The sequence below is a fragment of the Podarcis filfolensis genome, assembly GCF_964270895.1.
Source record: "Podarcis filfolensis genome assembly, chromosome: 12".
Lineage (NCBI taxonomy): Eukaryota > Metazoa > Chordata > Lepidosauria > Squamata > Lacertidae > Podarcis > Podarcis filfolensis.
In genome coordinates this window covers 14930716-15219073 of record NC_139614.1, presented here as the reverse complement: position 1 = coordinate 15219073, position 288358 = coordinate 14930716, and the positions used below count along the sequence as shown (strand labels likewise).

Sequence of the window (288358 nt, the reverse complement as noted above, 5' to 3'; positions counted from 1 at the left end):
CGCGGACTTAGTCCGACGAGCTGGGTGGCAGAGCAGCCTCGCACCCAGATTTATACCGTAACACAAGTAAACACCAGGAAGAACTTTCTGACGGTAAGAGCTTTTTGACAGTGGAACAGTCTGCCTCAGAAGGTGGTGGACTCTCCTTCCTTGAAGGTTATTAAGCAGAGATTGATGGCCATCTGTCATGGATGCTTTGGTTGAGATTCCCTTCCAACTCTACATTTCTATGATTCTACAGCATATGAATCATATATGATTATATATGAATCATATATGATTCATATAGAATAGTAAAGGGACGCGGGTGGCGCTGTGGTTTAAACCACTGCACCGCTTGGACTTGCCGATCAGAAGGTTGGCGGTTCGAGGCCCCGCGACGGGGTGAGCTCCCATTGTTCGGTTCCAGCTCCTGCCAACCTACCAGTTCGAAAGCACGCAGTGCAAGTAGATAAATAGGTACCGTTCCAGCGGGAAGGTAAACAGTGTTTCCGTGCACTGCTCTGGCTTCACCAGAAGCAGCTTAGTCATGTTAGCCACATGACCCGGAAAAACTGTTTGCGGACAAACGCCGGCTCCCTTGGCCTGTAAAGCGAGATGAGCTCCACAACCCCACAGTCATTCACGACTGGACTTAACTGTCAGGGGTACCTTTTTATAGCATAGTAAAGGGCAACATCTGGGACATGGGTGGTGCTGTGAGTTAAACCACAGAGCCTAGGACTTGCCGATCAGAAGGTCGGCGGTTCGAATCCCCACGACGGGGTGAGCTCCCGTTGCTCGGTCCCTGCTCCTGCTAACCTAGCAGTTCGAAAGCACGTCAAAGTGCAAGTAGATAAATAGGTACCACTCTGGCGGGAAGGTAAACGGCGTTTCCGTGTGCTGCTCTGGTTTGCCAGAAGTGGCTTAGTCATGCTGGCCACATGACCTGGAAGCTGTACACCGGCTCCCTCGGCCAAGAAAGCGAGATGAGCACCGCAACCCCAGAGTCGGCCACGACTGGACCTAACAGTCAGGGGCCCCTTTACCTTTACCTTAAAGGGCAACATTGCAAACAATGCTTGTTGGAACAGAAAGGGAAGTGGTAGATTAATCATTGACCACATCCTAACAGCACTTAGCACAGGCTGATGTAGCCATCATCAGATGTTTAACTCAGTTAGGTATTCTCCCACTTACATATGTATGAGAGTATCTTTTGATTTCATACTGCTTGTCACCCATCCCTTCATAGACAGACAGCTCCATGTAATATAAAAGACAATGCTACTGTAAATGTACTTTATACATCCTTGGCCCCAGTAGCCTGGAATAATGCTCCATTTACTGTAATTATTTAATTGCCTACCTGGAAAGCTTTGTTGGTGAACTACTTGAGCTGGCATTGAGTAATTGGGTGCTTTCCTCATTAAAGTGCTTCATGTGGTGAAGGTGTGTTTGTAATTTGCTCAAGTGGAGTGCAAGTTTATCGTAGCAGCAGTTTTACTTTAAGAGCAGTATTAAAACACACAGGGAATGTCAATTCAAAGCTATGCTGTACTGTTATGGACATAAACCTTTAACGAATTTACCATTTAATTCATTCCTTACCTGCTTCAACGTATGTTCAAGGCAGATGGCAATAAACTAAAACAATGCAACAAAATTGTAAATAAAAAGATATGTCCAACAGATACAAAAGTATGGTGCAGTCATATTTGGAATACAGTGGTACCTCTGGTAACTAACGGGATCTGTTCCAGAGGCCAGTTCGCAACATGAAAAGCCCGCAACCTGAAGCGCCGTATCTGCGCTGGTGCGCGGCGCGATTTGGCGCTTGTGCGCATGCGCAAAGTGCGATTTAGCACTACTGCGCATGGAGAGCGACAAAACCCGGAAGTAACCCTTTCCAGTACTTCCAGGTCACCGCGGGACACAACCTGAAAAAACGTAACATGAAGCAAACGTAACATGAGGTATGACTATATCATGCACAATCCTGGTTAGCCTATCTCAAAAAGTATGTTGTAGTCATAAGGTTGGAAAAAGACAACCAAAATGTTGATGAAAGGGGAGGGAATCAGCACTATCACTTTAACCCTTCCCTTTCCAAATAGTGTTGCCTTTACAGTCAACCTCGCTTCTTGAATGGTTCCGTTGACGAACGTTTCGTCTTCCAGACACCAAAAACCTGAAAGTAAGTGTTCGGTTTTCGAACATTTTTCGGAAGCCAAACGTCCGACGTGGCTTCCGCTTGAGTGCAAGAAGCTCCTACAACCAATCAGAAGCCACACCTCGGTTGTCGAACGTTCCAGAAGCTAAATGGGCTTCTGGAATAGATTACGTTCAACAACCAAGGTTTGACTGTATAGCCTTTTTCACCACCCAGGCAAAATTGCAAATGAAGTTGCAGTGGGCAATGTCTTGGGACTGCCTCACTCACCTGAACTCCGTCTGGCAAAGTGGCTGCAGAGTATTGGAACTGTATGTTCATTGCTGAAGCACAGTAATAGGAAGGGAGCATTAAACACTTTCCACACACATATTGGCCCCAGTGAAAATCTCATGGGGTGGAAAAAGGGGACTATCCACCAGAGGCAGATTGAGGGCAGCACGACCGGTTTCCCTGCACTAGGCACCAAGCCAGGGGGCACCACAGGGCATCACAACTAGGACACCGTGCACAATCAGAATGGAGGGCAAGAGATGGGAGGGACGTCAAGTTTTGGCCTTGCGCAGGGTGCTACTGAAATTTGAGAGACCAAAGTCCAACCCGGCACCCACCTGGCAACTGTGTTAGATGTCCAGATTCCACATCCAGCTTAAAAGAGAACAGCAATGATTGGATGCCGCAGAGATATTTCAGATAGTAAGTTAACCGGAACACGGATTGAGCTGAAGTTCATTTGCCTTCATTGTAACCAGAGCATGACGGTTGCTGGTTTTATTAAGGGAAATCCAATACTGATATGGACGTGTCCACTATTGGCGTAGTTTACATATAGCTGTATCTTGGGTGGAGTGATTATGCTGTTGCCTTTGGCTGATGCGGTGCTATTTATATTTGCAAAACAGAAGCTTCGTGTGATGGCATGTGCTGCGGATGTATGACGTTAAAGAATCTGTTTGATTCAGGAAAGGAAGATGGCGGTCACTGCTGACTGACTTGCCTTTGCTTCGTCTGCACGCCCAGAGTAGTGTGGCGTGCTGCAAAATAAATGATTGCATAAACAACAGAAATAATCAAGTGCTAATATCCATAATCTCAGCACACTGATTAATTGCTCTGCTAGGATTCCAAACACCTGCAGGTGGGTCAGCAATTTAGCTTTGAGAATGGATATTCATCTTCCAGCTCTCTCCATTGTAAACACCGGGTTGTTTTTCTTGAGGAAGAGGGAGGAGGGAAGCTGGTGTATAAGGTCCCTGCTTGGACCAGAACAGCAGAACGAGGCAGCTGCTAGAGGTATGAGTGTCTTGTTGGCAGTTTAGCAGCAAAGAACCCCTACTGTGCATCAGCTCTCAAATCATTAGTATTATCAAGCTGCATTGAAGTCAGAATTAAAATAGGCCTCATGGATAATTTAACCCTGAAACAATGAGGATGGCATACAGTTTCACATTAGAAGTACTGGCAGCTGAGCTATGTTCTAATGCCCTGCCATATTGCTATTCTGCTGAAGCCTCTTAAGAGGCAATACTCAGTGACATGCATAATTGTGGGGCGGGGGATTTAAATATTTCTATAAGGAAAGGGTGGGGGATTCATGCCCCTCCAGATATTGTCAGACTCCCACTCCCATCAGCTCTCACTGGCTTGGCCAATGGTTAGGAATGATGATAATGATGATGATAATAATAATAATAATAATAATAATAATAATAATAATAATAATTTTTATTTATACCCCGCCCTCCCCAGCCAAGGCCGGGCTCAGGGCAGCTAACAAGCAATAATAAAAATAAGTTGAATTAATACAACTTAAAAACAAAATTAAAATACAACATTAAAATATTGAAATATTAAAATGTAGCCTCATCGCCAGGAGGAGAAAGGAAAAGAAAAAAGAAAGAGGGGGAGGGAATCAAATTGGCTCCAAGCGGCCAGGCGGAACAACTCTGTCTTACAGGCCCTGCGGAAAGAAATCAGATCCTGCAGGGCCCTGGTCTCATGAGGCAGAACGTTCCACCAGGCCGGAGCCAGAGCTGAAAAGGCCCTGGCTCTGGTTGAAGCTAATCTAACTTCCTTAGGGCCCGGGACCACTAGGGTGTTGCTATTTGTGGACCTTGAGGCTCTCCGTGGGGCATACCGGGAGAGGCAGTCCCGTAGGTACGAGGGTCCTCGGTCCTGGTGGGAGATGAAGTCCAACAATGTCTAGGGTGCCCACCCCTGCTTTTTAAATACCCCTAAAATTATTAGTCCCTATGAAGTATTCTATGCTCCACAAATAAGTGATGATGTAACCATCACAGGGCTTCAAAAGCCAGGCAAAAAGTAAATACAAATTTGTATTGCAGTTTTGGAAGTTGCGATAAGGAAACCAGTCATCTGAATATACACATTCTCTTGACTTGCTTACATCAAATTTCCTCTGTTGCTTACTGTGTTGATTTGTTCGTACAACAATTATTCATCCTCCTTTCTGATTTCTACTTTAGAATAGGATAGGGAATGTGTGGCTTCTAGATATTGTTGGACTTCAGTGGTCAGGGATGATGGGAGTTGGAGTCCACCAACATCTGGAAGGGCACAGATTCCTCAGTGTTTAAATAAGGGAACGAGAATGTCTGCCCTTATGGTGAAATTCTAATATGCAGCAGATAAAAATAAGGAGACGATATTGGGACGCCATTCTTGTAAAGAATAACTTGCATGTGTACGTGTGCTCACGCAAAGAGCAAACAGGCTCCCTACACACACAAACATATCCAGAGAGAGAAAGAGAGAGAATTAAACAATGATCTTCAGTTTCCTGCATTTACGCACAGACAGCACCAGAGCATAGCTGTCAATGTTTCCCTTTTTTAAAGGGAAATTCCCTTATTCCGAATAGGTTTCCTCACAAGAAAAGGGAAAAGTTGACAGCTATGCACCAGAGAGGAACTAGGAGAGACAAGTGTCTCAAGGAAAGTAACCACCCCACAAACACACATACACACAAACACCAAAAAACAAGAACCTCCCACCAGATGTCAAAGAGAAAAATAACTACCAAACTTTTAGAAGACATCTAAAGGCAGCCCTGTTTAGGGAAGCTTTTAATGTTTAATAGGTTATTGTATTTTAGTGTTTTGTTGGAAGCTGCCGAGAGTGGCTGGGGAAACCCAGCCAGATGGGCAGGGTATAAATAAATTATTATTATTATTATTAGAACAGCACTGCTGGATCCCTATAGTTACTTGAAGGAAAGACAATCCTCAGTATGCTTAAAAGTTTACTACACCTAAAGCCATATTACTAACTTCAGAGGAAACATAGTACTTACTTCAAAGAGTTTGGGGTCAGTTTGGATGATACTCTGGGTTCCTTCCAAACTTGCCACCCTGTATCTGTGGGGGAAGAATGTATAAGAGGAAGCTTGCTAAATCAGTCCCTTTGTCAGAAAGAAACCTAGAGCTAGAGGGGCACTTACATGTCACCCCCCCCAAAAAACCTAGGAAATTCATTACCAAAGTGGAGAGGGGGGCCCTGTGAAGGGGCCGGGCCCCCACAAATTTCGGGGTAGAATCACAAAAATGCCGAATGGTTTATTGAATATTTACAGATAAATTGAAAACAGATAAAAACATTGGCAGGGTTATTGTAATAACCTGCAGTTTTATAAGATTATATATTTAAAGGAGAAAAATAAATGAGCAAATTAAATGAATTTGGATATGCAGAAGATATTAAAAAAATAAATTAAAGGAACCGCAGAAAGAGGGGGAAGGAAGTCAAGTTTTGAAATGTTAAAGTGATTGTAAAATGAATGAAATGTATAAAACTGAAAAGTATAAATAAAATTCAGAAAAATGGGGGGGGGGGGTTGCCTCTTTTTTTAGATCAGCGATTTTTGGTGGTTTCCTTAAAGAAATCTCCACAATGTTTTGGTCTTCCTAAAAAAAAATCTCCACAACTTTCGGGGTATGCTGGTTGTTACTCTTTGAAATTGTTGTTGTTTAGTCGTTTAGTTGTGTCTGACTCTTCGTGACCCCATGGACCAGAGCACGCCAGGCACTCCTGTATTCCCCTGCCTCCCGCAGTTTGGTCAAACTCATGCTGGTAGCTTCGAGAACACTGTCCAACCATCTCATCCTCTGGCATCCCCTTCTCCTTGTGCCCTCCATCTTTCCCAACATCAGGGTCTTTTCCAGGGAGTCTTCTCTTCTCATGAGGTGGCCAAAGTATTGGAGCCTCAGCTTCAGGATCTGTCCTTCCAGTGAGCACTCAGGGCTGATTTCATTCAGAATGGATCGGTTTGATCTTCTTGCAGTCCATGGGACTCTCAAGAGTCTCCTCCAGCACCATAATTAAAAAGCATCAATTCTTCAGTGATCAGCCTTGTTTATGGTCCAGCTCTCACTTCCATACATCACTACTGGGAAAACCATAGCTTTAACTATACGGACCTTTGTTGGCAAGGTGATGTCTCTGCTTTTTAAGATGCTGTCTAGGTTTGTCATTGCTTTTCTCCCAAGAAGTAGGTGTCTTTTAATTTCATGATTGCTGTCACCATCTGCAGTGATCATGGAGCCCAAGAAAGTAAAATCTCTCACTGCCTCCATTTCTTCCCCTTCTATTTGCCAGGAGGTGATGGGTCCAGTGGCCATGATCTTCGTTTTTTTGATGTTGAGCTTCAGACCATATTTTGCGCTCTCCTCTTTCACCCTCATTAAAAGGTTCTTTAATTCCTCCTCACTTTCTGCCATTATCTGCATATCTGAGGTTGTTGATATTTCTTCCAGCAATCTTAATTCTGGCTTGAAATAGGTCTTTGAAATATGTCAGCCCTAACTTTTGAGGCCCTTCCTGCTCTCCCTATTTTTAAACTGGACTTATACTGCATGGCCTTTCAGGCAATCCTATGTAAAGTGGGACAAATGGCCGTCCCAGCTAGAATCTCCAACCACCAGACATCGAGTTTTTGTGTGTGGAGAGTTTTGTTTTTTGGGATGTAGGCTGCTGAGTCACATGATATTCAAGCTACAGTCTGCAGTCATTTAACTAACTCAGTGACAAACTAGGCCTTGTCTCTGTGCGCTAATGGCCCTTTTGGAAACAGTTTCTTGAAACTCTTTATACTTCTCTATTCCATCTTTTCATAAAGAATTAATAGGCTTTGGGGTGTTTCTAAACAAGCTGAAGACTGTTTTACAACAAAGTACTATCTGCCCACACCCACCCACAGCATTTATTTTTAGAGCCACTTTCAAGCATTGCAACATATGTCTCCAACATACAGTAATTTTATACTGGTTTCCCCAACGCTACAGAGTGTAGCTTCTTGATATATTTCAGTAGTTAACAGTATAATTGGCCTTTCTGTAGGTAGAAGACAGCCTGCAGACTCCTCATTGATTTTTCCTTGCAAAATTATATCATTTCCCCGAGACCATTATGTGCAGTATTAAAAGAAAAGAAAAGAAAGCCAAAAGAATATTTTAACTTTCGAATGAAAAACAATAGATACCTTCCAGCTTGGTGCATAAGCTACACGCTGAAACTGAAGGGAGAAAAAAACGGTTTTCAGAGTAAATTCCAAGGCTGTATTGATATTGACTTACTTGGCAACGGTAATGTTTCCTTTTTCTTTACATCCATGTCTCTGTATTATTGCAATGCCCTCTCAATACATGTAGAGCGGGAAAATGTCCAGACCCAATTCTTCAAAGGGAGGTCTGCAATAAGGCCGGCCCTGTCAATAGGCAATAAGGCAGCCCCTTCAGACACCTGATTTTGGGTGTCATGAAAGAGCAGTGAATTGTTACACTATTTATTTTATGTTATTTTATTATTTTTGCTGTTGCTTCTTTCAGTGCAAGGCACTTGTGAGACTTTCTGCCTCATGGCTGCAATGGCTGCCAATCAGTTTCCGGGCCCAATTCAAAGTGCTGGTCTTGACCAATAAAGTATCATTACCAGACATCCCCGTTTCCCCGGGACAGTCCCCGGATTTACAAATCTGTCCCTGGACAAAATCCATCCCCCGAACGTCCCCAGATTTCATTTAATGTTCTTGGATTTATATTTTAAGTGTTGTAAATTTAATAGTAGGGAAAGAATGTTGTGTGATTGGTTCAACGGCACAAGACACATCATATGGGGACTTCTGGCGAGGCAAAATGGCGGGCGCCACGGCAGCGAGCAGCTCCTGAAGCCAGCCAGAGCCAACTGCGCTACCAGGCTGGCTCCGGGCTGCTGAGGCTGCTGCTGCTGCCACTGCCGAGGGGGAACCGGGGACACCCGGCACGTCACACTGTAAGAGGAATATGGTGTCTTCTAAGAAATCTCAGCACCCTTAGCAAACTTTCAGAACCCTCATAGCTGCACTACACCTGCTTCCATATGAATTTCACCACTGGTCACTCCAACAGGAGATAAACAGCTAGCACCCACTTGAAGGGGGGGGAAGGAGGCTAGATACTGAGCAATAATTGCTCAGATCAGATGAACCAAATCAACATCTCTTCAGAAGAGGCCATACCACACACACTCTCTTTTTTTTACAATGTCTTTAATGGAAATGTATAAATTTAAGAGGGTACGGGAAGACTTGCAAATTTGTATTTCAGGAGATGGGTGGAATTGTATTTGCAGAACACGGCCAACCTGTTCATCTAAACAAAAGTATCGAGACTTTTTATAAGATTTTTTTTTCCTTGCTCCATAGTACTTCACTCCAGCAAGGTTAATGAAATATTTGCCCATGTAACACACTGAATGCAAATTTTATGCATATATGGTGGAGGTGAAACGTACTCAGGCAGATTTTGGGAAGCGATTTTCCTCGTCATCAAAAAGATAATGAGAACAGCATTCTCATTAAATCCAGAAGTTTGTTTGCTGAATAATTTAGGCTCCAATTTTAAAACACATATACTGGGGTGTAAGTCCTATCGAATACACAGTGGGACGTATTTCCAAATAAACATGCATAACGTGGTGCTGTTAAAGGAAATAAACACAGACATTTAGCGGGCACGTTGTTGACAGTTCCTAGAACTATTGCTGCAGAAACCTAGAAAAATAAAGAGGAACTTTCAAAGGAAAAGTGGGTCAAGGTTTGGCATTAAATGTTGGTGAATAAAATAACACCATCTGAATAAATGTGAAGAAACAATATGATCTCCCAAGTAATAGAACATTGGCAATCATTTCTTCTGTATTAGAATTATGTCAAGTATTATTGATTTCAAGTTTGTACATAGCATTTTGTTAGTCCTTTTATGTAGGTTTCCTCCAAATGTATTATGTCCTATTATTTGTACTTAAAAAAAATCTCGGCTATTGATTTCTGACGGAACCACCTTGGAAGCTTTTGTGCCAAATGGTGAAATGTAAAAACTTTAATAATTCTGTCATGTGAAGCTGCAAACAATAGTATGTTTCCTTGGAAGAAAGTTCCACCAAACATAGGGACAAATGTATAGGGATGAGCAGAGAAAATGGCCTTGAATGCCAGCATAATATATATTCCACTCGGATTATATGTAATATATGTAATCCACTCGGATTACATATCCTCTGGATACATAACCTTCGGGTTGCAAACGCAGCAACCCCAGCAGTGTATACTTCTGGGTTTCATCGTGCGCACATGAGCAGAAGCGATTAGGTTGGTCTCAACTAGGGCCAGGGCCTTTTCAGTACTGGCCCCAACTTGGTGGAACACTCTGTCACAAGAGACTAGGGCCCTGCGGGATTCGACATCTTTCCGCAGGGCCTGCAAGACAGTTCTGCCTGGCCTTTGGTTTGGACTCAGTCTGACCCTTATGTTTCCCTCCCCTTACGGTTTTGACTTTTGAAATGAGGCTGCATTTTAAATTGCATTTTAACCTGTATTTTAAATTGGGTTTTTCCCCTTATTATATTTTTACTGAAATTTTATTGGTGTTAGCCGCCCTGAGCCCAGCTCTGGCCAGGTATAAATAAAATTTATTATTATTTTTGCTGTTATTATTATGTGCCCCACTCATGCTCAGAATTGCTCAATCGCGCTGCGCTACGGACTTTTCGGGATGCGTCTGGGCCTCCAGAACGGATCCCATCTGTAACCAGAGGTACCACTGTATATTTTTAAGGGAACAGATGTGAGTCATACTTCCATTATTTTTGCATATCAACAACTTCCAAGGAGGAAATGCTGGAAGCTCTTTTTTTTTTCTGGGGCAGGGGAGACTTCTGCGTATGGTAGATTCAAGTGATCCCAGTGAGGGGTGGAATGATCTTTCAGTTTTGGTTTCTCCATTTCTCATTTTCCCATTCTTCACTTTAGCTCTCCACATTTCTGCAGCATTTTATTGTTTTTAATCCCCATGGAAGATCTGTCAGCATTTTACTGCAAATTTATCCTAACAAACCCATTTTTGTATGCATTTTGCGTGATGATGCACATATTGTTGGAACACACCTGGGGGCACATGCAACCCCCAGAATGAGACAGACCTCTCTGGGAGTCTTCCTGATGAAGTGCAGCCCGGGACGTTCGCAAATCTTCAGTCCCAGTGCGCACCAGCGACACATATCAAAAGACATGTGCACGCTCTATCAGCAGAGTATAGCAGAAACGATTGTGGAGCATAGGTGTATGCATTCTAAGTATTTATAAAGTAATATATACAGGACAAATCAATTATGGCATCCTCTTACTTCTCCGAGAGAGAGAGAGAGAGAGAGAGAGAGGGAGAGAGAGAGAGAGAGAGAAGTACAAAAGAGATAAGACTGACTTCCATTCTCACACTTTCCAAACCTAGAAAGCAAACACTGACATGTGATGTAACAATCACACATCCAGCAATGGTGCAGTGATATGCTAACACATATATTGGTTTAAAGACTGTCTCAAGGGAAATTTTTAAAAATGTAATACAAACACCAACAACTGGGAAACACTGGCCTGCAAGCGCTCCAATTGAAGAACAGCCTTTACCAAAGGTGTCATGGGCTTTGAAGACACTCGAACTCAGGACGCAAGGGAGAAATGTGCTAAGAGGAAGGCACGCTCGGCAAATCCACACTGTGATCAACTCCCACCCAGAAACCAATGTCCCCACTGTGGAAGGACGTGTGGATCCAGAATTGGCCTCCACAGTCACTTATGGACTCATTGTTAAAACCGTGTTTATGGAAGACAATCTTACTCAGCTATGAGTGATTGCCAAAGAAGAAGAAGAATTTGCAAGCAATCCAGCCCCCAAAAGATAATGCATTTCTGTATGTTATTTCCACAGAGTTATTTTTATACACAACAATTTCTCCAATATATGCATTTTTTGTAAATACTGCTTGGTTGGAGAACTGCATCACAAAATTCAGATAAGGGCAAATTCTGAAGAATAGATTGTTGTTGTTGTCATTGTTTTAGAAAGGATGAATTTGATATATTCTGCTTTAGCTGTCAACCAAATCAAATCTGCCCCCCCCCATTATTATCCCAGTGCACACCATTAATGTTCACATCTTCTCACAATGGCCTGTGAATATCCCAGGATACTAAGGCTGTGGATGAAACACCCTCACAATGCTTGTGTAGTTAACTTTCGTTTCAGGGTAAAAGCTCTATAATATGACAGCCTCTGACTCCTCACGACTGATCGGTAAACAAGCCCTTCAAATTCACCTCACATGTGAGCAAGGGGGAGTTTTAATTCAGTTTTGCATGCTCATTTAATCTTAAATTGTGTGACAATTTGGTTTGTGGGTTTTATATTTAGAAGCTCTGAGAGAAAGGAACAAGCTAAGAGACCGGGGCTATTTACAAAAAGAAATGTGCCCAGGGACCCATTTTAACAGCGGTGCTGATTATTAATGTCCATGGTATTGAAGGAGCAAGTGAGCATTGCAAGAGGCCTCAAAGTATTATGGTTTGGTGGCATTAGCTTAATTTAGTCGGTGATTTAAATGATTTTGCTGGTGGCTGCCTCTCTTATAAGTTATAAAAAGGAAACAGAATGAAAACTTAAAAATATGTAACATGTTTACCCTTCACCAGACAAGTCTGGAGCTGCTTGCTGGTAATATTAAAATTTAATATTATGTATCCTTCTAAGGCAAAAGGAAGGTCATTCAAAATTGCACTTTTGTTAAAGAAAGATGCTGGCAGCTGTTTTTTTTTAAAATAAATATTTGAACGCCATTTGTGTAACTGAAAACCAATATCTAATAATCACAATTTAGTCTAGTGCTGGGCAACTCCATGAAAATGTCAAGCTGCTAGCCCATTTTTCATTTTCATATATAACTAACATGTTCCACATCATTTTAAAGATAATTCCTGAAAGTTTCATTATCTGGCAAGAGTTTTTCAAAACAGTATTTTACGCATGAGTAAAACAACCAGAAGTGTGACATGCAAGATGACTCCAAATTTCTCTAATTTTCCTAATCTTCAGTTAAATCTCTCTCCAAGAAAGTACACAATAGGTTAATGGCACTTTATCGTATTGATAGCTTTGCTTTCTCGTCTGATAAACTGAGAAGACATTTTGTGTTAGGAATAAAATCAAATGAGCCTAGAACAATAAGACTTAATGTTGGCTGAGTGTGTTATATTGGTCACAAAAACGCATACTTTCTTTCACCTTAACAAATGAAAATCTGTATGTTTAAACTGTCTCCTCTTATTTAAATATGTTAACTTTAAGAAAATGTGATGAGATGTTACCTGAAAAGTTTTTCACATACAACAATTGTTGGTCACATCATTTAAAATGGAACAAAAGGAAAGCATTTAAACTTTCTGTGGCGTATGTCTTGCTTATTTTTGTGGGGAAGATTCTCCCAGCTAACATATCAATTAATGTTAACTGGAGTTCAAATAATATTAGCCAATGCACAAAATATTATACGAAGAAGCTTATGAATGTTCTGTTCACTGCAGAAATATGCTGCTAGCAGACAAAGTTCAGCTAACTTTTTCTCACCGTGTTTTACATTCGCCTGTTTTGGAATTCCTCACATCTATCTGGCCCCTTGCTAAATTTTCATAAAGAATAGGATGAACGCGAGGTACACATTTGTTATGATAGACAGCATGGCATGTGCCCCAACACGCAGTTAAGTGTTTAGTAATTGCGAGTCAAATGCCTATGTACTGTAAATGAGGTACACTCCACAATAACCCATGAACTAGGGGTGGAAACAGCTGGTCTTTCAAACGTTAAAAAGGTAAAGGTACCCCTGCCCGTACGGGCCAGTCTTGCCAGACTCTAGGGTTGTGCGCTCATGTGACTCTATAGGCCGGGAGCCAGCGCTGTCCGCAGACATTTCCAGGTCACGTGGCCAGCGTGACAAGCTGCATCTGGCGAGCCAGCGCAGCACACGGAACGCCGTTTACCTTCCCGCTGGTAAGCGGTCCCTATTTATCTACTTGCACCCGGGGGTGCTTTCGAACTGCTAGGTTGGCAGGCGCTGGGACCGAACGACGGGAGCGCACCCCGCCGCGGAGATTCGAACCACCGACCTTGCGATCGGCAAGTCCTAGGCGCTGAGGTTTTACCCACAGTGCCACCCGTGTCCCCTAGTTTCAAACGTTAGGTAAAGGTAAAGGGACCCCTGACCATTAGGTCCAGTTGTGACCGACTCTGGGGTTGCGGCGCTCATCTCGCTTTATTGGCCAAGGGAGCCGGCGTTTGTCCGCAGACAGCTTCCGGGTCATGTGGCCAGCATGACTAAGCCACTTCTGGCGAACCAGAGCAGCGCACGGAAACGCCGTTTACCTTCCCGCCGGAGCGGTATCTATTTATCTACTTGCACTTTGATGTGCTTTCAAACTGCTAGGTTGGCAGAAGCTGGGACCGAGCAACGGGAGCTCACCCCGTCATGGGGATTCGAACCGCCGACCTTCTGATCAGCAAGTCCTAGGCTCTGTGGTTTAACCCACAGCGCCACCCGCGTCCTGCACCACAACTCCTCTCAACCCCAACCAGCATGGCCAGTGGTCAAGGATGATGGGGGATGTAGTCCAACATCTTGAGAGCCACCCCTGTCGTCCTGAAAAACAATGCCAGAAGAACACGTTAAGCTTTGCTAGAGAGACGCATTCTGAAGCAGACACGGCCGAGTCCAATTGTTGCTCATTCGGTTCTTGGGAAACCAATGGAGTGCCAAATATTTGAAAGAGCTTTGTGTCTCAGGCCTCACATTTATCCCCAGTCAAGTTTACATTTCGTATGCCTTCTAGGTCAACTTACTTAACACCTTCCTGCCAATTTGGCACCAGAGAGCATGTGAACAGAGTTTCATGGGAACAGCCACTTTGTCAGCGAGACTGTGAAGAGAAGAGAAAACTGATTCTGCCAGGTGCCTCCAGGTAAAATTCACTTGCAGTGGCTGTTCCTGGGAGTGCTGAACAAAATGCCACATGAAATGAGTTGTTTGGGTTCCAGAACTTCCCGTTCCTTTCTGTCCAACTTGCTGTGCTACAGGTATCAGAATACATGAGTCAAACCAGGTGCACATTTTATATCAGGCTTCCTCAACCTCAGCCCTCCAGATGTTTTGAGACTACAATTCCCATCATCCCTGACCACTGGTCCTGCTAGCTAAGGATCATGGGAGTTGTAGGCCAAAAACAACTGAAGGATTGAGGTGGAGGAAGCCTGCTTTATATGTTCCTTCAATACATCAAATTTCAACACATCTAAAACACACGTGAATGTTTTCAGATTGCTTTAACTGCTTTAGAATGCTTTTTTTTAAAGAACCGGGAGGTATTTTATTAAAATTCAGCTAAAATTAGAACAAAAAGAAATCTGTACAATGCAAGGAAAAACAAAACAAATTAAATTAATTGACAACAACATTACAAAGACAACTTTTTATGGGGAGGGGGGGAGTTGTGGATGTGTTTGGCACCTTGCATTACTTCAAGAGGAAAGGCAGGATATACCGTATTTTTTGCTCTATGAGACGCACCAGACCACAAGACGCACCTAGTTTTTGGAGGAGGAAAACAAGAAAAAAATATATATTCTGAATCTCAGAAGCCAGAACAGCAAGAGGGATCGCTGCCCAGTGAAAGCAGCAATCCCTCTTGCTGTTCTGGCTTCTGGGATAGCTGTGCAGCCTGCATTTGCTCCGTAAGATGAACACACATTTCCCCTTACTTTTTAGGAGGGAAAAAGTGAGTCTTATAGAGCAAAAAATACGGTAAATTCAATAAACAAATATCTGTAGCCACTGTGTGCTCAAGAGATCCTCACCCATTGGCTCCCAGACCATTCATGCGAAAGTTAGCCAAAACTAAGTTGATTAAATTAATAATAATAATAATAATAGATAGTTCATCCATATCATGGATTGGGGTGCGGGGAGAAAGTTGGAGCTATATGTTTAATCAGCTAGTTTATCTGCATTAGATCAGAAGGAGAGGTCAAACCAGCAAGGGGGTCTGTAGGTGGCATGACATTGACATGGACTTGATTTAGTCCCGTGTCTTGGTACATACAGCACCACAATGCCCGCCACCCAAAGCAATTACAATTATTGCCATTCCTGCCACTGACTCTCCTCCAAACTCATTCATAACGGAGCCTGGACTCTTGCCAGGAAGCCACACGAAGAGTTTATGACAGGGATTTATATCAATATAAAACTCGGGTGTTTAATTAAAAGGAGCAAGCTATACAGAAGAGCAAGTTAAACATTTTATCTTATATGTAGAGAGAAGGAGGCCAGAGTTCCGAGAGAGAGTCAGCTTTAAGGGGGATCTCTTTAGGGGAAGAAGGAGAAAGTAATTTAAAGAAGCTTCGTTCTCTTACAAAAGCAGTTATCGCATCGGCCTCAAAGAAGGTGGTGGGCTTTCTTTCCACAGTAATCCTAAACCAGAGCCAGGCTGTTGCTTTATTTAGGGTGCCATAGAATCATAGAATTGTAGAGTTGGAAGGGAATATGAGGATCACAGGAATATGCAGCAATCCCATATGGAGACTGAATCTGCAGCCTTGGCATTACAGTGGTACCTCGGGTTACAGACGCTTCAGGTTACAGACTCTGCTAACTCAGACATAGTATCTCGGGTTAAGAACTTTGCTTCAGGATGAGAACAGAAATCGCGTGGCGGCAGCGGGAGGCCCCATTAGCTAAAGTGGTACCTCAGGTTAAGAACAGTTTCAGGTTAAGAACGGACCTCCAGAACAAATTAAGTTCTTAACCCGAGGTACCACTGTATCAACATCATGTTCTAACCAACCAAGTTATCCATGCTATGTTTCTTCGGCAACATGTTCTTGACACGGCACTGGCATGTTAATGCTGGGTTGTTTTCTGGTTTAGTTTGTTCTGCAACGCTTCCCCCAGTGCTACCGCATGATTGCTGTCTGGAGGGTCTACAGTGCAGCAGAAGTGGGACAAAAATAAACCGGAAGGTTTGTGATATAATAATAAATAATATTTTTTTATTTCTACCCCGCCCTTCCCGGTTCACAAAACCGGGCTCAGGGCAGCTAACAACAAATTTAAAACACTTAATTGTAGAAGCAGCATAAAATACAGTATAAAAACATGAACAACAATAAAATTCAAAGTTCAGAAATCAGTTTGGGGAAAATCCATCTAATAAGCATTAGATAGTCACCAGGGCTAGCTGGCTGAATTAGTCCTACTTGGGCCAGCGAGGCGGCCAGGGGAGATTAGCTGTGGGGTCTCAGAGCGGGTAATCTTCATAAAAGGGGAGGGGGAGGGAGGAGAAGGGAAATAAAAGATCAGGCTGAATTCAAATTAAAGGCCAGGCAGAATAGCTCTGCCTTACAGGCCCAACAGAAGGTTAAATCCTGAAGGGCCCTAGTCTCATGGGACAGAGCATTACACCAGGTCGGAGCTATCAATGAAAAGGCCCTGGCCCTGGTGGAGGACAGTCTGACTTCCTTAGGGCCCTCTAAACTATGGTTATTCATGGACCTTAAGGTCCTCTGCGGGGATACTAGGAGAGGCGGTCCCTTAAATACGAGAGCCCTCAGCCACAAAGAGCTTTAAAGTTATGGGGATGTCAGCAAGAAATTATGCAGGGATACGCACCAATCGGAAGAAGAAGAAGAGTTTGGATTTGATATCCTGCTTTATCACTACCCGAAAGAGTCTCAAAGTGGCTAACAATCTCCTTTCCCTTCCTTCCCCACAACAAACACTCTGTAAGGTGAATGAGGCTGAGAGACTTCAGAGAAGTGTGACTGGCCCAAGGTCACCCAGCAGCTGCATGTGGAGGAGCGGGGAAGCAAACCTGGTTCACCAGATTATGAGTCTATCGCTCTTAACCACTACACCACACTGAAGCAGTGTGGCTGCCCCACAAAAGACGGCCATTTGTCGTGGATGCTTCAGCTGAGATTGCAAGGGTTTGGATTAAATGACGCTTGGGATTTCCTTCCAACTCTATGATTCTGTTCTATTCCAGTCTATGAAACGGTATTTGAAACAGGATCATGTATAACTGTCCCAATGGCATTATGAGTACAGATCACCAGGGATGCACAATAGAAAGCCTGTCTAGAGGGACACTATGTCCAGCTGCGTAGCTAGCCGCTTGGGTGCCGGGTGCTGCCCGCGTATCCTGCAGCCAGGGACGGGGGGGGCCGCCCATGGGGGTGGGGCGAGCTGCATGGAGCTTCTCTGCTGCCTCCCCCTCAGCTGTAGGGTGGCCGAGGGAGAGGCGGAGGGCAGGCGCAAATCCCACGCTGCCGTTTCAGGCAGCGCAGAACCTGCGGGCGCCCAAGCCACCACATCACTTCCAGGAGAGATGCATGGCTTGGGCACGCTGCAGGCCCTGCGGTAAGTGCCAGGCCCCACGGTGTGGCACCCAGTGCCAGCCGCGTTTCGTTACGTTTGTTGACTGAACTAAAAAGTTTTGTGAGCCCTAAATTTTTTTAAACTCGTATTTTTGACCTTTTGTCACCCCCCTCAGTGAAGACACCCAGAGCAACCCGCACCCCCCCTTCCTCCGCCACTGACTATGTCCACCTTTCCAGCTTAAATCTGAGTGCTCACTGGAAGGACAGATCCTGAAGCTGAGACTCCAATACTTTGGCCACCTTATGAGAAGAGAAGACTCCCTGGAAAAGACCCTGATGTTGGGAATGATGGAGGGCACAAGGAGAAGGGGACGACAGAAGATGAGATGGTTGGACAGTGTTCTTGAAGCTACCAGCATGAGTTTGACCAAACTGCGGGAGGCAGTGGAAGACAGGAGTGCCTAGCGTACTCTGGCCCATGGGGTCACAAAGAGTCGGACACGACTAAACAACAACAAAACCCCCGCCCATCTGGCTGGGTCTCCCCAGCCAATCTGGGTGGCTTCCAACAAAGATTAAAAATACATTAAAATGTCACACATTAAAAACTTCCCTGAACAGGGCTGCCTTCAGATGTCTCCTAAATGTCAGGTAGTTGTTTTTCTCTTTGACATCTGATGGGAGGGCGTTCCGCAGGGCAGGTGCCACTACTGAGAAGGCCCTCTGCCTGGTTCCCTGTAACTTGGCTTCTCGCAGTGAGGGAACCGCCAGAAGGCCCTCAGAGCTGGACCTCAGCGTCTGGGCAAAACAATGGGGGTGGAGACGCTCCTTCAGGTATACTGGGCCGAGGCCGTTTAGGGCAGCTAGGTCCCTCGCCCCCCACACACAATCACATGGAAACTTGTTTGGGAAAATCAAAACACATTATTTCATCAGAAATGGGTATCAGGATGGATGTGGATTGTGACTAATGTTGTGCGTAGACCGCTTCCTATACCAGCAGTGGGATCTGAGTAAAGGCAAGTGTGTGTTGTAGATGTGACTGTTGCTTTAAGACAAATTCCCAGATGGCTTCTAGCCAGAGAATATTGGCTGCATGGCTAGAGTCTGGGAGGTTAGTTCACGTGGGCAGGGTGAGGCTTGTTAACACAGGCTAGGCAGTTGTTGTTAAGTAATTGTGGCTCACCATATCACCTCCACAACCGATTTCACACCAAAGAACTACTGCAATGCGTACACAGCCGAAAATTCTGCTGTTGTGCCTGGACCTAGCTGCAGACTTGCCATTGTCAAAGCTTGCTTTTCATAGAATCGTAGAGTTGGAAGGGAACCCAAAGCTCATCTAGAACAACCCCCTGCAATGCAGGAATCACAACAGGCATTCCCCCATCTTATTTGAAACCAGACCAGACCCTGCTTAGTTTTGCAAATGTGCTAGTAGTTTTTATTATTATTATTATTATTATTATTATTATTATTATTATTGCTGCACCTTCTATCCATTTTGCCCCATCTTCACTTTTTCCTTGCCTATTCTTGTCACCTCCCAGGTCCACTTATTTCTTTATTAAAGTATTTTTAGATTGTCTTTCATAACACACACACACACACACACGGCATTTTATACCTTGGGTTGGTAACTTAAACTTGTTCCCAACATTCTTTTAATCCCTCAAGGGAACTCTCATCAAATGCAATTCACTGCAATCAGACTATATATGTAACAAAAGAAACTGAATGTTGAACATGATTCACAATAAAAGTGTAATGAAGGCGGCTAAATATAAGCATGTGCAAAAACAACCTATAATTCCCTGTGCAAAAGAAAGGGACAGCAAAAATCCTAGTTTTTCATGTAAAACAAGACAAAGAACTGGGGCTACATACAGGATGACTAATAATCACAGAACTGCAGAGTTGGGAAGGCGAAGTCGAGGTTTGCACACCCATAAGTTAGACAACCCAAAGACAACAGCACTTTAAATATGATTTAACACGACAAATATGGGAACAATTCTTAGGAACTGTCAACGCATTGCCAAATAATTTTCAACAGTTTAGACCCCTGTTACACTCAGTGAATGTCTAAACTAACCAGAGGTTGAAATTAGTTCAAGGGAAATTATACTTGGATAATGGAAAATGCCATCAGACCCTTTGCGTGGTTGAGAAGCTGCCACCAGGAAATGGTAACCCTGGGTGGATGGGCAAAGCAAATTCATTTGCTCTGCTTCCAGAAAGACAAGTCGTAATCATCGCATAAGAAACACCTACAAAGCCAGATGCTGAAAAGGCTTGGAAATGTAATTAACCTCCCAACCTTAGAGGTACCATATTCCGGGGGGGGGGGGACTTATGTGCAGTGTGTGTGTGTGTGTGTGTGTGTCCAGCATCTCCTGAGCTCTGCGAGTGCGGCTTTCTCCCGACTGAAGTACAGAGTGTTTGAGGACCGGGACATTCGCAGGGAAACCAAAATGCTTGTTTACAAAGCTATTGTACTGCCAACCTTACTATATGCTTGTGAAACATGGACCACTTATAAATTCCATCTCCAACTCCTCGAAAGATTCCATCAACGGTGTCTCTGAAAATTGTTACACATCACTTGGGAAGACGGGCGAACTAATATCAGTGTACTGGAAGAAGCAAAGATCACCAGTGTTGAAGCAATGATTTTTCAACATCAACTTCGTTGGACTGGTCATGTTGTGCGGATGCCTGATGATTGTCTTCCAAAGCAACTACTCTTCTCCGAACTGAAAAATGGAAAGCGTAATGCTGGTGGTCAACAAAAGAGTTTTCAAGACTGTCAAGGCAAATCTAAAAAAATGTAGTATAAACACCAACAATTGGGAAACACTGGCCTGCGAGTGCTCCAGTTGGAGAACACCCTTTACCAAAGGTGTCATGGGCTTTGAAGACACTCGAACTCGGGATGCAAGGGAGAAACGTGCTAAGAGCAAGGCATGCTTGGCAAATGCACACCGTGATCAACTCCTGCCCGGAAACCAATATCCCCACTGTGGAAGGACGTGTGGATCCAGAATTGGCCTCCACAGTCACTTACGGACTCATTGTTAAAACCGTGTTTATGGAAGACAATCTTACTCAGCTACGAGTGATCACCAAATAAGAAGAAGAAGGTGTGTGTGTGTGTGTGTACACATTTGTCCTGCCCTGGTACTTCTGGGAACAAATAGTGATCAACTCCCAGGTAGGTTCACCCAGTACTGGTACTGCAGAGGAATGCAACGTACTTGGCATTTATACCTGTCTCTCCCAGGTAAACTGGCCAGATTTGCTCTCAGCCCAGAAACCATGCTTAGCACAACAAGAACTTTGCTAGGCAGCTGCAGTGCAAGATAACCTATTTGAAGAACCTTCAAAGAAAAATATATTGCTGTGTCTACTTAATTATACATCAAAGACTACTTAGGAATGAATTCTGTTGTCTGCAATGTTCAATTTTTTAGCTTTCTATCTCCATAATAATTTGAGAATATTGCTACTAGGGCTTAACCATGAATTTATGTACTCTGCATTCAGATATTAGAGGTGTCCAAATGCCCTTTGCAGATCCACTCAAACTCTTTATAACTGAAGTATTCTCAATTTATATTTCTTGGAAGTATATTCCATTGTGCTGAACTAAATGATTTCATTTCCTAATAACAGCAGCCTGTCAGAGAGATAGATGAGAATTTAAGCAAGCTGGCCCACCCTTAACAATCATGCACTTTTATTCCTACTTCCAGTTGTTTCTACTTTGCTCCTAACACCGTTTTCCCCTCAGCAAGTAGTCTGATCGAGGCCATCTCGTTTTACATAAACAAAAGTCTATTGGATTTTGATTGCCGTCTGGTACATTATCTGCCTGGAAACAACTTTTATTATATTTGTCAACGAATCGTCAAGGGTAAACATGCACTACAACGTCTGTAGATTTAGCTGTGTACATTTAATGGAGGGTAAATCTCAAAACAAAAACCTTTCAACACTCTGCAGAAAATGCAACGTGCCCCAACAGTAGTTAAGCATAATGTAAAATAAAATGCAGTCTCGTGAGGCTTGGAACTTGCTTGCGGATTTTCAAGACCAATATATTTAAATAGACCAGAAAGCGCCCTTTTTGGTCAGGCCACTTAAAATCATTACCCTTTGCTAACTCTCTCATGTGCACACAATCCGAACAGGATAGCTGTTCCCAGTCATAAATCACTCTCAATGCAAATGCTGACAAGGAGAACTAGGATATATTGGGTACAAGGGGAATATGGGGCAGGGGGAGAGAGAGAAAGAGAGAGATTGAGATTCAGTATAACTTTATTCCTCCATAAAGGAATATATATAAAATGATAGGATCAGCAGAATCCTTGAAAAGCCGCAAGCAAGCCTCTCATCTTCCATCTGCAGATCTCTCCTGCAAAATCATCTATTCTTCTCCATGGGGATTCTGCTGCGGAATGGATTTTCCACATTTGGGACCCCAGTCTAAAACCCTGCCAACTTCACTTTACGATCTCAGGTAGATTGATGGGAAAGGGGCATGCCAGAGGTCTTGAATCTCTGGATGTGAAACTTGCTAAGAGCCCTGGAGGACTGCGGATTAGGCTCTCCACAAAGCGGATCCCGAAACCGGTCCCTGTGATTTTGTAAATGGAGTGCATGGGCAAGTCTTCATGGGAAAACTCTGGCCACTGACTGACAAAGCTGGTTACAGCATTGCATCATTGGCATGCCTTGAGAGAGAGGAACAGGATAGAGTCATGCTAAGAAAGCTCGTATCTATGTTGTAATGTTACCTGGAGAGGGGAGTAAGTGATGCACTTGCAAGTGGAAATAAAAATAATAATGGGCAGTAATGCTATGTGATGATAATAACAACAGCAATCAAATATCACCAGGTAAAAGCATCACATGTAAACAAGGCAGTCACTGAAACTAGTATCCTTTTTGCTCTTAAAACCAAACACAATGACAGGATAATGGAGGAAACTTTCCAGACATACAGTCTTCCTTTCCCCAAAGTTTGTATATACAGTGGTACCTCAGCTCCCGAATGCCTTGGGAGTGGAACGTTTCGGCTCCTGAGTGATTGAAAACCGGGAGTGTTCCGGTTTTCGAACGTTCTTTTGGAAGCTGAACGTCCGACAGGGCTTCCACAGCTTCCGATAGGCTTCATTGTGGTGCAGTGGTTAAGAGCGGTGGGCTCGTAATCCGGGGAACCGGGTTCGTGTCTCCGCTCCTCCACATGCAGCTGCTGGGTGACCTTGGGCCAGTCACACTTCTTTGAAGTCTCTCAGCCCCCCTCACCTCACAGAGTGTTTGTTGTGGGGGAGGAAGGGAAAGGAGAATGTTAGCCGCTTTGAGACTCTTGAAGGGGAGTGAAGGCGGGATATCAAATCCAAACTCTTCTTCTTCTTCTCTTCAGGACCTTCCTGCAGCCCATCAGAAGCCATGCTTTGGAAGTCGAACGTTTCAGAAGTCGAACGGACTTCTGGAACGGATTCTGTTTGACTTCCGAGGTATGACTGTAATGCCATTTTCCTCTCACTCTTGAGATTTTATGATGGGCAGGGTATAAATAGTAATAAAAAATATTATGATGATGAAACTTGCACTGGTCTTACCATAAAGCAGTCACTTCCAGGCAGCAGAATCCAGGAGGGGTGGTATCCAGTCCCACTTCCAACCTCCTTCTCAATGTGTCATTTTAAAAGTCAACTAGGGAAGGTGTCATTTTTTTTACTTTACACTTCAAAAAATGTCTCAGGCTGGCACTGCTCGAGTCACCTAAAAATTATACCTTCTGAACTCACTTTATTTCCATGAGGGGCAAATGTGTTGGACTCTTCAGACTAGTTGTTTCTACGTAATTTTTAGCACAGGATGAGCTGGGAAAAAATGGAAATAAGAAAAAATTGCTTGCCAGTAGCATCACCTCCTGGCAAATAGAAGGGGAAGAAATGGAGGCAGTGAGAGATTTTACTTTCTTGGGCTCCATGATCACTGCAGATGGTAACAGCAGTCACAAAATTAAAAGATGCCTGCTTCTTGGGAGAAAAGCAATGACAAACCTAGACAGCATCTTAAAAAGCAGAGACATCACCTTGCCAACAAAGGTCTGTATGGTTAGAGCTATGGTTTTCCCAGTAGTGATGTATGGAAGTGAGAGCTGGACCACAAAGAAGGCCGATCGCCGAAGAATTGATGCTTTTGAATTATAGTGCTGGAGGAGACTCTTGAGAGTCCCATGGACTGCAAGAAGATCAAACCTATCTATTCTGAAGGAAATCAGCCCTGAGTGCTCACTGGAAGGACAGATCCTGAAGCTGAGACTCCAATACTTTGGCCACCTCATGAGAAGAGAAGACTCCCTGGAAAAGGCCCTGATGTTGGGAAAGATGGAGGGCACAAGGAGAAGGGGACAACAGAGGACGAGATGGTTGGACAGTGTTCTCAAAGATACCAGCATGAGTTTGACCAAACTGCGGGAGGCAGTGGAAGACAGGAGTGCCTGGCATGCTCTGGTCCATGGGGTCATGAAGAATCGGACACGACTAAACAACAACAAGCATTCCCAGGTCTCCTGAGGTTTGGGACAGAACTATGTGTCACCTTAGCAAATGCAAGACTCCTTTGCCTCAAAGTGCTAATGAAGGGGCAAAGGGGTCATTTGCTGATGAGAGGGGTGCCTTCTGTCTCTCCCCACATATTCGTCACCAGGCACGCCAACTCTATGGGGCCAAGGCCCCTCAATATCTGCTGGCAGGCAACTGGGCCCATTCAGAGCTGAATGTAGCACAGCTCAGTGGCCAGGTCCTCCTGAGCGTGAGGAGGAAAACCAGCAGCCTTTGAAGTCGTGCCATCCTGGACTCCACACTCTGCCTCCTCCTGACAACGCAGCCTTGAATCTTAGTTTAGGAAGTGTGGGTTGTGTAGGCTCACATTAACACATGAACATCCTTAAGTACAAGTTTTGGCCGAGCGGGAGGGTTAGGGTATATGTTGCTACTTGTGTAGTACTTTGGACTATGATCTGAAGTGGATGATTGTCAAGACTTTCCACTTTGGATAATTAAACGTTAAAAGGATTGGCCACTAGATGAAGCCTGTTTCCAAAGTCTGACCTCCGGCAGTCGTTTCTCTGCCTCTGATACTAATTCTGGAACTACACATTTATTTACTGCTCTGATGCCCTTTAGCCATTCTTCCAGTTGGCTGCAAGTGCACACCTGTAAGCTAGGAGAATGTTGAGTGACCTCATCACACGAGCAGGAGTCCATTGCACTGATTTGTGGGAAACATTTGTTTGTACATAAATTTTTATTATTTTCCTTTAAATAACATTTCCAACATTACAATAACACAAAAAAACCTTTTTGCTCTGCCGAAATTACGACTTCCTTCCTTCCCTTCAACAGGTATCCCATATCAAATCCAATCACGCAATTTAAAACTTTACTATATGTCCTCATTGTAGGATTTATTCCAATCCTGCTAGTGTCTTCAAATTTTTGCAATTGTCATTGGAATATACAATAAATTTACTCCAGTCTCTTTGGAATTTCTGATTATCCTGATCTCACATCCTGCAAATCAGTTTGGCCGACTCTGCAAAGTCCATCATCTTCGCCTGCCGCTCCGCAGTAGTAGATACTTCTTGTAATTTCCATTTTTGGGCCAGCAAAGTCCTCGCTGCAACTGTGGCGTACATAAATAGTCTTTGCTCCACCTTCGCAATCTCATTTCCCATCAAGCCTAGCAAAAATGCTTCCAGTTTTTTGGGGAAAGTATATCTAAACATCTTCTTTAATTCATTATAGATCAACTCCCAGAATGCTTTTACTTTATCACAGGTCCACCACATATGATAAAAGTCACATTCTGAATCCATTTGTGGGAAACACTTGTACGAACGCACCTTCCAGTGTGGTGCCAATTCTATGGAAAATTCCCAGTGATCAGACCTCATGGTGATCAGCTCTGTGCAGCTCTATGCCGTGAGTTTGGGCACAAGGGAGCCAGCGAGGTGCTGAGGCGGCCGGCCAACTCTGCCCTCCTGCACACCTGAGTTTGGCGTAGGGCCTTGGAGAGGCCTGCCCAGTGCACGATGCTTACATCATAAGGTGCCCATGGTTTGTTGCACTGGGCTCTTTATGTTTCCTGTTCTCTTTTCCTGAGCAGAGATAAGTGTGCTGTCAGCACCCTAAGAAAAGGTCGACAACTCTGGGGAACCTTTCCTTAAAAAAGGTCAACAACTTTGGAGCCCCCCCCCCTAAATAAAGGGCAACAACTCTGGGCAACCTGGGGGGGCTCGCGCCGGGCGGATCTTTGCACCCCGGTGCTGCATATGCTTAAGATGGTCCTGTAGCAGGAAGAAGGTCTAGGTCACGGCTGGGAAACCTGTTTCCCTTCAGATGTTGCTAGACTACAAGTCCACCATCTCTGACTATTGGCCATGGGGCTGATGAAAGTTGGAGTCCAACAACATCTGGAAGTTCCCCACTCCTAGTCTGAGCACTCTTCGTTTCCAGCTGACTTGCAAGGGATTGACATACAAATAAGCGTTAAAATCATTTGATTCAAGCTTATGAACCCTCACACATTATATAGACACACACACACCCCACTTCAAAGAATCAGTTCATTTTGACTGTTAAGATGGACTGTTTAAGAAGAGAAGAAGAAGAGTTTGGATTTGATATTCTGCTTTATCACTACCCGAAGGAGTCTCAAAGCGGCTAACAATCTCCTTTCCCTTCCTCCCCCACAACAAACACTCTGGGAGGTGAGTGAGGCTAAGAGACTTCAGAGAAGTGTGACTGGCCCAAGGTCACCCAGCAGCTGCATGTGGAGGAGCGGGGAAGCAAACCCGGTTCACCAGATTACGAGTCCACTGCTCCTAACCACTACACCACACTGGCTCTCGTAAGAGCAATCGTAAATTCGTTAGGTTTCTTCTGAAAAGTACTTTAAAATTCTCATGGAGGGATCCTAACAAATTCAACTTTCTTAGAGCTTCCATTATATATATTTTTTTAATAAAATCAAAGGATATAAATCATTAGACTGCATCGTGTCCTTACGGTGCTTAAAAAGTGAATTTGCCAAGCACGTCACTCACGTGATTGCAAAGAAAAGCTTAGAAATACATATGTGAAGTGGCACAGAGGCCACAGAAGGAACTATATAGCTGGGCAAAACTTAAGCACACAAAGCAGTTTACTTGACTTCCTCAAATAATTGTGTGTTAAAAAAAAAAAAGGCATTAATCCAGCAAATGGCCAACAGTGATTTCAAATCTAGCAGATCCAATATTCTAGCCGAGTAATATTATTAAATAACAGAGTATATATGGTGCAAATTAAAAGTGAAGTTCCGCTTCCCTTCAAACCATTATTGAAGACAAACAGCTATAAGGCAGTGTAGAAATCGTAAATTAATAGAACGGAAGATGTAGTGTAAATAAGTATCAATAATAGTAACTGCAACAGACGTTGCAGGAAATAGCGAAACCTACTTCACTCTACTAAAATGAAGTAGAATTCAGCAGTGTTCTGTACCGCAGTGATGGAGAACAAGGAACAAAACCACCATCACTGCAACATTCCCATGCAATACATTGACCAAGAAGATTTTACTCACAAAGAGGACTGGTGGGCTTTGAAAAAATGACGAACGAGGTGGACCAGCAACAAACCACAAATACTGTAGAAGAGCCCTTGGATCTCATCAGACTCAGTCTTGATGAACGAATTTATGTAAAAATGAGAAATGACTGAGAACTTCGAGGCAGATTACATGCTTATGACCAGCACTTAAATATGATTTTGGGTGATGTTGAGGAGACTGTGACAACAATAGAAATGGATGAAGAAACCTATGAAGAGATTTATAAATCTACCAAAAGGAATATTCCGATGCTGTTTGTCCGAGGAGATAGAGTTGTACTTGTAGCTCCTCCACTGAGGGTTGGCTGAAACCATGAAAAAAATGGTCATCATTTAGAAAATGTTGGACCTCTGGACACTGTCTTCTGATACCCTTAAACATTAAGATTCTGCCCTTAATTCTGAAAGACCATCCAAACCATATTGTTGTGAAGGCGTAAGATCATTTGGCATATAAGTTGTTATAAGGGTTTTTCCCCGAAATAACTTAAGTGCAGGTGTCGTTATGTTTCAAATCAGTGGATATAACAATTTTAGTTGCGCTTGTGGCCGCTGATCTTTTTTAAGAAATAAATCTGTTTGGGTTTTTTAGAAATTTAAAAAAAACACAAAAAAACAAAACAAAGAGAAGTGGTATTTCTTCTGCCCGAGGAAGAAAGGTGCATTCTATTCCACCATTACTTACCATGCTGTAAATGGGGCTCATGGGAATGATATACTGATATCACTCTCTGTTTGCAGCAACCAATCTTCATTTCTTTTAAAGATGGTAAAGGGGGGCAGGGAATAAGTATCTGATGTAGATTAAAATCTACTTTGTGCCCATAACGTTCTTTGGGAATTGTTAATCGGTGATAATGTGACTCTATAAAAGCTAGCAAGATGCAATCATTAGAAAGATTTGCTGTTCTTTCATAATGTGGCATTTAGAAAGGTACAACTTATTTCAGTTCCAGTTCTCCCCCCCCCCCCCATTATTATTTTTACAACATAGCACTGTTTTCGGAAAGAGAGCTGTTATTTTACAATCAAATCCCACACACACACACACACACACACACATATATATATATATATATACACAGATCCTATTTTCCAGGGACAGTCCCAGATTTACAGAAGCTGTCCCGGTTTCTGATTTGATCCCAGAATGCCCCACTTTTCCTTAGGATGTCCCAATTTTCATCCGAGAAATGTTGGAGGTATGGAAGATGTCCCTATTTTCATCAGAGAAATGATGTAGGGTATGTATGTACATATACCTGTGTACGATTGAAAATTTGGCAGACAAGAGAACAACCTGAAATTAAACAGTCCTAGAACTCTCTGTCTTCTTATTCTGCAAGCACTTTTGCCCTTTGTTCTGATGAGCAAATAGGAACGAAATCAGCAAGACACTTACTGTTGAAGTTTAAAGCTACCAGTGTTTCGGCAGGACTATAGATACTGTGCCAAACTTTCTACTTCACAATAAGAGCAGGAGTTGTCAGCCTGAAATTGCACCAATTAACTGCAAGCCCATTCATGGGGAATGAGAACACAACATTGCCCATTGCTCTGAAAGGAGAAGTCTATCCTTCGGGAAAGATTTCTCATACATAATTGGGTACAAAAGTACTGATGGCTCTGCGTGACCCTCTCTCTCTCTAAAAAAAATGTCAGTATTAATCTATCTGGTATCAGGATCAAATATACCCCAAGAAAAACATACAAATATATCTGATTTGCACGTAAAACCAATACATGCCCTCATTAAGAACTTTCCTTCCTCAGTGAAGTGATATAGTTGCAAATCCAATAATATAAAGCACAAAAACTGACATGAACATTATGTGGCGTCCAAATGACCACACTGCTGTTGTTTGTTAACTTTGAGCCATTTACATACTTATAATTATAACCGTTGTGCGGTATAATTGTACAGTACAGTACAGTATAGTACAAAGACCATGAGTTGTGAATCACATATTAATCAAGCAGCCTATTCATAACCACATTTCACATATTTCTCTGCTTGTTTTTTGGGAAATTTGTACGAAAATAGTATGCATGAGAGAGATACTCCTGGCGTAAGAAACCTTTCAAATTACAGACTGTGGATCCAGGAGTGATGTGTGAGTGTAAGAAATAAAAGGGACTTGCCACAAGGCAGAAAGACTTGAATGTCCAGCATTTTCTAAGCAGGCACTACGAACGGAACTAGCAAGGAACACAGGACAGACAAAAACAAGGCGATGCAGTACATTTATGTCCCTTCTCCAAAACAGCGTAGCTTTTGTGGGAGAAAACAGTGTAGCAAGCTTGGGATGAAAGGTTCCCATTTTTGCAGACATCCTGTCTGCAAAGCGAGTTTACGTAGGTGTGGAAGGATACAGAAATATAGGATGGGGTTGCCACTGTTTCAATTGCCTGTGAGCAAATTTAAACCAGGGCGAAAGTGTCGTGGCTTCAGCAAGGAGGGAAACAAAGACAGGAATGTCCTCCCCGGTGGAAAGGTCAGATTTGCTCCTGTGATATTTCAATGCGATTGCACAAAACATTTTTGCCACACCCAGCTGTTGCCAGGGTTAGAAACTCTCCTGATTTTAGCAAATTCTCCTGCCTTCTTTTTACATTTATTTTGATTGCTTTTGTAGTCTGTTCCGTGCTATTTGATCTAATTGTAAGCAACTCTGAGAGGCATATAACTGATTAAAGGGGATGGAAATCTAAATAGGCATGGCAAATAAATAAAGCAGAGACGTTGACGAGATCCTGGCCGCAGAAGCGAAGTAGGGGGACGAGAGACAAAACAGCAGAACAGGAATATTTCAGAGCACACAACCTCTGTTACCCATAATTAAATAAAATATTATGCTTATCTTAAAATATATATCATTCATACTACAGGGGAATAAAATTGCCATAAACCATTGCATGAACCATGCAATGTGGTTCTTAAAATAAAATATAGATCTCTCACCTAATGTGTGTCGAGAAGCCAGGGGCTCTGGGACCATCAATTTTATCATATGTTCTCTACTTCCATTTTTCCTCAACAGAACATTCTAGTGAACACATTGAATAACCCCTTATCATAACAATAAGTTTCTTTCATCAACCTTGACAAGCGATTTGCAGCTTTTGTTATCTGCTCTCCCATAAGCCAGCAGTAATTCCCCTCCCTGTTTGCACACATGATTCCAGATGATTAAAAAGAATCCGAAAGAACGTTCCCCTTTTTTTAGCGGGGATAGGTGGGAGGGATAGCATTAACCTTTGGAGCAGAATTGAATGGATAGTTCTTTCAAAAAATAAAAGTCATCCTGTAATGCAGGAACATGAATAATATACATTACCAGATGCATCTATTCACAGGCAGTGAATGGGAGCTCAGGAGGTACAAATATTGGAAAGAAGATAGGGAGGTGCTTGAGTCTTGCCCTGGAGAGTTATGAAATTGACTACCAGAAGACAAAGCTCTCCTCTGGGATGCCTGCAAGGGAAAAGGAAGGGAAATGGAAGAGGCAAGACTAGAATCCTTTCCGTAGATGATCTCTCTAGCTCCATACGCACACAAAATTAAAGCAACTTCCTTAACACAAAAATAATTCTGGGAACATTAGTTTGCAGCCCTCCAAGTGTCCCTATTTTCCATGGATGTCCCTGATTTAGAGAAACCATGCCAGTTTCTGATTTGATCCCAGAATGTCCCGCTTTTCCTTAAGATGTCCTATTTTTATTGGAGAGATGTTGGAGGGTATAGTAGGATGCCCCTATTTTCATTGGAGAGTATGGAGTTATCTGACACCCAAGCTGTCTGAAGGCAATCCTGTATAGGGAAGTTTTGTCATGTTTAATGTTTTATTAGGTTTTTATATATGTTGGAAGCTGCCCAGAATGGCCGGGGGAACCCAGTAAGGTGTGTGGGGTATAAATAGTAAAATTGTAAGTAAGGAATGGGACGTCCCAATTTTCATCGGAGAAATGTTGGAGGAGTTTGCCAAGGATACTTGGAATTGTAGCTCTGAGTTGTAAGTTACAGTTCCAGACCTTCCAAGTGCCCTTATTTCCCAGGGAGAGTCCCAGATTTACAGAAGCCATCCCGGTTTCTGATTTGATCCCAGAATGTCCCGCTTTTCTTTAGGATGTCCCTATTTTCATCAGAGAAATGTTGGAGGGCATGCCACCTGGAACACACTCTTGATTGCATGAGTGTCAGGAGACTGTTAATTATACAGGAGCCATCACAGATAAAGAGGTGGCTTCTTGATATATGAAGTTCCGCATAGCAGTGAAGGGGATTAGGCATCAGTTTACACACCGAGATACTTCAAATATCTTAACGAACAGAGTTGGAAATTTTGAATATCCAATCAGTTTGCTGCACATCATCTTTTAAATACAAGATGATAAACAGTCAGGGTGAACACTGAGGGCTACCTGGGAAACATCATGAACCTGACCACTGGATCTAATTTGCATTTGTAGTTAGCATAATTAACAATTTGCATTAAGGACGCCTTCAGGCTTCCTCCGTAGTTTCTACACATGAGCCACGTCAGTTTGAATTGCAGCCTTTTGCAGCATATCTTCATTGAGAAACACTTCTTGGCAGCTTCGCTTGTACACGCCATTATAGGGCATGCTGAATTTTGCAACTTTCGACTTCCAAATAATGAGTGGTGCTTACAAGTTCTAACATGACTTGGAAATTCAAATAATATTTTGGTTAAATTGATATACTGTAATTTAGTTTTGCCTGGTAAGAAAAGTGTGTAAAATTGTATAGAACTCATTTTTTAAAATTGCCAAGACTTGCATGTGTATATTTTGTGTGTGTGTGTGTGTGTGTGTGTGTGTAAAATATTGCAATACTGACATTTTCAGAAGATAAAATTAAAATTCTTTTGTTTTCCTAAAGCAGTTTACGTGCTTCTTCAACCAATGTAGACTTACCAAGCTAAATGTTTCCCAATCACAAAAAATAGCGGCTTTGAATTCCCCCCCACACACAAAAAGCATGTTTTTAAGACCTTCTCACTAAATAGATTAGCAAAAATTAGCTTTTACCCCCTAAAATGCCATGCCCTATTGCCACAGCGACTTGTTTTTCAACAGCTGAGCTTCTGTCTCACTGAGGACCAAAGCAGATGTTGTCACAATTTGAACTGTTGCACAGAACTTCAGCCTAAGCTGTTCCCCACCCCCCCAAAAAAATCATATATTGGTTTACAATCCTAGCCAACTATACAAGATATATACAGTGGTGCCCCGCAAGACGAATGCCTCGCAAGACGGAAAACTCGCTAGACGAAAGGGTTTTCCGTTTTTTGAGCTGCTTCGCAAGACGAATTTCCCTATGGGCTTGCTTCGCAAGACGAAAACGTCTTGCAAGATTGTTTCCTATTTCTTAACACCGTTAATACAGTTGCGACTTGACTTCGAGGAGCAACTCATAGAACGCAGTGTATATAGTAGCCTTTTTTGAGGTTTTTAAAGACTTTGGTGATTTTTGAAGCTTTTCCAAAACTTCTTTTGCAGCCATTTGGTAAGTTAAGCTTTTAAAACTTTTTTGGGGGGTTTTGGATTTTGGGTTGGGGTGTTTGGAATTCAAGGACTTGGTGTTGGGGAGGGGTTTGCAAGAATCTGGAAGCTTGTTTTTTTCCTGCATTTTTATTATTTTCTGTGACCATTGGGCCACTCTGCTGTTTTTTTAAAAAAAATCTGGATTTGAATTTCTGTGTGCTGGGTGGCTGGGGGAACAGTTGGGGAGGGGTTTGCAAGAATCTGGAAGCTTGTGGTTTTTTCCTGCATTTTTATGATTTTCTGTGACCATTGGGACACTCTGCTGTTTTTTAAAAAAATTTCTGGGTTTGAATTTTGAAATGCTCTTTACAGTATGTGTGACTTTAAAGAGCACTTAATAAACTCTTGTTGTACCAAATTTGGCTTTTTTTGGACTTTTTTTGACCATAGGAACGCATTAATTGATTTTCAATGCATTCCTATGGGATTTTCTGCTTCGCAAGACGAAAAATTCGCTAGATGAAAAAATTCACGGAACGAATTAATTTCGTCTTGCGAGGCACCACTGTATATGCCATTGTATAATTGTGTAGGACCACAAACCAATATATGACTGGAGGGGGGAATTAGCTTTGCCTGCAATCTTATCTCTCGCTTGGACTACTGCAATGCGCTCTATGTGGGGCTACCTTTGAAGGTGACCCAGAAACTGCAACTAATCCAGAATGTGGCAGCTAGACTGGTGACTGGGAGCAGCCACCAGGACCATATAACAGGTCAGCGGTGTACAAGATTTAGATTATAGTACTGCGATTATGATTTGATAGGTAGATAGGTAAAGGTAAAGGGACCCCTGACCATTAGGTCCAGTCGTGGCCGACTCTGGGGTTGCGGCACTCATCTTGCTTTATTGGCCGAGGGAGCCGTCGTACAGCTTCCGGGTCATGTGGCCAGCATGACTAAGCCACTTCTGGCGAACCAGAGCAGCGCATGGAAACGCCGTTTACCTTCCCACCGGAGCGGTACCTATTTATCTACTTGCACTTTTGACGTGCTTTAATGTGCTTTTGAACTGCTAGGTTGGCAGGAGCAGGGACCGAGCAACGGGAGCTCACCCCGTCGCGGGGATTTGAACCGCTGACCTTCTGATCGGCAAGTTGTAGGCTTTGTGGTTTAACCCACAGCGCCATCTGCGTCTTTCAAAGTAGGCACGTACAATATTGCTCTGTTAGAATATTTCAGCTGACTGACAGGAGAAATAGCCCTGCGCTCATTGCAGGGAACCGCTTTTAAAACCTTGTTGGAGAAAGCAGACACTGGCAGAGAGACGTCTGGGAAGTGACAGCCGGTGAGGATTAAAATATATCTATTTCTCAGTCCCCAAGTGTTCAGCTGTCTCGACAAACCCTAGCCGGTTCTGTTACTCTGATTCTAGATTCTTAATGCTAATCGTTTTAGATACTGCTGCATCACCCTTCACAAAAGATCCCTTTTCTATCTACGCCCATAATTTTCAATCTTTCTTTGTCTTCCTTGTGGCTCAACGTGTTAACCCCAAATATCTGAGACAGATTTCAGTACCATCTTGCATTTAGATATTTTGACCTTTTTATCTGTAACTGTCTCCTCTCCCAAAGAATAAGTTGCCAACTTCTCATATCCGTTAATCAAAGATGTGATTTGCAGTTCCATGTCTCTTTCAGTTCTATGGATTTTGGGGGTGGGGAGGGGGGTGTTTAACTGAAAAGCAACTTCAAAGGCTGCAGAAATGGGAGGCTGCTCCACATTTTAACTTCCTGTCAGTCATCTGCTTACAGGTGTCTGCCTTGAGAGTTTTGCACCACAGGGTGGCTTACAAATTCATTCAATTAGTCATAAATAAATAACATTGCCCCCTCATAAATAAATAAAATTGCACCTTTCCTACCTACAGGAGGATAATACATGTATAAGATATCCCCTGAATCTTTTCTCCCACAGGGAAATAAAGGAGAATGTAGAGGGCAATTCCTGGCAGATGAATGACAGGAAGGGAAAAGGTTGAAGATTGCTTCCCTAGCCAACTTTTTCCACTCAAGATTGGCAGCCTGCCCAAGCTACCTTTGCTTTGTACAGGGGGGTTGAAACAGCACAGAAAAGTAACATAGAAATCTGAAATATACTCGGAGTCAAGAGTGGATTTCCTGCTCTTTATTCAGCTCATAGTGGTGAGGAGGAATGGAAGTTTCCCCCAAAATGTCTGCTTTATATACATTATTTACACAATGGGCCCCACGTGGTTGGCTAATTCCGGGATTCTCCTGTAGGCCAATCAGGTTGCGGATTCACTTCCACCTGGAGCTGGATTGGGTGGCTCCTGTGGACCAATCAGACTGCTGCATTCTGAATCCTATTGTTCTAGGACCAATCAGATTGCTGCAATCTGAATCCTATTGTTCTAGGACCAATCAAGCTGCTGCAATCTGAATCCTATTGTTCTAGGACCAATCAGACTGCTGCAATTTGGATCCTATTCAACTCAATACATAACAAAATCCATGCGATGTCTCCTCGGAAAATGAGCTAGATATTTGTACTGATTACCTAAATCCATTCATAAATCAGATTCGGTTTTGGATATTACCAGAAGTGCCAATAAGTATCTGCATGCGTACCTTGTGATTGTACTTTTTGTGCTTCCACCGTAGTGTGCAAAGTGGACACCTCAGAAGGGAGGTGGACAAGACACAGCTTGGACATCTCCCCAACCAGGCCTGGGGAGAGGCTAGGATACAGAGACTGCCTCCATGAACCATTCTTTTTTTTTTTTGTATATAATTTTTATTAATTTTCCAATAAAAAAAATTTATAACACAATTAAACATTCGGAATTCATCACACGTCTTTCTTTTAGACTTCCATTAGCAAGTCTGATAATTTTCTGTAATTATTACATATCTTCACATTTCTTCATTTATATTGCACTATGTATATCTTATCTTACCTTGTTATTTAAACAATATTTCTACCAAACCTTCTTACAGAGCTTCTTGGAAACTTACAAACGTTATATCATCATCACAAATATTTTTATTTTTTTTTAAAAAATAATATTTATTAGAGTTTCAAAAAAGTTACAAAAAAGAGAAAAAGAAAACGAAAAAGAAAAAAAAAGAAAAAAGAGAGCAGAAAATACAAAATACAGAAAAGTATAAACAATTAAGAACATTTCCATCTTTCCAAATCTTATCTTTCATTTACTTGTTTCCCTGACCTCCACACCTCCCTTTTTTGTATTCTAGTTCAATTAAGTATTTCAGCAAATCCTTTCCGCTTGGTTTTTATCCTAATAATTTATCTTAGTGTACTATAATTTTACATTCTCGTTTCACCACTTAAAAAATCAATTTTTACCTAATATTTTATATCCTTTCTGCTAAAACCACGTTGCTTCATTCCAACATCCTTCTAGCATTCCTGGATCTTGCAATGTTTCTGTAAATAAATTTTAAATTTTTTCCAATCTTCTTCCACCAACTCTTCACCTTGGTCTCGGATTCTACCAGTCATCTCTGCCAGTTCCATATAGTCCATTACTTTCATCTGCCATTCTTCCCGAGTGGGTAAATCTTGTGTCTTCCAGTATTTTGCGATGAGTATTCTTGCTGCTGTTGTTGCATACATAAAAAAAGTTCTGTCCTTCTTTGGCACCAATTGGCCGACCATGCCCAGGAGAAAGGCCTCTGGTTTCTTCTGGAAGGTATATTTAAGTACCTTTTTCATTTCATTATAGATCATTTCCCAGAAGGTCTTAATCCTTGGGCACGTCCACCAAAGGTGAAAGAATGTACCCACAAATATTTTTAATATATTCTGTAAATTTATTCCAGTCCTCAGTGAATCTTTGGTCCCGTCGGTTGCGAATCCTCCCTGTTAATCTGGCCAGTTCTGCATAATCCATTAATTTTGTTCTCCATTCTTCAATCGTGGGCATTTCTTCTTGTTTCCATTTCTGGGCCACAAGAGTTCTAGCTGCTGTTACTGCATACAAAAATACTCCATGAACCATTCTTAAGGAATTGGGCAGGTCGCAGCAGGTGACAGAGGGGTAGGGTGTGTTTTTTCCAGCTGGTATTTGCTGGAACTGTTCCAGCCCCTCTCAGGTGGGCGCCATTGCCATTCTAAGAGGACAAGGGAAGCATTTGTGGCAAGCTCTTTTTCTAGAAAAATAGCACTGCCTAAGGGGAAGGGGTGAAGTCATGAGGAGGCTGGTATGGTGTAAGCACTGCACTCCTTGTTGCCTCATTTCTCCCCCATGTGGTAAGTGCATCAATGCTGGTGATGGGAGGCCAAGACGTGTGATGGTGGCCTTCTCTACCAGCCAGGCCTGAGTAGAGGACTGCATGTCTAACCCTTGGTCAGAACCCAGGATGGCTTCAGTTTCTCAAAGGTCATTTCCCTTGATTTTTGTTCAGTTCTGGCTCAAGTCCTCGCCTAGAAAAACCAGAGACTCCAATTTGGAGGCCTGATTGACCTTTGCCCATCACACACATACAACTGAGATGCAGCCAAGCAAGAATTTACTCAAATTAGCAAGCAGCAATGGCGGCAACAACACAGACAAAACCACAATGAGATCTCAAAATTTAAAGTTGCCTCACTTCTTCCCAACGGCCAGACGTGTCAATGAAAGTCTACGTCCTTTGGCCTTACTAATGATTAATCCAGGCATAGGCAAACTTGGCCTTCCAGATGTTTTGGGACTACAACTCCCATCATCCCTAGCTAACAGAACCAGTGGTCATGGATGATGGGAGTTGCAGTCCTGAAACATCTGGATGACCAAGTTTGCCTACACCTAGATTAATCCAAAGGTGCATTCTGGTAGTTAGTGACCCTTGTTTGCTCTGCCAAGACGCACAACATCTCAGAGTGTTGCGATGCAGCAATCGGGCAGGTGGCAGCAAGCAAGCTCCAGGAATTCCTCCAAAGGAGGAGAGCTTTGCAAAGAACAGGCCCACCAGGTGGCAGCAAACAGTTCGTCCTGTCATTCCCTGTAATATTTGTAGCTTCAGCCAATCAGAATGGCAGCTACCAGAAACCATCCATGCTGTGATTCTAGCCAGCAGGTATTACAAAGCTGCTATGAGTGGTTCATGGCTTCTCACACTTTCAGCACCTGTTTCTGATTTGAACCCATGAGAATTACAACACAGGATGTACTAATATGCAAAGGTTTACAAGTCAAGTGTTTTGAGTGTCCGTTCAGTACAACCATCGTTGTTCAGCTGCTATTAGAATCAGTATTGGTCAAAAGACCGCAGCGTGGTTCACAATATAGAAGACAAATGTCAACACAGTGGTACCTCGAGTTACAAACGCCTCAGGTTACAAACGCTTCAGGTTACAAACTCCACTAAACTGGAAGAGTTACCTTGAGTTGAGAACTTTGCCCCTGGATGAGAACAGAAATCGTGTGCCGGCGGCGCAGCGGCAGCAAGAGGTTCCGTTAGCGAAAGCGTGCCTCAGGTTAAGAAAGGTTTCAGGTTAAGAACGGACATTAAGTTCGTAACTAGAGGTACCACTGTACATCACGTAATAGCTCTACAACATGAAAATCAAAGCAGTTACAAAAAATGCAGTTGTAATAATCAAGGGCTGTGTGTCCCTTTTTGCAGTGTGAGGTGAAATGGGATGTTTACCCCTCCTCATGGGCAGGCCAGCCCTGGTAATAAGAAGAAACACATAACAATTGGCTCTTGTGGACTGTGATACAGCAACACAATCTCTAAGGAGATATGTTTTGGGACTACAATTCCCATCATCCCTAGTTAGCAGGATCAGTGGTCAGGGAAGATAGGAACTGTAGTCAGAAAACTGCTGGAGATCCAGGTTTGGGCAACTTTGCTATAGAGAGCAAAGCCTCCTGGCGAAGAGTTTGCAGGAGTGAGAGAAGTTACATGGAACTTTAAAGAGAGCAGTGAGTTATTTATTATTATTATTATTATTATTATTATTATTATTATTATTATTATTATTATTTGCACCCCGCCCATCTGGCTGGGCTTCCCCAACCACTCTGGGCAGCTTCCAACAAAGATTAAAAATACATTAAAATGTCACACATTAAAAACTTCCCTAAACAGGGCTGCCTTCAGATGTCTTCTAAATGTCAGGTAGTTGTTTATCTCTTTGACATCTGATGGGAGGGCGTTGCACAAGGCAGATGCCACTACCAAAAAGGCCCTCTGCCTGGTTCCCTGTAACCTCACTTTTCGCAGAAGGCCCTCAGAGCTGGACCTCAGTGTCCAGACTGAATGATGCAGGTGGAGACGCTCCTTCAGGTATACTGGGCCAAGGCCGTTTAGGGCTTTAAAGGTTAGCACCAACACTTTTGACTTGTGCTCAGAAACGTACTGGGAGCCACTCATCATTAGGCAAAAAATAAGTCACACATAGATTATATACAGGGCTGCCTTCACCTGTCTTTTAAAGGTAATATAATAATAAAATAATATAAAATAATAATTTATTATTATTATTTATATCCCACCCATCTGGCTGGCTTTTTCACCTTCTTGACATCTGATGGGAGGGCATTCCACAGGGCAGACGCCACTACTGAGAAGGCCCTCTGCCTGGTTCCCTGTAACCTTGCTTTTCACAGTGAGGGAACCGCCAGAAGGCCCTCGGAGGTGGGCCTCGGTGTCTGGGCAGAACGATGGAGACGCTCCTTCAGGTATACTGGGCCAAGGCCGTTTAGGGTTCTAAAGATCAGTGCCAACACTTTGAATTGTGTTCGGAAACATATCTATTTGTACAAGACCGCATAAAGAATCTGCTCACTTTAATAACAAACAAACAGATCTGCAGGGTCCCTTCCAGCTCTATAATTCTAGGATTCTAGGCTTGTGCAATACCAATTCTTCCTGCCTTCAGTTACATTGCTAACACTGTAATCTTTTTTCCAAAATGTGCAAAGAGTACAGCTGTAGTTTGGATTCCCTCCCTCCCCATCGAAAAGGCACAATATGCTTCTTTTTTTGCTTCACTCCCAGTTGAAGGGGCCACATCTGCTCTCCTCTCAAGGCAGATGGATGTTTCCTTACAATATCAGAGCTGATATTTCAAGAGGAAATTTCAACAATTTGGGTGTCATAGTTTAATCCAATAGAGCTGATTAGACTTTTAAAAAAGTTTCCTGCACTAATTGACTGATAGAACACTAGCTTCCTGAACAGACTCTTATTCATTTCACTGCATATGCTGCGATGTGGGTTACTGAAAGTCACATGGAAAAAAAATTAAGTCCAGGACAGCTAACCCAGTTCTTTCAATTTTCCAGCATTTCTCTTGAACTTTATTAATGAGAGGCTGCTAGGAAGCCATTTCCTGGGCTTTTCTGTTGATGCTGACTTAATAATTTGCTACTATTCTGTTTTGTGGGCTGTGTACACATTGCCATTTACTCTGCAGCCAACGTGCTCATGCTGCTGGCTTTTAAGTCCTGGTACACACGTTAGCCACAAGTAGATAAATAGGTACCACTCCGGCGGGAAGGTAAATGGCGTTTCCGTGCACTGCTCTGGTTTGCCAGAAGCGGCTTAGTCATGCTGGCCACATGACCCAGAAGCTGCACGCCAGCTCCCTCGGCCAATAAAGCGAGATGAGCGCCGCAACCCAAGAGTCGGTCACGACTGGACCCTTTACCTTTACCTTTATATCTCTTGTAGTTTCGTAGTTCTGTAGCTCTGCCCATTCCCTGGACCCACCCAGTCAATCACCTGGGGCCAGCTTCAAGAAGCCAAGATAATCAAGGGGGTATGTGGTCAGCCACGCTTATTCAAGCTTGCTTCAAAACTGATCAAGTACAGATGGAACAGACATTGCACTTGATGCCTCCACTGGGCTGGATGACTTTATGTATTACGCCTAAATTATTGGAAAATTGAGACAGGTGCTTGGTCGATTTCCCGACCCTACTGCCAAATGGCTTCATAGTCCAACCTCAATGCAATGTTTTCAAAATAGCGCTAGGTAGTTTCAAACAAAATTTGAGTGAGAAGCGGGTGGCGCTGTGGTCTAAACCACTGAGCCTCTTGGGTTTGCTGATCAGAAGGTGGGCGGTTCGGATCCCTGTGACAGAGTGAGCTCTAGTTGCTCTGTCCCAGCTCCTGCCAACTTGCCAGTTCAAAAGCACACCAGTGCAAGCAGAAAAATAGGTACCACTGCAGTAGAAAGGTAAATGGCATTTTCATGCACTCTGGCTTCCGTCACGGTGTCCTGTTGAGCCAGAAGTGGTTTAGTCATGCTGGCCACATGACCCAGAAAGCTGTCTGTGGACAAATGCCGGCTCCCTTGGCCTGAAAGCGAGATGAGCGCCACAACCCCATAGTCGCCTTTGACTGGACTTAACCGTCCAAGGGTCCATTACCTTTAACTAGAAAAGCACTATTTCTGACAACTTGTCCCACATGGCCAGAGCTGCAGCACAGATCTACCCTACAACTCAGAGTGTTATGAAAGAGCTCTGCTCCTAACCTAACTAGGATAAAGATTAGCAGTAATAAGGGAGTCTTTCATTCCCTTTGACGTTGGCTAGCATCCAGACAACTTTGTCACTTGTCCACACACCCACGCGGCTTTTGTTTTCTCAAAGAGGAGCTTCTACAAGCCACTTAAAACTACCAATTCAAAAGCCATTTGTCAGTGGCATGGTTGTCAGTAGCTGAAGTTGTGAGTGGAGGTGATGGGAAAAAATTCATTGGATGTACTAAGCCAAAATAGCTATTTGCGTCCTGGCCAATATGCCTCAGTTCAGGGCAGGTAAGGTTAATGGCATTTGAATTTTGCCAGTCCTTTTCTAGCTTGGCCATAATAAAAATATTTTATTGATAAAGGCACTTAGATAAAAAGTTAGAAACTTTGTAAAGCTTATTAAGATAGACTTCAAAATATTGAGATAATTCATTCCAATCCTGAAATGCTAATTGGGGGTTTGGGCACAATGACTATACTGCCGAAACACTTTCTACCAAGGAATCAGTATTTTTTATGCTTTATTTTTCCCCAAGCATTTAGCAATCTGACTTTAGCCATGTTTTAAGGGGGGGTGGAATCACTTGTGCATTCCAAGAAAGTAGATAAATGTCAGCTGGAGAAACCCAGTGGCAAGCTACCAAATAAGCTGTCTAAATAGCGAAATGAAATCTAGGAGATTTAGGTTTTGAAGTGCCAGTTAAAAACACTGAATAAAAATGCTTTAAGCCTCTGAGACAGAGCCTGCCTTTCATTCTGTCTAAATAACGATCATCTACGTGATATGCTTTTCGCATATCACAGACCAGCAAGATAACCAATTTTCAAAGTGTGAAGTTGAAATTCTAATCTAAAGCCTTTTTCAAAAACCCTCACGCCTTGCGCAGAGAGAGATGTGGGGGAAGCTTCCGCAAAAACCAACAGCATGTCGCACAGAAGGAAGGAAGGAACTCTTTAGGACGGCGTGGTGAATCCCGTGGCCCTTCAGATGATGTTGCTGGACTTCAGCTCCCATCAGTCCTATCCAGCTTGGTCAATTCGCAGGGAATTAGTTAAACACAATTTTTCAATTGACTGTGAAGGTCTGTAATTAGAAAGTGCCTGCCCATTATGCAAGGAGCCATTTACCAATCCAGCTAGGGCTGGCCCACCCGTAAGGCGAGGTGAGGCAATGGCCTTAAGCTCTGGGCAGCTGGGAGAGCCGGTGTTATGTATTGAGTTGAATAGGATCCAAAATGCAGCAGTCTGATTGGTCCTAGAACAATAGGATTCAGAATGCAGCAGTCTGATTGGTCCACAGGAGCCACCCAATCCAACTCCAGGTGGAAGTGAATCCGCAACCTGATTGGCCTACAGGAGAATCCCAGAATTAGCCAATCACGTGGGGCCCATTGTGTAAATAATGTATCTAAAGCAGACATTTCGGGGGAACTTCGATTCCTCACTACTATGAGTTGAATAAAGAGCATGAAATCCACACTCGACTCCGAGTATATTTCAGCTGGCAAATCTGGGCCAGCCCTGAATCCAACATACAGCTTTGCAGCCATTGTATAGTAAGGACTTGGCCCCTTCAGTTCTGGGGGAATACAACCAAGCCTCAACAGCTTACCTTTTTGTGATTTGTTTTCCTTAGGAGAGTTTAGGTGATTAATTCAGGTGCCTTCATGTTGCCTATTTCAGACCCTCCAATTGTCCCTATTTTCCAGGGACAGTCCCGGATTTACAGAAGCCATCTCGGTTTCTGATTTGATCCAGGAATGTCCCACTTTTCCTTAGGATGTCCCTATTTTCATCGGAGAAATGTTGGAGGGTATACAGTTATCCGACCCCCCCAGCCTTCTGAAGGCGGACCTGTATAGAAAAGTTTTTTTAATGTTTATTGTTTTTATATATGTTGTAAGCGTCCCAGAGTGGCTGGGGCAACTTGTTGTGGAATAGGACATCCCTATTTTCATCAGAGAAATGTTGGAGGGCGTGTATTTGGCTGGATCGACACCGTACGTCCTATACTGCCTGACATTATATGGGCTTGACACAAATATAAATGCCATTTTGGCTGTGGACTGAAAGACAGCAAACCAGTTGCATAAGGGGAGTCATATTTTTCCAATATCGGGCTCGTGCTGTAACACTAGCTGAGTCTAGAGCACATTGCAATCATCCGGTCTCATTCAAAGGCTTATGTCACCATCGCCACATCTGCTTCCTCTAGGAACAGACAGCTGATGCACCAGCAAAGGCACTCCTTGTCACGGCTGCCACCTGGACATCCAGGAGCAAAGCCAGGGCCATCAGAAATTCAATATCTAATACACATGTAATAAACCGCAAGGTGGCCTTGCTGCAGGCTGATGTTGTCTTGCAATGGGTAGGAGAAATAATTGCTGCTGGAAACAGAGGCGGATTAAAGAGGAGACAGAAGCTTTTGCAAGAAGGAGCGCCCATCCTTGAAGAACTGTTTGCTTATTTAACTATAAAAGCACCTTAATAATGAAGAGACCTCTGCTTCCTAATAGAAGCAGCATGTGCAATATTTAGATTTATAGCACCATTAGCTTTATATCTTGCATTGTACATATCCTTACTTTTATGTAACTGTGTTGTCATTCTTTTTTTTTTTTAATCAGAGAGCATTAGCTGGAGATTCGGCAATTTGTTATTATAGCATAGGTAAAGGTAAAGGGACCCCTGACCATTAGGTCCAGTCGTGGCCGACTCTGGGGTTGCAGTGCTTATCTCGCTTTATTGGCCGAGGGAGCTGGTGTACAGCTTCCGGGTCATGTGGCCAGCATGACTAAGCCGCTTCTGGAGAACCAGAGCAGCGCACGGAAACGCCGTTTACCTTCCCGCCAGAGTGATACCTATTTATCTATTTGCACTTTGTGCTTTCAAACTGCTAGGTTGGCAGGAGCAGGGACCGAGCAACGGGAGCTCACCCCGTCGCAGGGATTCAAACCACCGACCTTCTGATCGGCAAGTCCTAGGCTCTGTGGTTTAACCCACAGCGCCACCTGCGTCCCTGTTATTATAGCATATGATTGCATAAATTCAGAAGAGGCATGCTGGCGTCAGGTTGGTTCTAAGCCCAGCCTCACCCCTGTAATCTCAATATTTTCTTGGGTGGTCATGGTTGCCCAGTGGGAAGAGAAAGCCATTCTGCCCATCCTGAGAGTCAAAGAGAGGGGAAATGCGTTACCTGAGAATGTTTCCGGGGATGCTTATGGGAAACAAACTTCCCCAATAATGGAATTGCTGAGAGAGTCATCTTGGCACCTGCCTTAGTGTCTCTGAACATGTGCAGAGTGTCTCCCTTGTACAGTATTAGAAAGCAGTGCCTCCTTGCCACGCACACAAGCTCAAGCCTTGGCAATCGTCATTTTCTTACTAGGAAAGCAGTGCCTCTTCTGTAACCTGCATTTTTCTTCATTTGCACACACACAGAGGCACACTGTGCTCCATGGAGACAAGAAGCTGCAGAGGAGCATGAAGGAAATGTTTGTAAGCCTTTCGGTTTAAATCCTCCAGTCATTCTAAATTAAGCCTCATCATCTGCATGCTTTGTAGTGCTCCAGACATGAAGCACCTGCAAAAAGACAACAGTGGAATGGTATTGCCACAACATCACGGCATTCCCGTGGCGGGTAATAGACGTACTGCAGCGTGGAGAAGAATAATGGAATGTGCTGTTGCTTAAAGGGAGGGATTGTATTAATCTACAAGCAGAACAGGTAGCTGGATGCAAGGGAGACCACCGCAGCACTTAAAAACTTGACACCTGTTAAGGATGATAGCTTTCTATTAGCAATCTTGGTTCCTTTTACTGCCAGAATACAGCAAGGAGATTGAGAAATGCAAGATTTGTATTTTGCTTAAGCATGGTGCTTCCTATCCGGTTGACTGAGAACAACTCATGTATTAAAGCTGAGCAACACTCCAACGAGGGCTAGATAAATTCATGGAGAGCAGGTCCCTTTAATGGACCCTCCAGGTTCTGAGCAGCTATGCCTCTGAATTCTGAGTGTTTGGAAGGAAGCACAGTAGATAGATGTTTTCTTCATGCCCCGCTTGTGGAGTTCCTGGAAGAATCAGAACAGGCTGAATAGCCTATTGGACTAGGACTGCTGTGATCCAGCAGGGTTCTTGTTGGTCAGACCTGGGACATGATACCTCTTGTTACTCTGGGGTCTAACAGGGATGAAGACACTCTCTCTCTCTCTCTCTCTCTCTCTCTCTCTCTCTCTCTCTCTCTGTGTGTGTGTGTGTGTGTACTGATGATATGCAATGTCCAGATACTTTATATTCAAAAGAGCTTGACTTTCATAAACATAACTGAGGAGAACCTATCTACAATCTCATGCTTATTCCCATTGCTCCTTATTAACCTCTATTAACATTGAGGGATCTTCCTACACCTGCTTCAACCCAGACAGACCACACTGACACCTTGTCCTCAGCAGCATTCACAGAAACCTCTCCCAGTAGCCATTCTCCCTCACACACAACAGAGGAGAACAGAAAACAGCTAAAAAATGACAGTTACTGGAATAACAGTCACAACAGAATGGAATGCCTCACAGTCAGCCAATCCCATGAGAGAGTTACTACCCAAGGGGGGGGGGAACCCATGATAAAAACACACAGCAATTCAATATAAACAAATATCCCTATTTCAAGAAACTTAACCATTATCCTTAACAAACTCACAGTAGGAAGCTGAAGAGTCTCCAACAAAGGAGCTGGGCAAGGGACTGTCACAGTCCTGTGCTGCTGGTCATGGCAGAGCTAAGTGGAAGGAGAAACCAGCCAAGTCTCGGGGGGTACTTGCCTGGAGGCAGAATCCACATACAAGGTCCAGTCCAGTCCTGTCCGAAGGTCTAGAGTATCTCAGTTCATGTAGTCAGACAATCTGCAGGTCAAGAAAGCTGATGGTCCAAGGTCACAAGAAAGCAAGAAGTAGCAAGGTCTGGTCAGGAAAAACAAATGTTGCTTCCAGCAACTCACTGAGGCCGGGAACCCTGCTTAAGAAAGATGGAGCCAGCTGGTTCTCATCAGGAGCAAGAAGACTGATCAGCAGCAGGTGGAGTCACTTTGCCCTCTGCACCTTCAGGCTGCTGCTCAGCAGGTGAAGCCGACTCATGACAGGAACCAGGCTAGGTTCAGGGCTTTTGGCCTGCCACTGGAGATCAAGAGTTCAGCTGAGCCCAAAGCCAGCAGACAGGATTCCCCAGAAGAAGCTCTTGTACCATCAGAGCCAAGATACTCACAGAGGCTTTCCTACAACACCAAATGCTTCCAATGGTGGAAGGAGGGAGGCTATGAAACAGGGGGATTTGGGCCCTTGAAGCAGTGCTTTTTTTCCTTAAAAAATGTTTAGGGGTACTCTCATTTTCACTCAAGAAAATCACCATTTTCTAGCTCAAATCAGGGGGAAATAAATACAGTAAATACAACATAACTGACCAATCACTGTGCTAGATCCAACTCCTGCTTCACACATTAAACGCCCGCTTCTGTCTGAGACTCAGGAAATACTGTGACAGGAAATGAGGCCGCCATCAGGGGTAGCAAAGGAACTAAATTCACAGTGCTAAAGAAGAAACTATATAAAAAATTAAAAAAATAGTTTCTTCTCCTGTTAGATTCACAAAATGTTTAGGGGTATGCGTACCCCTGCATACCCCCAGAAAAAAGCACTGCCTTTAAGAATCTGAACTTATCCACAAGGGGGTGGAGCTTTGGAGAAGTGGGAGGGGCAGAGTCTTAAAAGGCTAAGTCTGCTCTCAACTTTTCTTGGAGCATGTTTTTCTCTTGGAGTTATGATGGCTCTGTGGGATTTGACATTGAGCCAGAACATGGTAAGGTAGCACCTAACTCCTGCGTAGAAGTATGTCTTCTCTCTCTATTACCCATCTGGCTACCCTCCCAATCTGCTAGGCTTTTTAAAAATCTAAGAATGGCACTGAACTTTTAAATTGGAAGGGTGGTGGTTCGGAACCTTACAAAGGAATTCTATCCCCATTTCTGTGTGGAAAACCAACCACCAATACAAGGTGAGCCAGGCCCTGCTCTTAGGTTCAGCTTGGCTGGTCATGAACTCACCTTGACACCATTTATCCTCAGTCTTTGCTGCTGCCAAATTTTATTCTACAAGTGGGGAGAAGCTAAACCAGTTTCAGAGAAGACTGGGGAAAGCAGAGGTTTCCTCTGTTCATGACACCACTACAGAGGCTTCCATGCATGCCAGAAGCTCAGACTCCATTGACCTCTGTCTGCAGAACCTGCTGCCTAGACCTTCTCATGCTTGGCTACCAAAAGCTGACAATCAGGGAAACAGCAGGTCCTAGAGAATATCTGTGACTGTGAGCAAAGAGGGAGCAAATCTCAGAATGTCTGTTTCTCTTTCTAAAAAATAAAATAAAAATTGGAATTGCTAGGCTCTCATGCTGATTTATGGAGAGGTTATGTTCAGTGATTTCCTCCAGAGTCTATTTGTCCCAGATAGTTCCTTCTGAACTTTGTCTGCTGAAATAACTCACAAGTGACCTGTAACTTTCCGTTAGTTAATGTTGAATTTTATTGTACATTTATGCACAAACTCAATGAAGTAATCATGTGGCCACAAAGGAAACACCAGGATCAAAGGAGGTAAAATATGAAAATGAAAGCTGCACACCAGCAGCAATCAAGGGCCAATGAACTTTTTGTTCTGGTTAGATGGAACACCCACATATTTGTTAGGATAGCCATTGTTGCAAAGGATGCTCTAAGCAGACATGTCCAAAGTCTGTTTTGGGGGCCCTGGGGCAGTTTATTTCCTGGCGTAAAATCCTAAAAAAAGGTCAACAACTTTGGTCAGCCCTCACAGCCCTTCATTTCCTCAAATCTGGCCCTCTCTGAAAAAAGTTTGGACACCACAGTCTAAGGAGAGCAACTTGTACTCCAAAAAATACCACAGTTTTTAATCTTGAACAAACCTCTCTCTGAATTGCCTTCCTGAAAATGACTCCCATCTGTCAAGTAATTATTAATGTCCCCTAGTCTAAAGCAATGAAATATTATTCACTGATTTAAGTCTTAATGGTAGATTATTTTATAAAGAAATAACAGAATGAGGAAAAATATGAATACCTTGAAAATAGAAAGGTGCTATTATCTTATCTCATCCTGTATCCTTGTGACTCAGGGTAACAAAGCATCAACACTATTTCTTGAACAGAATTATAACAATAGGACTTCACCACAGAAGAGTCTTTCTCTGCCACCCGCCTGCTAAGTTTGACATGCTTCTGTATTTAATAATTCCATGAGCACCTACGTCATTCTGCTTTAGAGCTTATTTTCTTTTTTAATTATTGACATTGATCCAAATATAACTCTCATGGGCCTTAACCAGGTCGTAGCTGGATTTATAATCTTTCCTAGGGATTGATTGTTCTTTCCTAGAGCAAAACAGATGTAAATTATGAGCCCATGGCATTATGATGCAACCTTGGTCTGAGTTGGCAATAGCAACTGTTCCTATATGAAAGAGTCCTTCATTATATAGACTTACAGAAGGGCTGGATCCAGCACTGAAGAAAATTACTTCAGAATAGTTTCAGCTTCACTGCCCACAGCAGTCATTAAGTTCACTGTGTTGAGCATTGCTGCAGTTCTAAATTTAGTGAAATGCTGCTTTCAATCAGGCTAATGAACATAGCATTCACCCTCTTCAGAATTGCCAGCGTTTTCGCTCTTCGGTTTTCCAAGCAGTCCACAACAGATAGGCTGGAATCACTGGGAACATTCAAGCCTACTGAGAGGACTTACCGTATTTTTCGCTCTATAGGACGCACTTTTTCCCCTCCAAAAATTAAGGGGAAATGTGTGTGTGTCCTATGGAGCGAATGCAGGCTCCTTGGCTTCAGCGATAGCAACGCGAAGCCTCCGAAGCACAGAGGGAGCGCTCCCTCCGCACTCCGGAGGCTTCGCGTTGCTTTCGCTGAAGCCTGGAGAGTGAGAGGGGTCGGTGCGCACCGACCCCTCTCGGTCTCCAGGCTTCAGGGATAGCCGCCTGAAGCCTTCGGAGCACAGCGCAAGTTCCCGCTGCGCTCTGCAGGCTTCAGGTTTCATTCACTGAAGCCAGGAGAGCAAGACTCTCCTGGCTTCAGAAGAGAGGGAGAGCTGTGCAGCGCCCCTTCAGCCAAACGGGAGGAGAAATGGAAGGGGCTCCGTTTCTCCTGCCACTTCGCTGAAGGGGCGCTGAGCAGAGAGGGGGAGATTTTTATTTTCTTGTTCTCCCCCTCTAAAACAAGGTGCGTCCTATGGTCGGGTGCATCCTATAGAGTGAAAAATACGGTAGGTTTGGCCCACTAGCATATATTTACACGAGGGATGCTCTATAGTGCAGGAAGTGTAGGTTCATCACAGTTAAGGTTCTTAAGATCAAAGCTACCTAAAGCTAGGGAGGGAGGAGAAATAAAGCGCAGGTCACATTTAAAGTCAAACTTGCTGAATTTGCACATTCTAATATAATATACAAACTGAAACACAGCTGTCCTTCGAAAACTGCACTTTTCTGAATTTTGCAATGCAGTTTTCTGGCCAAGTAATGTGTACAAATATGCATGTCCTTGGGAGATGTGTGCATGAAAATGAAGATATTGGTGGAAATGACGTTCAAAAATACATTATATAGGGGGAAATTGCTTTGCAAAAATTGCAAACCAATGAGCATATTGTCGCACAGCGGTAAATTAATCACACAGAGTCTTCTTCATAAACAGAATAAAACTTTACTGAATAAAATAAACTTGTTCAGAAATAGCATAGTTAAAGAGCATACACAGAGTGCTCATAACAGCTATCTGGCTCTTCACAGAGGCACAGTCTTAGTGATTTACTAGAGTCCTGGAGCCACTCTGTCTGCCTTAGCTTTACATAGCAAAAACAGCAGCGCTACAGTGGTACCTCGGGTTAAGTACTTAATTCGTTCCGGAGGTCCGGAACTTAACCTGAAACTGTTCTTAACCTGAAGCACCATTTTAGCTAATGGGGCCTCCTGCTGCCGCCGCGCCGCCGGAGCACAATTTCTGTTCTCATCCTGAAGCAAAGTTCTTAACCTGAAGCACTATTTCTGGGTTAGCGGAGTCTGTAACCTGAAGCGTATGTAACCCGAGGTCCCCCTGTATTCCACAGACTACTCCATACACAATCCATACAGCTCTCTGACTAAGACTAAGGCTGGCTACTTTTATAGGGAGAATGAGTCATCACCCAAGATGTGTCACAAGTCACAGTGACTTAGCAGTTTGCTGTTAACAGCAGTTAGCAAGCTTAGGCTTGAATGATTGTGTCGGCCTTGTAAGCCTTACTGCTGATCTGCTCTCAAGAACCTTTGTCCCATGACACATATTTGGAGACATTTGCACTAAAATGCTGATGACATTTTTCGAGGAAGTACAAAATGTTGTGGGAATCTGGAGAAGTGAAATTAAGAGTAGAAAGATGGGGAACTGAGAGAAATGGAAACTGACCTATTGACCCATCCTTAGGCATGGACGCGAGAACGTTGGAGGAGGATTCGCTGGGATACCATCACAATTTCCTCGTCTACCAACACTGCCCTGCACGCACTATTGTGGGTAACACAGCAGTAGAAAGCCCCAAGAGCACTAGGCAACACTGCCAGGGTGGCAGGCTGGTGGAAAACATCTGGTTCCACAAGCAGTCGAACAGCAGGTCAGGTGGGCGGGAAAATACCTTGGCCTGCTTTTGAACAAGTTGCTCAGGCTTAAGAGCCGGTCCATAGCCAGTAGCTTTATAGGGCATATTGAAACTCTTGGCTCCTTGTGTTACCCTGTGGACCATCCTAGATCTCTCAGTGGTCTTCTATACCCTCAATAATAATAATAATAATAATAATAATAATAATAATAAATTTTATTTATATCCCGCCCTCCCCAGCCGAAGCTGGGTTCAGGGCGGCTAACAACAATCAAAATAATCCAACATTCTAAAAACATTCATTATAAAATTAATTAAAATCAAATTAAAATCAAATTGATGGCAACCATTAAGCAAAATTCTGTGCAGATTGCCAGAGGAAGGGGTCAGGCTGCGCCTCATCCATTGTATCCTTCAGAATTGCCTGTCTGGGATGGGAACTGGAGGCAAACACCATTTTTGGAAAATTCCACCAGATGGATGGAGTCCAGATGTGCTGAAGATTGTAGTTTAGTGTCATGGTACTTGTGCTATAGGGACACGGGTGGCGCTGTGGTCTAAACCACTGAGCCTTGGGCTTGCCAATCAACAGGTCAGTGGTTCGAATCCCCGCAACGGGGTGAGCTCCTGTCGTTCGGTCCCCGCTCCTGCCAACCTAGCAGTTTGAAAGCACATCAAAGTGCAAGTGGATAAATAGGTACTGCTCTGGTGGGAAGGTAAACGTCATTTCCATGTGCTGCTCTGGTTTTGCCAGAAGCGGCTTAGTCATGCTGGCCACATGACCTGGAAAAACTGTGGACAAACATCAGCTCCCTCGGCCAGTAAAGCGAGATGAGCGCCGCAACGCCAGAGTCGTTCGCGACTGGACTTAACTGTCAGGGGTCCTTTATCTTGACCTTTTTTACTTGTGCTATGGTGTTCCACGTGGTTCTCACTTGTCCATCACACTGTTTAACATCTAAATAAGGCTACTGGCTGAAGCAAGGAGAATCTGCATGTTTGATGGTACCTAGCTCTATTTGACCTTTTTGTTTGTTATAAGAGAAGCATGTTTAGTGTTGAACAGATGCCTTGAATCAGCAATGTTGGATAAGGCTAATAAACTGAGGAGACTGAGAGAAGACTGAGAGGAGATATGATGGTCATCTTCAAATATCTCAAGGGCTGTCACATGGAAGGTTGGTTTGTTTTCTCCTGCTCTGGAGGGTAGGACTCGAAACAATAGCTTCAAGTTACAAAAGATTCTTGCAAAACATCAGGAAAAACTTGACAGTAAGATCTGTTTGATAGTGGAACGGTCTCCCTCGGGCAGTTGTGGACTCTCTCCTTATGTGATGGCCTAGGATTCAGACTCGGATACTGAACCTGAGGGATCTCAGCCTGCACAGGATTCCCCGCCTCCAGAACCAGCTGAGCCGGGGCTGGGGCATGAGCCTGAAGGGTCCTCACCTGTGCTGGCTCCTCAGGTGCAGGCATCAGCTGAGTCTGCTCTGGCTCCTGAGGTGATGGAAGACCCATTGCCTGCAGGTGCTCCACTCTCAGCCCCATCAGGGGAAGCTGAGGTTGCTTCTGGGTCCGGTAACCCTCCAGTCTCTCCTGAGCTGCAGAGGCTCAGGGCAGAGAGGCGGAGGGAACTAAGTTCCCGCAGGAGGAGCGCTCGCCTCCAGGCTAGGAGAGGCGAGTCACCTGTGGACCGGGGCGGCCCTATGCTCAGAGGAGATAAAGGCCAGCCAGCCCCAGTCCCAAGCTGCGGGAGCAACATTGTTGGTTGTCACTTCCAGCCTGCTCCCTGCCCTGCTTCCCTGCCGGAGCTCCTGACCTCACCTGACTCCCTGCTCTGCACCCAGCTTCAACTTCAACTTCTACGGACTGCCTCCATATTGCACCATCTACCTCAGACTGGACTCAGACCTTGCCTCTTGGTTAGTACATGGGACCAGCACACCTTCCTTGGAAGTTTTGAATTAGAGGTTGGATGGCGACCTGCCACGGATGCTTTAGTTGATATTCCTGCATTGCAGGGGGTTAGACTATATTTGACCCTTGAGGTCCCTTCCAACTCTACAATTCTTTGATTCTATCTGCAGGCTGATCCATAAAAGACTGAGATGCTGTTAGCTAATAGTGCGCTGTTCATCTTCTCTGGGTGAAATCTCACTTTCCCATAAAAGCAGGCCCATAACTTGAGGATGCTGTTAGATCTAGTCCTTTCATGAGACTACCCACTACTGTCTGTGGCATGAAACCCTTTCACCAGTGGGCATGCCAGCTGTGGCTTCTCCTAGACCAAGTGAGCCTTGCTATAATTATCTGTGATCTCCTAATGCCTAGATTAGGATATTAGATTACTGTAATGCGTCACAATGAGGCTGCCTCTGAATATTGTTCAGAAACTTCAGCCGGTTCAGGAAACAGCTAGGTTATTAATTGGAACGGTCTGTTTTGCATGTATTCCACTTGTGTTGATCCTCGCTGTCTTCCAGCGAATTTCAAGGCACAAAGTGCTGCTGGTCTCGACCTTTAAAGCTTTAAATATCTTTGAAGCGGAGTACCTGACGGTCTACCTTCTCCTGTATGAATCTGCTTAGTTTCAAAGTTCAGCTTTCGGATGCCCACCTCTGATTAATGAGAGGCAGGTGGAAACTGGGCAGGAGGTCTTTTAAATATTGCAGCAACATTTTATCTCTTAGATAAAAGCCTTGGAAATCAAAGCCTGCTAAAGGAAGGATCTGTGGTTCCGCTGCTTTTATCGAATAGATTTCTACTAGGTTTTCTCTTTTTTTAAGCTGATTTTGACAGCTGCATCTTTGTTGGTTTTATATGCATGATCTTATTATTTAATTTATTTTTATTTTTTTTTAAAACCATAAGCCTCTTATTTGGGAGGGAGGGGGTTAGTAGAAAAGCCACGTATAGATAGATCACTGCCTTATTTCATTATTTATATTTAATATATCAATAGCTCTGGGAAATGTAGCTTTCCAAGGACACCTGGCACTCTATAGATGTTGCATACCAATAGCCCTAGGAAATAATACTTATTGGATCATTGCAGCAGTGTTCTGGACGACAGAAGAGAGTGGCCTCCTTTCCTTCCTCCTGCTGCAAATGCAAAAGCAGCTGCCATATAACCAGGTGGGTGGAAGGAAAGCTGTGGGTAAGTGGGGTTTGGTAATTGGAGAATAATTGTTCAGAATCTATAATAAACTGAAGTACTTCCTGATGTTTGTGTGGGGCAGAGGGAGGATAGTTCAGTTTGCCAAGCCCAGTTATATAACCAAACTAGGGATCTGTGAGAGAGAGACCCATCAGTGCTTTCACCCGGCTTCCCATTTATCAAACTCATGCCAATGTCTTCAGGGACCCGCATTTGATGAAAATAATTTAGCAGTGGCACAATACGGAGAATTTATTTACAATCTGTGTGAGCAAAATGCTCCCTTCTATGCAGAGTTCCATTGCCACCTTTGTGGTGTGGACAGAGCAGTCGCTGGGGAGATGAAATCACTAGTCTTTCGCTTGCGTGGCAAGGCCCCAGGCCCCATAGTTCCCTCAAATAATAAACACAGAGACACAAATGTTTAGGTTAATGGGATAAAATAGGCCACAGCTTTATTGGTGACAAATGTGAGCGGTTTGGCTTAGACATTGGGTGAAACCGGACTATATCCTGACTCCTGCCCGTCTGCAGGGAAACTCAAAAGGGTAAACTTGTTGAGATTTCCATTCCACCTTAAGGAGCAGATGTGTAGAATTGCTGTGTGTCACATGTCTGTTTACATTCCAGCACAGCTTGCTGGGAACTTCCATTGTGTATTGCTTTTGCTTTTTCTGGTCTCTCTGAGAAGACGAGAGAGAGACGACATGTTTCTTTGTCCTGATTTATGGTTAATAAATCTGTAGTTGTAGTATGCTTTCACAAGCCTCAGGCCTATTCTGGGTGCGCAGTTCGACCTGCTGGTAGTGTGCCCTGGCTTTGAAGCCCAGGTCACTGAGTTACGTCAGGGCAGAGGCTAATTAGTCTTTGCAGCAGGACGGCTGGAAGGAGACGGCCACAGCTGGGGCTAGCCAGCTGGCCTCCCAGCCCTCTGCATGTCGACAAAACCACCAGTGGGGGGGCCCAATGATATACAGTGGACCCTCCAGATACAAACTTAATTCATTCCAGGGGTCCGTTCGCACCCTCAAAATTACGTAAATAGAGGGTGCGATCGAGCGCTTCTGCGCATGTGCACGGCATGATTGATCGCCTCTGCGCATACACTTCCAGGTTTGCTGTGGCCATAACCCAAAGATTCTGTATCCAGAGGGATATGTAAGTAGAGGTACGACTGTACATAAAATCAGGGCAACCCCAGAGTCCCTGATGGGGTTGTGGCATCGCCCTAGCACATGCCCAGACTTTGGACAGGAACCACGCACCCCTGATCCTTTTAAAGGGATACCTTTATTGAGGAGGGCATAAACAAGGCTTACCCAATGCCTAACCGCCACTCGAGCCCCAAAGGCTCACCGCCAACACCCTCACACCCTCACACCTGCAACCAATCTCTAATGCCCTTAACGATATGGCCAAATATCGCCATCATTGCGAAACAAGGACTCCTGGTCAAAAGTAATGGCGGGGTGCCGTATCACTCAACCAAAACAACAGCAACAAACCTATGGTTACATGGAACATACTGAATAAACACACAAAACGTAACCGGCTGTACTTTTGACTTTTGATAAGGTATACTATTCATTGTATCAATTTGTAGATTTCAACAGAAGTCTCATGAAGTTCAGCGCAAAAAGCAGAAGACCCAGTGGATCAGTTCATTCTCTAGTCAGTTCATGCATAAGGTCCATACATGTATAAGTACCTATTCCACCTGTCTGTTCAAAGAGTCCAATAATCCACATGAAGGGTTGTTACAGTTTCACAGAATCCTTTCACACAGTCTCAGACAAGGATTTCCGGAATATTAGCCTTGTTTCGCCATCCTAGGCTTCATCAGTAGAACAGGCTCTAGGCAATGCAAATAAATACAATATCGTAATCTCACACATTTTTACAGCAAAATTAACGTGGGGAAAAACAAACAACTGTACATACCATATGTCATATTACAGGATAGTGGATCTTATAGCATAGTAGTGATTGCAGTAAGCAGCGACCGACCATTCAACAGTTGCACCTTCCGTGCCACCACACAATTAGCAATTTTTTTGGCACTGTTGATTGCTGCCGGGGGTGGGGCAATTATGCCAACAGCGCCTCTCCAAAAGCTGGGACCCGATTAAAGTCGAGTCCAGGTTTATTTACAACCTGTGTGAGCAAAATGCTCCCTTCTATGCAGTTACACTGCCACCTTTGTGGTGTGGACAGAGCGATCGCTAGGGGGATGAAATCACTAGTCTTTTGCTTGTAGGAAGACAGGTGCGCATTAACAATTGCTGCGCTTGCATTGCAACTTACCTTTGAGATGAACTATGTATAGGCAAATAGCTAAAGGGTATTGTAATGGTTTTAGGGGTTGCTCGTGCGTAAGTTACCGCCGCTCTGGGCTAGGTTGCCTGGTTAAACCTTTTCTGTCTGGACAGCCATTCACTTCGTGGCTGTTCAGTTGCTAGCAGAATCCGTCAGTGGGCGTTTCTTGAACTTCTTCCAGCAAAGAAGTTCTTTGACGCCAAGTCTACGCCTACTTTCCCTGCGTGGAAGTCTTCTGCGCAGGGTGGGTGTGGGTAGCGGAGGACCCATGCTCTCCCCGCTGGTCTCCGGCGAGGAGTCCTGGAGCCCCCTCGCCAATTCCCCCATCTGCCCCCCTTTATCCCTGGTGTTACGCTGATTTCCTTCCCCAGCGGATGAGCTACCTCTCTCCCTGCTGGGCCCTTCTCCAGCATCGCTTGGGAGCCTTGCCTCCGCCTCTGGCTCCGATGATGTCAGTTCCCTGACAGGTATCAAGACACAAAGCTCATTTTCTGTACTTCTCCTGTAGGGTTTAAGGATTATCACCATATTGGCTTAGAGATAGGTCCAGACAGACAAGTCCACAGTTACTCTATTCTTCTCCATGTTCCTTTTTTAACCTCCTTCTAATTACACCAGTATAAATACTGCTACCTTGGCATTTATTAATTTCTGGGATTCGGGGAAATCTCCTCCTTAAATCTATAACACTATAAATGAAGGACCTATCCACATGGTGCTGACACAACCCCTACACTAACTCCAGGCAACAGAATGAAATAACACAATGAAATATTTAATAAAAACTATTTATTATTTTTAATAATAATTAAAAAAAGCTGGAGGGCCACAAGCTCTCCTGCCCTGATTTGCAGCTCCTATTTTCATGAAGCAAAAAAGAAAGAAAGAAAGAAAGAAAGAAAGAAAGAAAGAAAGAAAGAAAGAAAGAAAGAAAGAAAGAAAGATAGATCCAGGTCATTCTTGTCTTCGGCCTGCCGAGTCTAATATTACAACCAGGTATCAGATGTCAAGGTGACAAGGATCCTAACAATCTCCAGCGTGCGTATTAGAATAATCATTCTGCTTTCCAGGAGCATTTCTCGGCAAATAAATTAGCTTTCGTTACAAAGTTTACTTGGCTTCTTTGCAGCCCCCAACTTCCTGACTCTAAAGGTAAAGGTAAAGGGACTCCTGACCATTAGGTCCAGCTATGGCCGACTCTGGGGTTGCGGCGCTCATTTCGCTTTATTGGCTGAGGGAGCCGGCGTACAGCTTCCGGGTCATGTGGCCAGCATGACTAAGCCGCTTCTGGCGAACCAGAGCAGCGCACAGAAACGCCGTTTACCTTCCCGCTAGAGCAGTACCTATTTATCTACTTGCACTTTGACGTGCTTTTGAACTGCTAGGTTGGCAGGAGCAGGGACCGAGCAACAGGAGTTCACCCCATCGTGGGGATTCGAACCGCCGACCTTCTGATCGGCAAGTCCTAGGCTCTGTGGTTTAACCCACAGCGCCATCCGCGTCCCTATACTCTAAGGATTAGAGTCCCTATACTCTAAGGATTGTGCAAAACAAGGGGCAGAGAAAGGAGGTTGTTGGAACTTGGCAGCCCATCGACCATATGCTGAATCACAGCTAAACTGTTACCAGCATTGCTTTATTTTTCTTTTATTTTTTATTAAGTTGTTGCTAATGACTTTACGTAAAGCGGTGGCAATCTCGCTTGCAAGCTTGCAAAAGACTCCGCTTTAATGTACCCCAAACCGGAGGAAGATGAAGACAAATAACTTTGCTTCATCCTTCCTCCCCCCACCCCCTGCCTAATGAAGTCAAAGGAAGAGAAGCTTTGCATCAGAGAATAATAATGAGGTCTCATTAGCAGCAGTAATCAAGGTTTCTCTAACAACACTTACACTAGTATAATTGTTAAGGGAGTAAAAGAACAGGAAAACCACAATGAAGTTATGCAAGGGATTAGCTTGGTCCCTTATCTTTTTCCCCCCAATAGGGAATTGGAACTCCAGCATTTTGATTAATTATCCCTGAAGTTTTGCCCATTAGATTATTAATATTCTCACAGGAAAGAAACTCTACCTTGTCTCCTTGAGAGCGCGGATCAAACTGACTCCCCGAAAAATAACAAGAAGCTCTATTTTTAAACAAGCGAGGTTATGCAGCCCATTACTGAAAACGTTTGAAGGCACCAGGGCATTAAAACATTGAGATGGAGATAACGAAACTGTGGCAGTTCTGGCACCAAGAGGGATTTGGTTTAACCTTGGCTTTTAAAATATTTGTAAAATAGTACAATCTACATGAGCTTTAAATGAAGGAAACTTTCTCCCACCCCCCAAATTGCTGTGAGATGCAATAAATTTCACCACTTCAAAGAGCAACACTTCAGATTTTGAAATGCTGTTGGGAGCCACAATACACTTGCTTATTTATCAGCGAGAAAAATTTATCTTAACTTTTTCAGTTCTGAATTACCATAGTTCAGGGCATTTTATCTCGCTCCCTTACTTTCTAGGGTCTCTTGTGCTAGACAAAAACTGGCGAGCACTTCGTTTATGCTGCAATTGTTAAGGGAATTGTTTTCTTATATCAAGGTATGTCCCAAGACTGACAGTTTTTCAAATTATTCCTATCCAGAAATATCACAAAGGACTCCTACAGCTCACAGTTCAAACTCTTCCAATTAGCATTCGGCTTCAGATTTTTTTAAACGTGAAACTTAGTTGTTCCTGATGAGGTCTTACTGCTCGCTAATTCCAGTTCATCAAAACTGATTTAACCATTTGGCACTAGCAAACACTGATGGTTTTTAATTAAGGTTTTTAAAAAATCTACTAAGGCTTCTGTTTTGTTTGCTAAGTATGCAATATGGGTTTAGTTCCACCCCCAGTCTTATTAGACCTAAGCAGTGCTATTTTTCTAGAAAAAGAGGTGCCAGAACTCACCATGAACGCCTTCCTTGTTCTCTTATAATGCAAAATCCTTACAAATGGCGCCCACCTGAGAGGTGCCAAATGGTTAAATCAGTTTTGATGAACTGGAATTAGCGAGTGGTAAGTCCTCATCAGGAACAACTAAGTTTCACGTTTTAAAAAATCTGAAACGGGATGCTAATTGGAAGAGTAGATCATTTGCTTTCTCTATATCTCATGAATGGTCTGAAGCTCAACATCAAAAAAACGAAGATCATGGCCACTGGGCCCATCACCTCCTGGCAAATAGGAGGGGAAGAAATGGAGGCAGTGAGAGATTTTACTTTCTTGGGCTCCATGATCACTGCAGATGGTGACAGCAGCCACGAAATTAAAAGACGCCTGCTTCTTGGGAGGAAAGCAATGACAAACCTAGACAGCATCTTAAAAAGCAGAGACATCACCTTGCCGAAAAAGGTCCGTATAGTTAAAGCCATGGTTTTCCCAGTAGTGATGTATGGAAGTGAGAGCTGGACCGTAAGAAGGCTGATCGCCGAATAATTGATGCTTTTGAATTATGGTGCTGGAGGAGACTCTTGAGAGTCCCATGGACTGCAAGAAGAACAAACCTATCCATTCTGAAGGAAATCAGCCCTGAGTGCTCACTGGAAGGACAGATCGTGAAGCTGAGGCTCCAATACTTTGGCCACCTCATGAGAAGAGAAGACTTCCTGGAAAAGACCCTGATGTTGGGAAAGATGGAGGGCACAAGGAGAAGGGGACGACAGAGGACGAGATGGTTGGACAGTGTTCTCGAAGCTACCAGCATGAGTTTGACCAAACTGCAGGAGGCAGTGGAAGACAGGAGTGCCTGGCGTGCTCTGGTCCATGGGGTCACGAAGAGTCGGACACGACTAAACGACTAAACAACAACAAAGATCATTTGCTTTTTCTATATCTCATGAATACGCGACCGGCATAAAAGCAGATACTAATTTTCCGACGATATCCCCTGCTAATCACAAAGAACTATTCCATAGTTCTGGCATGTCATTGGGAATTTAGGAAGGAAATACATGTAACAGGTGTCACACTTACAGCGCCTGTCTACACATAGTCCCATTGTGTTCAGTAGGGCTTGCTCCTAGATATAGGAGTTCAGTTACATGCACTGAAATTATGGTATCTACTTTTTCCATTGTCTTAGACTTCCATGTGTCCTTGTTAAGAGATATGTTCTGAGCTGTTCCTAAACAGCAACAGCAACTGTTAACGTTCTTTATGGAATTGTCCCATTTCTAACAAAATATCACACCTGCTAGATTTTAAGCAGATTTTTTTTTTTACAGTGTTACAAATGGGTTGATATTGAAGTGAAAATGAAGAATGAGGCCCGGACCTTCACAGTTACAGCCTTTCTGTGTGTCTCATACTATTGTAGGCTATAATATATTTTTTTCTATAACTGCATCTTCACACAAAGTTGGATTCCACCACCCCCTCCTCTTTTGGACTATGCTACATTTCAGTACAGAAAAATATGTCATTTTCTAAATTTAAACAAGATCAGTGCTCCTACAGCTAAATTAGCACTGGAAGGGAACAACCGTGAAGAAGAAAACTCAAATGCATGAAAGAAGTTATTATTATTGTCTGTCCCCCCCCCCTCAACTTTTGATTTTTAAGAATGATTTTAAGAATGTGGCTAAACTTATCAATCAGCTTACATAGAAATTTTAAGGTATTTAAGGTAATCTTTCCCCAAATTGTTCAGGGCTAATGGTAATGCCAGCTAAGCCCATGTTTCGGGGGGGGGGGGTGATATTTCCAGGGATGCTGGAATGTCTTTGTATTTTCTGGGTGTGTTTTCCACTCCCCTACTAGGCCTGAACACCCATTGAATACAGCAGCTGCCAGTATAGTGGTAATGTATGTCATGACCTGCTATGTTGTGAGCATGGCATTGCTCTGCACATCTCATTGAACTCTGTGGAACTTAATCCCTAAGTAAACATGGGTAAGATTCACCTGCAAAGCTGGTACAGCTTGTGGGGGATGTGAAAGACAAGAGCAGTCAAGTACAACATCCCTAGAGTGGACATGAAAGGGGATGTCTGGACCAGCCAGTCGGAACTTCCTGTTTCTCCTACTGTGATGGCCTGGGATTCGGACTCGGAGGCTGAACCTGAGGGATCCCAGCCTGCACAGGATTCCCTGCCTCCAGAACCAGCTGAGCCGGGGCTGGGGCTTGAGCCTGAAGGGTCCTCACCTGTGCTGGATCCTCAGGTGCAGGCGCCAGCTGAATCTGCTCTGGCTCCTGAGGTGATGGAGGACCCATTGCCTGCAGGTGCTCCACTCTCAGCCCCGTCAGAGGAAGCTGAGGTTGCCTCTGGGTCCGGTAACCCTCCAGCCTCTCCTGAGCTGCAGAGGCTCAGGGCAGAGAGGCGGAGGGAACTAAGTTCCCGCAGGAGGAGTGCTCGCCTCCAAGCCAGGAGAGGCGAGTCACCTGTGGACAGGGGCCACCCTATGCCTCGGGGCAGATAAAAGCCAGCCAGCCCCAGTCCCAGGTTGTGGGAGCAACATTGTTGGTAGCCTGTTCCTGCCTGCACCCTGTCCTGCTCTTCTGCCAGGGTTCCTGACCTCACCTGACTCCCTGCCTTGGACCCAGCTACAGCTTTGACGGACAGCCTCCATACCACACCCTCAACCTCAGACTGGACTCGGACCTTGCCGCACAGTCAACCCTTGGGACCAGCACACCTACACTGGGACAGACTTCCTCTGCATGTGACTAGAGGTAGACATGACCTCACCTGCCCAGGTAACAAAAGAGCAGGACTGGTCAGCTGTCTCTCTCTCTCTGACCACATTCGTCGAAGAAGCAACATCTGCTTAGCCTAAGATGCTCTCTTGGCCTCCAGCTTCCAGCCAAGAGAAGACAAAGGGACTGTCTCTTTATGGGATAGATTCCAGGTATATTACTTTTGTAACTTAAGTCTGCCTTCTGGGATCCATTTGTGAACAGAATGTGAGTAAACTCTTTTTATACTTTTATAGAAGACTGTGTCGTGTCTATCTTTTTATGAGGGACTAAATGGGGAATTACCAAAGAAACGTATTTTAGAGGCTTTAGCGAGCCTGAGCAAACGCATCCGCTGTGCAAGTTTAAAAAGGGGAATGTTACTCTGCTAAATTGTAGAACTTGTTAACACAAGTTGGAAAGGATATAATCAAACAATATATCCTCTCCTGCATCCCTGAACATCCCCACAGCTTGCAAAACTATCGACTCCTCAGATTGGGGAAAACAGCTGGACAGCTTTGCAAAACCTTTCCCCACCTCTCTAGGTCACTTCTCGCTTTATCTGTGCAGTGTCGTTACTACTCCAAAGGAAATGTATCCTATTGCTCGGGGAAGGAAAGGCAATAATGATATCTTTATTTTCTAACTTTCTGTCTCTTGAAATCAAGCTTCATTTTTGCTAGTTCACTGGCAATGGTTTCTTGATGCTTGTAAAGTCCTTCGGGAGATTCTAAGTATGTTAAAAGCTGATATTCTTGAAAACAAATCTCTCTCTATCTCTCTATTCTCTCTCTCCAACATTCGGCTGGTGGGTATCCTGTGAAAAATTGGAGCAGGTATGTCTTGATTGCTTTCATGCTAAATGGAGTGAACACTGGGCTGATTTCCCAACAGCCAGACAGTTTCCCATTAAGCTCGATTTGTTGAAATTCTTTGCTATGGCAATCCTCGTTTATGGATCTCCTGTGAAAAGAAATCAACCATCGCCAATCCTCAAAAGTGGTGAAGTTATACTTCCGTTACAGTCAATGGCCTTTCCAAGCCTCAGACCTCATCTAGATAGTTAGTCATGACTAAGTTCTACTGAAGTCAATGAAATCAGTTATTTGCATATGACCTCTAGTCCCTTCCCAGAGCTGCAATTCCCAGAAAGGTTTAATAATGCGGCTTAGATGCCGGTTCAGTCTGCTGCCTAGGTGCCGCCTGCTGGTGGGAAACATCAAGGCCTGGCGGTTCATTATATTTGAATTCCTTATATTTGAATTCAAATCAAATCAAATACCTTTATTGGCATCACAGGATAAAACATTTCAGGTCACTGGGATAATTAAACAGGGCAAGGGTGAAGCTGTCGAGGATCGTAAAGTCACACTGTGATCGAGTACACTTAGGTATTCTGCTTATATTTTAATTTGTAGGGACACGGGTGGCGCTGTGGTCTAAACCACTGAGCCTCTTGGGCTTGCTGATCAGAAGGTCGGTGGTTCAAATCCCGCAACAGAGTGAGCTCCCGTTGCTCTGTCCCAGCTCTTGCCAACCTAGCAGTGTGAAAGCACACCAGTGCAAGTAGATAAATAGGTACCACTGCGGTAGGAAGGTAAATGGCGTTTCCGTGCGCTCTGGTTTCTGTCACGGTGTTCCATTGTGCCAGAAGCAGTTTAGTCATGCTGGCCCCATGACCCGGACAGCTGTCTGTGGACAAATGCCAACTCCCTCAGCCTGAAAGTGAGATGAGCGCCGCAACCCCGCAGTTGCCTTTGAGTGAACTTAACCGTCCAGGGGTCCTTTCCCTTTTACCTAGATTAGATTCTTATGGGTATGGGTGGTCAGAGTTTTTACCAGCACACTCTTTTTATTTGGACTTAAAAGTATGGCAAACAAAACTGGTCTGAATTCCTGCTGCAAGAAACTTTGGTCAGTTTTTGCCTACACATGTTGCTCACGAAGAGCAGAAAAAACAATCTATGTTGTCTTTGAGTGGACTTAACCATCCAGGGGTCCTTTACCTTTGACCTTTACCTTATATTTGAATCAGGCTGGATGGAGCAGCCCATCAAATAGAGAACTACAATAGCCATATGTTTGGTGGGGCAAAGACATGGAGCCACCTACCTGATGCTGGCAACGCTGCTCCTTACATGGATGGTGCACTGGTTTGAGATAGAGAGATGGTGGAAGGAACCAGCCGGGGAACCCCCAAGGGAAGAAGGCTCAGAGCATGGGGAGTGGTGGTGGGACAATGATGAGTGGTCAGAGGGAGAAGACCTTGATGAGGAGGTGTTGGATGCTGAAGAGGCAACAGGGCTTAGTGAGCTGGGAGAGTCTGTGGCAGAGAGAAGTCCAGAATCAGAGGCAGAAGCTGAAGCAGGGGAGGAGAGAGGCCAAGAAGCAGAGATGAGTCCAGCTGTTGAAGAGTCATGGGTGTCTCCTCCACTGGCTGTGGCAAGCTCTCCTCTCCCTTGTCTCCCAGAACCAGTAGAGGCATGAAGAGGGCGGAGGAGAGGTTGGCTGCACGCAGGCACAGTCTTTGATTGCTTGGGGCAAACCCTGGAGAGGAGAGGCCTCAGGCAGCTGTGGGGAGGCAGGGACCTTCAGTCTCAGCAACTGCTTCATGGGGACAAGACTTAGTGGGGATGAGTTGCTGATACTCCAACAAAACTGTTCAGATCCTCTTTTTTGCTAATCGAGAATTAACTCCAACTTGCACAGTGTGATTTACTGCTGGCTCGCTCCTGACAGCTGATAGGAGCACTGGATTAGCAGCAGAAATCCTGCCAGGCTGCTATCATTCAGCCTGGACACTGAGGTCCAGCTCTGAGGGCTGTCTGGTGGTTTTCACTTGCAAGTAGTTAAATTACAGGCAACCAGGCAGGAAGCCTTTTCAGTAGTGGCACCCATCCTATGGAATGCTCTCCTGGCCGATGTCAAAGAGTTAAAACAGCTGTATAATTTTTCATAGACATCTGAAGCCAGCCTTGTTTCAGGAAGTTTTTAATGTTTGATGCTATACTTGTGTTGGAAGCTGCCCAGAGTAGCTGGCGGTATTATTATTATTATTATTATTATTATTATTATTATTATTATTAGTCTTTCAATGAAATGTGTCTGACATGCCTGAACTTCTTTTTGGGGGAAACCAATCAAAGATCTGTGTCTGAGGAAACATAGTTCTTCTTTTTAAATCAGAATTATTGTGTTTATTTTAAAAATCACACACACACTGATTTCTGAAGACAATTACATACAGGAAACAAAAATAAAATAATTATAAATTAAATACAGGGTTGCATCCTCTTTAAGGCAACATGCCTGCTTCGAGAACACTGTCCAACCATCTCATCCTCTGTCGTCCCCTTCTCCTTGTGCCCTCCATCTTTCCCAGCATCAGGGTCTTTTCCAGGGAGTCTTCTCTTCTCATGAGGTGGCCAAAGTATTGGAGCCTCAGCTTCAGGATCTGTCCTTCCAGTGAGCACTCAGGGCTGATTTCCTTCAGAATGGATAGGTTTGTTCTTCTTGCAGTCCATGGGACTCTCAAGAGTCTCCTCCAACACCATAATTCAAAAGCATCAATTCTTTGGCCATCAGCCTTCTTTATGGTCCAGCTCTCACTTCCATACATCACTACTGGGAAAACCATAGCTTTAACTGTACGAACCTTTGTTGGCAAGATGATGTCCTCACTTCTACCCTCTTTTTAAAATAATAATAATAAAGTAAAACAGCCAATCAACAGTACAGTTACTGTCCTACAGGAAGGCAATCCTTCACCCCCATGGGAACATAGCGGCCTTATGCAGAATCATACCTTTGGTCTGTGTATCCAGTATTGTCTGCAATGACAGCTGTTCTCCAAGGTTTCAAGAAGGGGGCGTTCCCAGCCCAATCTGCAGATGCTTGGGAATCTAACCTGACACTCTGCTACTGAGCTACACTCCTTCCCACCATTCATTAGGAGGGGGGGGAGCTAAAACGGGGCACATATTATTGATAACCCAGCTGTGCCTTTATTTAGTTTACTATCCCAGCCCTTTTCCACACATACTGCTTAATCTTTAAATATTTAGGGATCTTTCTTCCCCTGGTGCTACAATCAATGCAGAGCCCCAAGCATGCCTTTTGAATCTTTTCTCCCCACAAATCTTGGCTCACAGCCTCACAGTGGTGTACTAATCCCAGTCACATACACTTCCTGACAGTTTCCGCGCCTGGTTTTTCCAGTTAATTCAACACAGTCTCTGTGTAGCATTTGAGACATTTCCTTAAGGGTTTTTCTTCAAGTCTTGACAGAGAGCTTTCTTGGAGGAGAGTCAGCCAGAGCTGAGAATTGTCTTGCAATCCACTCAGCGTTTACATCTTAATTACTAAAGGCTTTACACACAAAAAAAAAAAGACAACATAGATTGTTTTTCTGCTTTTCATGAGGAACATGTGTAGGCAAAAACTGATCAAAGTTTATTGCAGCAGGAATTCAGACCAATTTTGTTTGCCATACAGTGGTACCTCAGGTTACATACGCTTCAGGTTATAGACTCCGCTAACCCAGAAATAGTACCTCAGGATGAGAACAGAAATTGTGCTCCGGCGGCACGGCGGCAGCAGGAGGCCCCATTAGCTAAAGTGGTGCTTCAGGTTAAGAACAATTTCAGGTTAAGAACGGACCTCCGGAACGAATTAAGTACTTAACCCGAGGTACCACTGTACTTTTAAGTCCAAATACAAAGAGCATGCTGGTAAAAACTCTGACCACCCATACCCATAAGTATCTAATCTAGGTAAAAGGGAAAGGCCCCATAAGGGCGACTATGGGGTTGGGGCACTCATCTCGCTTTCAGGCCAAGGGAGCCAGCGTTTGTCCACAGACAGCTTTCTGGGTCATGTGGCCAGCATGACTAAACTGCTTCTGGCACAATGGAACACCGTGACAGAAACCAGAGCGCACAGAAACACCATTTACCTTTCCGCCGCTTACCTTACCTTATCTACTTGCACTGGCAGAAGCTGGGACAGAGCAACGGGAGCTCACCCCGTCACAGGGATTTGAACCACCGACCTTCCGATCGGCAAGCCCAAGAGGCTCAGTGGTTTAGACCACAGCGCCACCCTTGTCCCCTAGTATCTAATCTAGGCTTTCCTCAACATGGTGACTTCCAGGTGTTGCTCGTGTGATCCCCGAGCATTGGCTATGCTGGCTGGGAGTGATGGGAGTTGTAGTCCAGAACATTTGGAAGGCACTATTTGAGGAAAGCAGATCTAAACATATGCTTGAGAGCACTTGCAAACATCTGCTTCTCCAGCAAAAGCAACTACAAACCCAGAAGCCTCAAAGAATAGTAGTGGGGTAGAGAGCTGGGGGGGGGGGGAATCACATATGGCAACCAATGTGTCATCATGGGTAGGTAATAATAAATAATAATATATTTTTATTTATACCCCGCCCTCCCCAGCCAGAGCCGGGTTCAGGGCAGCTAACACCAGTAAAATTACAATAAAAACATAATAGAGAAAAAATCAAGTTAAAATACAAGTTAAAATACAATTTAAAATGCAGTATCATTTTAAAAGTAGCCCATAGATCAAAACCATATGGGGAGGGAAACATAAGGGTCAGAATGAGTCCAAACCAAAGGCCAGGCGGAACAGCTCTGTCTTGCAGGCCCTGCGGAAAGATGTCAAGTACTGCACGGCCCTAGTCTCTTGTGACAGAGTGTTCCACCAAGTCGGGGCCAGTACTGAAAAGACCCTGGCCCTAGTTGAGACCAATCTAACCACTTGTGACTTGGGACCTCCAAAGTGTTGTCATTTGTGGACCTTAAGGTCCTCCGCTGGGCATACCAGGAGAGGCGGTCCCGTAGGTACGTGGGTCCTAGGCCACATAAGGCTTTAAAGGTCAAAACCAGCACCTTAAACCTGACCCTGTACTCCACCGGGAGCCAGTGCAGTTGGTAAAGCACTGAATGAATGTGATCCCACGGCAAGGACCCCGTAAGGAGCCTTGCCGCGACATTCTGCACCCGCTGGAGTTTCTGGGTCAGCTTCAAGGGCTGCCCCGCGTAGAATGAGTTACAATAATCAAGCCTGGAGGTGACCATCGCATGGATCACTGTGGCCAGTTCAGGGCAAGAAAGATAAGGGACCAACTACTTAATACGGCAGAGATGCCAACTTTGCTGTGGCTGCAACCTGCGCCTCCGTGATGAGTCTAAAAAGCCCGGGACACAAATTTTCAAAGCTCTCTAGAGGCTATGGTGGTTCATTTACCAAAAGTAATGTATTGGTGTTCTCTAGAAGTGTATACTTGATTCTGACATTAAAATTTCCTAAGTCTGTAGCTTAATGTATGGTTTGTGTATGTGTGTGTGAAACGAGTGTGGTTGCCATTGTGGATACATAGACCAGACAGCTGTCTGTCTATGCAGCAGCTGAAGTAACACTGAAATTGCAAGAAAAGCAAATATCAGAATGATCTATCCAACAGAGCATTGGCATTGTACTTGGGAAACCCTGGGTTTCTTTTCAACTTGCTCACCTATGAATCTATTGAACGGCCTTCAGCAAGTCCGTTTACCTCAATGTCAATTCCCTGTTTGTAAAAATCTGTCGAAGGAGGACAGTCAGGAATGTTGCATGTTGAAAGTGAAATAGAATTTAGACACTACCAGTAAAAGAGTGATACCTCAGGTTAAGAACTTAATTTGTTCTGGAGGTCCGTTCTTAACGTGAAACTGTTCTTAACCTGAGGTACCACTTTAGCTAATGGGGCCTCCCCCTGCCGCCGCGTGATTTCTGTTCTCGTCCTGAAGCAAAGTTCTTAACCCAAGGTACTCTTTCTGGGTTAGTAGAGTTTGTAACCTGAAGCATCTGTAACCCGAGGTACCACTGTATATTTAATGAGAACTTTTTGGCCTGCAAGAGTGCCTTCCTTGTGGGCTTTCAATGGACATCTGCTTGGCTACAGTGAGAGCAGAACACCAGACTAGATGGTTCTTTGGCTTCATCGTGTAGAGCTCTCATGTTCTTAAAGCATTCTGTTGTAATTCTGTTTCTACCTAAGTTAGAGGATAGCCTAATGAAAACAAATTCTCCAAATACAGGTCATATCCCATTACGATCATTGAGACTCTCTGAATGTATTAGACCAGTTTTCAATATTAAAAAAATAGCAAACTGTTGCAAATTTGCAAAAAGAAGGACTTAGAAAAGTATAGCACATGAAATATTTTAACAAGTTTTGTGTTTGAATTGATCAGCTCCTTATAAGAATAATAAAAAAATTATGTAAAACAGCACTGGGGGAAAAAATTAAAATGTAATTGCTGTGACACTATTCAATAATTTCCCAAGGGATAGAGTAGAAGCACAATTATATAAGATACCTTTAAATTAGATTGGATAAAAGTGCTGGAAAATATACTGTTGGGAACTATTCTGCAGTAGAAAGAAGATAAAGGACCTAATACAATTCTTCCATTTCTAATTTCTATTATTCATATGGCACACAATGGAGGCAAATTATTTTTAATAATAAAACAAACACTCATTACAGTAGTATCTCCTTAAAGCTCTTTACTTTCCTGCATTAAGTAGTGATAAGGCTCTGTAAGACTGAATAATTTGACCTGCTAGCTGCTGCTTCTAAATTTAAAACAAATTAATGCTCCAGATTTAAAGCACGATTTCATAAATGTCCACTTACATTATTTTAACTAGTTTTGCCTAGCAATTGAATCTTTCTCAAGTGAAAGAGTTCTTCTGCTCCACCCAGGAATTGTCCTGAGACTCCAGAACGAAGGTGTGCTTGTGCAATAGAGGATGTAATAGAGAATGCTTCTCTTGTCCTCTTCTAATGGCAATAGTGCCTGCCTGAGAGGTGCTGGAACTGAGTTCCAGAGAGTTCCGGCTGGGGGGAAAGCCCTGATTTCTGCACAAGTTAAGTTATCAGGTGGCTGATCTCACTAGTACTGTGTTTTTCATTTTTTCATTTTTTATTTTTTATTTTTTTATTTTTTATTTTTTTATTTTTTCATTTTTTCATTTTTTATTTTTTTATTTTAAGAAGGAGAGGAAGAAGCAGGAGAACTGGGGCGTGGCATAAATTTCCCAGGGCTTTGGCCACCTGGGCCACCCCCCTAACAATGTCCCCGATCTGAATCCAGGGTTTCTCAGTACAACTTGACACCTTCTCCGCTACACAGTACAGTGGTTTGCAAAATGACCTTGATGCAAACACATTTGAAGAGAACCTGGATGGCTTGCTGACGGACACCTGCTCATTATTGTCTGTGACCAAACTCATAACAAAACTTCTTCTTTTTCTCTCTCTCTCTTTTTTAGTAATTTTTATTTTGCTTTAAACAAATACAGTGGTACCTCTGGTTACATAGTTAATTCGTTCCGGAGGTCCGTTCTTAACCTGAAACTGTTCTTAACCTGAGGCACCTCTTTAGCTAATGGGGCCTCCCACTGCCGCCGCACGATTTCTGTTCTCATCCTGAAGCAAATTTCTTAACCCGAGGTACCATTTCTGGGTTAGCAGAGTCTGTAACCTGAAGCGTATGTAACCTGAAGCATCTGTAACCCAAGGTACCACTGTACAGATAAATATAAACAACCAAAACTACAAAAGAAAAATCCTTAATAATAATAATAATGGAAAAGGCTAAAAAAAACCTACAAAAAATATCAAAGTACATGGCATAGAACACAACCCGTTATGGGAAAGAAAAAAGGAAAGAAGAAGGAGAAGGAAGGGAAAAAGGGGGGAGGGGAAATGAGCCAAAACACAAGAAAGCTCGTCTATTGTATGGGAATGTTTAAATAATGATCAAGGGGATAAGGGTCCATCAATAAAGACCTGGTTATGTTTAGAATGATACCGCATAGGGAAATGTTCCCTGATACCAAGATGAAGAATTCTATGGAATGCCGATAGAGAGAATTGATAAGAATAATGACCATAACAAAACTTCTTAATTGTCACTCAACTTTCCCCTTCAATGTGCCTTGTTCTCCAGCGCTGCTGTACGAATTGAGCAAGTTTGTCCAAATACAAGAGGAGAATTCCAGTTTCATTCAGTGGAGTGAAGGGAGTAAAAATTCTGACTATCCGCCTCATATTCTGGAGTCTGGACGGGCATCCCAATGAAAGCAATATGGTGTAGATGGATAGCATTTCAATGCATACCAGTCATCCCAAGCCATAGCTCCTTGGGCTTCCCATAGGTCTCTGTGAAGATATTGGACAAGATGGGCCATTGATCTGATCCAGCAAGTTCTTCTCATGTTTTTATTACAGTGGTACCTCAGGTTACATACGCTTCAGGTTACAGACTCTGCTAACCCAGAAATAGTGCTTCAGGTTAAGAACTTTGCTTCAGGATGAGAACAGAAATCGTGCTCCGTCGGCGCGGCGGCAGCAGGAGGCCCATTAGCTAAAGTGGTGCTTCAGGTTAAGAACAGTTTCAGGTTAAGAACGGACCTCTGGAACAAATTGCCGTATTTTTCGCTCTATAAGACTCACCAGACCACAAGAAGCACCTAGTTTTGGGAGGAGGAAAACAAGAAAAAAAATATTCTGAATCTCAGAAGCCAGAACAGCAAGAGGGATTGCTGCGCAGTGAAAGCAGCAATCCCTCTTGCTGTTCTGGCTTCTGGGATAGCCGCGCTGCCTGCATTCGCTCCAAAAGACGCACACACATTTCCCCTTACTTTTTAGGAGGGAAAAAGTGAGTCTTATAGAGCAAAAAATACGGTAAGTACTTAACCTGAGGTACCACTGTATGTTCAAAGATAGGCCCACAGGCTTACATCACGCAAACATCAAGCACATTCACACATGCATGCAAATGCAATGTTTCTCTGGAGCAGATTTTGCGGGATGCACAGAGCGGGTGCGGCGGGAAAGGGAATCGAAATCATATGTGTTCAAGCTTGGAACGTCAGTGAAAACTCTGAGCTGCATTTTTAAATATTCAAAGAGACGGTGTGCCTGTTTGCCTGGCAGCAACTTTGTACTATGGATTGTACACAATCAACATGATGCCATGTTGATGCAATGTCAATTACAACGCAAGGCACTTTCCTTCCGTCTTGGAGGAAGGGGCCGTACCTGAGCACACACATTACTCAACCTGAAGCAAACAAGCTATTTCAAACCTGACATTTTTAATAGGCTCATAAGCGCCCATGAGATGCATTTCAGACCCATTTAAATATTCATTGTTTGTAATATTGCAAAAGCCTCCCCTCGCATTCCATTTCCCAATTAAGCAATGCGTAAACGTGATTTGCATAACAGTGCCTTGGTGAAATGGAGCATAAGTATTGCTAATTTACTAAAATGCAGCAAGGTGAGATCGAGGGAGAGGGGTGGAAGTCCCAGTGGTAGGGGCGATTGTTAGAGGCTCAAATAGGCACCAAGTGTGTTTTCTAAGGGCAAGACAAACTTGATAGATAGAGCTGTTTCAGCACCAGGGAGAATTTGGCTTTTGACCTTGGGACCTTGAGGTAAAAAGCCATCTCCTCCCCTGTCAAGGAGAGATTAGATGTCGCCGTACTTACTGCACCATATGAAAGGGTAATTAGAGGATAAGATAGATGAGGAACTAAAATATTGAAATCATTCTTTTTAATCTTAATGAGAAATATAGTCCCTAAGACTCCCCTTATCGGTAACAGATTACGAGAGTTGGGTGGTGGGAAGGAAGGAACCCAGCCATAATAAATTCATAGGATTCTGCATTTCATACCTGGAAGCTCTCTGGGTTTGACCTTGTCTTTTGCGGGAAATTTTTTAGGAGTCCCTCTAGCACTCCGTAACGTAATTGTATTATGCTGGCAACAAGTGCTTATAATACTCTCGAGAACCCGGCTGATCTTCTGTAACGTACTTCTTTCTCAACTGAAATAAAAAGGCATGATATGAAAGGCCCTCACAGCGGCACTTTCCTTCTCAACACTTGGTATTCAGCTTTCATGGTACGCTGGCTGCGATGACCAGTAGCAATCGCTGGAAGTGCTTGCTGCTCATCTGTGACTGGGGTAATAACCATTTTTCCTTGTTGCTTTGGAAGAAAATAAATTAAGCAAACCTCTGTGTGAGAATTTAGGGCCGCAGTTGTTCAGCCTTATGTTACAGGCCCTGCATATGCAAAGGAAATGACAATTCCCCCTCAGTTTTGTTATGTGAAAATTTGGGGTTGGCTTTTGCAGCCCAGCTCCCCATCAAGGCATTCATTCTGTCCCCTAGGTCTATTATCGGTCAGTGAAGAATGAGCGGAGGCAGGAACCAGCAGAAGGAAAGCAAGGAAGATCTTTGCTTTTCTGTTGCAACTGAGTTTCCCTCCACCTGCAAGGAGGTGAAGAACCAGAGCAAAGGTATGTAACAGCTTTTAAAGACTTTAGAAATTGCACATTAGCAAAAGACCACCCAAAATCATGATACGAGTGTCACAGACAGAAGCAGTCTACAACAGATATCTCCTTCATGGATCACTGCCTTGCTGTGGCGAAGGGGCTTGAATAACTCAGAGAAGCTATGAGCTATGCTGTGCAGGGCCACCCAAGACAGACAGGTCATAGTGGAGAGTTTTGACCAAACGTGATCCACTTGGAGTAAGAACCGGCAAGCCACTCCAGTATCCCTGCCAAGAAAACTCCATGGACAAAGATAATAGGCATATAAAAGTTATGACGCTGGAAGATGAGTCCCTCAGGTCGGAAGGCGTCTAACATGCTACTGAGGAAGAGCGGAGGATAAGTACAAGTAGATTCAGAGCTGATGAAGCGGCTGGGCCAAAGCCAAAAGAATCCCATGGACTGCAAGAAGATCAAACCTATCTATTCTTAAGGAAATCAGCCCTGAGTGCTCACTAGAAGGACAGATCGTGAAGCTGAGGCTCCAATACTTTGTCCACCTCATGAGATGAGAAGACTCCCTGGAAAAGACCCTGATGCTGGGAAAGATGGAGGGTTACGAAGAAGGAGAAGGGGACGACAGAGGACGAGATGGTTGGACAGTGTTCTCGAAGCTACAAACATGAGTTTGACCAATCTACAGGGAGGCAGTGGAAGACAGGAGTGCCTGGCGTGCTCTGGTCCATGGGGTCACGAAGAGTCGGACGCGACTAAACGACTAAACAACAACAACAACAGATATCCAAATAGCTCAGTCGGTAGAGCAAGAGACTCATAATCTCAGGGTCAAGCGTTCAAGCCCCATGTTGGGCAAAAGATTTCTGCATTGCAGGGGATTTGACTAGGTGACCATTATAGTCCTTTCCAACTCTACAATTTTGTGATTCGATAGAAATTTAACAGGATGGCTGGTCTCCTGTCTGTCAAGATATCTGATAATGCTTTCTGATGGCATTATCCTTGCCAGTCTGGGCCACTGTTTGAAATGATAAATACCCTAGTTTCTGAGACCATTGTCACAGACTTCCACTATCCATACACTAAATATGCTCTTTTGACTGGATTTGAAGGATCTGTATGTGGAAAGAGCTATTGGGAAAAGTTTTTCCATGATACAGTGGTACCTCAGGTTACATACGCTTCAGGTTACATATGCTTCAGGTTACAGACTCCGCTAACCCAGAAATAGTGCTTCAGGTTAAGAACTTTGCTTCAGGATGAAAACAGAAATCGTGCTCCGGCAGCGCAGCAGGAGGCCCCATTAGCTAAAGTGGTGCTTCAGGTTAAGAACAGTTTCAGGTTAAGAACAGACCTCTGGAACAAATTAAGTACTTAACCCAAGGTACCACTGTACTTCCTTATGCAGAGGAAATATTTGGTGTCATTAAGAGAGTCAAGGTGGCTTTGTCATTGCTCTCCTGTACTATTTCGGACATGTGGCTTATGTACTGATGTATGTGTGCTTATCTTGTGCACTTATGGACATTCATTTTATTTATGACATCTTATAATTTTTATAACCGTTTAAGAGTGCCAGCTTTGATTTTTGTTCTCAAGTGTAGTGTTTCAATATTTTTGATCCTGGAAGTCCCCGGGTAAAAAACACTTAACCCTATTGACTTCTTGCTGGTTAGGAGACACCATGTGTGGGTCCAACGCAATACATTCTGGTGTAGTGTCCCATGAAAGGACTGTCCCACATATATTTGTGCATTTTCAAGGCAGCTGAGCCCTTTCTAAAATTCAGGCGCTATCCTTTAGTCATATGCCAGAGAAGAAAGATGAAGTGAACAGCATCTGAACTGAACTCACAAACCAGAAATAAGAAGCTCATAGCCCAGTCCAGGTCACGTAGTCAGAGCAGAAACGTGATATAAGCTTGGTGATTTTTCTCAGTGGTAATAGCACCACATTTTTTAGGTTTATGGGTGCAATTTAGGGTTGTTATTCAAGAAGAGATTAGTACAAAAACACAGGTTGGTATCAGTCTCTCCAAATAAGGCATTTTACACACAAGCTTACCAAGTTAAGAAATTTAACATCCTTTGAAGGATTGCTAGAAAGAAAAGCTGATAAGAGAGAATAGTTCTCACAGTTAATAATCACAGAGATAAAAGGGACTCATCTAAAAGTCTATGGCCTAGGGATTTAGGTGAGGCTAGCCTGAATAAGATTGGGATGGGGGATTCAATGTGTTCTCACTTTGTTCTTTTTTGAGGGGGGCTCAGTATATGAGATGGGGGATAAATTGAATTTATTTTGCATTTAAAGGCAAACCTACCTAATTCATACTTTCCCCAAACAAGCTGTGAACTGAAACTTGGCCATCCTTCAGAATTCACACTATGCTGAATTTTGCAATGTAGTTCTCCAGCTGAGTAGAGTGGGCACAAATGAAGAAGAAGAAGAGTTTGGATTTGATATCCTGCTTTATCACTACCCGAAGGAATCTCAAAGCAGCTAACATTCTCCTTTCCCTTCCTCCCCCACAACAAACACTCTGTGAGGTGAGTGGGGCTGAGAGACTTCAGAGAAGTGTGACTGGCCCAAGGTCACCCAACAGCTGCATGTGGAGGAGTGGAGACACAAACCCGGTTCCCCAGATTACAAATCTACCACTCTTAACCACTACACCACACTGGCTCTCAGATAACTGGGGTTAAGTGTGCATAAGATGCATGTATTAGTGAAAACAACATGCAGAAAGGCATTTGATTTTGGGGAGAGTGCTTTTTTTAAAAAAGTGTTGCTAAATCTTAAGCATTTGCAAAAGTTGCTGAGACACAACATTGGAAATGTTGACCTTGGAAATGGCACCGACTTCCGATGGAATGCCTAATCAAGGTTTTAGAAACAGCACAAATGAACTAGCTAACATACACAGCACATCAAAGGAATAGAAAAGCCGTCCTCATAAAACTATTTCAGAAGTCAATTTATTATACAGTACAACTGAACAGCTCTATATTTGTCTAATATAATTATAGATTTTGTTATAGGGGGAAAAGGTGCCAGTACTCACATGAAGTTGTTACAGTAAGTGCTGAACTTTTAATATATCCATTGAAAAGGGGCCAGTCCTGCATAATGTTGAGTACCCCTGGAAAATAGGCAACGGATACTGCTGCACGCCACCCACAATCTTTGCTGAGATTCCAAGGGGTTCCAAGTACAGTCGTACCTTGGTTGTCGAACGCCTTATTACTCGGATGTTTTGGCTCCCGAACGCCGCAAACCCGGAAGTGAGTGTTCCGGTTTGCGAATGTTCTTCGGAACCCGAACGTCCGACAGTGCTTCTGATTGGCTGCAGGAGCTTCCTGCAGCCAATCAGAAGCCGTGATTTGGTTTCCAAACATTTTGGAAGTCGAACGGACTTCTGGAACAGATTCCATTCGACTTCCGAGGTACGACTGTACTCGCGCAGGGTTGTGTTTCTGTTGGAAAATCAAGGCATGGCAGAGTTTGCAGTGTCTTAGAAATATGGTTTACTTATACCCGAAGCCTTCAGTGGAAGGGGTGCAGAACAGTACACTGCAAGAGTGTCCCAGCCAGTGTGTGTGGAGTTCTCCCTTGGCTCCCCTTTCCAAACCACTTAACACCACCATTTTTCCTTCAGCCTATGTCACCGCCCACTGCCCACCTGGAACTCCCCCTCCCAGCTTACATAATCAAACGCTGAAATCTTCAAGCTGGCCTTTGTCTCTGCTCCACCGTCCCTCATAGCACAGGGTAACTATTTGTGCCAATCACCCATTATCTTCCTTGGTCCTGCGTGAAGGTTCTTTTCCCCAAGTTCAATACCTTGCTACGCAAATACAGTAGTCACAATACACAAAGTGCAACAGGCTGAATGATAATAATTCCTACTGAGAATCGTTCAAGTACAATTACTTATGTACCTGTTATACACCTTGATGATCTAATATCAGCTGAGGAAGACCTTTGGGGTGAAACATGGGAGATATCCGGAAACCTTGTTCTGCCCGGGTTAGCAGCCTGCACCAGCCAGCTTGTGCCAGCAGTCTACATCACCTGTGTTATTCTCGATACCTTGGGGACTTTTCTATTCTTACCTAAGGATTGTGTTGTACTGGAACTTACAAGAAGAAGCAATAAGAAAATAAGAAATGTATTAACATTGGAATTAGCCCCAATGGTTATACACCGTACATATGAACTGTATATTTGGCACATACTGGACTAGGCCTTTACGATAGGAAACAGCAGTAAAATTTTCACAGTTATTGTCATTCAGCCTGTTGCCCTTTGTGTATTGTGGTTCTTCTCCCCAGGCAAATCCTGGCTGAGAAACTGACTCAGTGTATATTTTTTCACTACTAAGCTTTCTCATACCTCGGTGAAGACTTCAAACATTTGTAGTAATCTCCTACATTTACTAACTCTAGAAATTATTGGGGGTCAGGGTTGAATCCGGTTCCCAGGACTTTTGGGGGAATCTTCCCCCTGCCAACCCATAACTGTATTTTTTAAAAGAAATGTGCTACTTATGTTAGCTGACCATGGAACAATCAAAAGGATCAAGAGTCTGGAATGCAAGCCTTATGAGCAGGGGTCTTCAAACTTTTTCAGCAGGGGGCCGGTCCCTCAGACCTTGTGGGGGGCCGGACTATATTTTGAAAGAAAAAAATGAATGAATTCCTATGCCCCACAAATAACCCAGAGATGCATTTTAAATAAAAGGACACATTCTACTCATGTAAAAACACCAGGCAGGCCCCAAAAATAACCCAGATGCGCCTTTTTTTATAAAAAAAAAAAGGCACATTCTACTCATGTAAAAACACACTGATTCGTGGACTGTCTGTGGGCCGGATTTAGAAGGCGATTGGGCCGGATCTGGCCCCTGGGCCTTAGTTTGCCTACCCATGCTTATGAGGAATGGTTGAAAGAGGAGACTGAGAGGAGATATGATAACCATCTTCATATATCTGAAGGGCTGTCGCATGGAAGATGGAACAAGCTTGCTTTCTCCTGCTCTGGAGCATAGGATTTGAACCAATGAATTCAAGTTACAGTGGTACCTCAGGTTACATACGCTTCAGGTTACAGACTCTGCTAACCCAGAAATAGTACCTCGGGTTAAGTATTTTGCTTCAGGATGAGAACAGAAATCATGCTCTGGCGGCGCGGCGGCAGCAGGAAGCCCCATTAGCTAAAGTGGTGCTTCAGGTTAAGAACAGTTTCAGGTTAAGAACGGACCTCCGGAACAAATTAAGTACTTAACCCAGGTAAAGGTAAAGGGACACCTGACCATTAGGTCCAGTCATGACCGACTCTGGGGTTGCGGCGTGCATCTCGCTTTATTGGCCGAGGGAGCCGGCGTACAGATTCCGGGTCATGTGGCCAGCAGGACTAAGCTGCTTCTGGCGAACCAGAGCAGCGCACGGAAACGCCGTTTACCTTCCCGCCGGAGCAGTACCTATTTATCTACTTGCACTTTGATGTGCTTTCGAACTGCTAGGTTGGCAGGAGCAGGGACCGAGCAACGGGAGCTCACCCCGTCGCGGGGATTCAAACCGCCAACCTTCTGATCGGCAAGTCCTAGGCTCAGTGGTTTAACCCACAGCACCACCCGCGTCCCCCAGGTACACTGTACAATAAAGGCGATTCTCAAACATCAGGAAGAACTTTCAGACAGTAAGAGCTGTTCGACAGTGGAACGGACTCCCTCGGGAAGTGATGGACTTTCCTTCCTTGGAGGTTTTTAAGCAGAGGTTGGATGGCCATCTGTCATGGATGCTTTAGCTGAGGTCCCTGAATCGCAGGGGTTGGACATGTTGACCCTGGGGTTTCTCCCCCCAAACTCTACAGTTATATGATTCTATAACAGGGTTGTGGTGAGACGGCTAATGGTTGGTGTTTTCTTCTGAAGCAAAAATCCTCACATGGGGAAGCAAATGCAGTGAATTCAGCAAGTGTTGAGAACCAGTGTGGTGTAGTGGTGAAAGTGTCAGACTAGCACATTGGAGACCAGGGTTCGTATCCCCACTTGGCCACGAAACTGGCTGTGTGACCTTGGGCCTGTCACTGCCTCTCAGCCTGACCTACCTCATAGGCTTGGCGTAGGGATTAAATAAGGCAGGAGAGAACATGCTTGCCACCTTGAGCGTCTTGGAGAAAAAGGTGAGATATAAACGCAATACAGTGGTACCTCGGGTTACATACGCTTCAGGTTACATACACTTCAGGTTACAGACTCCACTAACCCAGAAATATTACCTCGGGTTAAGAACTTTGCTTCAGGATGAGAACAGAAATTGTGCTCCGGCAGTGCGGCAGCAGCAGGAGGCCCCATTAGCTAAAGTGGTGCTTCAGGTTAAGAACAGTTTCAGGTTAAGAACGGACCTCCGGAACAAATTAAGTACTTAATCCGAGGTACCATGTACTTTTAAGTCCAAATACAAAGAGCATGCTGGTAAAAACTCTGACCACCCATACCCATAAGTATCTAATCTAGGTAAAAGGTAAAGGACCCCTGGATGGTTAAGTCCACTCAAGGGTGACTATGGGGTTGCGGCACTCATCTCACTTTCAGGCCAAGGGAGCCGGTGTTTTACAGGTACCACTGTAATTAGAAATAAGAGTGATAGTTAAGTTGCTTTTCCTAATGTCTGGTGGTAGTAGCACTGGCCAACGGTTTGGAACCTTTTATATTCACGCTGTAAACATTTTCTTGAAAGGAAAAACATCCATTAACTTACTGAAATCCTGTATGCACACCTGACATTAGCAAATGGAAAAACCTAAAAAGAAACCATTAACCTAAAACCCCCCACCAAATTTGCACATTTCAGGCAGAAAGTTCTTTGGGAGAGAAAGAAGCTGTTTGATCTCTCTGTGAAAGTATTCTCGACTAGCAGGCGCTTACAGTCTACTGAGAGCTACAGGACATTTTTGTGTAAACAGTCATATTAATTTTAAATGTAAAATATTCTGCAATTCATCCTCAGGGTCAAGACAGTTTTCACCATATGAAGCTGGTTTTGGAAAATGTGAACCGATCAAAATTCATGTCTTTTATCTTTCTGGAATTTTGCAGAAATGTCCCTTTTTGCATCACCTCTCCCCATCTAAGACACCCTGGGCCAGATCATACAAAAGCCTCTGCCGATCATAGGTAGCTGCTGAGCAAGAGCAGGAACCCAGAGCTGCAGAGCACACATCATACTTGAACACAGCTAAAGGTTGGGTGAAGTCCCAGCCTGAACAGGAAGTCTTTGTAGTACTTCCTGGTCAGGGAAGTCAATGGCCAGCCTGGATGGATGGAGCCATTCCACACCTTAGAAGTCTTTGCTGACTAGAGCAGGGTTTCCCCTGGGGTCAATAGGAATGTGTAGGTAGGGAGTAGGAAAAGATCTAGGGGGTCAAAAGGGGTCTGGAGTAGAAAAGAAAAACTTTGCATTTCCAGCTTTGTACCTGGACACAGCTGGATCTCAGCCATGTAAGTGACCTTCTGAGCAAACAGAGAAACCTGCTAAATATCAAAGAGCACAGCAACTTAAGACTCAAAACTCACAAACCCAGTGATCATCATATCCACCAGGCTCATCCATCTCATTAGAGAAAATAAAATGTATTGCTTTACTTCCTTTTTTTTCTTTTTTTCCCTTTTACATTGTATGGTTCCAATCATAGTGATCGATGATTAATAAATGTTGATAATATATTGATTTTCCTTGACTTAATGTCATTCATTCATTCATTATTTTATTGTTTCTTTATTTTAAAAAATTATACTTCCTTTCCTCCAAAGATCACAGGGCAGTTTGCAGCATAAAAACACAAAATACAGAAGAATATAAATAACACTCATTTTATATATAATAGGTAAGGGTTTTGGCATTTTTTAAAAAAGCTCCTTCCCAGATTTTATTATACCATTGGTGTATATCCAGTTAACTGAAATTATGTCCATTTGGCAGCAATGATGAGCCCAGCAGCAGTCAATGAAGCAGTGGTCATTTCCAATATTTTTTACCACTGATGATGTCTCTTTACTACTCCAAAAGCAGCTGATTGGGAATCTTTGGAATTTATACATAGGGCTGCCTCTGAAGACGGTCTGGAAACGTCAGCTGGTGCAGAATTCGCCGGCCAGGTTGCTCAGGAGAGGTAATTTCTCTCCAAAGAAGGAGTGGCAGCAATAGGGAAAAGGTGAGCTTTCAATCACCAGCATCTGCAAGCATGCAAAAAGCACAGGATCTTATTTGAACAGAAGCAGCAGGCACTACTATCCGCAGCAATTTTTGCATCAATCTCCGCTGCCCCCCCCCCAAAAAAGTGTTCATTGTGCTTCTGAAAGGAATGGAACTGGTACTTGGACTCAGCGCCATTGATCGGTAGGGAGATATATACTTCAAAAGAAGCAGGTGGGTGATCTAAGCATGGAGTGACAAAAATCATTGATTCAGTGGAACTCAAGTGTACTACTCATACTGCAGAATTCAATGGTGAGAAGTCTTTTTTTTCCCTTCAGTTTGTTTGCTGGAACTGTATGAGTTTCTGGAAGGGGGTGGGGACTGCATCCCCAATGCCTGAATAGGAACACACTGTGGCGAGGAAGATGTTTTTAGCATATCTTTTACTCCTTCCACAACACACGCACCTTTTCTCCCTTTTCTGAAGAGAGAGGCATGCCTGGAGATGGATTTTAAGGCAGGAGGGACGCTACGTGCTAGGAAAATGTGCTATCAGGTTGGCAAAGCTGACAGCTTTTGCTTTCATGCTCAACTTCAAATAGCTCTTCATACTGGGCATGGGGATCAGAGTTGCGGCTGGCTCTCGGATGCTTTTCCCTTCCTCCTGGCATGGGACACGGTTTGCTTGATCGATCTCGGCATGTTCTATTTTTTTTTTTTTTTAAATATTTTTATTTTTCCATATAAACACAATACAACAAACATAAACATACAAAAACAAAAACAAAACAAAAAACATGTATCATTTCATATCCTAATTTCATATCCTATCTTCCCCGACTTCCTCATGCCTCCCCTTTCTGTATTCCAAATTCTTATCGATTGTTCAGCAAATCTTCCCTTATTTTAATTTAAATTTAGACTATTCTTCCTTATTTTCCTTGTCTTAACCATTGCTAATAGTAACCATTTACTTTCCAGTCCAACATCATTCTAACTTTCATTAACTTTGTGATATTTCTTTAAATAGTCCTTGAATTTTTTCCATTCTTCTTGCGCTGCTTCTCTTCCCTGGTTTCGGATTCTGCTCGTCATTTCTGCCAAGCCCATATAGTCTATCACCTTCATCTGCCATTCTTCCAGTGTGGGTAGTTCTTGCGTCTTCCAGTACTTCGCAATGAGTATTCTAGCTGCTGTTGTAGCATACATAAAGAAAGTTATATCCGTCTTTAACACCCCTTGGCCGACAATACCCAAGAGAAAGGCCTCTGGTTTCTTGGGGAAAGTATATTTAAATACCTTTTTAAGTTCATTATAGATCATTTCCCAGAATGCCTTAATCTTCGGGCAGGTCCACCAAAGATGAAAAAATGTACCTTCAGTTTCTTTACATTTCCAACATTTGTTGTCAGGCACATGGTAAATCTTTGCAAGCTTGACTGGGGTTATGTACCACCTATATATCATTTTCATAATGTTTTCTCTTAAGGCATTACATGCCGTAAATTTTATCCCGGTGGTCCACAACTTTTCCCAATCAGCAAACAAAATATTATGACCAATGTCCTGAGCCCATTTAATCATGACCGATTTAACCGTTTCATCTTGTGTATTCCATTTCAGCAGCAAATTGTACATTTTGGACAAATTCTTAGTACTGGGTTCTAACAGTTCTGTCTCCAATTTTGATTTTTCCACCTGGAAGCCAATTTTACTGTCCAGTTTAAACGCTTCATTTATTTGATGGTAGTGGAACCAGTCTCTCACCTTCCCTTTTAATTTCTCAAAACTCTGCAATCTCAATTTGTCCCCTTCCTTTTCCAAAATTTCCCAGTATCTTGGCCACTTGGACTCCATATTTAACTTTTTAACTGCCTTAGCTTCCATTGGCGACAGCCACCTTGGAGTTTTATTTTCCAGCAAGTCTTTATATCTGTCCCAGACATTTAGTAGTGCTTTTCTGACAATATGATTTTTAAAACTTTTATGTGCTTTAACCTTGTCATACCACAAATATGCATGCCACCCAAAAATGTTATTAAAACCTTCCAAATCCAAAATGTCTGTGTTTTCAAGAAGTAGCCATTCTTTCAGCCAGCAGAAAGCTGCCGCTTCGTAGTAAAGTTTAAAGTCTGGCAGGGCAAACCCCCCTCTTTCCTTTGAATCCGTTAGTATCTTAAATTTAATTCTGGGCTTTTTGCCCAGCCAGACAAATTTAGATATGTCTTTTTGCCACCTCTTGAAACAATCCATTTTATCAATTATTTGCAATGCTTGGAACAAAAACAACATTCTTGGCAATACATTCATCTTTATAGCTGCAATACGGCCTAACAAGGAAAGCTTCAAGTTGGACCAAATCTCCAAATCTTTTTTCACTTCTCTCCAAGTTTTTTCATAATTATCTTTAAACAAATTCACATTTTTAGCTGTCATATTTATACCCAAATATTTCACTTTTTTAACCACAGTCAACCCTGTCTCATTCTGGAACCTTTCCTTTTCTATCTGTGTCAAATTTTTCTCCAAAACCTTTGTCTTAGACTTATTCAATTTAAATCCTGCCATTTGACCAAACTCTTGAATTATTTCCAAAACTCTTTTCGTGCTAGCTTCTGGCTCTTGCAATGTAAGTACTAAGTCATCTGCAAATGCTCTCAGTTTATATTGTTTAGCTCCGACCTGAATCCCTTTAACCAACTGGTCCCTCCTAATCATATTAAGCAAAACCTCCAGGACCGATATAAAAAGTAATGGGGAGATAGGGCACCCCTGGCGTGTCCCTTTTTCAATCTTGAACTCTTCTGTAACCACATTATTTACAATTAGTTTGGCTTTCTGTTCAGAGTATATTGCACCTATACCATTTTCAAACCCTTGGCCTACCCCCATCCCCCGGAGGTTCTTCAACATAAAACTCCAAGAAATGTTGTCAAAGGCTTTCTCGGCATCCACAAATATCAAAACAGCTTTAGTGTTTATGTTCACTTCCAGCTTTTCCAAAATGTCAATTATATTCCTTACATTGTTCGACAAGTGCCTTTTTGGGAGAAAGCCCGCTTGGTCCCCGTGAATCTCCTCCATCAAAACTCTCTTCAGTCTTTTTGCCAAAATATCAGCAAAGATTTTGTAATCCACATTCAATAACGAGATGGGTCGGTAGTTTTTAAGTTGGGTCTTTTCAGTCTCTGTCTTTGGTATAAGTGTAATGTAGGCCTCTCTCCACGTATCGGGTGCCCTTTTCCCCTCCATAATCTCATTGCAGACTTCCTTCAAAGGTTGTATCAACCCTTCCTTCAAAACTTTGTAGTATTTGGAAGTCAGTCCATCCGGTCCAGGGGATTTGCCCAGCGTCATGCCTTGAATGGCATCTTCTATTTCTTGTGCTGATATCTCCTGGTTCAATATTATCTTACTTTCATGCGAAACCTTTTTCAGCCCATTTTCCTCGAGGAACTGTTGTATGTCCATTTCTTTTTGCGGCCCTTGTGTGTAAAGTTGTCTAAAGTAGTTCTGAAAACAATTCCTAATTTCCGCTGGGTTGCTTGTTTTTTCCTTCCACTTCTATATTTGTTACCGTGTTGAGTTTTTGTCTCTTCTTTATTTGCCAAGCCAGTAACTTGCCACATTTATCAGCAGATTCAAAAGTCTTTTGTCTCATTTGTTTAATTCTCCACTCTAATTCTTGATTCATCAGTTCCATATATTGTGTTTGATGAAATTTGATTTCTCTTAGAATCTCTTGGGATTTTGGCTTCGATCTTAATTGTTTTTCCCCTTCTTTTATCTTTTCCAAAATTCTCTCCTTTTTCTCATTTTGCTTTCTCTTCTTTAAAGTATTTTGCTGAATCAAAAACCCTCTCATCACGGCTTTGCTTGCGTCCCATACTATTCTTTTTTCTACTTCAGACCTTAAGTTGATTTCAAAATAGTCTTTCAAGGTTTTTTGGGCCTTCTTGCAGATCTCCTCGTCTCTAAATAAGGTGTCATTCATTCTCCATCTGAAGGAACCAGTTGTTGTTTGCCTCATCACCATCTTTACAGCATTATGGTCGGAGAAAGTTTTTGGGCAGATTTCTACTTTTTTTATATTCGGAGCCATACTGCTAGTCACCCAGATTTGGTCAATCCTTGTCCATGTCATTTTGGCTTCAGAAAAGAAGGTTCCCTCTCTTTCTAATGGGTGTTTTGTTCTCCAAATATCAATCAAGTCCATATTGTCAGTCATTTCAAAAAAAGTCTTTGGTAGTCTTCCATCTTTTGTTATTACCTGTCTTTGTGCCTTGTCCATATTTGTTGAAACCACTCCATTCATATCTCCCATCAAAATTAAGTTGTAATCCATATGGTCCATCAAAATTTCATGCAACTTCTTAAAAAATTCAGCTTTCCCTTCGTTTGGTGCATAGATTCCCACTATCAAATACTTCTCTCCTTGAGATTGAATTTCAATTGCCAAATATCTTCCTTGATCATCTTTAAAAATTTGTTTCGGTTGCAATTTTTCTTTTGCATAGATCACCACTCCTCTCTTTTTTACTCTGTCTGAAGATATAAATTCCTGTCCCAGTCTTTTATTTATTAATAATTTTCTGTGTGCTCTTGTCACGTGGGTCTCTTGTAGGCAAATCAAGTCCAATTGGTCTTTCTTTAAGGCATGAAATATATTTTTTCTCTTCCTGGGAATATTTAAGCCATTACAATTCCAGGTTAGAAGTTGCAGAGCCATGATGGGATTATTTACTCCTTCCTCCTACAGCTCCCTGTTTTTGTTCCTCGTCTGTCGGTGGTACCGTGTTCGTGTCCAGTGATGGATGCCCTTGTCCTGGAAATGTCTCTTTCTGTAGGTCTTCTTCGTGTTCTCCCAAGAACTTGTCTTTATCACTTACAGTCTTTATTCTTCTCTTCTTTCCCTTATATTTAAAAGACAAGCCTTGGGGAAATTCCCACCTGAATGGTATGTAGTTCTTCTTCAGCAGTGTCACCAGGTCTTTATAATGTCCTCTTGCGTCCAAGATACTCTTAGGGATGTCTTTAAAGATCTCAATAAAAAAGTCTTCAATTCGAAGGGCTGTTTGGTAGTGCAGGTTCAATATTTTATCTCGCTCCTCCTTTGATCTTAAGGTAATAAGACAATCTCTGGGTCGATTTCTCTTCTGTCTTATTCCCAATCTAAATGCACTTTCTATCTTAAAATCTTCTTTCTTCAGCTCCTGCTTCCAAAAATCAGAAAATTCTTTTGTCAAATCATCCACCAAGTTCTCTCCTTCCTTTTCCGGCACAAGTCTGATCCTCAGGTTCCTCTCCTTGCGTTGCATATCCTGCATAGAGAGTGCCAGTTCATATTCATCCAATTTCTTGTAAACTGGTGGAAATTTTTCCTCCGCAGCAGTTGCAATTTCCTTAGCTTCCTCGGCTATCTTTCGTGTTATAGATGAATCTTCCAATAATTTCCCAATTGCTTCTGCATTTGAGTTCACTTTATTCCCTAGGTCAGTTATACTTTTAGTATTTAGGTCAATTTTCCCAGAGATTTCTTCAATTTTTTTATTTGTTTCAGCAACTTGTACTTTAGTTTCAGCAACTTGCAATTTAGTCTCCGCACCTTGCTTTTTTAGTTCCTCCAAAGAGTCATTTATCTTCTCCAATACCTTAGCAAATGATTCTTCTGTAGACATTACTTTCACTTTTGGCTTTGCAGCCACTATAGTTCCAGAGGCTCCTGTTACAGAAGCCCTTCTTTGCATGTAAGTGTCAATTTTGTATTGTCTGCCAGATCTCAAGGTTGTTTCTTGTAACTCCCCTTTCTCTTTACCATCTGCCATAACAAAGTCTTTTAGTCAAGGTCATTCCCAGACTTTGAAACTCACAAACAAAGTTCTCAAATTTTAAACTCCACTTGTTGCTGAAACAATTTGTAGGTCCTCTAGGGGGCGTAGAGTCAGTTCTATGCTTCTCAAAGTAATCCCACACTCTTCAAAAAAGAAGGAATAAAAGTTTCCTAGTCCCTTTCAATTTTTCTTTCCTTTTTCAAGGGGATCCCAGTCAATAGTGTCCTGTAAGTAACTTTGTAATACCACAGAAACAGTGTTTCAAATTGGAAGTAACCAAAGTCAATTTGAGATATTTTTTAGCTTCTTATAGCAACAGTCCTTAGCCGGTTCCTTTTCTCCGGCAGTCCGATCCCAGGTTAAAGAGCAGCGATACTTAATCCAATTCTTTTAAATTGGCAGGGAAACACTTTTAAAATCTTCTTCCCCCCCCTCCTGCCTTCGGGGGGGGGAGTTCTTTGCTTTGGTGGTGGATTTCTTAACGATCTCGGCATGTTCTACTGAACATCTTCCTTCTGCCAGGACAGCTTCCTGCTCAGTGCACCTCAGCAAGTCTTCCACAAAGCCACTTCTGCAAAACATCCCAGGGAGAGGATGCTTTTCATCCCAGAGAGCAAAGAAAGGGGGTCTATAGTTAATTAGAGGCTTCCTAGTTTGATTTGCCAGTACACAAAGGAAGGAACTATATAAGGGGCTGTGGGCACATGAAAATGGTTTGCAAATAGTTTGATATGAGCAACTGAAAGTGGTCAATTTGTTGGTTCCCTGTAGCTCAGTTACTCCTGCTGCCCTGCTTGTAGCTAAGAAGAATAATACAAAAATAGCAGCAGGGTCTAAACAAACCACAACAATGTACAGTGGAACCTTGGTTGTTGAGCGCTTTGGAAGCTGAACAATTCGGAACCCGGACGCTGACGACCTGGAAGTGAATACAGTGGTACATTGGTTTACATACGCTTCAGGTTACATACGCTTCAGGTTACAGACTCCGCTAACCCAGAAATACAGTGGTACCTCGGGTTAAGTACTTAATTCATTCCGGAGGTCCGTTCTTAACCTGAAACTGTTCTTAACCTGAAGCACCACTTTAGCTAATGGGACCTCCTGCTGCCGCCGCGCCGCCGGAGCCTGATTTCTGTTCTTATCCTGAAGCAAATTTCTTAACCTGAAGCACTATTTCTGGGTTAGTGGAGTGTGTAACCTGAAGCGTATGTAACCTGAAGCGTATGTAACCTGAGGTACCACTGTAGTACCTCAGGTTAAGAACTTTGCTTCAGGATGAGAACAGAAATAGTGCTCCGGCAGCGCGGCAGCAGCAGGAGGCCCCATTAGCTAAAGTGGTGCTTCAGGTTAAGAACAGTTTCAGGTTAAGAACGGACCTCCAGAAAGAATTAAGTACTGTACTTTTGTTTTCGAATGCACCTCGGAAGTCGAATGGCTTCCGTGGCACATTTCTCCATTTTTTAAAAGGAATTTGCCGGCCGGTCGAACATTTCGGAATTCGAACAGTCTTCTAGAACGGATTATGTTCAATAACTGAGGTTCCACTGTAATAGTATTGTTGTTGCTTGTTGTTGGCATCTGTTTTGAGAGACAATGGAGTGCACCTCCAAGGGTGAAGTCAAACCGCTGTGTTAGCAGTATTGAAGTGACCTCGCTTTACTGCGCTTGGTTGGCAGGCCTGTTGAGTCACACGCCGCACTGCTTTTGCAGGATACAGATCCTTCTGTAACTCTGCAGGTGGCGAGATTTCTGAATGCGGTTATCTCACACTCAAAAACCACCAAAAAACAACAACATCAAAACTAATCGGACTGTTATGATGAGAGTGCATGTCGGAGTTCGTCTTCAGTTTTCCTTTTCTGTGATCCGTCCCCTGGAGCTCTCCTGGCCCCAAGCTGTCACTTGGCTCTGCTCAATGACCCACCCTTGCATCGTGGTGTTCACCTTCTGTTGTCAGATATATCTGTTTTTATGTCCCTGTGTTTTTATGGTTGTACATATTTTATGGGCTAATAGCCGTAAATAAATTGTAAAGTATGTAAAGTGACCTCCCTGGGGCGCAAGCCTGGGCAGTGTGTATGGAGGTCCTAGGCTGCCCAGACGACAATACCCCCTTCTCAGCCTCACTGAGGTGATCCAAAGGAAAGCAGAGCAATATGCATCAGCCTGGCTGCAGGAGTTGCCAGGAGACATACAAGGCACCTTCTTAGCATCTTAGGGACTCCACTCTGGATTTGTGTAGTGTTTACTCCTTAGCTTTTTCTTCTCCCAAAGATACCCCATAATGCAGTGGAGGTTATTGTATAAATAAATTAAAAAATAATGAACCACAGTCATCAAATATTTCTACGTTGTACAAAAATTAAAAACTCAAGGCAGGCTCTGCCCATTAGCAGCCAATATGAGACAGTCTGCTAGGGATATTTGAAAATACGGTACTTCCCCTTGCATTAAAATGGTGTTAGGAAAAGCCCAAGGGCATGCAAGTTCACTGCAAAACTCAAATGGAGCGGTCTTTCTCACCAAGTTAAGCACAGAACAAATATAAATCACAATGCAAGCGTGGCACCTTAACAAATAACTTGTGAATCTGGCTATACAATGAGGTGGTGATGTTTTGAAAAGAAAAGCACTGAGTTGTGTAGTCCACTGTGCTATTATCCTAGATGTACAGAGGCAGAATTCTGTTCCAAATAAAATTGAGTGAAAGGAAAGGTCAGGCCATAGTGAATTCATTTCGCTTGCTTTGACACTCTCTAAGTACATTTCCGAGTCTTACTCCTGACATAGCTCGAGGGCTTGAGTGCAAGCCTTTTCTCAACCAAGTTATGAAAACTCCTTACCATAGGCAGACAAATGTCATGGCCAAAAATAACAAGGGAAGCAACAATGAAACCTCAAAGCATCTGCACTTAGGATTCCATTCAGAGAATGCTTAGCTCAAGAGCTCACTAAGATACCTCCGTCTCTAATGGGAGTGGGGAATCTTTCGTGGCCTAGCAGCCACATTCCCCTGGGGACAACCAAGCCTGTGGTGGGGAGAGCCAGGGGCCAAAGCAGGCAAGGGCAGAGGCAAAAGTGGCCAGAGAAATAATGTGAATTTTACCACCTAGAGAGCTCCTTGGGGGGAAAGTGGGGATATAATTGCAATAAACAAAGCTCTAAATCAGGGCAGCCCAACTTTTCATACCAAGTAGGCCGCAAGAGTACTTCTACACGGAACCCGAGGCCGCACGCTCCCTTGTTGCACATGGGGGGGGAGCAAGGCCAAAATTTGACACACACACCCCAGGCTTTGTGTTGTCTCCCCAAAGCTGGATTAGCGAGGTGCTGGGCTTTGGGAAGGAGGCATGAAGCTCTGGCAGGGCCTTCCGACCTCTTTTCCAAAGCTGGGAAAGTGCTAACAAGGCAGGACCCTGTCAAAGCCCTACCTCTCTAGCGGCAGCTAAACTGGTGACTGGAAGTGGCCGCCAAAACCATATAACACCAGTCCTGAAAGACCTACATTGGCTCCTGGGACGTTTCCGAGCACAATTCAAAGTGTTGATGCTGACCTTTAAAGCCCTAAATGGCCTCGGTCCTATATACCTGAAGGAGCGTCTCCACCCCCATAATTCAGCTCCAAGGTCTAGCTCCGAGGGCCTTCTGGTGGTTCCCTCACTGCGAGAAGTGAGGTTACAGGGAACCAGGCAGAGGGCCTTCTCGGTAGTGGTGTCCGCCCTGTGGAATGCCCTCCCCTCAAATGTCAAGGAAATAAACAACTATCTGGCTTTTAGAAGACATCTGAAGGCAGCCCTGCTTAGGGAAGTTTTTAATGTTTGATGTTTTATCATGTTTTTAATATTCTGTTGGGAGCGGCTCAGAATGGCTGGGGAAACTCAGCCAGATGGGCGGGACATAAATAAATAAATAATAATAATAGTTATTATTATTATTATTTTCCCAAAGCCCAGTGCCTTTAGGAAGGCAGTGCAAGGGCTGGGGGGTCAAACGTTGCTGAGGGCCACCAAAAATGGCCTTGATGGCTGCATGCAGCTCTTGGGCTGTGCATTGGACAATCCTGTTCTAAATAATGAACCTGTCCTTCACCTCAGGCAGAAAAATGAGTTGGGCTGGCCCTGTCTCCCAAAGGCTGCAAAGCTGTGAGATGCTTGTTTACATCCGTCCAACGGTTCTTAGACTGAGAGGGGCAGAGCAGGGCTGGAGTTCGCAGCCTGACAGAATGGAAGGTCATGGGAATTCTTCCTTCACCCCCTTGGCCATCCTGTGGGGAGTGAAGGGGAAGCATCTCTGCTTTCAGTGTGAAAGCCGGTATTTACTAGTAAATTGTTATTTCTTTGCCGCCTTGTGCAAGGTAGATGCAGATTTGGTTTGGGAATGACATTTCCTGCTCTAAACGGAATGAGAAATGACAGATAAGCATTATGAAATATTTTTACACGGCTGCACAAGAGAGTCAATCCCCCCTGAAGTATGAACTCACCGGCTGGAAGTTATTAATTTTTGCGACGCGATTCAGTTCTTGTGCACAGGGACTAATGCAATTTTAGCGAATGCGTGTGTGCGGTGTTAGATTAGAAAATGCAAATAAAACATTAAACTTCAAATATTAGTCAACTGCTGAACTTTATTCTCAGGCATATTTTGGTCACCCCTCTGATACATTTATTGCAAATTAAAATTATACTTCTTTTCTAAGCACATAAGCTTCAGGTTTGCGTTCTGCTGAACCACTGCACACCAGGGATCCTTCTCGCAGTCTTGACACATTCATTAACATTGCAGAGTTGGTTAGCAGAGTGTCAAAGGGCAGACAGAAAATCCCAAGATGGGTGATATGATTCCAAATTATTAGTAACTATAATACACTGAAAATAATATTGGATACAATATAACCTCTTGTCCCTCAAGGCTAGAAACATTTAGGCTACAAACCTCATAATGGAAAGAGACGAAGAAAGCTTGACAAGGTAATTTTTCAGGCATGAAGGATTCTTTGCTGACATTAACGACGCATGATCTGCATTTTTCTGCCTGAATTACTTAATGCACTAAAGATACTCTATTAGTGGGACAGTAAACTTTGCTGAGCCAGTATGCCAAAGATTTATCAACCCGAGTCAAATCAAAATGGCTTGATTCTATCAAATTTATAGGCATCTTTCTTTCTTTCTTTCTTTCTTTCTTTCTTTCTTTCTTTCTTTTTCTTTCTTTTTCTTTCTACAGCAACGCATGAAGTGATCACTCACAGGCTCACTTTCTTTTTTTAAAAAATTGCTTTTTATTAAATTTTTCACAAACAAAAATAAAACAAAATAAAACAATCTTTTACATTCATCATTTTATGCCATCTTATTTACACTGCGTATATTCATGCCCAGACTTCCTTCCTTCCCGCTTCGGTTTTCTTAATATATGTCTTCTCTTGTAGATTCTTATTCACCTTCCATACACATCACAGGATTTATATCAACCCTGCTGAAGTCTTTAAATTTCTACAGTTAGATCTTATATATGCCACAAATTTACCCCTCTCTTCTTCAAACTTTGTCCCTTTTTGGTCTCGAATTCTGTAGGTCATTTTAGCTAATTCTGTATACTCAAAAAATTTAGCCTGACGTTCCATTATCGTTGGGGTCTCCTGTAATTTCCATTTTTGAGCTACCAGTATTCTAGCTGCTGCAGTAGCATATTGGAATAGTTTATGGTCCTTCTCCTTAACTTCCTCCCCTATGATCCCTAATAGAAAGGCTTCCGGTTTTTTCGGGAATGTGTAATTAAGAAGTTTCTTCAGTTCATTATATATTAAACTCACAGGCTCACTTTTGAAGTTTCGGTGGAGCAGAATCATGATTTGCACTGGCGGCTTTCCTTTTCTTGCTGCGAAAGAGAATCTCCCCACTGCCATTTTAGCAAACCTTCTAGGGAAAGGTGATCAAACACAGGGCTGGCCTGCCCGTGAGGCGAGTTGAGGTGGTTGGCACAGACAGCAGATCCAGCTTCCACCAGGCCCACCCGGTGTCACCCGTGCCCACCTGGCTTGCCAAATGCAAGGTGGTTCTTTTAAAATTAGATTCAGCAGCAATACAAAGCACGAGTTTTGCAAGATATATATACCAAGCATGCACCTCAATCTGCCACTTAGAAGCCCTCAAGAAGTGGTGAAGTGACTCCCCAGGTAGCCTTAGTTTGCACAGCCCTGCAGCCATCAGTCCGTGCATGAGCATCTAAAAAACTATGCCCAGCACCATCTGATTTATAGATAGCTAGTGTGTTGGCCTGTGTGGTTTGCCAGACTAGCTACGTGCAGGTCATTCATTAGCTACCTCTCCCAGTGCCTCACGTTCTCCAAACAATGTCTAACACCAAAGAATGTACAGTGGTACCTCGGGTTACAGACACTTCAGGTTACAGACGCTTCAGGTTACAGATTCCGCTAACCCAGAAATAGTACCTCAGGTTAAGAACTTTGCTTCAGGATGAGAACAGAAATCGCGCGACGGCGGTGTGATGGCAGTGGGAGGCCCCCTTAGCTAAAGTGGTACCTCAGGTTAAGAGCAGTTTCAGGTTAAGAACGGACCTCCTGAACAAATTAAGTTCTTAACCCGAGGTACCCCTGTACCCAGCAATATCACTTCCTTCCAACAGGTTAGGACTAGGACATTAAAGGCTGTTCTCAGGCATCAAAGAGCCTCACAAAAGATAGGGAAAAGGAAGGAACAGGGGGCAGGAAGAGGGCAGCCAAGTCAGATAACTAACTCCTCGAAATACAAATATCTTCCGGATAGATTGCCCGTACACCACCTGATTGTTTCCTCTACCTGATTGTTTGTCGCCACTTCCTCTGTGCCTGGCTATAGTGGTAGGCAGTTGTGGAGGAGGCGGGCACATTAGCGGGCATTCAGCAGAGGAAGTGGCTGGGTGTGGAAGAGGCAGCCATGGCAGTGTGTGAGCGTGGAGGGCGCCATTTTCTGTTCTGCCTGAAGTGGAACATTGGAACGGTCTCCCTTGGGAGGTTGCGGATTCTCCTTCCTTGGAAGTTTTTAAGCAGAGGTTGGATGGCCATCTGTCATGGATGCTTTAATTAAGATTCTGGCATTGTAGGGGGTTGGACATGATGATCCTAGGGGTCCCTTCCAATTCTACAGTTCTATGATTCTATGAAAATACAGTGGTACCTCGGGATACATACGCTTCAGGTTACATACGCTTTAGGTTACAGACTCCGCTAACCCAGAAACAGTACTTCAGGTTAAGAACTTTGCTTCAGGATGAGAACAGAAATCAGGCTCCGGCAGCGCGGCGGCCACAGGAGGCCCCATTAGCTAAAGTGGTGCTTCAGGTTAAGAACAGTTTCAGGTTAAGAACAGACGTCCGGTACTTAACCCGAGGTACCACTGTAAGGCCTCAATCCAGCCAAAGTTAAGTGCTTTTAACTCCCACTGCTTCTCTGTTGGAAGAGTTAACCTCAAGTCTCTCTCATTTAAATCAGTGCTTGACTTTGGCTGAATTGTGCTATTGGTTTATTGGTAAATTAATTCCCAGACAATTACATAAGCTTTCTGGAATCCATAACTTCACAGAGGTGTATTACAAAAATTATAAGAGTAATTGGGGGGGGGGGGGAAATCACACGCAAATCAAAAACTTCATGATCCACGAATCTATAATGGGTTGTACATAGAACAAAAGGCATATCTAAAACATCAAGAAATGGGTCAAAATAAATGTTCCAAAATTCCACAGGCCCAGTGCTTCCTATCAAACCACGGTCTCAAATGAATAGCTGATCCATTCATCATGTTATATCTGCTAGCGAAAGATGTATATTTCACTAGCCGAAGGATGCAGTCAATGACCCCATCAGTATTTTTCAATTTTAACTACTTGGGTCTGAAAAATACGCCAGGCTTCAGATATGGAACTTGATCAATCACATTCTGAAGTCTAATATGTTTAATGTCCCAACACTATTCGAATGGAATACAGACCACTGCAAGCCCTGCCTAAAGGAACAGTTCTGCAATGTTTCAGAAACCTATCCTCTACCAGTTCAATCCAGCAATTGCCTGTTAATTGGCTAGTGGGTCAGATTTGTGAGTTTTTAATAGGGATGTCATTTTAGCCCCAACTACTATTTTGGTCCCGTTCCTGACAGATTTGAAAGCCTGACCGCTAAACAATTAGCAACGTTCTTTGTTATTCTAGTCTGCAGCAAACAGGTAACTCCTACTTTCTGACAGGCTTCAGATGTTTCAAAAGAATTATTATGCGCTCCGCGATCCTAATTAATTCCCCACCCCCAATGTCTAAAAAATCTCTTCCTGAACTTTCGCTGAGCTGGTAACCAGTGTAATACTGAAGTGTAAAAAAGGACTACAACCTCATCTGAACACCTTCATTACCACTTTGAAAAAAGTCACGAATGAATCACTTATTAGAAGCACCACCTCCAAGAAAGGGGAATCAGGTTTTGGTTGGGGTTTTTTTGCAACAGGGATGTTCAAATATCCTGCCATACCTGTAGAACAAGAAATACAATGGCTCAAGGTATAGTGAACAAACAGCAGCATCGCAAGAACAAATGACAGGCTGAATGTTCGCATGTTCTTTTTTTCTTACACCAAGCTTTTTCCAGCAGTATAATTTGTTCAGTTAATCAAGAAATCTAAATATTGCAGGACAATAAGTAAATCAAATTATATTTGGAATACCGTGTCCAGTTCCAGATGCCATATTTTAAGATAGAACATTTACTAACTGTGACCAGTTTGGTGAGTTAGGGTTGCCATATTTTAGTCAAAACTGCACACGATAAGAGAAATTTGTACTAAAATGCTGATAAATTTTCATGAGATCTTTTTTTAAAGAAAAATTGCAAAGTGCTGCAGAAATATTGAGAACAGAGAAACATCATGGGACAGGTGTTCCCAGCTTCCCCACCTGTTGCCTTTGGAAGCTTTATAAGAAGTTTCTGCAGGAGACGGACAGGGAACAGTGACATGGGAGGGGTGTTTCTAGGTCCAAGGTGAAACTGTCACGCTCCCTTTTTATTTCTGCTGCTGGATTTTGTTGATGTTATATCTATAGTACTGAAGTGTCATTGTTGTTTGCACATTGTTGTACGTGCTACTGTGTTGTTGTTTTATTCTGTTATTATGAAATCAGTTTTGCACTGTTTGATTTTGAAATGTATACCTGTTTTTTCTTGGCTGTAAGCTGGGAGAATTGAAATGGACTGATCCTTCTATTCCTAGGTAAGAGTTGTTCATTTGTGGAAAATTGTAGGCTCCCTTTCCCTGGGGGTATTTTGCTTAATGTGGGAAAGGCAAAGGCCAAGCAGAAATGTATCAGGGATGTGACTGTAGAGCCTGCATGAAGCAAAAAGGTGGATTCGATTCCCTCTGAGGTCCCTTCCACTTCTTTAATTCTGCATCTTTCTTTCTCTGGCTCAGGTTTACAGCCTACACTAACAAACCCTGCAAATTTCATTTAGGATATGAAAAAAGAAATGCTCCAAAGTCGAGATGGTTGTTTACTCTCTTCTGTTTAACTTCTGGCGCAAAATAAATCATTTGCTAGAAACAAGGTTGCCCAGGATGAACTTTCTCAATTTATTTTGGCTAGCTGAAGAATCTGGTTTCCCAGCACTGATGATAGGATCCAGTCATATGGAATGATATATTGCATTAGTCTGAGTAGACCCACTTCAACCGACTGACTCAAGTTACAAGACCATGAATTTAACAGGTCTGCTCTAACTTAGTCGGATATCCCCCATTGTTCCTCCCAGATCTGTTTTAATGGAAACTAGCAGTTAGCAGCTCAATTTCATCTCAGAAACACGCACATATATTCTTTATCAGCTGTAAAATCAGTGCCATGGTATGCAGATATAAAGTTTCAGCATGAACTGAAAAATTGCATATTAAGGTTTCGTTTAAAGAGGGTGTTAGGCTTCACTGAGATTCCAGCATTGATTCCAGATGGACAATATCACAAATGTGCCTCTTAATCTGCATTACTGCATCTGTGGGAAGACAGTGAAAAACATTCAACACTAAACAGTCTCCATTAAATATTCTACACTGTTATTTATACAAGTATTTAGCATGAATTGTTACAGCACCTTCTACATGATGGAAACTACTCCAACCAACATAAATCAAAGATTTCCTTGGCCAATAGGAGCAACGCTACTCTATGCCCTTGTCTACATCCTGTGTTGGTTTTCACATGTACAATGAGCAGCGCATGTTTTTGGAGTACAGGTAGATTCCACATATAGCAGGGGAAATCAGCAACCAGCTGATAGACCATGTTTCAGGATAAAAGAGAATGGAATTCATTGCAAAATATAGAGATTGATTCTTTACACAGACGGCATTAGATTTCAACCAGCAACACTGCGGTTAAATCTCACAAGGTGGTAGAGGTAGGAGGGGTATGATGCCAAATATGGAGACGATGGTAGGCGTCAGATAAGCATGCAAGGAGCCAAATTGGGTTAAAGAGGAAGGTTGGAGTGGAAATACATGTTGCTACAAAGCGGGCACTGGCACCTGTGCAACTGTCAGCGAGGGAGAGGGCGACTGAAATGAGAACAGCATATTCCAAGTCAGGAGGGTGGAGAGAAGCTCTCATTGACAGGGTTGCAGCAGATCAGGAGATCGTCCTCAGCATGTGCTCACTAGTGTTATCGCAACTTCTTGCGGGTCAGACACCCCTGGCTCTTTTGGACCACGCGGGTGGCGCTGTGGGTTAAACCACAGAGCCTAGGATTTGCCAATCACAAGGTCGGCGGTTCGAATCCCCATGACGGGGTGAGCTCCTGTTGCTCAGTCCCTGCTCCTGCCAACCTAGCAGTTCGAAAGCACAAAGTGCAAGTAGATAAATAGGTACCGCTCCAGCAGGAAGGTAAATGGCGTTTCCGTGCGCTGCTCTGGTTCGCCAGAAGCAGCTTAATCATGCTGGCCACATGACCTGGAAGCTGTCTGCGGACAAACACCGGCTCCCTCAGCCAATAAATCGAGATGAGCGCCGCAATAATAATAATAATAATAATAATAATAATAATAATTTATTATACCCCGCCCATCTGGCTGAGTTTCCCCAGCCACTCTGTTAAAAACAATCAAGTGTTAAAAACAGTACAGCATTAAATATTAAAAACTTCCCTGAACAGGAAACCCCAGAGTTGGCCACAACTGGACCTAATGGTCAGGGGTCCCATTACCTTTACTATATTGATTATCTAGAAGGAGTTGGAGAAAGGGCGATGATAGGAGGCAGAAAGTGGGTTGAGCCCTGAGTTGCACAGAACCACCATTCAAATGGAGATGCACGCACTACGCACTTCTCTGCAAGTCCCAACTAATCCAAGTAAAATGAACAAAGACAGAAGGGAGGTAGGGAGAGGAGCCAAACTAACAGGGATTGGAGCAATGCAGCCTAGGACTGAACCCATAAAGTCTGATCCACAAGGGCTTAAGAGGGAAGAACTCCTGCAGGTTTGATCACCTGAGAAAGTAGTTGTCTAGAGAGAGAAAGAAACTGGAACTAGAGTACCACTACTTTGTAAACAACAGGAGATCTTGATCTGCGTACAGTTGGGATCTAAGATCTCCACCATGGTGATACATACGAAGATATATATATATATATATATATATATATATATATATATATATTGTGTGCAAAAGAGGGTTCTGTGTCTGGTGGAGGGTTCTAATCCATAAGTAATGATGTGCGCTACCATAATTAGGAATAATGACAGGGCATCAGGCATGGAGCTTCTTCCATCAAGGCTCTAAGTAGGTCAAATCAAGATGTGACCCAAATGGCTTGATTGGATTAGGGGTCAAACAGAAAGAGAATGGCATTTCCTTTTCGTTTCCAGAGGTGAAGCTGGTGAGAGTCTCTCTTACTGACTGATATTAACAAATTCACAGTGCATCTTTCCTTGTCAGCCTAAACATTTGGTTTGCAAGCTTTCCTGGGCAGCTTGGACAATTCAAGGTGATAGGGACATGCTTAAAATGACAGTAAGGCTGGGCTTGTCAGTAACGGGGAGACTCTTTCTGCACCGACTACCGTATTTTTTCATGTATAATACGCCCCCGTGTATAAGAAATTAGGAAAATTGGGGGAGATTGTCCACAGCTGTTGAGCTTTTTTTGGGAGGGAGGATTGCCGAAAGTTGCTCACCCACCTGACCTACATTGCCACTCACGCACGTCCCAAAAGCTGCCAATCGCCCACCCAGTTGCCACAGCGGCAGCAAATCAACACCAGCCCTTGCCGAAGCCACCAATAACATGCCGAATAGCCACTGTCAATCTCCAGGTTGCAGCAGTAACCAATCCCACGTCCCCCCCGATGCACTATCCATGTATAAGACGACCCCCCCTTTTTTTCCATAATTTTCTCAGAAAAAACCCCTCGTCTTATATACGGAAAAGTACGGTACTTTTGCCTTGTAAGCGTATTTGTGGCCCAGTGCTAGTTGATGTTGGGCTGCTGGTGCTTTGTGGGGCTGTATTGGGAGGATTATTTTTATTTTATTTTTTCTGGTATTTTGTTGTATGTTTTGTTATGGCCACTAGCCCAAACAAATAAATTCTACAGATGTATGATATGTAAAGATTGGTTTAATAGAAGCGCTCTCTCTCTCTCATTAATGCATGATGGTTATAATAATGCTGACATATGCAGGATATTAATTTTTCTTTTTATCATACATTAGATTAACTGAAACAGTTAGCAACTTTAAAGATCTTAAAAGTAGTAACATGGTGCTTTTGCAAAACCAAAACAGATGTGGAAAACTTGCATCTTTCCTGAACATGTATACACCATTATTCCTATCCAGGGCAAAAACTGATGGCATTTGTATGCCACCCCATAATTTTTTCTGGTAGGCTTATAATAAAAAAGCAATTTTAAAAAATATATGTAAAAAATAAAACACGAAAGCATGAATCAAAAACTACATAAATACAAACAAAAGAACCTCACCATACCCCCAGAATTAAAACACGGATTTATAAAATAAACACTAAAATAGTAATCTTATTAGATAAAATATATTTTTTTAATATATCTTAAGGAAAGGTCACATTCTTTAGGTTTGTTTGCTACTGTTTTTGTTGTTAGCAAAAGCAGAGAAATAAGATTTATACGCCTTCTATTCTGGATGCTCCACCTCTGACCAACTGACATGTCAGTTTCTTTTAAGACTATGGATTACAATGCTTAAAGAACACATATAAAGGCAGAGAAGTGAACATCTATTTTGGTACTGCAGATTCTTCCATATGCCTTCTGCATGTGCCAGTGATACCCAGAACTGCACCACTGTTGCAGCTTCCATCTACCAATAATCATGTCACAACAAAAAGGACAAGGGCAAGGCTTTCTCTGCTACAAGGGAAAAGTCTTTGCTTAAGGTCGCCACTGGGAGTTTCCCTTGAAAGCAAACAGCAGACATTTGGAGAGGCAATTTTGTTGGGACCATAGCCAGGAGAGAAAGTGTTTAGCTTCTCGCCACCACGACCACCCTCATGGTGCTGACATTATCTCACACTTTCCTGCAGCTACCTATTTACAGAACACAAAATGTGCGTGTTAATTTCATTCACACACTTGTTTATTTAAAAATCATATGCCCACCATTCATCTCCCAAAGGGAGCCCAGGGAGCCTCTTGAGAATAAAATTGCATACAAACAATTTCAAATAGCGCCATAATTAGAGTGGTTCTTACTGGGATCGTTGAACTGAAAGAACCTGCTAGACTTTTACCTGTTCTTCCACATACAACCCTCTTCTTCTGTGGTCTTGGGTCCCAGTTATTTAAAAGCTGACCCTTTGTCAGGCTTCAGGCACCGAGGCTCTGCACCAGAAGGGGCCCTGGCTATCAACCCAATTGGACTTGCAGCAGCTGCCTGGTCCAAAATCATCAGGGGTTACAATCCAAGGCAACAAAGAAGGATCAAGAGCGCAAGGATCAAGTGTGTAATCAAAACCAAGCCGGGATCAAGACTGAAGGCAGCATTCAGACAAAGGGAGATGGCACTTAAACAAGAGACAAGTTAGACTAGTAAGGTAAAAGGTAAGGCAAAGGACCCCTGGATGGTTAAGTCCAGTCAAAGGCGACTATGGGGTGCAGAGCTCATCTCGCTTTCAGGCCGAGGAGGCGGGCGTTTGTCCTCAGACAGCTTTCCGGGTCATGTGGCCAGCATGGCTAAACCGCTTCTGGCACAACAGAACACCGTGACGGAAGCCAGAGTGCACGGAAAAGCCGTTTACCTTCCCACCGCGGTGGTACCTATTTATCTACTTTGCACTGGTGTGCTTTCGAACTGCTAGGCTGGCAGGAATTGGGACAGAGCAACGGGAGCTCACCCCATCACGGGGATTCGAACCGCCGACCTTCTGATCGGCAAGCCCAAGAGGCTCAGTGGTTTAGACCACGGCACCACCCGCGTCTAGTACCACAACCTAGTCACAAGTGGTAACTAATATGGTACCCTGTACAGGTTGTGGATTGCAATTCCTATCAGATTCAACTAGTACGGCCAGTGATAAGAGATGACAGGAACTGCAATCCAGCAACAGCTGGAAGGCAACATATTGGCTACCCCTGGCCTGGATAATGTCCTCAAAGGCACAGTCCTCAAGTCAACCAGGCTTGGTGGAAAAACAGTGAATGGGTGATGCAGGATATAAATGACTACTGGGGAGTCGGGGTTGAGGAACTACTTTCCACTCCAACGCTTTGTATTTTGCTCCTCAGCCTCCGATCAAGAAGATGCAAACATATTGCAACACGGAGGGTCTGGAGTTAGAGAAGAAGACATTCAGTACATTTCTGCATGAAGATGAAGCTTTCACCTGCCAGTGACATACTGTAATTCTGGCAAACACAACGTAGTAAAAATATAGGCCGATCTGTAACATTCTGACTGGTTAGCAAAACTGCCTACATTCAAGTGTGAGTCACTGAATGATGACATCCCAGGTGATGAAACGTATAGATGCAAATTAGCTGTCAAATACGGCCTACAGAAGTCTTAAGTCTTTTTTATTGGGGGAGGGGAGAGGCAGGTGAAAACAGACCCAGACATTGCTGCATCTAAGGTTTCCACATCTCTTGCAAGGAAGGAAGAGAAGAGACCCTGGTAACTGCTATAAAAAAAATCCAAGGCTGGTTTAAAAGAAAATGTGTGAAAATTCAGGGTGGACCTTGATAAATGCTGCATATGCTTCCAAGAGATAGCACAGGGTGGCAATAGGTCTGCGAGAAAGCTATTGCGGAACAGGTTTTCTCTAAACCTGTAACAAGAGAAGAACAATATATTTATTTGAAGAGGTAAGCTGAAAGGCAGCACTTATATACAAGTGCTGTCATAGCCAGTTTCTCAGCACTTAAGAGTGCATAACATCACCATCCCTCGTTGAACTTTGGTTCTTTCTTTATAAAATTGCAATATGCCGCTTCTTCTGTGTCCCCCTCAGAAGCAACTCTCTGGTCCATGCCTTGAACATGTTTCTGGATCAGGCCAATGGAGCATCTACTCCAGACTCCTCTTCTCACAAGGGTCAGCCAGGGGCCTAGGGGAGCTTGCAAACGGACCTTGAGCACAACAGCGCTCTCCGCGCCTGCGGTTCCCGGCAACGGACATTGAGAGGCCGACAGTGGAGGTGGAACACAGCCATCGTGGCTAGCAGTCTCCTCCTCCATGAATTTGTCCAATCCAAAATTATCCAAGTTGGTGGCCATCCTGTGGGAGCAAATTCCATGGATGAACTCTGCGCTGCGTGAAGAAGTACTTTATTCTGATTGTTCTGAAGCCTCCAACATTTCAACTTCATTGGATGTCTACAAGTTCTACTGTTATGAGAAAGGCGGGAAAGCCTTTCTCTATCCACGAGACATCACCTTGCCAACAAAGGTCCGTATAGTTAAAGCCATGGTTTTCCCAGTAGTGATGTATGGAAGTGAGAGCTGGACCATAAAGACCATCTGGACTTAGTGGAGGAACGGGAAATCCACACAGGATTATTATTTTGCTTATCGGCTTAAGGAGACTAACAGAAGAGATCGTAAAGGAAAAATAGAAATTATATGAACAAGATATGATGTGGAAACACCAAGATAAGACTGGATAGAATTATGAATTTTGTCTGGATTGATTGGGACTGATTTGGACATTAACGCAGTAATAAGAAGATGATCTGAATCCCCCTTTGGATCTTGAAGTATGGGTTCCCCCAACAAAATTTAAAAATTTGGCTTTGTAATTTGGAATTTATGTGATGTGATTTAATTTGATGTGATTGGCCAGTTAATAAAAATTATTAAAAAAGAGAGAGAGAGAGAGAGAGCTGGACCATAAAGAAGGTTGATCGCCAAAGAATTGATGCTTTTGAATTATGGTGCTGGAGGAGACTCTTGAGAGTCCCATGGACTGCAAGAAGATCAAACTTATCCATTCTTAAGGAAATCAGCCCTGAGTGCTCACTGGAAGGACAGATCCTGAAGCTGAGGCTCCAATACTTTGGCCACCTCATGAGAAGAGAAGACTCCCTGGAAAAGACCCTGATGTTGGGAAAGATGGAGGGCACAAAGAGAAGGGGACGACAGAGGACGAAATGGTTGGACAGTGTTCTCGAAGCTACCAGCATGAGTTTGACCAAACTGCGGGAGGCAGTGGAAGACAGGAGCGCCTGGCGTGCTCTGGTCCATGGGGTCACGAAGAGTCGGACACGACTAAACAACAACACTCCTATCATGTTGCCTCTTCCTCATCCTTTATCCAAACCCCAAAGTCACAAACACAGGAACTTTTCCTCCTAGGGGAGTTGTTCCCTGGTCAGCTTTTTGCCTCATCTCCTCTCTGGCCTTCCATCATCTCACTTCTGTCCAGCATGTTCAGGGAAGTTGTTAATGTGTGACATTCTAATGTATTTTTAATCTTTGTTGGAAGCCGCCCAGAGTGGCTGGGGAAACCCAGCCAGATGGGCGGAGTACAAATAATAAATTATTATTATTATTATTATTATTATTATTATTATTATTATTGTGACATTATTCACCTTTTCCATCACCCTGATCACATGACACCTCTCCATAAATCCATACACTAGCTTCCTGTATGTTCCTGGGTCCTTCACAACCTTCTCACCTTTACCTCCACATCTCTCTGTTCTTATACCATAAAACATACGTGCCTGATCTTCATCCAACTCCACCACCCTCAGCCTTCTGCTGCACTTTTATTTCCTCAAATGAGACTGCCATTTCTCCCCCGTTGCCCCTTATGCCTGGAACTGCCTTCCAGAATGGCCCTATGAGGTCATCTCGCTTATGTTTTCCAGAGCTCTCCTCAAAACATTTTCCATGAAGTTATAGGCACAGCCCTTTAGTCCCAATACACTACTATGGTAACTTAACTAACGCGTGTGTAACTAAACTGTTTGTTGTTTACACCTGCCTCTGTTTCTCTCCCTTATCTTCGTTAGACACAATGGAGATATTTCAGAAATGTCTGGTTCAAGGGTGAGGAACCTTTCCCAGTTTGAGAAGTACATTCCCTAGTGCGTAACCTTCCCCAGGGCCACATACCAGCAGCGGTTAGCACCAGAAGCAAAAGCAGGTGGAGCAATGGCCATGACTTCTACCTTTCTACAGTGGGCGGCCACACACAAATCACAACATACGCATATCTGTATATTCAATGCGAGGAAGCAAGAGGCATCACCACTCTTCCAGGACACCTTTCAGGCCAGGCAAATCAAGGAGCAGGGCTGCTAATGGGTGATGCTTGGGAAGGGGACAACACCTAAGAGACTCCCAAGGGCGGGATAGAGAGGTCTGGAATACGTACTGCTTTTGGCCCCTGATATAGAGCTCCCCACCTGTTCTAGATTATAAGACACACTATGGATTAAGCTATATAAATAAAACAACAGCAATGTGTTTCAGGGCTATAGCAATTCCCAGACTAGCAAGCATTTCAATTGTAATGACCAGAGAAAGAGCCACTTGTGATGCCTTGTTCTGCTTATGGAAATATTTCCCAGGGATGGTTGCCTGGTGCTGACAGTGCTACCTTTTGGAAACCAGATGAAGACCTTTGATTTGCCTAGGCTCTGTTGAGGCGTAAGTGGGAGGAGGGTATTCCCCCCAACACAGACATTTTCCTAATGCTGTTGGCTTTTTCAATTTCTATTTTTTATTTCTTCACAACCATTTCAAAACTGCAAGCTCAGACCCTCCAAGTGTCCCTATTTTCCAGGGAAAGTCCCAGATTCACAGAAGCTGTCCCGATTTCTGATGGTCCCACTTTTCCTTAGGACATCCCTATTTTCATCGGAGGGTATGGAATTATGCGACCCCCAAGCCAAGGAGATAAGTAACTATAGGACCTTTAGAAGACATCTGAAGGCAGCCCTGTATACGTTTAATGTTTGATGATTTTTTAAATATATTTTGGAAGCAACCTGGTCAGATGGGCTGGGTATAAATATTATGATTATTATTGAACAGGATGTCCCTATTTTCATTGCAGAAATGTTGGGAGGGTATGTGAGCTGCTCTGAAGTACTAATAAAGCAGCACAGGGGCTTCAGCAGAGTAAATAAAATAAAAGTCTGAGCGATACGCACATACATCAGGGTGGCAAAGGGAGCACTAAAACATGTAGAAAGGTAAAGGGACACTGATTGCCACTTTTGCCCCTCGAGAGCCAAGCAGTGGCTGCAAAGCCGATCCTCTGAGCAGTGTGGCCACATGATCAGCAGCAAATGCAGGAACTAATCCGCATGGCCTGCTCCATCTGGAATGAGGCTCCGTTTAATTTGCCTTTGTCCAGCTCATCACTACTTACAGGAAAGCATCCAGAGTGTTTCCACAGGGATAGTCAGCTTTACGCAAGAAGAGCCTGACAAGCCACATCAGCTGCAAACTACAATCCCCAGGATGCAACGCTCCCAGCAAAGCTTCGCAAGTCAGAAGTCGCCCCTCACTGCAGACCCTGCTGCGAAAGCGGCGCTCGCCTGAGAGGCCGACGCTCCCGTGCGCCTCACGTGACGCGCAACCAAACCCGACCTCCTCTTAGCCTGCGAATGGTCGGGACCCTTGGCCAATCGCACCCTTCCACTTAGCACAGGCCTTCCGCCATTGGTGGAGGCGGTTAGGGCCTCCGCCTCTCTCCATTCCGCGCCCTGCGGCTCTGGGCTCCGATTGGCCGCCGGCCTGCCCTTTTGAAGTACCTGTCGCTCTCTGACAGGTTAGTAGGGAGTTCCCTCACGGAAGGACGGACGGAGGAGAAGGAGGGAGAGGAGGGGTGAGCGGCAGGGGCGACAAGTGGGGCGGGGCCTCGCTGTTGGCTCCGCCCATCCTGGTGCGAATGTCATCGGTTGCTTCGGCCTCAATTAACCACCTCTTTCCGCAGCCCCTTTCCGCGCGCGCGCCTCGTGGCACGTCACTCTCCCGTCAACGGCTTACAACACCGTCCCGAGCCAGCGTTGCCTCACACGGAAGCTTTTCTCTCTCCTCACCCGCGGCTTTTGCTCCGCCCACCTCGCGCTCTCGGCCACGCCTCCTCCTCCCATTCCCTCCCCGCCCCCCGCCCTTCCCTTCCCTTCACATCGCGCGCGAGCTACTCCGGTCTCGCTCCCGCTCTCCGCCCGCCTCGCGCCGCACTGGGATGTTGGCGGCGGCATCGGGCGGCAGTTCCCGGGTCGCTGAGGAGATTCAGAAGGAGGAGGAGGCGGGAGGCAGGAGGAACCGCCGCCGCCGCCGCCAGTGAAACGGGCGCGGTAAAGGCGCCGCTGCCTCGCCTCCCCTCCCTCCCTCCGTCGGAGAGCGCGCTGAGGGAAACGGGGCGGACTCTGCCCTTCTTCCTCCTCCTTCGCCGCGCGTGAGGCGGAGAGGCAAGCGAGGAGCCCCGGGGAGCAACATGGCGGAGCACTCGGCCCCCGACCACAAGCACAAGACCGGTGCCGCCGCCTCGTCGTCGTCGTCGTCCAACTCCGCCGCCGCTTCCCAAGCGCTGGCCAACAGCAGGGGCTCCTCCTCCTCGTCGTCGACGACCGGCGCCGGGCCCCCGGCGGGCGGGGGCGGCGGCGGCCTGTCGGGGGGCCTGTCGCAGCCGGCGGGCTGGCAGTCGCTGCTCTCCTTCACCATCCTCTTCCTGGCCTGGCTGGCCGGCTTCAGCTCCAGGCTCTTCGCCGTCATCCGCTTCGAGAGCATCATCCACGAGTTCGACCCCTGGTAAGTGAGTTGGGGAGCAGAGGGCGAGCAGGAGCCGGGGATCCCCCTCGCCGCCCGCCTGCAGGCTGAGAGGCAGGACGCTGCCGGGTAGCCGGCGGGGGGGGGGGGACGTGAAACGGAGGAGCAGGGTCGACGCCGGCCCTCTGCACAAGCGGGTACCGGGAAGAGTCTCCCGGGGCCAAGCGCGGAAGGGACTCGGAGCACGCGGAGCGCTAGGCGTGGTTTTACGGGACCCATTGTGGGTGAAAGGTCCCTTCCTGCGCCGGCAGATGCTCCGGAGCAGACAGGTAGACCTTGAGGGGCGCCTTCTTTCCATCCTGGGCCGAGAGGCCGCCCCAGCCCTGCTCGTGCACTTCATTCGGCAAAACTTGTGCGGCGCCCGCTTCTCCTCGCCGCTGCGGCACGGGCGGCGTGTGCGTCGGAGCAGCAGGAGGAAGAAGGGGGGAATGGCCGAGGGAGCGGCTGCAGGGGAAGCGCGGAGAGAGAGAGAAGGCTGCTGCTTGACGGGACGCTGGTCCGGGAGAGGGGCAGGCGGAGGCTGCTGCTGCTGCGTACAGGTGGGTCGCCGTTAGGTGTAATAGCTGCGTGCTGTGGCAGAGGGGTCTGCGGAGCTGCCTCTGCAATCGTGTGCTAAGAGTAGGGAAATGAGTGCAATCCCACCAGGGGCTAAGCATTTCGCGCTCTTCCTCTGGATTTCTGCTTCCCCAGAGGGCATGTTGTGAACGGGGCTATGCGGAATCTCGGGGGACGGTCTGCCCAGGATTTGGGACGGGAGAGCAAATCGGGAAGTTGGAAGGGGGTAACCTTGCTGGTCGGTAACCCCATCTGAAATACTGAAAATTAGTGTGGCGTTGGTGAAATGTGAGAGGTGATTTTTGATATTCAAGCTTTTTGATATATTGGTATTGGTAGGCATGCAGTGTCGCTTTGCATTTCTCAAATGCATCCCACTGTTTCTCATGAGACTTTGCTTTGTTTCCATATAAAACAAGTATAGAGGTTTAATCCCCATCCCATGGAACATACCACATGGCTGTGGTCTCCGCTAGAGAAAATGTATGAGTTGATTGCACTTCAGATTTTATCCAAATAGCACTGAAGCAAGTGCAGTCCCGAGGTCTATTTCTGCAGGCTCAGGAATACTTTCTGTGCTTAGTTGCCCCATGCTGCATTGATTGGTTTTAAATTGACACTTTATGTTGTGGAACAGTTCATTTCTGAATGTAATGGCAGGTTTTAATGCATCATGATAGGGTTATTCTGACTGAGAGCTTCCTGTGTCGCCACACGGTTGCATGGAGATGTACATTTCTGCCCTTATATTGGATTGCATCACTTATTTTAATCTCATGATTTGCAGCCTGCCATGTGGACTACCATATTTCTCATAAGAGTGGGATGCATTTGAGAAACTGCCACATGTTAAACTGTGGGGAATCCTGAGAGCCACTTCACACATCACATCAGTAATGTGATTAGATTACAGTAGTAATTAGTGTTGTCAGTGTGGTGCAGTGGAATAGAAGTTTGACTTGGACAGGATCTAGATTCATGGCCCTCGTCAGCTATGAAGCTCACTGGATGATAGTGGGTTAGCCTTATTATGTTCTTGTAGTTACTATCTTTCTGTCTAACCTGCTTCACAGGGTTGTTGAGAGGATAAAATGGATCACAACCTTATCTTTGGGATGAGACACCAGTGTAATAATAATTACATGTTAGTGGACAGTTGTGTGTTGTGCAGAAAGAATTAAATGGTTTTTAGTGTACCAAACCACAGGTCTGTGTACAGTCTTGTCCATGTCAAACCAAATGACGTGCTTTATGTTTCTCTCGTGAGGAAAACATACAGCTCAATAGTAGAGTACAGTACATGATTTAGCTGTAGAGGATCTTACATTCACTATCTGGAGAAAGAATTTCAAATTAGAAGGATCTCGGGGCCAAGCTACATGCATTGTCAGGAGGGCCTTTATCAGATCTCTCCCCTCTTTCAAAGGTAATAATAGCCACAGGAGGGAAATATACTTGGAGCCATGGTACTGGGTGAATCCCTTGCCCCAAGTAGTGGGATTGGAGTGTCTATTTGCCCCCCCTTCTAGAGCAAATAACAGCTTGGGGTGGGATTAAGATTGGGAAAATGGCACAGGATTTGTCACTTCCCTAGTGATATGTGTACTATCAGTTTTCTGCAGCAGGACAAATATGAGCTCTGGAGAAGGTCAATTCAAATAAGGCATAGCATATGTGTGTTCCTCTTTCCCTCACTCATTTAGCAAAGCAAAATACAGTGCAAGATCCGTTCAGTGATCTCTGGCATGTATATCATATCAGCCTACCTTGAGCCTTAGAGAGCTGCTGTCAGTCAGAGTAAAGAATATGGACTAGTACTCTGAGCCTGTATATGGCAGTTTCATATATTTTCTTCAATGCTTGGACCAGCTACGTGTGTGTGTGTGTGTGTGTGTGTGTGTGTGTGTGTGTTGAAGCAGCTGTACCTCTAATTGTTAATGTTTTAGTGGATGCATGCTGTGTGTCTGTAACATGCACCTATCAGAATAAAGCTGCTGATGTGGCCCTGAGCACTTAACGTTGCACTTAGCAAAGGCAAGAGAAAACAGGTTTAAAATAATCAAATAGAAGTAGTTTGAAAGCAAAGGATAAAAATGGTGGTGGGTACATTGTCATATAATAGATTCTTTTTTTAAAAAAACTTGATATGACACATAAATTGGAGGTTTAAGCATATTGACTATTAATATTGGATAAACACTTTTGCATTTTATTGTCACTAAAAATGAATTCTATGAAAGTGTTTGCTAAAATCAGTTTCAAAGGTTCCATTACACCCCTGCTCTGACTAAACCTGCAGTCCCATGAACAACTGAAAGCCCCACTGATCAAAGTGAAACTTAATTATGAGTAAACATACTTAGGATTGCACTGTTTGAAACAGGACTCAGGATGGAGCTGTACAAAAAGGATTCTCAGTGGCTTTGATTAAGACACATTGGAGAAAGTAAAGCAATCTGGGACACTGCTGAGAGGCGCTGAACCTGCTCCTTGTTCCAAGGAGTGGTTACTATGATTATGTTAAACCTGTGAATAGATTTTGTGTGTGTGTCCCACAGTGCTTTGGTAAGGAAGTGAAATAAAGGCATATTTGGAGTACCACTTGCATGTGTCCTTCTGTATACTATCACCTCTATTGATACCACCTGCTGTTGATAGACAATAGATATATAAAGGAAAAAGAACCAGAGCTGAGTCGAAACAGAGGTAGCATCATAGACATTTTTTATTCTGTGCAGTCAGCAACCCCCCCCCCTGAAAAATTGTTTGCACCCCTTTCAAGAGAGGGTGTGTAAGTTTTCCCAAGAGAGCAAGAAGAGGGAATGTTCTCTAAATCAATTCATTTGTGTATATTTAGCTGCGGCAGAATGGGGATGTACATTTGGATTGACATCACTATTCTTCTGTTGCAGCTACTCATGCATAACTATGCATGACTAAAGCTGGATCAGAGCAAAAGTCTTGCTGTGCAGTGCTGACAGCAACACAGGGAGAGTTGGCCCACTTGGCTCAATAACAAAGATGCAGTTTCTCTTGCCACTTTCACTTAGACCTCGGTGACAATATCACATAGCCATATCTGCTTACACAGTGACATAGTGCCACCCTGTTCCCCAGTGTGATTGGCTGGGATCATGTTTTGAGAGAGGTCCTAAAATAGGCTGAAACAGCAGCATATTGGGACTGAAATAGGTGTAAAAAACAGTGTGGACTTTTGAGGAGCTTTTCACATACCTCAGCAGGTCACTTTTATGCTTTATGAGGGTTCAAATATAAACATTAGTTGCAGTACTAGAAAAATTAGACGTGTAAATGAATGAACAAAGAAGGATTCCTGTGTGGAAAAAATCCATTGTGCTAATAAACTTCTAAAACTGACCATGTTAACAGTTGCATTATCCCTTTGTGATTTGCACTAGCTGCCAAATAGTTTCTGGGCTCAATTCAAGGCGCTGATATAAAACCTTTAAAGCATTTAGCTTGGGATCTGGATGACTCAAGAACTGCCCTTTTTCTGCATGCTCCAATCATCAGCACATGTAAAAGTGTTCCCAAGAGAGCTCCAGATCACGCAACCTCAAGAGGTGCCAGCTAGATAAAGGGTGTGGTGTATTGAGTCCCATCATTCTGTTCCTTCTTGTGTCTGGTAAAGTTATGGCTTTTTAATAAGGTTGTTGACTGATTAAATAACTTCCACATTAGCTTAGGCAGTGTTTCTTTTAATGACTTACGGATTTGTTAATTTGGTTATTGTATTGGGCTTAGTTTATTTTATCTGTTGGCTGCCTTTAAATAAATAAAGCAGGTTTTTTAAAATGAATATTAAAAAAATTCAGTGACCTAGTTCATATGTAATCCAAACAGGCTAACATGCAGATTCTGGGAGATCAGACTGCTTTTCTCCTCCTCCTGTCCTGCTGCCGCCTTGCTGCTATGAGCTAAACCATAGTTTGGCATAGCACTGAATCTGAATCAGTGCTCATGGTTTACACCACTCCAGACAAGCCATGAACTGTAAACAAGGTTTGTTCTAAGATTTACAGTTTGTGGTTTGTCATCGGGGCATAAACCACAAGTCTGGGTTCAGTTGTAACACTTAGCCAAACTTTAACTTAGTTCATAGCAGAGCAGTGGCAGCAGGACTGCAGCTGTAATATTTTTTCCAGTGACCAGCACATTTGCTCATTCATGCTAAGCCATAGTTTGACTTAACACTAAGAGTGAACCAGGCCATTATATTGTCCAGTTCCATTTGTATATGCAACCTTAGTGACAGGAAGCTGAATACAAAACTAATTTTGTTGAATACATAATCATTTTATGAATGCAATTTCATTGCTTGAATTTAAAAGTAGGTGCTGGGATCATGCAATTAGAACCATTCAGTTAGTTCATGAGCCAATACTGCAGAAGTTGAGGCTTCTTTGAGAAGCATATTTCTGACATGGCATGAAGAAGAAATAGTATAAAATCCCACTGGGTACACCCAAGGAAGCTCTTAGGTATTCCATAGCAGTTTGTAAATGACTTGTTTCAAATGTTGCAGTGGCTCATTGTGCCAAAGTTCCTTACCTCTTGAAGGTAGAAAGCTATACAAGCTGAGGTCCTTCACCAATTACAATACAGTCACTGTGTTTATGTGATTATGCAACCTTACCATCTGTTTTGCATAAGTAAAATGAGTAGATTATTGAAGGCCAGGATTATTACCAAAATCAGAAATGCAACAGAGATTTCTTTTATTATTATTATTAATAATAATAATAATTACTTTCCCAAATATAACCATGTTTATCTATGTATGCTTTTGATACACTTGCTAGATTTTCCTTTAAATTGTGTGGCTCCATGTGGGTTGAATGAACAAGTAGAAATAAGTTATACATCATCATCATGATCTGGCTTCTGTGCTTGGACAGAATACAGTTGTACATCCATCATCTTTTCACAATTTATAAACTGTACAAATATTAGAAAAAACATATTTCATATGCCACATTTTTCTGTGTATAAGACGCCCCCATGTATAAGACACTCCCTGCTTTCGGGGACCCCAAATTTAGAAAATGGGCATATGCATTATCCATGTATAAGACGCCCCCAGATTTTTAACATTATTTTAAAGTAAAAAAAACCCTAGTCTTACACACAGAAAAGTACAGTACAGTGGTACCTCTGGATGCAAACGGGATCTCTTCCGGAGCCCCATTCACATCATGAGCAGAACACAACCCGCATCTGCGCGGGTCACAATTCGCCGCTTCTGCACATGCGCGAGCAGCGAAACCCAGAAGTAACCCTTTCTGGTACTTCTGGGTCGCCGCAGGATGTCACCTGAAAAGATTTAACCCGAAGCGTCTTTAACCCGAGGTATGACTGTACTTTGCTTTTCAGACTTAATCTTTGGTTTGTTTCTGGTTCAGTGAAAGAGGGCTCTCTTAATCCCATAATTTTTGCAAGCCACAAAACTGTTGCAAATGACTTCTACAGCCTCTTCATCATTTGTAGTATTGGTTTACTGAAATTGGTTTTAGATTATGTAGCCTCTAACAAGGGCTTTCCAGTATGTGCTTCTAAAGATACTTTGGCTGCCTTATCTTTTATTATTTACATGGTTAGTACATTCATCTGTAGTGGTCATCTGTCTAACCTGCTCAGTCACTGGGCCAATTCGCTTACTGAAAAAAGGGGCTCCTTGAGTTGTATGGATTTCCCCCCTTACATCAGTAGGTAAGTTAATTAGAATTATAAGCCACAAAAATGAAGTGATCTTCCAGAAAACTCATTTCAGTATGGTATACTACTTTGCGCTTCCTCTTTGTTGTAGCAAGTGCAATTATTTGAGCATATGAACTCCAGCTAATGGCTTATTTAAACTTTTTTTGGTAAGTCCTTCAAAAAAGTTTTTGTCAAGCATTATAGAATAATCACTAAATTGTCATATTTTTCATTACCAGTACAGCTTTTTGCTCATGGTGATTCTTACGGTAGCTGCAATTGTGTCTGTTTATACATGCAGCTACTTCACTTTCTCCCTCCATCTCCAAACACAGAAGTGCTCAAAGCAGATGACATAATAAAGAAATGGCCAAGGAAACAACATCAGTTTATGAATGAATGAATGAGCAGAAAAACTGAGAGCCGGGACTAAGCAAAAAGAAAAACTGAGACAGCACCTAAATTAAGTACCCAGTGGAAAATAATAGTGTTCAAGAGGTGATAGAATACTAGGAGATGCAAGACAGAAAGTCCTGCATTTCAGGGCTTTTTGTACCTCTCAACCAGCCATATCTCAGAAGGCAACATGATGTTCAGAATGGCCTCATCAGGTGTGAAGAAAAGCAGTCCATTAGATATTGTGGTCCTAAGCTGTTATGCCGTTATCACCCTTAAATCCCATATTTCACAAATAGATAAAAATAATGTGTTAGGAATGACCTCCATTATCTTCAAACAAAAATTCATGGTAAAACAAATGTTCAAAAAAATCAGTTCAGAATTTTGGAAACTTGTTTTGAAAATAAGATGTTTTATGCTTTTATGTTTCAAACAAGTTCAGGATGCAAATGTAATGTGTGAGCAGTTACAAGTAGGTAGCATGTAGGAGAACAAGGTTGTATTTATGAAGTTAAGGTAAATTTCAGTTTTAAAGTAAAAAGAGGTTACACTTGATTAGCAGTAAAGTGGTATAGGGTCTGAGAGGCATGAAATATAACTACCTGGTTTTAGGCAGCATTATCTGCATCATTATTTGTTACCTGATTGTAGTAAGGACAACAACAAAACTATCTAAACTTTTAGGAAACTAACATTCTGTATAAATGTTGAATGAAATATACTGTGGCTATCCAATTATATGGTTTCACATTAGACTACCACAAAATCAAATCTGATCATCTTTAAAACAGTATCCAGGGCCACAATAAATATTTCTGTGCATTGTTATTTTTATTGATAAGAGGTGACCCAGCCTTCATTACATAGACTTCATTTGCAAATCAGGTTTTATAGATCAGCTTGTTTCGAAGCCAGTGATCTTCTCTCAATAATATACTTCGTTTTTGTTAACGTGTTCCACCATGTCAACAGAACGTTAGTGGCTTACATTTAACTTTCAAACTGATGATGGTAAAAGCTAACTTTTTTCTATTTATGGTTATTATTTTCTTTAACGTGTACAGGAAAATTGCAAAATTTATTTGAAACAGTGCTTTCTAACTCCATTGAACCTACTTCTGTGAGTATATCATTCCTTCCCCTCCATTGGATCTTTGTTAGTTCCTACCAGTTCAGAATTTCAACTTTAAATTCTCTTTACATTTTTTGATATCTGTCCAGAATGCAATGTACATATGGACCAACTTATCTAGGACAAATAAGTTGTGGTTTACTAAAGTGGCTTGTTTCAGCAAACCATAGATAAATTACCAACGGTATGCATTCTGAAAATAATGCTGTTAAACTGTGGTCAAAATGGAGGTGAAAGCTTCACAAATCCTCCTCACGAATGCATTGGAAAGGGAGGGAAATCGTACAAACCTGTGGGGAGACTAGGCTCTGCTCCACTTGTTCCCATTAAGTTAGTGGTAATGGGGAACATTTAGTCATCCAGATGTTGTTAGACTCCATAGACACACATCCATTGTAGCCAGCAGGTAGTAGTCAAGAATTATGAGAGTTATATTCTGGCAGGTACCAGGTTCCCCATCCCTATATTATGGTAAACCATGGTTTATCCTGATGCCAGAATGAGCAAATGTGGTAGATTTCAAAATCTCCAAATTTTGTCCATTTCAGTAGGATAATTATGCAGGAAATACTGTTGAAGGCGAAAAAGAGGCACTGGCCGTTCCCTTTGATTTTTTGTTATTTTTTTTTAATGTGACAGTATCATAGCAGTGAGGGCAGATTTTAAATGATCCATATGTTACTATATATGCCAACTTGATCTGATCACCTGTTAATTAGGGGAACATCTCTTCCTTCTTCAAAAGCCTTCCAATTTTTGCATGCGAATGAAGACTGACTGTGTTCTTTTTATGCTGGGTTCTCCAGTAGCTAGTTTCGCATACGCACACACACACACACACACACACACTCAGTCTACAAAAATGAGATTTAAACTAGGTTGGTTTGTGGCTTGCTGTGGCCATATAGACTGCCCTGATAAGGTAAAACTTTCTTCAAGCTTATTCCCCCCCCCCCCCAGATTTTAGTTCCTGAACTATAAGTTTTTTACAGGATTTACTCCATAAGAATTACAATAACCTCCTGTAGTGCTGGAAACTTCCAGGGAATATTTTCATGGGGGACTACATTTGCCATTTCTTGGAGCAGAAATGGCAGTTTTATTATGTTTCTTCTTTAGTTGTCTTGGTAGTGGAGAGACCATGCATCGTTGCTCAGACTTTAATTAGGAATAGAAAGGAGTTCTGAACTCTTAAAGGTATATTACTTAAAGGCATTCAATGTCTGATCCACATATGTAGCAGGCTGCACAGTGGATACAGGCCAGGTTAGACACAGTTTCCTTTAGATGAGTGTAAGCCTTGTTTTACAACCAACCAGAAAACATACCATCACTCCCAGTTAGAAGTTAGAATGATACCACTTGTTTCCAATGTATCTAACAGCGGTATCTGTCCACGTAGTAACACTTTGCTATGGAACCTTTTCAAATGCATTAATCCCAGGACTAAACAAGATGTGATATTTATAATGTGTTTTGACTTTGTGTGCAAGCCAGACCACTTGACTGACGTCTAGTTTGGACCTTTGGCTCTTAACTGCATATTTAAACAAAAACATTGAATTATTTTAGCTGAACTTTAGTTGTCAATATACTGAATTAGTGAGATCAAACTTAGATGAAGTAGAAATCTAATTTTAGTTAAATCAAGGCAATATCCTGCAGTTCTGTAGCCTATAAACGGAGTCTTGGCATGCCCCAGTTCCCTAACTCACTATGATATGCCATTTTCTATTAGTGTAGTTTTTCACAGAAGGAAGGATCATCACTTTGAAAAGGGAAGAAAAATATCCTACACATGCTTATTTAAACTTTTACCTGCCATTAGTTAGTTTGACTTATCTGAACCTGCCTCAGAATCTCGATGAAAGAGGGTTGCCTTGTGTAGTTCTGCCTCATTATCTCCTCTGAAACATTTTTACAGCCACTTTAGAGTAGCATACAATATCTGAGTCAAATGTAGGCCAGAATTTCAAGATGTGGATAATTTTTGATGTCACTTTTTAATTATATTGATATTAAGACTGGTATCATTTCTTAAGGCCTATCTTTCTCCCTTAAAACATTTCTGATTCTTCCAGCTGGCAGTTTTAAAATTATATGAGCTACAGTCCATGATACATAATGAGCTTATAACTCTTTAGTTTTCACTACTTCTTTAAAAGTCAACCACCTACATTGTACTTACCGTATTTTTTTCTCTATAAGACTCACTTTTTCCCTCCTAAAAAGTAAGGGGAAATGTGTGTGCATCTTATGGAGCGAATGCAGGCTGCGCAGCTATCCCAGAAGCCAGAACAGCAAGAGGGATTGCTGCTTTCACTGCGCAGCAATCCCTCTTGCTGTTCTGGCTTCTGAGATTCAGAATATTTTTTTTCTTGTTTTCCTCCTCCCAAAACTAGGTGCATCTTGTGGTCTGGTGCGTCTTATGGATCGAAAAATACGGTATGTGAGTTTTGTTGTCCCTTGTTCAAGTATATGCAGATTCTTCTTTCCTGCCTGCCTGCATCAGCTGGAAACCAGCCTTTGATTGCTTGAAAGTAAATCCAGGAGCTCTTGGAGGAAACTGATTTTCTAGATCCATTTCCATCAGAATTTAGGCTTGGTTTTGGCACGAAAAGTGTTTTGGTCGCCCTGTACAATGACTTCTGTTGGGAGAGAGACAGGAAAAAATTGTCCTTGTTAATTTGCCTTGACCTCTTAGCAGCTTTTGATACCATCCATTATGGTATCCTAGAGCAGCTGTCCAAGTTAGGGGTGGGTGGTACTACTTTGTGGTGCTTCCAGTTCTACTTGGATGGTCATTTCCAGAGGGTGATGCTTGAGGAGTGTTCTTCCGCCCTGGGGAGACTTCAGTGTGGTGTTCCTCATGCTTCAAGTTTAATATGTATATGAAATCACTAAGTGGGGTCATCTGGAGCACTGGAGTATGTTGTCAGCAATATGGGGATGACACACAGCCCTACTTCTCCTTTACAACTGCAGGTGTGGCAGTGGTTGTGCAGGGCTGTTGTATTGGCTCTGTAATGGACAAGATGAAAACTAAGAAACTGAAGCTCAATCCAGACTGAGTTAATGTTTGTGAGTGGTTCCCTAGATGGATAGGAGGTAGCCAGTGTTAGAAACTGGGATAGAAAAACTAGGAGCCAAGTGGCTCCTGGGAACTGGGTTGTGGGTGCCAAAACAGAATGTCTAGTCACTATTGTGGGGGGTCGGAAACACTTTTTATTTATTATTTTGATAAGCAGGAACTAATACACAATTCAAATAAGTGCCACATTATTAATATCATATTTTTAGCAGAAATTGTTAATACATGTTTAATTTGGGGTGTTTACAATAAAAATACTGGTACCATACTTCTTCAGTTTTCAAAACACTCTACTTTTTGTTGTTAAACTCCTTAACATATTGTCTACCATTAACATATACTTCAAGGCTTCAAAGCACATACATATCAGTAATCCTTGAGTGTTGGCCAGGCTCAAAAAATGGCACCCAGACTTTTTGAGGTGCTCGCAAATGGAGAATCTTTAGGTGCAAAATGCGCCTGGCGCCTTGCTAATTTCGAACCCTGGAGGTAGCCTGTTCTTCATGGGATTATACTCCCTCTGAAGGAGCTGGTATGCACCTTGGGGTTTCTTCTCAATCCATTGCTGTTGCTTAAGGCTCAGTTGGCCTCAGTTGTGCGGAGTGCCTTCCATCACCTTCAACTGGTGGCCTACCTACAGCCCCTTTCTGGACAGGGATAACCTAACTACTGTTGTCTATGCTCTGGTAATGTCTACGTTAGATTACTGTAATATGTTATATGTGGGGCTGCCTCTGAAGATGGTTCAGAAACATCAGCTGGTGCAGAATTCAGCCAGGTTGCTCACCAAACCATTTGAGCATGTAACATGAATGTTGGCCCGACTGCACTGGCTGCCAGTTGGTTTCTAGGTCCAATTCAAAGTGCTGATTTTGACCTACAAAGCCTTTAGCAGCTCAGGACCAAAATACCTGAAGGACATCCTTTCCTTATGTGAAATAGCCCAGATCCTGCAATTATCATCTGAGACCCTTCTTCGTGTTCCCGTCTGCAAGAGGTATGAAGGGTGAAAACACAAGTGTGAACCTTTGTTGTAGTGGCTCCACACTTACGGAGTGCTCTCCTCAGGGAGGCATTCCTGACATTTTCATTAGATATCTTTAGGGGCCAGGCAAAAACATTCTTCTTCTCCCAGGCCTTTGGCTAATTAAACAATCTATTTTCTTCTAAACTGTGGAGGTGGGAGGTATTGGAGGGTTTTGGTATGTAGTTTTTGTGTTTTGTAAACTGCCCTGTGATTTTTGGATAAAGGGCAATAATAGAAATTTAATTGATAATAATGATAATCTGCTTTCTGTTTTTAAACATAGATATGTGAACAATATCATAAATTGTAAGTGGCAGCAAGTTACAAAACATTCAAATAACATAATTTTAAATAAAAGGGACCTGTCTGTGAAGTACTCTACAAGTGGCAATTATAATATAAGAACAGAAATAACATTGTGCTGCAAAGTAAGCTTAAACAGAAATCTATATAAAATCAAAGCATATCTGAAATAAGGAAGGAACTACACAGGCAATGTCCTGGCAACTGCTAGTACTTAAGGGTCTAAAACGGATAACTTTTTTAAAGGAGTATGCGTAGCTTCCTTTACTTAAAATGTTTTGAGATTGTCAACCACCTGGACTGGATAAGAATAAAAGAACTGAAATTAAATCTGGATGAGACAGAGGTGCTTTTGGTCAGAAGGCATATTAGCCTGTACTGGAAATGATTGTATTTTACTTACAAGACCAGGTTCATAGTTTAGGAGTACCCCTGGATCTAGTTTTGTTATTAGCTGCTCAGATGTCAGGAGAGTTTCTGTCCAGCTTTAGCTGGTGTGCCAATCCATTCCTAGTCCTGGTCATGCATACATTTTGACTGGGGCTAGTGGTCTGTCAGCTGCACTGGCTTCCATTCTGTTTTGACTGCAGTTCAAGATGCTGGTTATTTTGTATAAAACCCTAAGTAGCTTGAAACCAAGCTGCTCGAAGCAATGTCTCCTCTTATGTGAATCTGCCCTGTTCTTTAAGATCAGCTGTTGAGACCCTCTTTTGTGTACCATTGCCTTTTAAGGCAAGAGTCTTCTCGGGGGTGGCACCCAATAAGCAGAACCCTGCCCCAAGAGGTTGGGCTATCTTCTCTATTTGGGTTCTGCTGGCACACACTTTTTATTCTGCTGCTGCTGCTTATGGTACTGATTGTGAATGCTTTTCTTTGTTTTATGCTGCTATTTTTAGTTAATAATTAGTGTTATAAAGGTAGGGATTATGGTTACTTTTATGCTTGCATTGTATCTGTAAACTGCACTGAGCAACTCCTTTATTCAGGGGGAAGGGGTGCGACTTTTAAAAAAGAGATGCGTTTGTTAACAAACCCTTCCCTTTATTTGGGAGGTCATAGCTTAAGGAATTGGTGAAGAATCTGGTTGAAGTTTGTTGAAGATTGGTAGCTTGGTGATGAAGTTGAAGCTGAAATTATTAATGCGGATTTCAGTTTGGTCATAAGAATGAATATTGTTATGAATTGCAGAGGGGGGTCAGTGTGAGTGATACCCTGGGTCCCTTGCAGTTGTTGGGATCATGTATCTGTGAGAGTGGAATGTTTAAGAGGAAGCTTGCCAAAGCAGTTCCTTTGTCAAACTAATAGCTTTGGCTGGCTTTTTAAGTACCATGATTTACCATATCCAAAGAAGTTGCCCTGTGCCACAGAAACAAATGGATGGGCCTTTCTCCATCCACATCACCTGGCTGATAGGTAGAAGAACAATAGCCAGAGTTATTTGTGTAAGCTGAAAAGCTGGAGACTAAGTTGGAGAACAGATATGCTGGATTTTGTGGTTCTGCTTGAAACCTAATGGAGAAGCAATATCTGTTAGACACGTGTTAGTGCTTGAGCCCCTCTATCCTATGTGCAGGTTGCATGTATGTGTAAATAAAACCATATACCCTGAAGACACCAGAGTGTTTGCTGACCTTCATTGGAAGGTAACGGAACCTTGAGTAAAGTGCAGGCACTCCTGGAGTCTCACTTCTTGGAGTTTGAGGGGGTGCCTAACAGTATTTTCAATTTTCACATTCCTTTCTAACTTGGATCAAGAGTAGTAAGCTGTTAACAGTGTCATACTTCTACTCACCAAGTGGAACTATGGGTTTGATCCAGGCTAACTTAGTTACATTTGGATCATATTGATATCTACAAGGCTTAAATCATGATTAATCCTGTTGAGATCAATGTGACAAATTAAAGTTCAGCTAAATTTGTTCAGATCCAGTCCCATGTATTTGAAAAGCTGTCTGACAAATACATTTACATAAAATAAGTAGATTTAATTGCTTAAAGAAACCTATTAAATTTTACCATTTTTTTCTAGGTTTAACTACAGATCAACACATCATCTTGCGTCACATGGATTTTATGAATTCCTAAACTGGTTTGACGAAAGAGCATGGTATCCACTAGGAAGAATAGTAGGTGGGACTGTAAGTACCAGAAAATGTAATCAAGTTTTAAGAAAATGTCCATTTATAAATGAATACTGTTACTTCCATTCCATGTTTTACTTTGAGTTTTTAACTTCATTTATATCAGATTTTAAAATTTCAATTACATCAAGTATGTAAAAAATAAGCTGTTTTTCAATTAAGTTTAAAGTGTTCATATTTATATTTATCTCAGTATTGAATCATGGCCATCTAGCAGGACCAGGATCTGGGAGATCCAGATTTGAATCCCTACTCAGTCATGAAGCTCACTGGGTGACGTTAGGCCAGTCACATTCCCTTACCCTCCCTCACAGGGTCGTCGTAGGGATTAACTGAGGTGGGGAGTGAACCATGTGCTCCTTGGAGAAAAAGGTGGGATATAAACGTAATAAGCTCTTCTGCTTACCTGCTTAAGAAAGCTGGAGGGGCCAGCCAGATGGAGATGTCAGTCACCAACCTGGCATCCAGAAATCTCCACATGGTTGCAGTTGAACTTGCACCAGTCACATAATGTGCTTGGTGAATTTCTAACTGGACAGAATAGTCCCTAGGACAGTTCAATTTTAGAATTGTAATATAGCTAGCTTTTATAAGAGAAAAGTATTAGTGAGCTGTGTAGGCAGAAAAGCTTGTAGTTCAAAAACATTCATATGAGAAAATGTTCTTGCAAACAAAAGATTCAACTTCTATGTTTTTCATGATAGGGTTGTGGTAGAATATAATTGCTGTTGTACTGCAGAAATGTTTTGCATGAACCATCTCTGATGGATATAGATGTGTCCTTGAACACCAGTTAGCTCCTTTTTCAATCTAAGAAGTGCTGTTTGAGTAGATTTACAAGATGCTAGTCAATAAAACCAATCCTTGTGCATTTGATCAATAAAACATTTAATGAAATCAATTTGTTACTCTTTTTAAAAACCCTGATTTTTCTGTTCTGATTTGAATTATTATATCATAAAGCATAGCTCTGCAAATTTTAGCAGCAAACCGTGTCAATATTGCTTGATGTGGTTGTGTAATAGTTTTGGGTTACTCAGTTTAGCTTTATATTAGGGTGCTTTCCCTTAGCACGTATAACTTACACCATAAACTTTCAAAATCAGAAGTACTATTTCTGAAATAAACTATTTGATGCTTTCTGCTGTGGTTTCAGCAAATGAAATTCAGTAAATAAGTGATAGCTATATTACTTTTGGCAACCCTGAGGAAGGGCTGTAGCTCAGCAGAACACCAACCTTGCATGCAGAAAGTCCCAGATTCAATCCTCAGCATCTCTAGGTAGGGCTAGGAACACCCCGTCTGAACCTCTGGAGAGCTGCTGCCAGTTGTGTAGACAGTATTAGTTAGATGAATCAATGTCCTGACTTGGTGTAAGATATTTTATTATTATTAGCCACTCTGGGCTGCTTCCAACAAAATATTAAAATATAGTAGCCTGTTAAACATTAAAAGCTTCCCTAAACAGGGCTGTCTTCACATGTCTTCTAAAAGTCTGGTAGTTGTTTTTCTCTTTGACATCTATTGGGAGGGCGTTCCACAGGGCGGGTGCCACTACCAAGAAGGCCCTCTGCCTGGTTCCTTGTAACCTCACTTCTCACAGTGAGGGAACCGCCAGAAGGCCCTTGGAGGTGGACCTCAGTGTCTGGGATGAATGATGGGGGTGGAGACGCTCCTTCAGGTATCCTGGGCTGAGGCCGTTTAGGGTTCTAAAGGTCAGCACCAACACTTTGAATTGTGCCCGGAAACATACTGGGAGCCAATGTTGGTCTTTAAAGACCGGTGTTATGTGGTCTCGGCGGCCGCTCCCAGTCACCAGTCTAGCTGCCGCATTCTGGATTAGTTGTAGTTTCCGGGTCACCTTCAAAGGTAGCCCCACATAGAGTGCATTGCAGTAGTCCAAGCAATAGATAACTAGAGCATGCACCACTCTGCCGAGACAGTCCGCGGACAGGTAGGGTCTCAGCCTGCGTACCAGATGGAGCTGGTAGACAGCTGCCCTGGATACAGAATTGACCTGTGCCTCCATAGACAGCTGTGAGTCCAAAATGACTCCCAGGCTGCGCACCTGGTTCTTCAGGGGCACAGTTACCCCATTCAGGACTCCTACACACCTGGCCACCTTTTGTCCCCTGCTTTTGTCCCCCCAAAACAGTACTTCTGTCTTGTCAGGATTCAACCTCAATCTGTTAGCCTCCAACCACCTCCAGACACTCACACAGGCCCTTCAACCAGTTCTGATTTGAAAGAGAGGTAGAGCTGGGTAACATCCGCATACTGATGAACACCCAGCCCAAACCCCCTGATGATCTCTCCCAGCTTCCTATGTTCCTATTTGCCAGCTATCATATCTCATGGCCTTCTTTTAGCCAATTCAAGATGTACAAACATTTAATGAGGTATGTTCTTTAAAAAAAAAAGGTGTCTGAAAGAATACAGGCCATCTGTGGTAGGATCCTTAGAAATACCCCCTTTAAAATATTTGCATGAATAGTCTCTCTGCTCCCCACCCCCAATCTTTTTGTTTCCCCCTGTAGAGGCTGCTTTTGAGATTGCTTCTCTTGTTTATCTTGTACCCTTTTCCCTAGCTGCTGCTGGATTCATTTAGCTGGCTAGGGTTTAATGCTCCAGATTTCCTAGTTAATGGCCTGTGTGCTTTTTGAACATTAGCTTTATGCTCATTTGGATTTTAAATACAATTAGATCCATACAGGCGGTGTTGAGAAAAATCCTGGGCCCGCCCTCATAAAATATGAGTTTTTTGCTTGCAGTTTGTGAAAATCTTTTATAAAGCAATCTAGATTAAGCAGGTGTCTTTAGTTGTGTTCCTTAGCCATCCTTGAAACCCTGAATTATATACCATATTATATGTTGTTTTATAATATTAAAGCTAATTCAATGCAGATACTGAAAAATATATCTGTATGTTCAATTGTTACCGAAGAAAATGTTAATGAAAATGTGTGTGTGTGTGTGTATTAAAAATACGTTTGGCTCTGACAATAGCTTGGTTTTATATGGGTTGTGGAAATAACAATCTCTTCTGCATGTGGGTTACATTAATATATTTTAAGTCTTTCTGTAACATTGATTCAAATAGAAGAAAAATGAATTTTTCGTCTGCAATTTGGTAAATCACTTTTCCACTCTCTCTCCTAGGTCTACCCAGGGCTGATGGTGACAGCTGGCCTTATACATTGGATTTTAAATATGCTTAACATAACTGTCCATATAAGAGATGTATGCGTGTTCCTAGCACCAGTTTTTAGCGGCCTTACATCAATTTCTACTTTCCTGCTCACCAGAGAACTGTGGAACCAGGGAGCAGGGCTTCTAGCTGCTTGCTTTATTGCGATAGTACCAGGTTACATATCACGATCAGTTGCAGGATCTTTTGACAATGAAGGGATAGCTATTTTTGCACTGCAGTTCACATACTACTTGTGGGTAAGTAACAACTCATGCTTCATAATTTTTATCTCACTGTCTTTTAGTATTTTGAATCTGTCTTTGTTGTTTCTGCCTTTTAAATTGGCTTTGATTTTAGATTTCTTCAATCGGGTACTCACAAGAAAGCAACGATTAAAAAATTTGAGGGCCTTTTTCGCTTATGCTAATTACTCTCTTTCCAAAAGAAAAAGTTGCATTGTTATATGGTAAACTGGTTTTGAACTGGTGAAATATTTCGTGGTCTTTAGCTAGATACGGCTTGAACACTTCCTGCATTATGTCAAGGACCAACTTATTCTTCAGGGCCTTTTAACTGGAGCAGAGCTTTCCAAACTTTTCATGTTGGTGACACACTTTTTAGACATGCATCATTTCACAACACAGTAATTCAGTTTTACTAGCAAACTGGAGGTTAAAGTAGGAGGAGCATGGGGAGTGTTCCCGTAACACACCTACACACTGCAGCCGACACAATAACGTGTCGCAGCACACAGTTTGGAAATGATAAGAATTCAACAGCCATAAGCATTACTTTATTATTTATTTAAAATACACACACCCCTCCTACCAGGGCAGCTCAAAGCAGTCATACACAGTAGCCATGCAAGTTTCATTTAACATGTCATCAGCTTGAGCAAATTCCTAAACCCATGTTCCTGAAATAATGTTGATGGAAGTGGCCTGAACTAAGCCAATCCAAGACCTTTATTTCCTAACCTTTGAACAGTATCCTTTGTTAAATGTAACGTTCTTGTAGATATGACTTTTAAAAGTGGTCTGATGGGGTCATGTTGACACTAATAGAGATCATAATTGGTTACATTAGAGATAGTAATGGTACATTAGTCTATTGCTTTCCCACCTGCTTGTTCTCTGATCCTAATCTATTTTCTCCAAAGTCCCATTTCCTCCCACAGGATTCCAAACATGTGTTAACCCTCAGAGGTATCTTGGGAGAGGTGAGGTGTAGCAGCAAAGTAATATGAGGGCATGATTAAGGTCTCCTCTCCCCTCTCCCCCATTGCTGCTTCATTCTAAATCAACTCCTGAACTGGCAGAGTTGATCATCAGGATATCATTACTTAGAAGTTTGTGTAGTTTAGACCCTAAAATTGTATTACACAATCTAACACATGCATGTTTAAAAGTGCAGTAGAAGTCATAATAATCAAACATTGAAAAGTTTAATAGTTAAAGTTGGTGACATTTTGCTATTGTTACAAAAATTGAGCTATACAATATAATTTAATACATAATGCAACTTTAATATTAGTATATATAATACAAACATAACAGATAAGCTCATATAGGACTGCACCCTAGTGTGTGTGAGAGAGAGAGAGAGAGAGAGAAAGAAAGAAAGAAAGAAAGAACATTAGCCATGCCCAGCTGTGGCATGAAGCCCACAGTGCATTGTGTATTGGGAAATCTTCAGTGCACGTGTGCCTGGGGAACATGTAACACCAAACAGTTGTTTAATACTGTGTCTGAAGCGCATCAGTGTGGTAACGGAATGAATAATCTCTCAGTAAAGTACCTTAGTTAATTCTGATGCAAACCTTAAAAGTATATTTAGTTCAACCTCTGCTCTTAATTGTTGTTTTTTTAATTTGAATGATACTTTTTTTTGTTTCTGCTGAGTTATAACACAAATCCCCATTTGTAGGTGAAGTCTGTGAAAACTGGATCAGTCTTCTGGACCATATGCTGCTGCCTATCCTACTTTTACATGGTAAGTGTTATCCTAAACTAATGTACGTAATGTGATTTTGAAATCATTTATTGGCAGAACCCAAATGTGCAAGTCACATTCTTTATTTGTACACTGTAATTGCTTTTATTAATAGTACATTGGAGCAACATTTAAAGATAGAAAAAAGTCTATCAGCACCTGTCTGAAAACACTGACTTTATATATATGGTGGTAGGTTTGAAAAGTTTGTTTAACAGAAAATGCCTCTTCACTTTAGAGAATTGGTTTGCATTTTGTATCTTGACTGAAGTTAGTTGAAGATTTATTTTAAGCATGCCACTCGCCCAGTTTGCACCTCACATCAAAAAGTGAATGAGCAGCATAGTTGCACACCCTATTAACATGTTCCTGCGGCACTTAGCATATGCTGCTGCACTGAGAATGAAAGAAGCCAGAGTCATCCAAACCAAGGCTCCTGGTTAGGTTCTTCCAAATAAACCATGATCCGCAAATCTTGGTCACCACAGGCATTTGTTTGAACAACACAACAGGTGAGATTCTGTTTATTCCGCAGTATGGCGTCAGCAAGAGCGGTGTGCTGTGGGTACCAGAGCAGCGTGCACCAGCACATAGCTTATTTTAAACTTATGCCTTACTGTGATGTGTGAACTAAAGACCAGATGAACTGATTTGTGCTGCTGCGAGACTATTCACTGCAGAAAGCTGTTCCAAAGGGGAAAATCTAAAATGTGTGGAAGATAGAAAGATCTTTACCTGGCACTGCAATGATCTTAATGAGGGTGCCAGGTGAGTCTCATTGAGGAAGGATGCTCTGTTTTCAGAGTGCCTCCATCAAAAATGCCCTCTGCTTAGTAACCACCCACTTCAGCTCTTGAGGGAGACGGGGAAAGAACCCAGAGAAGGGCCTCAAGTGAACCCAGAGAAGGGCCTCAAGATCCGAGCAGATATATTTATGGAAGGAGGTAATAGTTTCAGTACTATAGCTAATACTAGCTCTTTATTTAAAGTACTTCACCCTCGATTTTGGTATATATACTAGATTATTAAAGAAGTGTTGTTGTTTTCTTAAAAGTTGCTTCATTTGGAAGATAACAGATACAATGGAACCTCGGGTTGCGAACGTGATCCGTGCGGGAGGCATGTTCGCAACCCGCAGCATTCGCGACCCACAGCGCCGTGTTTGCGCATGCGCAGGTCGCGATTCGGCACTTCTGTGCATGCACAAAGCATGATTTAGTGCTTCTGCGCAAGCGCCGAAACCTGGAAGTAACCCGTTCCAGTACTTCCGGGTTTGGTGCGGTGCGCAACCAGAAATCACGTAACCTGAAGTGTCTGTAACCCGAGGTAGCTCTGTACTTGGTTGCCATATGTGTGACCAAGCTATCAATGGTGCATAAGGTGTGGATGCTACAGATCTGTTCATACTTGGTTTGTTCACTAGTGTTAATCACTATATCCTTTCATTGTAGAGGAAAACATTGCAGTTCTTATTTTGACATTGTTGGTAAAGTGAATGATGCCTCTAAAATTCAACTAACTGGCAAATTGCTTAATGTTACAGTCTTCTTAATTGGCATTAATGAGTTCCTGCTTGATAGTATGTCCCCCATTTTATTTACTCCTTTATTAAGTTTACAAATACATTATAATATATTATATATAATTCACAAAAGTAGTTCTTTATGTTAATACATAATAATTCATATTAACGGTAGTAAAATGATGGTATTTATAATTTTCTGGAAAACATTTCACTGAGAGCCATGACGTAAAATCTTAACTAAGGCATACCCAGAGTAGATCCAATGAAATCAATGGACTTAATTAAGTCCATTGAATGGGTCTACTCTGAGTACAGCTAACGTTGAAGGTCACATACAATGTGTATAATCTGTGTAAAGGACTAGTTGAGGAGGAATAAGTAAAAAATGCTTCCTGGATCTGCTTTCTACTGAAATCTTTATGTCCTGTGGATTTTTCCTTGTGGTCTGGATTATCTTGTCTTGAAGACAAAATTTAATTCATGTTGGTTAGTTTAATGGTTTAACAATAACGTTTATAAAGTAGTATTATCTTCTGATATGTTTATTTTTCAGGTTTCTGCATGGGGTGGTTATGTTTTCATCATCAACCTTATTCCACTGCATGTATTTGTGCTCCTGTTGATGCAAAGATACAGTAGGAGGGTCTACATAGGTGAGTGTTTTGATTTGCTGAGATTGAATGAAAGGTGGGGGTTTTCCCATTCTTAATCACATTACTTCCTTTTTCAATTTAAATGACTATGAATTTAACTTAATTTAAGTGGTTACTTTTGTCTAGTTACAGGCAAAATCGTAAAATAGAATTATTAGAATTCTAATAAGGTTATTAGAATTAGTAGATTTGTTTTACTTTTTAAATCATCTTGCATTGCATTGCATTGCTTATTGCTTCTGCCATAAGGGAACAAATTTATTCATTCATTTATTTATTTATTACAAATAAATACACTTAAGGCAGCTAATAACCAGAATAATAATACTTCAGAATGAACAATGTAGTCTAAACAAAATAAAATGTAGTTTAAAAAGATAATTTAACATGGCAATCATTCATCTTAAGACAATTTTTCAGAAATGTATGCAACTTTCATACTATTACCAGTGTGTGTCAGAACTGTTTATAATGGGACTGGTGAAGCTGGTAATGAATGACAGTTGATCATCCCAGTGCAATGATATCAGTCATTGTCCCTGCAAGTGGCTTTGATTCCACCCTGGGAAGGAGGCAACTGACCTCTCAGTCTCTGTCCCCAGTAGGATGTACCAATGTGAGAGGAGCTTTATACTAATCTTGTCTGCTTCCCTGTACAATTTGGTGTCCTGAAGCGGATGGATGCCATGTATTAGACCAGGGGTCAGCAAACATTTTCAGCAGGGGGCCGGTCCACTGTCCCTCAGACCTTGTCGGGGGCCAGACTATATTTTGAAGAAAAAAAAGAACGAATTCCTATGCCCCACAAATAACCCAGAGATGCATTTTAAATAAAAGGACACATTCTTCTCATGTAAAAACACGCTGATTCCCGGACCATCCATGGGTCGGATTTAGAAGGCGATTGGGCCAGATCCAGCCCCTGGGCCTTTGTTTGCCTACCCATGTATTAGACATTGCTAGGGCTTTTCCTTGAGTTCATATCCTCTGTTCTATCCCAATTAATTCTGCACTTGTCACACAAATGAAGCCCTTTTTTAAAAAGGCCAACTGCACAGTGGAAAAACTGCAATTCTGCTGTGCTAAAAGGTGACATGCTACAATGCATTGTATTCTGTAAATATGTGTTCTTCGATTGGAGATAAGTCTCTGGTGTTGCCTTTTACTATTAAAGAGCAATCAGAGGCCTGTATGCAGTCTTAATGCTGGGCACTATAGCAGTAATATTGGTGATAAAACACTTCCTGCTCTTACAGCTTGCATTTTGAATACCTGACTTTATGTGATGTCAGGTGATTGACTGATGGTCACCTGACAAAAAATGGACTGAGGAGGGTATGTGATTCAGTATCTTGCCCCTGACATAAACGTTCAGGTCGGACATTCCACATATAAGCGAGCAGCAAGAAAGAATGAAATTATGTGGGAAAGAAACCTGGTATGATTTTCTTTTTTGCAGACACATATACAATAACAAAAAGACTAATGGGGCATGGTCTAATTTGCATCACAATCTTGTTCAGGATCATTTGATGTTTACAGAACTTTTCCGGAATGTAAATTCTTTGCCAGAATTGGGCATATTTTATGGCTTTTGTAAATGGATGTAAACTGAGATTCTATTTGACCTACTTGGCATCATAACTACAATGCTGACTAAACTCCTGCTGCCTGCTCATGCATATTTGATGCAGAGTTATTGATGTTGACATCAGTGTGACTACTTTTGAATCAGTTTAGGAATATTGCAGAAGATTTTCCGCAAGTGCTTAGCTGCAAAAGGTTACAGTGCTGAATAAAAGGGGAAAAAACCTTCATAAACAGAATAAGCTCCCTGTGATCTATTTTAGAGTAGTCTAGCGGTAAAGGTAAACATTTGCAACAGTAGTAGACAAATATTTGTCACAATTTAGAGCTTTTAAATCTAGTTTCAAATAACTTTGAGAGGATGTAAAGTACTATATACATGCAGAAAACTAGTTTGAATCAGAAGCAACATTGTAGGCTTAATTCTACGCAAGGACATATTGACATTAAGAATAGAATTTGGTCACGTTGAACAAAGTTGATTGTCTTTCAGTCTTTTTCTCTTTTTTTGTTTAGGACAACAGGTTTTTTGGCTTGTTACTTTTAAGCAATTTTAATGTAAACATAATTTTCAGTGATCCTTCACTATAGCTGACTTCCATACTAAAGCAGCTGGCAGAATTTCGATGTTCAAGTTTATTAGCTAGTAATTAATAACACATTTCAAGGAAAATGAACAATATAATGGAAATATCCAGACTGAATTGTAGGACTATTTATCATTCTATACTCAATGAGGATTGATCATGCCCAGTAGCTGCAGAATACTGATTATCTGTTGGAGGAGGGGGAAAGTAGAGGAAGGAGAAATACAGTGGCTATCCTGGAACAGGGTGTGTAGGAGTCACTCTTATGCGGCAACATCTTTTTTAGGTCCCACTTTTAATGCATATTTCATAGAAAAATGCTCAGTAGCCAATGTTATGGATATCCAGTGGACACGAGAGAACTTGTGCTTCCTTTTCTTGCTGCGGTGTCTCCCACCTGTCTCTTCTGTAGGGTCCTCCAACCCTCCAAAGCAGTTTGGGGGGGGGAGGTACGTGGGGAAGTAGAGGGGATAGTTCCATAGTTCAAGTGGAAGACTTTTACAAAAGCCCATTACACAAGCAGGATGACACCATGGGATGTTGCTCGCTAAGATAACCGGTAAAATAGTAGGCACGTTATATTTTCTCATATCACTGTTATTAACTTCATATTCACATGTAATGTCCTTTGTTTGTGAAGGAAAGTAAAATTTATTCTTATACTGCTTAGATAGACATATATGTGATGTGCTATAAATAGCAGGATTTCTACTTTCTTTTACTCTTGTATAGTCTACATTGAATGCTGCCCCTTCCCATCAACACCTGGCTAACATATAGCATAAATCTGATTTTCTGCTTATATGCATAAGAAAGCAACTTTTGAATTGTTCAACAGGATAACGCTTGCCGCCTTTGCATTGAAAATAAGTGGAACAAAGTAGACCCATAACTTCTTCTTTTTCCACATGGTTTTTCACATACCTATTTGTCATAATACTTAATTAGCTGGACAGTTTTATTAGTTATTAGCAAACAGGGTTTGCCATTGTATTATTGAGCAGCACTGAAACTGCCTTGTAGGTTAGTCCTTTCGAGTGTAGGATTGAATGTTTCATGAGATAATGAATAACTAAGACATCTGGTATTATGTTTAGAAAGGTTACAGCAATCAGGATCATCTTGATAGATGGACATTGTTGTTACGGTGTATTTCCAAAAGATTCTTCTAGTGAGAACAGCCCATCCTTCAGTTTCTAACTTCTCTGAGACAGTATTCTGACAAAGGTGTCCTCAAAAAGAAACTTGAGTGGTGGAAGATTTTCAGAAGTACTTAGTGTGTTTAGGGAAGACTAGCAATGCCGTGTTTGCTGCCAAAGGACTGGTAAGGGATGGTGCAGAAATCTTGTATCATTGTATTCTGATAGCCTTTAACTGAAATATGTAAAGCAGTCAGTAAATGAATTTCTGTGCTGCTGAAATACACCTAAGGCCCTTAGCCTGCCGGTGAGTGTGAGCTAACCGTATCAGGAAGTCTGAGAAAGGGAGGTCCAATGTCCATTTGCAATTCAAGCTAACTGTGCTCACCGTCTAATTATACAGTCTAGACCCGACTGTTCTGCTTTCATCATGCTGTGATGTATCTAAAGAAGCAAGCTCATCAAAACTGAATTATTTCAAGGTGAAGTTTTTATAATTAAAAACTCTTTGGCAAGAGATATGCAGAGGTTAAGAGGAGGCTGCTAATCCTTTCCCCATCTGATATCTTCCCCCCCAAAAAAGAAATCTGATTCAGAGTCTGCTTTCTGGCCAAATAGGAAAAAGTAGTTGGGGAAAGAATCCTGCTGGCTGATGAATATCCTTTTTATCCCCTGCTAGCGTCAATATTATAGACTAGGGGTCAAAGTTACTGAGTTTTTTCAGGGAGGAGGTGAGGAGGTAAAATGTTGAGCTTCTTTTAGGGGAGCCACAGTTGTTCAGCTTCTTGGGGGGGGGGCAATGATCTACCAGTGATCTACCTGTTGGACATGCCTGTTATAGAGGATGGAGGAAAATTCTTTACAAAGGTATCATTGTGGAAAATGTGTCAGAATTGCAAAGGATATTGGGATGGCATGGAATGGGTCTATATTCCCTTCGCATAGACTTAGGAATCTTATTAGCATTTTCATATGAGCAAACAGTAATAAATTTGTTTTTGCAGCTATCTAAAGTGTAACCGGGTGGGGGAGTTGATGTGCAGAATTAATAAACTCTTGTAATTAGCATAGTGGAAGAACGCAAAACTGTAAATGCGACAATGGATACTAATTGCTGTTAAATGCCACAGGATGGCAGTGTTGCAATAATTTTGTGACATGAATTTCAAAATAGTGGCAGGCTTGGCATTTTTAGAGTTATGTGTGTAAATATCTTGGTTAGATGAAGATACAGACCCTGAACTGAAAGAAAAAGGGGAGAAATTATGCAAAAATGTATGCCATTGATCACTCTGTGCTTCTGTGGTTTCCAACACATTGTCTATTGACTGAAATGTTTTGATAAATGAGTCTTAGTGAAATGAGTTGTGTTGTGTGAAGATCATGACATTTGAAATAAAGCTGCTTGATTGAGGATGCAAAAGTATAATGAACATAGTCCACAATTATAAGGAGAGCTGGTAGAGGTATGTTGTGTTCATAAACTGGGAAAATATCAAATATATTAGCAGCTTTATTCTGAATTTCTAGTTTTACCAGGGCATTGTCATGTCAGCTTGCTTAGATGGATCTGCAAAGAAAAAATAGTTGGCAATCTACATACAATAATAATTATACAAGCTGGTTAAGCTCACTTTTGCTGTATTTTGGACATCCACAAAAATGCATGTTAGGAAACTAAACTGCTTGGTGCCCAAATATCTGTAAGCGTGCCTGCTCCAATACCAGGCAATTCAGTCTTTAAAATTGGTGGCAAGGGGAGGAGCCTCTGTTTGGGTCCAGGTCAGGGTTCATAAGTGGGGAGGGTGTAGAAAGACCTTCTCTGTGGTGCGGCCTCAACTTTCAAATAATCATCATCATTGTGTCCCTCATTGTTGGTTTTCAGATGTCAATTGAAAACATTTTTATTTATACAGGATTTTGCAGTTTCATAATTGGATGTTTAATCCTTAGCAGCAATATGTGACTTCGTGTTTTATTTTAGCTTATACATGGTTTTTATTCATATATTTTTGCTTTTTAAAAAATTCAGAGAACATTTATTCAAAAGCTACAATATAGTTACAATACATTTTCAATCAATATTTTTGCTTTTGTGCTTGCTGTATATTTTCCTGCAATTAACACCAGATAATATCACCAAGGCAACTATCTGTAAACAAACAATAAACGTCCATAAAAATGGCAAAAGGTAGTTTCTGTCCCAAGTAGATTTTACCTTGAACAATTGCAAACGTAGGAATAAAGAGTCCACTTGTGATATACCAGTCGTTCAGTGCTTGGAAGTCATTCCCTTAATCAGACGACAAACTGAAGGACATGGTCCTCTTTCTATGCTCCTCCCGATGGAAACATGCAGATGGGGACAGATACACCCCTGCTTTAAGTCCTAAATTATGAGTATTGCTTTTAACTCTGTAATATGTCTTCTCCCTCATAATTTTAAGCACAGACAAAACCAAAACTTTCTCTGTGTGCATAATAATTTTCCTTTTTTGCTGTTTTTCATTCACAGCATACAGTACCTTCTATATTGTGGGCTTAATATTATCCATGCAGATACCTTTTGTTGGATTTCAGCCAATAAGAACAAGTGAACATATGGCAGCTGCAGGTAATAAAATTGTTATTATTTTATATATTAAATTTACCGTATTTTTCCGTCTATAAGACACCCCCATATATAAGATGCCCCCTATTTTGGGGGACTCTGATTTAAGAAAATGGGGGGGAAATCTTTCCATGTATAAGACGCCTCCAATTTTTGGACATTATTTTTTAGGGGAAAAACCCCAGTCTCATACACAGAAAAATATGGTATGTTGTCTTACACCAGAGCCTCAAGACAATCTACAATAAAAAATATCTAGGATCCAATGCGCCTCAGAAAATCCCTAAATAAAAGAACAGTTTAATGCATTGAAAATACTCACTATGAAGGTGTTACTCTGTATCGTAATCAGTCACACAGACACTATTTTGGCTGGTAACCAAATGACAGCCAAATGTGGCATATTTGAACTAAAGGGATCCACAAGAGAATTGGAGTTTTTGTTTACTTATGGGAGCAGAGTATTGAATGGCGTACCTCACTGAAGGGCAAAATATAAGCAGTTAAAGGATGATAAATATATTCCTCTCCTGTTTACAGTCCACACCCCCTTGACTTCCTATGCCATGAAAGGATAATTAAAATTAATGTCCTTAGAGTAAGGATTGAAATGTTGTTTGAGAACTTAAACCAAGGTTGTCTTTCTTTAACCAGGTGTATTCGCACTGCTGCAGGCCTATGCTTTCTTGCAATATATGAGAGACCGGCTAACAAAACAAGAATTTCAGACCTTGTTCTTCTTGGGTATATCTCTAGCTGCTGGAGTTGTATTCTTGAGTGTCATCTATTTAACGTATACAGGTAAATCATACAAAAGAAATGCTTTTCATTGACAAATAGAGTTTCAGATAGGCCCTGAGTAATCCACAAGATTCAGGGAGCCCTTCAGGCCTCCCAACGTTTGCATGAATCAAAAGAAACTTCAGCAACCTTATCTATAGAAACAGCATTTGGTGTAATAGCTGGCTTTTTGCACCCATTTAAGCATTTTCAAAGCAGCTTGCTTTTCTTTCTTTTTTTAAGGACTGATTTAGTATTTCCTTCATTTTCTATTAGTTTAAAACAAAAAACGGTTGTCCTTCTTGAGGGTCTTTCTCCTTTTGAAACATGTGAAAAGTAGATATTGATCAAAGCCTTTCTAGAAATCCATAATAATGCTCATCTACTAACTTAAATTGTTTTGTTGCAATTTTCAGGTTACATTGCCCCATGGAGTGGCAGATTTTATTCGCTATGGGATACTGGGTAAGTAGGAATAGAAACAGCACCATACATTTAGGCTATGCTGAGTGGGTGACAAGTTTTATCCGTTTCAGACAAACCTCCTGAACTATGGTCTACTGTTAAGAGAAAAATTTAAGCTTCCATTTGCTGTTTGAAACAATCTGCAGTTTCCCATTAAATCCAAATACGAGCAACTCTGACTTACGCAAACTACAGTGAGTTCATTCAGTGGTTTCATGCCTTGGTTTCATTTGAACAAACCATTGCTCTCTGTATTTGTACATTGAGAAACTTCTGAATTGTTCCAGATAACAAAAAGAAGTATTAAACTTCTTCCCATCTCAGGTGAAGAAAGAGGGAAAGTGTTTCAGAGTTTATTTTTAGATATTTGCTATATATGTTGTGCATATCAGTAGTGGAATTATGCTTAGCTGTGAGTCCTGGAAGACCTGTTCCCTGCTTGCACCCCAGTGTTCAATTGCATCTGGCCAGAGTTTTCCTCCACTCATATTTAAGCTGCCTCCCAGCTGTTTCCTCACCCTAAGCTCTGGAGTATATGAGAGACCCAAGCAGGCGAGGGTACTCAGGGGCAATTGTGTCAATGTCCCGAGCCATTTGGATGTTCCAGATGTTGGCCAGGGCTTCAATCAACCAGAAAATCCCCCAGAAACCAATTGGATTCATCAGTCTCTTGAGGGCTGACCACGTTGATAGATCCCCTACCTCTACAGAGGGGGGAAAGGTGCTGAAAATCTAAATATCAACAGGAAATGATCTGACCATGACAAGGAACTGATGTCAGTATCCCCCACTTTTTCACCCTCTTCCTGCCCAGTTGAGAAAAAAGGTCCAGAATGTAGCCTGCCATATGCATTGGGCTGGCAGTCTGAAGGTCCTTAGCAGCACCTCTGAGACCAGCTTAAGCAGGGAAACGGCTGGGCAGAAAGGTGGGCAGATTCCCCCCACAACTGGACAGAGAGTGTGGAGAGAGAGAGAGATGAAATCTCTATAGACTACAGCAACTCCCCAACCCTCAGGTCTGTCCTGATGCAGCACTGAATATCCAGGTGGGCACAGCTAGGTGAGACCAACCCCACCCTACTTGCCCACCCAGGTTCCAGTGATTCAGGACCAGATCAGCCTCCTCATCCATAACCAAATCATGGATGAGGGAGGTCTTACTCAGAGCCAACCTGGCATTCAGCGGCAGCAGCCACAGACCTGAGGTCTGGCTGATAGCACAGCCTCAGTTCCCCAGGTTGGAGAAGGGACTGGCACATGGCTCAGTTACTAATTGCTTGTGCTGTGTGCCCCTTACCCCTAAACAGGGATGCGCATGATCATTTGATCCATACACTTTGTTCACACTTCGGCAAGGCGACATAGGGAAGCTTTGTAATGAGAATAGGTTTTTGGCAGTTTCTGGGGTTAAATGAAATGCATTTTAGCTAAAAAATAAATAAGTAAATGTTAACCTGCATATTTAAAGGTGTATTCAGAACGTTACAAAAATAATTGAAGAATGTTCAGTAGTCCTTGGTTGTACTATCTTTAGTAGTTTCGTCACTTCAAAATAATTTGAACTGAATTTTTTTTAAACAAGGTATGCGAAAATTCACATCCCGATCATTGCCTCTGTGTCTGAACATCAGCCTACAACATGGGTTTCCTTCTTTTTTGATCTACATATTCTCGTGTGTACTTTCCCAGCAGGGCTGTGGTTCTGTATCAAAAACATCAATGATGAGAGAGTCTTTGGTAAGAAGAAGTAACCATCTTTTCAGAACTAAACTATGAGCTTTAGCTGAAATGCTGATGTCCTAGTTATTAGCTTAGATTCATTAGCTTAGTTTACTGCTGTTACTTCAGTGTTGGGTTAAATGTATTTCCTCAGGAAGTAGATACAATGTTTCTTAACGCGATTCCTTTTGATTGAACTTCCTTTTAGAATGGCTTATACTGAATGCTTACACTGTGAATATACAAATAGAACCTTCTCACTAAATGGCAAATGTAATTTTATGTATTATTTCATAAATTTATATACCGCTTGGTTGTAAGGGGGAAACCCTCAAAGCGGTTTGCAAAAAATATTAAAGAATAAAATGATAAATATTATTTATGGCAATTTAACATATAGACTATTCATCAGCAAATACACTCTTCAGTTATTTTAGATAATTTTGTTTGCAAATTGATGACTCTACTCATATTATGGTGAAATTCCAGTGATTCCAGAGGTGAGACTCGGTTGGTTTCAAATGGGGGGGGGGGAGAGACCTTTCCATCACTGTAGTTACAGGTAATTTAAAAATGGGCATTGCTATAGTTAGCTGCTTCTGAAGTTATACCTGTCTTTAGTTTGCACAAGCTTTCCACCAGTGTAGGGTTTGTATTAGTATGCATTTTAATCCAGTGCAAGAAAATTACTTTCTTCAAATTAATTTGTAAAAATGCTATTAAACTGCTGCTTGTGAGAACTTTTAAAAACTTCTTTCTCTTCTAGCTTTAGTGCAGTCAAGTTTCAGGAGTTCACAGAAACCTTGTGGAGTAATTTATATGCTTTGGTAAAGCTACTCTTTTGTCCTTCAGATCCTAGTAAAGTGAGATGTCTTTTAGCAAGATAACATACATATCGATTTGGTTCTGATTACTTTTCCATGTTTTTTTTGATAAACAACTGAAATCCCTTTTTAAAGTTCAGAAATAAAAAATATAATATACTTCAAAGGTAGGTTCAATTCTGTGCACACAGCAGATTTTAGGAATCAAATCTGTAATCTTCAAATGTACAGTAATTGTGCTTATTTCTGAAGTGGATAGTAATCAAGATTTTAAAATGCCCTATAGTAAATCTCAGTGTCTTTATTTCTCTACAGTGGCTCTGTATGCAATCAGTGCTGTTTACTTTGCTGGAGTGATGGTTCGTCTTATGTTAACTTTGACTCCAGTAGTCTGTATGCTGTCAGCAATTGCTTTCTCCAATGTTTTTGAGCATTATCTGGGTGATGACATGAAGAGAGAGAATCCACCAATAGAAGATAGCAGTGATGAGGATGATAAAAGAAACCCAGGAAATCTTTATGATAAGGTGGGACTTGAAGATCTAGATGGCTTCCGATTTTAGACTTTATAAAAAAAAATGAATCCACATTAAAAGCAAAAACAGAGAGAGCAAAATGGTTGCATGTGTAGTGCTTCTGTTCTGGCCAAGGGGTTCTAACTACTCCATTTCTCCCCCTTCCCCCAATTTTTCATCTCCTTCCATCAGTCATTCTCACTGAGCATGTGCGGTCTTCATTGGCTTTTTCTGGGGAAGCAGCAGACACACTACTGCTCTGTCGCTGCTACATTAAAATGTTAGATAGCTTTCAGTTCCATCCCTGGGGACATTTTAAAATAGGCTCTCAGTATCAAACAGTTCTTTCTACCCTTTATAGATGCATCTCTCTCCCTTTCCAGCCGTTCTGTTCCATTCCCTTTCACACTCGGTTGTCAATTGTTTCCTTTCAGTCTCACAGTGGGATTGTTTTGGAGGTTCATTCCTTTGTTTGTTTTGACTAAAGGTGGGGTTGTTTTTTTTTTTTTTAGCAGCGTAGCTTTTAGCTGCTGCTTCCTATCTGCGCTAGTGATCCAGGTTTTTGTATATAAGCACGACTACAAAAAAGACCTGAACCCTTTTTAGAAGGGGTGATGTTGCTTTCCAACTTTTGCAGATGAACTGAAAAATGTAAGGAAACAAAATCTCATTCATGCAGATGTTAAATGTGGACAGATTTATGCCACCCCACTACCACACACTTTGGGGGGGGGCTGTTTTTGTTTGAGATACATCAACAATTACTAGTGTTCTTTTTAAAAAAGCAACCAGTAGAAGACAGCTTCTGACATCCCTAATAAATAGGCATTTGTCTAGCACATAACTTGGAAAACAACCCATGAGGGAAGGTTCTAGAAATGTGGCTTTATTGCTGAATATGGGGCTTATAAACCCTAAAAGCCTGGCATAAGCTGAAAGGCCCCGAAATTCTAATTTGTTTTTGTTCAGGCAGGTAAAGTGAGGAAACACATATCTGAACAGGAGAAAACAGAAGAGGGTCTTGGGCCGAATATCAAGAGCATTGTGACAATGTTGATGCTCATGCTGCTGATGATGTTTGCCGTTCACTGTACATGGGTAACTAGCAATGCCTACTCCAGTCCCAGTGTCGTCCTGGCATCTTACAATCATGATGGGTAAGGCGCCCCATTTTGTATGCATCTTAGTGTGAGTTTAATAACTGTGTGAGAATGGTTAGGAATGCAAAACACATCACGTGACACATTGGCCTGACCCCTGTTCTCCACGGACTCGTAACTTCTGGCTTGAACTACTGCAAATTCAGAATGCCACGGAGGTTGTTGGCTAGTTGCAGCTAGTGCATAATGCAGCAACTCGACCGCTCACTGGGGTATCTTATCACCATCGTGTTATGCCACTGCTGGAAGAATTGCACTGGCTGCCAATTAGCTACCGGAATTCCAGATGCTGGAAGTGATGTGCAATACCCCATACAGCTTGGGTCCAAGATGCATTTAAAAATCACCTTATTACTTCAATACACAACCAGTCACTGCTCTCTGCGAGAGCATCCTGCAGATGCCCTCCCAACCAGGAGGTTCATTCTGAAGGATACAGGAATTGGGTGTTTAGCATGACAGCAGCTACCCTTTGGAAGTCCCTTATGTTATGTATCAGACAGACATCATCTCTATTGAATTTTTGGCACATATGGAAGACTTCTTTTTTCAACAATCCTTTTAAGTGGAGATTTTTATCCTAGTTTGTACTTTTTGGATAGGAAATTGCTTTTATATATGAAATTGCTTTGCATGTGTTTTTATTTTTCCCTTTTAAATTATATTTGCCTTTAAAGTTATATCTTTTCCTCACAAAAGTGACCCAAAACCGTTTACATAACCAATAAACAACTTTGTATAACAACCACTGAAACCTATAAGCCCAACCATACAGATAAAGACAGGTCTTACAGATCCCTCTCCACTAAGAGGCTACAAATATCTGAAACCCTTTATTCATTCACTTTAAGATGCTTTATAGGAAGCAATTCATAAATGGAGTAGAATAAATAAGATCTAATCAAAGTGAGTCTGCTTTCCGATAAAAACTTTCTGGGGTTTTTTCTGTTGCAGCACCCGAAACATTTTGGATGACTTCAGAGAAGCCTACTATTGGCTAAGACAAAACACAGATGAACATGCCAGAGTAATGTCTTGGTGGGATTATGGCTATCAGATAGCAGGAATGGCAAATCGGACTACTCTAGTTGACAACAATACTTGGAATAACAGCCACATAGCCCTGGTATGTAGTGGTACTTCTGCTTATTGAGAACTGGGTGACAGAACACGTGGCTCTAGATTTATAAACAATTACATTTTAATATATGCTGAAGATTGTTTTCCATTATGTTGCTGTACTTTATGCCTTAACTCCAAGATCATGTTTGAGAAATGTTTGTTTTCTAGGTTGATGGTGATATCTGATAAAATAGAATTTGAAACAGAAAACTGTGTTTCAACTTTTATTCTCAATAAACATTGAGATATCTACCTGACCTTATTCTGTTTATATCCACAGCCTGTCACCTGTGTTAAAGAACAATGACCATTATCACTACTCCCTCTGGACTCCTCTTGCTGAGAGGAGCAGCAGGGGAAGAGTATATTCTAATGGGGCTATAGCTGTCTTCATAAAAAGTGGCCCGATTTATATAATAAACCATGGTTTATGACATCTTAACTGGGCCAGTGACTACAAAAATATTGGCTGTAGTGTTGCCACATACTGAACGTGACTGAAGTTTTAGGCTTGAAAGATATATAATTATAGTGTTTTATGTTTTATTTTATATTTAAGTTGTGTTTATACATATTTTAAGCCAACCACTGACTCTCGTGTATCTTTTAGTTAAACTCGATGCTACGATTATTTCAGTTCTATATTTCACATTGGATGAAATGACCTCTAATAACATGGGCTAATGATGTATCTTGACTGGTTGGTTAATAACTGCTTTTTAGAGAAGAACGCTTGCAAGTTTTAGAAATAACTCTCTTTATTGCAGGTAGGAAAAGCTATGTCTTCAAATGAGACAGCAGCTTATGAGATCATGAAGAGTCTGGATGTGGATTATGTGTTAATAATTTTTGGAGGTGTAATTGGCTACTCTGGTGATGATATCAACAAATTCTTGTGGATGGTGAGGATAGCTGAAGGAGAACATCCTAAAGATATCAGGGTGAGTTGAAATATAAATTGCCCCCCCCAAAAAAAACCCTTTAGTAATTATGTTAGGGCTGTTGGTACAACCTATCAAGATCTTGCTTCTAATTCTGCCACACTTCTATTGAGAAATTTTCCTGATATATTCACTGGATTCTAGGTACTTCTCAGTAGAGCTATAATTAGATGACATCCTAATAGTCGTAGTATTTTATGTAATAAATAATAGTATTTTATGTTGAGGGATTGCTTCAAATCAGGCCTTATCAGACATTGGTACCATAGCATAATATACCTGATAAGATCAGTAGTAAAATGAAATGAGAACAAATTGTGGTCTTCCCTTATGGACAGTGCTTCTTTCTTTAAAAAATGTTTAGGGGTACTCACATTTTGACTCAAGAAAATCACCATTTTATAGTTCAAATCGGGGAAAATAAAATACAGCAAATGGACAAAACTACAAAGATTCACAAAATGTTTAGGGGTATGCAATACCCCTGCATCCCCCCAGAAAAAAAGCACTGCTTATGGATGTTCAGAAATGTGTCTGTCTTGGTGACACAGCTGAATATTCTTACAGTTGAATAATCCAATAATTCAATTTCTGAATGCTTAAGTAATAATTTTGCTACTGTAAAGGTAAAGGGACCCCTGACCATTAGGTCCAGTCGTGACCGACTCTGGGGTTGCGGCGCTCATCTCACTTTATTGGCCGAGGCAGCCGGCGTACAGCCTCTGGGTCTTGTGGCCAGCATGACCAAGCCGCTTCTGGCGAACCAGAGCAGTGCACGGAAACGCCGTTTACCTTCCCGCCGGAGCGGTACCTATTTATCTACTTGCACTTGTTGGCGTGCTTTCGAACTGCTAGGTTGGCAGGAGCAGGGACCGAGCAACGAGAGCTCACCCCGTTGCGGGGATTCAAACCGCTGACCTTCTGATCGGCAAGTCCTAGGCTCTGTGGTTTAACCCACAGTGCCACCCGCGTCCCTCTTTTTGCTACTGTACCCCCCTCAAAAATCATGGTTATGGCCTATTTAGAAAAAAACAAGATTGAGCTCAGTCTGTGAGAGTTGTCAGTTTATTTGAAGTAGAAACCAGTTATAGCACCACTTTATTTCCCATATTGTGGCAACATGCATAACCCTAATTGTATTTCCTTTTTCTCCCTAAAGGAAAGCGACTATTTTACTCCACAGGGAGAGTTTCGAGTTGATAAAGCAGGCTCTCCAACCTTGCTAAACTGTCTCATGTATAAAATGTCATATTACAGATTTGGAGAAATGCAGGTTGGTGAAATTTTGCTATCTTAAATGTTTCTTTGGGGAAAAAATGTAGACCACGTAATCTGGAAATTCTCTTAAGCGATATGCGTAATATAATTATCAATAAAAGTTAAAATCGGCAAAACTTTTAAAACGAAATACAGCGCTAGTTTTTAGAATATAGTTTAACAACTAACCTGTGTATCCTCAAAGAATCCATAGGGTTGTGTAGTCTTCCATCAGCAGAATAAGGATTGGGATGGTCTTCAGTGATTCTCCCAAACCTCTAGAGCAGATTGACAGGTGGCTATAGGTGGGAAGGGGAATAGTATCAACCTGAAGAGTGCTTCAATCGCTGTTTAGTTGATGGGAGACTTACTGGATCAAATAGCCTTCTATCAAGATCCAGTGAAGGACACCCATTAGTATAGTATTATAGTACTTTAGTGCTAATATGATAAAATAGCCAAAGGGCTAAGAGGGAAAGGAAGTAGCAGTAGAGGTCAAATATGCTCTGAGCTCTTGTAACCCCAGGGTTAAAGGATCAGGTGGGTATTAACATCTGCATGGAGCTTTCATTATAAGTAACTAGGAAGAGCTGGTTAATATGGGCTTATATTACAAAGTTAAATAAAGGGCAGACAAAGGAATGTAATTCGTTATCTGTTATATTTCTTATGTGAAAGTTGCCGTTTCTAATTTTTATAAGGAAAATTGTAGATTTCACAGTACATGTTTCTTCTGTGGGCTACAAGTTTTGAATTAATGTTTTTTTAAATGCACATGCTATAGGCCACTTTGGGGTTTTCTTAGAAAAAGAAATAAGGCATATAAGTTTTAAATTTAATACATTTAAGGGAAATGTCTGGATGGGGGTAATCTGGAAGTTTAGCTTGGGTGTCAGCTGTATGACTCACAACTCTGCCTTTCAATTGCCATCATCTGATCCCAGGGAGGTGGTGTAAAATCGAAACTGGTGCTTGGGGGCGGTTTGGTATTGGATGCGGCTGAACAAACCATTAGGGGAACCAGATGACAGATGTAGATGTGTGCAACCTCTTTTGGATGACATCAGAATCTTGTAGCAGCAGGTGCACAACTTGAGAGTTGTCTTGTGAATGTAGCTCTCATTACCAAGCACCTTTTACCAAAACCTTCCCAGAAGAAATCTGGCATCCCATTACTTACAGGCTTTTGGGGTCCACAGCGCCATTTTTTCTGCGGCACTCCTGTGGGGCTCAGGAGCCCAGTTACGTCACCCCTTGCCTGCAGAGCCGGCAGCCCCTCACTTTTCGAACACCCTCCCTTGTGGAGTGTTCCCTCGGCCTCCTCTCTTCTCCTCTCTCCTTGGGAGTCCTCCGGGCAGCCACTGCTGCCCCCCCGGTCTCTGAGCTGCCCCCCTCACCCCAAAGAGAGGTGCCTCCTCACATTGCCCCACAGGAGCCTAGGAAGCACCCCCGGCTAGCCCCAGAGGCACCATTCACCTGGGGAGCTTGTAGCCAGGGCTGCTGCAACCAACAGCCACGCAAGCCTTTGGGAGGCAGAGACGCAAGAGGGCACCAGAGGGAGGTGGGAAGGAAAGAGGGACTGAGACCAGTGTTGCCTGCAGCACCCCAGGGTGCCACAGCACACTGGTTGAAAACCACTGCTGTAATGTGTTACTCTAACAGGGACTGCCGGAGTTCTGAAGGTAATAGGAGATAAAAGCACACAACAGTGATCCTTTACCAACTCCCACTGGTATCAGTTGATTTAAATGTTATAGTTTTATACCGCAGTGTACCAATTTGAAGTTAAGGGCCCCATAGCAATATTCTATTGTAAAACGTATGACAACTCATATATATTTTAGAACTTGGAACACTGGGAGATATTTTTCAAAGTAGTACTTGCACTGAGTTCTGTTCACAGGATTGCATTTTATATCTTCAACCTAATGTGTGACATTAACTTTTTGTAGCTGGATTTTCGGACACCTCCAGGATTTGATCGCACACGCAATGCGGAGATTGGCAACAAGGACATTAAGTTTAAACATTTGGAAGAAGCCTTCACCTCAGAGCACTGGCTTGTTAGAATATATAAAGTGAAACAGCTAGACAACAGAGAGACACTGGATCATAAGCCTAGGCTAACCAACATTTTACCAAAACAAAAGTATTTGTCAAAAAAGGTGGGTCCCCAGTGAAGTATCCCTATGGAGGTTCATAGTGTTACACAAATTTACCAACTATATGATTTAGTTCTTTCTATTAGCCAGATGCAGAGAGAGTTTGTATCAAATATCAGACCTGCCTGATGGTAACCATGGTTAACTAACACTGACTAAGCATGTGAGGGCAACTAGATTCATTGTTGTGCTAATTGGCAGTCTGTCTCAGAATCTCTTGAAAATCCCAGCAAAGTGTAACGGAGTACTATCCAAAATACGTAAGTAGTGTTTTAGTAACCATGGCAGCTCACTGAGTAAAATGTGAAAGTGTCTTTCTGAAAAGTGATACTTAGAAATTTCAGAATGACTTCTCTTTTTTTGTAAAATAATTAAACCTGGAGCTTTTGTTGACAGCTTGAGTGTCTGGCTTACTCCTTTTGAAATTGTCTTACACAGGTTTTCATTTTTAAAGACTCATTTTTGTGTGTGCGTGCTACTCTATTGAATATAAAAGTGTTCAGGCATGGAAATAAAATCCTTTTAAACAAACCCCCTTTTTTACATGATTCCTTGCAAAATAAATAGAACCTTATAGACAGGCAATGTTTAATCTTTTAAGAAGGACACTTCAAGGGCAGAGTTGTATAGAGTTAACGGCTGACTATATAAACTATTGACATTGTTGGATGTCGGAAAAGCATTCAAAGAGTAAATTGATTAATAACTTGATACTTGAGTGGCAAGGACATATTCACACATACCCGTGTAAGCCACTAAAGGTGTTTTCTGGCTTCTGCTTTTATGCACAAATGTTTTCTGCTATACAGTATTTACATCCCAATTGTCTTTTGAGATCTCCCAGTTTGGTGCTCCTGGCTTCCTGCACCTATTATGCAGGTGTACAGAAGCATCTGCCCAGAAGAGGTAAGCTGTGCACATTATTACACCAGGGGTTGGCAACGTTTTTTGAGGCCGGTCCAGTCCACTCCCCGGCAGACCTCTCAGTGTATGCCCGCTCAAGCTATTTCCAGCGCACTTCCAGAATGGAGGAGCGCCTGTGCGCATGCACACACACTATTTCCAGCACTCTTCCGACCCAGAAGTCGGTCCCCACAGCGAGAAAAAAAATGGCACCGCAGGAGGAAAAAGCATGGAATCTCCACGCCAATCCACAAAACGGCCATGGGCCAGAACTGGCCCATGGGCCTTAGGATGCCGACCTCTGTCTTACACCCTTAAAAATCATCATACATACATAACACAAATCATATGGTAGTGACATGTTCATGTTGTGTTTAAAAGCATAGTATGAGCAACATATGAACACAATTTGCAATAGTTGCAAGGTTGGAATATCAGTGCATTATCATACTATGTGAGTTGTGTTTTTTTCTGGCATTGGAGTCATAGATGTTTTGGAATGAGGTACTGAGAATTTTCAGATTCAGTGTTGCAGATATTAGTTGCACTTGCTGTATGTTGACATGTACCTTTGCAGCAAAAACTCTTGTCCTCATTTTTGGAAGTCTTAAGATGAGCAAATCACCTTTCTAGTTTTGGAGATACGAGTGTGGATGAGTCAAGGATGTAGGGCTTAAAATAAGCGACAGCGGTATGCAACTGCAAGTCTTTATATTAGTTTTTGCTTCCAGGAAAAAGGTCAGTTCAAAATTTCCCCTTCCCTTTGAGAGTGTAAGGTAAAGTTGCTTTTAGAATTAAGGATCTAAATTGTACTGTACCCTGCATATAATGGCCTTATAGTCGAACTTTTTGATGTAGTGACAGAATAGTTGTGTCCCGGTGATAAAGGAAATGACAGCCATATTTTTGTCAGTATATCAGACCTCAGGAAAAGTCTGTTACCTGTCTTGCCTGCCATGTGGCAAGCAAACCTTGCTTTAACATATAATTATCACGTCACTGTGATGGCTCCCACTAGCTCAACTATTTTGTAGAATCCAACCCAAGGTTAAAATTGCTTAAAATATTTCTGGGAGGCACAGTTGTAGAAGGAAAAAATGGATGCTGTGTTTGTCTACCTTTTATTTTAAAAATACGCTTAACACAAAGTACTAAACAGAAACCTACGTTAAGGGTTGTTGACTAAATGTACATAGAAAATAAATTTATGAAGCCAGATTGTTATTTGTTATTTATTAAATTTAGATACTGCCCTATCTTAGGGCAAGTTCACAAGATAACAGCCCAGTTTCTTTAAAAGATTAAAGTTCAGTTTTTGAAAAGGTTTTGAGTGTTAAAGGTTATTGTGACACCAGTAAAATGTCAAAAATATGGAGAAGAGCTATTATGAAAATTTACTGCAAATCATTTACAACTAAGTTTTACCTGATTTAGGCAATAATCTTAAACACACTTACTAGGGGGTAGGTTTCACTGAGTACAGTGGGACTTGTCTCTGAGAAAACATGCATGGGGGGGGCTATCAAAAATTTCAGATTCTTAGGCCTGCCAGTTTCCTAGCCCTGACCCCAAATGTAATATTTAAATATTCTAGAGCAATGCAGAACTTGATGTAGTCACTAGAGCATTGTAAGAAACTAATACACTATTCTGTTTTTCTTTTTAGACTGCCAAAAGGAAGCGTGGCTACATTAAGAATAAACTAATTTTAAAGAAAGGCAAGAGACCCAACAGGAAGACAGTTTAAATACACTGTACTGATTGCTAATATTGAAGCAGTTGTCCTTGAGATAACCAGTCTTTGCCTTTAGCTCAAGTCATGTTTCACAGCAACATGAGGGTACAGAACCATCATTGGTCCAGATTATTGTACAAAACTTTCAGGCAATGTCTGACTTTAAAATTTTTGGCTTATTGAGAACAGCTGTTTTAGATATGTATTGTGGAGCAAGACTGAGCTGCTGTCCAGGTCTAGCAGCAGATTTTTTTGATTTTTTTAATTTTACTGGTACATATTATCCTTCCAATCGATTGAATTTGGACTGATTGCACCAAAGAGCCCTTTAATTCGGTCCTTGGCACATGCATACTTGTCAGTTTCTTTTTTAAAGTAGTTGAGCTGAACAGCAATATCTTACTGGAATGGTGAAATGTACGAATTGACTAGCCTTGGTCTGACACTTTCAGGAGTGTGGATATTTTTATATTCAGCTACTAGGACTCCTTTAAAGGTATTTATTTTACAAGACTTCATGAAATGTACTCTCCTCTTGCTGTATGTTGTGTGCTGGACTGTAAACCAAGCTGCAGTTTCACTAATCACCGGACAGATTATATAATTGGATTATGCAACTTGTTTTGAGAAGAGGTGGTCTTGCTGCCCATATGCAGGTGTATTCTTGGACTATATAGGGCAAATCTTGTAGGTAGATACAAGGGCTAAATTTGTATCTTAAATCAGACACGACAGTAATGAATGCTACTGAGCACCCTAGCACCTGGTGTTCTCAGATTTTGCTTCTTTAGCTTCATATTTTCATTAAACCATAATTTGGCCTGTTAGGAGATGTTTTTTGACAAGTATCCAAAGTCTTTCTGTGGCTACTGAAAGGCAGATGGTTTATAAACCTGCCTCCATTTTCACGGGGTTGTGGAAATGACTGGCTTTTCTCCATATTTTTATTTAGTGCTTCAGTTGATGGGAAACTTTTTGCTTGACTATGTGCTTTGTCTTTTCTATTTTATTAAAAAGACAATTATCAAGTGCACTAAATTATGGAGACTGAACACGTTCACTTTCCAACTATAGGAAACCTTACAGACTTGAACATCCTTTAGTTATTTTAATAAAGTTAAATGTGTTTGGGGGTATGGCTCACCTGACAGCCACAGGACATAATTTCAATATAGTAAACAGCTTATACCAGATGTATTGGTGTAAAGCAGAATAGTATGTACCTTCCAAACAAACAAAAAATTATCTATTGCTCAGTGAGAATGTTACTGCTGACTTTTCTTCTCAGATGTATAATTTTTATTTGTAAATTCATTTTTGAGTAAAGAGGTTATTAAATCAATAATGCAGTGGCAACATTTTCACAAAATAACAATCTGGATTTCTGACCCTTTGTCATTGAGATTATATTACTTTGTTGCTTTCAAGCTCAATGCAGACCCGTTGTTGACTATAGGGAAAAATAAAGTTAAATCAAGTTTTGTGTTAAGTGGTTGGCTGCTGTTCCTTTTTTTATTATCTTACATTAAGCTTTGCCAATTCTGCTTATGGACTTGCTTACAAATTCTCTTGCGATGATCTATCCTTTGCCCAGTCACTGAGGGAATAGTGTTGCATCCAATTGCTGTCTTTCTGCTGACAGAAGGATCAGCAACGCTTTCTAGTATGCAACGTGGATCAAGGCAATCTTCAGCTATTCCCACTCTCTTCTGTAACCCCATCCCCACCCCACCCCAAAAAATAGCTCTGGTGGAAGGCCTGCAGGTGCCTCAAAATCATGTACCAGTCAAAGAGCTTTCTGTCAGCAGAGGGCCGCTATTGGAGACAACCCTTTGTGTTCCACAATATAACTTAAGCTGGGTTTGGAAAAGAGCTGTTTAAGCCATTTGCAAGAAATAATTAAGCTTTGCTTGCAGGCTTAATCCTTAACACTGATCTAGTACATCTCATATTTATGGTACGTTAAATTTGGACTGATACTTCTGGTTTACACTGACTTCCTTATGGGTTCTTGTACCCAGTACCACATTTAATTCTGAGTTTCAGTTCTAGTGGGAAATTGGTTACTTCTTTAGTACAAGACTCCAATCCAACCTTGATACCAAGTGCAGATCTGTCCTAAAATTCAGACTGTTGTTACTTGGAACAATTCATTTTTCTATAGTGGTCTTAAGGGTGGTTGTTTTTGCAGGATACAGCTGCAAAACAACAGCTTTCATACTCTCCATTTTTTGATAGTGCTGCTCTTACCTCTCAGGTCATGGAATCCATCTAGGATCTTAAAGGCCTCCATATCCTTTGTGCAGTTGTGTTGCTGCACCTACTGCATTTGAGCTAAACTCTGATCAAGAAAAGCAGGAGACACAAAATGCTCTCGCACGGAAGGCTCAAATCTTGACCGGAAACAGCACTTTTGAGAAGCATTTCTGGGCCTCCTAGCCATGTTTGCAACAAGCAGCAACATGTACAAAAACCATCCAGACTGTTACTGAACTCACTCTCCCGTCAACCCTTATGTAGTCACAACATCATCCTCCATCCACAAGCAGGGAGGGAGCCTCAAGGTCTCATAAACAGCCTGGTGAAGATTCCTCTGCACAATCAATGATCATGGAACACTGAGCATTGGGGCAGGGTCAAATGAATATCCTGACAAAGGATGTCACCGGTTAAGTACCCTGAACACAAACCTGCCACACTGAAAAACTTTACTGCAAGCCCTCCTTAAGAATATGCAGAGTGCCTTCCTTTCCTGTTCAATTGCCAGTTTCTGCTGTGGCTTTTATATATTGTTATAACCTGTCCTCAAAACAGCCAAGTAAATCCTCTTTCCTCTATAATAGCCATCAATTTTGAAATATTTCCTTCCTATACCTCTGGAGTAACACTTTGCCTGAGAAAAACAGATAAACATGCACACATTCTTCCCTAACATGGCCTTGAACATTGCTGTCTGGCATCTGGCCCCAATAATAAACAACTCGGCTTCACTAGTGCTGCATGCAGAGGGTGAAAATGAAACCCCTAGATTATTATTTTTTTATAAATATATAATATACATCCCCCACACACTGCCAATCTCCCATTGTCACCCACCACTCACATTTCGCCATATTTAATCCTCAATTTTACATACAGCCAGCTCGATAAACAATCCCTCTTTCTTATTCTCTGTCTGAAAGTCTCAGAAGCCTTCAATATGGTATACACTGTGGTCGATACTGTCCCTTTCACTCTTCTTATTTCCAACTTCAAGCTTGAAGGGGGTAGGCTGATTTAATTGCAACAAAATCCGTATTTCCTCTCCATCCTGCCCCCTAAACTAATAAATTTTTCTGCAGTCCATCCTGCCGGTCCTCAGTTCCATTATATCCAACTCCACAGTTTATTCTCTTCCGAGTGCTTAACGGACAGTCAATCCAGTTATTAACAATATTTTTCTATTTTTATTTCACAATACAAAGTTCCAAGGGGTGGTTCAAAATCCCTCAAGGCTGTTACTCTCCATCCTCTTTCAGGCAAAGTCCTTAGTTCTAAAATAAATCCATCGTAAAGAGGCATCTTTAAAGTCCTCTCTTCCCCAAAACTTTACATTTCATTGCTTATGGGAAAGGTAGATAACGCTGATCCCAAAAAAAAACAACATGACATAAAATATTGCCTCCCCTCCCTTCCACTGCTCAAACAAAGCAGAAATTAGCGTCTTTCATTCTTTCCAAAACTTTCCACCTCGCCTTTTCATCTAGGAGACAAGGATTTCCACCCCCCGCTCACAGGCAGAAAAAAGGCATTAACGGACGACCGCACATAGTGCCCTTTCAATACCCTTGAAAGTTCAGGGGAGACATGCCCCTAACCCCACCTCCATTAATCTCTGGCTGGGACCCCACCTGGGCACCAGAGCGCCCGAGAGGGCAGCTTGCTGGGTTCGCTGCAAAATAGGAAGTCCGGTAGCCACATCTTCCTGCTACTCAGCTTTGATTTGCTCACCTTAAGGTCCTGGCAGGCCACAGCAACAACAAAAAGCACCCAGTAATACAATCAATGAAGAGACCAGCAAGGAAATGGAGGAAAATACGATGCCAGTGGAGAGCATTTTCCATCTCTTTCGAGGCAAGTAGCAATTCTGGTTTTAACAAATGCATTCGTGAGACTGACACTGAGCTCCAAGAAGAAATCCCAATTATGCTTATGTGAAGTTAACCAAAATGCCCTTTAGACTGGAAAAGTGAGAAACCAAGTATGTCCAGTCTTACTTGCTTCCTTACCTTGTTATCCAAGGTGAACAGTCCTGCAACATTGTTCACAAACTGAATCAGAACTGAACGGCAAGGTCCATCTTTTCAGAGCTCAGATCCACCTTTAGCCTCGTTCATATAGTGGTAAATGCTGCTGGCAGGACCCATCTTGGGTCTGGTCTTGACCCATGACCAATGTTTAACTTCTAAGAAAAGCACAACTTGCCTGTTCATTATACACAAGTCTCCCAAATCTTGTTAATGCAATGCCTGCAGGAGTGAGTGGATGTTTTAGCAATTAATACTAGCTACATGCTGGCTCCATTGTGGACACTGGTTTCCAAACCACACGGTTATGTACGAGCTGAACAGACAGCGCATCAGAATCAATAAATTCAAATAAAATTTATTGAGTGTTTTCGTTTGTGAGCTCAGTTCACAAAATTATGAAAGGAAGGCTAATCAGAAGTGACTGCCAGAGAATTGGATCTTAAACAAATAAGTATAAATTCGTTTACGAACAGTTGTGTTTAAGAAAAAATTTGCATAGGTCCTACAGCTGTGCACAAAGGTTAACTGCAAGAACATCAAAATTTACATTACCATTCAAAGTGTACAGCATCTACACTGAAAAGAATCCTTCAGTTGCAGGTGCAAGACAAACATGAAATAACTTACAAATAAGGCATGTTGCTTCTTCATATTCCAAAATAATCTGTCATAATTGTGAAATACAAGGAGCGGTACATAAAGTTGGAACGCAAGGGGAAAGTCCACCTGGCTTCCTGTTTGGAATCTCTTGTTGAATAACTTTATCCAAATATGAGCCTGCACCTCTTAGTGCTGGAAAATAAAATTCTGGCTGATTTCAGTAGAGGAAGCAGGTGTTTAACCGACATGAGGAAAGAAAGGTATTTACTAGAACGTTAAACGGTGTTTTTTAAAACCATGCGGTGCTAAGTAGAAAAGACTCTTTAACACACCAGGAGTTGTAAAGTGTTCATTCAAATGTAGCTTTATCCTGCAGTACTGGTAACCATTTTCAAATCAGAAAAGGAAAATACAACCTAGACATTCAAATTAACATTAATAATGTAATCTGAGGATGTAACAATTTCTTTGGCGAATGAGCAAAATACTGAGAGGTGATACTTTCGGATTTCAGGTGACACTGAGAGCATTTGTTTACTACTTGTGGTTTACCAGAGACTTAACAGGCTAACCTCTTTAAAACAAGAGTTTATACAAGCAGTGCAAATCAGGTTCTGCTGCAACTAGAGACCACTCAGACTTAGAATTTGAAAACAGAAAATCAGTATCTATAAAACTTTCCTTTTAAAACAAGATTTGTATTACACTGAGGATGTACATTTCCCCCCTTTAAAATATGGTTTAAACACGTTTAAGAAAAATTTGCTTTTATAAATACAATGGCTTTCATATGCTGATACAAGTGTACAACAAATAGGGACAAAGGTAGAGCTTGATTCATAGGTATTCAGGTAAAATGTTTGATGCTCTTCAAAGGCAAGAGCTAAAAGCAAGGATAATGCAAAGTTGTAATACATTCCTTTATATATAGATATATGTGTATAGTTTGGACTGCCACCTTACATTTCTGCTGAGAAAGTTATTAAAAAGCTAACTAATGTATCTTTCCTTTTTTTAATATACAATCTGTGAGTAGTGAATCAGAGCAGACAAGGCACAAAAATAATACAAAGAAAAAATCAGCATTCCTAACTAATACGTAGAATGATTTAGGGGGACTGTAAAGATGATTTCATGGGCTACGCAGAGAACCTTCTACACTGATCCATTATTTTAAATCAAGCCTATTTAACCATTAGGATATATGAGCAATTGTGCAGCTACAACTGAAGCACAACTAGAATTCCTTCCTCTAACGATCTCACGGTAAACTCACACGACCCTTTCCCTACTCTGAAATGGATTTTGCAATTCCTTCCCATCAGGTTTTCTTCATGCATCCCGATCGCATCTATGAATGGTTCAAATGTATGTACAAAAAAGGGGAAAAGAGAGAATGGCTGCTGGCTCTAACAGAGCAATTACCTATTGAACCATTCAGAGGGATACATATGCACCCCTATCACCTCAACATGGCTATGCTTAGTCAAGCATCTGTAACCTGTGTCCAAAGGGCTGATGTGCAGACAATTCTACTGCCCAGTGCTTCTTGGGTTATTCCAAATGCCATCAACCAATAATGAGAAATATGGGGCAGGGGGGTGGGTTGGGTTTTTACTCTCCTCTTCTACCTTCTCAGCAGCTGATAAACAGTATTCCGACCAACCAGTTTCAACCATAAATTTCCTACAAAAAAGCCAAAAATCTTAATAGTAGACAAGATAGTACTCTGACAACCTCTGGCGTCACTTAACACTTTAGGGCATCTCTCTTACACTACAAAAACTATGGTGTGGGATTCCCCCCCCCCCATTCTAAAGCCCTTAACTTATGCCAAGTAGTATAGTCTCAGCATCTAAATTAAATCTCTATTGTAGAGCTGATATTTTCTTCAGGGGCTACACATACGCTCCCCCTATATGGACAAGTATCTAAGCAATTAGTATCGCAAAAGAATGGTATACAGAAACAAGGCGAATCTGCTTACAACTTGAAGGAACAATGAATAGTCTCTAAAGCAGGCTTCCTCAACCTTGGCCCTCCAGATGTTTTGAGACTACGATTCCCATCATCCCTGACCACTGGTCCTGCTAGCTAGGGGTCATGGGAGTTGTAGGCCAGAAACATGTGGAGGGCAGTGGTAGAGGAAGCCTGCTCTATAAAGCATGGTATAACAGAAGTCTCTGCTGCATCAGCTGGCAAGGGACTCACCAAGGAGATCTGGGTCTTCAAAAGAATGACAACGGGCACGCATAGCATACAGTTGAAAAGATGAGGGCAACAGATGAACAAGGCTGCTTAGGTATTCCTGTCTTCCTACAAGATGTCGAGAAGTGAGTGCTTGAGAGTGAATCACCAAGACAGAAGCATTCTATTGTATGGATGCACAAAGGAAATTTTCTTGTGTCAGACAAAGTGAGTTGTTTAAGCCACAGGCTTGACCGTGAAACTGCTGTCAGTGTCAAGTGGCCTTAAGTGCAAAACCTTTTTTATTCTTCTTTTCTTTTTGGCAATGTGAAAAATTGAAAATCTCAGCTAATAATAATAATACTAAAAGTGTCAATTACCAATACGAAGGCTGATCCTGCAAGCAGTGTGATGGACGTTGTGACTTGAGTGCAAAAGAACTGAGTTTTAACCATCGTCCGTGTATTTGGGGGGGGGGTTCTATAATAGACGTCTATATATCAATACACTGTAAGTGCATATATCTAATATGAACAGGAAATGGTTCTTCAATAAACTTGAGCTTTTAGCTGTTTTGAGCTGCATAATTCACAGTATGCAGCTTTTATAGCAAGACTAAGATCACACCTGAAATTTAAAAAGTGCATCTTTTAATGCCTTAGAAAATGGGCTCCTTTCGAGTCCAGGTGAGTTGATTATCAATGAGTCTTCCAGAGGGGATCAAAGTATATCCACCCTTCACCCTGTAAAGAATCACAGAAATTGCAAGTCAGTCTCACTTTAGTGCCGTACAACAAATTTTCAAAAAGTTAAATACTCTGCAAAGTCCAGCATAACTTCTGCAAAGCTTGCATGTACTGAGTCGTGATCCCAAAGTCACAATTAATCTGGCAATAAAAGTGCCATCCACACAGAAAACATTTCCTTTGATAGCCTCTCTGCAATATAGCTCCACTCCTGAGGAAGAAAAGCCACTTCTCAGACTAAGAGAGCTTGCCTCTGTGAAGCTGGATCTACAACAGAGAAAGATTTAAAGAAATATTCCCCCGTGGATAAGGTGCACTTACAAACTTGTAACTGCTGCTTAATGCAGCAGTCTGCCTTGTTTTATCTCAGTGGCAGGGCAATTTTCCTACTGGGGTGTCTCTAACAGGGAATATATTCACCAGAGAATGTTATCTCGGCTCCTCTTGTTTTCTGTCTGCAAGGCTAATTGCACCTCCTGGCCAAAGCTACTCATTTATTAACCTTACTTTAAACCAGGGATGGAGGAAAGTAGACCTTCAGGTGTTGGGTTAAAAAACTCCCTACATCCCTGAGCAGGCTGGCTGGGGACTGGAGTTCAAAAACATCTGCAGGGGCACAGATTCCTACCCCCGCCCTAAACGTTCTGTCTGAACGAAAAGATAATAGACAATCTGTTTGGCTTCCAGAAAAATGGTTTGCAATAAAACCGTCTTCTTATTGAGGGACAACAGTAACCCTGTTTCTAGATATTAGCTCTTCCACAAACCACAGAAAAATATCAAACTGAGGGGGAAATCAATGAAAGGAAAAGGAAAAAGAGACAGAAAGATGCACGCATTTGGCCCTGAGCTTACTGCTTTAAGCTTGTAGTGGCTCGTGACATTTCATAGAGTTGTGCAGAACTCCATAAAAGTCTCCCTATAAATAACAGAATAAAATATTTATTGTGGTAAAAGGCATCTAATAGGTTCCATCTCACCCATTCTATTCATCTCCCGGCTTCCTGCATTTAATAAGCATTAATGGTTACTAAGATTAAGCAGAATAGCCTGAAAAGTAACATTAAATGGCATCCAAAAATAGTTTGTCAAAATTTGCTCCAGTGTTGCTAAATGGAGCATTTGTCTTTCCTCCATCTTTATCTATATTGCGTGAGTCAACATCAGAGCACTTTCCAACAAGGCATGTTCTATGGCTAAGACAAATCTTAAAAATCAAAGGTCCTCGTGATCCTAACAATGCTGGCCGTGTTCAGATATCACGCTGAAGGATATCTTCATTTAGTGAAGGGTATCTTCCTTTAGTGAAGGAAGCTAACTGCCTCCAGGGCTTGAATGCTCTCCTCCTCTCCTTCCACACGGGGCCAGAGATTTGATGGAATTCAGAAGCAGTTACTCCCTATTTTAGTAAATATCATATGCGCTTAATGTTAACCATGGTTAGGTCCAGCAAGCCATGGTTTCAAACCATGGTTTCTGAAGTGGGTTTGCTTAAACTAGGCAAAGTTAATGATAATCACAGTTCCAGGTACAGGCAACACAGCAATCTGTGGTCAACAAAAGGCATGAAGTCCTCCTTGAGGAGAGGACAAGAGAAAGGAGGGGAAGGAGACGCATGAGCACACAGGAGGATGCAAGGCTCATTCTCGTCTTGCTAACCCTAGTTGAGCATGATGTCTGAACACAGTTGTTTAATGCGTTGCCATGGTAAAAGGAAAAATAAATAGCTGCCTGCCAGTCTCGTTACCTCTTTGATGAAATATTTTGGTTTCCAGACCGTATTGCTAATTGCTCGCTGCCGCTCCTCTACTCGCTGCCTCTCCTCAAGAAGCTGTTTGTGGTCTGTTGCTGCGCTGATGTTGCCTTCTCTCAGGGCGTTCGTAACGTGTTGCCAAAGATGCCTGTCGAGCAGATCAGAGCAGGACATAAAGGGAATTGGAGAGAATGAAGAAAATTGCCAGTCTGCTTTTTGGAATGGAAAGGAACCTCCTAGCCAACAGGTGGAAAACAATCGAAGCCTAGCAGGAGGGAACAGCATGCAACTCTAGAATCTTCACACAGCGAGTCCCTGGGAAACGCTGCCGCGGCCACGGGAGCACAGGGGCCGCTCGAGGGTTTAGTCAGGTCCTGGAGCCGGGATCACAGCCCGCCGCCAGCCGCTCGCTCACCTCGCCGCCCCTCTCCCGGCAGAGACCCGAAGGCCAGTGGCGCGGGATGGGAGAAGGGGGCTGCTCACCGCTTCTCTGAGGGAACCGCGTCAGATGCCGCGCCTGCCCTGAGCCGTGGGTCCACACTGACTGGGGAGCGTGGTTGGGTCATCTGCGGTTCTCCAGAGGGTCCTGAAAACCCTGTCACCAGTGTGAAGATTCTAGAGAGCCAGTGTGGTGTAGTGCTTAAGAGCGGTAGACTCGTAATCTGGTGAACCGGGTTCGCGTCTCTGCTCCTCCACATGCAGCTGGTGGGTGACCCTGGGATAGTCCCACTTCTTTGAAGTCTCTCAGCCCCACTCACCTCACAGAGTGTTTGTTGTGGGGGAGGAAGGGAAAGGAGAATGTTAGCCACTCTGAGACTCCTTCGGGTAGTGATAAAGCGGGGTATCAAATCCAAACTCCTCCTCTTCTTCTTCTTGTTTTTACTTTAATAATTTTTATTAAATATTTTCTTGGTTTACAAAAGTACATGCCTTGTCTCTTTTTCGGGTGGTACAGTCTTTCTTACAGATCAGTTAAATTTGTTATGAGACATTAGTGTTGAGTCAGGGAAGAGGACGGGGGAGAGGGGGGGTGGTGAAACCTATATTCCTTTTTATAGTGTACGTGTGGGGTTTTGTGTCAGTGTCAACCGAATAGGTTCTCTTTCTATTCACCTGTTACATTTCCTTGGTCATGAGAGGGTTTGGGGGCGCAGGATGTGGTCAGTTGTCTGTGGTTGGCTGCAGTTTGGGTTTGTTTACATTTGTGGGGGGGAGGGGCTTGTTGAGTCAAGAAAGCCAGATTGATTCATATGCTGACAGTGGGTTCTTGTCGTTGTCTTGTTAGGCCGTGCATGTGATAAAGGGGAGCCATACTTGGGGGGAAGGCATCCTCTTCTATTTGTCCCCGTGTCAGTTTCCGTTTGTTGGTTAGCTTTTCTAGTTTCCCATACAATTTGGTACCAGTCGCCCATGTTTACTCCTGTCAGTCTCTCCAGTGTCTGGCTATGAGGCTTCTGGCTGCTGAGAGTAGGTGGGTTATAAGCTCTGTATAATGTGAGTTACAGATAGGTAGCCGTGTTGGTCTGCCATAGTCAAAACAAACAAAAAAATTTTTTTTTCCTTCCAATAGCACCTTAAAGACCAACTAAGACATTGGATTCTTATCTCATTATACATGACAAAGCCATTTTTCACCTTCTCACCCCTTGCTTTTTCCTGTAAGACCTATTACAGTCGTTAAGAGTCGTCAACAGGCTCATCACAGCTATCTGCCAATCACCCATTCCCACCACCCTTCTGAGTAATACCCCTCCCCACCTTCTCACTATATAGAAGGATCTGGCAACTTCTGTTTCAGTGTATCTGAAGAAGTGTGCATGCACACGAAAGCTCATACCAAGAACTAACTTAGTTGGTCTTTAAGGTGCTACTGGAAGGAAAAAATTTTTGTTGTTGTTTTTTTTTATAATGTGAGTGTTCATTATGATCTTGGAAAGATGTTCAGTAGGGCCAGTTCTGGGGTTAGTTCTAATACCTGTTTAGTTAATCTCTTGCATATCTTGTTAATCTTGTTTGTGTACCTCTTGTCGGACTGCTGTCCAGAAGGGTTGGATTTTAGAGCATGTGGAGGTATGTGCCTGAGAAGGTGCAGCCTCTACAACATTTTGGGCGTATCAGCACCAGCTTTCGTGGTGTTCAGTACAGTCGTACCTTGGATATTGAACGGCTTAGTTGCCGAACCTTTTGGCTCCTGATCGAAAACCAGAAGCAAGTGTTAAGGTTTCTTAACTTTTTTTGGAAGCCAAACGTCCAAAGCCGAAGCTTCTGCAGCTTCCGATTGGCTGCAGGAGCTTCCTGTAGCCAATCAGAAGCTGTGCTTTGGCTTCCGAACATTTTAAGTCGAACAGACTTCTGGAAGGGATTCCATTCGACTTCCAAGGTACGACTGTACCACCTGTAGGTGGGCTTCAACTCTAGAATCCTCTTCTGAGAGAAGTTCACCTAAGCCCAACAGTCCAGATTACTGCTGTGACGATCCCCCCTTTTCTCTGGGCTACCCATCATTCTCCATCAGTTAGTGAGAAAAGGAATTGTATCTGAAAATTAGTGCAGGGCAGCAACATTTGGGAACAAAATCTCTGCAAAATTTTCATGGGTGGAGTGTGTGAATGTCATTGAGCTTACCTATAACTCTTGTTTTGTCTGCACTGACTTTGGCAGCAACTCTCAAGAATTTCAGACAGGGAGTTTCTTCCAGCCCTACCTGAAGATCCCGGGGCTTGAATTTGGGACCATGGCAGATGCTCTGCCGCTGAGCTACGATGGCTCTTCCCTAAACTACAGCCCTTCTCCCAATGATATCAATGTATTACGTGACTTTTCTTCTTGCTTGTTCTGGGCCCTCCGCATTAGAGGGATAAACATTCAACAAATAAAAACAACATCTATGGGAGAGCAGCTTCCAAGAGCCTTTGCGCAGCAGCAATTAGCACAGTGGGTGAAAGACTCCCCATGCGGGCAGAATGTCAGCATGCTGATTCAGCATACAAGTCACTGGAAAAAAACCGAAAACTTTGAAACATCCTTAGGGAAGCAAGATAGTTATGTTGCTCTTTCCACACTGCTGGACAAACAAGGACAAGTGCTTCAATATATACTTTCTTTTCCTGCTTCTCTTAAGCGCAGCTAGTCATGATGGTTTTGCAAAAGCATCCTCACCTTGATTCAAATGGACCTTGTTTTGCTATCGGTCTGATCTTCTTGCGGATGATGGGTAGCTTGGTGGTGTCGATTATTTTGGTTTCTCCATTGCTGTACGTAAACTCCAGCGTGCCGTTCCACTCCCCTTGTGCTTTACACACTATGGTGTTGGTGGGGTTATGCTTCACCTCAGCTGTAACCCTACATCAAAACGATAAAATATGGAGATTAAGACACAGGTGAAAGGAAATCACTTGCATGCACAGCAAATATTTCCACTGGACTCAAACTCAGAAAAGGAGGCCAAGAATAATCACTTTGTTTTTTAGAAAAACAGCAACAAGAACAATTCAGAGACATTTCTGAGCTGGAGAGCACTCAAAATGCTACATTCATTATGTACTGACCACATTCTCATAAACTTGATGTCTCCATTACAAACAAAATACCAAGGACCATTGCTCTATGCAGATGTATTGCCAATTTTGCGGCTCCTAGCTTAGTCTGGATATTTTTTTTTAAAAAAAAGAGGGGGCACACTAAAGAACTATCCTGTTCTTGCACAGTGTCCTTTCTTTTCATCTGAATTACTTCCCTGTGGTTGGTGCTTCACATTTCACACAGCACCCAGAGTTAAAATATGGTGATTAGGGTTGGGCAATATATCAATATATCGCCCAAAACCGATTTGAAGTCCATATCGTGATACCAGTCCAACAATTTTCAACCTGGTAATATATTGTGAATCATGATGTATGTGTGTGCGCATGCGCTATGCAAACATCACGATGCAGAGAAAACTGTGACGCCAGCCAACGCTCTCCACCCTTATCTTTCCCGCCCCGCCCTGGCCACAGTGATCCATGCGACGGTCACCTCCAGGCTTGACTACTGTAATTCACTCTACGCGGGGCTGCCCTTGAAGCTGTCCCAGAAACTGCAGCGGGTGCAGAATGCTGCAGCGAGGCTCCTCACGGGGTCTCTGCTATAGAAGCATATTCATGCAGTACTTTTCCAGCTGCACTGGCTCCTGGTGGAGTACAGGGTCAGATTTAAAGTGCTGGTTTTGACCTTTAAAGCCCTTCACGGCCCAGGACCCTCATACCTACGGGTATGCCCCACGGAGAACCTTAAGGTCCATAAATAGCAACACCCTAGAGGTCCCGGGCCCTAAGGAAGTTAGATTAGCCTCAACCAGAGCCAGGGCCTTCTCAACACTGGCTCCGGCCTGGTGGAACGCTCTGTCTCATGAGACCAGGGCCCTGCGGGATCTGATTTCTATCTGCAGGGCCTGTAAGACAGAGTTGTTCCGCCTGGCCTTTGGCTTGGAGCCAATTTGATTCCCTCCCCCTCTTTCTTTCTTTTTTCTTTCTCCTCCTGTGATGAGGCTGCATTTTAATATTTTAATGTTTCAATATTTTAATGTTGTATTTTAATCTTGTTTTTAAGTTGTATTCATTCAACTTGTTTTTATTATTGCTTGTTAGCCGCCCTGAGCCCAGCCTTGGCTGGGGAGGGCGGGGTATAAATAAAAATTATTATTATTATTATTATTTCAAACATTGTGATATAGCGATATGTTGCGATATTTACTTGGTGATTATATCACGATGCTGGGGGGGGGGGGAGGTATCACCCAGCCCTGCTGTTCACTTCTACACAGTTCCACATCCTTATTTCAGAAACTGTGATATATTGGTATATCACAATGTTTAGCTAGTGACAGATCGTGATGTTGAAAACCAGGTATCTCCCAGTCCTGATGGATTCAAGACCCTGTAAAGTTTCAGCCACTGAGTGCCTGGGAGTCTCCTTCAGTTCTCTAAGCTGCAGGAAATGGAACAGCCTCAAATACGAGCACATGTTGTTGTTCTTCTTATGAAAGCATACAGGACATTGCTGGCAAAGCACATTTCTAAAGTAGTATAAAATCACTAGCAACTGCAGCATTATAAACAGTAAGCAGTTTGGCAGTTAATATTGCTTGTCTTAGTATATATATATATTTTTTTACAGAGCAATCTTTAAAAGAGAAAAAGAAAAGTATGCGAAAGAGCAGTTTCAGTACCTGTGTACTTTCCCCCCATAGAAAGGCTTGGTGTGGAATGTGACTGTAGCCGAATAGCCACTCTTGGCACAGAGAATGCTCACTTTACCTCCCAGCTCCACCCAAGGAACAGTAAGAATGGAGCGAGCATAGGCACAAGGCAACGTGAACACATATTCCTCCCCATGTTCCAGCAGATAAAGAATACCTATGGATGGGGGCAGAAAGGGGGGGGGAGAATACTTTTCAGCACTGAGAATTTGACAATATTCTTTCCAGAAGGATGATCACTGTTTACCTGGTACTGAAAAGAAGCAACATAGTTTATAGTAAGTGTTAGTTATTTTTATTTTCCTTGAAGGGGAGGAGAAACACCAAGACGGATATAACAGGAACGCACTCCACCAAGATGCTTTTTTCTTTTCTTTTTGCAACTGCCCTTTTGTAAAATCCTCCTTTTCTTGGGGTAATTTGGTTTTAAAAGGCTACAAAATTTAAAACGAAAACCAGACATGACTGGTGAAGCCATTCAAGCAATCCAATCTGGTCTCCATGCTCAACATAGCTGCAAGCTTAAAAAAAAATTAGTTCTGTTATATTCCACACCCCCCCCAAAGAGAAAACTGCGTAACTTCTAAAGTCGCTCTCCTGAAAATTTGATAAAATAACGCATCTATCCCACTTCCTGCCAGCTTGGAATAAACAGCCTACATGCAATGGAAGTCCCACCATGAGAATGACCTATTTGCTTAGATTCAGCCAAAATGTCAGGTGCTACCTTGTCTTGAATATGAGGTGCCTAATATGGCAAAGTGATACCAACTGCAGGTAGCCTGGCAGTGCATCTAACAAGGCTCCCCTAAAACAATATTTTAAAACCCAAGAGGAGCCTTCTGGATATCACCAAAGACCCATCCAGCTCATCATCCTCATGGCGTCCAAACAGATGCCTGCCTTCTGGAGAAACCTGCAAACAAGACTCAAGTCTTGAGTAGTCAAACCAAGAGACCCTTATACTGTATCCACCATCAGTTACCATTAACTAGAACTAACAATATGAATTGATAAATACATTCAGCACACACACACACACACACAAAAACCACAGATTTGAGCTGGACATGTATTCTGGGATATAGTCCCAGCATCCTTGGTTTGGGCATTTAATGTGAACAAATGCTTCCAAGTTGCCTAGCAGAAAATCTGAAGCAGGTCCATGTTATCGTCATTGCTTATGTGAGACAAGGAAAGCTCTCTACAAGCATCCATTATATATACTGCTAAACATATTGGGTTTTTTCCCTCTTTGACCCCATACTTTTGAGCAACATGTTTTCTGCAGGTCACATCAATAAAATAAACAAGGTGATGCTGTAGGTCAAAAACCATGGGTCTGCAGTTCTTTTTAGACTACTACTCCCATCATCCCTAGCTAGCAGGACCAGTGGTCAGGGATGATGGGAACTGTAGTCCCCAAATCCGCTGGAGATCTAAGTTTGGGGAACCAATTAAAGAGTTGGTGACAAAGTTCACAAGGAGTCAGAATCAACTTTTCCTTTCGATTCTGTTCAGATTCATGCAATGAATGGTTGTGGAAGACGTCAGCAGTCTTAAGTGGTTTCCTACAAGAGAAGGGTCCTCACGCACATCTCTTATTTTTCAATCACATGGTACTCGCTTAGGCCACAATTTCAGTCACTTACGGCAACCAGCAGCTACACTGATTTGCAGAACGAAAATAACTGTGAGCAGCTCGGCGAGTGGCGCACATAGTCATATGATGGAACGCCATCATCACATGAGTATTTCCCTTCAATCCTAACAGGGACGCCGCCGCCCCACAAAAAAAAGCTGCATGCAAACATTAAAACTGAAATTCAACAAACCCAGATTAAGAACGAAGCAGGAAGCAACTTACAACCAGGAGGAACGGAATCAAACTTTCACATATTAAAAACCGTTAAAAGTTGTGCAGAATAGAAGCATGATCACTCCCCACCTATAAGCAAGCAGAGAGACTGGTCCCACCTGGGAAGATACTAATAATTTATTCCAAACTGCTTGTTTCCAATGAGCTTAAGATCGTGACAACCTAATTGTATACACTGCTATCTAGCAAATAAGGACATGAGGGCTTTCCCCCTGAATTCAAAATGAAGGCTTTTTTCACACATTCCCAAGGAGAGAAGAGATGAGAAAGTTCATACTTCCCAGCGTGAAATTAATTTCTCAACTTGGGGAGGCTCACCATAAAGAATCTCTCGTAAACTAACTTCCAATCAGATTGTTTTGTGTGTTTTTTTTCCTTTTTGGCAGACCATGAAGTAGTCTGGAAGCAGTTGCAGATCAACCCATTATTCCAACATTCTTTATATCAGTCTTCTCCAATGTATTTCTCTCCAAATATTGCTTAACTCCAGCTCCCATCAACCCCAGTCAACACCATTAACGGTCAGGAATTATGGTAGTTGTGGTTCAGCAACATCTGAATTGGGACACGGGGTGGCGCTGTGGGTTAAACCACAGAGCCTAGGACTTGCCGATCAGAAGGTCAGCTGTTCGAATCCCCATGACGGGGTGAGCTCCCGTTGCTCGGTCCCTGCTCCTGCCCACCTAGCAGTTCAAAAGCACGTCAAAGTGCAAGTAGATAAATAGGTACCACTCCAGCGGGAAGGTAAATGGCGTTTCCGTGCGCTGCTCTGTTTTGCCAGAAGCGGCTTAGTCATGCTGGCCACACGACCTGGAAGCTGTACGCCGGCTCCCTCGGCCAATAAAGCGAGATGAGCGCCGCAACCCCAGAGTCGGTCACGACTGGGCCTAATGGTCAGGGGTCCCTTTGACATCTGAATGGCATCAGATAGGAGAGGCGAGAAAAGGCCCACAATTCTTAAGACGAGACTGAGCAAAGACAACTGTACTGTAAGAAGTAATACGCAGTCAGCAAGAACCAATGTTCAAAACCATGTTACGACCCAAAGCTTGGGACGTATTCCTAGGCTTTTATGTCTGCCAGGAACCAAAAATGAGAAGCAGTGATTTACAACTTGTGTTATCGTTCCATTAGTATGTTTGCGCTATGTGCTTTTAACGGGTAAGTCGGAGTATGCCATATTTACTAATATTGTAATAATATGTTTAATATGTATTTGAAAAAAATATATGAAAAATCAAAACCAGGAATGTGGCGTTTTCTCACAGCCAAGGTGTGTTGCAAAGCCTGGGGTACGTACCGTATTGGCCCGAGTATAAGCCGCAACAGCAAATAAGCTGCACCTTTAAAATTCAAGGGGGGCAGGGAGGAAAAAGGACAATACCTGAATATAAGCCGCTCCCTTAAAATTGGGTTACAGGCTGAAAACTGCTGCGTTTGGTAGAATTGTAACTCCGATCCAATTTAAGCCTTTGATCTGGCAAGCCGGCAAAAGTTACTGTACAACCGCTAAAATTGCAAATTGCTATTCAATTGCTATAATTCTGCAGGCACTCATACATTTAAATGGAACATGTAGAAGAAAATCGTACAGGTACTATAGAGGACCTGTAAGTGGGTTAAACACCTGTTCGTAGCACCATAAATGCAAATAAAAAATCAATACTGCACTGTAAAATACGGGGAAAGCAATGAATGACATTAGAATTAATTGCACAACAGTCTCAAACTCACAAATTGCAATGAAACATTTTTTGTTCCGTTTTACCGCATGTCTGTTTCAGCAGCGATATCGTAAAACCCCTTTTTTGTAAGGTTGCGAATTTAAGCCACACTTTAACTTTTCATGGTCAGAATTTGGAGCGGGGGAAGTGTGGCTTATATTCGGGCCAATACGGTAAGTCAGTTGGGGAGGAATATGAAGATCCAGAGATACAGCTCTGTTGGTGGTGCATGAGACTCTTAATCTCAAGATCGTGGGTTCAAGCCCCACATGGGGCAAAAGATTCCTGCATTGCAGGGGGCTGGACTAGATGACCCTCGTGGTCCCTTTCAGCTATACAATTCTATGATTCTGTGACCACATGCTAAATTGCTGAGACTCCTGAAAAGCTTATATAAGGGACATTTCCACTAGTTTTATTTTAGTGTCCAGAAGCTGAAAAGTACATAAAGTGCTTTGCTGCTATTACTCAGAAGTATGTTTCTTAATAAGGGACGCTGGTGGCGCTGTGGGTTAAACCACAGAGCCTAGGGCTTGCCGATCAGAAGGTCGGCAGTTCGAATCCCCTCAACGGGGTGAGCTCCCGTTGTTCAGTCCCAGCTCCTGCCAACCTAGCAGTTCAAAAGCATGTCAAAGTGCAAGTAGATAAATAGGTACCGCTCTGGCGGGAAGGTAAACGGCGTTTCCATGCGCTGCTCCGGTTTGCCAGAAGCGGCTTAGTCATGCTGGCCACATGACCTGGGAGCTGTATGCTGGCTCCCTCGGCCAATAAAGCGAGATGAGCGCCGCAACCCCAGAGTTGGCCACGACTGGACCTAATGGTCAGGGGTCCCTTTACCTTTACTTTATGTTTCTTAATGGAGGATGGTAGATTTCAGGGTTTGTTTGTTTTGAGGGGTGCGGGACTTCTCTTCAATGCTTCCTAAAACCCTGTGCGATAAGCAAGCCTGCTATAATATATATTATATCTTTGTGGTATGTCTTACCTTCACCTACCATAGAAACACCTATAGACATCCCCATGAACTTGCTTTTGGTCCATACATGAACATTTGCGCACATCTTCTTCTCCTTGCACTCGCAGTAAAAGCAGGAGACTGGTGGGTGATGGGATACCTGTTCAGCTACAAACCGCAGCTTGTAGTTTTCCGGTGGTGGTGGCGACGCTGCCTTGCCCTTGGGGCTTGGAGAGGGAGAGTTAGTTCTCGACTGCTTCACTTTGTCTTTAGGCACATCCCAAGAACAATGGAAAGTTTCTCCAATAATTGGGTTGTAGGGCTTCTTGGCAACGGCTCCTTTCCGGCCTTCATGAAAGGCTGTTAAGTAATACTCCACAAAGTAAATTATTCTTTCCTCAGGGGTGCTTCCGGACGAAACTGTCAAAAACAGGTCGGGGTGGGCCAGGAAGTTTGCGTACATCTCCAGCAGCGACCTCTTCTCCAAAATAAAGGTTGGAAGAACTACCTGTATCGAGTGCAGGGGAAAAGCAAATAATCATATATTTTTTCCATGACTGCAACAGGGAGGAATAAACAGTTAAGGCAGCTGCAAAACTTCCTGTGCCAAAATAAACGTGCTTTTTTCCTCGCACTGCCAGAGAGCTCGCTCTGAGGACTGAGAAGTGCAAATAATGAATGAAGGCAACACTCATTGCTTTTGTCAATTCTACAAGTCACTATCTATTTCGCCAGAGTCCTCGGTGGCCTGACAAGGTCACGCTATTCAAACTGCCTGGACTCTTTCATTGTCTTGCTCTGCTTAGCTAATAAGTGAGCCAATTGTTCCCTGACAGCATTTCTTGCTTACAGAAAGTGGTACATCAGTTTGGTTCAAGTTAATTGAGTCCTACTAGCGACGTGCCAACTTTGGCAGCTGGCAGGCTGGATGTGGGTGGCACAAAGAAATCTGTATCTGGACACCGGTAGTTCTGACACATTTCAAATCAGAGCGAGGCGAAAGCATTGCCCAGGATTCCACTCATAAGAAAAACAAACCTGATTATAAGCACACACAGTTTCACATTAATTTTCCACCGCTCTCTAGTCTTGGCATGTAATGCTTCAGCTGTGCCAAAGAGCAGGTGTTTTCTAATGATGGCGCTCTTAATGCCTCTCCAAAACTGACATGGGGCTTCATCCAGCAGAAAGTTTCTGATCCCACCTTAATTTTGTCTATGCCAGTTGAGGATTGACGTTATTTCATTTTGAAAGTATTTATTGGCTGTCTTTCCAGGTCAGACCCTCTCTAGGTGGCTTACAACATGCAAATCGCCGTAACGATGAGCAATTCTATGCCAAGGAACCAGAATGAACCATTAAAAAAACATTAAGCCCAGAATACAACACTAAATTTAAACGCTTTAAAAAGCACCAAAGCAAACAATGGCACAACCAGTCCTAGGTAAAAGCAATGTTTTAAACAACTGGGTCTCTAAAGCGTGATATGGCCACATCATCATATACAGGGACTGCTAGTGGAAGCGTGCAATATTCTCCTTTAGGGATGTTACAAAAGGAGAGATGGAGAAGATTTTCATTCAATCCACATTGCCAGCAGTACAACTTCCACTGCACTTTAATATGCAGTGTAGGGCACCTTATTTGATTGATCCAGACCTTACAACAAACCTGTCCACATTAATATTTCAGTTGCACAGATGGAAACACAGAGTTCTCGGTTGCTCTCTCTGTGTCTTTATGGTTCAGCATTAATCTGAACCTAAGTCTCCACAGGGCCAAAGCCAACAATGGTGGAAATAACTAGATGTTTGCTTCTGCCTTCTCAAAACACGTTATCATAATTTGCCATTCTTACATCTGCACTAGCCATAAGGACACTAAATCAGGATTGAGAGATATGGAGCAGTCTGTAGGAGCATGGGCACAAAGTTACTCTACCCCCATCCTTAGCCAAGCTTCAGGATTTACAGCGTGATTCTGGAGTTTGAAGAATGCCACTAATTATAACTGGCAATTTCTAATCCAAAGCAATGGCATAAAAGAGCCAGGAGAAGAGAAGGGATTCATGTGCAAGAGAGAAGGGACAGAAGGGAGAAAGCATGCAACCCAGCAGCTTGATCTGTATACCTAAACCACGGTTATGCGTCACAGCTGTACCTGGTCTAAGCATGCACACAAATATTCGTCTTTACAAATAATCTCCTTTTCCAAGACCTGCTGATATAGTGCTGTCATTACTCATAGTGCCGCCCATTTTTCCTGCTCGCTCTGCTGTTGTCTCTGGATAAATAGGTTTAGAAGGTTTTTGAAGCACTATTGAAGCCAACATGTGTCATTCGATCTGTGAATATTAGCACAACCTAAGAAGTGGTGGGTGGCGCTGTGGTCTAAACCACAGAGCCTAGGGCTTGCCGATCAGAAGGTCGGTGGTTCGAATCCCTGTGACGGAATGAGCTCCCATTGCTCGGTCCCTGTTCCTGCCCACCTAGCAGTTTAAAAGCACGTCAAAGTGCAAGTAGATAAATAAGTACCCCTCTGGCGGGAAGGTAAACGGTGTTTCCGTGCGCTGCTCTGGTTAGCCAGAAACAGCTTACTCATGCTGGCCACATGACCCGGAAGCTGTATGCTGGCTCCCTCGGCCAGCAAAGCAAGATGAGCGCTGCAACCCCAGAGTCGTCCGCGACTGGACCTAACGGTCAGGGGTCCCTTTACCTTTAAGAGGTAAAATCTACCCAAATAATTCCCTATTCTAACACACACACACAGTGTGTATAACAAGGGACAAATGCTATTTTGTAGACTTCCAGGCCAGATGCAACATGGAGACAAGCAGCAGCATGTGGCCAGGGTGGAGGGGGGGGGAGAATCTGCACATCTACAATATCAATTTCTGGTAAGCAGACGCCTGGGATTTGGCAGGGCTGCCCGTGAAAATGGAACAGTAATAGCTGGGGAGAGAAAGGAGCATAAGCATCAGCTCTGGAATAATGCCCAGCATTGCCGGACTGATCTGACTACCCAACGGCCATATGTGTGATTGATGATACTGTTTGCCAAACTGTTCTGTCTATTAATGGACAGAAATAGCAGCTGTAAGCATGCTGCAAGAATAGCTTGTGTATTTTTATTTTCAACAACAATAGATGCAATATTTGTTGCACTGAAAAGGCTAAGGAACAAGGAAGCTTCAAGAAGTTTGCTGCAGGCCTATTTAGACAGACAGAAAAGTCATCTGCAAATCCAATACAGAACTGGCCCTCCCCACCCCATCAGCGATGCTTGAATTTGGGAAGGCTGCCAGTGTAATAAAGCCCTTTCAAAAGGAAACTCGGCTACATTCCTCTTTAACACCTGTGCAACACTCAGGGCTAATATTGACTTACGGAGAGAACGGAGTCAAAATTGCATGTGTCTAGGGGCCACTACCAACAATCTTTATTTACTGGGGGGGAGCATGCAAAGTGATCCTACTTTTGGAAGAGCACACGAGCTGACATAATGAGCAAGTCCGTCAGGAGCAAAATGCCATTAAGTTTTCTGCAGAGGAGCTCTCTGGCCAAGTCTGCACCCACGTTACAATTTCAAGTTTAATAAGGAAAAGACCCTGAGATTCCAGGTACCAGCATTTAGGTTACATAAAAGGTGGTTTATACAAGTAAAACAGCAAGTTTTTTATTTGAAAAGTGGCACCGCTTCTGTAATAACTAAAAGCTATTAATCTCACATCTGCATCAGTGTCACGGACCGGTTGGACGCAGAAGAATGGTGGGAGGAAGCAGCCGGGGAACCCCCAAGGGAAGAAGACTCAGAGCCCAGAGAGTGGTGGTGGGACAACAGTGAGCGGTCAGAGGAGAAGAGGGAGAAGCCTAGGGAGAGGAAGTGTCAGAAGCTGAAGAGGTAACAGGGCTTAGTGAGCAGGGAGAGTCTGTGACAGAGAGAAGTCCAAAATCAGAGGCAGAAGCTGAAGCAAGTGAGTGGGAGGAGGGAGGCCAAGAGTCAGAGGCACGGGTGTCTCACCCTCCTGCTATGACAAGCGCAGTCTCCGATTACTTGGGAAAAGTCCTGTTGAGGAGGCGGGGACTTTCAGTCTCGGCAATGGATTTTCATGGGGGAAGACCACTAGGAATGAGCTGCTTTGACACTCTGCTCATTAGGCCTGACACTCAACCAAGCCTGTAGAGGTCGTGTTTTTTTCTAATCAAGAGTTCGTTCAATCTTTGAACTGTGTGATGACTGAACTGGCATGCTCCTGTGACTATCAGGATACCCAGAGGTGATGCTTTTATAGGGAAAAGTAAGGCCTGTCACAAACACAGCTTTTGATCTTTAAAATATAACCACTTTTTCATAATACAGTGGGACCTTGGGTTACATATGCTTCAGGTTACAGACTCCGCTAACCCAGAAATAGTACCTCGGGTTAAGAACTTTGCTTCAGGATGAGAACAGAAATCGTGCTTCAGTGGCATGGCAGCAGCAGGAGACTCCATTAGCTAAAGTGGTGCTTCAGGTTAAGAACAGTTTCAGGTTAAGAACAGACCTCCGGAACGAATTATGTACTTAACCCGAGGTACCACTGTACAAGCAAGGTAAAGAAGGATGAATGATAACAAGAGCAGCACAGTTCCGTTTGGTTCTGCTCCCACTGTGGCCAACCAGTTGCTTGTGAAAAACCACGGGTCATGCGTGCAACAGCTCCCTCCCCACTTGTGATCGTCACCCAATGATATTAAAGGGCATGCTGCTTCCGAAAGGCAGAAGACAGCCTTATATTCCATCAGCTTGTCCAAATCTCCTTTCAAACCATTCAAGTTGGTGGTCATCCCAACAACTTGCGGGAACAAATCCCATAGTTGAGTTTAGCTATTAGAAAATCCCAAAATATAAAGCAGGCTATTATCTGATGCCGAGACTGCAGTCCTAAACACCCCTATACACAATGGGATTTACATTTGAGTAAGCACGGGTAGGAATGCACGGTGAATGTGTTAAGAGCTTCCCTCCCCAAAATATAAGTGGCGTAGCAAATAAAGAAGGGCCAGACCCAATGCAGGTGGACTCTACCAAAACTGTAAGGTGGTGGTGGTGGTGATTTCTTATATTTATATACAGTGGTACCTCGGGTTAAGAACTTAATTCATTCTGGAGGTCCATTCTTAACCTGAAAATGTTCTTAACCTGAGGTACCACTTTAGCTAATGGGGCCTCCCGCTGCCGCCGCGTGATTTCTGTTCTTATCCTGAAGCAAAGTTCTTAACACGAGGTACTATTTCTGGGTTAGCGGAGTCTGTAACCTGAAGCGTCTGTAACCGGAGGTACCACTGTACTGCCCTTAATCATAAGAGCTCAAGGATCTTGGTAAACAAGGAACTTGTTTGGTAAACAGATGCAGGGCACACCTAGCAACCAGAGGAGAATGAACCCCTTTTACCTGTCCCAATAAAAATCCATCCTCATTGACTAGCTAACGGTAGATACCTTTCCATAACTCACCTGCAACTGAGAATTGTACCACCACGAACCTGGCAGCATTTTGCATTGCGTTCAATTTTTGTTTTGGATTCTTAAAGAACTAGGAGACACATTTAAGTGAAAAGCCCCACGCGAGAGAGCAGGCAAAGCAATCGAATGAGCAGATGGGTAACCTAGACAAGGCTTCCCATGTTCCCTGTCTCATTGCGGTTGTCGCCACTGCTGGCGGGAAGACGCGAAGTATACACCTCGCTTCCAGCCCCCCACTGCCACTGGGAGATGGAAGGCTGCATTTCAAAACTGCAGACTTCCTTCCCTTGGTCAAGATTACAGCAGTCATTGCACAATTTGATCCAAAGTGGATATGCTTAGACAAAACTGTGCAAAGCCTAGAATTCAACAGCGCAGTGTCTAAAATCAACACAGATATCACACGATGAGCTTTAACGCTTGGGATACTCTGCTCTGAACTCTGCTATATTTACTAAATGATTAGGGTCCAAAAATAATAATAATCTCCAAAGATCAATTAGGGTGCAGAATGAACCCAAATGGATCTGATTACTGATGTGTAAAGAATGTGAAACTTAGTTTCAGTGCTTTTGAACAGATGAGAATACAGATGTTGGAGGTTTCCCTCTCTAACCCAGTTATCTGTCCAATATTGTCTCTTCCCTTTTTATTTCGGCTATGTACCCAAAATGCTGAAACCCAATAAATATTTTTCTAAAATACAATACAGATCCTTCCATTGTTAGCAAGGAAGAGAATTCTAAAACAATTTCACTTAGCCATATTTATTCATTATAGCATCATCCTTAGATAACCATTCTGACTGAAAGGTTCTCCACAATGTCCTCAAACATGCAAATGAATATTTAATAATATTCTGTTCCATGATTGCCAATACATTTAATTCACAGGGAAAACACATATTTCACTAATGCCTCTGCTTCAGCTGCCCTTTATACTTTCATTTGGTCTACGAGGTCAAACTGAGAAACCATTTTCTTTTCATGCATTATTCAGGAAAGTACTCTCTCGGTGTATTGGGTTACGACACCAATCAAAGTCAGTGGTTTTTTGACCTTCCCATGTTCAGAAAAACGACATACACTCAAGATGACAACCCAATTTAATGAGAGCTTTCTGCAGTACTCCTGCTATATTTCACAGGCTAAATACTCTCCATTATTTACATTTAGGGATGTGGAATTTCCCCCCAAAGTGTGGACACTTGTATATTAGCCATGTCACCGGTGTACTGTGCTTGACAACTATTAGAGGCAATTTTGTTTTCTAACATGTTATAAAAAGAATGATTAAAATTAAATGATTTAGCCTTGCATGGCCAACAAATTTTGGTTGGATATGGTAGTCAGTAATTAAGTTTGGTCACCGACGCCTCACTTGCTTCCTCCTCCAAGACATGGGGTCCCCAACACAAACATGAAAGACTGCTCTGGTATTTACAGACTACTCATGGGGAAGGAGAAGGTCTTCACTTTGCAGTAATCCAGTTTTGATGACCAAGCGATCCCTGCCCACGAACCACTGAAGCCAGCACACCATCCCAAACTGCCAGAAGATGCTCACAGCAACTTGGCTTTCAGAAACATCCCCCCCCCCCAAGATTATGCACCTGTTCTTCAGGAGTGTGGCCTATCTGGAACAGACAAATGGCCCCTATTCGCAGAACCACCTGCCAACTCTCCATCTTATAAAGAATCAATGTAATGGCTCTCTTCCAGCCTACCACCAATGACCTGACACCAACACCTGTATGGCCACACATGGTTCCAGATGTAATAGAGTTAGGTATCATCTGCATACTTCAGGTGTGGTTAACCTGTGAGGTCCCTTTAGGCTTGTCATTAAAAACAACGACAACTGGCTGCTCCTATCCCAGCCATCCCTCACTGTTATGCCATGGTACCAAAAGTTTCTTGCATCCCAGTTATTTAAAATTTAATTTAAAAAGAAACACTGACTGACTGATTGCTCCCTGCCATGATACCGTAAGCTTTGTGACTTTCCAAGGTCCCTCAAATGTGTGCATTTAAAAAATAATAATAATTCTCCTGTGGTTGTTAGCCCAGAAATGGAAACAAGAAGAAATTCCGACGAAAGAAGAATGGCAGACGAAAATAATGAACTATGCAGAATTGGACAAAATGACAGGAAGGATTCGAAACCTGCGGGACCAGAGATTTACAGAAGATTGGAAGAAGTATATGAACTATTTGAAAAGAAATTGAAACCAACAAATTATGCTAGTAGGACTACAAGAAGTTTTGTAAGGAGGAATATATGAAGTGCTACAAAGTAGATAAAGAATAGAGATATTGGTTATGAGTTTTAAATGTAACAGGGAAAATAAGAAATGTATACTAAGAGATTAGATTGGAAAATTTTCAGACAGGACTGACGGAAGTCAAAAAAATTGAATACGATGTAAAAATATGTTTAATTACTGTTGAAAATGGTATGTTAAAAAAAAACTAATACAAATTTATATATATTTTTTTAAAAGTCTCCTGTGGGATGGGTTCCTGAAACAATTCAATGATGCCTCAGTGACCCTCAAAATGTGTCTCTTAACAAAATTTAAAACTGACCCCATCTACTTCAACCATACTCACTTTAAATATGGCTCCTAGAGGGCTGCTGATAGGTCAGTGAAACCCTTGCCCCCTCCACAAAAAAGGGTTAGCTTCACTCCTGCTTTTACTTCTCCTCCTGATTTTGCCCATGAAGAAGCTGGAAGCTTCAGTATTTTCAGTCGTAAGAAACGGTGTCAAAGTGCATAGTATGAGTCAGACTGAACTGCAAAACTTCCCACAAAAAGGCAGCACACTGTCCGCTTTGTAAAGCGGATCAAATTCCTTACACTCATTAAGGGAGGCAACACTTGGAACAAATGTTGCCATAGCAGATTTTGCGGAGAGGTTTGCGGCAAAGTCCAATGAGACTGCCTGTTTAATAGCATGTGACTCTTAAAGAAGGCTTTGTTGGCTGGAAGAAGAGGAAGAGGAGAGGCATACCCTAGTTAGGTCCATTCCAAGTTTGAGTTGCGAGATGAGGTGAAGAATTACACTGCGCTGATCTTCCAGGACTCCTATATCATCTTCTTCATTATCTTCAGTATCTGTCACCTCATCTTCAACTAGGATCAAGTCACGAGTGGAACACTGGTTTCAGGGTGGAAGAGAGAGAGGAAAAATATATAATCAGTATCACCAGCTGGACACAACAAATAACAATATGGCGTGAATTCATATGAGCTTAATTACAGAGATCTCTTAGAACACCAGATTATTTCCAAATACTCACTCAACATTGCTAACTGACTAGCATAATCTTCAGTAAGTTATGAACAATTACCAAATCCACGGCGCTGAGGAGTTGGACAAGCCATAAGGAGTTTACAGAATGAATCTGAGCATATACTATGAAGGCACCACTTTCATTTTTTAAAAATGATATTGTCATCTTACTCACTGAAAATTTTGGATGCTATGCAGCAGGACAAATGTTCTACTATCACCTAGTAAATCAGAGAAGGATATAATCATTTGAAGGGCTAGGAGTCAATAAAGAATCAGCTAGCTAAATATTTCAAGCGGATTGGTTGTAATAGATGAAAATAAATGGTTCATTCACTATTTTAAGACTATGCATCTGTCAATAACAAGGCTGCAATGTTCAGGATGCTCCAACTTCTGGTGTTAAAGGTTATGGCAACATTGCACAATGTGTTCATTTTTCAGACATATTGGTGAGTGTTTCAAATATCAACTCCTGTACTTATTCTAGAAGAAGAAGAAGAAGAAGAAGAAGAAGAAGAAGAAGAAGAAGAACTACTAAAGGATTCCTCGTCAAAAAAGCAATAATCCGTACCCTTTTAACTAAAAGTAACAGGATTCCAAATTTACTAAGATAAAGGCATTTCCTGTTTTCAGGAGGTTGCATGCAGTTAGTTCTACTCAAAAGTATACCCACTGAAAATAAGAGTTATGGTCCATTAATTGCAATGGAAAAACCAGGAGCAGAACTAGAGTTACCATATTTCAAAAAGGGAAAATCTAGACAAAAAAGTTGATGAGCTTTTTAAGTTGATGAGCGTTTTATTTTATTTTATTTTTGTTTTATTTATTTAGGCCAAAGTTGTTGAGTCCCCCCGCCCCCCCCCCAAAAAAAACTTTTTCAAAAATGACGTTTTTGAGCTATTTTTAATGAAATTCTCCAAAATCTACACTTCTGACATGGGTTGCCATACGTCTGGATTTTCCCAGACACTTCAGCGATTTCCTCCCAGACACTGTTTCCAACAACCGAATCCCAGCTATGTCCAGGAAATTCGGGAGATATGGCAACCATAACAGAACTTAATTGGCCACAACTCAAGGAGTTTCAGGAAATGAATCATTTGGGTTAGGCCAGGTATTTCTTGAGGCTATATTACAGCTTTGGTATAAACTAGACACCATGGGAAAATCTTGCCTCATTTATATTTCATTTCATAAAAGCTCAGCAATAGTTCCACAGCAGTAACTACGAAATGAACCAATAAATAATTTTTAGCAGTTATAAGAAGCAGTGTGAGAAGGGAGTTGCTCTCCTGGTGTGATGAGGGAACTGAAAGAAAAGGAACAGATCAGAGAATTTAAGGTCCAGAAGAAAATAACATGTTTTACTGAATCTTTGTGACTTCACACAAAACTGAATCCATTTTTTTTTTACCTCCCAAAAGCTACTTGCTGAAGTTCAGTAACTTTCTAGTAGTCAAAAACACAGAGGGTTCTCTGATCTACATTAGGCATCATTATATAAGCAAGTTACAGAGTAAAAATTCGCTCAGACCCCTCAATACCTTCCAAAACAATGCATTAAAATATCCTTGCTCTCCAAGCAACATATACAGCTTTATCTGGCAATATAATTCCATTAGAAGAGTAGCTGTAACACTGCCTTCAAAGATAGCACTGCATTAACTACATTAGCTATATCCATTTAAGCTTTGACAGTAGCTCTGAAAGAGTAAAACAGCAACTGTTTCCCCCCCTGCCAAGGCACTAAAAACCAAAGGAATAATATTCTTTCGTACGGTTATTTTACCGTACTTGTTAACTTGAACGAGTGGCTTCAATTTCAACGGGATTTAAAAGTGAGCACTGCGCACAACCTAACGCTGCAATTTTATACTTGGGGGTAAACTAATATTCTGCCCGGAGTTAAACACAGAGTTTAACTCGCAAAGGGGAGGGGAGAAGACAGAAAGAACTTATTAACGGAGCTTCAAAACTTACAGAGGATGTTTCTACAGCGGGTTTGTTTATCATCCAGCTCGACCTCATTGAGCGTCCTGAGCTACGTAACAGCGCTGCTGTTTTCGGTGGCTGCTGCCTAGCTCCTTTAATAACAGGCGAGCTGGAGCTAGGAATTAGTAGTACCAGGAAGAGTCAGGAGAAGCCTCCCCTCCCTGCTCTGCCCCCACCTCCTTTTTAATTTCCACTGAATTTGAAAAGCATGATGTCAATTCAGCACGAATCTGCTGCCTACCGTCCCAGTCATGTGACGCGGGATCAGCGAGCTTAAACTACAAATCGCTTACAACGGGCGAAATGATGCTGTGCTGCGGGGGCCCTGGGTCTCGTCCCCTCTGGGCACGGGAGCTAACCTTACAAAAAGAGCATCTTGTTCAGTGCTGAGAACATGGACGGATTTCGGCTAGCAGATGTTTTTGTGTTGTTGTTTTTTTAAAAAAATTCCCTATTACAGAGGGCTTTCTTTCTTTCTTTCTTTCTTTAAACAACATGTCAGATTCCAAGTGCCTCTGTGGAGGCGGAAGAGCTACCCTATGCCAGATTATAAAAAGCATCTTGCAATTTTGCTAGAAGTTTATTAGACTTAGAGAAAGGGTTACAAAATCATCCACACACACACTCACCCAGGAAGGTTTATATCAGGCTTCCTCAACCTCGGCCCTCCAGGTGTTTTGAGACTACAATTGCCATCACCCCTGACCACTGGTCCTGCTAGCTAGGGATCATGGGAGTTGTAGGCCAAAAACATCTGGAGGGCCAAGGTTGAGGAAGCCTGGTTTATATGAATGAAATGTGAGTTGCTGCCAATGAAGATGAGTTTAGGGCAGGCATAGGCAAACTCCAGCTCTCCAGGTGTTTGGGACTACAATTCCTATCATCCCTGACCACTGGTCCTGTTAGGTAGGGGTGGTGGGAATTGTAGTCCCAAACATCTGGAGGGCCGGAGTTTGCCAATGCCTGGTTTAGGAAAATGCATATAAAGCCATCAGTCGAGAGCCACTTCATACATTAACTGTCCCCACAAACTTGTGTGTGCAGCCATAGTCTGTATCCAATGCTTTAATCATGAAAAATATGCCCCTAAGCACAAACATGTGAGGCTTCTGATGAATTAAATTTATATATGTAAAAAGTAGAGGTACAGGTACCCCTGACCATCAGTCACGGATGACTCTGGGGTTGCACACTCATCTCACTCTACAGGTCGAGGGAGCCTGCGTTTGTCCGCAGACAGCTTCTGGGTCATGTGGCCAGCATGACTGAGTCGCTTCTGGCGAACCAGAGAAGCGCATGGAAACGCCGTTTACCTTCGCACCGGAGCAGTACCTATTTATCTACTTGCACTTTGACGTGCTTTCGAACTGCTAGGTGGGCAAGAGCAGGGACTGAGCAACAGGAGCTCACCCTGTCGCGGGGATTCGAACCGCCGACCTTCTGATCAGCAAGCCCTAGGCTCTGTGGTTTAGACCACAGCACCACCTGTGTTTATTATGTGCTACATAATAAATCTATATAATTGCATATTAGTGACCTTGAATGGGGAATGATTCTTACATAAAAGGTAGTATTCCTCTTTTTAAAAAAAAAAATTACAAACCTAAAACTAAACAAGTTAACCAGATTTCAGAAACTTCTTCCACAGCCACTAAATGGTGTTTGATGCATCAATTTAAGCTAGATTAGTTTGCAGTGATGTCTACCAACCCACAGCTCACTGTGTTTATCCTGAAAACTGTATTAGTGTGTACAGAAAAAAACATCGCAATGATTATCAGTATAATGTCACCTTTTCCAGAGGACACTCCAGTAAGTGACTGATCAATTTACTATTATGTTCTATAGAGAGGGAAATTATTGATAGTTTTAATGCACTCTGTCCTTGTTCTAAGTAACGATCAGGCAGTATGACCTATTGAATTTGTCAAAGCACATGGTCAATGGCTGTGTGTTGCGCTCCCAAAGAGAAACCAACTCATTAAGATCCTGTTAAACTCGTATCAGACAGCGACGGCACAACCCTAGAAGTGTCTCCTCAGAAGTAAGCCCTACTGAGTTCAATTTTACCTCCAAGTGAGCAAATACCACTCACAGTCCCAAAACACACACCTGAGGCAATGTTTGTTTTTTAAAAGAGGGTTTTGCTTCTAATTGTAATTACTTGCATGTAATTACTAGGGCAACAGCATGGGCAACAGCCAGGGATAATGGGAGTAATATAATCAAATAAATAAATTCTGAAAGGCCACAGGTTCCACGATCCTTAATTTAATGGGACACATTCAAAGTTTTCTAAGTGTAAAGAAGATCTTCAGTTAGCCTGCTGTTCTTTATCTTCTTTTTCTAAGTTGACACTAAAACGTTTAGACAATTATAATAATAGATTGTATATTTAGCATTCTTACAAAAAGGATTCCAATCCCCTTTTTAACATTCTTCTAATGAACAATGCTGGTGGCTCAATTCAAATACATGATATATTATGCTCTCAATTCTATTTAAGCTTCCTTCCAGCATTTTGCACCAGTATTAAACTTGAACAAATGAAAACAACAGACAACGGCGCATTCTAGAGCGGCCAAAAAGGGGGAGAAGGGGAGGCAGTTCAGCCAAGCAAGTCTAGTCCCCTAAATTCTGCATGTAACCATGCATTAAAATGGGCCGTTTCTTTGAAATTTAGTATCAATGTCCACGAGGTTATAAACACACAACACAGCGTAAACCTGCGATTAAAATTTCGTGGTTTCTTTATTATGGCCAAAATCTCCCTCAAAAAGCAAACCCGCCTTGTTCCACTCTTTCAGGGAGAGGTAAGGGCTAATGGCTTCTATTTCCCAAGCGGCAGACTTCTGTGAAACATGGCAAACTCATTTTTTAAAAACTAAGGAGACTTTTCAAAAGCAGTTTCTGATATGGGTATCTGGTGTTCAAGTCAAATATTCCACACGGATATGCTCAAGGCTTGGATGCACCTAAAGTACCTCTTTGGATCCTGGCCAATAACATTTGGCAATGCTGGGATGGCAAAGAGAGAAAGATCAAAACTAATTACAATGTTCGTTTTGAACACATGGCAAATCTCAAGGACAATGCATCTTAATCAGAGTTGGTATCAAATAAGCAAGAAACAGGCCAGCACCAAATAGAGTTGATATGAATCAAAGCAAGCAGTGGCCCTTATAGGTTTGTCCTTAATTGAAAAGAAAGAAAGAGAAAAGACTTAAAATTATTGCTGCAGCTAACATTGCTGGGTCTAGTTTAAAAACCTGACAATACTAGAGTCCCCATGGTTCACTGCAGGTTTTTGAAATTTGCAAACAAGAGTGAATACTCAGAACCTTAACGGATCAGCCTTAAATTTCTACCCAGTCCAGTGTTCTTTGCAAAAAAAAAATAACAATCCAGAATTAAACAGTTCACTATGAATTGGTCAGTAGTCAGAGGGGGACCACATCCACCTTTTGCCAAACCCTGATATGCATATGCCACATAAAAATCCCAAGAATCTGATCAAAATTAGGGTTATGGCTTGGATCTTAACTTTGTGAAAGGAAGGCGTTACTGTTCATGGAAAGGGAGCAGGCCTCATGGAAGTTGGGTGAGTGTAACTCAACAAGTTAGCAAAACACTAGGCTCCAAGCTTATGCAACTATAATATATTTACAGGGAGATATGCATTTCCTGTTTTTATTGGAGAGATTGTGCAAAACACACATCTTATCCAGGGTGTTCCACTCCCAAGAGAAAATAAAGGCAGAAGCTTTGGCTTAAAAGGCATTTGCTACAGTATAAAATATGTACGCAAACAGGTTTACCAGGGAGATTTTACTTGCGTGCACAATGTCTGTTGCAGCAAGCTATAAAAATCAAGATTAGTTAGATTGGAATAAGTCATTTCTGTCAATGCTGCTGCAGTGGGCTTAATGTCATTTAATTCTACTTTTAGTGTAATTGTACATTTAATCATTTGAGCTAAGCATACCTTACCTGGGACTTTCCAATTGATTATGTCAGATGTCATATTTGGGTGGTCCGATATAGCAAATAAGCTTAGAACAGCAGCATTTTGCCAACAGATTAATTTAGCCGTACGAATCATTACAGGCTAAAGGCATTTGCAGTACTATGCAGCCTAAAAAGGATTTAATCAAGCATAATGGAAAAAGACAGGCCACAGTAAGAAATCCTTTAATGTCTCTGCCACACAGAGAATGTGCCTTGCTATGTAATACTGAACATGCTCTCGTCAAAGCTGAAACTGTTCATTTTCTGGTAAGTGCAAGCAACACTGACAAGGTACGCTTATCGTTTAGTCCATTTGGGATCATTAAAAGCTTGCATTTCATTTCAAGTGCAAGGCAAAATGAAAACATTCCGATCTCAGGTAATTCCTGTGTGTGTCTGCGTATCTCTGCAAGCTTAGCAACAGGGGTCCATGGAATGTCTATTTTGTGCAACTATTTTTTATCATTCATACAAACCAAGATGCCATAAAGATCCAAGTCACCTTGCATTAAATATAAACATTCAGAATAAACTCTTTTTAGCAGACTAGCCAGAGCAGCAATGCACTTCAGGTACGGCACAACACAACCTTGCTACTCACCTGGGAGGCATATGAACTGGTCCCTGGGCTGGCACCCGAGTAGCAAGATGCCATAAAAAAAACTAGCACCATCAGGGACAGGACTTGGCTAGATCTTTTCTCTCTGGTGTACTAGGACTGTACCACATGATGTTAGAATCTCTGGAGCATTGGTAGAACTTCTAAACTCTAGAAAACAAGAAAGCAGTGCCTGCAGTTCCTACCATGCAGGTCGAAAAACAAGGAAGTTACAGGAGATGGAAGGATGGAGATGATGGTCAGAAGGAGCTAGCAAGTGGCTAAGAAAGGGCCCGAGTCTGCAGTAGGGGGACAACTGGGGTCTGTGAGGATCAGAGCACGGGGGAGAGATACAAATTCCATACTGGGTAAGGAGTTAATTATCCACTAAATCAGTGAGATGAGTAGGGAAGGAGGAAATTAGGAGGAAAGGAGTAAGTAGGGAAACGGGAGGGTTATTGTAAACATGTTTGGTTTTTTTATAAGTCAGCACAAATGCTGGAAAGGGAAGCAGAGCAACAAGGGGAAATTAAAATAGGAGCCAAGATAAAGGATAAGGCCTAGGAGAATGGTCTACCCACCTGGGGTAGGAAAAGAGCTGTCCCTTAAAGAAACATCATACTGACAGGACAAGTTGCACCTATGCTGTCACAATGATCCTCAATGATGTATGCAAGTCATAAGCCATTAAGTTCAGCTTGCTCAGGACAGGGGTGCTTGGGATTTGAACCGCAGGGCTAATTCGCTCACAGCCTGAAGTCTATTAAATTTCATCACTTCCAATGCACAAATAAAAAAAGATTCTTTTCAAGCCTATGTAAAGAAGGTCTGAAACGAAAGGACTGGCACTCTTCACAAACATCCTGGCACCTTTAGAAAGTAGCACGTCTGGCGGTTATCAGGTTTTGCTTGAAGAGGTCGAAAGTATTCCCCAATTCACGAAGCACTGCCCCACACTCTGAAGGGGCTCCATCCACCCCCAGCTGTTGATATTGCATTGTTTACAATGGGATCCTCAATTAACATTCAAATTATGATGCACCAATACAGGGATGGGTAATCTTTTCGCCACCACCTCAGCACCAAATTTGGCGGTAAGAGGCTGCATACCAGGGGCCTGAAGTGAGCTAGGCCATTCACACATGCACACACAGTGGAGATTTACATGGAGAGGAGATGTACAGAGGTGTCTCTCCCCACATGCCTTCCTCCCATCAGAGTTTTGTTTCCCCCATCCTTCCAAACAGGGATCTCCATTGAGGGAAAGTACACAGGGATGAACACTCCCTAATGCACCCTTCCTCTTCATCACAATCACACTCCCCACCCTGACAATCAGCAATATTTGGCAGCACACAGGGGGAAGCTGTCTGGGCACTGGTGCAGCCCCTGCATTGAAACAAGGACTGGATGTGGCTGCCTCAGGTGTGCAGTAATGAAAGCAAAGGGATGTCAAAAGTCGCAACCGAAATAGGCAGCAAACAAGACCTGAGAAGCCAGTGATAAAAATGGGAGTGTGTGGGTTATTGTGGAACAGATTTTTTTTCCCCATTCCGACCTTAAAAGCAAATAAGAGGAGCACGTTCAGCAGAATCAGAGAGTCTCCAATGGCTCTCATCTGAAAAAGAACTCCCCACACACACCTTGCAAAGTTTTGCCTAGATTCAGAATAAACTCCTGGACATGGTATCATCTCGAGTCAACAAGTTAGCCACTTAGCTAACACCTGCCCAAGTTGCCTTAGCTTTGCACCTTGGGCAACACCTATCACAGCCTATTCATTAAACAGTTTTATGAGGGGGAAGGGGGAAAGTTGCGGAGTTGAGTGAGAACTGTGGAATAAGCAGAATGCATTCAGTAAAGATGTATTCTGCAGACAGACACTCCCCTGGAAGAACAGGTCAACAAATGTCCAATTGCTCTATTAATCAAGCTTCTTCTGTCCTTCATATTAATGTGTTGTCCCCTCCAGCAAGCATAGAGGCCTTGGGGAGAGGTAGAGTCTTGCATTACTTGTGTGAAGGCTTGGACACTTGCTATTTCTTCTCTTACCAAAACTGCAGTGGAAGCGAGAACCTGTCTGCGATTTCTGGGAGTTCCTTCTTCCTAGAGGAGCAAAAGACACACACTCCTAGCAAGCAGAACTGTGGGCAGCTGGAAAAATCCTCTCTTAGCCACCTTGTATCTCATTCCAGGCTAGCAATTTGCTAACCCATATAATTTGTTTAGTTACACACATACATACATACATACATACATACATACAGCCCACTATCTCCCTCTGGTATGAATACACACAAAACAGGGGTGGGGAATGTTAGCACACCCCAAATTCAGAATAGATGCTGAATGAAACAAAAGTAATAGATATAAAACCCCTCAACTGAGTATTTTAAAAAAGAAATCCCACTTGACATCAAGAACCCAGATTCTACCAGCCACAGCAGTGTTTCCCAAACCTGGGTCTCCAGCTGTTTTCGGACTACCATTTCCATCATCTTTGACTGCTGGTCTTGCTAGCTAGGAATGATGGGCGTTGTAGTCCAAAAACAGCTGGAGACCCAAGTTTGGGAAACCCTAAGCTACTGGTAAGGTAAAGTGTAAAGGGACCCCTGACCATTAGGTCCAGTCGTGGCTGACTCTGGGGTTGCCATGCTCATCTCGCTTTATTGGCCGAGGGAGCCGGCGTACAGCTTCTGGGTCATGTGGCCAGCATGACTAAGCCACTTCTGGCGAACTAGAGCAGCGCATGGAAATGCCGTTTACCTTCCCGCCGGAACGGTACCTATTTATCTACTTGCAGTTTTATGTGCTTTCGAACTGCTAGGTGGGCAGGAGCAGGGACCGAGCAACGGGAGCTCACCCCGTCGCGGGGATTTGAACTGCCGACATTCTGATCGGCAAGTCCTAGGCTCTGTGGTTTAACCCACAGTGCCACCCGTGTCCCCCAAACTACTGGTATGAGGGGGCAAAAAGGAGCACTATTATTTACTATTGGTAATACCTAGCTGTGTCAGTCTGTTTCCTCAAGGGTAGCATTAAATGGTTCGTTCTGTTTCAAGAGACAAGTCAAACCTCATTTTATTTAGTTACTTGCAATGTATATTTTGGATGTCAGCCAAAACTCTCCCCCCCCGCCCCTCCCAGTCAGTTCATGAACTCTAATTAAGAGAGATGCAATTTACAGCAACACACCCCAACAGAAGTCAGAGGAAAGCCAATTACTAGACGAAATCTGCCTGTAAATACTCAAGCGCCATGCCAACACTCCAGGAAGAAGCAGCATCCAGCCATAGAGATCCTCCTTTTCAGGATCTATGTAAGCTCGCTTGCCAGATATTGCAAAGTCAAAAGCATGCTGATAACACGAAGCAACAAACGTTGCAATCAATATTATATTCTGCACTTGGGACAGAAGCCACAAAGCCTCTCAAACAGTCTGCTATCTCTTTGAAAAAATACAGTGAGAATCTAACAAGGTGGCATGTGTGTATGGAAAGTGAAGCAGTTTTAAATATAATGTTAGGGGGTGGGGTGGGGTGTTTCAGTCTCAATGATGCCCTAAACCCCTTCCAATTCTTGGGATCTTGTTTATTCCATGAATGTTAGACTCTAGTAGAGAAGGTTGCCAAACCAGTCAGGCAAGTTCCTTAGTAAGACAATGACCTAAGCTGGCAATTTGACTGCCCTGATCAGCATCTAAACGAATGAGCTAAGTTGCAATAGCTGCAGCTAAGCGAAGGGGAATAATAGGTCCAAAGTGGGGAGGGCTGGGCTAAAGAGTGTAAAGATAGCTGAGCTGGAAGCAGAGAGGCATGGATTTTTTAGCTCTGTGCTGGATTTTGGGGCTCCCCTTGCAACCAGATAGGGAAGCAAAATCTGTTGCGGTGTTAAAGCTGAGATCTCATGCTTGGGTTGTGTACATGTGCAAATAAAACCATATATCCTAAAGACACCGCAGTCTTTGCTGACCTTCATTCCATGGAAACCAAACCCTGGGAAAACCTTGGAGCCTTTCACTGTTCAGAGACTGGGGTGGCATTTATAATCAGAGAACTGTAGAGTCCAATCCCCTGCAATGAAGGAATATGCTGCTGTCCCATATGGGGACAGCACCTGAAACCCTGACGACATCATCAGCACCATGCTCTAGCCAACTGAGCTATCCATTTCTATACACTTCATTCAGCAGCTTACGTGCTAAACTGGTTTTTAAAGCTCTTTAGGTATGCCACTCCCTATCTATTCCAGGCTGCAGAAGTCATTATTCGTGGAGGATAAGACATGACAACCACCAGAACATTGGAAAAGGGTGAAGGAACTTGATGATGGCAAGTACCGGATGAGCAACTTGAGTCTCACTAGGCTAAGAGGGGAAGGGAAGGAGAGATGGGTGCAACCACGTATTGATGATGTATCACCCTCCCTGAGCAGCTTCCTGTAGATATTAAACAGTGTAAATGACAAGCTGCAACCCTGTTGAGACGCCAGTGTTTAGTCTATGAGACAGAAGAAATGGTGGCCGTAAGGGATGATTGAATGAAATGGGTTTATATAAAGTTTGCACACAGGATCCCGAGGAATCCGTAACCGGAGGTGCCTGTTCTGCGCATGCGCACGGCGTGTAGACCACTTCTGCGCATGCGCAGGTGGCAAAACCCGCTAAACCAGCACAGCGCGACGTGGGGACTCGCTTCCGTGGTGCCAAAAATGCGTATGCGCATGCTCAGATGCCAAAAATAGTGCCTACGCAGATGCAGACGTCAAAAATTTTGTCTGCACAGATGCTGGAAATCTCGGCTGTGGGCGCAATCCGGCCCATGGAGGGACATCTGCTGGAGTGAACCAGCCCAGGCAAGAACAACCTTGCCAACCCCTGCTCTACACCTCCACTGAAAGCACTGAAAGATTGTCATAAAGGAGCAAAGTGCCTTTTGAAGCAGCCTCTCCTTCCTCCAGCTGCCGTAAGAGGGCACTTGGGCGGCAGCAGGACCAGTTCCCCGCCTGCTTAAAGGAGAAGGCAAAGGTTTGGTTTTTTTTACTCTCCATTCACCAGCTGGGAACAGGGTAGCACAGCCAATACAAGATTAAACCCTGCCCATCAGCTGCTGTCAACAGTGAGGTCACACCTGGCAAGCAAAACTGGTCCTCCGCTGGTGGGCCAAAGTTGGCCCACAAGTCAGATATTCCTTTCCCCAGTTACACAACAAACATTGCCTCACTCAGTCTGCTTTCAGACACTGACCAGCAACTGATCCTCTTCTCTCTGCGGAGCTGGCATCCCTGATATAAAACAATACTCTCCACCATCACCAATACTCTCCCAGTTCAACTCCTTCGAATTACGTGGGCCATAAAATTGAGCAGTCAGCAGCGTTTTGAGGAATTAAAACTATTTTCAATAGGTTGCATATCTAAAGCGTAAAAGATGGGATATAAAAAGTTCCACCAAGTAATTTTAAAATTGAGTCTCTCTTCAAAAAAGGGGGGAGGGGGTTGAAGGGCAAATGTGCATTTAATTCTATAAATATCTAGGCCAAACCTTAAATTGTGTGTGGGGGGTTTTAAAAGGGGGGGAAAGGCAGGGAGTCTGCTTCAAGCCCGGGAGGAGGGCCAAGCCTGAGGGGTGAATCAATGCTCAAAAATCAATGGAATGTACATCTGTTCTTTTCACAGCAAAGGCAGGGAAAGCCTAGCTTACCCACCCTAGGAGAGGAAAATCAATGCACTCCCTAAGTGGAGTTTTAAAAGCAGCCTGGGTTGGTGGCGAAAAGAACAACTAGAAAGGAAATTCACCAGGTTTTGGGCGCATGGAGGGGGAAGAGAGAGAGAAAGTCAGAGTCCTTTGAAAAAGAAATGAATTGTCTCTTTGGAATATCTAGTGTTGTTAGCATCCAATGCCTGTCTCAAGAAACAGATTATCTAGTGATGCCTATCTTAAAGGGTTATTTTAAGGGTGACTAAGTTACTGCTTTTCTGAAGTGGTTCAAAGCACTTTGCAGGTATTCAGATACTGGAAGCAAGGCATTAACTACAAAAGTGATGCACCAAGACTGGCAGGTAACACTAAGCCAAGCTACGGCTTGGCAAGAACAAGTAACTGCAGGAGATGAGGGGACAGCAGCTGAGCTTCTCCCCTGTTGTTTTGCTGCTGTGCTGAGCCAAGCCATGATCTGGCTTCATGTACCGTCCAAACCCAGGCTTGTGGGTTAAGCTTTCTTCAGACAAACCATGAGCTGCAACCGAGATTTGCCCTATGGCTTTGCAGCTTGTGGTGTGTCTTGGACAGCAAAAGCATGAGCAGAGGTGCAGAGAATACTAACTTAATGGCTTAGTGTGTTATGTGAGAACGAGGGCATTATGAGCTGATCTGATGTTCCCGTGTACAGCTTCACAAATGACACTTGGCTTCGTTTTCCCCTTTATCCATTTTTCCATTTATCAGGTTTGTTGTTGTTGTTGTTGTTGTTGTTGTTGTTGTTGTTGTTGTTGTTGTTGTTGTTGTTTTGAAAGTGCAAATTCTACTCCATGAACCATGGCCATTTCAAAGTATAAAGTAGACAAAAGTTGAGCAATTTTAAAATGTCTTACTCATTACAAATTTTTAACTTTCATATCTTTGGGTTGTATCCAATGAAGTCATCCCACTTGCTTTGAGGATTCCTCCAACCCCCAGATACAGCCCTTGATGTTTCATAAATTGGGGTGCTATGATGGAAGAAAGATGATCCACAAAAGAAGAAAGTTTTGTAGGCAAAATGTGGCCAGAAATCTCCACAATCAGGTACATCTATATGGTTATTTACTCTAGCTTTACTCACTCTTAGGCAAAAATCACCTAGATAGATAGATAGATAGATATCGCAATTCAAAAATTTACTTTCAAATGAGAAACTTAAGATTTACAAAAAAAGAATATTAATGTCTTTGAACAAAGGGAGGGAAGTCTACTTTGTTCATGCTATATTTGTTTCTTTATACAAGCCTGAACTACTACTTCTTGTTGTTGGTTTAAAATTAAGAAAACATGAGTTTTACAAATGCCTCATTATGAAAACAAAATCCTGCAGAAGGATTTTTAATCAGCATAAAAGCAAGCAACAACTATTAAATTAGTTTTTACTTCAATTTATACAAAAGAGGGTACAATTGTGTACAGTGGTACCTCGGGATGCGAACGGGATCCGTTCCGGAGCCCCGTTCGCATCCTGAATGGAACGCAAGGTGCAACGGCGGGTCGCATTTCTCCGCTTCTGTGCATGCGCGCGACGTCATTTTGAGCGTTGTGCATGCGCGAGCGGCGAAACCAGGAAGTAATGTGCTCCGTTACTTCCGGGTTGCCGCGGAGCGCAACTCAAATGCGCTCAACCCGAAACACATTCAACTCGAGGTATTAATATTTTTACTTTTAATGTTTTTACATGAATAAGCATGAGCATCCTTGTCTCTTGAGCTTTTGACCAACTACACACATGACTTGAGTGATGCCAGGTATTGTTAGAATCTGCCTGTAATATGTTCTAATTCTTGAAGAAAAAACTTCAGTCTTCTACCTTAGACTTTTCTATACAGTAAAAGGTTTCAAAGCGTAACCACTGGAACAGTGTTTGACCACTAGGTGGTGATCTATGGCAACACTACACATGCTTGTCAAGTAATCTCTTAGTGCAGCCTAAGAGGGAAGAAAATAAACTGGGATGTAAGTGGCACACATCCAAAGGGAATCTCAATAAGATGGACCATGTGAGTTAAGGGGAGATGGGGAGCAGGGCTGGCTGCATGAGCTCTGACTGGCTCCCAAGGAGGCAGTAAACATATTCATCTTGTCTGAATGACTAGACATTATGAAGCAAAGGGCATAGAAAGCAATACTGCTGACTTGGATGAAGATAATGAGACTTGTGAAAATGAAAATCATTAACAGGCTTATGATGAAGGAAGCTACGGTGTTTATTAAAGCAATTCCTTTGTCAGCGAGGTTACCTGTGGATTATGCGCTCCCTGGGTTGAAAACGCCATTCATTACTTTCTGAAGGTTTTTATTTTTATTTTGGCAGAGTGAAGACTGAGCAAAAAGCTCCCAACTTCAGGTGTCACATCCACAGGCAACACAGACAGAATTTATGCAGCCAATTCCCACTACAGCAGCTACCCAGGAGCCACTTCAAATATGCCACAACATTTCATTCTCAGTTCATAATTCAAGGGGGCCTTTGGAAACAATTCAGCACGAAAGAGAGAGAGAGCATTCTGCTTATGCTAGGTATTTTCTGCGGGCATTTGCTTCACTGCACAGTGAACTGAAAAAATAAAGGGGAAGGAATGAGGTCTCTTACAACACATATACTTAACACATACACACACACACTTAACCTGTTAATCCAAGGGCTCCACAATCTAATAAGACTGAAAGAACAGCATCCACAGCACTTGAGCAGAAGCACTTAACTCATTTACCCACAGTCTTTATATTCTCCAGCCTTTTTCTTCACCAAACATCTAAAAGGGCTATTTAAACCTCTCTGGTTACAAGAACCAATAGCTCCCAACCTATGTACTAATAATGTTTGCCCATGTGCTGATCCATATGCAACCAGCATGTCTGCATCCATGCACAAGAGGGAGGTATCAGTATAAAACAGCTTCCTATATTTCTGCTATAACGGGGAGGTCTAAATGCACAGTATAAAATAAATCTTAAGGAGGTTACGTTTTAGTCCTGCACAGCAACTTGCATTCAAGTGAGTTCATATAAACCACAACTCCTAGACTAGGGAGGAAACACGAGCATTAGTAAAAAGGACCTTTCAAAGGTGATCTGTTCAGCTACATAACACAGCACATATACACAATATGCCTAGAACACAGAAATACTTGGCCCAAGTGTTTTAATTGCACCACACTCACCAACAAAGACGATATGGTTTGTGCCTCCTGCGGCTTAGACGGGACTCCTGGCCACGTAAGATTGGCACTAGCAACTGTCAAAGAACTAAGGGCACCATTTTTCAGCTGCTCTGCGGAATGTGACTTTGGCCCATGCCATCCCAGAAAGCTTTCTGAAACAGAAACAGAGCCAAAGTTACCAGCAATGTCATTCCTCCAATGCATACTCATTTTCAGGGAATGGGAATCTCTCTCAACGCCTGAGGGAGGTCTCAATAAAGAACATCTCTCTCGGCCACTTGTACCTCCGCCTCCCATTAAGTCACTTGTATTTCAACCTTGTTTGCGTCCCTTCTTGCTACTCGTAAGATCCTCCTATCACAGCACCAGTCTTATTATTATTTGTAGCAAGTGTGGTTCCATTGTTGAGTGAGCACCAGCATAATAAGAGCACAGCTCTCAAAACAGAATGGGAGTTTGACTTGATTTGCTCAGTTCTGGAATAAGTACAGGCAATTTCACGTCTACCTTTTAGACAGTACTTAGGTGTCAAATATTAACACCAGTCTTTTTATTATTATTATTATTTGTAGCAAGTGCGGTTCCATTGTTGAGGGAGCACCAGCATAATAAGAGCACCGCTCTTGAAACAGAATGGGAGTTTGACTTGATTCGCTCAGTTCTGAAATAGGTACAGGCAATTTCACTTCTACCTTTTAGCCAGTACTTAAAGGTAAAGGTAAAGGGACCCCTGACCATTAGGTCCAGTCGTGACCGACTCTGGGGTTGCGACGCTCATCTCACTTTATTGGCCAAGGGAGCCGGCGTACAGCTTCTGGGTCATGTGGCCAGCATGACTAAGCCGCTTCTGGCGAACCAGAGCAGAGCAAGGAAACGCCGTTTACCTTCCCGCCGGAGCGGTACCAATTTATCTACTTGCACTTTGACGTGCTTTCGAACTGCTAGGTTGGCAGGAGCTGGGACAGAGCAATGGGAGCTCATCCCGTCACGGGGATTCGAACCACCGACCTTCTTATCAGCAAGTCCTAGGCTCTGTGGTTTAACCCACAACGCCACCCACGTCCCTTAGGTACTTAGGTGTCAAATATTAACAGCTGAGAGTCACTGACATTTCCCCCAGTGACTGCATATATTATATATATGCCCAAAGACACCATTGCACATAGACACCCAAGGGCAGACAGCAGTATATCATCCCTTTTATTCAAGTGTTATTTAGCTCTCTAGCTGTGAATGCTGCTGAACATCAGGTTTACTCCAAAGATTATCTTAATACCCATATTCAAGGCTAGAAGAAAGCTCTAGCATAAACATGTACTTGAGCAACTGGCTCCAGACTTTGGACAACAGCAGCAACAGCAGTGGCAGAAGCAGTCCAAGACCTGCTTCAAGTAAAGGTGCATAGGCATTGATAGGCAAGTTGACGTTAGCTTAAAAGATGAAGACTTGAAGCAGTTTCCACTCCATGATCAAAGGGAGGACAGGCTTGTGTGACAACACAGAATTCTACTAACCCTGTTTTGCTCACGTCAGGTGTTTGTGATGGAACAAAGACAGAATTCTAGAATTTGCACACTCTGTGACCCAGTGATATTTTCAGCTAAGGTGTTCGTGGTATACTTTTTGGGCAAACAGCCTCTCCACGGGCATATTTCATTGAAAACTCGGCAACACCGCCAATAAATTGAAGGCACCGTGGACCAGACTGTCCCATGCAATCACAGATGGCAGCAATTCCTCACAAGAACAGCATATAGGAGATGCTTGTGATTTTAAAAAGGTTCCGATTCTTGTTAGCTGCAAACACATACTTCAACTCAAATCGGAACCAGGGCAGCATCGTAACTCAGCAGCCATCATCTCCTGGTCACCACCGCTTTATTGCAAATGGCCCACAAAGTCAATGGGCTTGGCTCAAAGGCAAAAATCCCAGGTTATCATCCAGATGACAAATCACCCTCCTTCTAAGGTGCAAAGAAGCCTCTGGGTCAGCATGTTCAAGGCATGTGCCACTTTGAAAATGACCAACGGCTGGCAAGCAAAAGCCTATTACTGGGCCATATCAAGTCTAAACTGGCATACTTTTGCCTGAATAATTGTCGATCTTAAGAAGATGTTCATAATTAACTTAACCTAGGGGGGAATTCACCCAAGTAGCTTTGACACTTGATAATTTATGGCTATTTATAGATCCAAAAGGTTAGGTACTGAACAACATTCAATGATAATGACGAGAGTGTTAGAATGCAAAGTGTTAGCTGTTTTATATATTTGCACTTCCAATGCTACGTTTGTGGAATTTAGTGGATTTTGAGGATGTTCTGAAACTGTAGCTCAAATAAAAGACTGTCTAGAAATTAACTGATAAAAGTTTCAGAACTTAAAATGCCTCTTTATGACCTGCATGGGCTTAATATGCCGAAAGGTCATTCCTATTTTAAAAAACAAAATGTTACTACAGTTTGCATTATTATATTGTTACAGTGCATAAACAAAACAAGCTAAGCTAAAATTTGCATCAGCCAATGGATTACAGCAATTTGGCAGTGTGGTAACCCAATCTTCAGTATCTGTACTTGGAATGCAAGATTAAGGCTATGCTTTCACAAAGCACTGGCAAAGAAACTAGCATGACTTTCCTCACTGTTTATTGGCCTGTGCTGCAAGTCTTATACACAAACATTCCAGTTTGAAACCCAACATCAAAGCTCAGCTGGCTCATTTCAAGAACACACAAGCATGCAGGTTTCTGGAAATGAGATCCCAGCTGCTTTGCAGCTCCCTAGTCTTTTTGACGCTGTGCCATAATTTGGCTTAGCATCGCATCCAAACCTGGGTTCGTGATTTAGCTCTCTCCAGACTAACCATCAGCTGTAACCAAGGTTTGCCCCATGGTTTGCCACTCATGCGTTGTCCAGGAGAGCTAGACCACAAGTCCAGATTTGGTCAACATGGTAAAAACCAAACCATGGGTTAGCTTAGCAAAGTTGGGGAGAAGCGAAGCAGCTAGGATCTTCTCTCTGAGAGTTCACATTTGTGCAAAGCCGTGGTTTGACTCAAGCGTGTTGTAAGAACCCAGAACTGTGAAGAAACTTCACAGGTGCTCCCTTTATTTTACACTTTGGTTAAATGACTCATGTGTTCTGTTGAGAGGCGAGTCTTCTTTTTAAGAAAGGGGGCGTTACGATACTATTGGTAACTCCAAGAGAGGAGTCAAGAAGGTTAGCATTGCTCACCTGAAGACAATGTCCTGTTACTGTGTTGGCTCGCTTGCTGTATGCTGTGTTGTAGCATATGCAGGCATTCTCCAAGGCAGCTGAGGGTGGCAGCAGAGGTAGCTTTTAAAAGCAGCAGGTCTTGATCCAAGGCAGAAAGAGGACCAGAACCTGGGAGGGATTCAATGGCTTGCACAAGGCTTTTCTGCTGTCCCTCCACCTGGCTCATGATCTGCAAGTATATGTACAGATTTAAACATTCATATGTGCAGCCAATTTGTCAACAGGTTACTATTATCACTGCTTGCTGACTTCTCTGTTGCACAGTACAGCTGGAAAAAAGATCCTGTCCTGCTCCAAGCCATAATGTAATACCAACTTTCATTCTACCAAATGAATACCAAAGGGACGTGGCATTACAATATATTTAGCACCTTTTCTTTCCCCCTCAAAAACTAGCATTCTAACCTGAAATGTAGAATTTTGCCCTGAATGTGCATACCAAATGTTATTCAGGTATCTTGTAAGGGTGTATCATTCTATACACTATCTTCACTCACCAATTAAAACTTTATTTTCAGTAAGTCTGTCAGTAGCTGAAAGCTAATCTGTTAATACAGAAATCACCATTATTATTAAAATTTGCATACCACCTTTTACCTGTAAATCTCAGGGCGGTTCACATATTAATGGCAAATGCCATTAATATGATAGGTAAAGGTAAAGGGACCCCTGACCGTTAGGTCCAGTCGCGGACGACTCTGGGGTTGCGGCGCTCATCTCGCTTTACAAGCCGAGGGAGCCGGCATACAGCTTCCGGGTCATGTGGCCAGCATGACTAAGCCGCTTCTGGCGAACCAGAGCAGCACATGGAAACGCCGTTTACCTTCCCACCAGAGCGGTACCTATTTATCTACTTGCACTTTGACGTGCTTTTGAACTGCTGGGTGGGCAGGAGCTGGGTCCGAACAACGGGAGCTCACCCTGTTGTGGGGATTTGAACTGCCGACCTTCCGATCGGCAAGCCCTAGGCTCTGTGGTTTAACCCACAGCGCCACCCGCATCCCTTATTAATATGATAGCAAGTCTAAATAACAGAAAACCCCAATGAACTGTACACTGTCTGTAAATCTTCAGATGTAACACAGTGCCCCAAAACCTATCCCACGGAGTCACTGCAGTAGGAAATCATAGGCCCAAACCAAGATTGGAATGGGTTTAAAAAATAATCAGTACCATTCAAGAAAGTTTGCAGTTGCCCTACCGTGACCCTCTCCGCAACCTAAGAATAGGGTATTTGTGACTGCTTGATATCTAGTTCAAAAACACCAGATCTAGAGATGGTTCCTTTAGGAATGGATACAGCATTGCCTCTTTCAATACAGCAGGGACCAACTCTTCATGTAATCAAGTGCCAATTGTGCCCTTTGCTTCTCTGAAAGCTTTCCCGTTCAAACTGAGGTTTTTCCATACTTAAAAGGAACTTAGGGTTGTAGCCTAGGGAGTTCAAAGTGAGTTACTTCTTACTAGAATATTTTCCACAATTGCAGGTTATTATTATTTTGGCTGGAATAATGGTAGAACAGCAATAGGAGCCAGGATCTATGGAAATGAGACCCACAATGCCTGATCTTTAGTACGTTTTGTACCAACCCTGAATCTACAATGCGCTACATTATTGTTCCAGATTTGTCTCAAAAGCTCTATTTATGCTCTTCTAAATATATTTTAAGTTATTGATCAATAACCTCACAAGTGTTCTGTCTCTTATAGCAATCCTCCGACTTTCTTTACCACAATTCCATTAGCAAAAAGCTTTTGGTGCTTTCCCACACCCTCCTTCAGAAAATAGATCGCATTTAGCATGAATATGGCAAAATGTTTGACAAGAGTAGAATTGGACTGACGCAACCAGCTTCCAATGTTCCCCCAATACAAGTTTGAGAAGTCAGTGAAGCAGCTTGGTTAAAATATACACATTTTTCTGCCACAGGCAAGCTTATGGCTGAGCTACATGTTCCTCCAGTTCAGCCCTTTGCCCAATATTGAAGCTTACTCTCTTAGGATTACAAGCATGTAGCAAAGAAGGGCAAAGATTCATCTTCTGAAATGTAAAGTTTAAAGACTGTGTAGCACTCTCTCACACACAAACACACACAGCCTTGGGAAGTATCCAATCCTATATAACTCAACCCTACATGCCACCAGAAAGAGATTTCTCGGATCATGCCTACCCTCAGGTATTTAGTAATTTTGGTGTGAAATCCCTAATCTTTTTGCAATCAAAAACCAATAAATGCTGGGTGCAAAATTGAAAAACTGAAGGCATAAGGTAAGGTAAAGGTAAATGACCCCTGGACAGTTAAGTCCAGTCAAAGGCAACTATGGGGTTGCAGCGCTCATCTTGCTTTCAGGCCGAGGGAGCCAGTGTTTGTCCACAGACAGCTTTCCAGGTCATGTGGCCAGGATGACCAAACCACTTCTGGCACAATGGAACACCGTGACGGAAACCAGAGCGCACGGAAATGCTGTTTACCCTCCCACTGAAACAGTACCGATTTACCTACTTGCACAAGTGTGCTTTCAAACTGCTAGGTTGGCAGAAGCTGGGACAGAGCAACAGGAGCTCACCCCATCGTGCAGATTCAAACCACCAACCTTCCGATCAGCAAACCCAAGGGGCTCAGTGGTTTAGACCACAGCACCACCCACTCCACATACATAAAAATGATTATCACTGATACCAGCAGGTGCTAAATTCTCTTACTGGCATCCCTATGAAATAGTGATAGCCAAGGGGAAGTCCCCTAGGTGGTGTTGGTCAGGAATCATGGGAACTGTAGTCCATAACATCTGAATGTTATGGAATTTTGGGAACTGTAGTCCATAACATCCACATTGGCCATGCAGCATAAAAAAGGCAGTAACATTTTCATTGTTTCATCAAGACCCCTTAAAAAGCTATGCCATAAGCTTAGTGACATTTTATCCCTGCGTAAAACCAATTCTGGAGCATATGTCCACTGCATGTAATAAAATTCAAATAACCACCATGCACGATAGGAAATTATTAGCGAGTATTACTAGTTATTTTACCCTGCTAGATTTATCTCTCAGAGGAAGCAGAAGTGGCATACAATTCCTCTCTCCACACATCCCCATAGTACCACTGTTACTTACTACTCGTATTATCCATCAGTGCTGAATGGAAGAAAATCCATCACAGAAAACAGGGCACACACAGAGTGGTTCCGTCTTAGTAGCGCAACTGTGCCAAGTAAAAAGCACTAAAGCTTTCAGAGATCTCTATTCATCTGAAGCTACGGCACTAGCATCTCCCTCATTTAGAAGAAAGCTTTTATTAAAGCTCCCACTTTCCCTATGTACTTGATCAAAGCTGTTAAAACCCCTAGTGCAGAGCCATCAGCAGATAGTGGCAGCTTTCAGCCACGAAAAGAGTAGAAGTTCGATTGCAGCAGGTTCATTAAGGGGAAAGCTCTTTTTGCCCACAAAGCTTGACCTCCTAGAATATCTTAATTGTAAATGCACAGGTTCATAAATAAACCCCAAGAAGCCTCCTCCCTAATACAGTCCTTTCATCTTCCCACTGCTGCAAGCAAGGAGACACCACCTGCACCCCTATTATCATGGCCTCCTGCCTGTGCAATTGAATTCCTGGCAAGCATTTTTATCCAGAAAGATTGCACACAAGAGACAAGCCCTGGTAGAGTTGCACCCTTAGGATTGCATGCTTCTACTTGCAGCAAAGAAGCAGTTTGAAAAGATGGATTGTGGCCCACTTGTGGACCAAGACTATTAAGCAGTAGAGTCGTTTTTCTTAGAACTTCATGCAGCAGGAGATGGCTTGCCAAGAGAAGCCAATGCAGTTGCTTTCCAGATGCTGATGGACTTCCAACTTCCACCATCCCCAACCATTAGTCATATTGGTTGAGGCTGATATGAGTTGCAATCCAAAACATTTGGACGGTACCACTTCAGCTTTCCATGGCTGAAGTGAACTCCTTACACTGCAAAGACAGGGAGAGTCCATGCAATGTATGTATGAGCAGCTAATTGCACCCAAACAAGGACGCCCTGTTTCATCCTCTTTTCTTGATACTTTTACAAAAGAAAGACATTTTTGCACCATCTAGGAGAAGGGAGTCTCTAGCTGTACAGGTCCATTTTCCTCCCTCTGATGGAACTGGGTGGAAGATTTTAAGCTGGTCCAGACACACGCAAGCTTCCCCTCAAACTCCAAATTCGCAACAGCAGCTCTCCAAACCTGAACTAAGTACAGAAAACTTTCTCTGCAAAATAGGTAGCATGCTAATCACAGAATGAAGAGGACTTGCTTCTGTGAAGACAGGAGAAAGGGACAGAATGTACAGGTTTCCTGCTAAGATTCATTTCAGCCAATTCCCCAAGCAGAACTAAAGTACATTATTTTGAGCCGGCTAATCACCCGTTTACTTTATTCACACAAACACATACACACACAAAATGTTGCACCGATAAAAGGTAAAATTAGTATTTATCTTAAACCACAAGAACTTATTCAAGTTAAATATCTTAATTTTTAGAACTGGAAAACCCACTCGTGTCATGCTTTGCATCAACAGGAAAGCTCCATCTGTCCCCTACCTCTCTGACTTCATTGAGCTGGCCAGGACACTGGTTCTTGGCTCTTCGGGCTGCTGCAGGTGATTTGTGATGTGTGATGGTGACAACTGGTGGCCCAACTTGATTCAGGCTTTTCTGAGAACTCGAAGAAGATGTGGAGTTGGATGTTCCAGGAGGCAACAAAGACAAGCTTTTCATTCGTGAGGTTGGAGTACTCTGGAATAATCAAGAAGTTAAAAGCATAACATGACAGCATAAGGAACTCTCTCAATTAGTGAGGAGATCATAGAATTGTAGAGTCAGAAGCGATCCCGAGGAAATCTCAGCTAAATCATAGATCACAGCTGGCCATCCAACCTCTGCTTTAAAACTTCCGAGGAAGGAAAGTCTACCACCTTCCAAGGGAATCCATTCCACAGTTGAACAGCTCTTACTGTCAGAAAGTTTAGTTGGGAATCTCCTTTCTTGACTTCACTGGTCTGGGTTCTAGCCTCCTGAGCCGGAGGAAACAAGCTTACTTCATCCTCCACGTAACAGCCGTTTAGATATTTGAAGATGGCTATCATATCTCCTCTCAGCCTCCTTTTTACCAGGCTAGACAAGATGTTTGTAGACAGTGCAAACACTGCTATTCAACGGATGTTCAGCAGACTATAATCTGGAGATTGCCTGTGCACGGACAGTCAAAACTAGGCTATGGCTGTGTAAATTGGGTTGCAGCTGACACAGCTGGCAAAAGGCAGTCCACAACACCAAAGCAACCTGCATCTTCAGTGATGAAACTGGATCAAGAAGCAGCCCCAGTCTGGAAACCCAATCCTTCAAGGGACAGCAACCCCATTCAGAGATAGGTGAACACCACTCACCTAAGCAGATGAACTTCCCACCAAAGAGAACCTCCACCTTGCCTAGCTTCAGTTTCAGTTTATTGGCCCTAATCCTGACCATGCCTACACCCAAGAACCTATTCAGAACTTCCCTTGCCTTGCCTTCATTAGATGAAGTAGAGGAGGGTGAGAAAAGAAGAATTGTTTGTCAGCTGCATATTGCTGGTCCTCACCCTATACCTGTGAATGATCTCACTCAGAGTTTTCATGTAAATGTTAAACAGCAAGGCAGCTAGAACTACCCCCTTTTACAAGGAGATGTTCACCTTACCCTAGACAGAGGAGGTCAAACCCTCGCTGCTTGATGCAACCAAGCTTCATAGGTGAAGGTTGAGCACACAAATTATAATGTCAGACTTGCCCAAACACATTGCCTGCATCTTGAATCTTCCAACAAGCAAAAGTCACCCATAAACACAAGACTAGACAGGGCTCTGGGTGCATCCATAGACCGATTAGTAGCATCCAGATTGCAGTGGGTGCAAATGATTTTTATCCTCACAGTGCTTTGCAAACTGTCATGGCACAACTCCAAAGGTTAGCTGCTGCACTAAAATATACCACGTGCAACTATTTGTCTATTAATATTGATGCTCTCATTTGCTTTCTCCTACAGACTTTGGCAGCACACATCTTTTGTTCATGAGGAGCTCTCACAACTGAAGCTGGAGGAGAGATTATTAGTGTTCAAGCAGTACTTAAATCACAGAGCCTGAATGCAATACAGATTGCCTTTGTAAGCAGCCCTGTAGCAGTGACAGCAAACAAGGCTCTCCCCCCTCCCTTCAGCTGTCAAAAGGACCTTCTAAATACTGAGGAGAGTGGCGAATGACCTGAAATATTCAGGACAGATACATCTACCCCGAGGTCAAACTCTGCTTCAGGAGCACAAACAAATCTATCACCTATTTTGTGCAAGAAATTTCACTTACTTAACCAGGCTCTGGACAGTGAAATATGGAGGAAACACTTGATATGCCCTTTGTTTGCTAGGGAAGCAGGGATTGTGCACAAGAAGGAGAAAGTCAAACAGACAGGGTGGGAAAAAGAGAAGAGACAAATGCAGTAAAGAGGTCTCATCCCCTCATCTCATCCCTGGAGCAAGTTGAGGCCAAGGGGCCAAGCCATTCCTCACACTTTATTTGGCTGTGCTTGGTGGCTCCCAAAAAGGGCTGCCCAAGCCTCCCCAAAACCACATTTTCACACCTCACAGCTTTTAAATATATTATTTACTATTGTGTGTGTTGGCATATAGGGTTTGTACGCTGCAACAGATGTTAATTTTAGTTAAATGAATCCTTGCTCGGAGCACGCCTTTAGCTGAAAGGTATTCAGACTGAGACTTGGTATAAAATTAAAAAAGCTTTACTAAAAGAAGTACCGTATTTTTCGCTCTATAGGACGCACTTTTTCCCCTTCAAAAATGAAGGGGAAATGTGTATGCGTCCTATGGAGTGAAGACGCCATAGCCCCGCGACCCTCTCCCGGCTGGAGAGGTAACGCACGGCTATGGAGGCTCCTGCCATAGCCGCGCATCACCTCTCCAGCCGGGAGAGCGTGCACGGGGCTAAAGCAGCCCCCCGTGACCCTCTCCCGGCTGGAGAGGTGACGCACGGCTATGGCAGGAGCCTCCATAGCCGCGCGTCACCTCTCCAGCCGGGAGAGCGCGCGCGGGGCTAAAGCAGCCCCCCGCGACCCTCTCCCGGCTGGAGAGGTGGCGCGCGGCTATGGCAGGAGCCTCCATAGCCGCGCGTCACCTCTCCAGCCGGGAGAGCGCGCGTGGGGCTAAAGAAGCCCGGCTTACTCTCTCCCGGCTGGAGAGGTGACGCGCAGCTATAGCAAGAGCCTCTATAGCCGTGCGTCACCTCTCCAGCCAGGAGAGCGCGTGCGGGGCTAAAGAAGCCATAGCCGCGCGACCCTCTCCCAGCTGGAGAAGTGACGCGTGACTATGGCAGCAGCCTCTCCGCTGCGCCTTTCCGCTGCTCCCTGACCTCCTCTTTGGGGCTGGTGGTGGGCTTCCCCCCACCAGCCCCAAAGAGCAGGTCGAAAGGAACCTTCCAAGGTAGCCACCTGAATGCACCTTAAACGGCACCTTGTTTTAGAGCGGGAAAACAAGAGGGGGGAAATTCTCCCACTCTCTGCGCAGCACCTCCTGCCGCTTCGCTGAAGGGGCGCTGGGCAGAGAGCGGAAGAATTTTTTTTCCTTGTTCTCCCCCCTCTAAAAGAAGGTGCGTCCTATTGTCCGGTGCGTCCTATGGTGCGAAAAATACGGTACATTCTCAGGATCATAGAGTTGGAAGGGACTGCGAGAGTTACCTAGTCCAGGCTTTCTCAAACTTGGGTCCCCAGCTGCTTTCGGACTACAACTCCCATCATCCCTAGCTAGCAAGATCAGTGGTGAGGGCTGATGGGAATTGTAGTTCAAAAACTGCTGGAGACCCAAGTTTGGTGAACCCTGACCTAGTCCAACCCCTTGCAAATGCAGGAATCTTGTTGACAGTAAACCAGGACTTTAGAACTCCTTTCCCCCCCATCTAGCTGGAGAAACAGAGAAGCCACACAAGCACTTTTGTTCTCAGAAGGTAGAACCATCAGGACCTCTTGCCTCGAGGTCCGGAGACTGTGTGTGAGGAGCTGGAAGTTGCAAGCATAACGCAACCTAAGACTTACCACTCTAAACATCAAACAGACAGAAGTCAGCATAGAGATAAATAGGGGCAGGGAGCTTACTTTATCAGTCTTAACCAGGCATCCCCAACCTGCGGCCCTCCAGATGCTTTGGCCTACAACTCCCATGATCCCTAGCTAACAGGACCAGTGATCAGGCATGATGGGAATTGTAGTCCAAAACATCTGGAGGGCCAAAGGTTTGGGGTGCCTGGTCTTAACCCTGCAAGCTGGGGTACGACTTCCAACAATATGCCACCCTACAATTGTCAGATGAAGGCAGTCTAGAAATAAAATAATATAATCACTATATAACCAAGACTTCAAGGAGCCAATTGTGGGTTGATTTCCTCCAACGAAGGGAAACCCAGAATGGGAATATATTTGTTTCACCATAAGGGCCAGACGGACTAGGTGAAACCCATCCAGGGATAACTCTGGTTATAAACCAGGCCGATCCATCTTTGCAAATCCAACTGGTGGGCTCTCTGGCATATCACTCCTATAGCAGGCTTAGAGAGAAGCAATTCCAAATACAAGGACTCTGTAATGAACACTGAGCCTCTAGGCCAAGTGCATGATATGTTTCAAGCACCTAAAAACACACACTAAATACTACAAGTCCTGCCCAATTCAACAAAAACAACAAAATAGCAAAAGGGGAAAGGAAAACGGGGGGAAAGAACTGTGGGAGAGAGACTAAAGAGAAATAAATTATTTTTCAGGAGCTGGATTTAGGTGTTTCTTTACAAAGAATCAAATTCAGCCAGCTGCAAAAAGAATTTCACACAAAAAGGCCCATTTAGAGAAAAGTGTGCAAAGATACAATGAGGGGAAGAAATATGTGTTTTAACAAGCAGCAAAGAACTAGAAAAATGCAGAGACGGAGAATATCGAGAATGAATAAAATATCTTTCAATGAAAATATCTTTCAATGAAAGATCAGCAGGAGTTAGAGGCAGAAATGACCGGCAGAATCCGAGACCAGGGAAAAGAGACGGCGGAAGAAGATTGGAAGAAATTTAAGGACTATCTTAAGAAACATTGTAAAATTATTGAATGTTAGAACGATGTTGATTCAGAAACTAAGTGGTTATAAGCTGTAATGATTATGTAATCAGAAAAGAAAGGTCAAAAATTATATAGAAATTAGGGGAAGGATTTGCTGAATTGAATTAATTAGAGATTGGAATACAGAAAGGGGAGGTATGAGGAGGTCGGGAAAGTAAGTTTTATGAATATAAGGGATTGAAATTATACTTGTTGTATGTTTTTTGTATGTATTTTTACTGTTTCTGTTTTTTGTTTTTTCTCTTTTATATAAACTTTTAAAACTTTAATAAATATCTTATTAAAAAAAAAAAGATCAGCAGGAGTTTGAGAATGAAGAAACAGAGCCTTAAATTGAATGTGAAAGAGGAAAAGACAACCAGCTCAGAGAAATCATAAGCACAAGGAGAAAAAACCCATCATATCTGCAAACAAAGAGGAGGTGAAACGCAGGCAGCAAAATAGACCAAAGAGGCTTACCGTGGAAATATAGAAGACAAACTAAAAAGAGTATGAGAATAACCCACTGGGACAAGATAAAAGACACGAAGAAAATAATGAAATGTAAGCAATACTCGACAACTGAAAATGACAATATGTAGCTACTGTCTGGGAAGATAAAAAGAACGATCTCTGCTTTGATGAGAATATGTGATTGCATAAACAGTTTAAAAAAGAATGGGAAGACAAGAACCCAAAGTCAAAAAAGGGAAGTATATTTCAGTCCGGGGGAAAGATTTAACTTCAAAACAGTGAGACACACAGCCATGAGAAAACAGTGGGAAGAGAGAAAGAAAGAAAGAAAGAAAGAGGTCAAAGAGAAAATAATATTAATTGTCTTAGCATTTACATGAGAATACGAAGGACTGAGAGGGGGATTCATGGCCTTCCAGATGTCAGACTCCAACTTCCATCAGCGCTCATCACTGGCCATATTGACTCCAACTGATTGATGCTGGAGTCATATAAGATAAAGAAGGTCACACATCTATAAGTTACATTTTAAATCACGGGGGAATAAAGGTAAGTGAATATTAACAATGAGTTTAAGACATGTAAAATCTCTCCTTCATTTATAAAGGTAAAGGTAAAGGGACCCCTGACCATTAGGTCCAGTTGTGGCCGACTCTGGGGTTGCGGGGCTCATCTCGCTTTACTGGCCGAGGGAGCCGGCATACAGCTTCCGGGTCATGTGGCCAGCATGACTAAGCCGCTTCTGGCAAACCAGAGCAGCACACGGAAACGCCGTTTACCTTCCCGCTGGAGTGGTACCTATTTATCTACTTGCACTTTGACGTGCTTTCGAACTGCTAGGTGGGCAGGAGCAGGGACCGAGCAACAGGAGCTCACCCCGTCGCGGGGATTCAAACCGCCAACCTTCTGATCGGCAAGTCCTAGGCTCTGTGGTTTAACCCACAGCGTCACCCGCGTCCCATTTATACAGACTCTTAATAATCAAGCCTGGTGTCCAAACATTTTCTGGACGAGAAAGAGATAAGCTACAAAACCTGATGGAAAACCTGGTGGAATTCACTCGCTGTTGTTCAGAATACAAAGCGTTTCACTTAAAATATATAGAAAGAGAGGGGGGGGAATACTGCCATTTTTTGTTTTTTTGTTTTGTACAAGGAGTAAAGCAAGGATTTCTTGGACATTGCTTCAGACATGCCTCAGAATTATTAAAGTTGTAGTAGGTGATTACTCTGACTCATGGTCAAAATGACAGGCTGACTGTAGCAGCTTTTGAATAAATGGTTTGTACTGACATCACTTCTATTAATAATAGTCTTTTTGCATGTTAGATAAGACATTAAACATAACCACTGTCCTAGCACCCGTTTACTTAGTACGTTTTCTATAAAGACGAGGAATGTCGTGGCTATGAGACTGGGAAAAATTGCTACCTAGTCTAAAGACTAGGGCATTTTCTTTACAGCCCAATAATTTTTTTACAGTGGTTGTTTTGTGTGGTTTAGAAAAGCCATTTCTTTTTCTACCACCTGCAATTAGAAGTCATTGGAAACAGCTATTGGCAGTTGGTTATGGTCATAAAGAGCTCACTCAAACATCACACTGAACCATCTGTGCCCTTGCCCTTGAGATTCCAAGCATACGGGTGGAATCATGGTGTCACTAGATGAACAAAGGGGCTTGGCCCCTCGGCTACCAGACCGCTACCCTAAACCCCTCACTGCCTTGCCCGACCAATGGCAAAGTGCTACTGGAGGTATTTGAGCTCTCAGTGTCTGAAGGTAGTTTACAGAATTCCTATAATCTTACATGTAGTGAAAAGGAAACAAGTTCTTTTTAATACTCGCAGAAAATCAACAGCAAACTCCCTCCTCAGTTATTCATCTCTCTCTCTCTTGGGTTCACCCTCTTGCATTTCAAATATTGCTTTCTATTAACTCCCTATTGTTTGTTTTTCCTTGCCACCTAGAGGAGCTCAAGTCAACCCACACCTCTTCCTTCCTTGCAAACAGTCATGTCATTGTGATGACCGGCATTCCTTATGGAACTCTTCTCGCACCTTTCTGAAATCCCAGCCACGCACTCTCTAGTCACAGCAGCGACAACTATGCAATGTCAGAAAAGTTCCCAGCCACTGCCAACTCACCTGTAGCCTTCCTCACACAGCTTGATCCCCCTGCTTCAGCTGGGAAGCCAAGTAAATCATTCTCCTATACTCTACCTAACCAATCTTCACCTGAGCCACTCCCTACGCCATACAGCTGTTCCCCACATTCCATTCTGACTTAAAGAGATATCAGATATGTTCTGTTGGACCAGCATTTCCTCAAACATCTGATAATCAAAATGCAGCTACAAGCAGCAAAAACAAAAAACAAAACATGGGGTAGGGTTTTCATCCTTCTGCAAATTTTAGATGCAGCATAACTTTCTTGTCCATCCATTTAGCAGACTTTTCAAAATAAAAATTATCATGATTCCAATCAATACGTACCTCCCAAGCAGTATTCCTCAAAATAACACACACATTCCCTTCAAAATAACACAGAGAGACATCCAATTGCTTTCTGCCGACTACTTTCTTTCTGTTTTAACAGTAAGCGGTCCTAAACATTTTGCTGTCGTCTAAAAATCTGGCAAGCAGGTTGTATAGAGACAACTATAGAGACTTTGAAAGTGGGAGAATAACGGAAGGGCTCTACCAACTGTGTTTTTTTTACTAGTTTAATATTTCCAGGCACGACCTTCACTTACTCCAAATGGCATGCAAGAATGCAATTTCCTTCCCTATAATTATTTACCTTCAAATTATTTTCCGTGTGATACTTGGCACAGGATCGGAGCTGAGTCACCCAGTACTGCCTCTCCTTTGCGTCCCCGGCTGCAAAAAGAAAACACATACAGAAAAATAAATAAATGTGTAGTTTATTCTCATTTTAAAACCAACCAGTTTTCCTGCTATGTACGGTCCCTTTCATCTCAAACTCTCCCTATAGAAACAACCTAGTTATTGAGATTGATACAGTAACTGGCTTTTCTATCTTCATTTTTAACTCGATGCATTTTAGCATACACCTGACACAATATTTTAAGGTTTGTTTGTTACTTTCCCGTGAACCACAACTTAAACTATTACTTATCAACCAATATACACTGGGAATAGGTGGGGGGGGGTCCCCATGGAGAAATGAAATGGTGCTGTTCAGGGAAACCAATGTCACACGATTTTGATAATTGCCTGAACTGGTCCCTTTTTGGGGGGTGTACCCTTTTTCTCAGTTCTGAAAGACTTTATTCTAATAAAGGTAAAGGACCCCTGACAGTTAAGTCCAATCGCGAACAACTCTGGGGTTGCGGCGCTCATCTCACTTTACTGACCGAGAGAGCCGACGTTTGTCCGCAGACAGTTTTTCCGGGTCATGCGGCCAGCATGACTAAGCCGCTTCTGGTGAAACCAGAGCAGTGTACAGAAACGTCGTTTACCTTCCCGCTGGAGCGGTACCTATTTATCTACTTGCACTTTGACGTGCTTTCGAACTGCTAGGTAGGCAGGAGCAGTGACTAAGCAACGGGAGCTCACCCCATCGCGGGGATTCGAACCGCCGACCTTCTGATCGGCAAGTCCTAGGCTCTGTGGTTTAACCCACAGCGCCGCCCGCGTCCCATTTATACAGAACCTTAATAATCAAGTCTGGTGTCCAAACATTTTCTGGACGATAAGCTAGTTGGACGATAAGGGATAAGCTACAAAACCTGATGGGAAACCTGGTGGAATTCACTCACTGTTGTTCCTAATACAATGCATTTCACTTAAAATATATAGAAAGAGAGGTAGGGGAATACTGCCATTTTTTTGTTTTTGTTTTTGTACAAGGAGTAAAGCAAGGATTTCTTGGACATTGCCACAGACATGCCTCAGAATTATTAAAGTTGTAGTAGGTAATGACTAATTTCTAATATGGGCCTGCAATTCTTTGCAGACTTTGCCAAGGAGTAAGCTCAACCGAATACAATGGGATTACATTCTGAGTAAAGGTGCTTAGAATTGCATTTTAAATAAGGCAATCTAAGATTAATCTATTGAATGCCAACATTCCAGTTCAGAATCAAGGCAACGTAAGTCAGCACAATCTTTTCATAGAACAGGTATTATGCAGTGGCTATTAAAATTTTAGTTGGATAAGGAAATGCGCACTTTGCACTTTTGAGATTTTGGGACGTTCTGTTTCAAGTGGAAAATAAAACCAACATCTTTCAGTTTTGCCTTGGTTCTGCAGAGCACCCATTCAAAGCAGCCACACATACAACCAGCGCGTATCACCTTGTAGCGACCTTAGGACCTCTTTTTACAGAAGAAAAAATATGGGCAAGTTCCCATTAAGATAATCTTAAAGGAATTCAGATCTTGTTTTACTTCAGCACTGAAACATTCCATGACTGAATATCAATTAGAAATTCTTTCCTAAGATAAGGGTATGGATAACAGTGGAAAGACCTTAGGTCTTGCTTGTGGGTTTCCCAGAGACATCTTGTTGACCCTTGTTGTGGAAAACAGGATGTTGGATTAGCTGGGCCTTTGGTCTAATCCATCACAGCTCGTTTTATGCTCACCCTCCTATGCTGGGGGCAGGGGGAGGAAGAAGAGGGCGGATTCTTCCATCCCAGCTATATTCAGGACTTCCTCAGTTTGGCCTTGGGAAACAAGGCAACCATCAGTAGACTATTTATTTCAGAGAGTAAGCTTCACTTTTTATAAACTGGCTCTTAGGTGAACCACATTGCCTGGCTGAGTCTACTGCCTTAAGGTAGTCATTTCAACGTTTCAAACACAAAAGCATTACCTTCTCCAAACCAATTAAAAGCTTGTCACTATTAAACAGAGAGTAGCTGGGGAAATGCAACAGCTGCAGGAAAGGCAAGTTTAAAGAGCACAATAAGCCCGCAACTGACACACATTTGTGTGCATTCAGCTTTACGCAATTGGCAAAAGGGGTTTTTTCTTTCATTAAAAAGGGGTTGGATGTCCAGGAAAAAAAGACGTTGGCAATCCCACCCAACACTGAACCCAATATGCTTTCACTATATGCAATTTTGGCTTTAAGCGAAATCTCCCGAATGTAAATCCAGTGTGAGTTGCGGACTTACTGTGCACACACACACACACACACACACACACCCAAAAAACAGCAGTGGTGACAAATAACCATACCTCTGAGTTTATACATTTCTCCATTAGCAGAGTATACCACCAACATGTGAGGGGCTTCATCGCTGAGAGAAACTACTGCTCCAGCTAAGGATAACAGCCCTCGTGGCTTCTGGTTTTTACTTTGTTCATTCACAAAATATTGTAGGATTCCAGTCTCAAAATCCAGCATGAAATACCTGTTAATAGAGAGGGAAATAAACAGATGCATGTAATCTAATTTCCTATGCAGCGCCCGAAAAAGTTTTCATTTTTAATATGCAACTATGTACTGCATATCAAGATAGAAGTGGACTACTGTACACATTTGTTCCGCATTTACATTTTTGCTGTAACGCTTAGAAGTGGACTAAGAATATGGCTTTTCAAAAGAATGCAAGCAATACAGAGAATCACAGGGTTTGAAGAGACCATGAGGAATGCAGGAATCTCCATGACAGATGGCCATCCAACCTCTGCTTAAAAACCTCCAAAGAAGGAGAGTTCACAACCTCCCAAGGAAGGCTGTTCCACTGTCAAACAGTTCTTACTGTCAAAAAGTTTTTCCATGTGTTTCGCCAGAATCTCCTTTCTTGTAACATGATTGGTTCAAGTCCTACCCTCCAGAGCAGGAGAAAACAAGCTTGTTCCCTCTACCATGTGGCAGCCCATGAGATATTTGAAGGTGGCTATCATATCTCCTCTCGGTCTCTTCTGTTCTAGGCTAAACATATCCAGCTCCTTCAACCGCTCCTCATAAGGCTTGGTTTCCAGACCCCTGATTACCGTATTTTTTGCCCTATAGGGCACACCAGCCCATAGGGCGCACCTAGTTTTTGGGGGGGAATAAAGGGGGGGAATTATTTTTTTTCCCCAGGAGCGGGGCTGAGGTGGGGGAAGCCCGAGCTTCCCCAGCCCCCAGAACAGGCTGCTATCCGCAAGCCTTGGGAGCCCGGCGGGAACTCCTCTCGCTCTCCAGGCTTCAGCGAAAGCCTGCATTCGCTCCATAGGACGCGCACACATTTCCCCTTCATTTTTGGAGTGGGAAAAGTGTGTCCTATAGAGCGAAAAATGCGGTATCTTTGTTGCCCTCCTATGCACTCATTCCAGCTTGTCAACGTCCCTCTTAAATTGTGGTGCCCAGAATTGGACACAGTATTCCAGCTGAAAAGTATTATGTTATCCCCCTATATTGTCCCCAATAATAGCCAAATCCTGCTCAAGTTACTTTATGCCTTTTACTTTAGAACTTAATGTGACTGAGGCAGATATTGAAGGATGGATGAGTTCAGACAGAGAAGGGCAAGGTTTGCTGAGGCCAGGCTAGAAAAGAGCTTTCTTTCTATGAAAGAACCAAAATGGTGAGTTAAACTTAGAAGACAGTGCAACTGGTAGATAACAGGTCATCCCCTCAATTTCCAAACCCTGAGTAAAGACAGCCCCATGGAAAACACAATGTAGTCATTTATTCTTGAAACTGTGAAGAAGCAGGCAATTCAAACCAAAACTCCAAAAGCAGCGCAGATTTCAAGGAGGCTGCTTGTACACAAACATTTGTAGACTAAGGCAAAATGCCAGGAACTCAATGTTAGAAATTCAAAATTAATTGGCAAATAAAACCAAGTCAGCCTTTTTCTTGACAGTTTAAAAATACAGACCTGTAATGAAAATCCTGATACCATAAATGGGCTTATTCATTAAGGAAATCTTGCTTCTAAAGGTATTTTAATCTCTTGGCATGCCAGCTAAAGCAATTATTATTTTATTTATTAAATCTGTTTCCTGCCCTTCTTCCCAAAGGGTGGCAAATATATAAACAATGAAACAATGAAATTAAACCTCAGGCAGTGGAAATGGAACAGGCTGCCCTGGCTACGGCTCCTTCCTAGTGGTGGCACCAGCTGTTTCATAGTTTCCCAGAATTAGTTAGCTGGCTTACAACTCCACGCGATTGCCTTTCGACTGGGAAGTTACTGAGGCAGCTTGAATCTTTGCTCAGGAACCTCAAAGGTTATTCCTATAGAAGTCTCAGTAATTAGGCTAGCCAGCGCAAAACTCACTGAAACAATAAACAGTGGCTTCTAAACCATGAAGTGGGGCTACACCACTGCAAGCCCAGGTCCCTCCATCACCAATTTGAGTGAGAAATCTGAGTACAAACGAAAGGGAGAAGCAGATGGTCACAATGATCAGCGGCCCCTTAGCTTGATGTCAGCTGTAGGTGCCAAGCTGAGCAAAACAGCTCCTGTAACCCAAATTAGAACTGTTAAGTTGTGGGTGAACATATCAGACGACACAGTGATTCTTCAAACAGCTCTTGTTTATTCACAGGCCAGAACAGAACTGAACTGAAGGGTTCAGTCAGCCTGCTTATATAGAGCTCCAGTACAACGTAACTGTAACAACTTTCTAAAACCATCCAATCACTGAACATCACTTTCGATCCCTTATTTGCATAACTATCTACAGTATCCCCCTGCTGGCCCAGGGTGAGAACTTCAGTACATAACAAGAACGTTCCTCAGCCTCTTTCCCACTCACTTCTGCCACATTTTCACATCTGGATTCAACTGCTGTTGTCTTCGCGTAGTGTCCATATCCCCTTCAATTAAGCTTCTTAATCCGGAGAACAAACCAACCCCAAACGCAGCCAGCATGAATTTTGAACACTATCATCATATAAGGTTCGTGCCCTTTCTTCATTGCAGTTCAAATAACAGGCCCAAACACATTTCCCACGCTTGTGCATTATCTTGCAAACCAGACTTTGCTGGGGGTGTGGAGAAACATGCATACTGCAATCGGTCCCAGAGAGATAAACTTGGTTTACAGAAATGCGTAAATAAATTAATAAATGGGGCATTTGGTTCTGGCTGCCTTAGTAATGTAAAACTCTCCTAGAGCTTATTTTAATAATAAAATCCTTCAGCAGCTTATTGCTAAGAAATGGGCATGTTGCAGCAGCGTAGCTCGGCTTTGCAAGAATGAGCCGCTATGAGCACTGAGCTCAGGCATTATTCTCCTCCTTCTCCTACACACACAAAATTCAAAGCTCCCCGTTTTTGTTCTTAATAAATTGCAGTCCTTACATCGAAACTTGGTTTATTTCAACTGAGGTTTAGTTAACAAACCAGGATCTGGAAGCATGCATTTGATCCAAGTCTGTTGAAAGCAATCACCTTTAAAGTTTGGAATAAACTGCAGTTTCCTGATAGGACCAAATGGAAAATGGAAGCTTTCTATCTCCTCCTTAGGGGGAGTCCAAAGCTTGCTGGAACTTACTGATCATAATGTTTGGCATTATGAGAATATCAGCTGGCCCAGACAGATTGATAGCTGACTGTATCTGCTTACAGAAGTTAACAGGAGATATAGCACCTCTATCAGCACTAAGCAAACTATCTCAAAGTAGTGAGCAAGCTTTCAGGTTCCCTGAAACTCCTCTTCAAGATAGATGTTAAGTAGAAGGGGGAACCCAGAAGAAACTGCCGTTCTCCCTGTGAAAATATAAGGAACCAACAGCTACAGTGGTACCTCGGGTTAAGTACTTAATTCGTTCCGGAGGTCCGTTCTTAACCTGAAACTGTTCTTAACCTGAAGCACCACTTTAGCTAATGGGGCCTCCTGCTGCTGCCGTGCCACCAGAGCATGATTTCTGTTCTCATCCTGAAGCAAAGTTCTTAATCCGAGGTAATATTTCTGGGTTAGTGGAGTCTGTAACCTGAAGCATATGTAACCTGAAGCGTATGTAACCCAAGGTACCACTGCATTAGGATTGATTTGTAGCTCTGATCAGAGCTCATGGGTCCCTTGATAAGTCAGAGAGCAAAATGAAGTCCGGTAGCCCTTAGTTTAGCAAACCTGATAGGAACTAAGTTGAGTAGTATTATTGCTGGTGGTGGGCATGTAATCCCCATAAAATAACCCCACATGGGGATTATGTACCCTCCAGCCACTAGGCCCCATACACACCTAAAACAGACAGACAATATACTCTCCAAGATCAACAGAACAGTACCATTAATTTGATAAGCCTGGGCAGTGTGACTCAGTATATGGGAGACAGATTTGGCTCTGGATCTGACAGGGCCAAGTTCACACGCCTCTGCTATGGGCACAAGGATCATGTTGGCAAGTGATGCTTAGCACCATGGGGATGAGCCTCCGTTAGCTTGAGGAAAGCACCATGACCCTCTCCTCTCTGTGGTCGGAAGAAGGACTTCTGCTGAAGTGCTTTGTGCACCACACGAACCAGGGATCCTGGCTTAAGACAAACTCTGGGTAGTTTGATAAACCTGCTTCATAGCGCATGGTGTGGCTTAGCACGAAACTCACCAGAGCTTGTTTTAAAGCAAGATGCCCAATTCATGTACGATGCTAGGCAGAGATTGTTTTAAAGTTTAATTCAATTCAGCAATAAGAGTTGAAGCGAGTACGCAAGCCCAACAACTTTCTTTGGACTGTTTGAGGCTTGTCCATGTAGCACTAAACCACAGTTTAGCATTGCAAAGGAACTGGGCCTATAAAATAGGTTAGTTCTCCCATATAAAACTCCTCATTTGCATGCAATCAGCACGCGAACACTGTTTCCGGTCCTGCAAGGGGGCAGAGTGGAGCAGGATGCTCTTATGCACATCCCACTGACATGAATGCAACCCCCACATAAATGGGGAGTTGCCCTTAGTGCAAACAGAACCAGTTTGCAAACATTGTCATGTACATATGATCCACAGTATAGGAGAAGCAGAAGATTGCACTCTCTACTAACCACCAGAGACTACCAACCTGTGTACATTCCTTTTTACTGAACTTTGGTCTTTAGATATGCATAAACAGAGACATACTCCAGGACAGAAGTCCACAGGACCCGTGCTGTTCAATGACGGCAAGCTATCCCTTTAATCTTTATTCATACAGCAGCTTGCAGAAAACTTTGTGCTGACGACTTCATACAAAGTTTGCATAACCGTCAGAAAACACCACCTTAACTGATTTACTGCATATTAAATACACATACAGCTTAAGACCCATTAATTTGATTTTAATACACAAACTGCTAGGAAAGTTTGTGTGAACTACTGAAACTTCTGGCACTTGCATTGGCAGTGACAGTCAACTGTCATTGTGAATATGATATAGATTAACTTAAACTATCCTCAGTCAGCAGAGTTCTATACTAAAGTCATGTTGGTTTCCCCCCTCCTCCCCAGACCTTCATGGTTCACCCTTCACTTTAGCAACCCTCAGCCCTCAGCAAGAATCACTGCCAGACACCAGCAAATCTGCAATGTTACGAAGGAAAAGCATTAATATCCATAGACACATGGTCCCCAAGGCTATTTGCAATAAATAAATATACGAACAGGCTTATGCGCATCCACTGAATTTAAAGAATCTAAAGTCAGAGTGCTGTGTGTCGCAATAAAATGCATATAAACATTTTATAAAGCGGCTGAGCAAACAATAAACACAGAAACAAAACCACTGAGAAGCCAACATGGTGTAGTGGGAAAGCTCCACCCTCTGGGCCACATGAGGCCCAGCCATTTCCCACAAGCCACACCCACCTGTCCCAAACAGATGACATAATATGACATCAGGTGTGTGTGCCAGGTAAAGAAACAGTTTCAAAAAAGAAGACGTCAGGATCCTTAAGGAGGGCTGCCAGTTGTTCACTGCAGTCTTTTAAGTTTAGAACTGAATGCAAGTGCCATTGGGATCTGCTTCATTCAGGAATGAAGTTGGCAACACCTGATCAGAAGCTCCTAAGTGCAGCCAACTTGGCACCAAGCGCATGGGAATTATGTGTTCCCAGTGTCCCAATCCTGCGAGGAATCACTGATCTTCAATTCTTTCAAAAACCAGCCCCAGGGGTAATTTGTTGCAGTTTGAAGCATCATAGCTCTACTGAAGGTTAGAGCGCATCCTTTGTAGTTAGAAGGTCCCATGTTTAAACCCTGGCATGTTCGATTAAAAGGATAAAGGTAAAAGATGACGGAGAAGACCTCCAAGCATAAGACCTTGGAGAGTCACCAACACTCTTGCCAGACCGTTGCAACCAAGACCTGATAGACAAGGCTATTAGCATCTGGTAGAGCTGGTGAGAAACATGTAGTTTCAGAACCACCGCTGCAAACTGAAAAGGCATTCTTAGACCTAGAAGCACCCTGCGGCTTCAAAGCTGACACGGAATCATAATCCTCAACCTGACTAACCTCACAATTATTTCACAATTCACTGGCCTTATTAGTTTCAGCTGGCAAACCCACACCCAGCCAGCTGATTACATCAAAAGGTTTGATTCCTCACATCTCCTGCAGCTGGAGAAAGAAAAGAAATGTTTTACTGTTGCGTTATAGCAGTGTCTGAAACTCATATATATAAGCTAGGCACCAAATGGCTCCTTAAACCAAGGTTAAAAGGTAAAGGACCCCTGACAGTTAAGTCCAATCGCTAACGACTCTGGGGTTGCGGCGCTCATCTCGCTTTACCGACCGAGGGAGCCGACATTTGTCGGCAGACAGTTTTTCCGGGTCATGTGGGCAGCATGACTAAGCCGCTTCTGGAGAAACCAGAGCAGTGCACGGAAACGCCGTTTACTTTCCTGCCGGAGCGGTACCTATTTATCTACTTGCACTGGTATGCTTTTGAACTGCTAGGTTGGCAGAAACTGGGACCGAGCAACGGGAGCTCACCCCGTCACAGGGATTCAAACCGCCGACCTTCCGATCGGCAAGCCCTAGGCTCAGTGGTTTAGACCACAGCGCCACCCGCGTGCCTTTCAAAACCAAAGTTACAATCGCCAAAACGGAATGTCTGGTTGCCATTGGGGGGCAAGACAGCTCTAAAGTCTTATTTTTCAAATGTCAAACTGATTGTGATTGATCAGTTAGACATCTGACTTTGTTCAGATAACAACCTTGAGCTAGGTTTAGAGCTTTGAGAACTTAAAGAAGACAAGTCACTTGATCCAGGACAGTCCACATATATATTGGCCGATTCCAAGCTCTTTTTCTTAATGGTGACTGCTCCTGATCAGGCTGCACAGAAAAAGGAATCCATAAATCCATTCCAATTTTACAGATAAAATATAACTGATATAACTCTACAGGATGTGGTATTAGTGTGTGAAAACAGTCCAGACCCAATGATCCCTAAGCATGCACCTCTAGATGGTGAAGATGCCAGGAATCTTCACTTGGCCAAAAGTGGTCTTAAGCCAGGTGCAAAATGTGCCTGGCACCTGGCTAACTTCTAACACTGCAGTGGAAATGAACTGCCTGTGAAATATATTGCAGTTAAGGTGTTCACTGGTAGATTTCTTTTTTAATGATATAGGTGGGAAAGCAGCTTGTCACTGGTGACTACATAGGTACTGGCCAATGGGTACTCATAATTTCTTGTGCAGCTGTATTTCATGCAGCATTTGCCTCCCAAACAGAGAGGAAGCATTAGCTAAGGCAGGGGTTGGCAAGGTTTACTTCGCCTGGGCTGGTTCACTCCAGTGGAGATCCCTCCGTGGGCCAGATCGCAGGTGCGTGTGAGTGAAGGCGCCCGTGATTTCCGGTGTCTGCACAGATTCAATTTTTGGCACCGCGGAAGCGAGTTTCCCATGCTGCACTGGTTTAGCCCAGCCCATGGGGACTCGCTGAGCAGGCAGCTTGGTTCAGGGGCAGCTCATGGGCCAGTTAAACAACCCCGTGGGCTGCTTGTGGCCCATGGGCCTTGGGTTGCCAACCCCTGAGCTAAGGGAATACTGTCATACCTCGGGTTACAGATGCTTCAGGTTGCGCTTTTTCAGGTTACGGATGCTCCGAAACCCGGAAGTACTGGAACGGGCTACTTCCAGGTTTTGGAGGCCGCACATGCACAGAGGTGCTAAATTGCACTTTGCGCATGCGCAGAAGTGCCAAATCGCAACCCACGCGTGCGTAGACGCACCGCTGCAGGCTGCGAACGTGCATCCCACACGGATCGTGTTCGCAATCTGCACGTCCACCGTAGTGGCACTTTTTTTCCTAGTATCAACAACCCATGGTTATTTCTGTGCTGGGAAAGTGAGATCTCTCTACAAGAGACAAGTTTTCTGGGTAAAAGAGATCTGGAGCCCATTAAATAAAAACCACCTGACTGCAAATCTATTGCACAACAAAGCCATTGTCTGCAATGCAACTGCATTCTTCCCTAACCAGCTTTTCACAGTGCTGGCTTTATATTTAGCCTGAGCCAACTGGTTTTGCTGCTCACTTTGAAGGCAGCCTCCCGAGACACAGTTGGGACCAGTCCCAGGCTCAGTGTTTTATATTTAAGCAGGAAACCATCTGTGGCACCTCCCACACTTGCCTAATGTCACAGCCTGATTTAGTCACAGCTTCTAACTGGAAAATTAAAAGCCAATGCCAACTCAGACCCATATTATCTTGCTATAAAACCATACCATAAAAAAACTAATGAGTCCCTGAGCACTTTCTAACACCAGTTGCTGAACCGTGCAACGGTAGAGTTGACCACATTGCCATAATTGGTCCAAGTCATTGCTGCCATGTATGGAAGTGCTCAAGAAAACCAGCACGTCCATATATTAAGATGCTAAATGAAGACAGATCAAGGAAGGATATGGCAATTACCAGGATCATGCCGCACAAAGAATGCCAACTTTCCTTAATGGGAAGAGTTTATTGCGGGCGTTGTGGTTATCTTGGTTTTAGATTAACAACGTTCCTTATTTCCTCTGCAATAGTATTGGAAAGCAGCCCTTAAAAAGTGCTATGCAAAAAGTCATTTTTTTGTCTTTTTTACAAAATATTTATTTTACAAAAATTCAGGTCCCCAAGGCAAATTCCAAGTTGAATCCGCAAAAGAACAACAAATCAATTAAAAAACTAAAACAGCAGCATGAAAAGGCATACAACAACTGAATCTGAATATTGTTGACACTCAACTCCAAATCCACAAGATACCTCCCTCAGCATTTTCATGTGGATGTGTTAAGGATCCCTGGGTGAAGTATAAAATGCCAAAAGCAGAAGGGCCATGGTGTGTTGAGCAACAACCCCCCAGCGATACCTTCTGATACCTACCCACAGGTAAGTCCAGAACTGCCACAGAACTGGACCTCCAAGTCCCATTCCAGTTAGTTAGTTACACACAGAAGGATACTGTGGTTAAGTCTAGAAGTAGAAGAAGAAGAGGAGGAGGAGGAGGAGGAGGAGTAGTAGTTTGGATTTGATATCCCGCTTTATCACTACCCGAAGGAGTCTCAAAGTGGCTAACATTCTCCTTTTCCTTCCTCCCCAACAACAAACACTCTGTGAGCTAAGTGGGGCTGAGAGACTTGAGAGAAGTATGACTAGCCCAAGGTCACTCAGCAGCTGCATGTGGAGGAGCGGGGAATCGAACCTGGTTCACCAGATTACGAGTCTACAGCTCTTAACCACTACACCACACTGGCTCTCTGAAAGTTCCAACAGAAAGCCACTGAAAACTCCAACAAAACGTGTTGATAGACATATTTTTCCTGTCCACCAGTGCTATTTCAGTCCCAAGCTGGGCTTGAACCCAGATTCACCAAGAAATCAGTATCATCCAAGAAAGTTTGGAGCTGAGCTGCTACTACTCAGACACAGGCAGGTAGTAATCCATAGCGGTGGAGTCTGATGATCAGGGTTCTTCCAGCAGAAGTCTCACTTCTTTCAAAACAGATGGTACAACGCCATCCCCAAGAGTGGTGTTCAAATGCCACCATGAGAGCCAGCATGGTGTAGTGGTTAAGAGTGGTGGACTCATAATCTGGTGAACTGGGTTCGCCTCCCTGCTCCTCCACATACAGCTGCTGGGTGAACTTGGGCTAGTCACACTTCTCTGAAGTCTCTCAACCTCACCCACCTCACAGAGTGTGTGTTGTGGGGGAGGAAGGGAAAAGGAGATTGTTAGCTGCTTTGAGACTCCTTAAGGGGAGTGAAAGGCAGGATATCAAGTCCAAGCTCCCCTTCTTCTTCTTCTTCTTCTTCTTCTTCTTCTTCTTCTTCTTCTTCCTTATCCAGCTAAGTCTCTTCTAGCTGCCTTCATGAGTCAGGATTGTTAAGGTTCAGCTGAGTACATGGGTAGCCTAGAATCTCCAAGCAACTAGTCTGCATCATCAAATAAACTGAAAGCTATCTATGAAAATGAAGCAAGCAGAAGATGTGAACACATCCCTCCCTGGTCTGCTAAAATGTATTCTCCTAAAACATGTTCCCTTTCAGATTCTCAGAAAACCAGGAAGCTTAGGATCTAGTCAACAAGACACAGTGTGTTTAGCACAGGCACAGGCAAACTCTGGCCCTCCAGATGTTTGGGACTACAATTCCCATCATCCCTGACCACTGGTCCTGTTAGCTAGGGATAATGGGAATTGTAGTCCCAAACATCTGGAGGGCCGGAGTTTGCCTATGCCTGGTTTAGCAGCATTAATGCCAACTGTCCAGGCCATTTCGTCCATTTCCCCAATTCCTGAAGAGGGAATCATGCTTTCAAATGGACCAGAAAGAGGTAGCAGGAAAATCCCCTACAGGGGTCTGAGAATAGACTATCCTAACTGGTCCTCCAACCACGTATAGTAAGAAATGTCCTAAATCATTTCAGGAAACATCCTGATCACCATCATCCTTTGTAGAAAAATAAACCCAGAGAGCATCCTGCACACGGACGGAAGCAGATATTAACACAGACAAGACCACAGTTGTCATATGGGTTATGAAATCCTGAGCCACAGCAGACAAGGGGGCCTTGGAATGGATGCTGAAATCCCCCTGAACAACTAATCCAGGGGGACATTAAAACCATCCCTAGGACCCCCTCTGCAAGCTCAGGTAGGGAGACTGTTGATGGGGGGGGTGCAACTTGTAGAGATAATTAACAGCAAGTTACCCAAGTTTTAGAACTCCTTCCACTGTCAGTTTTCCCATTGTCCATCTTAGATGGCAAGATCATTGGCTAAGCTCATCTATCAGACCATGCACACCAATGCTGTTGTGAATATGCAGCTGAATAAATAAGGGACTATAAGGCATAGAGAACTCTAGAGCTCATATCTTTCAAACCAGCACTGCTGCCTCTTTGTACCACTCCCATTTGATAAAAATGAATCCACCTTAAATTCAGGAATCATTATTTCGTTTAATTATTCATTCGCCTTCCAAAAAAAAACACCCTGTTATCGTTTTGCTGATATAAGCTAAGTGCTGCTTCTTTGACCTGTAGCAAGCAGAGTGGATGAGCTTGGTTTAAGTTAGCGTTAGTGACAAGATTCAACATCTTTTAATATCCAAGCACCTTATATCTGTTGGGTTTAATCTCATAAGATGTGCCATTGTTCTCTTTAGACAAGCTGCAAAGAGCTGAGGCTGAGCAACAACAGCCTCTGGAATAAAACACCGAGAAAAGGAGCTGATAGGTTTCTAAACCAATTCCTCAGCCTCTCGCTCATATGTGGGAAACTCTTATATTAAGAATAAAAGTGTACATATTTCTTCATCCGTTTGCTAAGCTTTCATTTGCCTACCCAAAAAAATATCTCCAGCCTCACTGTAGCTACAGGATCATCCAATTTGATGCAGTTACTTCAAATCTGGTTACTTCTCAAGGAGGCTTGCAAACCACCATTTATGTGGTCTCCTGCAGCAAGAAAGGATCACAGCCAAGCAACCAGGAACTAGGGAGGAGACATTTGAAATCAGATTGTTAAATTACTCTCATTTTTCTGCTTTCTTTCAGACCACCAGGCCCACTTAAGATTGCCTACCTAGCAGGCTTGGGCAATACACAGTGGTACCTTGGTTGTTGAACTTAATCCGTTCTGGGAGTCTGTTCGACTCCCGGAACTGTTTCAAAACTAAGGTGTGGCTTCCAATTGGTTGCAGGAGCTTCCTGCACACAATCTGAAACAGCAGGAGCTGCATCGGACATTCGGCTTCCAAAAAACATTTGCAAACCGGAACACTTCCTTCCGGGTTTGCAAAGATCACAATTTGGGGAAGAATCATGAAGCCAGCCAATGCTTGTCTCAATTCCTGCAGCCCCTGTTAACTCAGCCGACTCAACACTCCCCTGCAGTGAATCACACGAGCAGGCGCCGACGAAAATCACGATGCAGGGAAAACCGTGAAGCCAGCCAATGTGACTACATAGCTCCATGCTTATTTCAGACATTGTGATATACAGTATCGGAATTAGCTGGTGATATATCACAATGTTGAAAACCAGATATTGCCCAGTCCTACTCCCTGCACTGGTAATTATTTACAAAGCAAAATAATGGAAGTGATAGTAGACACTCTGGGGGAGTGTCAATGGAACACCTCCACCCCAACAGCAGAACACCAGTAAATGGAGTAATGAAAAGCAAAGGAAGTGTGAACCCATCTGTTCCCAGGCCCACAACAGACATAGCTAGCTTTCCATCCATCTCTCAGGTCCTCTCAAACAAAAGAACACAAAAACAGGACTCCCCTTTTGTGCCCATTATGTTCTTTTGTGCTCAATAAGGCACCTACCTACCAATACACATACAGTCGTACCTTGGATCCCAAACGTCTTGGTACCTGGAGGTTTTGGCTCCCGAACGCCGCCAACTCAGAAGTGACTGTTCCGGTTTGTGAATGTTCTTTGGAACCCGAACGCCCGACGGGGCTTCCAATTGGCTGCAGCAGCTTCCTGCAGCCAATCAGAAGCTGTGCTTTAGTTTCTGAACGTTTTGGAAGTCGAACACACTTGCAGAATAGATTCCGTTCAACTTCCAAGGTATTGTGAAGTTAAAACCACTTTTCGAAGAGAAATGAGGAATTTGTTCTGGAATTACTTTTGTTGTTGTCACAGACTGCAGTTAAGAAATGGACAGAGAGATGCAAAAGGTGGAAGAATTTCAATCCCGAAAGAATCTGGCAAAGACCTCTGCTTGAAGATGGAGCACACAGATGTTTCAGGCCAGGCGCAGAACTATGTACTTTCTAATACCAGGCAACATTCGCATTATATTAGTTTGCTCATTGAATTGATTCACAGTGAATCCTATGCATATCGGGTTCAGAAATGAGCCCGAGGGAATTTAATGGTTGCTTACTCTGAGGTCAGTGTATATAGGACTGCAGTTTCAGTCCCGGTTCCAAAATCTCTCAGTTCACAGTTGGCTTTATGTGCCAGGGAAAAAGTTATGAGTTCTTTGTAATCAACGAACTATAAATCAGAGATATAAATCTTGAAAAGTTACTTCTTTGAAAGAGTAACAAAACAGGAATTACTACCCCACACGTATTTTAATATAACTTATCTATGACAGAAATGATTTGAGATAGTAGAAGTCTAAGACATTTTACTAAGTCAAGGACAAATGTAAAACGACAAGCATTAATATACTTCATTCTACATTAACTGAATTAAAGCAAACTCTGTGTGAGATAATATATTAAATCTCCACAGTGCCTATGGAATACAAACATCCAGGGACATGAAGAGTGTATTTGACACAGAACTATTGTACCAGCTCATATTATGCAACACAGATATGAGGAGGTGTAGAGAGCATTTTAATTAGCTGACAGCCTTCACCTAAAGTGTAAAGCCAGAATACATCAAGCTGTTCCATATCGTTATTGATACAAACAGAACAGGTTTTTTTTAACCTCTTGCTGATTATTTTTGTTCCATTATTAATAGACTGGAAGTAGGAATTAAATTAAAAACTAAGAATGCCTTTGGATCTTATGGTTTATGTGGAAATTGTTTGATTTGGTTGCGTACTTTTCTATGCTTTGTTTATTGTTTATGGCTGCTTTTTGTTACATTTGAAGTTATGTAATTCTTTTATATAGGTTTACATAGAGGGAGCTTATTGTGTATAGTGTTTACTTAACTGAAGTAAAATTGGTTTTATATGGGTGTTTTAATTTTGGAACTGTTTAAATTGTATTGTTTATGGATAAATTTTGATGTATTGTTTCTGATATGGGCCAATGGCCGCAATAAATCTATCTATCTATCTATCTATCTATCTATCTATCTTTTATATAGGTCGTAAACAGCCTTGCGCATGGTTTTAACTTTAGAAAAGTGGTATACAAATAAAACGACTGAACATCAAAAGCGGCGATTAAAATGCTAATGCTAATAATTTTACTAGCTGTCTAGTATTTTAATGTATCACACACGCCATGGCGATTTGTGTGGTATTGACAACAGCTTCTCATAACAGAAGTTTTAGGGATCGGAAGCCGGGTTTTCCAAACTTGGGTCTGCAGCTGGTTTTGGACTACAACTCCCATCATCCCTAGCTAGCAGGACCAGTGGTCAGGGATGATGGAAACTGTAGTCCAAAAACAGCTGGAGACACAAGTTTGAGAAACGTTGTTGCCACATTTCTCAAACTACAACTCCCATCATCCCTAACGAGCAGGACCAGTGGTCAGGGACGATGGGAGCTGTAGTCTAAAAACAGCTGGAGACCCAAGGTTAGGAAATCCTGGATTAGAGCAATCATGTTCTGAAAGGGTTCTACTTACAATTGGTATATTCCATTCATTCCATTTCTGCTTAGCTGGCTCACAGACTCAAAAAAAGCAGACTGATATTCTACACAGACCTTTTAATTCCTGCAGTGTGGCAAACAGTTAATGCATCACAACAACAGTGGTTAATATGTATAGAGCATGTGCCCTAGGGAACTGCTCATTTTTAAAACTTAACTGATAATTTATAACCAGACTTGTAGCAAGAAGCAAATTCTGAATACATTAGAAACTGAGGGGATGACAACTGAATACAGCCAATAAACAATGGTCACGTGCTTCAAACATCTCGCACTGAAATTAACAAGACCTAAAAAGGTCTCTCTTTGACTAGATGATTCATTTATTATTTTGTTTATCCAATTTATATCTGTCTCTTCCTACCAAAGAAGCCCAGGGTGGATTGTGCCACAAATTATGGACCTACCAGGTTTACTTTTAAAAAATGATTACGATGCACTCTATTCTACTGCAAAAGAATCACGTTTTCGAAAATATCTCAGATCTTGAAGGAAGCAAATGTGGCTATAGCGCAGTGCCATTTTACACATCAGTTCCCACCAAGCTGTATGTCAATGGAGCTAAACTATTCACTCAGATAAGGGCCTACAAGCTAACAGCAGGATGCTGGGTTGATGCCAATAAACAATTACCACGGTTGCAACATCTCCTTCAGGAGACCTAACAACCACCACCACCCCTCTGCATCATAAGCAACATTCGATATTTCCCCAAGTTTCAAACGCGGCTTTTTAAGCCAAGCATATTGGGAAAAGTCAGGAACCCCAGTGTATGTGAAGCAACTGAGAAACACATTGGCTCAGTGGATATCAGGGCTGGGGAATATCTGTTTTTCAACACTGAGATGTATCACCAACGTTCGAAACTCCCATTGTTCTAGGAGCATTTTGCGACAAGGGATTTCACTAGCGCAAGCAGTTTCTGAGGTCTGGGAGAAGTGCTGAGCCTAAGATTTCAGATTAAAACAGCAGAGTGGAAGGAAAGGACCTTTGTCTGCCTCCCCCCTTCCAGCCACTCTCTGAAGACTGGAGAAGAGACTGCCTTAGAAAGTATGGCTTTGTTTTTTGCAGTCTTCAGAGGAGGACTAGAGTCTACACCATGTGAAAAATGAATGTTAAGATTTTAGCTGCAGTTCATTCATTTTCAGCTTTGTATTCTTGTTATAAAAAAGTGCACCTAGAAAGTCCATTGTTGCACCGCACCCATAACCTAGGTTTAAGGTGCCATATGGCTCCTAGCTTTCATATCTCAGTTTCTAACACTGTATATCACCAGCTAAGCATCGCGATACATCAATGTACCACAATGTCTGAAATAAGGATGGCACCATGTAGAAGCACTGGCTGGCTTCACAGCTTTTCCTACATTGTGATTTTTGCATAAGTGCGCACACTCACAATGAGTCACAATATATTGCCAGGTCAAAAATTATGAAACAGATACCACAATATGGATTTCAAACTAGTTTTGGACAATTTATCGATATATCACCCAGCCCTAGTGGATATACTTAAGACTCAGCTATAGGAGTTCAGCTAGTGCAGGTTAGAATTCATACAACGGAGATCTTTAATTTTCCTAGTTATAGAAGCACAACTGTTGAGGAAGGACATGTGTCACCAGCTTGGAGGTCAGCAGCAGGCAAGCTGTCCAGAACAGGGGAGGATGCAATGGAGTGTGGGACTACAAACTGCAACCTCTCCTCCCCACACCAAATTCTAACAAGCATCTGGGAGCCCTCACAAAAGATATATGCAGCTGTAAGTAATCTACATGATATCCAGACCAGGAACAGTTGAATCTGGCGAGTGGGGCAAAAGAGGAAACGTATTCTCTCATATCAACCTCTTTACCATACAACTAGATTAGAAAGTGGTTAAAGATACCAAGAAATTGCAAACCTGTAACTTCTTCTGACCTGGTCAATGAAAGATCAGCAAGGGGGTAGTAGGGTGAAACAAACATGTGCTTGAGTGTAGAACAAGCCTTACCAAAAAGAACCAGCATGGCTTTTGTAAGGGGAAGCCTTGTCTAACTCAGGCTGCAGTCCTAACGCCAATGACCTGAGCGTAAGCTCCATTGAATTCATCAGGACTTACATCTGAGCAAATGTAGTTAGGACTACATTATAAAGCAGGGAATTCCTGGATCCAACATGTCATTAGAGTCTCAGGCCTACTTCCAGCTATGGCTGGTTCGCCAGCTACAGTCTCTTTCAGGCAGAAATGATCTGACTGCTGTGCTCCATGTTCTGGTAACTTCCAGATTGGGTTATTAAAGCACATTCTACTTGGGGATGCCTTTGAGGTTGGCTTAAAAGCTTAAACTGGTCCAAAATGCAGCAGCCAGATCAATAGCAGGGGTTCCATTTAGAACTGATATAACCCCCATTTTAAAACAGCTGCCCTGGTTTTGGGTTCGTTCCCAGGCCCAGTTCAAGATGCTCAAACTGGCCACCATGTACCTTGGAATATCTAAACTGGCCATGTAAATAGTCTGAAATACCTGGAATGATTAGGAGCATATCCTGAAGACTTAATATTGATCTGTTTTCCTTCTTGGTATGCTTTAATCACCCTATGTTTGTATTCTGGGCTGTTTTAACTGCATGCTTACTAGTGAAATGGAGGTAACGAAACATTAATTCTGAACTACTGTATTCAATACATTGGACCAAAATATCTGAAATCTTGCCTCCTTCCCTTCTTCGGTGTTAAGAACAGCAGAGAGAGCCCAGGATAGACCTCTCCATGGCATCCCCCGAGGTGCGCATCTGTCACCTACTTAATGTAGTTTTTATTGTATGCACATATTTACTCTGTGGTTTGACACCTCAGATATATAGGTTAGGACCTACTCAGTTCTCTTGGTTGTAATCTGTTTCAACTGTTTTTAATATTATATTTTTAGATTGCTGTAACCCTCCCTGGGACCTTGTGATGAAGGGCAGATAAGAAATCTAATGAATAGCAGCAACGGAAGTGTTCCATGTTATTCAGGGATGTCCCTATGCATTTAATAGGGAACATTTTCAACTTGATTTTTTTATTTTGGATGGGGGGAACCTTTTAACACAGCTCAACACAAAAGGTTCCAACAGGACTTAATAGTCATAAAAATAATAACAACAACGTTAGATCCTTAACTGCTTAAGAAACAGTGTGTGTGTGTGTGTGTGTGTGTGTGTGTGTGTAGGAACAAAATGTCAGTGTCCACAAAGAGTGCACTCTGCTAGGATCTACATTCAAACCAGAACAGGTGGGTTTATGTTGAGTCAGCAGTAGACAGAGAGGCAGCCAGGTGTGTAGATATCACCCAATTATACAGGATGGTGAATATTCAAGGCTGAGCAACTCCACTAATTTCTTCAAACTCAAAAAATCAGCAGATCATAAAGTACGGTATAACTCTAAAGCAGTGTTTCCCAACCTTGAGTCTCCAGCTGTTTTCGGACTACAATCCCCATCATCCCTGACCACTGGTCTTGCTAGCTAGGGATGATGGGAGCTGTAGTTGAAAAACAGGTGGAGACCCAACATTGGGAAACAGTGCTCTAAAGTAATACACACTGGGATGATGTTATCTTAACTTTAGATAGACACTACTTAAATATCGCAAAAAACAAACAAACCTGTTATCTACCAACCAAACAGATCAAAGAATCAAGGTGGGAAGGAAACCGAAAGAATGATATCCATGTAAATTTATGAAAGTTAGCAGGGAAATGGATTGAAACAGCAGAAGAGCAGGTTATCATAAGATAACAGCATGCCCATACTGTGCTAGGAAATAGTGCTTCCAGTCTGTATCAGAAAGGAAATTGCAAAGAAAGAGAAAAGGCACATCAAAGACCATTGGTTCTTGCAAGCTTTTTCAAAAGAGTTATATTTAAGATCGTTTTGTAGAATCTATGTTCCCCATCTGAAATTTAAACACTGACTTAGAAAATCCCAGTTCCCAGTAAGGAAAATAATGACTATAAAGATCAGCAGCCAGTAGTTCCTGGACCAAATCCAGCCTCCTAAAAGGAGTTGCCTGCCTCCCTTTCCGAAGTTGTCATTTCAAAAATCAAAGAGACATGGAGTATACATGACAGCCAGCCTTGCTAGCAGGTCAGACAGGGAGCAAGGTCAGAGTCTTGGCCACCATAACCCCTTTTCTCATGTTGCCTCTCCAGCAAAATGAGTGGCTAGCCAAGGGTATACGTTCTGTGCTGAAACGAGTAAACATTTCTGCAAATTTACTGTTTTCAGCAGTTATTAAAGTTATTTGCTATTGAAACAAATGAAGATACATACATACATATATACATACATACACACAAACACACACACATACATATATATATATGGATTATCTTAGGAAAACAGAAGCCTGAGCTCTGATAAATTAAAAAGAAAAAAGCAGCAATCAGCATTACATTCTCCTACAGATGGCTGCAAAAACATGGCACACATTTTTCCCCTTCACAGTGGCTGTCTCCACCTGCATGCCCACAAATGTCAGAGTGACTTTATAAGGGGCAGATTGCTCTTAATAATGCATCAGGAAATTATGCAAACCAAAAGAATCAATATTGTCAATCCCTAACTTTTTATGCACATGAAATGCAAGATTTTTTTCTCTTCACCCAGTGAGTATTAAATGGAACAAGTTTTGGTTTTTTCCCCGGGAGTGGGGAGCGAATGGGCAGAAGAATATTGTGTTGCAAGACTGTACGCCATTACCTGGGAGTAAGCCCTATTGAACTAGGACTCGGGTCAACTGAGAAGTGGTATGTATAGGATTGTGCTGAGGAACACTGAATATTTCCTTCCATCTTTCCACTAATATGTCATTTGTAGCAGAAATTGCGCCATTTTGCACACAACAAACGCCATTGATCTTACCGCCATACGAACAAGTCCAACTCTTATTGTCAGTCAAAATGACAAAAAAAAAATTCAAACAACAATTTTAAGTTGCTAGCATTCAACCATGACCATGCAAAAGTCTAGAAGAGTAAAAATAAAAATACAGTTGATAGCACAATCCTAACCTTGTCTACTAAGAAGTAAATCCGATTGCAGGTAAATTGGGGTTAGGATTGCAGTTACCTACTTCCAGGTAAACTGGGGTTAGGACTGCAGCTTTCAACTCTAAAGAAAAAATGACAGGACAAACTTTCTGACGGTGTATTATCCCAGAAGAGATGGGATAATTAAACACAGGAACCAAAAACCCGAAATGTTTTCTGCTGCATACACAACTGCGCAATCTCTGCTTTCAAACTTCAAATTGGGGAAACCATGAAAAACAAGAGTTCCTTTTCTTCTATAAACTTGTATAGACAGGGTTAAGAACCCACTACTCTTTTCCCTAGTCAACCTGAGTGTGAAACAAGCAGTTAATGCAGTCTAATCTTAACTAAAAAGTAAAGAATATCACGATGCATTGAATAATTCAAAATTAATGTTTCATAACCTCCATTTCACTAGTAAGCATGCAGTCAAAACAGCCCAGAATACAAACATGACAGGGTGAATAACGCATACCAAGAAGGAAAACAGATCAATATTAAGTCTTCAGGACATGCTCCTAATCATTCCACGTACTTCAGACTATTTACATGGACAGTTTAGATATTCCAGGTACATGGTAGCCTTCGGAAAAGCTTGCTCACATGAACCACTGCCACATGCAAAATTAAATTCTCAGCATGCACTAGAAAGCCTCAAAAAGCAGAGTCCCGCATACTAGCAGCATAGAGCTGTGGCGTTGGAAGGGATCCTGAGAATAATTGAATTCAGGCATAGGCAAACTCGGCCCTCCAGATGTTTTGGGACTACAACTCCCATCATCCCTGACCACTGGTCCTGTTAACTAGGGATGATGGAGATCGTAGTCCCAAAACATCTGGAGGGCCGAGTTTGCCTATGCCTGATCTAATTCAACTCATTGCAATGTAGAAATATGCAGCTGTCCCACACGGGGATCGAACCTGCAACTTTGGCCCACAGCACTGGGCTGCCTACACAGCCAATTTCCCAAGAGCTGGGTGCTACCAAACACATGGCTTCTCAAGCTCTTGTCTTGTTATTATCCCATTGCCACTGGAATCACAGAACTGTAGAGTCGGAAGGAGCCACTTGAGTCATCTAGTCCAACTCCCTGCAAGGCAGGAAATCTTTTCCCCAACACGGGGCTCGAACCAGTGACCCATGAGATTAAGGGTGTCATGCTCTACTGGCTGAGCTATCCCCTGCATATGGAACAGGTCCAGAGAGTTCAAATTTGGCATATGAATGCGTGCTGGAAAAGCAACATCTAAAAGAAAGAAAAATCAGGTTAATTAAAGGTAAAGGGACCCCTGACCATTAGGTCCAGTCGTGGCCGACTCTGGGGTTGCGGCGCTCATCTCGCTTTATTGGCCGAGGGAGCCGGCGTACAGCTTCCGGGTCATGTGGCCAGCAGGACTAAGCCGCTTCTGGCGAACCAGAGCAGCACACGGAAACGTCGTTTACCTTCCCGCCAGAGCGGTACCTATTTATCTACTTGCACTGGTGTGCTTTTGAACTGCTAGGTTGGCAGGAGCAGGGACCGAGCAACGGGAGCTCACCCCGTCGCGGGGATTCGAACCGCCGACCTTGTGATTGGCAAGTCCCAGGCTCTGTGGTTCAACCCACAGCGCCACCCGTGTCCCTATCAGGTAAATTAGGGGTGGGGGAAATGGTGTTGAGGAACACTTGGAACAGCGCTGGACACCTCCTGAGCAGCCAGGAGAGGGAGACATAGACACCTGACCTGTGGGAAGCGGCTGTGGGGAATCCCACGGGGAAGCCGTCGCAGGACAAGGGGAAACTTCCACAGTTACCTCTGAGTCAAAGAGGGCGGGCGTGGGAGAGGCCGACGCCGAAAGAAGGGCGGGCAGGAAGAGGGCTCAAATCCTGTGGGACTGAGGAATAGGAAGGGGGGGACACAGGGGGGAAGGAAGTAGGTCGCCCCACTGACCCCCCCCCCAAAAAAAATAATGAGACTGAGAGAAGAGGTTATTCCCACACTTACCTGCTTTGCCAGCCCTGGATGAGGTTGGTGTACTTGCTGAGGGAGCCCTCGAGCACCGCCTCCGTCGTCCTGCCGGCCGCCAGCCCCCCGCTCCCTCCCGGGCTGGCCGCGGCTGAGCTGGGGCTGCTGCTGCTGCCTCCGCCGCCGCCTCCCTCCGGCCTCCCCGCTGGTGTAGCCGCCGCCGTTGCCGCTGCTCCTTGGCGGCCGGAGAGCCCTCCCCGGCTGGCGGAGGAGGACGGCGAGGAGCCCGCCGAGGTGGGGCGGCTGCTGCTGCGGCTGCTGCTGTTACTGCCGCCGCTGGACGGGGCTGCTCCGGAGTCGCCGCCGCCGCCGCCCTGCGCCGCTGCCTTCTCCATGGAGCGAGGAGGCGGCCTCGGCTGCCGACGGCGGGCTGGGAAATACCTGACTCATACGCAAGGAGGGAGAGAGAGAGGACGGGCCGGAGAGAGACCCCAGGGGCAGCCGTCGCCGTCTCCTCCACCGCCACCACCTCCTCCTTCTCCAGGGCTCGCGAAAAGCAGCGTCGTCGGCGTCGGCGACGCTTTGTGTCCGGCGGCGGAGAGATCCGCCCCGTCCCTCGATGTTCTCGCTTCAAGCCCGGCCCCTCAGCCCGGGCGCGCGGCCATGAAGCGCTGCCTCGCTCAGGGAGCGAGCGCGAGGAGACTCCCACCACAGATGGGCGATGCGGGGGGGAGGAGGAGGAGGGGGCCGAGAAACACCCTTCGCGCCCTCCAGACGGGCGAGGGAGGAGGGAAGGGCTGCTGCTGCTGCTGCGTTGCGGCCCTCCTACGCCCCGGTGCGCGTGCTGAGGGGGAAGGCGCCGCGCTTAATTGCGCGGGGATGTGCGGAAAGGGAGCATGGTCGCCGGCGACGCGTCTCTCAGAAGCGTCGAGTTGGAAGCGACCCCCCCCCACACACACACACCCCGCGAGGGTCGTCTAGTCCGAGCCTTCTCAAGGCAATGTCTTCCAGGCGTCACCACCGGTGCTTTTTATCTTTAAAAAAAATGTTTAGAGATACTCTCATTTTCCTACTCATATTGAAAGACTGCCCCTCAATGAGGCCAAACTTAGATTCACAAAATGGTTAGGGGTATGCGTAAAGGAAAAGGGACCCCTGACCATTAGGTCCAGCCGTGACTGACTCTGGAGTTGTGGCGCTCATCTCGCTTTATTGGCCAAGGGAGCCGGCATACAGCTTCCAGGTCATGTGGCCAGCATGACTAAGCCGCTTCTTGCGAACCAGAGCAGCGCATGGAAACGCTGTTTACCTTCCCTCCAGAGCGGCACCTATTTATCTACTTGCACTTTTGACATTCTTTCGAACTGCTAGGTTGGCAGGAGCAGGGACCGAGCAACGGGAGCCCACCCCGTCACGGGGATTCGAACCACCGACCTTCTGATTGGCAAGTCCTAGGCTCTGTGGTTTAACCCACAGCGCCACCCACGTCACAGGGGTATGCGTACCCCGAAGGAAAAGCACTCTATCTATCCAGTGTGGTTTTTTCCCCCTTAGAAATGTTTAGGGGTACTCTCATTTTCACTCAAGGAAACTACAGTGGTACCTCTAGATACGAACGGGATCCGTTCTGGAGCCCCGTTCGCATCTAGAAGCAAACGTAACTAGCAACGGCACGTCTGTGCGTGTCACTTTTTGCTGCTTCTGCGCATGCGTGTGATGTCATTTTGAGCATCTGTGCATGCGCAAGCAGTGAAACCCGGAAGTAATGCGCTCCGTTACTTCCGGGTTGCCACGGAGCGCAATTCGAACGCGCTCAACCCGAAGCACATTCAACCCGAGGTATGACTGTACCACTTTATAGTTCAAATTGGGGGGAAATAAATACAGTAAATGGACAAAAGTACAAAGATTCACAAAATGTTTAGGGGTATGCATACCCCTGTGTCTCCCCAGAAAAAAGCACTGGTTGCAACTACTTCAGGGCATAGGAGCCAACCCCCCAACCCCAATAAAATATGTGAGGGAGGCCGTAGCCAGGATTTTTTGGGGAGGGGGAAAACCTCAGATTTGTATTGATTTGGGAGGCAGCTGTCCCCCTCTACACCTATGGACCACCCTCCCCCCCAAGTTAATGGGCATTGTCATTCAAATAATGTGGGTGCACCCCATCATGTGAGCGACTATACGGGGCAGGGCTTACCTGGGTCTCCTTCCCGCCCCAATAATTTATTCAGGTTGGCACCCCTGCTTCAGGGGATGCTTTAAAAGCAGCCTTCCTCCTCACCTTGCCAAAAGCAAAGCCCACATGCACCTGAAAGGTGTGGCCGGTTGCTTTGAGCTAATTTCACAGAATACAAGAGTTGGAAGGGATCCCTGAGGGTCATCTAGTTCAAGCCCTTGAGATGCAGGAATCTCAACACTAGGTCCTCCCAAGTTGAAACCGGACCCTGCTTCGCTTTGCCCATGTGCTAGCAGTTTTGTTGCACCACTAGGAGGCCTAAATCCGAAGTAACCATGAGCTCTAGACGTGTGGGGTGTGTTCCCAAAGGGGCATGAAGCTAAGGTGCTGGTGGGAGGCATGACTTGAATTAAAACAGATGAACAGGGGCTCTGGGTTTATGAATTGCAGTATGCACTGCCACCACCCTACATAATGTGAACTGGGAACTGAACAAGTCTGGTGGGATACAGAGGGTAATAAATAACATTCGATTGCATGGATTAAAACCAAACGGCAACCACTTCTTGAGCATAGGTTTTTGAAAGCGTTAGAATAATGCAACCCTGTGACTATTTGTGCAGCCCATTCCTATGCTTGTCTACTTGGTGTGAATCCCAATCAGGCCCTGGTCTTCAGGCTGCCTATAGCACATAGCATTTGTTGAGTGCAGGCTTGCAAACAAAAACTCCCTGCAAATAGAAAGCTACCGCAGCAAGGAAAGAGCTAGGCAAATAGTCCACTGTGGTGAGTTTTTCAGAATAACTATTAATGAGCAAATGCCTAGATTTGATTTCATCGGAACTGAGAGAAGATGACGTCTGCCAGCAGTGAAATGACTTTTGGATAAACACCAGCATGTGAGGAGATACTGCAACAATAGGCTTACAAGCTGCAACAATAGGAGAGTCGAGCATACAAAATTCACAAAGAAGCACATCATTGCTTGCTTGAACTCGCCTGTGGAAACAACTCAGAGGCCATGAAAGAAGGAAGGTTAACAACAGGAAGATTTAAAGGAACTATTGGAAACTCAAGGCAGTAGAGATATAAGATGATCAGAGCCCCCCCGAACTTGAAGCATGGGAAGTCCCAATAAAAAATTATAATTTGGCAGAATATTCGGGCTATATGATATGTATTTGTATAATTTGGAATATTTAATGTGATTTGATTGGATTGTTAAAATGGAAAATTTAATTTAAAAAATATATATATTTTTTAAGAGTTTTTCAGAATAACTGCAACCGTGGTGCTGTCCTCCACACAGTCATATGTGTGAATCAATACCACGTAGATAAACATGAGAGTGAGTAAAGAAGTTATTAGTCTGTATTTAGTAATGTTTTAGTGCTCATTTAAAAAAAAATGTGTTAGAACCCTGTAGCATTTTTTTCTAAAATAAATACCAACACCCTTGTATTGTTCATACCGAAGTATATAAATGTTCCTGCTATGCAGGTTGCTATAATGTGCTTGCTGGCAGCCTGGTTCCAAGTATTAGAGTTTCTGCTTGCAGTGCCTTCTTACTGATGTTGCGCTGCACTTAAACACTTAATGGATCGATCTGTAAGGGTATTAATTGAAGCAGAGGTAAAAGCCTGACCCCATTAAAGCACACAGAGCTTCATGTCAGGACTTATCCTTCGTTTTGTCTGCAGTTCTGGTCTCCCCCATATCTCTCATGATGTAGCTCGATCCAATTAAAATGAGATGTGGGAGATTTGCAGTTTCACAGCAGCTCAGCATTGCAATATTTTGTTGTTGTTTAGTCGTTTAGTCGTGTCCGACTCTTCGTGACCCCATGGACCAGAGCACGCCAGGCACTCCTGTCTTCCACTGCCTCCCGCACATTGGTCAAACTCATGCTGGTAGCTTCGAGAACACTGTCCAACCATCTTGTCCTCTGGCATCCCCTTCTCCTTGTGCCCTCCATCTTTCTCAACATCAGAGTCTTTTCCAGGGAGTCTTCTCTTCTCATGAGGTGGCCAAAGTATTGGAGCCTCAGCTTCACGATCTGTCCTTCCAGTGAGCACTCAGGGCTGATTTCCTTCAGAATGGATAGGTTTGATCTTCTTGCAGTCCATGGGACTCTCAAGAGTCTCCTCCAGCACCATAATTCAAAAGCATCAATTCTTTGACGATCAGCCTCCTTTATGCAATATATGCTAATACAAATGTTTAGGATAAACAGAGCCATCTTTCCCATTAGTGTTAGTGGTTCGTTGCACCAGGGCACCGGCCTCTCGGGCGCCTTAGCGAGTGGGAGAGCTGTGCGGCTTTGCCAACAGCCTCCCCTTTCCCTGCACGCCCACCAGCTGCGCCCTGCCAACTATATGGTTGGCGGGCATGCAGCTTTCTTCCCAAGCCTCCGCAGGAGGAGAGCAATCCCCACAGAGGCTTAGGAAGGAAACTGCACGCAGCTTCCCTCCCAAGCCTCTGCATCTGCTAAAGATGGCCCTGTTCCTGGTCATTGTTCTCCTCCTGCTTCCTGGCGAAAGGTGGCGTGCAGCCTTCCTGGGCTCCCTTCTCGGACACCCCAACGCCAGAGAGCATGTCCGCCAGCATGTTTTCCTGCTTGATCGCCACCACCACACCAGGGATCAGAGCAGTGGGGGTGGCAGAGGACATTTTCCACACACCCCTTGTTTTGTAGTTGCTGGGGGGCGCCGGAGGGATCTTTGCACCACGGCACCAGATGTGCTTAAAATGGCCCTGAGGATAAAGGTGCCATTCTGTCAAGGTACATAAAGAGCACAATGCAGGACCTATCTATACCACCTTTAAAGGTAAAGGTAAAGATACCCCTGACTGTTAGGTCCAGTCGCAGACGACTCTGTGGTTGTGTGCTCATCTCGCTCTATAGGCCGACGGAGCTGGCGTTTGTCCGCAGACAGCTTCCGGGTCATGTGGCCAGCATGACTAAGCCGCTTCTGGCAAACCAGAGCTGCACACAGAAACGCCGTTTACCTTCCCACCAGAGTGGTACCTATTTATCTACTTGCATTTGACATGCTTTCGAAGTGCTAGGTGGGCAGGAGCAGAGACCGAACAATGGGAGCTCACCCTGTTGCGGGGATTCGAACTGACAACCTTCCGATCGGCAAGCCCTAGGCTCTGTGGTTTAGACCACAGCACCACCCGCGTCTCCTTTATGATTTAGGAATATGTTAAACGGATTACTCAGCTTTTGTGATTCATTTTTTTATATTTAGAAACTTCTCACCTCTTAAAGCTAATAGCTGGCATTCAAACATTGGAAGCTGTCCAAAATGTAAGTCAATGCAATGATAAAAGCCTTCAAAGATGAAGAAAAGAACAATACTGAAATGCACCAAGAAAATAAGCCAAAATGGTTCGCTGGATCGTTTGATGTATCTGTTACTGTAGGATTACAGACACAGAGAAAACAATGCCAGAAAATGTGGGCTTGGGTTCAGAAGCCCAGCCGCCCATGCCTAACACTTTGGAACTCAGATGAACTCGTGCACACTTCCAAGTGAATTCCTGTTCAGATCTTGCAAGAGGAATCCATTCTGTCCAATACAAAATGAAACTTAGCACTACAGATTTGGTCTTTGCTCTTTCCTCCTATACAAAGACCCAGAAGGTGACAATGGGATTTTTTCTCTCTCCCTCAACACAAGCTTACAATGTTATTTGGCCACGATCCTAGGCAGGTTTTACATGGAAGCAAGTACTCTCAAGAGCATATGCGTAGAGACCTTACCAGTGCAATCCTATACTCCAAGCTAAGTGTGCATAGCAAAGTGTTTCTGGGAAACTCAGTCCTGTCCCTCACTATAGCTGCTGTGGCAAAGGCAGAGACTTGGGGGGTGGGGGTGGGGAATCTACAGCCACATTCTCTGCAAGTTTCAGAACTTTTACGATCCTCTTCTTTCCTACATCTTTGTACTATTTATTTCTTCAACGTATTTATACCCTGCCCATCATTAACCTACATTTTGAGGAAACTAACAAAGTAAAAACAAAACACTGTAAATCTGAAATTAAAACAGTGCAGTATGAAGTGGGAGGGTGGGGAGATGGAGGTCAAAAGCAGCCTCAAATAATTAAATAGCAAGCACCTGGAAATATATCAATTCCCTGTATAGGGAAGTTTTTAATGTTTGATGTTTTACTGTGCTTAATGTGTTTAATTTGTTGGAAGCTGCCCAGAGTGGCTGGGGCAGCCAAATCAGATGAGTGCCATAATAATAATAATAATAATAATAATAATAATAATAATAATAATATTTGTCTACCAGGCAAGCCTTTTAGAGGAGAGTGTTCCAGAGTTGGGGTATGACAACAAATGAAAATACTCTTTCCCCAGTCTTCAACTGCCTTACTTGGGAAGGCAGAGGGAACAAATCCTCCAAAAGTAGCCTAGATGTTTGGACTGGTAGGTGTTCCACTGCCTGAGGCAAATAAAAAGCTGACAACCTCCAACCCTCTGTCCTCCATTCCATGTAGAGAGGCTAGCAGGACTGGCAGTTGAATCTCACTTCAACACTGGTGACAGCCAGTGTCGAACTTGCTCCTACAGGGGCAGCGATGGCCACCAACTTCAACAGAGGAGTGGACAAATTCACAGAGGAGCAGGGTATCAATGGCTGCCAGCCATGATGACTCTGCTCTGCTTCCATGGTCCGAGGCAGCATCCTTCTGAATGCCAGTAATCGCTGGAACCATACATAGCTTCTGCGGCAGATATCTTGATGTAGGGAAGGTTTCCTGTGGGTTGAACATTTGAAAAACTCCAGCCATTTGAAACACTCCTGCTTTGCTCTCCAGCCTTAAGGCTTGCTATGTTGCCAGACTTCTTCTTTGGCGATCACTTGTAGCCGAGTAAGATTGTCTTCCATAAACATGGTCTTAACCATGAGTCCATAAGTGACTGTGGAGGCCAATTCTGGATCCACACATCCTTCCACAGCGGGGACATTGGTTTCCGGACAGGAGTTGATCACGGTGTGGATTTGCCAAGCGTGCCTTCCTCTTAGCATGTTTCTCCCTTGCGTCCTGAGTTTGTCTTCAAAGCCCATGACACCTTTGGTAAAAGCTGTTCTCCAACTGGAGCGCTCGCAGGCCAGTGTTTCCCAGTTGTCAGTGTTTATACTACATTTTTTTAGATTTGCCTTGAGACAGTCTTTAAACCTCTTTTGTTGACCACCAGCATTACGCTTTCCATTTTAAAGTTCGGAATAGAGTAGTTGCTTTGGAAGACGATCATCCGGCATCCGCACAACATGACCAGTCCAACGAAGTTGATGTTGAAGAATCATTGCTTCAACACTGGTGATCTTTGCTTCTTCCAGTACACTGGCATTAATTCGCCTGTCTTCCCAAGACTACAACCGCCCATCAGCACTAGATAGCTCAGGGAGCACAGAAGCTCTAGTCCAGCAGTATCTGGGAACCCAAGATTGAAAAGCACTGCCGTGAGGGATACTACTGACAGAATGAATCTTCTCTTGGTGCTCTGCATGCCACCCATTCTCTGACTCTTAACAGGGCTGGATTTAGGTTTGAGAGGCCCTCGGCTACTGAAGGTAATGGGGCCCTTTATATGTCCAGCTGTCCTTTGTCAACAACAAACTGTCACTTTTTTGTGTTGAATATATGCTATATGGTAATTTATGGACCTAATAGGTATCTAAAGCCATTTGCACATGCAGAATGTAGGCACCCTATATACTGAAATGAGCAAACCAGTGATATTTGAGGGAGCAGGCTAGCATTACTTACATCATAGGAGCCTAAACAACACAAAACACTGTTGCTGTATGTATGTAGGTTTTATTTTTATTTGTTTTTTATCTTATATTTTGGAAATGTACATCCAGGGTTTTTTTCCTTTAAATTTTTTTGGGGCCCCCAAGAGAGTGGGGCCCTAAGCAATAGCTTGGTTAGCTTATACGTAAATCTGGCACTGCTCTTAACCAGCTATTCCTGCATTTCAAATGCATACAAAGCACGCCTGTGACTTGTTTGCTGCTTATAGAGAAATGCATTACACAGAGAGGCAGCGGGGAATTCATCCTACTCCTTTTCCTTGTTACGTTTGCCTTTTAAAAAAAAATAAAATTGAGTCATACTTTTCACAAGAACATAGCTGTCCACAATTCAGGAAACTCCACCCTAAAGAAGCATGGCAAATAAGTTTATTTTCCAACTCATCTGTTTCTGGTCCATTTCCTTTCAACATTTGCTCACCATAGTTAATGTTGAGTCCAACGCACTAACGTACTAGGAAACTTGGAAATGTAATGTACAAGAATTTGATATACAGAGTCTTCTTGCAGAATCTCCTTCCCCTTCAGGCAGTTCTATCCTGACCCCAGGAGTTGGGGCAGAGCTCTTTCTGATTTTCTGCAGAACTGGGTTGGCATTGTTTGAAGGCTGGGGATGGGATTATCATAAAATATTTCCTCCAGGGTGTGGCCTCCACTCCAGCAGAGTGACAGCAGCTATGTAATTACGTCATTTGGGACAGATTACACTGGTGTGCATTAGGGTCAGACAACACTAAGTGTGCGTTAGGGTGTGTATTTGGTTTGTTAAACTATTTCTTGTTTTTGGAAAAATACAGAAGCTCCAAACAAGTCCTCTTTGATATGGGGTGAATGAAGGGGTAGCCCCTGACCTCAACTTCCTCCACCCTTTGAAAATGCAGTTGTGAGAGAGGGGAAGAAGGTCTCGAAAGGATCCTCTATATTGTATAAATCCCCATCCCAATGAATAACGGCAAACATACAGCCTAGACTACAAGGTCAAGAGGAGGTCAAAGAGACATTTCCCCTGGGATCTGCCACTGTATTCCTCACTTTTTATGTTCACGGCTTAGGGTTGGAACATCTTTTCAGGTTAACATCAGATATTTGTCCAGACAAGTCCTTTCTCACATTTTAAGTCCTTCTTCAGTGACTTCTTTCAGAGACTCAGCCCTCCTTCTGCTCCGACTGGAGATCTGAGCTCAGAGGCATGTGCTACAGGGCACATTTAGCTCATGATACCTGAGTATCAACCTGAGTGAACTGAGATGAGAGTGTGATGCAGAGCGTCCCCAGTGCTTTAAGGCTGAATGTTGGAAACTGCCTTAAACTGAGTCAGGCCATTGGTCTAGGGTAGCTCATGACTGACAAAAGCTCTCTGCAGTTTCAGTCATCCTCCACCCCAGGAGTCTTCTTCCATCAAGAACCTCTCCCGAGACTTCTTCTGGCTTCTGGGAGAAGGCCAATTTCAGCTACCATCCCCGCTTTCTTTCCATGTAGCTCTCCCTAACCATAATTCCACTTCTCCTGCCTCTCTCCTAACATTAGTGCTTTCTTTGTTTCAGTAGAGCGAAAGTGTGTGTGGTGTACTGGTTAAGAGCAGTGGACTCGTAATCTGGTGAACAGGGTTCGCGTCTCCACTCCTTCACATGCAGCTGCTGCATGACCTTGGGCTAGTCACACTTCTTGAAGTCTCTCAGCCTCACTCACCTCACAGAGTGTTCGTTGTGGGGGAGGAAGGGAAAGGAGATCGTTAGCCGCTTTGAGACTCCTTAGGGTAGTGATAAAGCGGGATATCAAATCCAAACTCTCTCTCTAAACTCTAAAGTCCAAAAAGGAAAAGGTCACGGGCTACAGATTCTCCAGGCAAATGCATCTACTGCTCAAATAAAATAAAGTAGAGAACTGTAAGACAGGCCCATAAAAGTGTCTGCTTGCACTTTCCCAGGCATGTCATGTCATCTGTTTAATTTCCTCTGCACTCTGGGTGAATGTAGAAAGGTAAATAACATCTCTATAACAACCACCAGATAATTAGTACTGTCAGAGCTGAGTGAACAAATGAGTCTAAATGTTAAAGATGACAGGGGGGAAACACACAGTTGTTTTTTTTTATTACAAAGGAAACTTACTCTCGGGTGAGTATGCTTAAGAGTGCAGCTAAGTACTACTGATTTACATGAGATTAGTTTAACAACATGACTAACTTTTAAAATGCTCACTGGAAGGACAGATCCTGAAGCTAAGGCTCCAATACTTTGGCCACCTCATGAGAAGAGAAGTCTCCCTGGAAAAGAACCTGATGTTGGGAAAGATGGAGGGCACAAGGAGAAGGGGACGACAGAGGACGAGATGGTTGGATAGTATTCTCGAAGCTACCAGCATGAGTTTGACCAAGCTGCGGGAGGCAGTGGAAGACAGGAGTGCCTGGCGTGCTCTGGTCCATGGGATCACGAAGAGTCAGACACGAGTAAACGACTAAACTACAACAACAACTTTTAAAATAAACCGAACAGCACTGAACTCAGGCTGAATGAATCACATCCTTAGAACATATTGAGTTTAGCAACGAGTCAATACTAGACTAATGAAACTTGCTTTCTAATGCACACTTACTTGAGAGTAAGTCCCATTGCATTCAGTGAGCAAATATGCAAATGCTCAGGGTATTAATGATGGAGACATATTCATATAGAGCAGGCTTGCCCAACCTGATGTTCTCCAGATGTTCTGGGCTACACCTTGCGCCATCCCTGGCCATTGGCCATGCTGGGTCGAGTAGATGGGAGTTTCAGGCCAAAACATCTGGGTGGCACCATGTTGAGGAAGATGGTTATACAGCAATAAAATTACAACATGGCCATTTATAAACCTACTCAAAGTATAGGTTGTCTTGCAAGAGCGTTAGCCTTGGTGGTAGCTAACAGGGCATACCTATAAATATGCAAATAGGAAATGTCTTCCTCTTGCACCCCACCCCTAGAAAAGGAGCCAAATCTGCATAAATGTTAATTGCATTTGCTCTAGGGTTGCTTGTTTAGATTTCTAATACACACCTCTATCTTCCCCCTGCCCTTTGACACTTGAAATGTATATATTTAGGACCCACCCTCTTATTGTGATTGGAGCTTGTTTTAGGCTGTTGTTAATGTTGTGTTTTAAACTGTTGTGACCTTCTGCAGACCCTCTGAGTGTCCCTATTTTCCAGGGACAGTCCCAGATTTACAGAAACCATCCCTAGTTTCTGACTTGATCCCGAAATGCCCCTCTTTTCCTTAGGACGTCCCTTCTTTCATCAGAGGAATGTTGGAGGGTATGGAGTTATGCGACCCCTGAGCCATCTGAAGGCATCTGAAGGTATAGGGAAGTTTAAAAAGAAAGTTCTATGTTTTAATCTGTTTTTATATCTGTTTGAATCTGCCCATAGTGGCTGGGGCCACCCAGTCAGATGGGCAGGATATAAATATTTTATTATATTTATTATTTTATTTTTATTAAACAGGACATCCCTATTTTCCTCAGGTAAATGTTGGAGGGTATGCTGCCATGGGACCTAAGGATAATGAATCAAAATAATAATATCAGTCAGAGCTGGGCTGCAATCTATTGAGAACCCAAAAGGAAATCTAAAATTATTAACATATAAAACACAAGAGGGCCTTTGGGTGTCGGAACGAGCGGAGGGTCAGGAAGAAGCAAGCCAGGAGGCAGCATCATGTCGGGACGAGATGGTGGCAAGAGGAAACCTTTGAAACAGCCCAAGAAGCAAGCGAAGGAAATGGATGAGGAAGACAAAGCATTCAAGCAAAAGCAGAAGGAGGAGCAGAAGAAACTTGATGAGTTGAGGGCAAAAGCAGCTGGCAAGGGCCCACTTACTGGAGGTGGGATTAAGAAATCTGGTAAAAAGTAGCAGATTTGATGAGACTACATGGCAAGAAAAGCATTCACTCTCACTGGATGCTTGGCACTGGGATAGATTTCCAGGCTGATGTTGTGGGAAACATTACCGTATTTTTCGCTCTATAAGATGCACTTTTCCCCTCCTAAAAAGTAAGGGGAAATGTGTGTGCATCTTATGGAGCGAATGCAGGTGGGAGGCTCTGCTCAGCGCTCCCTTTAAAGAGCCCCATGGAGCGTGTGTGCAGCTCTTGGGGGCTTTTCCCCGAGGGAGGAAGATGAAAAGTATTGCTATGCTGTTGAAAATACAATCAAAAGGACCCATGGAAGGGATTGGGGGAAGTCAGAAGATTCAGCGCCCCTGCCCCATGGTAACATAAGAAAAGAGTACCAGCCAGCTTTTCGAGCAAAGCCAGGAATCTCCCTTGCTACACATAACTGGACTGCGTTGTTGCCATTGTGGTCTGTAGGTGGCATTATTTTATTTTGGTATTAGCCTAGGGCTTGCCGATCAGAAGGTTGACGGTTCGAATCCCCACGACGGGGTGAGAACCCGTTCTTCGGTTCCTGCTTCTGCCAACCTAGCAGTTCGAAAGCATGTCAAAGTGCAAGTAGATAAATAGGTACCACTCCGGCGGGAAGGTAAATGGCATTTCCGTGCGCTGCTCTGGTTCGCCAGAAGCAGCTTAGTCATGCTGGCCACATGACCCGGAAGCTGTATGCCGGCTCCCTTGGCCAATAAAGTGAGATGAGCGCCGCAACCCCAGAGTCGTCTGCGACTGGACCTAACAGTCAGGGGTCCCTTTACTACTAATAAAAATTTTATTATTTATACGCCACCCAACTGGCTGGGCCTCCCCAGACACTCTGGGCGGCTCCCAACAGAGGACTAAAAATAGAAGAAAACTTCAAACATTAAAAACGTCCCTAAACAGGGCTCCTAGTTTTTCACCGGCTTCTGTTCAACCAGCCTTTGATTTCCTCTAATTGCAGCTAGTTCCCTTCCCTATCTCCTACTCAGGGAAATGCCAGGATTTACAGAAATGCAAACTTTTTTTCCAAGGGGGGAGGAGCTCTAAAGGGGATCCCTTTTGTACCAACAGCTGGTGCGGGTTTTATCGTCTTATAGTACAGCGGCCACAGAATGCAGACTGACTTTGTTAGGAGCAGCAGGCAGGCGGTGAGCAGCAACAGCCCCCACTGCGATATTTGGGTGCAGGGCCCTCTTGTCAATCATCGCAGTACCAGGATGGGTTTCGTACATGTAAACAAAGGATGCTTCAAAGTCAGGCTGCCATTTCCTGAACATCTACTACATCATGACACCAGGAGACACGATAAATTAGCGTTTCAGTTCTGAAAGAAAAGTTAAACGTATGCTGGGGTTATTTAATCCAATTAGGCATAGAATCCCAAAGGAGTTCAGAGCCATTAAAAGATTATAAGGGCTAGTATAATGTCATGTGCTGAGTTAATTACTACATTCCCAGTTATCAACTTAAATGTGATTTAGTATGTCTAAGAATGCTGGATCGCTTGTAATGAATTCTGAGTAGTTTTGCATCGTATCGCCTTCAATGCCTTTTATTTCGAGCTCTTTAAATCTTTTAAATTCTAGAGTGCAGGGCTGAAGTCTAAAGACACCGCTGCTGGGTCTCACTAATGTCAGTGGTGTATGCAAATAGGGGCAACTGATGTCCTCTTACATGATCAGTAAATAGGGACCATCTGGGAAATGGTTTATAGCTCTCTGTGGCTCTCATTAGGCTCAATGGGGCAGGTTGCAGTAAACAAGACTGTTAGAAGCCTGAAAACCAATTGCCTTGAAAAATCCAATGGCTTTAGGTCCCTTTAACTGGTCGCGTTCTGCTCCAAGAGCTTGAGCAGAACCTCAAAGTTAACCTTCCAGTCCAACCATATTGTTCCAAGGCACCAGCCTTTGTTGGCTGGAAGAAACAGCTGACCATGTAATATGGAACTGTTTGAAGTAAAGCAGTGAATAGTGGGGCAGGAGAGCTGAAAACAATGCCAATATATTTCACATCTGGCAACCAATGTGCCCTTTTGTTTTCAGATTGTACATGGGTAAGGTAAAGGGACCCCTGACCATTAGGTCCAGTTGCAGCCGACTCATCTCGCTTTATTGGCCGACGGAGCCTGCGTACAGCATGACTACGTCATGGCCGACGGAGCCTGCGTACAGTCATGTGGCCAGCATGACTAAGCCGCTTCTGGCGAACCAGAGCAGCACACGGAAATGCAGTTTACCTTCCCGCTGGAGCAGTACCTATTTATCTACTTGCACTTTGTGTTTTTGAATTGCTAGGTTGGCAGGAGCAAGGACTGAGCAATGGGAGCTCACCCCGTCGCGGGGATTCAAACCGCCAACCTTCTGATTGGCAAGTCCTAGGCTCTGGGGTTTAACCCACAGCGCCACCCACGTCCCAGATACACTTCCAGAGTTAATGCTAAATATGTTACTTCTGCTGCATGAGCCACCATTGCCACTAGAGGGACGTGAAAATTTGTATCCTAGGCTTTTTAGGCTCCTCTACCCATGTACTATCTGAAACCAAAACAATGCATTGGTTGCCAGACATGATTCCCCACTCAGCTCTCCTACCCCAGTAGAAAGAGAACCTCTTTTAAATAAAAAGAAAGAAAAAATAGTGATTTGGATATTGTAGATTTGTCTAAGGCTGCTTCCCTTTGAAACTAAAAATAATTGGGGCTCAGGGTTAGAGACGATGGCTGTGTATACACTATGTGTTTAAAGAAAATGGCTCTCAGCCCCTCAAAAAAATCCTGGGAATAGTAGTTTGTTAAGGGTGCTGGGAACTGTAGTTGTGCGATGGATAAACTACCGTTTCCAGGATTCTTTGAGGGAAAGCATGTACAGTGGTACCTCGGGTTAAGTACTTAATTCATTCCGGAGGTCCATTCTTAACCTGAAACTGTTCTTAACCTGAAGCACCACTTTAGCTAATGGGGCCTCCTGCTGCTGCCACACCGCCAGACCACGATTTCTGTTCTCATCCTGAAGCAAAGTTTTTACCTGAAGCACTATTTCTGGGTTAGCGGAGTCTGTAACCTGAAGCGTATGTAACCTGTGGTACCACTGTACTTGAAATCTATGGTGTGTATGCAGGTGTCAGGCAGCAGAGGAACCAATCCCCATGGCAGGTTGCCAGGAACAGATAAGACAATCAAAAATCATTACCACCTGCTTTTTATTCACAGAGAGGCTTGGGAAAGCAGCCTGTTGGAATAGTGGTGTTTTCCCGAGTGACTCTCCAACCGCTTTTTCTCCCACTTCCTCATTCGTCATCCCTTCTACATGTGGCGCTGAGGGGCCTTTGCTCTCCTACTTTCTCCCCCCCCCCCAATAATTTTTTATTATTTTCTTTACACATTCATTCTTACAGTACATTAATCAACCTATAAACCTTATGCTCTGCCGAGCTTGCGACTTCCCTCCCTCCCTCCAGTTGGTATCCCTTATCACATCCTGTCGTGTATTTTATCTTTTTACACCTAAATCATCTTGTCCGCATTGTAGGAGTTACTTCAATCCTGCTAGTGTCTTTAAGTTTTTACAGTTGTCCTTTAAATACACAATAAATTCACTCCAATTTTCCTGGAACCTTTGATCGTCCTGATCTTGAATTCTGCCAGTCAGTTTGGCTAACTCCACATAGTCCATCATTTTTGTTTGCCACTCCACAATGGTAGAAACTTCTTGTGATTTCCAGTTTTGGGCAGCAGTGGCATACATGAATAATCTTTGATCTTTTGTCTTAATCTCCTTTCCCTTCAGGCCAAGCAAAAAAGCCTCTGGCTTTTTAGGGAAAGTATATTTTAATATTTTCTTAAGTTCGTTGTAAATCGATTCCCAAAATGTCTTTACTTTATCACAAGTCCACCACATGTGATAATATTCACCATCCACCTCTTTGCACTTCCAACATTTTTTATCCCTCATCCTATACATTTTTGCCAATTTTGTCAGTGTTAAATGCCACCTATAAATCTTCTTTCAGAGCCGTACATGCCGTAAACTTCATACTTTCATTCCATAATTTTATCCATGCATCCAATTCAATGTTATGCCCAAAATCTATAGCCCATCTTATCCTCGCTTCTTTCACTTCCTCATCTTTTGTAAACCATTCTAACAACAAATCATACAGCCTGGATAGCGTTTTACCTCTGCCTTCTATCAATTCTATTTGAAATATTTATTTTTTTTATCCTCAGACCCAACTTTCCTCTTGTCCTCATTCAGTATATCATTTACTTGCTGGTATTTGCCCTCCTACTTTCAAGGCTTGCTGGCTTCTGGGAAGGGGTGTGTGTGTCTGGAATGCTTTCTAAAGACACTGTGTCCATCAGCTGTTGCCCTCCTGGCAGTGGCGTAGCGTGGGGGGTGCAGGGGGGCCGGGCGCACCGGGCGCAACATCTGGGGGTTAGGGTTAGGGGGCGCAAATCCACGGGTTAGGGGGCGCAAATCCACAGGTTAGGGGGCGCAAATTACTTGCCTTGCCCCGGGTGCTGACAACCCACGCTACGCCACTGCCTCCTGGTGCTTAACTTCCTCCTCTCCCATTATTTCCCAGCCATCCCCCTCATCTGCCTTTGAGCTCTGACCTCCCTCAAACCCCCGTTGTAATTCTTAACTCTCTTCTTCTCTGGGAGGGTCAGGCTGGGGAGGCAGTCTCCACCATTCCTCCTCTGTCCAGTCTCTAACAGCAGCCCATAGAAGCTTTTGAGAGCTGCAGGGCTTTATGAGCAGAGGCATGGTAGATGTGATGGTGGCAATGGGGTATTTCTTCTGGCCTTGCAACACACTCTGGGTGTGTTCACATTACCGCCTTAGTGTCAGTAAAGTTGTGTATTCCCCCCCACCAGTGTGTTTCACAACTCTTCTCCACCCCAACTGTTCACACTGCAGCTTCAAACCATTTATGTTTTCATTATCCTTTCTGTTAGAATACAGTGGTACCTCGGGTTACAGATGCTTCAGGTTACAGACGCTTCAGGTTACAGACTCCGCTAACCTGGAAGTAGTACCTCGGGTTAAGAACTTTGCTTCAGGATGAGAACAGAAATCGTGCTCTGGCGGCGCGGCAGCAGCAGGAGGGCCCATTAGCTAAAGTGGTACCTCAGGTTAAGAACAGTTTCAGGTTAAGAACGGACCTCCAGAACGAATTAAGTTCTTAACCCGAGGTACCACTGTAATAGGGGCATGGTTTGGGGCTTCATAATCTTTTATTCCAGCTTTATATAGCTGTACGTGGCTAGTCTTCCACATGACTAGAAGTCTGTGTGTGCTGTACACATGTAATTTTCCCTTTTCTGCCAATTTAACTGGCTTTGTCCAAGAGGCCTTGAGTTTTAACCAAGGACTAACCACATCCCTTTCTCTGCAAGTTTCTATCTCTCAGGACGCCTTTGTGAGGCAATGCAGCAAGAGAGATGCCGGCTGCGAGTGGAGCAATAATATTGCCCCATTGCTACCGCACCAGTGCAACTTTTGGACAAAGGTTTTAAGGCACCAACCTTAATGCCACACATTAGCTAGCAAGGGAGGACTCTGGCAAATGAAATGCTTCCCCACCCCCATTACAGAAATTAAAATATCAGTATGCCCACATGCTGTCAAGCTGTCAGCTGCAATGTTCACAATCCTGTCTCATCCACAGCTTGTTATGATCAAAAAGGCTTGTATTCTTCTAAATGCACTTTCTCATGCTTTGAGAGTAAATCCTTCAAGCCAATATATCTTACTCTTCTTGACATACTCCATTAAGCCTTCAATGATCCATGCATCTCCCAGCTTCCATGTATGGCTGTATTTTTCTAGTGTTGCATTGTCCTCTCAAAGTAATTGATGGTTCCAATCTGATCTGATTTTACTTATGACATTTTGCAAAAAGAAGGAAAGAGGGAGAAGGGGGGGCTCCCTAAAGGAAAGGATGTAGGACCGGATTTAAGGTGGGATGGGCAGTTCCCCTGCACAAATTAATAATAAATAAAAAGGCACATTTGTGTGTGTGTGCTAAATAAAAAAAACAAATTATTGTGAAAATAAGAAATGTTTAGCGGGGGCACCAAATTTTGTCATCGCTCAAGGCACCATATTACTAAAGGCCACACCCTGAATTAGTGCATCCAAATATGAAAGAGAATAACGGTGTCGCTCAGAGACACGAATGCGACAAGATCTGTTCCCCAACTTCTAATAGGTCCTTTTGGCTATGGCTGATGTTGTCATAGACTCACATAATCCCCAGCCAACTTGGGAAAGGCTAAGTCGAGCATCCCTTAACCAACATTGCCCTTGCCCGCTCTCCTCTTCTCTCTGCAGGCCTATGCACACTTACTTTGGAATTAAGGCACAATTGAATTCAGTAGGACTTACTTAGGAGTGAGCTGCATTGCACAGCTGCGATCATATGCATATACTTATTTGTGATTAAACCCCATTGGCATTTTGTGGCTCAGTTGGTTAGAGCGTGGTGCTGGTAATGCCAAGGTTGCAGGTTCGCTCCCCATATGGGACAACTGCATATTCCTGCATTGCAGGGGATTGGACTAGATAATCCTTAGGGTCCCCGATTCTACCATTCTATGACTCCACATGCAGGCCTAGCATCAGACAAAATGTGACCTGTGTTTCTGAAAACTCTACATTCTGCTGTCACATGATACCTCTTGCACATTTTCCCCAGCGGTGTTCTGCTAGCTAGGCTTCGTCTCCGATGCACAGAAAATATTGGGGAAAGTATGTAGATATTCAGGATAAAAACACACACACACATGTATGTTATATTTATTCTGCTACAATATATACAGTTGCTGCTACAGTAAAAACCTTAAGATGCCCTTGTTTAATCCTGCGTTAGAGAGGAAATAAATATGAATAGCAGCGTCTGATCCACAAGCGGGCAGGATCCACTCCCACGTGGAATTTCTTTCTCTCCTGTGAGTCAAGTGTGCCTGCTAGAGAATGTCCTGTGGCTCCTTGCAGCGCTTTCATTTTCTAGCAAGAGTAATCCTCTGCACAGACAGAAATAAGCGGATTGGATCTGCCAAGGTTGCAAGCCTCACCGTGCCTACTCAGAAGTAAACCCCATCGAGTTCAACGGGACTCCTTCCCAGGTAACTGCAAAACGCTTGCCTAAACTCCTTGGGCTTGCAAAGAATGAGCCGCGCAAAGCAAATCCGGTGCAACGGCGCTGCATCCTCAGCGAGATTTTTAAAAATGAAATAAAAGCAATACCCGGCGGCACGTGTCTAGCCTAGTCAGTCGGAAGAGGACTATAATTCCCAGCAAGCTCCGGGTGAAGGAGGAGGTCCCTGGCTCTTGCTGGGGGGGCGGGATCGTCTCCTGCGCCGATTCTGCATGGGCGGCGGAGGACTGCTGGCCGCGGCCATTGGAGGGTCTCCAGGCGCCGTTCCCTTCGCGCTGCTTCCCTTGCCGCTGCCGCCGCCCCCATGGCTACAGCGTCGCCCTTGAAAGTCAGCATCGTGGGCTCAGGAAACTGGTGAGCGCAGCTGGGGGGCGCGATCCGCCCAGAGGCCACCGGGGCACCGAGAGGAACCTGCGCTTCCTGGTCCTCAGCCCTTGTTGCTTAGGATGCGCGGGTTATAGGGGCGCAGGCAGGGGTGGAGAATCAGGCGTCTCCCACCCCCCTGGATTCTGTTCTGTTTTTCCTAACAAAGAATTCCCTGCAAAATAATATATGCAGCTGTCATGGGCCGTCATCCTTGTTCTACTTCCTTGTTGGGCGGGAATAGGCGACACCCCTGATCACCCTTTTGCAAATCTCCTTTTTTTCTGAATGGCAACTATTTTTTCTTCTTCTGAATAGTTAATCGCACGTGCGTCAGGTTTGCGTTTCGTTTTAATACCTCGAGGGCTGGGCCTGATCACCCGCTAATTTCCCCCCTCTTTCTTGTCCTCGCCCTGGCTTAGGATAGTGGAAGAATGATGGCGTTATTCTAAAGGCACCGATGACGGTTCTCTAGTTTGGGAGGGTTTTCTCAAGGCAGGTGGGCAGGGCGCACGCCACCAGAGAACAGCCCACAAAACTCCCATGCACTCAGCGAGAACTCGGGTCTGTGCAACGCCAAAAGGGTGCCATCCGTAGAATAATAGAATTGTAGAGTTGGAAGGGACACTGAGGGTCACCCAGCCCAACCGCATGCAATGCAGGAATCCTTTGCCCAACGTGGAGCTCAGACCAACGACCCTAAGATTAAAGAGTCCATGCGCAAGAGAGAAATAGCTCTCCAAGGTTTGTGGAAGTACAAATGAATGGGGTTGTGAGCCGGGGAAGGTAACTCAAAACAGCTTGATGAAGATGAAGTCTAAGCATGCTAAGTGGTTGCAGAATGCTGACTGTTTAGGGAACCAACATGGGTCTTGAACCCATAGGTAAAAGGGACCCCTGACTATTAGGTCTAGTCGTGACCGACTCTGGGGTTGCGGCGCTCATCTCGCTTTATTGGCCGAGGGAGCCAGCGTACAGCTTCCGGGTCATGTGACCAGCATGACTAAGCCGCTTCTGGCGAACCAGAGCAGCGCACGGAAACGCCGTTTACCTTCCCGCCGGAGCAGTACCTATTTATCTACTTGCACTTCGACATGCTTTCGAACTGCTAGGTTGGCAGGAGCAGGGACTGAGCAACGGGAGCTCACCCGGTCGCAGGGATTCGAACCGCCAACCTTCTGATCAGCAAGTCCTAGGCTCAGTGGTTTAACCCACAGCGCCACCCAAAACGTTGACAGCTATGTGAACCCATGACCTCAAGATTAAGAGTCGCATGCTCTACTGACTGAGCTATCCAGCTACACATACGTAACATATATATTTTTGCAGGACTCACTTGTTACGTATGCTTTACATGCATATTTTATTCTTCCTCCAAGGGTGAAGTGAGTGGTTCTGTTCTCTCCCTCCATTTTATCCACACAGCAGTCCTCTTCTGCTGAAAAATAGTCACTGACCCAAGACCACCCAGTGAACTTCATGTTGGAGATGGGATTTGAACCTCGTTCTCCTGGGTTCTGGTCCAGTATGCTAACCATTGCACCACAATGGCTCCTTTTGCATGACAGTATCTAGTCCTTCCAGCAGTTGTGCTTGAAGCTATCAGATGAATGTGTGCTAGATAACTAGTGAGATGGAAACAGGCCCATTATGCTTCACTTTCCGTGAGATGACCATGTTCCTGCTTCCTGTGTCCCACAATGCCTTAAATACTCCACTTACAAACCAGAAGTGTCTGTTTCAGAATGCTACTTATTTCCCCCGTCAGTAACAAACTTTGTCCTAAGTTCCTCTTGTCTGCCGCCTGAATGTGGCTAAAATTGAACCTGGTCCTCCTGGGTTCTAGTCAACCGTTGAACCACAGTGGCTGTCATTCCTTTTGCACGATGCCTGTTGCATATAGATATTTCCACTTTCCATGCTGCATTAAGAAGAATACCTTTTGCTCTGGAAAGTATTACCTGTAGTATTACCCTTTGCTCACCTTTGTCTTCATCCTTTCACGGAATATACACGGAGGGAGAGAATCACACCAGCTGGTCCCATTTCCCCCCCAACCTCTGCAGAACAGACAAAGTTGAGACTGCACATGGATAAATGCTCAATTTACTTACACATGCATGGAGTCTGTACTCAGGACTGGGAGACCTAGCCCTGTTCTCCCTGTTGTCTGAACAAGTGGAAGGAGAAGGGGAACATGCTATCCAGCCCCACCCTCTGCGCATTCAGCTGAAGTTTGCCCTCTGGGCATTCATCCGCAGGTGCGTCATTGGTGAGGGTGAGGCTCCTGCAGCTGACTGCAACAAGTAGCCAAGCCTTTAGTGTCATCTGCCAGTAGAAATTCCGCAGGCACCTCCTGTGTCAGCTTTTAAATGCCTGCTGCGCTTATACAGGCATTTCACCTTTCCATTAGCTGACTTTTGATTTTAACGCTTTTGTATCCCAGGTAGGTAGGGACAGGGGTGGCACTGTGGGTTAAACCACAGAGCCTAGGGCTTGCCGATCAGGAGGTCGGTGGTTCAAATCCCTGCGTCGGGGTGAGCTCCTGTTGCTCGGTCCCAGCTCCTGCCAACCTAGCAGTTTGAAAGCATGTCAAAGTGCAAGTAGATAAATAGGTACCACTCCGGCAGGAAGGTAAACGGCGTTTCCGTGCGCTGCTCTGGTTTGCCAGAAGCGGCTTAGTCCTGCTGGCCACATGACCCTGAAGCTGTATGCCGGCTTCCCTTGGCCAATAAAGCGAGATGAGCACCGCAACCCCAGAGTCGGTCATGACTGGACCTAATGGTCAGGGGTCCCTTTATGCCATGTGGGTGGGGTACAAATATTATTATGATTATTATTGTTATTAAGCTTAGTGTATGGCTTTATGTATAATTGATATTTGCAGATTGCTTCCTGTGAAGCACCTCAAAGCAATTCTACAATACAATAAAACCTAGAAAAATTACATATATGAAAACAAGTTCAAATCCAACAGAGATATTACTGGGATAGCAGTTTTATCCCTTCGAATGGAGCAGCTTTTTGTGGGGAGGGAAGCAGTTCAGATTGCTCTTCAAGGAGCCTAGATAATGTTTTGGTCTGTTTACAGAGGAGGATAGAGCTGGGCGGTATCTGGTTTTCAACATTGTGATATATCAACATGTCGCAATGTTTAGCTGGTGATATATCACAATGTCTGAAGAAAAGATGGAGCTATGTAGAGGCGTTGGTTGGCTTCACGGTTTTTCCTGCATCGTGATTTTTGCATAACACATACACACACATCATGATTCGTGATATATTGCCAGGTCAAAAATTATGAAACCGATATCACAATATGGACTTAAAACTGATTTGGATTATATACTCATATATCTATCGCCCAGCCCTAGAGGAGGAGGAATTATATTTCTAGACTGCCCATAAACTGAGTGCTCTAGGTAGCTTACAGAAATCAAGAAAACACAAAATGCAACACAATCCCATTAAGAACATTCTCATCATTGGTTCCACTGGTCATGTTGGCAAGAGTTATCTGCCTTTGGTTTCATTGCATTTCTCACTTCTGGTAATATATGGACAGCCATGGCTTGTGACATTTCTGAAACGTGTCTTCCTGAGGTACCACTGTACTTTATTTAAAAAGGGGGGGAGGGGTGTTTATGTCCAGGAAGAATAGTGGGATATTTTTAACCTGCTTTTTGTCTTGCACCCACTGAGATATCTTCTGCAATGTCAGCTGACAGAGCCTGTTCAAATTGCTCAATGTTGGCAGCAGATTAGTGCTGACTTTGTTTCCTGAAGGGAAAGTTTTACATGAGCCCCATTTCAAACTTGCAGAGACAAAACTTTATTTCGTGGTCACTTGTAGGAGCTGTCAGAAGCATTTTACAGAGAGTTGCAAAATTACACAGCACACACACTTCAGGACTGGGAATGAGGAAATGGGAGAAGGTGGTCCGCTATTTTGCAGTTTTGTGTTCCTATACTGGTTACTTGCTTTCATCCATTGCCATTGTGATACTGCAATACAGTGGTACCTTGGTTTACGAACAGCCCTGTTTACGAACTATTCGGTTTACGAACTCCACAAAACCGGAAGTAGTGTTCCGGTTTGAGAACTTTACCTCGGTTTATGAATGGAAGCCGAATGGTGGAAGGGCACCGGCGGTACCACTGTAAATATATTCAGTAACACGACTGCTTTTTAACATGGGTGCCTTATCTGTTTGTTTTGTTTCCTTTGTTGTAAAGGCTCTACGTGAATACGTTATTCCATTTTTTACAGGTAGCGTATTGGTCAAAGCTTAGCAATGTTGACCTATTTTCATATATTGGCCCATTGGAACAAAATTTATCATATAGCTTTTATGAGGGCAAACTCCTGTTCACAGTGAACGATGCAATATTTTAAGTTGCACCTCAGTTGGATGTCCCCAAGGAATCTGAAGAGGGAAAGTGTATTTTTGAGTGAGACTGAGGTCTTAAGCCCTGTTTAATCATTTGTTTCAATCTTAAATGTGCAAAATATCTGAGGGAGAGCAAATACACGTTGGGACAGACAAGCAAAAAGAGGTTCCCAATTGTGGAAATACAAAAAAAACCCAAGGTGGTTACAAATGCAGATCCTTGGCATGTAACAGGTTAATGTATTTCCAAAGAGATCAACCATTTGGTGGGGGGGGGGGGGCTTGGAAGCTCTCTCAGCACACCCTGAACATTAGTTCTTCCAGTTAAGGGTTTGACAAGTACATGCACATAACCCTAATTTTAGGAACTGCTGGTATTTGCCTTGCCTTGCATCATTCTGTTTAATTTAAATATATTAAGCTACGAATATTAATAGCTGTTTCGATAATTGTTTTACACAGTGCATTCAAGCTTAGTCATTGTTTGGCTTAGCATGACATGCCAACATGGTCAGTGGTTCGTCCAGAGTCACTAAGTGAGCTTCATGACTGAGTGATTTGAACCTAGTGGTAGTTTGCAAGTCTATGACAGGCATCCCCAACCTGCAGCCCTCCAGATGTTTTGGACTACAACTCCCATGATCCCTAGCTAACAGGACCAGTGGTCAGGGATGATGGGAACTGTAGTCCAAAACATCTGGAGGGCCGACAGTTGGGGATGCCTGGACTATGATCACTGCAAAACACTGGAAAAATATCTCCTGATAAGAAAGAATTGATTCATTGATTGCTTCCCTAGCAATGGATTTTGTCAGCTACCTACCACACCCAAGAGAGCGCATAGTTTTCAAATTAAAATCCAGTGGCTTTGATAGTCTTGCATTTAAAAAGGTAAAGGTACCCCTGCCCGTACGGGCCAGTTGTGTCTGACTCTAGGGTTGTGTGCCCATCTCACTTAAGAGGCCGGGGGCCAGCGCTGTCCGGAGACACTTCCGGGTCACGTGGCCAGCATGACAAAGCTGCATCTGGCGAGCCAGCGCAGCACATGGAAACGCCGTTTACCTTCCCGCCAGTAAGCGGTCCCTATTTATCTACTTGCACCCGGGGGTGCTTTTGAACTACTAGGTTGGCAGGCGCTGGGACCGAACAACGGGAGCGCACCCCGCTGCGGGGATTCGAACCGCCGACCTTTCGATTGGCAAGTCCTAGGCACTGAGGTTTTACCCACAGCGCCACCCACGTCCCTAGTCTTGCATTTAGCTCAGTATAAAATGTTAGCGTTTCATCTGTTTCCACAGGGGTTCCCCCCCTTTTTTAAGGCAGCTGATACTAAGAAGAAGAAGAAGAAAAAGGAGCTGTATCCTCAGTGTGTTGTTTTAGCGATCTATAAAAGCCTTCATTATATCGGACCTCTTCTATTTCTAAATTTATTCCAGCCCATGTGACACTTCCTAGGCAGAAGTCATGAAAGAGAGTTGTGTGTGAAAGAGAGGGTTGCACACGTAAGACAGAAGAAGTCTCTTAACAGATGCATTTTTTTAAAATTTATCTGTTGCCTCGTGGCTCAGTGGGGCCTTGCGTCAAAGAAAGCACATGCAGTTTAAATACCAGTCCTTATTGTCCTTGACATACAAAAGACATGTGACTAGTACAGAATGACTGGAGGCAAGTTGAGAACATAAAACTGCTCTGCCTTATGATACAAAGCTTCAGGCATGAGTGTCCGTGACTTTGAGGCACTTGTCATTGTTCAAAGGGCATAATTTTAAATGCTGCAGTGGGGCAGAGTTTTATGCTTCTCAAATTACCTTGCTTATCAGTTGAAGAAGTTTAACCTCCTCACTTAAGGTGCCAAACTAGTGCTTAGTGCAAAATGCCTTCCTGTGCAATTTGCCTGTGTAATTGGGCTGCTGTAGGCACAGAGTTTTGCATACACTAACCAGGGGTCAAGAAGGTTTACCTCGGGCTGGATCGCGTGGGAGTGCGTGCGCCCACGATTTTTGGCGTCTGCGCAGATGCAATTTCTGGCTCCGCAGAAGCGAGTCCCTGCGCTGTGCTGCACCGGTTTAGCGCAGCGCATGGGGACTCGCCAAGCAGGCGGCTCGTTTCAGGGGTGGTTCGGGGGCCAGTTAAATGTTATCCCTCGCACAAGTTGCTTTTCAGCTCTCACTGAAGTGAAATGAGGGGGAATAGAAGTACCGGTAAAAGCAGGGCTTTTTTCCGTAGCCAGAACTCAGTTCTGGTACCATTCTTGCTGGGGCTATAGGGATTATAGTTTGGTAAAAGGTAAAGGACCCCTGGACGGTTAAGTCCAGGCAAAGGTGACTATGGGGTTGTGGTGCTCATCTCACTTTCAGGCCGAGGGAGCCAACGTTTGTCCACAGACAGCTTTCTAGGTCATATGGCCAGCAGGACTAAACCGCTTCTGGCACAACAGGACACCATGACGGAAACCAGAGCGCATGGAAACGCCGTTTGCTTTCCCGCCAGAGCGGTACCTATTTATCTACTTGCACTGGCGTGCTTTCGAACTGCTAGGTTGGCAGAAGCTGGGACTGAGCAACGGGAGCTCACTCCATCACGGGGATTCAAACCACCAACATTCTGATCGGCAAGCCCTCTGTCTTAATGTGGCATATTTAATAAGGTGTTATCTTTTCTCTATTTATTACAGGGGTTCTGCTGTGGCTAAAATAATAGGCAACAATGTAAAAACACTGCAAAAGTTCGCTTCTACAGTGAAAATGTGGGTTTTTGAGGAAAACATTGATGGACGGAAATTAACCGATATCATAAATAATGATCACGAGAATGTAAAATATCTCCCTGGACACAAGCTTCCAGACAATGTGGTAAGACATATATATTAGTTATCTCTGTTTATTTTAAGCATTTTACTATTCTAAAGTATTGTTTTAAAAGTTTTACTTTTCCCCTCACACTGCTGCATTTCCCAGAGTTCTCTGGGAAGAGGGATTGACTGCTCAACCACTCTGGGAATTGTAGTTCTGTGAGGGGAATAAGGGGTCTCCTAACAAATCGCAGCACCCTTAGCAAACTACAGTTCCCAGGATTCTTTGGGGGAAGCTATGCCTGTTGAAGTGAAATAAGAGAGCTTCAATTGCAGATGTGACTTTGGGCCCAACTAACAAACTTCTTCAGAACCTGGTTTTTGTGTGAGGAGAGGAACGGCGCAGAGTAAAAATAATAGGCTTAAAGTAAAAGAACAAAAGCTCTTATTCACATTTACGTTTTGTTAAATTCCAAAATAATAGCTGTCAGTCATTTGCAAAAATTGGAACCCAGTGTGCCCTCCCCGTGAACAGAAGGAGATCTGCCATTTGTGGAAGGGGCCTGGGTCTGGCAGGCCTTCCATTCACAGCACTGAGAGGAGATTGTTTCTCTGCTGTGCTGCGTCGCAAAACAAGTTATTTTTCTGGAAGTTGCACCAACAACCTGAAGTTGATTTTTATAGAAGCATGAGGGGGCTAACTAGGGGAGGAGAGGACAGGATTTGTTTCCATTCTGTGAGTGCAATTCTGCTCACAAACCTCTGATTCCAACCCACAGAGAATAGTAACCTTTTACTATCTGCAATAAGTATTAGATTTCCCCAAATCCGATGTAAATGGTATCTTATTTAATTCTGTTTCCAACTTTAGAAGCAATCAAAAACGTTATTTTTGTGTTTTTATATTGTAAACTGCCCTGTGATCTTTGGATGAAGGGCAGTATGGAAATTTGATGTAATTTGCCATTGGTTTGTTTAAAATTTAGAAAACTAATACATATTATTTGGCAAAAAAAATTACAAATTGAATTAATAATATTAATAATACTTTGCTAGTTTACATTGGGTGGGAATGAGTTCCAAATTTGCTTGTGCCTTTATACTTGAAATTTGCTGTTATTATCAGTTGGCTTGCCAGGTATTAGCTTCTTACAACGAACAATACAAGCAACACGAAGACCAGTATACTAGATAGCACTGCAAGGTATTAGCTTCTTGGCAGTATAAAATATTTGCTGTGCAAATAAGTTTTCTGCAATTCCAGCTGATGCATTTGCCAATGGTCGAAGCCAGCCAACAAAAGAGTCGCTTTTGGAATAGTAGAACCAATCTGTGCTTAGTTTTAATCTGTGCTAGTTTAAAATCTTTAAATTTTATGTCCATTATAATAATAAAAAAAGCATTTCTACAAACAAAATAAAATCGGCGCATTGAGAGAGATGTCTTCTTTCTTCTCTCTTTCTCATCTCTCCCTTTCTTCCTCCCTTGAATAAATTTCCATAGGTTGCTGTCCCAAATCTGAAGGATGCCGTGCAAGACGCAGACTTGCTGGTTTTTGTCATTCCCCACCAGTTCATTCATAAAATTTGCGATGAGATCACGGGGCGCGTAGCCAAGAAAGCTGTCGGTATAACTCTCATTAAGGTACAACAGATACAGATACAAGCCTTACTTTGGTGTCAATGAGTCCTTTGGAATTGTTCAACGGGCTGTTGAACAAAAACAATTCTGAAGCGCCAAAGAGATGTATAATCCCTAGACTTACGGCAATATAGATCCAGCTCATTTGGATCAGTAGCTTTGAGTTCTGAAAGGCGCTGTGCATCATGCAATTATGTAAAGGTGGTAACATGGTGAGTCATTGATGCTTTGGCATAAAGCCACACACCCCTGTGGCAAACATGCTGTGACTGGAGCTCATCATTGTAGCGCTGTGGCACCCTCCCTCTTGAATTTTCTTCCATTAGACATGAAGCAAGTCCTACATTGTTCTGTTTTTGATGTTGGTGGAAACATTTCTTTTCCCCCGAACGTTCTCAGATTATTCCTATTTTATTTCTGAATTTGTTCATTGTTGATTTTTATGTTTTAACACTGCTCCTTGATTTGTGTTGTGTTTTTCATTTCTGCACATCACTTGGGTCTTCTCTTCAAAGCAGTTTATGAATTCTGATTATTTATTTAAAAAAACACAACAAAAAACCCACAGCTTTTAAATGGTCATTGCAATTCTACAGATTCGGCCTAATCTATGGACTCAGCTACACGTTAAAATGAAATATTTTAAATGTGTTGTAAAGTGCACTATGGGTGCTAAACCACTGAGCCTCTTGGACTTGCCGATCAGAAGGTCGGCGGTTCGAATCCCTGCAACGGGGTGAGGTCCCGTTGCTCTGTCCCAGCTCCTGCCAACCTAGCAGTTCGAAAGCACGCCAAAAAAGTGCAAGTAGATAAATAGGTACCGCTCCGGCGGGAAGGTAAACAGTGTTTCCGTGCGCTGCTCTGGTTTCAGTGTTCCGTTGCGCCAGAAGCGGCTTAGTCATGTTGGCCACATGACCTGGAAAAACTGTCTGCGGACAAACGCCGGCTCCCTCGGCCAGTAAAGCGAGATGAGCGCCACAACCCCAGAGTTGTCTGCGACTGGACTTAAGTGTCAGGGGTCCCTTACTTTTACCTTTTAAAGTGCAATATGCAAATGTGACACTGGTGAAAGTGAGCTATGCAAAAATTCAGTGTATTTTTCAAACTGTTTTAAAACCAAGCATTTTCACAGTGTTTTTTAATATGTGTGTAGATTCCACCCAGTTAGCATATAGGCAGAATTTCACCCACTAGTGAGGATAATTATCAGTCTTCTGTCTGATGTTGATAACTGACTATAGTGGTTACCTTTTAATGTTTACTGCAGGGAATAGACGAAGGTCCAGAGGGTCTCAAACTCATATCTGACATCATCCGAGAGAAAATGGGAATAGACATCAGTGTGCTGATGGGAGCAAATATTGCCAATGAAGTAGCAGCAGAGAAGTTCTGTGAAACCACAATAGGTAATTTTTTTAGGATGCTTTATAGAGGGTCTTCTCCCTGTTGTCATCTGGTACCAATCCTCTAAGGACTTTAGATTTTATTTATGACCTTTTTTTATCCCATCCTTCATCCAAGACGCAAATGGTAGAATTTGATTCCTCTGTAGATTACCCTTAGGAATGGTAGAGATCCAGGGAATTACAGTGACGTCTTGCGCAGGGGTGAATGACATGCTTGAAGAAGGGGCGTGCTTGTAATCTATATTTATATATTCCTGGTTGAGTTTTTAAAAAATGTTTTTATGAGGGACCTATGTATATAAGATGGGACGCGGGTGGCACTGTGGGTTAAACCAGAGCCTAGGACTTGCCGATCAGAAGGTTGGCAGTTCGAATCCATGCGACGGGGTGAGCTCCCGTTGCTCGGTCCCTGCTCCTGCCAACCTACCAGTTCGAAAGCATGTCAAAGTGCAAGTAGATAAATAGGTACCGCTCCGGCGGGAAGGTAAATGGCATTTCCGTGTGCTGCTCTGGTTCACCAGAAGCGGCTTAGTCATGCCGGCCACATGTATGCCGGCTCCCTCGGCCAATAAAGCGAGATGAGTGCCGCAACCCCAGAGTCAGTCATGACTGGACCTAATGGTCAAGGGTCCCTTTACCTTTATGTATATAAGATAGCATTTTGGATGGAAGACACAGTCTACTGAAAAACACAGTCAGGCTTCATTAATACCTTTGTGATCGTACCTGGAATTTTATTAAAATAGAGCAGGAGTGGGCCACATTATATAAAGCCCTACTAGATTACTGTAGGCATCTTGTGGCCCATGGATTTCTCCATCAGGCTTGTTTTCAGCATCCCGTATGATCCAGGTCCTCTCACTTTAAGAGCCCATATGTGCAGGGAAGGCTTTGCAGCTGAGCGTTTTTGATACTGCACCTGGCTCTTGGATAGGGGACAGACCATGTTGAGAAGACTTGGGTTCAAGTCATGAGGTGTACTGGATGGGCCTTGAGCCCAGGTCACTGTCTCTAGGCCTGTCATCCCTCGTAGGGTTGTAAGCCCACTTTGGATTCTACAGAGGAAAGATGAGAAAGAAGTACTGTATTGGCCGAAATATAAGATGCACCTGCAAATAAGACGCACCTTTAAAATTCAAGGCGGGGGGAGACAATACCCGAATATAACCGGCTCTCTTAAAATTGGGTTACAGGCTGAAAATCGCTGCGGTTGGTAGAATTGTAACTCCGAGCCAATTTAAGCCTTTGATCTTGCAAGCCAGCAAAAGTTACCGCACAGTCGCTAAAATCGCAAATCGCTATTCAATTGCTACAATTCCGCAGGCAGGCACTCACACCCGTAAATGGCAAATGAACAGTCTCAAGCTTGCAAATCGGCAATAAAACATTTTTTTTTGTTCCGTTTTACCGTATGTCTGTTTCAGCAGCGATATCGTAAAAGGTAATTTTTGTAAGGTCGCGAATTTAAGCTGCGCTTCAACTTTTTATGGTCGGAATTTGGGGGGGAAATGTGTCTTATATTTGGGGCGATACAGTATATGCCTGATCAAGGGCTTTAAATGATATAAAAGTATACATGAAGAGTTGCCTAGTACCTTGTTTTGAACAGTTCTGTCTTGTTTCTAAAAGCCAGCATGCTAGCTAAAATAAAGCTGACCGTTCTCCTTCTGCCCTTCACCTCGACACCCCTAAATAACAGGCTGCAAAATTTTGGAGAATGGCTTCCTCTTCAAAGAACTTCTCCAGACTCCGAACTTCCGAATAACTGTGGTGGACGATGCCGATACTGTTGAGCTTTGCGGTGCTCTTAAGGTAATATTTGTTTTTGGGCAGGGATGACATTAAAAGCTAAAAAAACTACAATCCTAAAACTAGAGAGCAGAGAGCTATGGGAAGTTGGGTACTAGGCCAACACCTTATGCTTGCTTCCTCTTGATGCTAGAGTTTGGCTAGAGGGTGATGACAAAACTCCACTCAACTTGCCTTCTCTCAGATGGCTTCCTCATATTTTGTGTCCGAGGGGAAGTACTGTGATGCCATACTCAAGATCTTCCGTTCTTCCTATGCAACAAGAACCCCCAAACCAACCACAAGGGTAGGGATGGGGAAGCCTGTGGCCTTCCCAAAATTGTTGGACTCCAACTCACATCAACTCCAGCCAGCAGGGCCAGTGGACAGGGATTATGGGAGTTGTAGTCCCAAGAACTGTCTCCTTTGTGCCAAAGCAGAAGAATCTAGCCAAGCTTGGGACAGTGACCCAAACATAGACTTTATTTCTTTGTAAAAGGGTTTGGTGGTAGGGTCACTTCCTAATATGTGAAGATGTTACGTTTTTCGTTTGCATTTGGCTCTCTTATCTCCAGGCTGGATTTCAAAAGATGAGCACCAGAGAAATAGGCATGGGGCAATACTCCAAAGTCCTTAAGTATCAAATGAGTACCACCAGTGTTGCCCCATTGGTTGTTGCCGGACTAAATAAATCTGACTAAATAGATCCAGTAGCAGAAGAATTTCAGCTTGTGCAACAGACCTTCTTCTCCCTGAATATACCTCAGCGTTCTCCCCAAATTTGTTCCATTGGGTTGGGGGAAAGTACAGAACAAATTTAGTTGGGTGCATTAGGATAGGAGAGGGAGGGGAAGTTATATCGCAGAGCCAAAACTCCTTGCACTCGTATATCTGTTTTGTGGGATGCGGCGCCCCACCCTTTTTAATTGGCTCTTCTTTTTCAATAGGGACGCGGGTGGCACTGTGGGTTAAACCACAGAGCCTAGGACTTGCCGATCAGAAGGTTGGCGGTTCGAATCCCCATGACGGGGTGAGCTCCCGCTGCTCGGTCCCTGCTCCTGCCAACCTAGCAGTTCGAAAGCACGTCAAAGTGCAAGTAAATAAATAGGTACCGCTCTGGCGGGAAGGTAAACGGCGTTTCCGTGTGCTGCTCTGGTTCGCCAGAAGCGGCTTAGTCCTGCTGGCCACATGACCCGGAAGCTGTACACCGGCTCCCTCGGCCAATAAAGCGAGATGAGCACCGCAACCCCAGAGTCGGTCACGACTAGACCAAATGGTCAGGGGTCCCTTTACCTTTACCTTCTTTTTCTAAAAACAGGGAAGGTTTCCCTAAGGATAGCTGCCTGAGGACTGAATCAAGGGCCAAAAAAAAAAAAAGTTCTGCAGGTGGGATTCATGTACCAATCATGATAATTTTTAGCTCACGACATTGCTTAAAAGCACATCTAAATGCAGTGCCTATAATGATTGCAGCTGGAAGATGATGAAAGAACATCTGCTGCATATCCATTTTCATTGGATGTATTGTTATCATGTCTGGCAACAAGCTGGTGGAGATACAGATGCAGCTAAAAGGCTCTGCAAATAGATTTCCCCCATTTCAAAAAATACCAGATGTGTTAGATTGTTATCATTCACACTGGTGCTATAGAGACAAGGCACTAGAAACGAGTGCCCGGCGACAAGAGCTTCCTGCCTGTTTTGTGCACTGGCCATTTTCATTGCTAGGGACCAATCTGGTGAAAAGCATGCATGAGTACTTTTGAAAGCAATCCATTTCCCTTCTTTTTAAGAGAGTGGAGAAGTGCCGCACTTCAGATGCTGGAATCCACTAGAGATAGATTTAAAACTTTCATGGTAAGATCTGAACATCTGTGTGCGATAGAGGCTTCTTTGTGTACTTGGCCCCAAGTGGGGTTGTTGTTGTTGTTTATTAATTACTTATACCCCATCCATCTGGCCAGGCCTCCCCAGCCACTCTGGGCGGCTCCCAATAGAATATTAAAAACACAATAAAATGTCAAACATTAAAAACTTCCCTAAACAGGGCTGCCTTCAAATGTCTTCTAAAGGTCAAATAGTTGTTTATTTCCTTGATATCTGATGGGAGGGCGTTCCACAGGGTGGGCACCACCACCATGAAGGCCCTCTGCCTGGTTCCCTGCAACCTCACTTCTCGCACCACCAGAAGGCCCTCAGAGCTGGACCTCAGTGTCTGGGCTGAATGATGGGGGTGGAGACGCTCCTTCAGGTATACTGGGCCGAGGCCGTTTAGGGCTTTAAAGTTCAGCACCAACACTTTGAATTGTGCTCGGAAATGTATTGGGAGCTAATGTAGCTCTTTCAGTGATTTGAAACCCTTCCTTCTACAATATGCGAAAGCAAATAAGGAACGGCAGGTCGATAAGAGGGAGAGAAGGAGGGTGAAGGTCCAAGTAAACTTTATTCTTTCATTCCTTCACAGTGAGTTCCTGTTGCCCCCTCTCTGCACACTCTCTTTGGCAGTGATAGGGGGTCACCTCTCCTTTGCAGCCAATAGGATTATTTGGCCTCAGCCAATGCAAGGGGCCGCAGTACAGGAGACCCTTGGGACATTTCCACCTGTCGTGGGAAAGGGCTTGGTCCTGCTGAAAGGATATACAGAGAAGAATTGGTGTCTTTGTGTCCCAGTTCCCCTTTTGTTGTTGTTGTTGTTTAATCATTTAGTCGTGTCCGATTCTTCATGACCCCATGGACCAGAGCACGCCAGGCACTTCTGTCTTCCACTGCCTCCCACAGTTTGGTCAAACTCATGCCGGTAGCTTCAAGAACACTGTTCAACCATCTCGTCCTCTGTCATCCCCTTCTCCTTGTGCCCTCCATCTTTCCCAACATCAGGGTCTTTTCCAGGGAGTCTTCTCTTCTCATGAGGTGGCCAAAGTATTGGAGCCTCAGCTTCAGGATCTGTCCTTCCAGTGAGCACTCAGGGCTGATTTCCTTAAGAATGGATCGGTTTGTTCTTCTTGCAGTCCACGGGACTCTCAAGAGTGTCCTCCAGCACCATAATTCAAAAGCATCAATTCTTCGGCGATCAGCCTTCTTTATGCTCCAGCTCTCACTTCCATACATCACTACTGGGAAAACCATAGCTTTAACTATACGGACCTTTGTTGGCAAGGTGATGTCTCTGCTTTTTTTCAGTAAAGTTCCCCTTTACTGCCAAAAAAATACCTGCTGGAGAGAGACAATTAGGATGCACAATCCCAGTTCCACCACTCCTTTCAATCCTTCCAGCAGGAGCTTCACTCTTCTTCATTGCCTGCAGCATCAATTTCCAGTTAACTCCTTGACGCAACACTTTGCTCATTCTCTTGTGGCCCAAGGCTATCCTGGTGCTGCTGAGAGCTAGTTCTGGAAGAGATGTAGCTGTGCTGGATCACACACAAATTCTCTAGTGCTATTCAGCCTCCTGAACACCTGCAAGTTGGTCATCAGGGGGAGCGATGGTACTGAATCTTTTCATATAAGCAAAATTTTATTCCAGAGAGATGGAAAGTGCTTTCTTTAAGGTCAAACTCACCAGTTGTACCTCCCTCTCCAGGCTATTCTCTCACTCATTCATTCCTACTGTGTGTAGGCTCCCTTTTGAGTTTGCAGATTTGCGGCTGTTCTATACTAACACGAAATGCTGCCAGATTCTTTTAGGGTAATTGGGTAACAGCAGCAATTATGTGATGTACAGCACTGTAAATATATGTCTGCGCTTCCTCTGCTGTTGAAGAGCTTTGTTTCTGGCTGTTCCATGCCCTAGAAATGAGGGAATGCAAGTGACAATCCATTATTCACACCGGCTCACTGCTAAGCTTGCCAAGGCGCACGTTGGCCATCTATTCTGAATTTATTTCATTTCTGGCAAAGTTCTCTGCGGTTCATTGAATCTGAGCTCAACCTTGTGATCCACTGCCTGTCTCCCTGAGCTATGGGCAGTCTGAACGGGAAAGCCGGTCTCGGACAGCTATAGATATCTCCACGGTATTTACATCATGAGCATATGATGCTGCTTTGTGAAGAATCGGACCATTGGTCTTGCAGCAGAATGCCAAGACCTCAGGCAAAGATACTTGATTGAACTGGAGAGATCAGATTGAACCTTTTTGCATGCATAGCTGTCATCTCAGTGTCTGCTGGGATAGTTCATTCGGTAGAGCATGAGACTCTCAGTCTCTGGGTTGTGGATACGATTCCCATGCTAGGTGTCAGATGGCAATGGTGGTTGCTCGTGAGTAACCAGTCGGGACTCCGACCTGTCTTTTACAGGTTTTATTTTGGTGCATAACTATTTACAGTGCAGAACCACAAGTTCATGTCTGCCTCAATCGCTAGCAGAATCCGGGAGCGGTCGTTTCCGGGCCCTCCCCCAACATAATAGCTTCGTCACCCCCAGCCTTTTCCTTCCTTCTTTGTGTTTTACACCTCTGCGCAGGGTGGGCAATGGAAGGAGCGTGCTTCCCTCCTGGCCGGCTTGGCCAGGAGCGGTGCTGAGGCTCCCAGAAGCATCCTCTGGTCCTTTCCTCTCTTCCCCACTGGAGGTGTGGCTTTCCTCACCACAGGAAGAGGAAATGCTTCGCAAGATTTTTGGAGGTTCCCTGTAACCCAGCTGCCCCTCTGCTTCCCTTCCCTGTTCCGATGGCAGTCCCCTGACACTGGGGAACAGATTCTTGCATTGCAGGGGGTTGGACTAGATGACCCTCATGGTCACTTCCAACTCTATGATCCTACAACGATAACAAGTTGATCTAAGTGGTGCAGTGAAATGCTGTAAGCTGCTACCAAATGGGGATGGAACATTACAGAGCAATCTGTCTCAAAGAGGAAGCTTTGTAGGCTCTGTATCCTGGAGCCAGGGTGGGGATTTTAAGCACGCTACATCATTTTGGTGATGTGCCTGATCATTTACCATATTTTTTGCTCTATCAGACTCACTTTTTCCCTCCTAAAAAGTAAGGGGAAATGTGTTTGTGTCTTATGCAGGCTGCGCAGCTAGCCCAGAAGCCAGGACAGCAAGAGGGATTGCTGTTTTCACTGCACAGTGATCCCTCTTGCTGTTCTGGCTTCTGAGATTCAGAATATTTTTTTTCTTGTTTTCCTCCTCCAAAAACTAGGTGCATCTTGTAGTTTGGTGCGTCTTATAGAGCGAAAAGTACGGTACATAGCATTTCTAGCATGAGGATTTATTTTCCTGGTCCAGAACTTCGAAGTCATTGAGTTATCTTGGACAAGTCAGTGTTTTGCTTGGCTTAAGAGTAGGAGTCGTAGGGATCAATAAGAATTGCACATCTTTTTTTGCATTTAAAATTGCTTTAAAACTTTCCTACTGCTTTCTTGGAGCTTAGGATGGCACACATGGTTCCCCCAGGCACATCAACTCACAACAACCCTGTGAGGTAGATTAGGGTGAGGTCACCCAGTGAGCTCTGTCATGAAGCAAGAGCCCTTCCGCCTTCCTTGCCGCTTCAGAGTCTATTTCTCAAACAGTTGTTTTCCCCTCCTTTTTTATCTTCTCCTTCATTAGAACATTGTGGCTGTGGGAGCTGGCTTCTGCGATGGCCTCCGCTGTGGCGATAACACCAAAGCAGCTGTCATTAGGCTTGGGCTGATGGAAATGATTGCCTTCGCGAAGTTCTTCTGCAAGGGTCAGGTGTCCACTGCCACCTTCCTGGAGAGCTGTGGCGTGGCAGACCTGATCACCACGTGCTACGGGGGCCGCAATCGGAGAGTGGCCGAAGCATTTGTTAAAACAGGAAAGGTATGGTCCCTGGGACTCGCTCTTCTTCTCACTTGCTTTCCTGTGACTGACTCTTGAATCTCTTCCATTGTTTGGAACGATCTTGTGACAGGTGGACACACAGAGTAAAATAATTGTCTGCCATGTGGGGAAAGTACAACACGGGTCTCATGGTGATTTGCTGGGGTCTTGGGATGACGATAATGACAACCACAGCATTCTCTTAAGTAGTGTTCCATTGCAGGATGTATCAAATCGGACCTGACTCCATTATGGGCTCCTTAGATAATTGGTTTTAGAAGGGAACAGGAGGGCCACTGTTATTTATTTAAAATTGGGGTGGGGGGACGGAGTCAGGGTTTGAGGCATGGGAATTTTCCGAAGGTGTCCTCTACGATTCCCTCTCCCCTCCCTTCAGTAAATCTAGCACTGTACTCTACAGCTTAGATAGCTCAATTGGTTAGATCAGAGTTTCCCAAACTTGGGTCTCCGGTTGTTTTGAGACTACAGTTCCCATCATCCCTGACCACTGGGTCTTACTAGCTAGGGATGATGGGAGTTGTAGTCCAAAAAACAGCTGGAGACCCAAGGTTGGGAAACACTGGGTTAGATTGGGGTGCCGATAACGTCAAGGTTGCAGGTTCGATCCCCGGATGGGATAGCTCAGGCTTCCTTAACCTCGGTCCTCCAGATGTTTTGAGACTACTATTCCCATCATCCCTGACCACTGGTCCTGCTAGCTAGGGATCATGGGAGTTGTAGGCCAAAAACATCTGGAGGGCCGAGGTTGAGGAAGCCTGGGATAGCTGCATATTCCTGCATTGTAGGGGGTTGGACTAGATCAGTGATGGCCAAATTTGGCTCTCCAGCTGTTTTGGGACTACAATTCCTATCATCCCTGACCACTGGTCCTGTTAGCTAGGGATGATGGGAGTTGTAGTCGCAAAACAGCTGGAGGGCCAAATTTGGCCATCACTGGACTAAATGATCCTGAGAGTCCCAACTCTACAGTTCTATGATTCTGTATCCTGTGGGTTGTTGCAATAGATAGGGCTTTGGATTTGGAGCACATCTCTACTCTTCTGATTTGGGGCATGGACTGTTCTGTTTAGGTTCAGTCTCCACAGGTTCTCCTCTTGGTCCAAAGAGTTGTTAAATTTTCCCTTTAAATCAGGAATGGGGAACATCCAGCCCTCCAGATGTTTCTGAATTACAGCAGCCACCATCCATAGTTGAAGAAAAAGTGGTGTGATCTAATAAGGCAATTTCTGTGTTTTGTGGGTTAGCCTGGTAAATCTGGGGTAACCAAGGTGGTACACTGCCCCCCCCCCCCGACAAAAAAAAAAGATATCGCTTTTCTACATCTTATGAATCATTAAAAGATACACCTTTTTATTTTAAAAATTGTTCAGTCTATTGAAGAATTGGAGCAAGAGATGTTGAATGGACAAAAGCTTCAAGGGCCGCAGACATCCGCAGAGGTGTATCGCATTCTTCAACAGAAAGGATTAGTGGAGAAGTAAGTGAGATCGTGTTTAAACCATGTTTTAAAATGTTTTCTTTCTCAAATATGCTGGCACTAGCTTCTGGTAACTTTATTTTTGGTTGTTTTCCCCCTGGCCCCAAATTATTCTTTAACATAATCTCCAGAGCAAATTATACCCCAGTACCCTGATAGAGATGCAGTTTGGCATGGACTTGAACATTTGATGAGCAGGGTGGGGGAAAATACCGTATTTTTTGCTCTGTAAGACTCACTTTTTCCCTCCTAAAAAGTAAGGGAAAATGTGTGGTCGTCTTATGGAGCAAATGCAGGCTGTGCAGCTATCCCAGAAGCCAGAACAGCAAGAGGGATTGCTGCTTTCACTGCGCAGCAATCCCTCTTGCTGTTCTGGCTTCTGAGATTCAGAATATTTTTTTTCTTGTTTTCCTCCTCCAAAAACTAGGTGCGTCTTGTGGGTAGTCTTCATGGATCCGCTGGGGGCTTATGTGTGTGCCATGTCTGTGTCTGAAAGTGTGGGTGAGCACATCAACAGCTAGCATGTGGCCCTCAGATAGTTGGCTGAGCATGAATGCGGCCCTCGAGAAAAAGAAAATGAAAAAAGGTTAACCATCCCTATTATAAACGAACAGCTACCTCGTGGTGCCTCTCACTAAATTATATTCATTGTTTACATCAGGCATAGGCAAACTCGGCCCTCCAGATGTTTTGGGACTACAACTCCCATCATCCCTAGCTAACAGGACCAGTGGTCAGGGATGATGGGAGTTGTAGTCCCAAAACATCTGGAGGGCCGAGTTTGCCTATGCCTGGTTTATATGCAAATAAAAGAAGCATTTCTACAGAACTCACTGACATTAATGTATTGACGAAAGATTCATGGCAAAGGTAAAGTTAAAATATAAGTTGTCTCTTCATGTCTGTCTCGGTGGAAAACATGAGCACTGGTTTTATTGTATTCAAGTATTGTGTATTTAATAGATGGCTGCTCCCAATGATGGAATAGTCTTCTGAATAATCATGAGAAATTCCAAGGGACTTTTACCAAAAGACCTTAGAAATCGAGTGGTTCCCCCAGTTTTTCATTGTTCTTTTTCTTCAATCTGGTCTCCCAAATAATTGCTGCTTTTGATTGGCAGTTCCTTTTAGGAGTGCCGCTTCTATCCATCAGCTTTAAAAGCAATTCTCTTGGGTTGTCAGCTTTTCTATATTACAGGTTGCTGTTGTAGTTTTACCAAAGAATAAGATGCGCATAGTAGCTTATTGGAGGAACTTGGAAGCTCCCACTGAATTTGGTTTTCCGCTCTTGTTTTTTGCCCCCTCCCAAAAAAAGAGTTGAAAAATGTTTGGCCCTCCCACTTATGCCAACTCAGTTATCAGTATTCTTGTTTTATCTGCTCCCACCTTTTAACACCCTGCGGGAGGCAAGGAAGAGATATGCGTCAGACATGTCCAAAGTCCGTTTTGGGGGCTTAAACCTAAAAAACAAGATATGTTTTGTTCCTAGAAGGAACAAGGAGATCCATGAGCAGAATTCTGCTTGTGGAACAGGGCACATTTGGCTACCGTGAAGAGAAGGTGGGGAGACTACCGTATTTTTCTCTCTATAAGACTCACTTTTTCCCTCCTAAAAAGTAAGGGGAAATGTGTGTGCGTCTTATGGAGCGAATGCAGGGTGTGCAGCTATCCCAGAAGCCAGAACAGCAAGAGGGATAGCTGCTTTCACTGCGCAGCCATCCCTCTTGCTGTTCTGGCTTCTGAGATTCAGAATATTTTTTTTCTTGTTTTCCTCCTCCAAAAACTAGGTGCGTCTTGTGGTCTGGTGCGTCTTATAGAGTGAAAAATGCGGTCTTTTAGGCAGTACCCCCTGCATCTGAAAATCTGCTCTGGAGTGTTGAGGGACGATGTTAGAGGTGGCTACAGGTATAAGGTGGAATTGAGGAAGATTGACTTCTCAGATCTGTTTACAAAAGCCTCTGCCAAACTGAAGTTCCTTCCTCAAATGGAAGGACTACGTCAGTTTGCAGAAGGATTTGTGTTAGATCCAGCCCTGTCTGGTGTTAGTAACAGCAACACGGTATGCTTACCTTGCCTACTGAGTCCAAGGCAGCATTTTTATTGCCACAAACGAAAATTTTACCCGGTTCCCAGGAATGGCAGCAAACAGATGGGCGCGTTCTTAGTAGCAGCCTAAGCCTCATTGCGGGACACGGGTGGCGCTGTGGGTTAAACCACAGAGCCTAGGACTTGCCGATCAGAAGGTCAGCGGTTCGAATCCCTGCGACAGGGTGAGCTCCCGTTGCTCGGTCCCTGCTCCTGCCAACCTAGCAGTTCGAAAGCATGAAGTGCAAGTAGATAAATAGGTACCGCTCCGGCGGGAAGGTAAACGGTGTTTCCGTGTGCTGCTCTGGTTCGCCAGAAGCAGCTTAGTCATGCTGGCCCCATGACCCGGAAGCTGTCTGTGGACAAATGCCTGCTCCCTCGGCCAATAAAGCGAGATGAGCTCCGCAACCCCAGAGTCGGTCACGACTGGACCTAATGGTCAGGGGTCCCTTTACCTTTACCTAAGCCTCATTGCAAAGATTTCACACTTGCCTTTGAAAGGAGGAGGAGTGATTATTTAACATCCACCCATGCTTATTGTGTCATAGCATTTGCACAAAATAACTTATAGGGATCTACCTGATCTCAGACAAACCCACCACGGGAAAGATGCACCCCCTGCTTGCTAGGGGAAAGGGCAAACTACAGAGAAAAGAAGTGTGCTAAAGGGGATGGGACAATAGCAGCTCTTCAGGATCCTGGAGATTCCTATGGCCTGATGTCCAGAGAACTCACTCACCAATCACAGCTCTGACTTCACTTGTTGTCTGAAAACACTGACCGGTGGAAGCAGCCAGGCTGGCTCATTTCACAGAAATCGCTTAGGATACATGCATATTTTGCTTCCTAACTTTCTAGAAGGGTTAGAAAATAGGGGGGGTGGGGGAAGAAAGTCCAGCCCTGAGTTGGCGACCCCAGCATCTACAACTGACTTTTCTTGGGAGATGAAATTTTTGTTTAGATGGACAGTTGTCTAAAATGTCCCATAAAGAACTCTTGCATTAATTTGTATACATTCCTCAAGCTCTGTTTCAGCAACAAACCTCTTCCCTAGATAGAGATAGAGATAGATAGATGATAGATGATAGATAGATAGATAGATGATAGATAGATAGATAGATAGATAGATAGATAGATAGATAGATAGATAGATATAGATAGATAGATATAGATAGATAGATAGATAGATAGATGATAGATAGATGATAGATAGATGATAGATATAGATTTGTGTATCAAATTTTGTTCTGCCATCAATGCATCCTGAATGCTCAGCATTCTTAGCTTTTCTCCTCTCCATCTAGTAAAACGTTTGCCTTCCTCTCGTGTCTGTTTTTTAGGTTTCCACTATTTGCTGCTGTCTACCAAATCTGCTACGAAGGGAAACCCGTCCAGGATATGATTTCCTGTCTTCAGAGTCACCCCGAGCATATATAACGCATGCCTTGCCATTGTCGCAATTCCTGCCTTTTCATAGTAATACGTGGGTTCAAATGGGTATCGTGAAGTTTTGCAAAGCGTTAACTCCGTTAAGCAATCATGGCAAAATGAATGTCAATTTGTAGGTAATTTTCAGTTTGATGTAATAGTGCATCGCCTAGAATGTCAGCAGTCTTTTTTTTACTGGCTAACATTTTGGGTAGATTTCAGAATAACGCCAAGCAGGGCTTTCACACTCCTCTAAGTATCCATGTATGTGTCTTAGCAGTATGGAAAATGCTTGATGTTTTTGTAGCCTTCATTCTGATGCTTTCTTTTTCTAAAGGGACCCATCTGGAGCACTCCAGTAATTATTGTTGGGTGGGGGGGGAGAGACAGGTACAGATCCTTTTTCTTTTTAATGGGCATCGCAGATGGCCTGAAATGCATTCTGCATTGAGGCTCTTTGCTATATATATAAAAAATTAGCTTCTGTAATGTACGCCCAGCTTTTAATCAGGGTTACATGCCTTTTCTTGAGAATGTTTATTTTCTTTAACAAATGTTTTGATGATAATCAATTTGATAGTATTTATTAGGCGAGGGAGGAGCACTTTGACCTTTTAACTTACTTACATTTTAAAAGAGATTTTAAGAAATTGAGGGGGGTGGGAATCAAATGTGTTTAAATAGTTGCGATATCTTTCATCTTTTAAAAAGGGGAAGTAACGTAGACAGGGCCTGTGTACCAAGCAAGGGGCTTTATAGATATGGCTTTGGTGCTTAGCATCATCCCACGTTTATTACCAAAACGAAACTGTGGTTTTGGAACATGCGAATGCAAAACTGCCCTTATGCCGGCTGGATTCAGGCAAACAGGTGTGTGTGTGAGAGAGAGAGAGATGTGTGTGTGTGTGAGAGAGAGAGAGAATTCTCTGATCCAGTGCATGTATGAGGGAAATTGCAAATTCATTGCCACTTGGCTTGGAAAGCTATTCAAAGGAATTCGCAACAGATACTCAGATGCAATCTTGCTACTGATCTGCTGGCATGCTTTGATGTGTTGGAAATGGCCAGTACGTGGAGAGGAAAAGCCTCTTGCGGTTTTGTTGTTTGTCCACTCCTCAAGTTACATTAGAAATAGCAAATTCCTCTGTACCCCACAGAAAGATTCATACACAGGGAACTTAGTGCTGTTATACTGTTATCTGACAGCAACTTGTGTGGTTGTGATACACAGGCCCTGCTTTCCAGCACTCAGTATGTTGTGCTTAATGTAGGTCCGAGGTGGATAACTTGTGGCCCTCCAGATGTTGTTGGACTCCATTTCCCATCAGCCCCAGCCAGCATGGCTGATGGTAAGGGATGATGGGAGTTGTAGTCCACAACATCTGGAGGCCCGCAGGCTCCCCATCCCTGGTGTAGGTAATATACCAGGAGTTGCTCAGAATACCACACACCGAGGAATGTGATGGCAATTCCCATTGGCACATGATTGTATAATAAGCGAACTGTGTTCAGTTATGACTGTGGTTTATTTCAGTGCCTGTTATGACTTCTCTGCCCAGCTGTTGAAATCTTTTAACCCACTGACTTAAAATGAGAAATGTTTCTGAGTGTTCTTCTTCTTCTAAACTGCCTTGACCTCCCTGGCATCTTAAAGGTATTAAAGTGCAATCCTATATATGTCTCCTCCGAAGCATGTATAGGACTGTGGTCTTAAAGACTGAAATAATTACTTTATCTTGATTTAGAGCTGTTGAAGAATCTAACATATCCCTCAATTCCCTTGTTATGTTGGAAGAAAAGATACCAAAAACTGGGGGCAAATGTTGTCAGATGTATTAATATGATTTCATAACCTGAAGATGAATGCAAGTATGTCAGGTACTAGAAGACAATCCTGTGCTGATTATGGAACTTTCATAATCATGTTATACATTTATATCCCACTTTTCCTAAAAGGGATTGAAAGTGGTGTGTGTGGTCCTCAAGTTTAACTAACAACCCTGTGAAGTAGGTTAGGCTGAGATGCGGTTCGCCTAAGGTCACCCAGTGAAACTTCATGGTAGGATTTGAACTTGGGTCTTCCCAATTGTAGACCAGAATGCTCTTACCACTCCAGCACACTGGCTTTTTAGCTACCTTTACATACCCTCCTAGAGGGACGCGAGTGGCGCTGTGGGTTAAACCACAGAGCCTAGGACTTGCTGATCAGAAGGTCGGCGGTTCGAATCCCCGCGACGGGGTGAGCTCCTGTTGCTCGGTCCCTGCTCCTGCCAACCTAGCAGTTCGAAAGCATGTCAAAGTGCAAGTAGATAAATAGGTACCACTCTGGCGGGAAGGTAAATGGCATTTCCGTGCGCTGCTCTGGTTTGCCAGAAGCGGCTTAGTCATGCTGGCCACATGACCCGGAAGCTATACTCCAGCTCCCTCGGCCAATAAAGCGAGATGAGCGCCGCAACCCCAGAGTTGGTCATGACTGGACCTAATGGTCAGGGGTCCCTTTACCTTTTTACATACCCTCCTAGCCCTCAAAGGGATTGGGTATGGTTATTAAGGTCTTTCTTGTTGGAAGTTCAACTCCTATATGATTCAGAAGACCCAGAATAGCCCTGCTTTAAAGACTGTGGAAGTGCAGTTTTATTGTGCAGTCTTTTGAGGTTATATGTTTTATGACGAAATGGATGCCTGGGAATGAATGCCTCACGTACATTTATTTACACAGCTGAGATAGTGCTTAAAGCCTGAGAATGGAGATACTTTCACATGCCCCTCCCGCCATGCGGGGAAAAGAATAGAAACGGAAAATGCAGAGCATGTTGTTGTTTGTATGTGCTAATTGCATTTGCATGTATTTGCTACATAGGGACCTTCTTTACACTGTGTTAGACCATTGATCCATCCAGTGGCGTAGTGTGGGGGGGAGGCCACAGGGGCGCAAAATTGTTAGGGGCGCAAAATTTCAACACCCGGTGCTGCCTCAATACAGCTGTGCACTTCCATTACTGGGCTGCATTGAAAACGGCTTCTCCTCTCCGTGTGAACCAGGAAGTGACCTCTCCAGACAATGGAACAACCCTTCTTTTCTTATCTCCGCGGCTGCAATCTCCTGGGTGACACAGATGCCGTTAGGCAATTGAATGCACATGCATACTCCGTCCATTTCCCTCCCACCCAGCCCTGCCACGCGGCCCTAAATACCGGCAACCCATGCTACACCACTGGATCCATCTAGATCAGAATTGCCTACACCAGGGGTAGGGAACTTTTATTGCTCAGTGGGCTAGACCTTTATCTCTCCTTCCTTCAATCATGGTGAGCCATGATTGACCTGTGGGTCAACTAACTGGCAGGTGCTGTCCAGGATTTCTGGTAAGGGGGAGTCTTTCCCAGCCCTACCCTTTGAACCTCTGACCTTCTGCAAGCAAACAAAATTCTCTACTGCTGAGCTATAGCCCCTTCCCCATAGTCACGTAAATGAACTGCATACCTTCCCCCCCTCACATGTAATAAAAGCACATGTGAAACAGCCTTTGCTATAGCAATTAAAAACAAAACAAAATGATTCTGTAAACATGTTATGCTAACTCTCTACACCACGAGTGTGCAGCTGCTAATTTTATGGGCTGCATTTTGCCTTCATTTTCTTGATTCCACTATTCTGTTGACTAGGAAAGATGGTCAGGACTTGAGTGGCTCGAATTTAATGTGGTACTGTGAGATTTGTTTAGAATCTCAGGAGAGCATGTTTGAAAGAATGGCTGATACAGCTGTTGGTGGGCTATATTGGGCAGAAAGCACACACTCCCCTTGATGGCATAAACCCTATTGGGTCTTATGGGGAATTATGACATTTATTTTTAATTTTTAATTATCTAGCTTAATAATGGACTTGCCTTTATTATTTTTTTAACATACAATGTGTATGTCCATTTATGTTTTGTGTAGTACATAAAGGGCTATGTAAACCGAATGTAGCAAATTACATGTACTGTTGAATCGCTTTAAAAGCTATTAACTCTGTTTAATGAAATGAATATTTGTTTTGTTTCTGTTGGTTTTGAAATGGAAGTAACATTGAATGATTTCTCCAAGCTCCACTCATTATTATTGTTGTTGTTATTGTTTTTTCAGTAAAACCTAATAATCTATGCTTTGTGTTGTGTTTCTTCCTGTAGGCATTTATTTGCCCAGCTAAATACTCCTATGTTACAAATACTTTTTTCTTTCATTGCTGTATTCTGCTACACTTTAACAAGACAGGAGGAGGACAGAAGGTTGGAAAGGACTCGTTTCTTTCTCGTGGATTTCCTAAATTAGGCTGCAGTCCTTATGCCTCTAACTCTGGAGTAAACCCCATTGAATTCAATAGGACTTAACGTCCAGATAGACATAGTTCGGATTGCCCACAGGTGGCACAGTGCATCTGGCTGTTAACCAAAAGGTTGGTGGTTCGAGCCCACTGAGGGACAGCTGTGAGCAGGATTCCTGCATTGCTGGGGGTTGGTCTAGATGACCCTTGGGGACCCTTCCGACTCCACAATTCTATAATTCTAAAAGTTGCACAACTAACGCACAAAATAATAGGTAGCTGCCTTAGGTCGATTGAAGGGGAAGCACAAAATCCAAAGTACAGCATGCCTTTATTAAGGTCAGCCAAAATCTCACAAAAGAAGCAGCAATCATTTGAGTTCTTCAAAAGTCTCCTTTATGCAGCATATTAAGCAAAACAGTGGGGATGGGGGAAGACAAAATTGGCATGATGTTAAAAGTCACCGAAGCCTGCAGTTTGAAGGAACACTACGCCTGCCACTAAGTATATTGGAATGTGCCTCTAAGGTTGCAGTGCTAAGTACGCTTACAAGAAAGTGTTTGCTTCTACGTGAACTTGTTTAGGATTGAACTGCATGCTAGCTTTTAAAAAATGATTGTTTAGTCGTTTAGTCGTGTCCGACTCTTCGTGACCCCATGGACCAGAGCACGCCAGGCACTCCTGTCTTCCACTGCCTCCCGCAGTTTGGTCAAACTCATGCTGGTAGCTTCGAGAACACTGTCCAGCCATCTCGTCCTCTGTCCAGCCATCTCGTCCTTCTCCGTGTGCCCTCCATCTTTCCCAACATCAGGGTCTTTTCCAGGGAGTCTTCTCTTCTCATGAGGTGGCCAAAGTATTGGAGCCTCAGCTTCACGATCTGTCCTTCCAGTGAGCACTCAGGGCTGATTTCCTTAAGAATGGAGAGGTTTGAATCTTCTTGCAGTCCATGGCACTCTCAAGAGTCTCCTCCAGCACCATAATTCAAAAGCATCAATTCTTCGGCGATCAGCCTTCTTTATGGTCCAGCTCTCACTTCCATACTTCAAAAAATGATACACTACAGCAAAGGGATAAACATTCAATTTTTTAAAAGAAAAAGAAAAGGTGGTGAACAGAGCTCTTTACCTTCAACCATGTAGTGTTATGTGGGTAGATATTTTCATTAAGTCACAAATGAACAGCAATTCAGCCGTTAAGAATTTTTATTTATTTACTTATTTTACTGTGGGATGGCTTTGCTGTCTAAATTCTTTGTTTTTTGTTTTTTGTTTTTGTTTTAAATGTGGCTTCCTCCACAATTAACAAAGCAGGATTCAGTATTGACTATGTGTATTTGGGGTGCAAAGGCTTTCAGTGAGCAGCCACTGCTGCCCTAATGCAGAGCTCCATGTGTGCTTCAGCGTACATATGAAGCTCCTGCACATAAACCATTCTGTTTGTTTCACATGTGTGAGCATCTGCCAAGATGAATAGGGCCCTGTGCAAGTGGTAGAGATCCCACGTTGGTAGCAAAAAATCAGAGCAATGGAAAGGGACACTTACGATTATCTTTATGAAACGTAAGACTTCCTTCCGCCTGTGGCATACCATCCAATTCCTATTCCTGTTTATTCAACCATTACACAGATTATTGTACACCAACACATTTCATTGCAATAATGTGAAGCTCCGCTAGAGGGCATTGCTGTGCAAATTGCTGGGGTGGTGACCCTAGCATTTTCTCTGCAATAGTTGCTGGGGTTGTTTTAGAATTACAGTGGTACCTCGGGTTACATACGCTTCAGGTTACAGACTCTGCTAATCCAGAAACAGTGCTTCAGGTTAAGAACTTTGCTTCAGGATGAGAACAGAAATCATGCTCCGGCGGCGCGGCAGCAGCAGGAGGCCCCCATTAGCTAAAGTGGTGCTTCAGGTTAAGAACAGTTTCAGGTTAAGTACAGACCTCCGGAACGAATTAAGTACTTAACCCGAGGTACCACTGTATAGAATAGTAGTTGGAAGGGACCACAGTAGGGTTGCCATGCGTCCGGACATAGCCAGAATACGGCAGTCGGAACCAGTGTCTGGGCGGAAATAGCTGGAATGTCCGGTTAAATATGGACCCACTTTTTTTGTTTTTCTTTTTTGAGATTTTGCTAGTGCTTTAAGACAGGGGTAGGCAACCTAAGGCCTGGGGTCCAATCGTCTTCTCAATCCAGCCTGCGGATATATATATATATATATATATATATCTCATAGTGTAGTTTTAGCTTTTTCAGTAAAAGTCCAAAGGGTGCTCACTCTATATAGGTGAGAAACAGCTGGAAAAGTCCGGCCCACAACTCCTGTTTTTTTTTAACAAGGCATGTTACATATATGCAATTAGGGAACTAATTGCATACATTGTAGCATTGTTCTATGTATTATATATAATGATGGTTGAACAGCTTTTCATGTTCAAAGGACTAAATCCCAGTTTCCATTTGTTCCTTGTTAATTATAATTTCTATTAAACTCTTTAGTTAACCCAAGACGACATCTTTATTCTAAAAGGAGCTGCGAGCATTGATTTCCTGTAGGTGCTACAAAGCACAGTTGTTAAGTTTTTAATTCAGCTCTAGGCTCTGTATTTGTGTGTATGTGTACGCTGTACTTGCAATTTTGAGGCTGCTCTTTTGTAAGCAGTTCCTTAAAATCCAAGGTATTCAATCAACACAGAAAGGAAGGCAGAAATTATCCAACAAGCATGTAGAAAACCAGAAGTTTGCCAAGGGGTCCTTTTTCAAAACAAAGTTACTCAATAATTTCATGCTAATAGGGCAATAACAGAAAGGTTATGAAAAAGGCAGTGTTGGGGAACGCTGCCAGGACTTCTTAAAAAACAAACCCATAAGCTGCCACATTCTGCTGCCCTGGAGAGATTGATACCGCTTGGTGGAAAACAGGCTCTTAGAATACAACCTTCATCAATTTATCCTTCAGCAGTATCTCCCCATATCCTAGCATACAAGGTGTTTACATTAGAGTGGTCCACACAACCTCCTTACGTGCGCATGGGATGAACAGAATTGCACCTGCAGCCAGCATGTTTGATGCCTGTGTGAAGGGGACAGGTCTGCATGATGACTGGTCCTGAACTCTCCCAGGATTCCCATTCATGTCAAGGATTCCTTCTATGTGCATCTGTATACTTGCATGGCCCTTTCACACAGGTGCCAAACATGCAGGCCATCATGTGCACGGCCAATGTGCATGTTGGTGCTTGGGGGAAAGGCCAGTAGTAAGTGCATTCCCACTCCCACATCACATACATGAACAGGTGAGTTTGGGTGGTGTGGGTGTGAACCTCCGTATAGTTTCTTAAAGCGGTAGGAACAAGCTACAAGTACAGTGGACGCTGGGGCTGCGAATGTGATCCATGCGGGATGCACGTTCGCAACCCGCAGCATTCGCAACCCGTGTCTACGCATGCGCGGATTGCAATTTGGCGCTCCTGCACATGCGCAAAGCGCAATTTAGCGCTTTTATGCATGTGCAACTGCCGAAACCCAGAAGTAACCTGTTCTGATACTTCCGGGTTTCAGCGGTCCACAACCCAAAAAAAATGCAACCTGAAGCGGCTGTAACCCAAGGTATGACTGTACCGTACTTTTGCGTGTATAAGACTAGGGGGTTTTTTACTTTAAAATAAGGTTAAAAATCTGGGGGCACCTTCTACATGGATAGTGCATATGCCCATTTTCTAAATTTGGGGTGCCCAAAAGTAGGGGGCGTCTTATACCTGGAAAAATACGGTAAGTCAAGAACCTTGAAATATAAACAATGCAATGCAAACACTGAAAGCCAGCAGTTTTTCAAGTACAGGGGGAAACACAAGTTCTCTTTCATGCTATAACTGGCTCTTATTCATTTTGTTCTTTGATGTTCATGGGGCAGGGGCAGGAGAGAGAGAAAAGGTAACTGAAGTCATTCCTGCATGAAACTCAAGAAACTTACCATATACTTGGTTCTGAGGAGAGATCTCTTTGAGAGTTTCTGTCCCCCTTTTACTCAGAAAGTAATCAAGCTAGAGTAGAAAGTGTATAATAAGCCATTCCATCTTGTTGAAATATATTCCTATATTCTCATTGCAGACAGAAGGGGCTGCCAGTTCTAGCAAATACCGTATTTTTCGCCCTATAGGACACACTTTTTCCCCTCCAAAAATGAAGGGGAAATGTGTGTGCGTCCTATGGGGCGAATGCAGGCTTTCGCTGAACCCTGGAGAGCGAGAGGGGTCGGTGCGCACCGACCCCTCTCGCTCTCCAGGCTTCAGGAGAGCCCCACCGCCAGCCCCACAAGCTCAGGGGACAGTGGGGAGGCGGAACGCCGCCATTCTGCTGTCCCCCGACCTGGTTTGGAGGCTGGTGGCGGGGAGAAGCGTGCTTCTCCCTGCCGCCAGCCCCACAAGCTCGGGGGACGGCGGGGAGGCGCAGCGCGCCATCCCGCTGTCTCCCGACGTGGTTTGGAGGCTGGCGGCGGGCTTCCCCCACCCCCAGCCCCGTAAGCTCCCAGAGCGATAACGAAGTTGCGCGCAGCTTCGGGATCGCTCTGGGACCCGTTCTGGGGGCTGGGGATGGGGGAAGCTTGGGCTTCCCCCGCCCCCAGCCCTGCAAGCTCCCAGAGCGGGCTTCGCGCAGCTCTCCGCAAGCTGTGGGAGCCCGGTGCGACTTCGCGCTGTCCTCCAACGGCTTGCGGAGAGCTGCCTGTTCTGGGGCCTGGGGTGGGGAAAGCTCGGACTTCCCCCACCCCAGCCCCGTGCCTGGGGGGGGGGGAAATAAGTTTTTCCCCCTTTATTCCCCCCCCCCAAATCTAGGTGCGTCCTATAGGGCGAAAAATACGGTATTCCCCCAAAGGAGATTGCAGGTAGCCCAGAGCTACTTTAGGATAGACAAATTATTCAAGCAAGCACATACAGTTCAGGACTGCCACTGTGTTTTTGGCAGAGAGAAAAACCTTGTTCAAAAATATCTAATTAAAGTGGCTGAGTACCATCTGAACAATTTTATCTGAAGAAGTGTGCATGCAAAAGCTTATACCAAGAACAAACTTACCATAGTTGGTCTCTAAGGTGCTACTGGACAATGTTTTATTTTATTTTTTTATATTTTGCATTTTATCTTCGTTTTTGCTGTAGCCTGGTTCAGGCTAAAACATGACCACACCTCATTCAACTGCATTTCTCTCTCTTTAAAATATTTAATATGCTGCCTTTCAGCCTGACTCAACGTATAAAGCTGCTGAAAAATCAAATTAATGCTATTCCACTGTTTAAAACACATGATTGTGTTCTGAAGTCTACTTTCTCAGACCCTCCAAGTGCCCCTATTTTCCAGGGACAGTCCCAGATTTACAGAAGCCGTCCTGGTTTCTGATTTCATCCTGGAATGTCCCACTTTTCCTTAGGACACCCCTATAGTATTTCCATCGGAGAAATGTTGAAGGGTATGTATACATAAAACTATCATTAGAAACATGATTAAACATGCTTTTGGGCTTCCCATCTGGTTGGCCACTGTGAGAACAGGACAGTGGACTAGATGGGTCCACTGGTCTGATGTAAAGATAAAATCAATAAAAGTTTTAAAACAAACAAAAGTTTTCAACAGGCATCTAAAACAATACAGTCAAGGCACCTGCAATGTAAATAGGCAATACATGATAGAGACTTCCTAGTCGAGGCTTAACAGAGATTTACTAGAAATAGCCAGATTATTTGTTTTTGCTTCTGACCGTTTGGATAATAAGTGGCTAGTCCTCATCACACTAAAAGGGCATTTAACCTTCCGCCTCTTTGCTTACACACCAGATGTTACACCTTTCTTGTATTGACCTAGAGGCACGGACTTGTGGGAAAACTGGTGTAAACGCTAATGAATCATTCCTCAAATTGTAGCTCTCCTGTTGCTATAGCTCAGGCCTCAAACATGCCATCAGAAGTCACATGTGCACTTGACATAGTGATTTACTTGAGTTCCTGCATAGCACTTAGCTCTTCATATTAGTCCTGTTGCTAAGAGCTTTAATACAATCTTGGTTTGGTCAAAGTTTACATTACACAGTTGGAGCTATTCTTCTCGCTGATAATATTACAAGTGGATTAGTATTTGCTTCAGGCAAATTCCCGCCTTCCTATACCCGTACCTGCCATCTGTATGTCGCCCCCGGAATTCAAACACGTGAAGCAATAACATGGACATGCTAATCTATTGTAAATAAATAGCTGCACAGGGTGGAGGTAAGAAGTACCTGGTAAATTAGGAACTGAGGTGTAAAATAGTGTATTAATGGTGCAATCTTGTGCATATCTAATCAGAAGTAACCCCACCTAGAAGTTTCATGGAGAGACTGGAAAGGCTGAGATGGAATAATGCATTCCTCTTCAAATTCTCCCTTTATAATACGTAAGTAAGAATAATGACATAAAGGTAAGGGTGTATACCAGACCAATCAAACCAAATAGGACTGTTATATATTGCAATTTTAATATGTTGCCATTATATATGAAAAATATTAAGGTGGTTTTTTTTCCAAAAGAGAAGTAAGCACCACTGGGTTGCTCCCAGGTTGGTGGGCACAGTATAGGTAAAGGTAAAGGGACCCCTGACCATTAGGTCCAGTCATGGCCGACTCTGGGGTTGCGGTGCTCATCTCACTTTACTGGCCGAGGGAGCCGGTCATGTGGCCAGCATGAATAAGCCGCTTTTGGCGAGCCAGAGCAGCGCACGGAAACACTGTTTACCTTCCTGCTGGAGTGGTACCTATTTATCTACTTGCACTTTGATGTGCTTTCAAACTGCTAGGTTGGCAGGAGCAGGGACCGAGCAATGGGAGCTCACCCCGTCGCGGGGATTCGAACCGCTGACCTTCTGATCGGCATGTCCTGTGCTCTGTGGTTTAACCCACAGCACCACCCGCGTCCCTGGGCACAGTTATAGATTAAGAAAATTCCCCAACACCCTTAAGATTCCTGCAGGGGAAATAACTCTCTCCCTTCCCAATATCCCTTCCCTTCTCCCTCGCCCACAAAGCTTTAAATTAGGCTCTCTTGCTGATCAAGAGGCTCTCCATAGAAACATTTAAAAGAGAACTCCATAGGAACAAATCAGCATTTCTATAAAGAGTTTAAAGAAAAGAGATTTGGTAAGATTAATTTAAAGGCCCCCTTTTTGAATCATTCCAAGTGGCATAAAGAACGCAGTGCTAATGAACACGGCTATTATCAAACTGTGAATAACCATTGCACATCCATTTATTTTAATTATTACACACACCTAAGAAACCCATTTTTTCTCTCTCTAACCTGGTCTTGATTAGGTTATTAGGATAATCACTAAGATGAAGCATCTCTGGGCGAACTGTCTTTCTGACACAGGTCTTCCGTTCCTGTTCTAAAAGGCAGCAATAGTGAGAATTAGGAGCAGGAATATACTGCAGTGCAACTTCATAATGTGAGTGTTTGCAGTGTTCTTATAAGGTAAAGTTAAAGGGACCCCTGACCATTAGGCCCAGTCGTGGCCGACTCTGGGGTTGCGGCACTCATCTCGCTTTATTGGCCAAGGGAGCCGGCGTACAGCTTCTGGGTCATGTGGCCAGCAGGACTAAGCCGCTTCTGGCGAGCCAGAGCAGCGCACAGAAACGCTGTTTACCTTCCCGCCGGAGCGGTACCTATTTATCTACTTGCACTTTGATGTGCTTTCAAACTGCTAGGTTGGCAGGAGCAGGGACCGAGCAACGGCAGCGGGAATTCGAACCGCCGACCATTTGATCGGCAAGTCCTAGGTTCTGTGGTTTTACCCACAGCACCACCCGCGTCCCTAGTGTTCTTATAGGCAAGTGTAAATTTGTGGAATCCCCCTCTGTGCTACCTGCAATTTGTTGGGTAACTAGAACAGCTGACATGCCAGTAGATATTTGATGCTATTGATGATAGCAACCCACCGAATTCCAAGTAAATGCAAAGGGGCTTGATAACAATAGGAATAAAACCACGAGATAAAACAATGGAATGACCTGTGTCAATAACAAGCTATATGGGCACTAGAACTATGGGGTTTACAGCAAAGATTCGAGGTAAAGGTTATTTTAAAGCTCTGGTTTAGACAAGTTGTCTATCTAAGGAAGTTCCAGATGTATTGGGGTTGCCCTGTAAACGTCCATTTAGAACAGGCTTCCTCAACCTCGGCCCTCCAGATGCTTCGAGACTACAATTCCCATCACCCCTGACCACTGGTCCTGCTAGCTAGGGATCATGGGAGTTGTAGGCCAAAAACATCTGGAGGGCCAAGTTTGAGAAAGCCTGATTCAGAGGCATTAGCTGAAATTGGCTACAAACAGGAAGTAAAGCAGCTGTAGAATGTCATAGAAAGCAGAAACTGATAATGCAGAATTTTTGCAAGGTGTGCTAGTCTAAACTGAGCTGCCATGCCCCAAGGCTCTTTGTTTTAGCAGCAACAGAGTAACACAGTGCCCTCCCCCACAATGTTTCTGTGTTTGCCATTGGGATTTGTCTTGAGTAGGCTGCACAATTCTGAAGATAACTGGAAATAGCACTTGGTGTGATATGATGAGATCAATGGGTTGAAGCCCCTCTGATCTTGGAGTATTTACCTACAAACAAATGTGCAATTTTCAGCAGCTGAAAATAGATTCTCCACCCCCACAACTACACAGCTGCTTGACAAGCACCCAACCAACCACTGTAGGGTAAACATTAAAAATGACCTATTTATATATATAGCTATAGTGTGTGTGAGAGAGAGTCTGTGTCAGGAAATAAAGGAATTGGATATTTCTATGCCCAAACACTATACAGTGGTACCTCAGGTTAAGAACTTAATTCGTTCTGGAGGGCCGTTCTTAAGCTGAAACTGTTTTAACCTGAGGTGCCACTTTAGCTAATGGGGCCTCCCGCTGCCACCACGCAATTTCTGTTCTCATCCTGAAGCAAAGTTCTTAACCTGAGGTACTATTTCTGGGTTAGCTGAGTCTGTAACCTG

General features: G+C 43.3%; 4 protein-coding genes, 3 long non-coding RNA genes and 1 pseudogene across 13 annotated transcripts; 7 read left to right on the top strand and 1 right to left on the bottom strand.

Moving 5' to 3' along the window:
* Window positions 1-27569: 27569 nt before the first annotated feature.
* Window positions 27570-28203, top strand: LOC310745299 (U6 snRNA-associated Sm-like protein LSm3; annotated as a pseudogene). Its single transcript has one exon. The product of its transcript is annotated as a U6 snRNA-associated Sm-like protein LSm3 (transcript).
* Window positions 28204-94417: 66214 nt separating this feature from the next.
* Window positions 94418-168667, top strand: LOC310745652. The gene is made up of 3 exons (XR_014540281.1): window positions 94418-95069; window positions 95303-98796; window positions 168499-168667. It is a non-coding gene; the product is annotated as an uncharacterized lncRNA (long non-coding RNA).
* Window positions 107201-150918, top strand: STT3B (STT3 oligosaccharyltransferase complex catalytic subunit B). Its single transcript, XM_083577899.1, has 16 exons — window positions 107201-108178; window positions 122451-122559; window positions 125722-126009; window positions 127679-127744; window positions 129823-129922; window positions 135751-135849; window positions 136501-136647; window positions 137043-137091; window positions 138674-138828; window positions 139950-140161; window positions 141119-141306; window positions 142264-142435; window positions 143199-143372; window positions 144532-144645; window positions 146582-146794; window positions 149361-150918. Exons 1-16 carry the CDS (start codon window positions 107865-107867, stop codon window positions 149439-149441), a joined length of 2481 nt encoding a protein of 826 aa, XP_083434025.1. The 5' UTR covers window positions 107201-107864; the 3' UTR covers window positions 149442-150918.
* OSBPL10 (oxysterol binding protein like 10) lies at window positions 157139-233184 on the bottom strand. 5 transcript variants are annotated; one of them, XR_014540116.1, is made up of 13 exons: window positions 232814-233184; window positions 211233-211408; window positions 208825-208904; window positions 200970-201164; window positions 196347-196557; window positions 193111-193262; window positions 186217-186309; window positions 177321-177467; window positions 168842-169309; window positions 164214-164400; window positions 162164-162346; window positions 158999-159152; window positions 157139-157248 (listed from the first exon to the last, which is right to left on the bottom strand). XR_014540116.1 is itself a non-coding variant. In XM_083577902.1 (13 exons), the coding sequence occupies exons 1-13, from the start codon at window positions 233167-233169 to the stop codon at window positions 157204-157206; spliced, it is 2457 nt and encodes an 818-aa protein (XP_083434028.1). In that variant the 5' UTR covers window positions 233170-233184; the 3' UTR covers window positions 157139-157203. The 5 variants fall into 5 exon arrangements, 4 of the variants coding, with proteins under 4 accessions (XP_083434028.1, XP_083434029.1, XP_083434030.1 ...); XM_083577902.1 differs by having other exon boundaries at window positions 168832-169309; XM_083577903.1 differs by having other exon boundaries at window positions 168832-169309; window positions 186256-186309.
* LOC310745650 lies at window positions 188954-193086 on the top strand. The gene is made up of 3 exons (XR_014540278.1): window positions 188954-189229; window positions 190843-190987; window positions 192261-193086. It is a non-coding gene; the product is annotated as an uncharacterized lncRNA (long non-coding RNA).
* On the top strand, window positions 193274-283560 carry LOC310745667. Its single transcript, XR_014540296.1, has 3 exons — window positions 193274-193812; window positions 194180-194318; window positions 283477-283560. It is a non-coding gene; the product is annotated as an uncharacterized lncRNA (long non-coding RNA).
* On the top strand, window positions 244444-244770 carry LOC310745325 (translation machinery-associated protein 7). Its single transcript, XM_083577514.1, has one exon. The coding sequence runs from the start codon at window positions 244485-244487 to the stop codon at window positions 244677-244679; it is 195 nt and encodes a 64-aa protein (XP_083433640.1). The 5' UTR covers window positions 244444-244484; the 3' UTR covers window positions 244680-244770.
* GPD1L (glycerol-3-phosphate dehydrogenase 1 like) lies at window positions 252016-279180 on the top strand. Of its 2 annotated transcripts, none has more exons than XM_083578212.1 (9): window positions 252016-252213; window positions 259288-259465; window positions 260908-261048; window positions 262313-262451; window positions 264151-264263; window positions 269791-270024; window positions 271416-271522; window positions 274948-276689; window positions 276736-279180. In XM_083578212.1, the coding sequence occupies exons 1-8, from the start codon at window positions 252164-252166 to the stop codon at window positions 275042-275044; spliced, it is 1059 nt and encodes a 352-aa protein (XP_083434338.1). In that variant the 5' UTR covers window positions 252016-252163; the 3' UTR covers window positions 275045-276689; window positions 276736-279180. The 2 variants fall into 2 exon arrangements, with proteins under 2 accessions (XP_083434338.1, XP_083434339.1); XM_083578213.1 differs by having other exon boundaries at window positions 276727-279180.
* Window positions 283561-288358: the final 4798 nt, after the last annotated feature.

Excerpts from the sequence above, each read along its gene's own strand:
- STT3B (XM_083577899.1), top strand. The coding sequence starts at position 107,865 with ATGGCGGAGCACTCGGCCCCCGACCACAAGCACAAGACCGGTGCCGCC. Across the intron at positions 129,923-135,750 it reads CAGTAGGAGGGTCTACATAG|CATACAGTACCTTCTATATT; the intron begins GTGAGTGTTTTG and ends TTTCATTCACAG. Across the intron at positions 143,373-144,531 it reads AACATCCTAAAGATATCAGG|GAAAGCGACTATTTTACTCC; the intron begins GTGAGTTGAAAT and ends TTCTCCCTAAAG.
- OSBPL10 (XM_083577902.1), bottom strand. The coding sequence starts at position 233,169 with ATGGAGAAGGCAGCGGCGCAGGGCGGCGGCGGCGGCGACTCCGGAGCA. Across the intron at positions 211,409-232,813 it reads ATCCAGGGCTGGCAAAGCAG|GTATTTCATGCTGGATTTTG; the intron begins GTAAGTGTGGGA and ends CTCTATTAACAG. Across the intron at positions 196,558-200,969 it reads AGCTCAATGAAGTCAGAGAG|ATCATGAGCCAGGTGGAGGG; the intron begins GTAGGGGACAGA and ends ATATACTTGCAG.
- LOC310745325 (XM_083577514.1), top strand. The coding sequence starts at position 244,485 with ATGTCGGGACGAGATGGTGGCAAGAGGAAACCTTTGAAACAGCCCAAG.
- GPD1L (XM_083578212.1), top strand. The coding sequence starts at position 252,164 with ATGGCTACAGCGTCGCCCTTGAAAGTCAGCATCGTGGGCTCAGGAAAC. Across the intron at positions 252,214-259,287 it reads ATCGTGGGCTCAGGAAACTG|GGGTTCTGCTGTGGCTAAAA; the intron begins GTGAGCGCAGCT and ends TATTTATTACAG. Across the intron at positions 264,264-269,790 it reads AGCTTTGCGGTGCTCTTAAG|AACATTGTGGCTGTGGGAGC; the intron begins GTAATATTTGTT and ends CTCCTTCATTAG.